This window comes from Macrotis lagotis, chromosome 2 (assembly GCF_037893015.1).
Source record: "Macrotis lagotis isolate mMagLag1 chromosome 2, bilby.v1.9.chrom.fasta, whole genome shotgun sequence".
NCBI classification, from domain to species: domain Eukaryota; kingdom Metazoa; phylum Chordata; class Mammalia; order Peramelemorphia; family Peramelidae; genus Macrotis; species Macrotis lagotis.
This window is the reverse complement of record NC_133659.1, coordinates 239,700,352-239,988,709: the sequence shown is the minus strand read 5'-3', so window position 1 is coordinate 239,988,709 and position 288,358 is coordinate 239,700,352. Positions and strand designations below refer to the sequence as shown.

General features: G+C 38.5%; 8 protein-coding genes, 1 long non-coding RNA gene and 2 pseudogenes across 24 annotated transcripts; 7 read left to right on the top strand and 4 right to left on the bottom strand.

The window, feature by feature from the left end:
• Window positions 1-1,998: 1,998 nt before the first annotated feature.
• Window positions 1,999-28,551, bottom strand: LOC141514468 (uncharacterized). The gene is made up of 3 exons (XR_012476035.1): window positions 28,399-28,551; window positions 8,083-8,166; window positions 1,999-3,289 (listed from the first exon to the last, which is right to left on the bottom strand). It is a non-coding gene; the product is annotated as an uncharacterized LOC141514468 (long non-coding RNA).
• Window positions 28,552-33,776: 5,225 nt separating this feature from the next.
• On the top strand, window positions 33,777-46,843 carry LOC141514467 (alpha-enolase-like; annotated as a pseudogene).
• Window positions 46,844-104,693: 57,850 nt separating this feature from the next.
• On the top strand, window positions 104,694-106,236 carry PPP1R35 (protein phosphatase 1 regulatory subunit 35). The gene is made up of 4 exons (XM_074225315.1): window positions 104,694-105,112; window positions 105,336-105,591; window positions 105,699-105,835; window positions 105,969-106,236. The coding sequence occupies exons 1-4, from the start codon at window positions 104,879-104,881 to the stop codon at window positions 106,137-106,139; spliced, it is 798 nt and encodes a 265-aa protein (XP_074081416.1). The 5' UTR covers window positions 104,694-104,878; the 3' UTR covers window positions 106,140-106,236.
• On the bottom strand, window positions 105,305-112,052 carry MEPCE (methylphosphate capping enzyme). Its single transcript, XM_074225299.1, has 4 exons — window positions 109,329-112,052; window positions 107,565-107,783; window positions 107,237-107,363; window positions 105,305-106,999 (listed from the first exon to the last, which is right to left on the bottom strand). Exons 1-4 carry the CDS (start codon window positions 110,967-110,969, stop codon window positions 106,947-106,949), a joined length of 2,040 nt encoding a protein of 679 aa, XP_074081400.1. The 5' UTR covers window positions 110,970-112,052; the 3' UTR covers window positions 105,305-106,946.
• On the top strand, window positions 112,043-189,071 carry ZCWPW1 (zinc finger CW-type and PWWP domain containing 1). Of its 9 annotated transcripts, none has more exons than XM_074225312.1 (12): window positions 112,043-112,179; window positions 130,676-130,723; window positions 171,602-171,730; window positions 172,801-172,917; window positions 178,256-178,376; window positions 178,982-179,057; window positions 179,558-179,686; window positions 180,417-180,500; window positions 181,064-181,142; window positions 181,529-181,605; window positions 184,706-184,766; window positions 185,505-189,063. In XM_074225312.1, exons 2-12 carry the CDS (start codon window positions 130,699-130,701, stop codon window positions 185,819-185,821), a joined length of 1,215 nt encoding a protein of 404 aa, XP_074081413.1. In that variant the 5' UTR covers window positions 112,043-112,179; window positions 130,676-130,698; the 3' UTR covers window positions 185,822-189,063. The 9 variants fall into 9 exon arrangements, with proteins under 9 accessions (XP_074081413.1, XP_074081410.1, XP_074081409.1 ...); XM_074225309.1 differs by having other exon boundaries at window positions 112,047-112,179; window positions 171,599-171,730; window positions 185,505-189,062; XM_074225308.1 differs by having other exon boundaries at window positions 112,047-112,179; window positions 130,673-130,723; window positions 171,599-171,730; window positions 185,505-189,062.
• A 20,830-nt stretch (window positions 189,072-209,901) lies between these two features.
• On the top strand, window positions 209,902-211,688 carry LOC141511518 (microtubule-associated protein 1 light chain 3 beta pseudogene; annotated as a pseudogene).
• An 875-nt stretch (window positions 211,689-212,563) lies between these two features.
• STAG3 (STAG3 cohesin complex component) lies at window positions 212,564-247,900 on the bottom strand. Of its 5 annotated transcripts, none has more exons than XM_074225297.1 (34): window positions 247,630-247,900; window positions 245,666-245,845; window positions 243,207-243,288; window positions 241,852-241,962; window positions 241,389-241,485; window positions 236,853-236,929; window positions 236,338-236,542; window positions 234,738-234,889; window positions 228,582-228,655; window positions 228,323-228,446; window positions 227,416-227,514; window positions 227,092-227,171; window positions 226,641-226,748; window positions 226,192-226,300; window positions 225,807-225,912; window positions 225,325-225,428; window positions 224,931-225,023; window positions 224,727-224,816; window positions 224,234-224,434; window positions 224,037-224,107; window positions 223,857-223,944; window positions 223,366-223,446; window positions 223,166-223,258; window positions 222,861-223,029; window positions 222,607-222,749; window positions 221,969-222,070; window positions 221,206-221,354; window positions 220,841-220,969; window positions 220,578-220,735; window positions 216,259-216,427; window positions 214,119-214,226; window positions 213,925-214,018; window positions 212,937-213,005; window positions 212,564-212,656 (listed from the first exon to the last, which is right to left on the bottom strand). In XM_074225297.1, exons 2-34 carry the CDS (start codon window positions 245,833-245,835, stop codon window positions 212,648-212,650), a joined length of 3,714 nt encoding a protein of 1,237 aa, XP_074081398.1. In that variant the 5' UTR covers window positions 245,836-245,845; window positions 247,630-247,900; the 3' UTR covers window positions 212,564-212,647. The 5 variants fall into 5 exon arrangements, with proteins under 5 accessions (XP_074081398.1, XP_074081399.1, XP_074081397.1 ...); XM_074225298.1 differs by having other exon boundaries at window positions 247,736-247,820; XM_074225296.1 differs by lacking the exon at window positions 245,666-245,845 and having other exon boundaries at window positions 247,736-247,801.
• On the top strand, window positions 247,508-255,665 carry GPC2 (glypican 2). Its single transcript, XM_074225302.1, has 10 exons — window positions 247,508-248,544; window positions 249,128-249,286; window positions 249,518-249,840; window positions 250,163-250,243; window positions 251,980-252,142; window positions 252,342-252,472; window positions 252,595-252,741; window positions 252,855-252,994; window positions 253,129-253,304; window positions 254,895-255,665. Exons 1-10 carry the CDS (start codon window positions 248,391-248,393, stop codon window positions 255,128-255,130), a joined length of 1,710 nt encoding a protein of 569 aa, XP_074081403.1. The 5' UTR covers window positions 247,508-248,390; the 3' UTR covers window positions 255,131-255,665.
• A 398-nt stretch (window positions 255,666-256,063) lies between these two features.
• On the top strand, window positions 256,064-263,753 carry GAL3ST4 (galactose-3-O-sulfotransferase 4). 2 transcript variants are annotated; one of them, XM_074225303.1, is made up of 5 exons: window positions 256,064-256,209; window positions 257,829-257,877; window positions 258,010-258,117; window positions 258,368-258,683; window positions 262,376-263,753. In XM_074225303.1, exons 3-5 carry the CDS (start codon window positions 258,011-258,013, stop codon window positions 263,447-263,449), a joined length of 1,497 nt encoding a protein of 498 aa, XP_074081404.1. In that variant the 5' UTR covers window positions 256,064-256,209; window positions 257,829-257,877; window position 258,010; the 3' UTR covers window positions 263,450-263,753. The 2 variants fall into 2 exon arrangements, with proteins under 2 accessions (XP_074081404.1, XP_074081405.1); XM_074225304.1 differs by lacking the exon at window positions 257,829-257,877.
• A 466-nt stretch (window positions 263,754-264,219) lies between these two features.
• Window positions 264,220-276,767, top strand: TRAPPC14 (trafficking protein particle complex subunit 14). 2 transcript variants are annotated; one of them, XM_074225301.1, is made up of 11 exons: window positions 264,220-264,775; window positions 264,944-265,039; window positions 265,122-265,251; window positions 265,452-265,538; window positions 265,681-265,801; window positions 265,904-266,051; window positions 266,170-266,252; window positions 266,362-266,525; window positions 266,648-266,802; window positions 267,019-267,212; window positions 267,306-276,767. In XM_074225301.1, the coding sequence occupies exons 1-11, from the start codon at window positions 264,395-264,397 to the stop codon at window positions 267,457-267,459; spliced, it is 1,713 nt and encodes a 570-aa protein (XP_074081402.1). In that variant the 5' UTR covers window positions 264,220-264,394; the 3' UTR covers window positions 267,460-276,767. The 2 variants fall into 2 exon arrangements, with proteins under 2 accessions (XP_074081402.1, XP_074081401.1); XM_074225300.1 differs by having other exon boundaries at window positions 264,220-264,805.
• LAMTOR4 (late endosomal/lysosomal adaptor, MAPK and MTOR activator 4) lies at window positions 268,221-278,677 on the bottom strand. Of its 2 annotated transcripts, XM_074225316.1 has the most exons (5): window positions 278,395-278,559; window positions 277,308-277,422; window positions 276,662-276,742; window positions 268,764-268,881; window positions 268,221-268,543 (listed from the first exon to the last, which is right to left on the bottom strand). In XM_074225316.1, the coding sequence occupies exons 1-5, from the start codon at window positions 278,550-278,552 to the stop codon at window positions 268,446-268,448; spliced, it is 570 nt and encodes a 189-aa protein (XP_074081417.1). In that variant the 5' UTR covers window positions 278,553-278,559; the 3' UTR covers window positions 268,221-268,445. The 2 variants fall into 2 exon arrangements, with proteins under 2 accessions (XP_074081417.1, XP_074081418.1); XM_074225317.1 differs by lacking the exons at window positions 277,308-277,422; window positions 278,395-278,559 and adding an exon at window positions 278,571-278,677.
• Between the last annotated feature and the right edge of the window lie 9,681 nt (window positions 278,678-288,358).

Below are 288,358 nucleotides of genomic sequence, written 5' to 3'. Positions count from 1 at the left end.
GGGTCTGGGCAGAGATAAGTCTAATTAAGCCCACTTCTAATTATAATATTAGTTCTTTCATTATTTGTTACCCAGAGTTTGATTTCCAACCTCAGGAACGCCTACTTCTTCTAGGGCATTCCAACATTGAGTAGGTTCCATGAGGGGTCTATGGCTTAGGAAAGATGATCAATGATCTTTTTATTAATTATCTGGTAGCCATAATTAATAAAATGAGTGTTAATTATAAAGAAATCATATCACAACCTAAAAAGGGTTCTTCTCTTTTAGTAATTTTGTGCCAAAGAAAATCTTGTCTACTAGTTGGGGAAAGGAGAAAAGTCTTAACTTAAACCAAAAATAAATGAAGTAGTCTAGGTTGATATTAAATCCAGTGAAAGAAAACAAATCTTGATAAAATGAATTTTTCCCATTAAATGCTTCATTTTATAAGGAATGTGTTCCAAATGGACAAGAGATATTATCATTGATCTATTAGTAAGAATGGAAAAGGTATTCCAACAAAATAGGAAGTGCCCCATACAATCCTTCCTCCTATTATTATTCTTATTCATGGAGTTGTCATTCTTCATTCCAGTTGAAATGAACTATTGAATTCAATGTCAATTACTTTATTCAGTCTTATTATCTTTTTAAAGAATGTGTTCTTTATTAAAATAGATTTGCTATGGTTCTATTGTGCAAAGACCCTTGAACTACAATGTTAAGATCTCTTTGCTTTCTATGTAATGGTCAAATTCCATGTAACAGAGCTGGATCCCAAGTAATTAGGAACAACTATGATTAAAATAGCAAAGGTTTCTTTTTGAATAACTATTTCAAAGTACTAAAGATATTGATTAACTCCAATTGTTTACATAGGAATGTTCTTGAAAAATTTCCAACATTGTTCTTAAAGGTTGAGTTTTGACATCTAGGATAATACACAAATGCCCCATTGTTGCCTTGGTCTCAATGTAAATGGTTTGGAAGGTTATTATCTTGCATTCCTCTATAACTAGGTCAGAACTTTATAGGGGCCAATGTTTCTTATAAATAGAAACTATCCCACAGAAGGACAATACTCCCAACTGGAGCAGACTAGATCTATTGTAATGTACTGAATCCAAAGAAGGAAAACAAGAATTTTTTTTGATGGGGCAATGGGGTCAAATGACTTGCCCAAGGTCATGCAGCTAGTAAGTATCCAGTGTCTGAGGGTGAATTTGAACCCAGGTCCTCCTGACTCTGGTCTGGTGCGCTATCCACGGTACCAAAATACAATTTTTCTTATTAAATACTTTATATAAGAAATGATTTTCCTTATACCTGTAAGATATATTCATTGATTAATCAGAAGAAACTGAAAAAGTACTACAATAAGATAAGAAGTGTTTCATACCATTCTTTTTTCATACTACCTGTGTTTTTCATGGAGTTTTGATTCCTCATTAAAATTGAATTTAAATACTAAATTCAATGTTAATTATTTTATTCCATCCTGAATATGTTTATGCTTTTAATATTTTGTTCTTCATTAAAACTGATATAGTGAATAACTCAGGTCTAGATAGGAGTGATGAACTACATGCAATGTTTATTGTAGCGGCAGTTGTAAATTCCTAGGGTCAGGGATGGTGTTGGACAAGGTTTACAGGAGCTATCTGCCAGGAGTTGTCCATACTCACAAGGATACAGGTTTCCCTAGGGCAGAACATGGGACTTACCCTCTTGCTATCAAGCCATCCTTAAAGATCAAATGACTGATCTGGCTAAGACTGGCCTAGTGATCAAAACCATCACACAATTTTAGAAGGGTGTAGCTATGTGTTAAAAGGAGGGATTTGAGGTTTATCTGGGATGTACACACAGGGTGAACTCAGACAGTGCCTTGGGGCCATCTAAGCTTATCTCTATGAAACTTTTGCCTAGCATATATAACCACAGAGTGTGACTATGACTATGAAACTTATATGATTCTTTATATTAAGAAAGGAATAATTTTATTAAGGTGTAGAGACACATGTCTTGCAGTTACATTCACACTTAATATAAGGGATTTAGGAATTTAATTAACAACTCTTTTGTGAGAGGGAGTCATAGGGTTCACAATTTTGAACCTTGAGACTATCACAAAAATTTCTTTGTTGAATGAATATTTCAAGACACTGAAAATATTGCATGACTTCAATTTATGACAGAGGGATCTTCTTGAAAGTTTTCCAACACTCTTTTGATAGACAGCTTTTTGACATCCAGTGTAAGACTCATTGGCTTTAATGGAAATGAATGGAAGTTCAGTATTATTTCTTTACAAATGGACCAAATTCTACTGAAGGTTAGAACCATCTTCTGTCATTCAGAGCACCTACTTGACTTCCTCTCTATTTTTTCCCCATTGTTATCAAGTTGATTAAAGTTCCATTAGATTTTGTTTTGTTAGAAAGGGGTTTTCTCTTTCAGTAACTGTTTACCAAAATGAGGGAAAGAGAAAAGTCTTTTTTTTTTTTGCAAGGCAAACTGGGTTAAGTGGCTTGCCCAAGGCCACACAGCTAGGTAATTATTAAGTGTCTGAGACCGGATTTGAACCCAGGAACTCCTGACTCCAGGGCCGGTGCTTTATCCACTCCGCCACCTAGCCACCCCTAAGAGAAAAGTCTTAACAAAACTCAAAGGCTAAAAAAATTCCACAGTCTAGGCTAGTGTAATATATTGGCTCCAATGAAACAAAACTAATCTTGATGAAATAGTCTTTCCTTTTCAATGGGTTTATCTTCAAAGAAATGATATCTTCCTGTAGCAGATATGAGCATTAAATTGGGGGGTTTTAAATTGTTCTTTCTCTAATTTTTTTTGTTTCATGTTTAATTTGCTGATTTCCTCTTTCTCTATTTTATTCATGAAAGCATTTAAAGATATAATGCATCCCCTGACAATGGCCTTGGCCATATCTATAAGTTTCCATCTGTTGTCTCATTATTGTCATCATCTAGAATGAAATCATTAATTTTACCCATAAGTTGTTTTTAATCCATTCATTCCTTAAAATGAGTTTATTACTGAAAATAAAGTCTTTAATTATATTTTCCATGCTATACACTGATCAATATTGAATGTGATCAGAGAAAAATCATATCCTTAAGGAAAAAATAAAATGAGATAGCAAAATTACATAATACACAAGAAAACTTTTTGTAAAAAAAAAAAAATTGAACAAATAGTCTTTGGTCTTTGTTTAAACTCCACGATTCTTTCTTTAGATACAGGTGGTATCCTCCATTGCAGATTCACTTGATTTCCAATTCTTTGCCTAAAACAAACAAAGCTGCTATGAATATTTTTGTACAAGTGATGTTTTTACCTTTTTCCATGATCTCCCCAATTGTGGTATTACTGAATCAAAAGGTATTCACATTTTTATTGCCATTTGGGCAGAATTCCAAATTGCTCTCCAGAAAGGCTGAAACGGTTCACAGCTCCACTAACAATGTATCATTAGTGTCCCAGATTCCCCACATCAAAGGGAGGAGGTGAGAACACCTGAATCTTACTCTCATTAGATTTGACTCAAACACTCAGTTAAGAAATTTATCTTACCTTTCAAGTATTTTTTAAATGTATTTATTTATTTTAGTTATTTTTTTTTTTTTGCAAGGCAAACGGGGTTAAGTGGCTTGCCCAAGGCCATACAACTAGGTAATTATTAAGTGTCTGAGATCAGATTTGAACCCAGGTACTCCTGACTCCAAGGCCGGTGCTTTATCTACTGCGCCACCTAGCTGCCCCTTAGCCGCCCCTTAATTTATTTTTATTAAAGATGTTATTTGAGTTTTACAGTTTTCCCCCCAATCTTACTTCCCTCCCCCCACCCCCACCCCCACAGAAAGCAATCTGTCAGTCTTTACTTTGTTTCCATGTTGTACATTGATCCAGAAGAAATCATAAAAAATGAGAGAAGTCCCACATGTTCCAAAATATTCATAGTAGTTCTTTTTGTAGTGGCAAAAATTAGAAATTGAGGAAATGTCCATCAATTGAGGAATAAACAAGTTATGGTACATGAGTACTATGGAATATTATTGTTCTAAAAGAAACCATAAATGATCAGACTCTAGAGAAGCATGGAATGATTTATAGGATCTGATGCTGAGTGAAGGGAACAGAACCAAGAGAACATTGTACACATTAACAACAACATTGTGAGATGATCAACCTTGATGGAAGCTCCTAGTTCAGAGAGTTAGGCCAACTGTATTAGATCAGTTAAGGACAATGTTATCTGCATCCAGAGGAAGAAAAACAAAACAAAACAAAAAACAATCCTTCAGAATATGATGAACACATTATAAAAATCATCTCTTATGTATTTCTTTCCCTTAATCCTAATTCCTCATACAAAAATGACTAATTTGTAAACATATTTATCAAAAATATGGGTGCTGAGGAAGGTGGGTGGGAAGGGAGGATGGAAGGAAATTTTGTAACTTAAAAATGTACATATGCATCTGAATGAAAAAAATAAATAAATGAATGAATGATGAATGAATAAAAAGCATACTATCTTAGCCACTCCTTGGGGACTGTCCCTTAGGCACATTTATTGTAAAATACTTGGAGCAAAGTGCTAAACCACTCCTCAAGCACCACCTTTGTCCGGTTATTCTCCCTCCTTTCCCTTTGCTTTTCTCCCCTTCTAGATACAAACTCTCTCTCTCTCTCTCTCTCTCTCTCTCTCTCTCTCTCTCTCTCTCTCATATAGTCTTGGCCAAGTGTTTGGACTACTATGACCCCAGCTCCATGTGACTAAATTTATGTTGATCTAAATTTCTCTTTCTCTTCTCTTTGTTCTCTCCTAAACTTTTCTTCTCTTTTTTCTTTTTAACTTGACTATTTCTTACCCAGCTTGTAATACCAGCTCCATGCTGGATCCACATGGGTCTAAATTCAATCATATCATGTGGCTACTTCCTTTCTTTTTCCTTGTTTTCATTAAACAATTGGCTTCAACTCTTGTTATTCAGCCTGTCCCTTAAGTAGTTCGCTATCTTGCTGCCTCTCCAGAGACCTTAATCTGTGAACTATTGGAGGTCATCTTTGAACTTTATATAGCAACTTGTGAACTTTCTGTAATAACACATGAACTTTCCAGTAACCTATGAATTAAACTCTAAACCATCCTTTCTTCTGGGATCAGATGGTCTGTGAGTTTTTGACTTAGAATTAACTCCATCTTTAACCCTCTTTCCCTAAAGGCAACTTTTTTCCTTTACCAAAATGAATGACCATAGTCAAAAAAAGAGAGCTTAATTTTAAGCAATTAGCATTGAATCATATCCCCATTAGAGCAAAAATCTCTTTATTAAAGCATTATTCTAAGGATATGAAGAGTGTTTTATTTCAGTACAATGAAAAGGGTTCTTGAAAGCATGACAATAAGTCTTTTTATGGTATGAGATGTTGGTTCATACCTAGTTTCTGACAAATTGCTTTCTAATTTTCCTAACAACTTCTGCCAAATAGTTATTTCCTATCCAAAATCTTGACTCCTTGGGTTTATCAGACACTAAATTATATAGTCTTTTATTACTTTATAATGCACCCAATGTATGCCATTGATTGAACAGTCTTTCTTAAGCAATACCATATTGTTTCGATGTTTACCACTTTGGATTACTGTTTGAGATCTGATACTGATAAACTACCTACCTTCAAGATAGAGAGGTTATAGGAAGTGAGTAGGTTGAGGAAACTGAGAGATTAGAGTTCTTGAGGGAAGAGTCAATAAGTATGTTGGAGTCTCCAAGAATAAAGGCAGAAGTTGGGGAAGAAACAAAAATTGTAAACCAGCTATCAAATTCATTGAGGAAGAAAGAGGAATGCTTTGGAGATCTGTAGATAAAAGCTACCAAGATTTTGAGAAGGCAGTAGTTATGAATAGCATGAACCTCAAAAGGAGAGAGGTAACTGAAGAAGGACATAGAGAATCTGGAAAAAGCAATTATATCTTTCTAACCTTTATTAGTGACCCAGAGAGAAGGATTGTAGAGATAGTCAATAACAGAAAGGCTGTATCATCAGGGGGGAGTCTGGTTTCAGTGATAGAAGACAGAATGAATGCAAGAATTAAAAATTTAGAATAAATGGAGTTTGTTGCCTATGGAACAGATATTTCAAAGGTCATAGTGGAAAAGGTAGGCTGTATTTGGTTGGAACTTTGGAGTGGGAAGGTTTAGAGGGAAGGAAATAAGGAATTGGTAGGGGAATATGGGGGATGGCGTTTTGATTTCCTTAAGCTAAAAATGAAACGACAAAGTTAGTTTATAAATGAGGTTTAATTGTCTAGGATCTTACCAAAACCCACAGGTGGATGGCATCCAAGCAAAATGCCAACAACCAAACTAACTGAATAAGCAATATTTATAGAATTTTGACAATCATAAAATTTTGGTGGCCAATCAATCAGGTTACACATTTACACATAAAGGTGTCATTGGTTGCTTTCTGATTCTCTAACCCATCCATAATGTCTGTCTCATGTCAGAACTGGTCAAGGATTCAATTAGCCCAGGACTACTGTCTCCTCTTCTGACATGATATTTTTTGTTGTTATTAGATATAATATAGACATATAAAACACAGGAGTTTCTTCCTTTCTAAAATGTCCTAAGTACAAGAATTTATTCAGGTTCTCAGTCAGATAACCAGAGCAGATTCCTGCCTTGTCAGGATGGTCCTTTATTGATTGTTTACACAGCTTTCTGTGATGCAATTAGAGGGGAATTAGGCTGTTTCACACAGAAAGAGCCTCCCTTCAGATTTATCACTAGAGACACAGACCTTGTGGAGGGGCAGAGGTGAACATCCCAAACTTAAAGAATTCAATTAGAGGTTGATGGAACAATTTTTATTCAGAAATATTTAATTCTAAATTAAAGACTATCAGATTAGACAAGGGATTCTAAATTACTGAGGTGTGAAGGATATGACCAAATGTGAGAATGCTTATCATTCCCAAAGTAGACTGAACATCAAGTTAGAAGCAAGTACACTAAGAGATAAAAAGCACATGGTCAGATTTGATGGGATGTATAGTTTTATTACTCCTTTTTCCTCCAAAAATGGAGATTAGGAAGGAAGCAACATAGCAGGAAATGGAAAGTCTGAGGTCAAAGGGAATGTTGCTCCTCTTTGCACTGGAGGTTCTCTACATCTTGTTCAGGAAATTAGGATGGCAAGTTCCTTTGTGCTGGCACAGAAGTAAGTATTTTATTTTTTGAGGTGAGGCAATGCACCCCCCCCCTTTTTAAGCTCTCAATATAATAAGTTCTCTAGTGGTAGTTACATTGATAATAGAAGCATGAACTTGTGGATTAAAGATTACTATATCCATTTAGGTTTTGAACATAGTTCATTATCTGATTTTTATAAAAAAAAGTCGAGAATTTGAAACACAGTACTCAAATATTGATTGCATATACTTTTTGTCGTCAACACACATTTATTAAACATTTACCATGTGCCAAGGCACTATGCTAAATGTTAATTCTATGTCATATAAATAATTCTGGTTTTTCCAAATATATACTTTCTTCCAAAAACAATTAACTTTCCCTTGTAAGAAAGGTTAAAAAAAAAAAAAGAAAAAAGACTTAAAATCAATCAACACATTAAGTGCCACAGACAGTTTTCCAGCAGTCCCTTGTCACCTTTTCTCAAGGGCTACTAGCAGCAGAAAAATGGAAGACACCTGAGCCTGGATATCAGAAGGATTCAACAGGAAGTTATAGATATAGGTATAGATAATTTCAATAAAAATAATTGCAACAATGTGGGCAACTAGATGACACAGTGGATAGAGCACCAGCCCCAGAAGCCAAGAGGACCTGAGTTCAAATTTGACCTCAGACACTAGCTATGTGACCTTTGACAAGTCACTTAATCCCATTGCCTCACATAAATAAATAAATAAATACATGCAACAACGAGATCACTTGGCAAAAATTGTGAGACATAGTCAAAACAGTCCTTTAGGTGGCACAGTGGAAAGAAGGCTGGCCCTGGAGTCAGGAGGATCTGAGCTCAGCCTGAGAACTTGTTACTCACTAGTATGACCTTGGGGAAGTCACGGAAATACAGGGCCATCTCCAGTAGTCTTGCTTCATATCTGGCCACTGGACCCAGATGACTCTGAAGGAGAAAGTGAGGTTAGTGACTTTGCACAGTACCCTCTCACTCAAATCCAATTCACATGCATGTTATGGCATCCACCTTCCTTATGCCATGGTCTTCTTCAAGAATGAAGGACAAACAACATTAACTATAAAATTTTCATGAACAATAAAAAAAAGAATCATGCCCAGTTGGACATGCAACTGAAAAAAAAATTAAAAGTTTAACAAATTAAAAAATTTTAATTAAGCCCCAAAAATAAAACTCTGAAAAATCAGTGAAGAGATAAAATAAAATTAAAAACACAAAAGCCACTGAATTAATAAATTAAACTAGAAATTGTTTTATGGGGGGATAGAATAGAGAAATCATTAGCTAATTTGATTAAAATGAAGAAAGAAGAAAAGCAAATTACCAGCATTAAAATGAAAATGTTGTCACAAAATATAAAGAAGTAACACAGTAGCAGGCCTTAGGACACCAGAAAGACTCATATTCCTGAGTTCAAATCTGGCCTCAGATGCTAACCATATGACCTGAGAAAGTCACTTACCCCTGTTTACCTCAGTTTTCTTCTCTGTAAAAGTATATGGAGAAGGAAATGGCAAACCACTTCAGTATCTTTGCCAAGAAAACCCCAAATGAGGTCATGATGTGTTGGATACCACTAAAAATGACTGAACAGTAAGAAATGATTTTGCCTAACTTTAGGCCAATAAAACAGCAACTTAAATGGAATAATGCACATTTACAAACTATAAAATATCCAAATTAATAACAATAAAAAAGAAATAGGGAATTTAGTCATTCTTAGAGGGAGAAATTAAACAATCCATAGGAACTCCCCAAGGATAAAACTTCAGATATATCCACCAGTGAATTCCATCAAACATCCAAAGAAAAATCAGTTCTAATGTAACAAGCTAGTTTACAAAAAGTAAAAATTCCTTCTAAAACCCATATACAATCTTGTTGCATAAATCAGAGCAAGTTGAAACAAAAAAGGAGAGGCTAGTATTTGCAATGATTATTGATGCAAAAATTTAAAATAAAATCTTAGCAAAGAAGTCAAAACAATATATCAAAGATATTATGCTCTATGGTCAGGAATGTAAGTCTCAGTTTAATATTAAGAAAAGTATAAACATAATTAACAATAACAAAAATAATAAAATCCATGATTATATTAATACATGTAGAAAAAGCTTTTAAGAACTACATTTATTTCTGTAAAAAACACTAGATAACAGAAAAATTAATACTAAAATGATAGTGTTAAAGAAAACTGGTTTATGGGGAAAAATATAATAAAATCAGGAGTGAAATAAAGATTCCATTTTTAACACTTCTATTGGACATGATACTAGAAAAGATGACTCTAACAATAAGAAAAGAAAAAAGAAATTTATGAAATAACTATAGGTACAAGAAACAAAATCACTGGTCATTGAAGATGATATGATTATGTATTTGAACCTTAGAAAGTCACTTGAACCTTATAAAGTCACTTGAAAATGAATTGAAACAATAACAAACCAACTTGCAGGATAAAAAGCAAATCCACACAAATTTATAACATATGTCTAAATAATGCAGTAGAAAAAGACAGAGAGAAATTCGGTTTAAAATAACTATAGAGAACTAAGGACTCTAAATTTTCTAGTGACAGAACCCAGTGAGGCAATTCTCCTACTGAAGGTAACCTGGAAAATAACAGAAAGACTCTGCTCCCTAGGGTTGGAGGGGCGGCCCACCAGAGCCTCCCGGAGGCAGCCCCAGGGTGCTGGAAGCTGCAGCTCCCAGCGGGGGGGGGGGGGGGGGGGGGGGTTCCTGACTTACACCCCAGGGAGCACCCGGCACAAATTGGAGGAACAGCTGAGGGACCTCTGCCAGTGGCCAAGGCAGGAAACAGAAGCAGGCGGAGCCAGTAAGCAGGAGCCCCCAGGGCATGAGCCCATTGAACCCAGGGAAGGGAGTGAAGAGAGACTGCAGAGCTCTGTCCTCTGCCCCTGGAACAGGACTCTGGGGCTCTGACCACATTCAGATCCTGATCGCAGTCTAGGCTCCCCCATAGAACAGTAGGGCCCCCCCCACCTCAGCCCCATGGTAGAGGGGGGCGCATATGGTCATTCACAGACCAGGAGGGAGGACCGAGCCTCACACACTAAGACCCTTGTGGGAATGTCCCAAAAGCTCAGGAAGCACCCCCAAACCAGGCTCAGGCTGGAAAAATGAGCCAGCAGAGAAATAAGAGGAACACCATTGAGAAATATTTTGCATGTGAGCCCAAGAAGGATCAAAACACTCAGTCTGAAAATGAAGAAGCACAAGCTCCTGCATCTAAAGACTCCAAGAAAAACAGAAATTGGGCTCAGGCTAGGACAGAGCTCAAAAAAGACTTTGAAAATCAAATGAGGGAGGTAGAAGAAAAACTGGGAAAAGAAATGAGAGAGATGCAGGAAAAACATGAAAATGAAGTCAGCAGCTTAGTCAAGGAAAAACAAAAAAATGCTGAAGAAAATAGCATGCTAAAAACCAGCTTAGGTCAAATGGATAAAACAGTTCAAAAAGTTACTGAGGAGAAGAATGCTTTAAAAAGAAAAATTGGCCAGATGGAAAGAGATAAGAAAACTCTCTGAGGAGAGCAAATCCTTCAGACAAAGAATAGAATTCAGGGACATTAATGAATTTGCCAGAAATCAGGAATCAATACTTCAAAACCCCCCAAAAAATGAAAAATTAGAAGAAAATGTGAAACATCTTATTGAAAAACAACTGATATGGAAAACAGATTTAGGAAAGATAATTTTAAAATTATTGGAATACCTGAAAGTCATGATCAGGAAAAGAGCTTTGACATCATTTTCAAAGAATTACTACAGGAAAATTGCCCTGATATCTTAGAAACAGAGAGCAAAATAGAAATGGAGAGAATCCACTGATCCCCCCAAGAAAGAGATCCCAAAAAACCAACCCCTAGGAATATTAGAGACAAGTTCCAGAACTCCCAAGTCAAAGAGAAAATATTACAAGCTTCAGTCAGGATCACACAGGACTTAGCAGCAACTACATTAAAATCTTGTAGGGCTTGGAATATAATATTCCAGAAGGCAAAAGAGCTTAGAATGCAACCGAGAATCAACTACCCAGCAAGGCTGAATGTCCTCTTCCAGGGAAAAAGATGGACTTTCAATGAACCAGGGGAATTTCAAATGTTCCTGTTGGAATGGCCAGAGCTGAACAGAAGGTTTGACCTTCAAATACAGACTCAGGTGAAGCATAGAGATTGGAGGAGTAGGGGAAAATATGAGGGACTTAATGATGATGAACTACAAGTACTCCTGTATAGAAAAATGACACTATAATACTCATATGAACAATCTCAGTTAATAGAGCAGGTAGAAGGAGCTTTTATAGTTGAAGCACAGGAGAAAGCTGAATTTGAAGATAAAATATGGTATAAAAATGGAATCAATAGAAAAAAGGGATGTAATAGGAAAAAGAAAAAGGAGAGGGGGAATAAGCCAAGATATTTCATATAATAAGATTTTTCTTTATTACAATGAGCTATTGCAATGATATGGAAGGGGGAAAGGCAAGGGGGAATGAGGGAATCTTCTCTCTCATCAGAGGTGGCTAGAAGAGGAAACAGCATATATACTCAATGGGGTATAGACATCTGGAGTAAGAAGGAGAGGGGTGACTGGGGGAAGGGGGGGATGTGAGTGATGGAGGAGAGGATGGACCATGGGGGGAGAGTGGTCAGATATAACACATTTTCTTTTTTACTTCTTGCAAGGGGCTGGGATTGGAAGGCCTGTCCAGGAACATAGGGCCAGGTGGATGCTGGGCCTAAGGGGTGGTAGGAGGGCTCAAGGCCTCTTGGCCCCAGAGCCAGGAATCTGTCTGCTGCGCCACTCAGCTACCCTACAGCAGAGTCAGAGTGAAAGGAGAGAAAAACGTAGTACATGGTAGTGGAGAAATACGAAAGGAGGGAGTTGCAATCAGCAATGACAATGGTAGAAAAATATGGAAGTAACTTTTATGATGGACTTATAAAGGATGTGATCCACCCACAACAGAGTTGTTGGTGTTGGAACAAAGACTGAAACACATTTTTTATTATTATTTGGGGGGTCGGGGTGCAGGGCAAATGGGGCTGGGTGGCCTGCCTGGGGCCGCATAGCAGAGTGATGGTTGGATGTCTGAGGCCAGATTTGGACCCGGGTGCTCCTGGCTCAAGGGCCAATGCTCTGTCCGTCACCCAGCCACCCCTATTATTATTACTATTTTATTTTGGGTCTTTTTTTTCTTTTTTTTTTTGGTTTTTGCAGGGCAGTGGGGTTTGGGTGGCCTGCATGTCACACGGCTGGGTGATTGTTGGGGCCAGATGTAGGCTCGGGTGCTCCTGGCTCCAGGACTGGTGCTGTGTCCATTGAGCCACCTGGCCATACCTACAATTATTACTATATTTTTTTTATTTTAATTTTTTTCTCTCCCCTTTACTTTATCATTCAAGCAAGTCTATATTTATGGGAGGGAGGGAGCATTTTGTAGTTATTAAAACTACTTTGGAAAACAATTTTGCATTTTTTTCATTGTGTTATTTACTCCCCTTCTATGCAAGGGTCCATTAAGGTCACTCTTCATTGCCTTCCATATCTTATTCTTGCCTTTCTGGACCTCAAAGTCATTCTTCTTCCTGAATTCACTTTCAATTTTCTGAACTTTAAAACTATTACCTGAGCGGCTAGGTGGCACAGTGGATAAAGCACCGGCCCTGGAGTCAAGAGTACCTGGGTTCAAATACGGTCTCAGACACTTAATAATTGCCTAGCTGTGTGGCCTTGGGCAAGCCACCTAACCCCATTTGCCTTGCAAAAAAAAAACCCCAAAACTACTACCTTCATGAACTACTTCTGACTAGTTAGCCTTAAAAACCATGTCTCTATAATCCTCTCTTCCTCAAAATAGGTTCTAAGTGCCTGGGCATTGCTATTATTCTTGTGTCCTCCTCACTCTAGAATTTGCCTCCACCAAGTTCTTCCATTCTTCCATTTCTAAGTTGCTCCTGTGGAGCATCACCCTTCATTCCTCTTCCAGCCCTGCTCCTGACTCTCCAGATTTCAAAACCATATTGGACTTTGGACTTTGAACCTTGGACTTTTCCTCACTGCCTTAGACCTCTATTTGTTCAATACTCTTGTGGTCTTCTCACCCTAGAGTATTATTTCTCTAGCCTCATCTCCAATTGTCAGTATTTCCTGGAGAAGCCCAGGCCTTACTACCCTTCATTACCTTCACAACTTTGCTCTTAACTTTCTGAATTTTTTGCAACTCTGCTTTGCTGCTGTCTCAATTTGGTAATTTCCTTTTTTCTTTTTTTTTAGGTTTTTGCAAGGCAAATGGGGTTAAGTGGCTTGCCCAAGATCACACAGCTAGGCAATTATTAAGTGTCTGAGACTGGATTTGAACCCAGGTACTCCTGACTCCAGGGCCGGTGCTTTATCCACTATGCCACCTAGCCACCCCCGGTAATTTCCTTTCAACTCATTCCTCCATGCCCTGGAAAATCTAGCTCCCTCTGTGGTTTTCTTACCCTGTAATATCTCATCACCAGATGTCCCCCTTCTCCCATTGATGAATGCTTCCTGGGGCCTGCAATTTTGTGGCAGAGCCTATATACCTTGATTTCCTTCCTGGTCCTGATCTTGACTTTCCAAATTCAAAACTATGCCTCTGCAGCTGTTTCATCCCAGAACTTCCTCACTCTTATCTGTCCTACTTTTCTCCATTGTGAGTTGCTACTGTATGTATACAATGTATATAAAATATATATACAAAACAAAGTAGAGTTTATCATTAGAGGGAAGGCATTGGCATTAAGGGGGATTGTGATAGAATTCTTGAAGAAGATAGGAATTAGCTAAGACTCAAAGGAAGACACAGAATCAAAGAGGTAGAGATGAAGAGGGAGGATTTCAGGCATAGGAACAACAAGTGAAAATTCCCAGAACTGGGAGATGTACTGCTTTTTTCCTAGGAAAAGTAAGGAGAAGAATATCACTGTGGGAGATATTATATGTGGGAAAAAAGGGAGAGGGGAGGAATATAAGGTTTAAGAAGGTCTTTGAATGTGAAACAAAGGATTTTACATTCAATCCTAAAGGTGATACAGAACACTGGAATTTATTTATAGGGAATGACATGGTCAAGACTTAAAGAAAATCATTTTGATAGCAAGATGGAAGATGGGTTAGAACAAGGTGATACTTGATGGAAGGAGACCTTTGCAAATAGTCCAGGCATGAGATGATGAAGATCATGTTGATAGCAGTAGAGAAAAAAGGGCAAATGCAAGAAATATTACAAAGGTACAATCAACTAGACTTGGCAACTATTTGAATATGGGGTGGGGCAGGGTAAAAAAGAATGAGTCAAGGATGACATCTAGGCCTAAGTGACAGCAAGGATGGTGATGATCTTGACAGTAATGGAGTATTTTCAAATAGGGGAGATTTTTTTTTTGTAGAAAATATAGTGAATTAGGGGCTCACGAGCAGAGCATTATTTCCCAGTGTTCCCTAGTGTTTTGGGGGCTAGCCTTTGGCCCCCACCATCTTCCCCTGACCCTGCACTCCCTTTGTCCATGTTACCTGAGAACCAGACAGTGAGAGAACACCACCCACCATGATTTAAAAATAATAAACAGACCATGAAACACAAAAAAAATATAGTGAATTAAGTTTTTGATATGTTGAGTTTGGATATACAGTTTGAGTTATACAAGAAGCAGTTAGAGATAGGAGACAGGAGTTCAAGAGAGAGGTTAGGACCAAACAAAAAGATCTAAGAATCATCAAAACAGAAATGATTATTGAATTCATGGGAGCTGATGAGATCAGCAAGTGAAACAGTACTCAATGAGAAGAGGCAGTTCAACTCAACAGTAGGCTACTGCAATAAGTCTTGGAGCTAAACTGTCTTAGTCCTATAGAGTAGGAAAATATTGTTGCCCTCTACTGTGAGGGAAGGTAGGGGGCTGGAAAAGTTTGGGAGAGAAAACATAATGAATTCTGTTCTGGTAAGTTTCAGATATCTACTGAACATCTAATTCCAGATGTCTGAAAAGGCAGTGGAGAGATGAAAGATTGGAGGTTAGCAAAGAAGTTGAAGCTAGATAAGAGTTGAAAATTATCAACACAGAGATGATAATTAAATTCATGGAAACTGATGAGATCACCAAGTGAGATATTATAGAAGGAGAAGAAAAGAGGACTCAGGATGGAACTCTCTGGAATACCTGTGGTTAGAGAACATGATCTGGATAAGGATTTGGCAAAGGAGATTGACAAGAAGCAGAGAGACACATTGAAAGAGAACCAGGAGAGAGTACTGTTCCAAAAACTTTAGAGAGCAGAGAATATCAAGGAGAGGGTAACCTTAAGTTTTGTTGCTGTTTGATGTTAACCAGTGTCACCTGGGCTTCTAATCTGTGAAAATGAACAGAGCAGGCTAGAGACAGGCAAGTCAGGAATCAGACAGAAGTTTAATTTCAAAGTGAGGGAAATGACTTGCAAGTAAGGATATATGTGCTAGAGCCCTGGCCCAAGTGGCAGGATCTGTTTTAATGTGGGTTGCCCCTACATATAGGGGCAGCTAGGATTAAGAGTTCAAATTTGATCTCAGACACCTAGGGCAAGTCACTTAATCCCATTGCCTTGCAAAAAACAAAATAAAAGAAAAATCATGCCTATAGCTATGCAGTAAACTGTAGCACTGACAATGAGGAACAATAGGAACAATTATGAAAAGCTTGATTTATAATATATATATATGCATATATATATACTATCTGTACATTCATTTATTTATTTAGAAATTAATGTGATAAAAATCAATAAAAGTTAAAATGATAATATTATACTTATTGAATGAATAAATGAGGCTATATACAGAATTTAAAGAATAAGAAAAATGGAAACAATGAGATCTTGAAAGTGATGGAAAAGAAAACAGAAATAGAAAGTGGAAACATTGTGTGTATAGGGTGAAAGAATGGGTTAGAGAGAAGAATGAAAGTTGTGCAATCTAGACTATTCATAAACTCTCCAAAAACAATGTAGTTATATCCTGAGAGATACCAAAGTATATAATTTACTTATATGTATTATACCCATAACCTAGCTTCAGATTCATAGCTCTCTTGGTTAGTCTTGGTTATTCTCTTAACTGAATTAAATACTGAAGCTAGGGTAAACAAGTACAATATCCTCAGGCATGCTTTCTCCAGATATTAAATGAAATTCAATTTATCAACAATTTTTAAAAGTATAATTCTAAAATGACAACAATTCTTCCCGCACTATATATTAATTAAATGTTAATTAAAATCTTCACATCTTATATTTCAGAATACTCTAGGAATACCTGAGATTTTCTGAACTTAATGCTGTGTGCAACTAATTTAATTTATTTGATATTCTAAATCTAAAAGATTTTTTTAAGGATATTAATTTATCATGTAAATACTTCCAGGAAAGTAGAGCTTGTTAAAGCGGATGGCTACTCCAATAAGGCATGGGTTTTTTTTTTTGTTTTTTTTTTAGGTTTTTGCAAGGCAAATGGGGTTAAGTGGCTTGCCCAAGGCCACACAGCTAGGTAATTATTAAGTGTCTGAGACAGGATTTGAACCCAGGTACTCCAGGGCTGGTGCTTTATCCACTGCACCACCTAGCTGCCCCCAGTACAATTTCTTTTAACATTGCAAAGTATAACTTCCATTCTTCTTCATGCCCTGAAATAAAGACTTCAAAAGGGCTTCTCCTTCAAATAGTTATGTATTTCTACAATGGACTACCTCATACCACCTCAACATCAGTGAAAATCTAATCTTATAAGTAAGCAACATTGTACAGAGCAAAAAGCACTAGCTCTAATGGGAATATCAGAATTCAAACCTCACCTCTGATATTAGCCTTAGTTATCCTTAAGTCCCTTCTAGCTGAAAATCTATGCTCTTATACAAGTTCAGTTTTTTTAATGAAAAAAGAAATATCAAATGTAAAATGCCAAATAGAACTTATAATAAGAATATATATAATGATAAATATACAAAGACAGTTATGAAACATTCATAGTTTTAAAATTCAGAGGAAAAACTAAATAGTGTTTGGTTTTTTTTGTATAATATATATGTCATATGATTCTCTAAATCTTCATTATATTTAACTAAAAGAAATTCTGGCACTTGTTCAAATTCTAAATCATCATTATTCAACATAATTTATCTAGGTCAAAATTAAATCAGGAACAATATGGCCTATTGGGATAGTAAACCTTGATTGATTTGGATTAAGAGATTTTCCTGTGAAAAGAGAAAATTCTACATTTTTATTAAATTTATTAATCTCACTTTGATCTGCCCACTCTATCATTAAATTTGTCCTGATGTCTGATTTTGTTTAACAGTAACTTCTATTATATTTACGTATCTATTTATAGACAGATATACATGCCTATTTGTATAAATGAATATATAAATGAAGATGAATGTATATAAATTTGTATTTAGTTACTTTGCCATGAAAATGCTTTTTTTCCTTTTTTAACTTCTAATTTTTTCCTTTTTTTCCAACCATGTATTTCTATTTGTCTACTCTTTATTCTCATCATTTCTGCATTCTTTGTATTTAGAAGTTTTGAAAAATTTCACACAAACCATTAATTCCAATTTTAAAAGTTCTCATCCATTATTGGGAATCAGTGACCCTTGAAAATCAGAATCTTATAACCACTGGCATACTTTTAGAGTGAGAGAGTAATCTAAAGAAAACATTCACAGGGGGCAGCTAGGTGGCACAGCAGATAGAGCCCCGGCCCTGGAGTCAGGAGTCCCTGAGTTCAAATCTGGCCTCAGACACTTAATAATTACCTAGCTGTGTGGCCTTGGGCAAGCCACTTAACCCCATTGCCTTGCCAAAAAAAAAAACCCTAAAAAAGAAAGCATTCACAGGCTTGTTCTGTACATGTCCTTTTATCATAATCTATTATTTTAGATGCAGATATGCATCATATGAACAGAAATACATATCCTACCTCAGAGGACACAGATGATGCAACTCTCCTGATGCTATTCTGTATAGGAGGACAATCAGAAAACTATGTATTTCTGAGTTCATATCCAACCTCAGACACTTAGCCACCTAGCTGTGTGGCCTTGAGCAAACCACTTAACCCCATTTGCCTTGCAAAAAAACCTAAAAAAAAAAAGATTGGTTTTGGGGGGTCTAGGTGGTATACTGGATAAAGCACTGGCCTTGGAGTCAGGAGGGTTCAAATCCAGTCTCAGACACTTAATAATTACTTAGCTGTGTGGCCTTGGGCAAGCCACTTAACTCCATTTGCATTGCAAAACCCTAAAAAACAAAACAAAAAAACTATGTACATGAATAGAAAGGCCTGACTGTTGAGTCTAGTCTTTGTTTACAAAAACATATACATATTGATCCTTCAATCCATAGAAAATACATACAAATTGGCTTACAAACACACATACTCATCATCAGGTGTGCTTCAATATCAAAGTACCCTAGTTACAATTGCTTTAGGCAGAATTCTCTAAAATTGGATGTGCCCTTCCAGTCACATAAGGTAAGATAACTAAAATAACTAAGATTAATGAATTAATGTTCTCCACTGTACATTATTTAATTTTTCATCATCAAGTTTTTCATTGTATATTTTTATCCTTTACTTATATTTGTACAGTACTTAGATATTGAAGACAATAAAAATGTCTACTTTTATTTTATCCTGGCTTACTACTACACTATAATAAAATACTTTTCAAAGACTATTTTAATATTCATACACCTGGATTAGAAATAAGAAGTGAACCTGAAATTTCATTGGCAGAGGGAAATGCCAGATGAGGAAATTTCATCTAGCAATTCTCTGTAACTTCAATTCTTAGAGAAAATTGCCCTAAATATTTAAAGGTTGTAATTAACCAAGATCACATAATTAGAAGCTAGAATTGAACCAAGGTTTTCTTGATTCTGATGCCAGCTCTCTATATATCATACACACACACACACCTTTATTTGAAGACTGAATAAAACACTTTTTACTAAAAAAATTAAAAATTTAAATATTTACAATATTTAAATATTTATTGGGTTTTGCAACCAAACTAATCTAGTAAACATTTTTGAATGCCTACCAAAAAGAGTGAATTACAGGCTCATGATAATGAAATTGCCACTTCCAAGAAAACTCCATGCCACCATCATCAAAACCTATGTCCCCACCATGATGAACACTGATGAAGTTAAAGAAAAATTTTATGAAGACCTGGAGTCCCTTATTATCAATGTAACAAAAGAGGACAAGCTTATAATTCTGAGTGACTTTAATGCTAGAGTAGGCTGAGAGTACCAGACATGGCAGGGAGTACTTGGGAGGTATGGAGTTGGAAACAGTAATAGTAATAGTCACCTTCTACTGAAGACTTGTACATCTCATGACTTTCTCATCACAAAACACTGTCTTCCGTTTCCTTAAATGCAATAAAATTTCCTGGATGTACCTTTGTAGCAAACATTGGCATCTGTTAAGACTATGTGATTGTAAGGAAAAGAGACAGACAGGGATGTGAGTGAGAAAGGCAATGTGTGGGGCAGAGTGCAGTACTGATCACAGACTCATCCTAAGTTAAATATTCATCTTCGATCAAAGCAATGGCCCCAAGGCAAATGAATACTAGAAAAATTAATGTCAAGAGATCAGAGTGTTTCTTTGAGCAAGAAAAGCTTGTTGCAGGGGATGGCTAAGTGGTGCAGTAGATAGAGCACTGGCCCTGGAGTCAGGAGTACCTGAGTTCAAATCCAGCCTCAGACACTTAATAATTACATAGCTGTGTGACCTTGGGCAAGCCAGTTAATCCTATTGCCTTGCAAAAAACCTAAAAAAAGAAAAAAAGCTTGTTGCTAACTTAGAGGGAAAACAGAACTGACATACAGTTGACAACAGTGCAGCAGAAAAGAAGACAACATTTGCAAACACCAAGACTGGTTTGATGAAAATGATGGGGAAATATAGAAGCTGCTAAATGAAAAAATGAGAACTCCACAGGGTTTACCAGCAGTATAGTTCATCCATTTCTAAGAAGGCAGCATTTAATTCCATTAAAAGTAAAGTCTAAGTGAAGCTTAGAGAGATACAGGACTCTTGACTTAGTAAGAAGTAAAATTCAATTTTATACAGATAGTAGCAACCCAAAATGCTTTTATGATGCCCTGAAAGCATTTATGGGCCAAAGACATATATAGTGCTGATGAATCACATTGATTAATGATAGGGAATTGATCCTAGAGAGATGGGCTAAACATTTCCATTAGTGCTCTTAAAAGACCTTTGTCAATCAGTCCCTAGTTGAAGTTCCAACTGAATAAGAGGTTTTGAATGCCATTAAGCTCCTTTCAAGTGGCAAAGCACATAGTCCACATAGTTCACATCTACAAAGTGGAGGATAAATTTCTCATCCAAAAACTGACTGAATTTTACAGGCTATATGGCTTGAAGAGATTATCCCCCAAGGAATTCAATGACTGTCTATCTCTATAAAGGTAAAAGGAATAGACTGTCCTGTAACATTCATAGGGATATTTCTCTTAGTCATTGCTGGTAAGATTCTTACCAGAGACCTTCTCAATAGACTAATCCTTCACCTGGAAATTGGTCACCTTCCTGAGAGCCAGTGTGGCTTCAGAAAGGTAGAGAAACAGTTGACATGGTGTTTACTGCCTGACAACTCCAGGAAAAATGCTAAGAGCAGAACAGAGGTCTGTATACAACATTTGTAGAGCTGACCAAGGACTTTAATACCATCATGGTGAGGGTTTATGGAAAATTATGTCAAAATTGGGTTGCCCAGAAGTTTATCAGTATTGTATTGTCAATTTCATGACAGCTTGCATGCCCAGGTTCTGGATAATGGACAATGCTTTTGAGATTTCTCAGTCACCAATGGAGTACACATCAAGCATGTGTCCTTGCTCCCATACTTTTTAGTATATTTTCAATCATGTTATCAAATGTCTTCAATGAGGACAAACATGGCCTCAAGGTCAGCTAACACAGGATGGCAAGTTCTTTAACTTTGAAATGGTTACAAGGCAAGATCAAAGTGGAGAAAGTGTTGGTGCATGATCTTCTGTTGGCAGATGATTGTGCACTCAAATGCAGCCTCTGAAGCTAAGATGCAACAAAATATGGACCTATTCTCTGCTGCTTGTGCTAATTCAACACCAAGAAAACACAGGTGCTCCATCAGCCAGCATTACACCATCCATATGTAGAACCACTGATTACAGCAAATGCAGACACTTTTAGTACTGTGGACAAGTTCACTTACCTTGGCAGTGTGCTTTCCAGAGAGGTACACATTGACAATGAGATTGAAACACATTGCCAGAGCTAGTTCAGCATTTAGGAGGCTCTGAAAAGTATTAGACTGACTACCACCTGAAGGTCTACAGAGCCACTGTGCTGACCTCACTGCTATATGCATATGAAACCTGGACAGACTACCATTGCCATGTCAGGAAATTACTTCCATTTAAATTGTCTTAGGAAGATTCTGAAGATCACGTTACACTGTAATTTTTCTCAGACTTAATGATGTCATTTTGGTCTTCTTCACTAATGAAGGATAAGGATGATCCTTACAACTCAAGAGAATTGTATTTCTATTGAGACAGTTTAAGGGAGTATTCGTAAATAGAGGGTATGGGTATAAATTGACTGATGTGACTATACCTTTAGCTCTTGAGGGTTGTATTTCTACTAGGAGAGTTGGAAAAATTGTACTTGGAAAGAGGAGTTGGGTTTAAATTGCTTATGATGTGATGATATTTATGGTTCCTGAAAATAATATTTCTAATGGGACAGTTGAGGGGAGTGTACTTAGACAGGGTGTGGTTATGAAGTGATAATGTGATAATACTTCTAAGCCTTGAGGATTTGTACTTCTATCAGGACAATATACTTAGAGGGTGTGGGTACAAGTCAAGCATAAAACAAGACATAAAAAAAAGGATAATACTGGGAGAAGGTAGAGGCATTAGAGAATAAATAACGCCACATGAAGAGGCATAAAGGTTCTATTATACTAGAGGGAAAGAAGGGAGGTCATGGACACTGAATAAATCTTACTCTCAATAGAATCAGTTTAGAAATTTATCATACCCTACAGGGAAGTAGGAGGGAAAAGAGAAAATTTGTGAATTTTCCTCCATCTTATTTGTATTCACTATATTCTTTCTAGGCCTTCCTTCTTGTCCTATTCCTATTACCTTATCTTCTCCCCCCACCTTTTCAACCCCCCACTTCATCCATCCCCCTCTCAACTCCCAATTTCAATCTTTAAAACTTTCCAAAAGTCCTCCATCCTCTCCTTACTTCCCAAATCCCAAACTACATACCCCTCTAAAAGTCCCATCATATCCCTTGGTTTTCCTCACCTCTCTACATGTAGAGACTTCCATATGTATATGTTGATGAGTTTAAGGTTACAATATTACCAATGCTCCACTCAAACCTACTTCCTCTGAATTAGCTCTTACTATCATTCCACCACTACCTCTTATCTTTTTCTGCCCAATTTTGTTTTTAGAATCATTCCATCATGTACAACTCAACTCCAACCTTTCAAATTACCTTAGTAATAAAGACAGTTTTAAAAATACTGATAACATTTTAACCTTAATGAATGACTAATAATTTAGTCCCTAATGTTTTCCTTATACTTCCTTATACTTTCCTTATACTTCTTTTGAATCTATTACATAAAAGTTTCCATTGAGTTCTTTTAATACAATATATGAGAGCTTTTCAGTTCATCAGATGTCTCTTTTTTCCATTCAGGATTATACTTCACTTTGTTGAGTAATTTATTTTTGAATGCAACCCTGCTCTTTTGCTCTTCAAAATGTAACATTCTGAGTCCTATAGGCATGGAAGACAGCCAGACACAGAAACTCTAAGAAGGCTAGTTTAGCTAGATTGCAAAGTGTGGGGGATGGGGAAGCAAAGGTGGAAAAAAGTCAATAAATTACTTTTTTAGTGACTCTGAGGCTGTATCTTAGCCAACTTCCCCAAGGTAATGCACTGTATTATTACTCCCAGGTAATTTAATCATTTGAGACCCTGGAGAGAGGCCCAACTCTCAGCAGAGATATGGTTTTAGTTCATCCATCCTTGAGATACCTGTAACTGAGAGTACACTCCTTCTTTCTTAGCTTTTTCAGTCACCAAACTAGTCTTGAAGTCAGAACTTTCTATCACTCTATGCTTTTTTTTTGTTTTTTAAGGGCTTTTGCAAGGCAATGGAGTTAAATGGCTTGCCCAAGGCTACACAATTAGGTAATTATTAAGTGTCTGAGACAGGATTTGAACCCAGGTACTCCTGACTTCAGGGCTGGTGCTTTATCCACTGTGCCACCTAGCTGCCCCTAGTCCTCTAGTTTTTTAGAGTAGACACTCCTAGGTCTAGTGAAATTTTTACTGTAGTTCTGCAGTAATTAAATTGTATTTTTTTTTATTGCTTTAAATATTTTCTCCTAAACTTGGGCTATGACATTCCTGCAGATTTTCCTTCTGGGATTTCTTTCAGATGGTAATGGCAGATTTTAGACTTTGAAAAGAAATTAAGGGAGGAGGAGGAAAAATTGGGAGAAACATGAACAAATGCAGATAAATCATGAAAACCAAATCAACAGCTTGGTGAAAGAAATACAAAAAAATACTGAAGAAAGTAATATGTCAAAAACCCATTTAGACCAAATGGAAAAAGCAACACAAAAGGCAAATATGGGGAATAATGCCCTAAAAAAGCAGAATTGGCCAGCTGGAAAAGGAGATAAAAACAGTCTCTGAAGAAAATAATTCCTTCAAATGCAGAATGGAACTGAAGGTGATGACTTTATGAGGAATCAGGAAGAAATAAAACTATTCCAAAAAAATCCAAAAATTAGAAGAAAATGTGAAATATCTCATGGGAAAAACAACTGACCTCAAAAACAGATTCAAAAAAGATCATTTAAAAATTATTGGGCTACCTGAAAGTCACGACCAGGAAAAGAGCCTAGACTTCATTTTTCTAGAAATAATACAGCAAAATTGTCCTGAGATCCTAGAAGCAAAGGGTAAAATAGAAATTGAGGGAATTCATCAATCACCTGCTGAAGAAGATCCCAAAAGAAAAACAGAAATATTACAGCCAAATTCCAAAACTCCCAAGTCAAAGAGAAAATACTAAAAGCTGCCAGAAGCAATTCAACTACTGTGCCTCTATAGTAAGGATTACACAGGTTCTGGCAGCATCTACATTAAGGGTTCATAGGGCTTAGTATATGATATTCCAGAAGGCAAAAGATCTTGGTTTACAACCAAGAATCAGCTACTCAATAAAACTGAACATCCTCTTCCAGGAGAAAAGATGGACTTTCAATGAAATAGGGAACTTTCAAACTTTCCTATTGAAGCAACCAGAGCTGAACAGAAAGTTTGATCTCCAAGTGCAAGACTCAGGTGAACCATGGAGGGGGTGGACAAAAAGGAAAAATTATGAGGAACTTAATGATGTTGAACTGTTTGTATTCCTGCATGGAGAGAAGATACTGATGACTCATATGAAATTTCTCATTCACAAGAGCAGTTAGGAAGAAAGGGCTAAGATATTTCATATGAGTCAAGAAAAAGCTTTTTCAATGGAGTAGAGTAGGGGAAGGCAAGGGGGAATGAGGGAGCTTTCATTCTCATAAGAAATGGCTCAGATGGGGTGGCTAGATGGTGCAGTGAATAGAGCACGGGCCCTGGAGTCAAGAGTACCTGAGTTCACATCTGGCCTTAGACACTTAATAATTACATAGCTCTGTTGCCTTGGGCAAGCCACTTAACCCCATTGCCTTGCAAAAACTAAAAAAAAAAAGTGACTCAGAGAGGAAATAATATAAACACTTAATAGAGAAGAAAGGGATGGGATGAGGCAGAATGAAGAGAGGGAAGAGGAGAATAGGTGATAGAAGAGAGGGAAGATCATGGGAGAAGGTACTCAGATACAACATACTTTTGAATAAGGACAGGGTTAAAGGAGAGAGAAAATATAATAAATGAGAGTGGGAAGCAATAGAGTAGAGGGAAATACAGCTAATAATAGCAACTATGGGAAAAATATTGAAGCAACTTCTTTGGATAAAGAAGGCAACTCATCCCAGAGACAGAGACATTGGAATCTGAACACAAACTGAAGTACATTTTTTCCTTTCTCACTTTTGTAGAGGTTTCTCACCTTTTTTGGGAGGAGGGTTGTTTATATTTACTCTCACAACAAGACTATTGCAATAATATAAAATAAACCATAAAAAAAAAGAAGGGGAAAAAAGAGTCAGAGTTCCATCTTCATCCATTTTCCCAAAGAATTTATATACAACTGGAACCAATTGTTCCTTAAATATTTGATAAAATTCACTTGTGAATCCATCTGGCCCTGTAGATTTTTTTCTTCAGAAGTTCCAATAATGGTTTGTTGAATTTCTTTTTTCTGAGATAAGGTTATTTAAGTTTTTAATTTCCTGTTCATTTAAACTAGGCAACTTATTTTTTAAAATATTTATCCATTTCACTCAAATTATCAAATTTATTGGTATACAGTTGGGTAAAATAATTCCAAATTATTACTTTAATTTCCTCTTCATTGACAGGGAGTTCACCTTTTTTTCATTTATGGTACTAGCAATTTGGTTTTCTTCTTTCTTTTATTAATCAAATTGACCAAAGATTTATCCATGTTATTGGGTTTTTTTTCATAAAACCAACTCCTAGTTTTATTTATTAGTTCAATAGTTTTCTTGCTTTTGATTTTATTAATTTCTCCTTAATTTTTTAGAATTTCTAATTTGGTATTTAATTGGGGGTTTTTAATTTGTTCTTTTTCTAATTTTTTTTGTGGCATGTTTAGTTCGTTGATTTCCTCTTTCTCTAATTTATTCATGAAAGCATTTAAAGATACATCCTCTTACAATTGTCTTGGCTGTATCCCATAAGTTTTGATCTGTTACCTCATTATTGTCATTATTTAGGATGAAATCATTAATTCTTTCTATAATTTATTGTTTGATCCACTCATTCTTTAAAATGAGGTTATTTAGTTTCCAATTAGTTTTAGGTCTATCTCTCCATGGCCCATTATTGCATGTAATTTTTATTGCATTACAATCTGAGAAAAATCTATTCACTATTTCTGCCTTTCTGCATTTAATTATAAGGTTTTTACACCCTAGTACATGGTCAATTTTTGTGTAAGTACCGTGTATTGCAAGGGGAAAAAAAGTATTCCTTTCTATCCCCATTCAACTTTCTCCAAAGGCCTATCATGTATAAGGTTTCTAACAATCTATTTACCTCCTTGACTTCCTTCTTGTTTATTTTATGGTTAGATTTATCTAAATCTGAATGAGGGAGGTTGAGATCTCCCACCAGTACAGTTTTGCTGTCTATATCTTCCTGTAACTCATTCAACTTCTCCTCCAGGAATTTGGATGCTATACCACTTGGTACATACATATTTAGTATTGAAATTGCTTCATTGTCTATAGTACCATTTAGGAGGATATAATTTCCTTCCTTATCTCTTTTAAGGCTATCTATTTTTGCAGCTGCTTTGTCTGAAATAAGGATTGCTACCCCTGCTTTTTTTCACTTCAGTTGAAGCAAAATATATTTTGCTCCAACCTTTTACCTTTACTCTTTAATGTATCTCTCTGCTTCAAATGAGTTTCTTGTAAGCAGTATATTGGAGGATTCTGGTTTTTAGTCAAGTCTGTTATTCACTTACATTTTATGGAAGAGTTCATTGTGTTCACATTCAAATTACTAGCTTAACTCCATGCTATCTTCCCTCTGTTTTTATTTTTCCCCTTTTTTCACTTTATCCATATCCCCCAGTATTTTGTTTCTGAATACCAACACATTCATTGTGTTTGCCCCCTTGTATCCAACCCCCCCTCTCCTTTATTCCCCCTTTCTCTTTTCCCCTCATTTCCCTTCCTTCTCCTTGTTCCTCTTTTTCCCTCCCCCTTTCCTCTTTCCCTTTTTAATACTTGAAAGATAAGTTTCTTAACTTCATGAGTGTGTGTATTCACTTTAAGCCAAATCTGATGAGAGGTAAGATTCAGGTGATTCTCACCTCCTATCTTCTTCCCCTGTATAGGTCCTTTGTACCTCTTTATGTAATGTGATTTACCCCATTCAGTTTCCTCCATCCTTTTTAAGGAGATGTTTTTTAAATTAGTCTATCAGAGTCACAGATAAATTATGAGTGTCCATTACTTCTAAGTAAATTCTCTCTATTAGAGTTACAATGAATTAATCTCAGACTTTAACAATACAGTATTTAAATAACATTCACAAGAGATAACTAAATATTGCAAATATAATCTCTTGGCAGTTACGAAAGAACTGATAAAAACATCTTATTCATCAATAAGTTACTTTACAATAGGGCCCACAAGTGCAATTTGTTCAGAGCCCCCCAATCAGCTGCCTGCAGCTACCAAGAGAGAAGTCCACATTCTTGCCTTCTTTAAAATTAAACATGCATTGTTAGTATACATTAAGCATTAAGATTCTTATTTAAACATCTCATTTCCCTTAGAACAAAAGAAAATAAATTTCCCATGTTCTTTACACTTTTGTCTCTTTACCCAAATTCTCAGAATCCAGTCTCATACATGATACCTTTAAAACTCCAATGTAATTACAATTAAATTAACTTTCCAACAGTTAAGTTTGATTAAAAACTTTAGAGTACCTTATACAGAGAATCCAGCACTCACATTCCACATGCTCTATCCAAGGCAAACGGGGTTAAGTGGCTTGCCCAAGGCCACACAGCTAGGTAATTATTAAGTGTCTGAGACTGGATTTGAACCCAGGTACTACTGACTCCAGGGGCGGTGCTTTATCCACTGTGCCACCTAGTCGCCCCCCTTTAAGGTGTCATTAAGCTCTGTATTAAACTCTTGTGCTCTCCTGTCTCTCCCCCCCTTCCTCCATGGGTGGGGCACTTAGGTAGACTCAGTCTAGGGTTCAAGTGTTAACAGATGGCAGATGGAATCAAGACCACATGTCCAACCCACCACCCCTTCCCCCAACCCAGGGGGAAAGCACAAGGATAGGAAATCTTACCTCCTCTACCTTCTCACTCTTTCCCTTAAAGGTTCTTTTTCTCTTGAACATCTCCTAAACTCTTTCCCCAAAGCCCAGCTTGCTTTTTTTTCTTTAAGGCTCCCCCTCCCCTTTCTTTTAACTCTGCACACCTAGCACAGTACCACAGTCCTGCCGGGTGAGGGAGGGGCTGATTTCCACGTGGCAGCGGCTGCACAACCACTTCCTTCTCCTCTTAGAATGATTTCTAAGTCACTTTACAAAGTTCTCAAAATCCAGGGAGAAAGCATGGAATCCTTCCCAGATAAAGTCTTTCCTCCTAGAACTTCTCAGTCCTTCCTTTCTCTTAAATTCATTTAAACTCTCCCCAAACCACAGCTTTTTCTCTTTAGGAATCCCCCTCCCTTCCCTTAACTCTATGCACCTTGCACAGCTATCACTGGCTCAGTGAGGGAAGGGACACTGCACACTACTGCCTTCTCCCCCACCTTCTGAAACTCCTGGGCTCAACTCCCAACTATCCCTCTTTTAGAACTTGAGCTGGGTCCTCAGGCCCAGAGATGCCTAAAAGACACATGTACACAAGACAGGACATAACAAATATATACGCTCCCATGGGAACATTCAAACTCATTCACACAGCATTGGGTCCAATCGGCTTCCTTAATTTAGAAAGCATTTCTTTTTCTCCTCTCTCCAGACTTTTCCTTTCCTCTTGGGCCCTGCTGTTAGCCTCCTCTCTAGCAGTAGCCAGAAGATCCCACCTATGCTTTTTTAAACCTTTTTCTAACTTGCTTAGAAATAATTTAGCATTCCCAATTATCCAGCATGCTGCATATTCCACCTCCTCTTAATTTAAAGGTACCTTATGGTTCACTGTTCATCAGATCCAAACCTTGACCACCAGACAGACTTGTCTTTGGATGGAGATTTGTGGCCATTCAGAACAACAGTATCTGATGAACTTACTTTTCTCTTTACCCTGAACAACATCTTTGCTGTCTCAGCTAGCTCATTTCCTACCCAAAGCCCTCTCCTTGGGTATTGGATGGGGGGGGTTGTCTCTTCCTCCCCTCCTCCCTGAGGTGCCTTTTCAACCCCTGGCCCCCCATCTAGGACTTCCTTTCCTGGAATTGTCTAGAATCAGCCTTGAAAGATAAAAACCAAAGTTTCCCCTACCTTTCTGGGTCGTTTCCACAATTTTCCATCACTCTCCCCATCAATGGCAGGGTTTCAGGTCCATTCAGAGATCCACCCAAGGGAACCCCCAGAAAAGAAATGAGGATCTGGCTTGAAATCAAGCTATGAGGCCTCCTTTCCTTGGTCTCTTCTGGGGCTTCCTTGAGGTGTTCTGAAGATCTGGGATGAGCCCCCAAATTGTTATAAATGAATGAAAATAAAAACCTGCTAGAGTGAGAGAAAATTGTGCATTTTATTCACAAACCTTACAAGATAAACCTTACAAGATATGGGTACCTCACTCCTAGGCATGGGCACATCTTAGTCTCAGGAGTCAGGTAATTTATGGTCTTCAGAAACTCTTTCCCCTCCCTCTTGGATGTTCATAGGCTCTCAGAGTTTGAGTTACAATCTAAAAGGTCCACCCATTCCATGATATGCCCCTAATATGATCCCCCCCCACATAATTCAATTCATGATATGCTAAAGAACCCCAATCCTCACAGGGGGTGTGTGGGTTAATATTCAATTACCTAATTGCACAAACTCAGTAGCATTAGGTCAAGATCTCTAGGTCACTCTTGACCTTTGGGGTTTAGTATCCTTGGAATGGGATTAGGAAGACTCTTCCAGTCTTCTGATTGGCTGGGCCATTCCCCCTTTGTAATGGATTCCCTAAGGCTCCCCTCCACACCCTATGAAGAACAACACCCTACATTTCTCACATTAATTAAAACAGAATCTGGATTTCCCAGTTCCGGAAAGAGTCCATAAATTAGCTTTTGGATTTTTAGTACCTGTTTCTTCCCTTTTTAATTTTCTTTTAGCCAATTGACCACAAGGCATTTAATCTGCTTCCCCTCCCTCTCTTATGTGACTGAAATCAGATAAAAGGATGGAAGCTGGGGCTTGGGAATGAAGAGTTAGTACAAATTTTGCATTTAACAATGGAACAATAGGAGTTAATTTACATCCCAGGAGCAGAAAACATTTTACATTTTTACAAAATTTAACAGTATAAAGGATTACAAAATTTGTTTCTAAGTCCAGATTTCCCATATTCATAATTCCTTGCATCAGTACAAGCAAGAAATACTGTTTTAGTGATCATTGACTCAAGACCCATTGATCTCAAGAAACTGGAGCTTCACCAGAATGCACTAACAAGAGTTGTACAACAACTCCATGAAGTAATTTAATCTTTTCAAAAGAAAATGTGTATTTAGTCTATTTTTCCATTGATTTAAGTAATTTTGTGGTTATCTTGAAAAGGAATTTTTAAAAAATACCTCTCAGTCTTCCACTTTGCTCTTTGAACTGTTACTTGCCAGTGTATGAGTTTGTTTAAAAATGTGTGTGATTCATTTTTTTTTAAATCGGGGGGGGGGGCATTCCAGGTATAGAAAACTATGTGAACAAAGATCAGGAGCTGGGGAAAATAGGTAATGAATGGGTCAGATAGCAGTACAATTTAATGGAAGAACTGAATATGTGAGGGGAATAACATGAGATCAAGCTATTGAAATGGAAAGATTGTGTCAAATTGTTAGAAGTTTAGGGAGGGAGGATTTGAATGTCAGACCAAGGAATTTGACTAGCATGATGAGAATTTAACTTAGGAGTCACTGAACATTATTGGAAAGTGTGACATGCAGATTTTTATATGTGAGAGAGAGACAGAAAGACAGAGAGAGATAGAGACAGAAAAAGAGACAGAAAGACAGACAGGGACAAAGAGAGAGACAAACAGAAAGAGGGACAGAGAGAGACAGAAAGAGAGAGAGAAAGAGAATCATTCTGGATTCACCAAAACTTGATATGAGAGGTGACTGAGAGGGAAGAATTAAAGATAACCCCATTTAGTCAATCACTCTATTAGTATTGATTAACATTTACTTCCTGCCAAACTTGGGTACAAGTGTAGGAGTCAGAATCAATTGTGGTGCCAGTGACTGAAAGAGTCAGAAGGGAGAGGTTTAAGAAAAGTCAGGAGCTTGGTTTGGAACATGTTGAATTTGAAGAGTCAGTTGGATATCATGAAACTGGTCTGAAGCTCAGAAGAAAGGTTCTAGGTGATTCTAGAGTTATAACTTTGGAAGTAATTTACATAGAGATGGTAATTAAAGTTTAAAAGGAAATGAGATTGGCAAATGCCAACATATATAGAGAGACAAGTAAAATAATAAGAATAAACTCTTGAGGACAACCCACATTAAGGAATGAGGAAGACTGAAGAGTCAGAGTAAATCTGATTAGAGAGGTGGGAAGGGAATTAGAGAAGTATAATGTTAATGTTTTAAAAACTAAGAAAGTAGAGAATATTTTAATTTGCATTGCATTTATCTTTTCCTTTATAAACTTCTTGAGGGGAAGATCTTTTTATTTCCCCCAGAGTTTATTATAGTATATACACTTAATAGGCATCTTACATGTTTGCTGAGTACTGAATATACTTTGTATTTTATTTTTTCCTATACTTTATTCTAGTTTATTTGAAGTTCTAAACATTGAGTTAGCTTTTCTTGGTCACATATTTTATAACTTTAAAGTATTTTCTTTTTGGACTTTAAAATATTTGACATATTTGGACTTAGTAACAGAATCACACCAATTCCTGTCTATTTGTTGAAAATGAATTGCATTGCAAATCTTGTTATCTCCCATAATGATATTGAACCTTCTATAATTTTTGAATCCAACTATCAGATGTCCAACTTTGAAGCATTTCAATCTCTCATACAATCAACTATCCTTTGTCTATGAATTTCTTGCAGATGTCATAGAAAATCTAGAACAACCTCCTGGAAGAGTAAGAATGATGCAGCTTTTTTAGAGTATAAATTGAGGTGAGATTATCATCAGAGCCAGAAAAGTTTTGGAGGTTATGTAGTACAACCTCAACATTTCATCTTATTGATGAGACAATTGAGACTTAGCTTAAATTACTTACCCAATATCATTATAGCTAGGAACTAACAGAAGCAGAAGGTAAACATGTCTCTGATTTGATAATCCCATATTTCTCTTTGAAATAAATTTGGATTACTATATGAGAACTATATGAGAACATCCAACTATCCTCTCATGAAATTTATTAAGTGAGGTATTTTTATTACTACAGAAAGAATGGCTATATTAGGAAAGTCAGTATTGTATAAGCAAGAAATCTAATATTTTAATTTATTCTACTACTATAGTTCACTGTTGTTAGCATTCCAGTTAATCCCTCACAAAGACAGGAAGTCAAATGATTAGAAATTAGGAAACTTGTCTAGTTATCTCTATAAGAACCATATAGATTCCTGCCATTGTTAAGCATTAAATAAGGAAGGAGATAAGTAGTTTTTTCATTTAAATTCTAATATGAAACAGACTTAATAACTTCATGAGAAAGTATTAGAATACTGATTGACAAAGGCCAGGCAATTTTGTTCTTTATAAAAAGGGTCCACTGAATTCCAGCTTTGATTAGTTAGTATTGAGTATTCATTGAGTAGTCATAAGTATTAGAACCGTAGAGAAATAACAAAAAAAACCACTGTATGTTTAAGCTTTAATATCTGTTTGTCTTAATTAGAGCTAAACTCTGATAACTATTGATAAACTTATGCTAAAGCCCTAATTTCTGTTTGTCTTGTTTAAGGCCAACTTCTGGAAGGCTTAACATATTTATATTTCAAGCCTAAATAATTTTTTTATTTGAACTAAGACCAAAAAAGAGTTCTCACTATATTTTTGCTTACATAGTACCAGTAACTACTAGGGTTCTCCCCTTCCAGATATAGTGATTCATTAAAATAGTTTTCCCTAAAAGATTACAAAGCTGACTGGGACTCAATTTTCCCTTGTATCCCTTAATACAGTACCTTGGTCACCTCAGGGCATAAAAAGTCTTACCAATATGTAGTTCTTATTTCTCTCTGCAATTATGTAAGTACATTAATATTTCATTATTTTTATATACCATAATTTGTTTACTATTCTGAGAGGCAATATAAGGATCCCCAGGGGGTGACTAGGTGGGGCAGTGGATAGAGCACCAGCCCTGGAGTCAGGAGTACCTGAGCCCAAATCCAGACTCAGACACTTAATAATTACCTAGCTGTGTGGCTTTGGACAAGCCACTTAACTCATTTCCTTGCCAAAAAACCCCCCCTAATATATATATATATATATATATATATATATATATATATATATATATATATATATATATGGATCCCCATTAGATTTTTGTATTTTTCCTCTTTCCCCTTTCTAATTTTTACTTTAGGATTAATTTTGCTTCTATTTCTTCCACACAAAAAAACCTTCCCACTTGACCGTATTCTCCTTTTTCTCTACCTCTGCTTGTTTCCCTATTGAGTTTGATATATTTGTACACCAAACTTTGCATGTGAATTTCAAACAACAGTGAGGTTGTGCCCCATCCCTTCCTTTATATTTGTACATTCTTCTTATCAAGTACCTTAATTTTAAGAGGTAGCAAATTCTACTCCTATCTTCACTATAATGTATTCCCTCTTATGCCTTCCCTTGTCTTTCTTATGTTAAAACTCTCAAAATAGAACCAATTCATACCTATGCCCTCTGTTTCCTCTCATTTGATTCCTCTTTCTTATATGTTATTTGATGACTTTTTTTCTTGAAGATTTGGAGTATATTATGCCACTTACTTTAGTTTCTCATTGAATTTCCTGATGGTTATTTGATCTGGTGCAAACTTGTGGCTTTTGCTGGAGTAGGTATTTGGGAGCTGGACAGTTGTGGACAGCTTACTTTTTAATGAACCATAAGTTCCAATGTGAATAGTTAATATATTTTTTTAAACAGGCATCCAATAACTTTTGAATGTTGATACCTTCAGAGCAATCACCTTAGAAACAAAATGTTTTGCATATCACCTTTGTCATTATCTTCAGATCCTGATGCAAGAAGTAATGGGGGAAGGGGCAGCTACGTGGTGTAGTGGAAAAGAGCACAGGCCCTGGAGTCAGGAGTACCTGGGTGCTCTGGACCCAGCTCTGGACCTTGGCCACCTATGGGTTAGGAGACGCCTGGGGGTGTGAACCCGCCCACATGGGTGCTGGGAACGCCCCAGTAACAGGAGTGGCTCCGCCCATGAGGGAGGAACAGGGGAGGAGCTCGGGGGAGGAGCAGAAGACTATATAAGGGATGGGACTGGGGAAGGAGGGAGCCATTTTTCGCTGCTATGTAAGCAATAAAGACCTGCTGTTAGACTGCAACCGGGTGTTCTGTCCAGTTATTGCCCTCCTTCCCCAAAGGAGGGTCCGGCGTCCGAAGACCGACGGGTCCGTGACGACCGAAGACCGGGGAAAGGTATGTATCCAGGCGAAGGCTCGGGGTAGTGTGGCCGAGCAGGAAGGCTCGGGATAGGTCCTCGAGCAGGAAGGCTCGGAATAGGTCCCCGAGCACCTGGGTTTAAATCCAGTCTCAGACACTTAATAATTACCTAGCTGTGTGGCCTTGGGCAAGCCACTTAACCCCATTTGCCTTGCAAAAAAAAAAAAACCTAAAAAAAAAGTAATAAGGAGAAAATGTGAAAAGTTATAGTTGAACTGAATAATATTTTTGTTCACAAAAGTAAAAAATAAACATAGGGGAACTATTGGGTTCTTCTTTTGAGCTCACCCATGAAATAATAGTTATTATATGACCAGTGTCTCAAACTGTATTGCTCTAAGTTTCTAGCAGAACTTCAAGAGTAATATTTCTTGTGTAATATGGATGAACTACTTCTAGGTTCACAAGGTTAGCAATCTGTCAACCCACTAAGGAGCCCCTCTACTTTGTATACAGATATTCTGCTTTGATTAGATTGAATCCTAGGAAATTCTAGCCTCTAATGAAAGCAGTTAGATTCTTTTTTTTTCAAACTTTAGCTTATTACACCCTCAACCTGGCATTATACATTTACTTGAAGGTTATATTATGACTGCAGTCTTCGGAGGGGAAGGGATGGAAAAGGTATTCATTGTTCAATATGAATATGACAGTTATTTATTCCTATAGATATTTATATCCCATAGAAATCCTAAACATAAAGACTCAAAGCAAAAATTAACCAAACAACTAAAACAAGACTGATTAGTATATAATTACTGTTATAATTTCCTGGAGGTTGATACCTAAACCTCATCAGAAAATAAAATGGTTTGAAAGACTACTAATTAACCATTTTATATTTCACTTTTCCTATACTCAGACAACTTTTACTACACTGAGTAATAATAATAATGCTTATCCTTCATTCTCAAAGAAAACCAGGACATCAGGGAGGTGATGCCATAACAAGCACATGAATTGGATCTGAGTGAGGGAGAGCTATGCTAAGTCACCAGCATTACTTTCTCCTCCAGAGCCATCTGGGTCCAGTGGCCAGATATGAATCAGGATAAATAGAAATAGCCCTGGATGTGAGGCAATCAGGGTTAAGTGACTTGTTCAAGGTCACTCAGCAAATAAGTATAAAGTGCCTGAGGTGGGATTTAAACTCCCATTCTCCTGACTCCAAGGCCAATGCTCTATTCACCGTGCTACCTAGCTACACCAAGTAGGGAAGGATCAAGAAATCACTCATGGCTTGCAGCACCTTAATAAAACATCAAATCTTTTTTCAAGGTTGGCTCACCACATGCCTAGAAGTAGTCCCTGAATCCCTTGCATGGGAATAGAAAGAAAGCTTTGAGTATGCTATATGAGATGGACCTTGTTACACCTGCCTTCCTTAAAATTTCAAATCATATTTATAATTTCTATAGGTATTTAAGTACAATTTTGAAGGTGAGTCATTGACAGGTTTTGTTTATAAACTAAATTTAATTACCAGAGAACCAGTAAAGTTTGCCCTCTAGTGGTCTCACTAGACTAAACTAGCTTTAATGAGCTGAATAGTCTAGGAACCAAATAAAAAAAGATATTGAAAGTATTTTACACTTTATATTTTATCCTCTCTGAATCATTCTGGTTCTCTCTCTTTCATTTTATGTGTAACTATGAATTATTATCTTTATTCTAATTGTAATATGTCTATTAGCGTCTCCTGAAGTTAGAAGATTCTCTTTGCCCATTTTAATAAAATTATCATTAGTCTTTAAAAAATATCTCTTTTGCCTGGCATGGCATTGCATTGCAGAGGGAGAGTTAGAGTAGAAAAAATGAAAAGACTAATCATAAATACAACTCATCACTTAAACAAGTAGTTAATGGAACATTAAAAAATATACATAACAGCTACTAGATTGTTTACTGCCAAGGGAAGTAGGGAGGGAAATGAGGGTATTAGAAAAATGTACAACTTATAAATTTGCAAATGATGAGTGTTGAAAAGCTTTTATAACATATAATTGGAAAAGTAAAGTACAATATCAGTGTTAAAATAAAAAATAAAATAAATACATCAATTTAAATAATAATTTAAAAAAAGAAAATATACATAATATGACTGAAAGAAACTTCAGAAGAAGACAGCCAAACAAGGTAGTTTTGTTACTATCATGTTAAATTTTATATATTTTATAGCCTATATAATTTTACATCTTAATATCTATTCTTATCTTTTTATGTAATATTATTTGTTAAATTTATGCTCTGGCAGTAGTAGTCCTGAACAACCAAGGGAACACCAAGCACAACATGGAAGATCAGTGGGGAAACCTCTGCCAGATGGGGAGCCAGCATGGCCCTTAGCACAGCCTTGGCCCTCAGCACAGCACAGATCCCAGTAAACAGAAGCAGGCCCACAGAGCTACCCAGCAGGAAGCTGCCCAGCAGCTGCTCCCAGAGCACTCAGTCCACGGAAGGTGAGAGGATTGGGGGGAAGACTGTCAAAATCTCTCCTCTATTCCTGGGACAGGACCCTGGTCACAGTCTCAGCCCCCTTACAACCATAGCAGAAAAGGGATCCTCCTCACAGCTCCAGGGCAGAGGGGTGTGCTTGTGATCATCCACAGACCAAAGCACAGGCCAGGAGAGTAGTCAGAGCCTCTCATAAGACCCTGAAGGACCAGAGGTCCTTGCAGGGGTGTCCCAATAATATTCAAAAGTCCCAAAGCCAGGGAACAGATTGGAGAAATGAGTAAACAGCAAAAAAGGACCCTGACCATAGACAATTACTTTGGTCCCATGGAGGATCAAAACACACATTCAGAAGACAACAAAGTTCAAGCTTCTCCATCTAAAGCCTCCAAGAAAAATAGGAATTGGGTTCAGGCTATGACAGAGCTCAAAAAAGATTTTGAAAATCAAGTAAGGAAAGTCGAGGAAAAAATGGGAAGAGAAATGAGAGAGATGCAGGAAAAATATGAAAACCAAGTCATCAGCTTAGTCAAGGAGATCCAAAAAAAATGCTGAAGAAAACAACATGTTAAAAACCAATTTAGGTCAAATGGAAAAGGCAGTCCAAACTGTTAATGAGAACTATGCCTTAAAAAGAAGAATTGGCCAGACAGAAAAAGAAATAAGAAGTCTCTTTGAAGAAAACAACTCCTTCAAATGTAGAATAGAGCTAAAGGAAGCAGGTGACTTTGAAAGAAATCAGGAAACAATAAAACAATACTAAAAGAAAGAAAAACTAGAAGAAAATTTGAAATATCTCATTGAAAAAAATAACTGACCTGGAATACAGATCTAGAAGAGACAATTTTTTTTTATTTTTGCAAGGGTTAAGTGATCTGGCAAAGGTCACACAGCTAGATAATTATTAAGTGTTTGAGACCAAATTTGAACTCAGGTCCATCTGACTCCAGGGCCAGTGCTCTATTCACTGCACCACCTTGCTGCCCCCAGGGAGAGACAATTCTAAAATCATTGGGCTACCTGAAAGTTATGATCAGGAAAAGAGCCTTGACTTCATTTTTAAAGGATTTCTATAGGAAAATTGCCTTAATATCCTAGAAGCAGAGGATAAAAATAGAAATTGCGAGAATCCATTGAATCCCTCTTGAAAGAGATTAAAAAAATAACCCCCAGGAATATTATAGCCATATTCCAGAACTCCCAAGTCAAAGAGAAAATATTACAAAGCAGCCAGAATGAAACAATTCAAATATCATGGAGCCACAGTCAGGATAACACAGGACCTAGCAGTATCGACATTAAAAGCTTATAGGGTTTGGAATACAATATTCTGGAAGGCAAAAGACCTTGGAATGCAACTGAGAATCAACTACCCAGCAAAACTGAACATAGTCTTCCAAGGGAAAAGATGGATATTCAATGAAATAGGGGAATTTCAAATGTTCCTGTTGAAACAGCCAGAGCTGAACCTAAAGTTTGATCTTTAAGTACAAGACTCAGGTGAGGCCTAGAGAGGGTGAATGGGGAGGGTAAATTAGGAGGAATTTAATGATGATGAACTGCATATATTCCTGCATGGGAAGATGATACTGATAATACTCATATGAACCTTCTCATTTATTCGAGCAATTAGAAGGAGCATATATAGACAAGGCACAAGAAGGAGCTGAATTTAAAGGTATAATATATTGTTAAAAAGAAGGCAACGGGTGAAAAAGGGAATGTATTGGGAGAATGGGAAAGGAGAGGTAGAATGGGCTAAGATATAGAGTCAAGAAAAAACTTTTGCAATGGAGTGGAAGGGGGGAAGGTGAAGGGGAGTGAGAGAGTCTTCATTCTCATCAGAAATGGCTAGGAGAGGAAACAACATACATACTTAATGGAGTATAGAAATCTAGAGGGGAAAAAGGAAAGGGGATGGGGAGAAAGGGATGTAGGTGATAGAGGAGAGGATAGATCATGGGAGAGGGTAGTCAGATACAATATTTTTTTTTTACTTTATGAAAGGTGGTGGGATTAGGTGGCCTTTCTGGGACCACGGAGCTGGGTGGTGTTGCTGGGTCTCTGAGGTGGGATGTAGACTTGAGGCCCCCTGGCCCCAGGGCCAGTGCTCTGTCCACTTCATCACTTGGCTTTCGCACAGCATACTTTTGAAGAGGGACAGAGGGAAAGGAGAGAGAAAATATAATAAATGGGAGTGGGGAGGAATAAGTGGAGGGAATTACAATAAGCAACAGCAGCTGTGGAAAAATATGATAAAGAATGCAATCCACCCCAGAGACAGAACTGATGTTATCTGAACACAGACTGAAGCACATTTTTATTCTCTTTTTTCACTTTATTTATTTTGAGGTGTTTTATTTTTGTGGGGGAAAGGAAAGATTATGTTTACTCTTACAACAAGACTATTTTAGTAATGTGTAAATTAATAAAATGTAAATTAAAATTTAAAAAGGTGATGAGCTAAAAATAAACAAACTGAAAAAAAAGATTCTTTAACACAAAAAAATTATTAAGGCCTCCAATTTATACAATATGAGAAACAATTATATAGTTGATCCAAACTTGAACTCGCAGTCAGGAAAACTTGGGTTTAAGTGCTCCCAACTAATCTTGGCTTTATGACTATAGATAAGTTACTTAATTCCTTTCAGTAATTTCTTTAAATTGGAGAGAAGGTGTACATCTACATTGATAAAGGGAATTTCCTCACTTAGAATTTACTAATTAAAGGATGTATTATGGATATGTGTGACTAAATTAAAGTAAAAAATTTTTTCAAACTACCAAAAACTAATTTAAAAAATAAAACAGGAAAAATTTGGCAAGTATGCAAGATAAAAACATGACATCTAAAATATATTAAACAGGGGCGGCTAGGTGACGTAGTGGATAAAGCACAGGACCTGGAGTCAGGAGTACCTGGGTTCAAATCCGGTCTCAGACACTTAATAATTACCTAGCTGTGTGGCCTTGAGCAAGCCACTTAACCCCATTTGCCTTGCAAAAACCTAAAAAATAAATAAAATAAAATATATTAAACTGCTCTAAATTAATAAAGGTTGCTCAGTATATATGAGATGAATAGTCTAAGGATATGAAAATATTTTTTTGAAAGTGGAAATAAACTATTACTCACTTGAAAAAAAATATCATCCTTACCCATTAACCAAAAAAATTGCCCATTAGAAAGCAACTCTAAAGAGAATTCTGGAAAGATGATCTAATAGGTCAGAAATTTCTAGGCTCTCCAGATTTTCTCCACAAATAGACAAAAAATCATCATGAAATAAATGTAGAGCAGAAAAAATAAAGAGTAAAACAGTTGTCCTCCTGAGATAGCTTGAGGACCTCAAAAAAGATAGGGCCTAAATTTGTTCTATGATTTTATGTTTTTTTTTTAACCCTGTCATGTTTCTTTTTTGGTTCTCTTTTGTTCTGATTCATCTTTCACAACTTGGCACAGTGGATAGAGTATTGGCCTTAATGTCAGGAGAACTGAGTTGGAATTTGGCCTCAGACAACTGACATTAACTAACTGTGTGACCCTGAGCAAGTCAATTAACTCCAATCCAATGCCATCTTCAGTTGTTCAGATTCCTTTCTGGCCATTGGACCCAGATGACTCTGGAGGAGAAAGTGAGGCTGGTGACTTAGCTCAGCATCTCCACACTCAAAACCAATTCATGTGGTTGTCATGGCATCACCTCTCTGATGTCATGGTCTTCTTTGAGAATGAAGGACAAACATCTCTTTCTTTATATGGAAATATATTTAACATGTATAACAGATAGATTATACATGTATAACCTTTAACAGATTACTCACTACCCCTCCCCCAAAGAGTAATGTCAAATGATCACAAGTCTAAAACAAGTTCTTTGGAAGAACTTACAAAGAAATTTGAAAAGCAAATACAGGCCCTCCCCTCTGCCCTGGAGCTGTGAAGAGATTCCCTGCTCAGCTTTGGTGGTATGGGAGCCTAAACTGCAACCTGGATTTGAGTGGGAGCAAACAGTCCTGCCCCAGGGAGAGTGGAGAGACCTCTACAGTCTCCCCCTACCCCTTTACCATCTGTGGGCTGCGCTCTGGATACCTAACTCTTTCTATGACACCAATATGGTGATGATATCTAAACCAGGAAGAGTCAGAACAGAGAAAGAAAATTATAGACCTATTTACCTAATGAATATAGATGCAAAAATCTTAAATAAAATCTTAGCAAAGCAATTACAGCAAGCTATCACGAGGATAATACAACTATGACTAAGCAGGATTAATCCCAGGAATACAGGGTTGGTTCAATATTAGGAAAACTGTTAGTATAATTAACTACATCAATAATAAACCTATCAGAAATCATATGATTATATCAATAGATGTTGAAAAAGCTTTTGACAAAATATAGCACTCATTCCTACCAAAAACACTAGAGAATGTCAGAATAAATGGATTGTTCCTTAGAATGACTAGCAGTTTCTATCTGAAACCATCAACAAGCATTATATGCAATGGGGATAAGCTAGAGGCATTCCCAATAAGATTGGGGTGAAACAACTACTACTATTCAATATTATGTTAGAAATGTTAGCTTCAACAGTAAGAGAAGAAAAAGAAATTGAAGGAATTAGAATTGGGAAGGAAGAAATAAAACTTTCACTCTTTGCAGATGGCCTGATGGTATAGCTAGAGAATCCTAAAAACTATTTAAAACCTACTAGAAGTAATTAGCAACTTTAGCAAAGTCACAGGATATGAAATAAACTCTCATAAATCCTCAGCATTTCTATATATTACTAGCAAGATACAGAAGCAAGAGCTAGAAAGAGAAATCTCAAAGTAACTTCAGACAATGTAAAATACTTGGTGCCAAGGCAGACTCAGAAACTCTATGAAAACAACTATAAAACACTTCTCACACAAATAAAATCAGATTTAAATAACTGGACAAATATCAACTGCTCTTGGAAAGACTGAGCTAAAATGATAAAAAAAAAAAAAAACCTACTTATTTAGTACCCTACCAATCAAATTCCAAAAAGTTACTTTTAATGAGTTAGAAAAAATTGTAAGTAAATTCATATGGAGAAATAAAAAGTCAAGAATTTCCAGGGATTTAATGAAGAAAAGTGCAAAAGAAGGTGGCTTAGCCCTACCAGATCTAAACTTATATTATACAGCATCAGTCATCAAAACTATCTGGTATTGGCAAAGAAATAGAGTGGTGGATCAGTGGAATAAACTAGGTGCAAAAGAGACAGCAGGAAATGATTATAATAATCTGCTGTTTGATAAACCCAAAGGGTCCAACATCTGGGATAAAATTCTCTCTTCAATTAAAAACTGTTGGGAAAATTGGAAGTTGGTGAGGCAGAAACTTGGATTAGACCAATATCTCACACCCTATACCAAGATAAGATCAAAATGGGTACAGTATTTAGACATAAAAAATATTATAAGCAAACTAGGAGATCAAGGAATAGTTTACCTGTTAGTTCTATGGAAAGGGAAATAGCTTATGACTGAGGAAGAGATAGAGAACATCATTAAAAACAAACTAGATAATTTTGATTAAATTAAATTAAAAAGCTTTTGCACAAACAAAACCACTGAAACCAAGATCAAAAGAAATGTAGTAAATTGGGGGGAAAATTTTATAAGTATTATTGACAAATGACTCATTTTTAAAAATATAAAAAAAAATTTTTTAAATAAAATAGTCAAATTTATAAAATAAAAAAAGCCATTCCCCAATTGACAAATGGTCAAAGGATATGCAGAGAATTTACAGATGAGGAAATCAAATTAATTCATAGTCATATGAAAAATTGTTCTAGGGATGGCTAGATAGCGCAGTGCATAGAACATCAGCCCTGGAGTGAGTACCTGAGTTCAAATCCAGCCTCAGACATTTAATAATTACCTAGCTGTGTGGCCTTGGGTAAGCTACTTAATTCCATTTGCCTTGCAAAAACCTAAAAAAAAAGTTGTTCTAAATTTTTCCTAAATCTCTAAATTTAATTAGAGGAATACAAATGAAATCATCTCTGAGGTACCACCTCACACCTCTCAGACTGGCCAATATAACTGGAAAGAACAAAGGTCAATGTTGGAAGGGATGTGGGAAATTTAGGACACTAATACATTGTTGGTGGAGTTGTGAACTCATCCAACCTTTCTGGAGAGCTATTAGGAATTACACTCAAAGGGCAATAAAAATATGCACACCCTGTGATCCAGCAATACCACTTCTGGGTCTTTACCCTGAAGATATCATGAAAAAGGGTAAAAAAAAACATCACTTATACAAAAATACTCATAGTAGCTCTGTTTGTGGTGGCAAAAAATTGAAAACTGAGTGAATGTCCATCAATTGGGGAATGGTTATGGAACACTATTGTTCTATTAGAAACCAGGAGAGATGTGAATTCAGAGAAGCCTGAAGGGATTTGCATGAACTGATACTGAGTGAGATGAGCAGAACCAGAAGAACATTGTACACCATGACTGCAACATGGGGTTGATGATCAATCTTAATGGACTTGCTCATTTCATCAGTGCAACAGTTGGGAACAATTTTAGGGTATCTGTGATGAAAGATACCATATCTATGATGGATGATACCATCTGTATTCAAAGAAAGAATTGTGGAGTTTAAACAAAGACCAAAGACTGTTACCTTTAATTTAAAGACAAAAAGTTATGTTATTATGTAATTTTGCTATCTCTTTTATTTTTTCCTTAAGGTTATGATTTCTCTTTCAACATACTCAGTTTTGATCAATGTAGAGCATGGAAACAATCTAAAGATTATCAGACTGCCTTCTGTGGAGGTGGGGGGGAGGAAAGTGAAGTTGGGGGGGAAAATTGTAAAATTCAAAAATAAATAAATAAAATTTGAAAAAACAAAAAAAACAAAAAATTCAGCACAATCAACATATGAGTTGTTCCTGGATTTCACTGGCTCTGAAAAAGTTGAGCCCTATCTATGGTTTACATTTAAAGGCATACCTACATGTGTGTGATTTAAAAGCTTTGTGATGAATACCTTTGTGAAATATCCTCACCTGTGAGCTAGGTTTTGTTTTTTTATTTTTTTTGTTAACCTAATATTGATTGCCAACTGTTTTTGACCTATTTTAATTAATGAGACTTTAAATATTCTCTTGGGTTTATAAAAGGAATAAATGTAGTCATTTGTAATTTTTGTTAACTGGACTAGGCGACTTATTGTTTCATTTCTTTGTGATTGTAAATTGCCTGACATATCTAGCTTCAAGACCTGGAAATAAATGTTAATTTCTCTTGGTCTATCTTCCCCCATGTAAAATGTAACTCAGAAAGACAATAGACAGAAAGACTGATCCTGACCTCAAGATGCTTTAAGAGTCCAGAAAGACTCCCCTCGGCCTCTCTCCTCTGAACCCTGCGGAGCCAGCCCTGACCAGAAATTCAGCATGTCGATTTTGAAGATCATTGCAAGAGAGATCTTTGACTCTCGTGGAAACCCCACCGTTGAAGTTGATCTCTATACTTCAAAAGGTCTCTTCAGAGCTGCTGTGCCTGCTTAGTGAGGCTTCTACTGGCATCCATGAAGCCCTGGAGCTCCGAGACAATGATAAGACCCGATATATGGGGAAAGGTGTCTCAAAAGCGGATGAGCACCTCAATAAAACTATTGCCCCACCCTGATTAGCAAGAAACTGAATGTTGTGGAGCAGGAGAAGATTGACAAATTGATGATAGAGATGGATGGTTCTGAGAATAAATCTAAATTTGGAGCAAATGCTATATTGGGAGTGTCTCTGGCTGTTTGTAAGGCTGGGGCTGCTAAGAAAGGTGTCTCCTTGTTCCACCATATTGCTGATCTTGCAGGCAATGAAGAAGTCATCCTGCCAGTTCCAGCCTTCAATGTGATTAATGGTGGCTCCCATGCTGGTAACAAGCTAGCAATGCAAGAGTTCATACTCCTCCCTGTTGGAGCATCAAACTTCACGGAGGCCATGCACAGTGGAGCTGAGGTCTACCACAACCTGAAGAATGTGATTAAGAAGAAATATGGATAGGATGCCACCAATGTAGGAGATGAAGGTGGCTTTGCTCCTAACATCCTGGAGAATAAAGAAGCTCTTGAGCTGCTGAAGGAAGCGATTGGCAAGGCTGAATATACTGACAAGGTTGTAATTGGCATGGATGTTGCTGCCTCTGAATTCTTCCGGTCTGGGAAATATGACTTGGACTTCAAGTCTCCTGATGATCCCAGCAGATTCATCTCACCTGCTGAGCTTGGGGACCTTTACAAGAGCTTCATCTGGGACTATCCAGTGGTGTCTATTGAAGATCCCTTTGACCAGGATGATTGGAAAGCTTGGAAGAATTTTACTGAAACTGCAGGCATCCAGGTTGTAGGGGATGATCTCACAGTGGCCAATCCCAAGCGCATTGAAAAGGCTGTGAATGAGAAAGCTTGCAATTGCCTCCTGCTCAAAGTGAACCAGATTGGCCCCGTGACAGAATCTCTCCAGGCGTGCAAGCTGGCCCAGTCCAATGGGTAGGGAGTAATGGTTTCCCATCGCTCTGGAGAGACTGAAGATACCTTCATTGCAGACCTGATGATGGGTCTCTGCACTGGGCAGATCAAGACTGGGGCCCCCTGCTGATCTGAGCATTTGGCCAAGTATAACCAAATTCTCAGAATTGAGGAAGAACTGGGCAGCAAGGCTAAATTTGCTGGAAGGAACTTCAGAAACCCTCTGGCCAAGTAAGCTCCATGACCATGAAGCCTCAGAGCTAGTAGGACACAGTCACCTCAGTAGAAGTCCTCCAAAGAATGGGCAGCACCAAGTAGTAGACCAGTTTTGTTTTGGGGATGGGGGCTCTGCTCCATAACTCCACCCCGCTCTCTTCCACCTTTCTGTGTTCTCACTGCTTCTTCTGGTACCTGATCATTTGGTCCTTTTTTGGAAGACCTCATCTTGTGACTGGGTAAAATGATCTGTTCTCACCCCCACCCCCAGTGTTGATGTGCAGAGTCATATACTTGTGATGCAGCCCCCCAACAAGCCCATGGGCCAGATCCTTTAGTGGCTTCTATGTGCAGAATAAAAGTATTCAGTAATCCACTGAAAAAAAAAAAGTCCAGGAAGAGATGACAATCAATTAGGGTCTCTGAAATTAACTTGGGCAATCTAATATTATGTAGCCCCAAGTAAGATAACTTGGTGGGTAAAATGCTGAGGAATTTGATCAGTTATGTGATTTTGGGTTATTTGTTGTGAAAAATGCTATTTGAAGTTATTGTCATAGTATTGAAGCCTAGAATTAATAACTGATTATTTTGTAGAGATAAAGAAAGGGAAAATATTAAAGTCAGGATCATCTCTAGGATTCCTGATATTACTAAATAATACATAATATAATAATGGAAATATTGTTTCATAAAATCTGAAAATTCATGTGTTAACTGACTTGATAAACTAGTTGTTCTTATTAATTTTATTACATTGGAATTAATAACGTGTTAGAAATTTAAAGTCATCTAAGATGGTTTTAAAGAATTCAGAAAGCAATAATATGTATCTATTTTATAACATAGTTAATAACTAAATGGGTTCATTGAAAAAAGTTTCTTTTATAAAAAAAATCCAGTTCTAAATGTGAGTTAAGATTATTGTATTTTTACATTCCAAGTTTTGCATATTATATTTCATTAACAGCACTGTCCTTACGTACATGAACATTTATTGATATAATTAATTATAATTTTTTTCTGGATCTCTTTGCTGAAATCCAAGCCTAATCACATCCTGGCATACTCTGATTTCTTTAGTGCTCAAGCCACTTGAAGCTTTGGTTATAGATAATTGCTGAATTACAATATATTCATAATTGACCTGTCTGACATCAGGTATATTAAAATAGAAAGACAATAATATGTCAATGAAGCCATTAGCCCTATGAAGTCTGACAATACTGCAGATAGAGTGAATGGCCCTTTAGGGAATGGCCTATTAACCTCAGCTGAGGTAGGATTCCCTTAAAGGAAACCCTCATCTGGCAGACCTGGAACCTGGCTCATTGAAAAGGATAGTCTGTATGACCTCTGCCAGCTAATTCATAAAAGGGAACATGTCCTCGTGTCTGTCTCTATAGTAAATTACTGTAATTATGCCAGGGACACAATAAAGTATAAGAGTCAGTCATTGGAATTCTCTCTTCTAAAAAATTCTTAATAATTGGCAAATATTTAGTCTCCTATTGGTCTATTTTTTTTAACTGCTTTAAAGGAGAGACCCATTCTTCAGCTAGAATTTTTGTTCATTCTAAACATGGCTAAAGTTAAAATAAAAAATTTTATTGTAAACTACTTACTGGATATGTGCAGTTCTAAAATGATTATCGAGTGCATTGGTTAACACTATTCGTGAACTTTTGATTACAATTCAATGTGGCAACAATTAATAAATTTGTATTATATTGGAACCCATATTCTTATGAGAAGTATTCTGATATTGACTTAGGACCATAAAGTATAATTCTTGTTCTATATAGACCTTCTAGGTTTTTTTTCCTACTTACTGGACCTCTATTAAATAGCCTTCTCTGGTTTTGTCTGCTCAATTTTTTTCTGAGGCTCATTTCTCTAGGTTACCAACTATACATCTCCAGTAGTGGCCTCTACAAAATAACAACCAACTAGCTGAACAGGTCCCGTGCATTCAGCACCAGTTGCATTCCCACTACAATGTATTTACCTCCAAATGGACCCTGAAAGGTCCAGATTCATCTGGGCCTCAATAATTTGTGGGGGGAAATGACTCAGGAATTATGTTGTGATTAGAAACAAATTTTGTGGAAGGAAAAATATTGTCTGTACCTATCTGGGGAACTCTGTAGTTCAAACTGTTAAAATGTGAAATGCATTCAAATAGGAGTGGCCTTAGATTGTCCACTGTCCTCCAACATCTAGTTTCCAGCTACCTGATCTTGGTCACTGATGGGTCAAACTTATGCTGATGGTAGTGACATGTTGCATTTAGAAATCATGCACTATGGAACAGAAAGGACCAGTACAAAGTTTGTTCATTAGAGAATACCTAGATGCAGGTGCTACACCACTCCTCACCACACTTGTCCAACCCACTACAGAAGTGCATTTAAGTTGTTTGAAAGAGAAACACTGGTCCCCTTTTCACTCTTCTTGCTCTACCTTTGCCTTACAAGGATGTCTATCTTGCTGACTTTCTTAGGTCACATACTCCCAGTCTCTCCTCCAGGAAGAGAAAGGTTTTTAATTTTACCCTTTGTAGGCTTCTATAATAAATCCTGAGCAGTTTAAAATCCCAGGACTGTATGTGAATTCATTCTCTTTTACCAACTCTTTATCTTAAATCTGGCAACACCAATCTCTCCAACAACAAATCTATGGGAATGGAATGGGAAATAGAGAAGGGAGGAAAACTGGCATAAATGATGAGATCCAGAAGAGTTCTAGTAGAATAGAACCCAGGGCATCCCAGCAAGAGTCTTGGAGAATCTACCCTCTGATTACATCCAGGCACAAGGTTGGAAAAAAGCTAATCACTCTTATAATAGGAGGGATTCCAGAGGAGGATGACTAGCTCTGCTCAATTTTCTTAAAGAGTTTGGGGATTGGGGCTGCTAGGTGGCGTAGTGGATAAAGCACTGGCCCTGGAGTCAGGAGTACCTGGGTTCAAATCCGGTCTCAGACACTTAATAATTACCTAGCTGTGTGGCCTTGGGCAAGCCACTTAACCCCATTTGCCTTGCAAAAACCTAAAAAAAAAAGAGTTGGGGGAATGACTGTAGTGAGAAGATATATCTGGGGAATGGGGAGCATACTTCTTGATATTGAATGTAAATAACTAAAGCAAGATGGATAAGACACTTTTCCTTTTGTTATCTTGCTTCTCCACTCTGCTACTCTGCTTCTTGTCTTCAAGCCTATCTGGAGATTGGATAGGTCTATTTAAGGTTAAGAGGCTTCCAGGAAAGATACACAACTAACCTCCTTTGGTTCTCTGAGGGAGAACCCCTATATCATTATGCAATATTCTCTGCTCCTCCTCCACTTGAAAAATGGAAAATGGAAAGGTAGTTGGATAGGCTTTCCTTCTTGGTCACTGATGGGTTAAACTTACACTGATGTGACAGGTAGTGACATATTGTACTTAGAAATCATGCACCTTGGAACAAGAAGGACCAGTACAAAGTTTGTTTATTGGAAAATACCTGGATGCAGGTGCTACACCACTCCTCACCTGTCTAACCCACTACAGAAGTGGGTTCTCATTGTGATTATATGACCTTCCATTTTCCCCCAGTTCCAATTTTTTCTATCTCCTAAGTTCTCCATGCCAATGGACAAATGATCTCTTCCATACACTATCTGGGCCTGCCAGACTATGGAAAGAATTGCTATCATCAGGAATACTTTCCCCATTTTTGCTTTACCCCTTTCCCTGCCCAGAGCCACCCAGACCTCAAAAGGATTGCTTGACTACCCCCACTACTTTGAAGAGATGGAAGAAACTAACTTTCTTTCAATGAGATGGAGAACCACCAGAGTTTTGGTTGGGGTTTTTTTTTTTTTGCCTTTTTAAATAAGGCTATGAGGTTAGGTGACTTGCCCAAGGTCACACAGCTTCTTGACTCCAGGACTGGTGCTCTATCCACTGCACCACCTAGCTGCCCTGAGAACCACCAGTTTTTAATATTAATCTTGCTTCTACAAGCCAAGTCATCTATTCAGCCTCCATGCCCTCCAGACCCTCATATGCCTAGGGTTTAGAAGGCAAGGAAGTTCATATGATAAAGTGTTGCAACCTAAGGATCCCTGGGTCCCATTTCTAAGAATACAAACTTTTGTTCAAACTTTAGAAATTCTGGATCTTTGTGTCCACCCTTGAACCTTTCTTTTATATGTTCTCTTCTTCAATACGAGTATGAGCTCCTTGAGAGCAGGAACTGCTTCAAATTTTGTACTTTTTTCCCCAGGGTTTAGCACAGTGCCTATATCTAGTAAGTACTTAATAAGTGTCTTTTCATTCATTTTCATTCATTCTGAGGTGCAGCCAAAATGGTAATGTGAAGGCAGGATTTCACCTGAAACTCCTTCTCCCCAAAATTTCAAAAGCCATAAAATTATGACTCTAGCCAAAATTTAGAGGGGCAGAACCACAGAAAGACTGAGTGATACAATTCCCAGTCCAAGACAACTTAGGAGTTCTGCAGGAAAGGTATGGTTCACTGGGACCAGGGATGGAAAAAAGCCGTGGTAACAGTGCAGTCCAGGTATCACCAGGAGCAGCTTGAAGGGGCAGTGAAAGAATTCTATTACACCAGAGTGTAGGAGCACTGACCTCAGAGCAGTCCTGCGGTGAGAACCTGCAGCAGGAAAAGGAGAAGCCAGACTATACCTCCAGAGCACAGCCCACAGACTGTAAGGGGGGGGGGGGGATTGCAGATATCGATCTGCTCTCCCTGGGGCAGGACTCTGCTGTTTGCCCATACTCAGATCTAGGTTGTAGTTTGGGCTTCCATACTAAGATATCCTCCTCACAGTTCCAGGGCAGAGGGGAAAGCCTGTGGTCAAAGCAAAGGCAAGACAGCATAAGACCTTGGAGGAATAAAGATACCAGTGGGGTGTCCCTCCCCCCAAAAAAACCAAAGCCCTGGAAGTGAGTAAATTAGTCTTAGGCTGAGGAAATGAGCAAATGAAAGAAAAAGAAGAAAATTACTTTGGTCCCATGGAAGATTAAGAAGATGATAAACTCAAAGCCTCTGTATACAAAACCTCTAAGAGAAATAGAAAGTGGGCTCAGGTTATGGATGAGAGGGCAGCTAGGTGGCACAGTGAATAAAGCACCAGCCTTGGAGTCAGGAGTACCTGGGTTCAAATCCAACCTCAGACACTCAATAATTACCTAGCCATATGGCCTTGGGCAAGCCACTTAACCCCATTGACTTGAAAAATCTAAAAAAAAAAGCAATTAAAGGAGGTGGAGGAAAAATTGGGAAGAGAAATGAGAGCAATGCAGATAAATCATGAAAACCAAATCAACAGCTTGGTGAAAGATATACAAAAAAATACTGAAGAAAGTAATATGTTAAAAACCAGTTTAGACCAAATGGAAAAAAGCAACACAAAAGCAAATGAGAAGAATAATGCCTTAAAAAGCAGAATTGGTCAGCTGCAAAAGGAGATAAAAAAATCTCTGAAGAAAATAATTCCTTCTAATGCAGAATGGAACTAAAGGAAGCTGATGACTGTGAGAAATCAGGAAGAAATAAAACTATTCCAAAAAAGCCCAAAATTAGAAGAAAATGTGAAATATGTCATTGGACAGATCCAAAAGAGATCATTTAAAAATTATTGGGCTACCTGAAAGTCACAACCAGGAAAAGACTTCATTTTCAAGAAATTATATAGCAAAAAAAAAAGAAAGAAAGAAAAAGGAAAACAAAAAGAAATAATACAATAAAATTGTCCTGAGATCCTAGAAGCAAAGGGTAAAATAGAAATCAAGGGAATTCACTGATCACCTCCTGAAAAAGATCCCAAAAGAAAAACTTCCAGGAGTATTATAGCCAAATCCCAAAACTCCTAAGTCAAAGAGAAAATACTAAAAGCTGCCAGAAACAAACAATTCAACTACTGTGCCTCTATAGTCAGGATTACACAGGATCTGACAGCATCTACATTAAGGACTCATAGGACTTGGGATATGATATTCTAGAAGGCAAAAGATCTTGGTTTACAACTGAGAATCAGCTACCCAGCAAAACTGAGCATCCTCTTTCAGAGGAAAAGATGGATGTTCAATGAAACAGGGGACTTCCAAACTTTCCTATTGAAACAATCAGAGATGAACAGAAAGTTTGATCTTCAAGTATAGGACTCTGGTTATCCATAGAGGGTATGGACAAGAAGGACTAACTATGATGTTGAACTGTTTGTATTCCTTCATGGAGAGAAGATACTGATAACTCATATGAACTTTCTCATTTATAAGAGCTCTTAGAAGGAGCATATATATAGACAGGGCACAGGAAGGACCTGAATATAATGGTATAATATAGTAAAAAGATGGTGTCAATGGATGATAAAGTACTGGGAGGAAGAGAAAGAAGAGGAAGAAGGGGCTAAGATATTTCACATAAGAGTCAAGAAAAAGCTTTTTTCAATGGAGAGGAATGAGGGAAGAAGAAGGGGAATGAGGGAGCCTTCATTCTCTACAGAAGTGACTCAGAGAGGAAATAACATACACACTTGTTTTTTGTTGTTGTTGTTGTTGTTTTTTAAGGCTTTTTTTGCAAGGCAAACGGGGTTCAGTGGCTTGCCCAAGGCCACACAGCTAGGTAATTATTAAGTGTCTGAGACCAGATTTGAACTCAGGTACTCCTGACTCCAGGGCCGGTGCTTTATGCACTACACCACCTAGCTGCCCCTAACACACTTAATAGGGTATAGAAATCTATCTTATCCTAGAGAAAAAGGAGAAGAATGGGATGGGATAAGGGGGAATGGGGAGAGGGGAGAGGGGAGTGGGGAATAAGTGATAGAAGAGAGGGAGGATTGTGGGAGAAGGTACTCAGATACAACACACTTTTGGACAGAGACAAGATGAAAGGAGAGAGAGAGAATAGAATAAATGAGAGTGGTGAGGAATAGAGTAGAGGGAAATACAACTTATAAAAGCAACTGAGGGAGAAATACTGAAGAAATACTCTCTGGTGGTATGATAAAGAAGGAAACTCATCCCGGAAACAGAGATATTGAACAAAAACTAAAGTACATCTTTTTTCTCTCTCTCTCACTTTTCTTGAGGTTTCTCATTTTCGTGTGTGTGTGTGGGGGGGTTATGTTTACTCTCATAACAAGATTATTGCAATAATATAAAATTTTAAATTTTAAAAAAAGTTTTCATCCATTCTTCCAGTCTGTATGCTAAACCCCATTGACCTGTCAAGATTTTTGCCACTTGTTCCTCTATATGATTTGGGTGACTTATGATGAAATGTTCTATTCCATCGTTATTCAGGGAGACTTGTTCTTCCTTCCCTGTTGAGGTTTAATAAGTATTTCAAATCCATAATCCTGGTAGAAAGTCTGATTGCTTTCTGTTATAAGAAATGGAATGTTATCTCCCCATAAGTTAATTATAAACTCAGGAACCCAAAGGATTAGAAAGCTGAAAACTTGTCCTGTCCTTGCTATACTTTAATCTAGGAAAGAAGATAACTATATGGTCTCCTTTAGACAAGATAGGATGACTTCCTTTGATAAATTATTGTGCAGCCTAATAGACTGATCTTCGAGGAGTCTTAATGTTTTCCTTATCCTCATTTATGCATAAATCTCCCTGGTCTTCCCTAGCTTGGGTTGATCATCTTGGATAGCTGGCCTCCACCTATAGTAAATTGTTGCCTAAAGAAAATCATAGCCTTGGAAGGAAAGAGGTCTGTAACTTTTCAACTCCCTGATCTGTTTCAAACTTGTGTTCTAGGTTGACAAGTATCAAATTAAACAAATGACTTGAAAAGAGATAGATTCCTCCCCTCATAACACCACTACTGAAAGGAATCCCTAGAAGTTGGGACATGTTTTGAGCTAGCAAAAGTATTGCAACCTTGGAATGAGTCTACCATTTATCAACTTTATTGCTCTATTTTCAAACTCCTATTTTGATTTAGATTAAAATATTTTCTAGAATTTACCATTGGTTTGAGTCCTTGGTACTCCTCTTGGTTTCTGGTCCCAATAAACTGTGTTTGGGTATCCCCCGCCTTGTTTTGTGGGTTTCTTGTTTTGGAGGGGTCTGCCTCTGGCACCTGATGGGGTAAGACTTTGTTTGGGTGTTCCCCCCCCATTTATGTATGTTGGTTGTTTTGTGAATCTGCCTCTGGCACCTAATGATATGAGACTTTGTTCAGGTGCTCCCTTGTTATGTATGCTTGTTGTTTTGGGGGTTCTGACTCTGGTATCCAATAATACGAGACTTTGATCATGTGCCCCCCTTGTTTGTAGCATGTTTGCTATTTTGGGGGTTCTGCTTCTAGCACCCAATAATAAGAGTCTATGCTTGGATGTCCCCCACAATTTGTTTTGCAACTGATACTCTCTAAAGGGAGAATTTGACTTGTGCCCTCAGGTATTTGTGTTTATTTGTTACTTTTCTTAATATTGATATTTTTGGTGTTAACTGGTAATGGATCAGTAGTTTTTTATGGATCATCTTAGCAATAGTAGTGTATCTTTTGTTTAAGAAAATGAGAGCATAGGTATAAAATTTCTTTTTTGCAAGGCAATGGAGTTAAATGACTTGCCCAGGGTCACGTGTCTGAGGTCAAATTTGAACTCAGGTCCTCTTGACACCATGGCAAGTGCTCTATCCACTGAACTATCTGTCCCAAGATAGAATTTCTTTACATGAAATTTTTGAAGCTGCTCCAGTCACTAGTGTGTGAGATAACAACATTCACAAGAATCAAAGAGTCTGGAGTCTGAATCAGGGAGCAGGAAAGGTCTTTATTTCCTCAAGAAGAAAGGTCACATCCCATTGCAAAATAGCATCAGCCAAGGAGTGTCAAAAATACAAACTTACAGGTCATTTTTATAGTAATAATAATCCTACCTCTAAATTCCATTTTATCCCATCACTGTCTGATAAGACAAACTCACATTCTCTTCACTAATATTATCCAACCAGAGCAGAGCAAATTCAATTCTCATTATCCTAATTATTCACAACTAATCTCTATCTTTTAGGAAAGTTACAGTTTTCAATCCCTTATTACCATGATTATTCATAGCTTAATCTATGCCCTAGTAAAAGTGATGTTCTATAAAACTTCATTATGCATTTCCTCTGGCCAAATTTGGAGAAAAAGAGCCAATTTAATTCTTCTTAAAATTTCTTCATTTTCCAAGCAGCACAAATATTTTTCTTTGTTCTTTCTCAATGACCCACAGTGATAAGAGAAAGCTTCACTTGAAGGTCATTCTCACCAACTCTGCATAAGAATTTTTTCTTTTTATATATAAATAACAAAGCTCAAGGGCAAGAGATAGAAAGAGAAATTCCATTTAAGGTAACTAGACAGCATTAAGTACTTGGGAATCTGCCTCCTAAGGTAAATCCCAGAAGAAGGTTTCCATAAGGAAACTTCACAGGAGACCATCTCTCACAATTAGCCTTCCCCCCTCCTTTGCAAATAATGACTTTAACTCACAACTAAGGGAAAGGTTGGCAGGATTTCTTATCCTTTCTCCCTAGGATAAATGGTGGCTGGTGATGGATGAGATTTTTCAATTTTCTTTGCTCCCTTATATATCTGTCTCTACCTGAGTTATTTTGTTTATTCTGTGCCATGATTACATCAGTTGTTATATTTTCTCTATCCTGAATGGCCAAAATTTGGGTCTGCTTTTATTTTCTCTCCCCTGCCAAGGAAATTGTCTTCTAGTCACTTTTCATTTCTCTATTTGTTTTTGTTCCAGTTAGAAAATGGGTGAAAATTGGGATTTTTCCTCAAAATATGCAATTCAGGCCTGCCCTGGAATATATACAGAAGACTGCAGTTTTGAAGGAGGGAAATCTGTTTTCCTATTCCTAGCTCTAATTTGAGCATTGTTTCCTGGTCCATTTGTTTCTTAAATTTTGCACTGGTAGTCCTGCTGTACAATCTGTCCTTATCTAATTTCCATTATGGAACTTGTCCTCTCTATTCTCTCTGTGTCTAAAAAAAAAAAAAAAGTTAAATTTCAAAACTGCTAATTATTCCTTTTATTTGTTTGGCTTTTGGATTGAATTATTCAAAAAATTAATTTAAAATTAATAAGCAGAAGCAGCTTATTTTCTAATTTAGAACAGTCATCATTTTTAAGGTTTCAGGGCCTAATTCTATGTTAGAGCATTTTAAGGAAAAGTATAGTGATGTGATCACTATGATAAACTGCAAAAGATAAGTTTTCCTTTAGAAATAAGTTAGTAATCACATTAAACTAGGAGAAGGGATTTGAGATAAAAATCTGTAGGAAGCTTTTTGGAGTTAGTCACACTTTGTTAGCAGGAAAACAATTTCCAAAGGTCAAAAAGTCATTTTTGATTTGTATTTCACCATGTGCTAGAAGTCCAAAGTTGTTTGGATTTAGGCCAAATTTTAGTACTGAAGGAAAAAAGAGCAGGACTATCTAATTTAAGAGATTTGTTAGGGGTGGCTAGATGGTACAGTGGATAGAGCACTGGCCTTGGAGTCAGGAGTACCTGAGTTCAAATCCGGCCTCAGACACTTAATAATTACCTAGCTGTGTGGCCCTGGGCAAGCCACTTAACCCCATTGACTTGCAAAAAAAAAAACTAAAAAAAAAGAAATTTATTAAGTTATACAATCTCTTTTAGTTAGATAATTTTATATATTATGCTGTTTCTGAAATGTTCTAATATTAAGAAATATTGGTAAATAATTGTAACACCTAGGATTATTAGTAAGGACAGATTTTCTCATAAACTAAATATTGGGAGATTAAAATTGTACTGTTGACAACAAACAGAATAAATATATTAAAAAATGAATGTGAAATAAATCTCTTCTGTATTATTATTATTGCTTATTATAACTAAAACTATTGGCTATGACCCTAGAATTTCATAAAAATATTAAATGAAGTACAAAGTACAAAAAAAAAGGAATTTTTAGAAACATCTAGTCATAAATCCTATTCACAAATTGAATCTGCACAAAAGTGAGGTGTACTTCATAAGTTGTTATTACCAAATATATATCTGTTTATACAAGCCTGCAATCATCTAAGGACACATGAGTAAATTTGGAGGCTTATTGTGAGACTGTTTCTCAAAAGTAGTTGAAGTATGTATTGAGTTTTGTGATAAGAGAAATTTCATTGGATATGTTTTTCCTGACTTAAACAAACTCTAATCCTTTTGTAAACACCTTTTTTTTTTTTTTTTTTAGGTTTTTTGCAAGGCAATTGGGGTTAAGTGGCTTGCCCAGGGCCACACAGCTAGGTAATTATTAAGTGTCTGAGTCCGGATTTGAACTCAGGTGCTCCTGACTCCAGGGCCGGTGCTCTATCTACCTCACCACTTAGCCACCCCCTAAAATTATTTTTGAAATCACCTAAGATGTTTTCATTTTTTAAAATTATTCTAGGGGTGGCTAGGTGGCATAGTGGATAAAGCACCAGCCCTGGAGTCAGGAGTACCTGGGTTCAAATCCAGTCTCAGACACTTAATAATTACCTAGCTGTGTGGCCTTGGGCAAGCCACTTAACCCCATTGCCTTGCAAAAACCTAAAAAAAATTATTCTAAAAGCAATAATATATATATATATATATATATATATATATATATATATATATGTCTATTTTAAACCATAGTTAATAGCTGAACATATTTACTAAAAAGTTTTGTTTTTTATAAAGTCTGGTTCTAGATGCAGTTTGGGATTATTGTATCAAAGTAAGTCCAAATCTATTTTTTATTAAGAAACAAAATGTGAGTCATAGATAAAATAAGTGGTGATTTTTCTGTGACTATTGCCACTGGAAGATTATAGTCACTATATGACATATATTTTGATCCTTTAGAGTTGAATTCATTCTGATTCTAGCTAATTTCTATTGAAGGGTATGATCAAGGAAATTTATATTGGATCAAAGACCATTTGGGCTTGGATGTGGATACTGTGGATGACAGCCTCACTGGGAAAGTTGGGGAAATGGTTCTTTAATAATTTCTGAGGTTGTTTTCTCCTAACTCATTTTTTTCCAAAACATGACATTTGAAATGTCTCACCTGGCAGATTTAAAGTTTCATTCAAGGCAGTTGGTCATCTCCATAATCTCCTTGGAAAGTGACATCTATTTTTTTTTTTTTGCAAGGCAAATGGGGTTAAGTGGCTTGCCCAAGGCCACACAGCTAGGTAATTATTAAGTGTCTGAGACCGGATTTGAACCCAGGTACTCCTGACTCCAGGGCTGATGCTTTATCCACTGTGCCACCTAGCTGCTCCAGAAAGGAAGCACTTGAGCTGATTTTTTTTTTTTTGCAAGGCAGTGGGGTTAAGTAGCTTGCCCAAGGCCACACAACTAAGTAATTATTCAGTGTCTGAGAGCGAGGGCACATTTGAACTCAAGTCCTCCTGACTCCAGGGCCAATGCTCTATCCACTGCACTACCTAGCGCCCGACATCTATTTTTAAAAGTCTTACGTTTTATGTCTTTATGGTAAATTTCTATAATCATGTAAGGTGATTAATACAAAAAAATAACAAAAATTTAAACCAATTTTGTTTACAACTAGCTAAATTCTAATAGCAGAGAGGCTAGTGTGACATCTGTTATCAGCTATATGGTCTTGTAGGAATTAAGATCCTTTAGCTTCTCAAAACGCTAAGGGGATATTTAAGCAAATATGAAAAGATTTTGTGACCTCATATTTTCTTTGAGACATCATATTCCCTATTATAACTATCTCAAGTTCTGTTTTAAGGAAAGGAATATTAGTCAACTAGGTATATCAGAAGAAAAATGACCTATGATCTATTTTTTTATTGTTTTCTGAATTTTACAATTTTTCTCCCAATCTCAATTCCTTCCCCCCCATCTGCCACAGAATGCAGTCTCATAGTTTTTATATTGTTTCCATGCTATACATTTGATCAAAATTGAATATGTTGAGAGAGAAATCATATCCTTAAGGAAAAAATAAACTATAAGACATAGCAAAATTACATAATAAGATACTTTTTAAAAAAAAATTAAAGTAATAGTCTTTGGTCTTTGTTTAAACTATACAATTCTTTCTTTGGATACAGATAGTATTCTCCATCGCAGATACTCTAAAATTGTCCCTGACTGTTGCACTTATGAAATGAGCAAGTCGATTAAGATTGAGCATCATTCCCGTGTTGCTGTTAGGTATACAATGTTTTTCTGGTTCTGCTCATCTCCCCTATTATCTATTTTTAAAATAAAACTAAGAGTTTTTATTCTTTTTAAATGTTGGGAAAAGGTTAAAATTTTTATTTGTAAAGTACTTACTGGATATACACGGTTCTAAAATGATTATCAAACAGAACAAGTTAGTGACAAATGTATCAAATGATTATCAAATGTATCAAATTAACAAGCTCAAGGTAATTTGGTAAGTTTTAAACTCTTGTAGTAGAATCCTTATTCTTATTAAAGTTATTTTGTTAGTGGAACATCCTCAAATAGGGGAACAAATGAATAATACCAAGAATAAATGTTTTTTTTAAATTGGTTTGTATTGAATTGGTCTGGTTCTCAAATTTTCAATTCATAACTAATTTCCCCATGTGCTAATTGGCAAATCAAATTGTAATTACTGTGGTCTAAGAAGCTACAAATTTCATTTTTTTAATAATGGAAACATAAGTGTTGATAAAACTTGTTGTTGAGATATTTCTTTTACCATAAAGGAAGATTTCTACAAATAACTTCAATGTACTTTTAAGAAACTGGTCCATGATCATACCTGGAGCTACAGAATTATCTCAGGTATCTCCAAAAGAAAAGAATGTCCCTGAATTTTGCTATTGTTTACCTTCTCTCTCTTGCATTTCTTATTTGTATAGATTATTTAATCAAAGGAGACTGCCCTCTTTGATCTCCATCCTTATCCTCTCTCATAGACTCTCATAGAATTTATGTTGCCTGTCCATCTCCAAGCAATGCTAGGTCTCCAAGAGATGCTCCAAATGCCCCTCATCTTTTGTTCACTTTTCTTTAGTTGATCTACAGTTGATAGAGTAACATCATATTTGATTAAAATGGGGGAATTGTCAAAGTTTAAGTATTTCAAATCTTAAGTATTTCAAACCTATATTCCTGGTTAAAAAAAAAATCTGATTTCTTTCTATTGTAAGAAATGGAATCTTATCTCCCCATATGTTACTTACAAACTCAGGAAGACAAATTATTAGAAAGTCAGAAAAATGTCAAGTCATTGTTATATTTTAATCTAGGAAAGAAGATAATTATGTAGCCTACTTTTAGTATTTAGACAAGATAGGGTGATAATTTTTGACAAGATATTGTACCCCGAGGCAGCTAGGTGGCACAGTGGATAGAGCACTGGCCCTGGATTCAGGAGTACCTGAGTTCAAATTTGACCTCAGACAATAATTACCTAGCCCTGTGGCCTTGGGCAAGCCACTTAACCCCATTTGCCTTGCAAAAAAAACCTAAAGAAAAAAAACAGCAAAAAGATATTGTACTGCCTAATTAGACTGACCTCCAAGAAGGTTTAATGCTTTCCTTATCCTTGTTTATATATAAATATCTTGCCCTCCCTCTTCTCTGGGCAGTCATCTTGGATAGGTGGCTTCCACCTATGGGTTTTGTGGTAAATCTTAGAGAATAAACTTCATGTCTAACATATTTTCTGTCATTTTATTTTAACACTAAATTATTGTTTAACATGGAGTGTAGAAGACAGTGTAGAAGCTGACCTGTTTCCTTCCACTCCAGCTAGCCAGCCAGGGGAGATGTAGTCAAACAGCTTAGTCAAGCCTCAAAGAAATATAGAATTTTTAAATGCAAAGAAACTGGGAAGTCCTTTGGGAAGAACCTAGGAGGCTCCAAGTTCTTGGTCCTGACTTATTTCAGTTTACATAGCTAATTAGTGAAAAAGTTCCCCTATTGGAAGTTGTTTCCCCCCCATTTACAAAATGAAGGGGTTGAACCTCTAAGGTTTCTTCTCCAGCTTCTTAAATTCTATATGCTATAAAAAAGCATGGAGAATTAAGGGTAAAAGAACTAAAGGGAGGGTCCTAGGCTGAAGTATGGAACTAAAGAGAATATAGGGAGGAAAAAAGGATTAAAATTCCAGGGTAAGGAGGTTACCTTAAAACTATGAGAAGGTTTGGAAGGGAGAGTCTGGTGGAATGATGTTAATTTCTCCCTGCCCTGCTCTTCCCAAAGGAAGAGGCTTAGTTCATTTTGTAGGAGGCCTAAAACTTTTTTTCTTTTTTCTTTGAAACTGGGTTTCCTAGGGGGCAGCTAGGTGACACAGTGGATAAAGCACTGGCCCTGGAGTCAGGAGTACCTGAGTTCAAATCCAACCTCAGACACTTAATAATTACCTAGCTGTGTGGCCTTGGGCAAGTCACTTAGCCCCATTTGCCCTGCAAAAAAAAAACTTAAAAAAAAAAAGAAACTGGGTTTCCTTATCTTAGCTAGGCTGGAAGTACAGTGACCATTAGCATAAGAGCCCTGACTCTACATTTCTGATCTAGACCAGTTTCTCATTCCTTAGGCATCCTGGTAGGGGTTGGGGATGAGGGTGGGGGATGGGTTTGCTCACCTGATTAATATGAATATCTGATCATATGAATATGAATACCTGTAACTGTACTCTGGAGTTCAGTCCTTCCTAGTAGCAGACATTACAGGATGTAGTCTGTTTTCAACCCTGATTTTGGAAGCAAGGTATCTTTTTTCTGGGCCTCCCAGACATTAGTTTCTGTGCTTAAATCGTCCTTAATTGCTTTGACATGATCAGTGTTCCCAATTTCTCTATCCTTTCCACTCTCTTACCAACCTCCTTGTGATTCCCCCCTCTCAATTCAATACAATAAACATTTTATTTTATTTTATTTTATTTAGGTTTTTGCAAGGCAGTGGGATTAAGTGGCTTGCCCAAGGCCACACAGCTAGGTAATTATTAAGTGTCTGAGGCTGCATTTGAATTCAGGTACTCCTGACTCCAGGGCCAAGTGCTCTATCCACTGACCCACCTAGCCACCCCACAATAAACATTGTAAATAGATTCTCCCTAGCACCCACCCTCACTAATCTTAACCTCTCCCCAACCCCTCTGCCCACTTATATAGCTAGAGACAAAACATGACACCCCTAACACATATCCACAGACCCTCTCCCTCTCCATTCTATTTCTCCACTCCAGGGGAATTCCAATTTCACCTAAAATTATGCTTTCTCCAAACTAACTACAATTCACCAGTGGAATAGACTAGGTACAATAACAGGAAATGATTATAGTAATCTGCTGTTTGATAAACCCAAAGAATCCAGCTATTGGGATAAAATCTTTCTCTTCAATAAAAACTGCTGGGAAAATTGGAAGTTAGTATGGAAGAAACTTAGATTAGACCAACACCTCACACCCTATACCAAGATAAGATCAAAATGATACAGAATTTAGACATAAAAAACAATATAAGCAAACTAGAAGATTAAGGAGTAGTTTACTTGTCAGATCTATAGAAAGGGAAGCAGTTTATGACCAAGGAAGAGATGGAGAATATTATTAAAAACAAACTAGATGATTTTGATTACATTAAATTATAAAGCTTTTGCACAGACAAAACCACTGTAACCAAGATCAAAAGAAATGCAGTAAATTGGGAAACAATCTTTACAACTAATGTTTCTGACAGAGGATTCGTTTCTAAAATATACAGAGAACTGAGTAATTTAAAAAAAAAGCCATTCCCCAATTGACAAATGGTCAAAGAATATGGAAGGGCAATTTACAGATGAGGAGATTAAAGCAATCCACAGTCATATGAAAAATTGCTCTAAATCATTACCTATTAGAGAAATGCAAATTAAAGTTCCTCTGAGATACCACCTCACACCTCTCAGACTGGCTAATATGACCAGAAAGGATAATGATCATTGTTGGAAGGGTTGTGGGAAATCTGAGACAATAATACATTATTGGTAGAGCTGTGAACTCATCCAACCTTTCTGAGCTATGCCCAAAAGGCAACAAAAATGTGCATACCCTTTTATCCAGCAATACCACTACAGGTCTACACCCTGAAGAGATGATGAAAAAGGGTGAAAACATCACTTGTACAAAATATTCATAGCAGCCCTGTTTGTGGTGGCAAATAATTGGAAATCAAGTAAGTGTCCTTCAATTGGGGAACGGCTTAGCAAACTGTGGTATATGTGTGTCATGGAACACTATTGTTCTATTAGAAAGCAGGAGGGACAGGAATTCAGGGAAGCCTGGAGGGATTTGCATGAACTGAGTTTAGTGAGATCAACCTGGATGGACTCACTCATTCCATCAGTGCAACAATCAGGGACAATTTGGGGCTGTCTGCGCTGGAGAATGCCATCTGTATCCAGAGAAAGAATTGTGGAGTTTGAAGAACGACCAAGGACTATTACCTTTAATTTTAGGGGAAAAAAAACTGATACCTTATTGTCTGATCTTGCTATCTCTTATTCTTTATGTTTCTTCCTTAAGGATATGATTTCTCTGTCCTCACATTCAATTTGGATCAATGTATACCATGGAAACAATGTAAAGACTGGCAAATTGACTTCTGTGGAGGGTGTGGGGAGAGAAGTAAGATTAGGGGGAAAATTGTAAAACTCAAAATAAATAAAATCTTAAAAAAAACTCAACTCAAATCTCTTAGGAATGGTAATACTGATATGGTGAACAAAATAGAAAAGAGCAAAGAGGGCTAGATTGCTTATGTATGAGGAGTTTTGGTAACACAGCCTTTCCCCTTCTCTCCTTAGCCCATCATCTTCTTATGTCAGGAAGTGGCAAACAAAGCAAATGGGGGAGCTGAAAAGTTAAAAGGAAGAGAGGGTTTCAATCCATTGAGACTTTTTTTATGTGGCAGTACAATGGATAGGGTACTAGACCTGGAGTCAAAAAGATCTGAATTCAAACCTGATCTTACTATCTGTGTAACTCTGACAAGTCATTTAATTTCTCTTCGCTTCAATTTCCTACACAATAAAATGAAGATAATAACACCTACTTTGCAGTATTGTTATGAGGTTTAAATGAAATTACATTTGTATAAAGTGCTTAACACAGTCCCTGGCACATAGTAGGCACTATATAATTATTACTTATTTCCCCTACTGAGGAATCAAGAGTTTAGTGATAGATGGGCATAGAAACCAAATCTAGATTTTAATTTCTAAGCTAGATAAGGTTGGAGGAGGAACTAGTTTATTTATTATTCTTAGGTAGTCAATAATAAAGTATACATCTTCCTCTTCACTCAGTTATTGTTTACTGAGCTCTGTATGCCTATAAGACCCTATGGAAAGATACAGAAAAGTATCTTTCTTTGTCATGAGCAGAATTTAATAAAGGGTAAACTGAGGTAACTCTCCAAATAAGGTATCATTTATTAGTAGGAACATGCAGCCTAGTTATAAAGAGATCTTATGTTCTCTCTCCATTTGTACCAAAAGACTCAGAGTGAGAGGACTTTTTAAACCTAGATGTGTCTTCCTTCTGATTGGTGTGACAGTACAACATCTGTGCCTCCCCTGGCAAATGTAAGTCAACCTGTTGCATAGGTGGGTTGGCCTTCATATGGGCTTCATTATGCCCTATCTTTGACACTTAAGAAATACTAGCAACTTTGAGGCTTATGAGAAGAACATAAACCATCTCAATCAGGTTCTCTCTGCTTTTGGCTTCCCGGTAGACCAGGTCACAGCAAACTTTGATTAGGTAAAGGAAGGATACAAGAGTTATCCCCTGAAGAAGGCTTAGCTTGAACTGACTTTTGTTGATATGGTAAATAAAAGCAAGGGGAGGTGGGGTCAGCCCAAGGCTGATTAATGAGCAGATGCCTTGGGAACTAGGAGTAATCACCTTACTCAATCAAGGCTCTAAATGAATTATGGAACAACAGAACCCACAAACACACACCCCCACCCCCACCCCCGCACAATTTTTCTAGTCTAAGATAACTTAAAAGGACTGCAGGAAAGGTCTGTCTCACTTAGGTAAAAGGGGAATACAGTGCAGTGCAGGTTATATCTGAGCAATCCAGCAGGAGGCTGTTTGCCAAAACACAGATCAGTAACCAAGAACCTATAATCCTGGCTGAGTAGGCCAGTTATGAGGTCTACAGCCCCGGTGTAGCTGAAATACAATAGACATGACTAGATCAGGCCACTCTGACACATTAGGCAAGCCACTACCTACAGAAGCCCTGACCCAGAAAGTCAGTGACCAGGTCCCTTGTCCTCAGCACAAGAAATTTGGGACAAAACCCCCTATAAAACAAAAGCAGAGCTCAACTTTAAAAGTCATAAAATGGGCTGGGAAATGAACAAAAACTAAAAGCAAACAAACAAAAACCCTGACCATAGAAAGCTACTATGGTGACAGGGAAGACCAAAACACAAACTCTTCGAAGAGGACATCATTGCCTACATGAAAAGCCTCAAAGAAGAATATAAATGACCCTCAAACTTCAAAAGTTCTCTTGGAAGAATTCAAAAATCGGGCAGCTAGGTTGCACAGTGCATAGAGCACCACCAGCCCTGGAGTCAGGAGTACCTGAGTTCAAATAAGGCCTCAGACACTTAATAATTACCTAGCTGTGTAGCCTTGGGCAAGCCACTTAACCCCATTTCCCTTGCAAAAACCTAAAAAAAAAAAAAAAAAAAAATCAAAATCTCTTATTAGAGAGGGAGAAGAAAAATTGGAGAAAGAAATGAGAGCAATACAAAAAAATAATGAAAAAGGAAGAAACGGCTTGGCAAAAATTGGAAAAGAAAAAATGAAAAAAATTAGGGAAAGTCGTACAAAAATTTACTAAAGAAAACAACTTTTTAAAAAGTAGGATTGACCAAATAGAAAAGGAAGAACAAAAACTCAATGAAGAAAATAACCCCTTAAAAATTAGAACTGGGCAAGTGAAAGTTGAGATAACAAGAATCAATCAAAATTTTTAAAGGGGGAAAAATAGGAGACAATGTGAAATAGCTCATTGGGGAAAAAAAAAACAATATCTGGGGCAGAGCCAAGTTGGTAATATGAAGCTAGACTGCTCATGGAGTTTTTCCCTACACAATGTTAAATGAAACCCCTACAAAGACATTAAAGCTATATATCCCACCAAAAAAAAAAAAGATCAAAACCAATTTTCAATTGTAGACATCACAGACAATCTTCAGTTAAGGCCTGTCTCTTCAGAAGGAAAATGAGGAAGTAAAACCCAGCTAAGCAAGAGAAAGCCACCAAGAAGCTTTTAGTCACAGTGCAATCCAGGTCCCTAGCAGCTAGATAGCAGCACTGGTCCTGGAAGCTAGATAGAAAGCCAGCAGGGAGGGTCCCAGGAGGGTCCCAACGCCAGACAAAGTCTGAACCCTGGAAACACTGGGGCAAAAGACAGGACTGGCTTGGAACAAACCTCTGCATAGACAATGCCTGGGGTGCCTAGGCAACATCTTGGTCAGCCAGAAATCAGACCCAGCCACTGCATAAAAAGCTCAGGATGATACTCCCAGGAGCAGAGCTCAATGATCAAAATGAGCAAAAAAACTAAAAGAGAGCTAACCATAGAAAGCTACTATGCAGATAGAGATGATAAAAATACCATCTTAGAAGAAGAAAGCAGTGAGAAATTACCTACTCCTCAAAGGAGTCTATGAATTGAACTAAAATCCAAAACTTCATGGAAGAATTTAATAAAGAATTGAAAAACCAAAGAAGAAAGAGGGAAGAAAAATGGAAAAAAGAAATGAGAGCCATGCAAGAAAATCATGAAAAATTAAGCAAAGAAATCAATTCCTGTAAAAGAAAAAATAACCAACTGAAAAATGAATGCAACTCTTCAAAAAATAAAATCAACCATGATGGAAAAGAAATGCAACTCATTTACAACTCAAATTGACCAACTAGAAAGGGAATGCAACTCAGCAAAAAGTAAAATTAACCAAATGGAAAAGGAAACACAAAAGCTAACCAAAGAAAATAAAACCCTAAAACTTAGAACTGAATAAATAGAAACTAATGAATCTATGAGATACTAAAATTTCATTGAACAAAATCAAAAGTTTGAAAAAAATTGGAGAAAACATAAAGTACCTTTCATGGGGGAAACCAGCCCAGAAAATAGATTGGAGAGATAATTTACAAATTATTAGTCTACTAGAAATCCTAGGTTAAAAAAAAAGACCCTGGAAAATATCTTTCCGGAAATTATCAGGGAAAATTGTCCCAATATACTAGATTAGGAAGACAAAATAATCCTTGAAAGAACACACAGAAAACCTCCAGAAAGAGATCCCCCAGGATTAAAAACTCCATAGTCAAATTCCAGAATTCTCATATAAAGGAGAAAGTACTCCAAGTAACCAAAAAAGAAACAATTTAAATATAAAGGAAGAATAGTCAAAATTACCAAGGACTTATCAGCTTCAACATTAAAGAATCAGAGGGCCTGGCATATATTTTAGAGGGCAAAGAACCTTGAATTCCAACTAAAAATTTACTACCCTGCAAAATTCATCATATTCTGTCAGGGGAGAAGATAGATGTTCAATGAAATAGAGGACTTCCAAAATTTCCTGATAAAAAGATCAGAACTGAACAGAGAATTCCATCTTCAAATAGAAGACTCAAGAGATACATAAAAGGATAAATGGAAAGGGGGGGGAGAACAAATGCTAGTCAAAAACATTAAATTGTATACAACCCTGTAAGAAGGAAGGAAGATAACACTTGTAACTCTTGAGAATTGTATTTCTCTTAGGATAGTTAAAGGGTTGAATATTGTTGAAGAAACAGTACTTAGAGGATATATGTATAGTTGGTCTATTATCAAAGAAGACCAAAATGGCATCACTATGTTTGAAACAAATTACAGTGAGTCCAACTTCAGCTGATCAGATTACTGAGAGATCTTCAGGGTGTCCCAGTATTTAGAGTACTTAGCAGTTCTTTAGATAACTAAATCAGAAGTGACTTGACTTTCCTAGATAGCTATAGGTTTGTAGTACAGTGGAGCAGAGCATGGGAATGTACTTAGATGGCTTGGACAGAAAGAGGTTAGGAAGCGAATCTTGTCTTAATCCATACTTTTGTACCATTATTCAGGTGCTAAAGGGACAGTGGGCTAGAGTGTTCCTGATTTTTTGGTGGCAGAGGGCTGTAGGGCAATGGTTGGAATTATAAAGACGGGGGAAAGAGTATACTTAGAGGGACTGGACATGAAAACATCATGAAGAGATTTTGTTGTCCTTGACGCTTACAGGGAGTATGCTTGGGGGAGGGGAGGGGGCTGTAAATGATTCATGAAATGAATTGAATTTGCTTGATGCTTTGACCCCTGAGCATTGTGTGTCCATGGAGGGGGTAAGGTATGAAGTGATTATAACTTGTTGTGATTCATGACTCTTGAGAAGTGTATTTCTAATGAGACAGAAGAGGGAAGGTACTTAGTGACTATGAGGCAACAGTGCTTATCAATCAATCTAGTGATTGTCAGTCAATTTTTGAGAATAGTACTTCTATCAGATCAGATTAAAGGAATATATTTTGACAAAGGAGATATAAGTACAAGACAGAGTTAAAACAACAAAAACATAAAAATAAGGATTATACTAGGAGAAAGCTAGGCATTATAGGATAAATAATACTATGTGAAGAGGCACAAAGACCTATTATTATAGTAGATGAAAAGAAGGGAAGTTGTGAACACTGAGTAAATCTTACTCAATAGATTTGGCTCAGAGAGGGAATAACATACATTCCCAATTGGGTTTAAAAAAATATCCCACCCTATAGGTAAGTATGGGGGAATGGGAAAGAAAAGGGAAGAAGAAACTGATAAAAGAAAGGTAAAGGAAAAAGGGAACATAAACAAAGTTAAATTTTTTTTTTATATTTTTGCAAGGCAAATAGGGTTAAGTGGCTTGTCCAAGGCCACACAGCTAGGTAATTATTAAGCATCTGAGACCGGATTTGAACCTAGGTACTCCTGACTCCAGGGCCGGTGCTTTATCCACTGTGCCACCTAGCCACCCCCAAAGTTAAAATTTAATAGAAAAGTTAAAGAGGAAAAGGAGGAAAACATTGGTGAGAAGGAATAAGAGGAAAAGAAAGATAAAAGCACAAATGAGGAAAGATAGCATGGAGGGAAATTCAGAAATTAGTAATCTTAACTTACTAATTTCTGAATTTCCCTCCAACTGTAAATATGAATGGGATGGACTCTCCCATAAAACAGAAGTGGCTTGCAGAATGGATTAAAAACAAGACTCCTACATTATGTTTTTTACAAGGAACACTTTGAAAGCAGAGAGATACATACAGGGTAAAGGTAAAAGGCTGGAGCAAAATATATTGTGCTTCAAAAGAAGTAAAAAAAATCAGGGGTAACTATCCTTATCTCAGTTAAAGCAAAAGCAAAAATAGATTTCATTAAAAGGGATAAGGAAGAACACTATATCTTTTTTTTTAAGATTTTATTTATTTTGAGGTTTACAATTTTCCCTCTAATCTTACTTCTCTCCCCCACCCCCCACAGAAGGCAATTTGTCAGTCTATACATTGTTTCCATGGTATACATTGATCCAAATTGAATGTGATGACAGAGAAATCATATCCTTAAGGAAGAAACATAAAGTATAAGAGATAGCAAGATCCGACAATAAGATATCAGGTTTTTTCCCCCCCTAAATTAAAGGTAATAGTCCTTGGTCTTTGTTCAAACTCCACAGTTCTTTCTCTGGATACAGCTGGTAGTCTCCATTGCAGACAGCTCCAAATTGTCCCTGATTGTTGCATTGATAGAATGAGCGAATCCATCAAGGTTGAACATCTCCCCCATGTTGCTGTTAGGGTGTACAGTGTTTTTCTGGTTCTGTTCATCTCACTCAGCATCAGTTCATGCAAATCCCTCCAGGCTTTCCTGAATTCCCATCCCTCCTGGTTTCTAATAGAACAAGTGTTCCATAACACACATATACCACAGTTTGCTAGAAAACTACATCATTTTTAAAGGCACCATAGGCAATGAAGTTATATCATTATTAAACATATATGTAGCTAATGGCATAGCATAAAATTCTTAGAGACAAAGCTGAATGAATTACAAGGAGACAGAGACAGCAAAACTATAATAATAGGGGACCTCAACTTCCCTCAGAACTAGATAAATCTAACCACTGAATAAACAAGAAGGAAGTTCAGAAATTGAATAAAATCTTAGAAAACTTAAATATGATAGACCTCTGGAGAAAAATGAATGGGGATAGAAAAGAATATACCTTTTTCTCTGCAGTACATGGTATCTATACCAAAACTGACCATGTACTAGGACACAAAAACCTTACAATCAAATGCAGAAAGGCAAAAATAATAAATGCATACTTTTCAGATCATGATGCAATAAAAATTACATGTAATAATGGAAAGATAAAAAATTAATTGAAAACTAAAAAACTTAATTTTAAAGAATGAGATCAAACAATAAATCATAGAAATAATCAGTCATTTCATCCAAGAAAATGATAACGTTAAGACAATGTACTAAAATTTATGGGATGTAGCCAAAGCAATTTTAAGGGAAATTTTATATTTCTAAATTCTTATATGAATATATGAATAAAATAGAGAAAGACAAGATCAATGAATTGAATATGCAACTAAAAAAGCTAGAAAAAGAATTAATTAAAGATCCCCAATTAAATACCAAATTAGAAATTCTGAAAATTAAAGGAGAAATTAGTAAAACTGAAAGCAAGAAAACCATTGATCTGATAGATAAAACTAAGAATTGGTTTTATGAAAAAATCAATAAAATAAATAAACCTTTGGTTAATCTGATTTTTAAAAAAGAAAGAATATCAAATTGCAATATCAAAAATGAAAAGAGTGAACTCAGCTCCAATGAGGAGGAAATTAAAGAGATAATTTGAACTATTTGGCTCAATTGTATGCCAAAAAATTTGATAGCCTGAGTGAAACAGATGAATATTTACAAAAATACAAACCACCCAGATTAAAAGTAAATTTATTTCAGAAAAAGAAACTGAAGAGGGGTATCTAGGTGGCTCAGTGAAGAACACTGGCCCTAGAGACAGGAGATATTAAGTTCAAATCCAGGCTCAGAGACTTACTAATTAACTAGCTGTATTACCTTGGGCAAGAAAAAAACTAAAAAAAAAAAAAAAGGAACCTGAAGAAACCATCAATAAACTCCCTAAGAAAAAGTTTCCAAGTCCAGAGGAATTTACAAATGAATTCTATCAAATATTTAAGGATCAATTAATTACAATTCTACATAAACTATTTCAAAAATTAGGAGAATTCCTTTTATGATATCAGTATGATGCTGATACCTAAACCAGGAAGAGTGAAAATAATGAAAATTACAAATCAATCTCCCTAATAAACATTGATGTAAAAATCTTAAATAAAATTTTAGCAAAGAGATTGCAGCAAGTTATTACTAGAATAATATACCATGATCAGGTAAGGATTTATATGAGGTAGGCAAGTATGGTTCTATATTAGGAAAACACTCAACATAATTGAACATATCAATAACAAAACCAATAGAAATCATGATTATCTCAATTTATGCTGCAAAAGACTTTGATAAAATACAACATCCATGCCTATTAAAAACACTAGAGAGTATAGGAATAAATGGAGTTTTCCCTAAAATAAAAAGCAGGATTATGTAAATTATCAAGAAATATCATATGTAATGGGGATAAACTAGAAGCATTTCCAATTAAGATCAGGGGTGAAAAAAAGGATGCCTATTATCACCATTACTATCCAATATAGTATTAGAAATATTAACTTCAGCAGGTAAGAGAAGGAAAAAGAAATTAAAGGAATTAGAATTGGCCATAACAAAGCAAAACTTTCATACTTTGCTGACGATAGGATGGTATACTTAGAAAACCCTAGAAAATCATCTAAAAAACTACTTGAAACAGTTAACAAATTCAGTAAAGTATCATAAAATAAAATTACCCCATATAAATCATCAATATTTGTATCTATGAATAATAAAGCCCGAGGACAAGAGATCAAAAGAGAAATTCCATTTAAAGTAACTACAGAAAACATAAAATACAATACACTTTTCACACAAATAAAGTCAGATCTAAACAATTGGGAAAATGTCAATTGCTAATGGTTAGATTGAACTAATGTAATAAAAATGACAATTCTACCTAAATTAAATTACTTATTTAATTCCATAACAAGCAAACTACCCAATAACTATTTTACCAAACTAGAAAAAATATTAACACCATTCTTCTGGAACAACAAAAGAACAAGAATATCAAGGGAACTGATGAAAAAATGTAAAAGAAGGTAGTCTAGCTCTGCCAGATTTAAAACTATACTATAAAGCAGCAATCATTAAAACTGCCTGGTATTAGTTAAGAAATAGACTATTCAACCACTGGATTAGGTTAGGTATGAAGGAAACAGTAGTAAATGACTATAATAATCTATTATTTGATAGATTACATTAGCTTCTAGATTAAAAAATCATTATTCAACAAAAATTGTTGGAAAAACTGGACTATAGTATAGCAAAAACTGGCATAGACACACATATCACACCCTATATCAAAATAAGGTCAAAATGGGTATAGGATTTAGACATAAAGGGCAATATCATAGACCAATTAACAGAAAATTACAAAATGGATGATTTTGACTATATTAAAATCTAAAAGTTTTTGTACTAATAAAACCATTGCTGTTAAGATTAAAAAGAACATAGAAAGGTAGGAAACAATTTTCACACCTGAGGTTTCTGATAAAAGTCTTGTTTCTAAAATATATAGAGAATTGAATCAAATTTTTAAAGTTAGAAGTCATTCCCCAATTGTTAAAGAACATGAACAGGCAGTTTTCAAATGAAGGAATTAAAGTTATATATATATAAAATCATATGAAAAAATGCTCCAAATCACTACTGATTAGAGAAATACAAATTAAAACAACTATGAGGTATCAGCTTCACACCTATCAAATTGACTAAGATGAGAAAAAAGGGAAAATGATCAATGTTAGAAGGGTTGTGGGAGGATTGGGACATTAACGCATTGTTGGTGGAGTTGTGAACTTAATCCAACCATTCTGAAGAGCAATATGGAACTATGCCCAAAGAGCAATAAAAATTGATCATTCCCTTTGACCCAGCAATACCAATACTAAGTTTATATCTAGAAGAAATAATAAAAATGGGAAAAGTCCCACATGCGCCAAAATATTCATAGCAATTCTATTTTTGTAGTGGCAAAGAATTGAAAATTGAAGGTATGATCATCAATTGGAGAACAAGTTATGGTTTATGAATGTTTTGGAATGCTATTGTTTTATAGGAAACCATAAATGGTTAGACTCTAGAGAAGCATGGAAAGAATTACAGGAACTGATACTAAATGAAGAAAGCAGAACCAAGAGAACATTGTGTGTGTGTGTGTGTGTGTGTGTGTGTGTGTGTGTGTATCCTTAGGTTTTTGCATGCAAGGCAAATGGGGTTAAGTGGCTTGACCAAGGCCACACAGCTAGGTAATTATTAAGTGTCTGAGACCGGATTTGAACCCAGGTACTCCTGGCTCCAAGGCCGGTGCTTTATCCACTATGCCACCTAGCCACCCCAGAACATTATATATATTAACAACATTGTGAGTTTATCAACTTTGATGGATGCATCTCCTCACAGTAGTTCAGAGAGCTAGGACAACCCTGAGAGGCCTGTTATGGACAATGCCATCCACATCCAGATGAAGAAACAAAACAAAACAAAACAAAACAAAAACAAAAACAAACTACAGAATCTGAATGTACACTTTTTTTTAAAAAATCTTTTATATTTTTACTTTCTATCTCACGGTTTTCTGTCTTTTCCTTTAGTCCTAATTCCTCCTACAGAAAATGACTAACATGTCAATATGTTAAACACACTACATGAAAAATGTTTACTAGACTGTTCAGCTGAGGGGAGGGGAGTGTGGAATAAAATTTTGTAACTTATAAATGTATATGGATGAATATTGAAAAACTTTCATAACATGTAAATAGAAAAATAAAATAACAATAAAAAACAAAACAAAAAAAGATTCAGAAGAGATGAATTATTTTACTAACTAAAAGCCATGATAAAAAAAAAAGAGCCTAGACATCATCTTTCAAGAAATTATTGGAAATCCTTCCTGATATTTTAGAACCAGAAGGTAAAATAGTTATTGAAAGAATGTATTCCCTGAAAGTCATCTCAAAATGAAAACTCCCAGAGATCTAGCCAAATTTCAGAGTTCCCAGGTCAGGGAGAAAATATTGCAAATAGCCAGAAATAAACTATTCAAATATCAAGAAGTATTCAGGATTACACAAGGTTTGTCAATTTCTATATTAAAGGAATATGGGAGGGGGAAGTGAGATGGCACAATCAGTAGAACCCGAGTTCATCTCTGACCTCAGACACTTACTAATTAATGAGCTGTGTGACCTTGGGCAAGTCACTTAACCCCATTTCCTTGCAAAAAATTTTTAAAAAGGAATATAGATGGTTTATAACATGATATTCCAGAAGGCATAGGAATTTGGATTACAACCAAAAAACAACTACTCAGCAAAACTGAGCAAAACCTTTTAGGGGAAAAAAATTCAGTGAAATAGGGGATTTTCAAACTTTTCTATAATGAAAAGGTCAAAGCTGAACAGAAAATTAGATCTTCAAGTGCAAGACTCAAGAGCAGCATGAAAAGGAAAATGGGAAAGAAAAAATATTATTCAGAAAGGTAAAACTCTTAACATTCATATATGGGAAGATGATATCTGTAACTCTAAAAAACTCTATTGGGGAATTTAGAAGGAGTATACATGCATGTAATATAAGTTGACTTTGATATGATGATGTAAAAAATTAAGGGGTAAAAAAGGATTATTCTGAGAGAAAAGGGAAGGGGGGCAGAATTGGGTAAATTATATCACATGAAGAGTGAGAAAGACCTATTATAATAGAGGGAAAGGGGGGGGGGATAGTGAATATTATTAGAATCTTTCTGTCTTGACTCAAAGAAGGAATAACATACACACACAGTTGGGTGTAGAAATTCATCTTACCCTATAAAGAAATAAGAGAGGAAGTAGAAAAGAAGAAGGGAGGACAGATTGAGGAAGGAAGTGGTCAAAAGCAAAACACTGGTGAGGAGGGAAAGGGTGAAAGGGGAATGAGAAGTATAAACAGGAAGAAAAAGAGGATGGAGGGAAATTCATGGCTAGTAGTCATAACTGTGAATGTAAATGAGATGAACTTTACCATAAAACAAAAGCAGATACCAGAATAGATTAAAAATCAAAATTCTGCAAGATGTTGTTTACAAGAAACACATTTAAAGTAAAGACATGCTCACTGTAAAGGTAAAAGACTGGAGAAGAATATATTATACTTGAGTTGAATGTTAAAAAAAATCAAAGCTGAGGTAGCAATCATGATCTCAGACAATGATAGAACAAAAATAGATGTAATTAAAAGAGACTAGGAAAAAACTACATCTTATTAAAAAGTACCATAGACAATGAAGTAATAGCAATACTAACCATTGGACAGAGGTCTCTTTACTATCAATGTGGCAGGACTCTGTCGCTTTGCCTATACTCGGTTCTGGGTCACAGTCCCAGAGAAAAGAGAAACCAATAGAACAACAGAGATTACTGCAGCAAGGGAGCAGGGACTCTACTCACAGTTTCAGGGCAGAAAGGAATGTTTGTGGTAATTCAAACACCAAAGCACAGATCAGGCAGAAATTAAACATACTTCTCTTTAGATCATACCACCTTAGGGCAGCTAGATGGTACCTTAGAGTACAGAGAAAAGGAGTCTGAATCTGGCTTTAGACACTTGAAGTTTACTAGCTCTGTGACCTTAGGCAAGTCACTTAAGCATGATTGCCTCCCATCCAGGGCCATCTCCAGTCGTCCTGATTCATATTTAGCTACTGGATCCAGATGGCTCTGGAGGAGAAAGTGAGATTGGTGACTCAGCACAGCATCCCATCACTCAAATTCCATTCATGTGCTTGTCATGGCATCACCTCTCTGATGTCATGGTTTTCTTCAAAGATGAAGGACAAACATCACCACCTTGGAAGAACCAATCATTCTAGAAGCTTGGGACAGTACTCCCTCCAACTTGGAATCAGAACCCTACTTTAACAAAGAGTTAAAATCAAGTCAAAGTTTAGGAAAATGAACAATAGAAAAAAATCTGACCATAGAAAGTTACTATGGTATCAAACTCAGAAGATCTTCATATGAGACTCAAGTGAAATATAAAAGGAAAAATCTTAAATAAAATCTTAGCAAAATGATTACAACAAGTTATCACTGGGATAATACATTATGATCAAATAGGATTTATCCCAGGAATTCAGGGTTGGTTCAATATTAGGAAAACTGTTAGTATACTCAATTATTTCAACAACAAACCTATCAGAAATTATTTGATCATATCGATAAATGCTGAAAAAGCTTTTGACAAAATACAGCACCCATTCCTATTAAAAGTACTAGAGAGTATAGGAATAAATGGACTGTTCCTTAGAATAATTAGCAGTATCTATCTGAAACCATCAACAAGGATTATATTCAATGGGGAGAGGCTAGAGGCATTCCCAATAAGATCAGGGGTGGAAACAAGGGTGCCCATTATCACCACTACTATTCAATATCATATTAGAAATGTTAGCTTCAACAATTAGAGAAGAAAAAGAAAATTGAAGGAATTAGAATTGGGAAGGAAGAGACAAAACTCTCACTCTTTGCAGATGATATGATGGTCTACCTAGAGAATCGCAAGAAATCATCCAAAAAGCTACTGGAAACAATTAGCAATTTTAGCAAAGTTTCAGGATATAAAATAAACCCTCATAAATCCTCAATTTTTCTGTATATGTCTAGCAAGGTACAGCAGGAAGAGCTAGAAAGAAAAATCCCATTCAAAGTAATCATAAACAATATAAAATACTTGGGAGTCTATTTGTGAAGGCAGACTCAGAAACTTTTTGAAAACAATTATAAAACACTTCTCACACAAACTAAATCAGATTTAAATAACTGGGCAAATATCAACTGCTCATGGATAGGTAGAGCTAATATAAGAAAAATGACAATTCTACCAAAACTAGACTACCTGTTTAGTGTCCTACCAATCAAAATTCCAAAGAATTACTTTAATGAGTTAGAAAAAATTGTAAGTAAATTCATATGGAGAAATAAAAAGTCAAGAATTTCCAGGAATTTAATGGAAAAAAAGTGCAAAAGAAGGGGGCTTAGCCCTACCTGAACTAAAATTATATTATAAAGCATCAGTCATCAAAACTGTTTGGTATTGGCTAAGAAATAGAGTGGTGGATTAGTGGAATAGACTAGGTGCAATAGCAGAAGATGATTATAGTATTCTGCTATTTGATAAACCTAAAGAGTCCAGCTATTGGGATAAAAACTCTCTCTCTCTCTCTTTGATAAAAACTGCTGGGAAAATTGGAAGTTAGTATAGAAGAAACTTAGATTAGACCAATACCTCACACCTTTTACCAAGATAAGATCCAAATGGATACAGGATTTAGACATAAAAAACAATACTATAAGCAAATTAAAAGATCAATGGAATTTATGGAATCAGATCTATGGAAAGGGGAGCAATTTATGACTAAGGAAAAGAACATCACTAAAAACAAACTAAATTACATTAAATTAAAATGTTTTTGCACAGATAAAATCACTATAACCAAGATCAAAAGAAATGTACTAAACTGGGAAACATTCTTTGTAACTAATGATTCTGACAAAGGACTCATTTCTAAAATATACAGAGAACTGAGTCATATTTTTAAAAAAAAGCCATTCCCCAATTGACAAATGGTCAAAGGATATGCAAAGGCAATTTACAAATGAGGAGATCAAAGCAATCCATAGCTATATGAAAAATTGCTCTAAATCATTAATTATTAGAGAAATGCAAATTAAAGCTTCTCTGAGGTACCACTTCACACCTCCCAGACTTGCCAATATGACCAGAAAGGATAATGATCATTGTTGGAAGAGTTGTGGGAAATCTGGGACACTATTATACTATTGGTGGAGCTGTGAACTCACCCAACCTTTCTGGAGAGAAATTTGGAACTACACCCAAAGGGCAACAAAAATGAACATACTCTTTGCTCCAGCAATATCACTACTGGGTCTATACCCTAAAGAGATGATGCAAAAGGGTAAAAACATCACTTGTACAAAAATATTCATAGCAGCCCTGTTTGTGGTGGCAAAGAATTGGAAATCAAGTACATGTCCTTCAATTGGGAAATGGCTTAGCAAACTGGTATATGTATGTCATGGAACACTATTGTTCTATTAGAAACCAGGAGGGATGGGAATTCAGGGAAGTCTGGAGGGATTTGCATGAACTGATGCTGAGTGAGATGAGCAGAACCAGAAAAACACTGTACACCCTAACAGCAACATGGGGGTGATGAACAACCTTGATGGACTTGCTCATTCCATCAGTGCAACAATCAAGGACAATTTTGGGCTGTCTGCAATGGAGAATACCATCTGTATCCAGAGAAAGACCCATGGAGTTTGAATAAAATTCAAGGACTATTCCCTTTAATTAATTAATTAATTTATTGATTTTAGGTTTTTGGCAAGGTGAATGGGGTTAAGTGGCTTGCCCAAGGCCACACAGCTAGGTAATGATTAAGTGTCTGAGACCGGATTTGAACCCAGGTACTCCTGACTCCAAGGTCGGTGCTTCATCCACTATACCACCTAGCCGCCCCTATTCCCTTTAATTTAGAAAAAAACCAGATATCTTATTATCTGATCTTGTTATCTCCTATACTTTTTGTTTCTTCCTTAAGGATATGATTTCTCTCTCATTACACTCAATTTGGATCAATGTACAACATGGAAACAGATTGCTTTCCATAGGCAGGGTGGGGGTAGGGAAGTAAGATTGGGGAAAAAATTGTAAAATTCTAATAATAAAATCTTTAATAAAAGAAAAAAACAGAATCCTACAATATGTTGTTTACATGAAAGACATTTAAAGCAGAGAGATACATAGGGTAAAGGTAAAAAAGTGGAGCAAAATACATTATGGCTTCGTGGAAGTAAAAAAATTTCATTAGCAATCCTAATCTCAGACAAATTAAAAGCAAAAATCAATCTCATTAAAAGGGATAAGGAAAGAAACCATATTTTCTTAAAAGGCACTATTGGTAATGAAGCTATATCATTAATAAACATGTATGCACCTAGTAGTATAGCATCCAAATTCCTAGAAGAAAAGCTGAGTGAATTACAAGAAGACAGACAGCAAAACTTTAATAATTGGAGACCTCAATCTCCCTCTCTCAGAACTAGATAAAATCTAACAACAAAATAAACATGAAGGAAGATAATCAAGTGAATGAAATCTTAGAAAACTCAGATATGATAGACCTCTGGAGAAAACAATAAGGATAGAAAAGAATCTACCTTTTTCTCAGCAGTGCATGGCACCTTCACTAAAATTGGCCATGTACTAGGGCACCAAAACCTTATAATCAAATGTAGAAAGGCAGAAATAATAAATACACATTTCTCGGACCACTATCCAATAAAAAGTACATGTAATAAGAGAAACAGAAACAAAAGGAAACATAAACCAAGAACTAGTTGGAAATTAAATAACTTTATCTTAAATAATGGGTGGATCAAACAGCAAATAATAGAAATAATAATTATATCCAAGAAAATGATGATGAGACATCATACCAAAATTTATGGGATGCAGCCAAGGCAGCTTTGCGGGGAAACTTTATATCTCTAAATGCCTGTATGAATAAAATAGAGAAAGAAGAGATCAATGAATTGGGTATGCAACTTAAAAAGCTAGAAAAAGAACAAATTAAACATCCTCAATTAAATACCAATTTAAAAATTCTGAAAATTAAGGGAGAGATTAATAAAATGGAAAGCAAGAAAACCATTGATTTCATAAATAAAACTAAGAATTGGTTTCATGAAAAAGTGAATAAAATACATGAACCTTTGGTTAATCTGATTTAAAAAAAGAAAGACGATAACCAAATTACCAGTATCAAAAATAGAAAGGGTGAGCTAACTACCAATAAGGAGGAAATTAAAGAGATAATTTAGAGCTATTTTGCCAAACTGTATGCCAATAAATTGGATAACTTGAGTGAAATGGATGAATAATTACAAAAATACAAACTGCCCAGATTAAAAGAAGAGGAAATAAATTACTTAAATAACCCCATTTCAAAAAAAGAAATTGAAGAAATCATCAATAAACTCCCTAAGAAAAAGTCTCCAGGTCCAGGTGAATTTACAAGTGAATTTAAGGAACCATTAATTCTTATTCTACATAAACTATTAAAAAAAAAATAGTACAGGAAGGAGTTCTGTCAGACTACTTTTATGATACCAACATGACGCTGATACCTAAACCAGGAGGAACCAAAATAGACAAAGAAAATTATAGACCAATTTCCCTAATGAATATTGATTCAAAAATCTTAAATAACATTTTAGCAATGAGACTACAGAAAGTTATTACCAGGATCAGGTTGGATTTATTACCAGGTAGGTAGGGATGGTTCAACATTAGGAAAACACTCAATATAATTAAGCATATCAATAGCAAAACCAACAGAAATCATATGATCTCAATAGATGCTAAAAAAAAGCCTCTGATAAAATACAATATTCATTCCTATTAAAAACCCTAGAAAGTTTAGAAATAAATAGAGTTTTCCTTAGAGTAATAAATAGTATCTATCTAAAACTATCAACAGATATATGTAATGGGAATAAACTCGGAACATTTCCAATAAAATCAGGGGTGAAAAAGGATGCCCATTATCATCATTACTGTTCAATATAGTATTAGAAATGCTAGCAGTAGCAATGAGAAGAAAAAGAAATTGAAGGAATCAGAATTGGGAATGAGGAAGCAAAACTCTCACTCTTTGCAGATGATATGATGGTATACCTAGAGAACCTGAGAAAATCATCTTAAAAACTCCTTGAAATAATTTATAAATTCAGCAAAGTAGCAGGATATAAAATAAACCCACATAAATTATTAGCATTTCTATATATGAACAACAAAGCCCAAGAGCAAGAGATAGAAAGGGAAATTCCATTTAAAATAACTACATCTATATTTGGGAATCTTCCTCCAAAGACAAACTAGAAACTGTATGAAGACAATTATAAAGCTCTCCTCACCCAAATAAAATCAGATCTAAATAACTGGAAAAATGTCAAATACGCATGGTTAAGTCAAGCTAATGTAATCAAAATGACAATTCTATCCAAATTAAATTATTTATTCAGTGCCATATTCAGTTCATTACCAAATAACTACTTTACCAAGCCAGAAAAAATAGTAACAAAGTTCATCTGGAGCAATAAAAGGGCAAAAATAGCAAGGGAACTGATAAAAAAAAATGTAAAGGAAGGTGGCCCAGCTCTACCAGATCTCAAACTATACTATAAAGCAGCTGTCATCAAAACTGCCTGGTTTAAGAAATAGAGTAATGGATAAGTAGATTAGGATAGATTCAAAAGAAACTACAGTAAATGACTACAGCAATCTACTATTTGACAGACTCAAAGACATCAGTCTTTTGGATAAGAACTCACAAAAATTGTTGGGAAAACTGGAAAATAGTAGGGCAAAAACTAGGCATAGATCCTCATCTCATACCCTATACCAAAATAAGGTCAAAATGGGTACAGGATTTAGCCATAAAGAGCAATACCATGGATAAATTCATACACCAAAAAATACTCTTATCTGATCTATGGAAAAGGGATACATTTATGACCAAACAAGAATTGGAGCACACTATAAACTGCAAAATGAATGATTCTGACTATATTAAATTAAAAATGTTTTGCACTAATAAAATCAGTGTTACTAAAATTAGAAGAAAAGCAGAAAGCTGGGAAACAATCTTCACAACAAGGAGTTCTGATAAAGGTCTCATTTCTAAAATATATAGAAAACTGCACCAAATTTATAAGGTCACAAGTCACTCCCCAATTGATAAATGGTCAAAGGATATGAACAGACAGTTTTCAAATGAAGAAATGAAAGCTATATATAATCATATGAAAAAATTCTCCAAATCACTATTGATTAGAGAAATGCAAATTAAAACAACAATGAGGTATCATCTCACACCTATCAGATTGGCCAAGATGAGAAAAAGGAAAAATTATCAAAGTTGGAGAGGTGGTGGGAGGATTGGGACATTGATGCATTGCTGGTGGAGTTGTGAATGGATTCATTCTTTCTGGAGAGTGATATGGAACTATGACAAAAAAGCAATAAAACTATTCATACCCTTTGACCCAGAAAAATTCCAATTCTAGGTCTACATCCAGAAGAAATTATAAAAAATGTGAAAAGTCTTACATATTTCAAAATGTTCATAGCAGCTCTTTTTGCAGTGGCAAAAAACTGGAAATTGAGAGGGTGCCCATCAATTGGGGAATGGCTAAACAAGTTATGGTTCATGAATACTATGGAATATTATTGTTCTATAAGAAACCATGAATGGTTGGACTCTAGAGAAGCATGGAATGACTTACGGGATCTGATGCTGAGCAAAGGGAGTAGAGTCAAGAGAACAATGTACACATCAACAACATTATGAGACAAACAACCTTGATGAAAGCAATCCCTCTTGGCAGTCCAGAGAACTTGGACAACTGTATTAGACTGGTTATAGATTATATTATTCCCAATTAGAGGAAGAAAAAGCAAAACAAAACAAAACACACATGTGAGGAATGTAGGGCGTCTTTGATCTTCACAGGGTGGAGAGGGGTCCCTTTGAAATTCATTATAAAGGGGGAATGGCCCCAGCCAATCACAAACCTAGGAAAGTTCTCCTAACCCCATTCCAAAAATGACAAACTCAAGATTAAAAGAAACTAGTCCTTAGCCAATCAAGAGTGACTTAGAAATTTTGATCTAATGCAACCGAGTTTGCGCAATTAGGTAATTGAATGTTATCCCACACACCCCCATGACGATTGGAGTTCATCAACATAACATGCTTTGGGGAATCATATTAGGGACATGTCATGGGATGGGCGAACCTCTTAGACTCTAACTCAAATTCTGAGAGCCTGTGAAAATCCAGATGGGAGGGGAAACAGTTTCTAAAGACTATATAATACCTGCCATAATTACCCCATCTTGTGTCTCACACCAGGTGAGGCACCCATATCCTGAATAAAGTGTTCAATTTTCTCTCACTCCAGCAGATTTCTTTTATTTATAGATAACAGGAATAAAAATACCCCTACCAAATCTGATGAACACTTTATGAAAAGTATCTCTTACATATCTCTTTCCCTTAATCCTAATTTCTCATGCCCAAAATTACTAATTTGTAAATATGTTTAAGAAAATATGTATGTGAAATGCTAACCTGATTGTTCCCTACTGAAGGAAGGGGGATGGGAAGGAAGGGTGGAGGGAAATTTTGTAAACATGCATGTACAAATGAATGAAAATTTTTTTAAATACCCTAAAAAAAAGAACAGGTGTGAGCATTCATCACAAGGATCAGATAAACTGTCCAGTCTGCCATTTTGTCATTCACAATGTTGCTACTTGCTTGAGTTTGATTATTGCCTGTGACAAATCACAATTCAGACTGGGGATGCAGGTGTAATAGAAAATAGAAATTTATTAAAGAAGTTACAACACAAAAGAAAGTGATATGGAAGGTAAGAAGAATTTAAGGAAAAGCCTGGTGGGATTGCTAATTAATCTTGGCAGGTCAGCTGCCAGGTTCAGCTGAAGTTTGGAAAGGAAAAGAGAGATAGAGCGAGAGAAAGAAAGAGAAAAGGGCAGGCAGCCATGAGGCTTTGGTTAACCAGGCCACATGGTGAAGCCTATGGAGTTCTATGTGGTTTAAGGAAGAGCCAGAGGAAGGTCCATCCTTCTGGATGGGAGCCCAGAAGAAGCAAGAAAGTAGAAGGGGCCATGCTTCCTGTTAAATACTACTCTATTGTAGCTGGACAGAGGGTGGTGCTTGGGGTGTGGTCTTTCACCTTGCAATCAGGTAACCTCTAATGGCATTCTATGTGCTGGTCCTTCCTGTCTCAAGGTCCCTGATGTCCAATTTTAACACATTATTTCCTGCTCACCAGTGTCCAGGACAAGGTTACGTGGGTTAAGTGAAGAAGGAAATGGAGGATAAGGTACAACCAATAGGGTCAAGGGGAGTTAGGGTACACTCAACAGTGCCCAAGAGAGGCAGAATCTAAGAGTGGGAACCTCCACACATTTGACATATTTTGCTTCTGCTACATTAACAATTCTCTACATTAACAAGACCTCTTTTTCTTTGATATCCTTTATTTCTTACATGTTTATAATATGGTGCAACTCTACTTAAATCTAAAATAAAATGGAAATTCTTGGAGAGCTGAGATACAGGAGTTTAATAGCCTACAGACTGACTTTGGAGGCTTGAGTTCATTATCCTCAGTATGCCAGGCATGTACCAATGATTCCCAATTTCTACAAATCCCTCCCACAGATAAGATTAGTTATATGCCTTTTGTCAAAACTTTATCCAAGTCATTGGCCTTCCCTGAGGATCTTTGCCCAAGACTTTCCCTAGAAAATCTGAAGCACACTCCCTGTATTCTTCCTTTGGAGTTAAAAAAAATTTTCCTCTTAATAAGGCCACAGACTGACTCAGTATTTGGACAATGTCTGACCTAGAAAAATGTACCTTTGATATTTTAAAATAATTTTTATTGATGTATTTTTTTATAGTTTCCTCCAGTATTCCTCCTCCTTTCTTTTATATAGAACTACATTTTTTAGGTTTTTTTAAAAGTATAAATGAACATTATACTTCACAAAAGGTCTTTTCTGCATCTACAAGAATAATTATACAGTTTTGAATGTTTTTGCTTTTAATATGATTGATTATGCTGATTTTTTCTAATGTTGAATCATTGTATATCTAATTGATTCCAACTTTGTCATAATAAATACCTTTTTGAGGAAAATTTGGATTTTCTTGGTTTATTTATTTTATATTATTACAATAATCTTGTTGTGAGACTAAACATTAAACCCCCTTCCCTCCAAAAAAGATGAGAAATCTCAATAATAGTGAGAGAGAGAAAAAAAATGTACTTCATTTTTAGTTTAAATTCCAATGGTTCTCTCTCTGGGATGAGTTGCCTTCTTTATCATAAGTCCACCAAAGAAGTTGCCTCAATATGTTTCCCACAATTGATATTACTAGTTGTATTTTCCTCCATTCTATTCCTTCTCACTCTCATTTATTCTATTCTCTCTCATTTCACCCTGTTCCTGTTCAAAAGTGTATTGTATCTGAGCACCCTCTCCCATGATCTCTCTTCTTCTCTCAAATTTCTCTCTTCTATTATCTATCCCCCCCTTCCCTCACCCCATTCCCCCTTATCCCATCCCTTTCTTCTCATTTTTCTCTAGGGTGAGATAGATTTCTCTACCCTATTAAGTGTGTATGTTATTTCCTCTCTGAGCCATTTCTGATGAGAATGAAGGCTCACTCATACCCCCTCACCTTCCCCGTTCCCCTTATGAGTTTCAGATTTTTTAGATCTGACATTATTGTGTAAAAGTGGAAACAGGAGTGTGAGAAAAGTCAGCATCTGACCTCAGGTCTTTATTGATAAGGACTCCCTTCATATTGGACTATTTAAGTCAGGAGTCAAGATAGCAGAGTTAACAGGAAATTGTCTGAACTCTCCTATATTTACCTCCAAATAACAACAGAAGAGTGCATCAAAATGCAGAACCAACAAAAAGATAGATGAAACAATTTTCTAGCCCAAGACAACTTGGAAATTCAGCAGGAGTGGACTGTCTCACTTAGGGAAAAGGGGACCACAGTCCAGGGCAGATAGTGTTCCAACAAGTCAGCAACAGGACTTGCTTCAGCATAACAAAATTTATGGAATGCAGTCAAAGTACACTTAGGGGAAAATGTATTTCTCTAAATACTTACAATAAAAATATAGAAAAGTGGATTAACAAACTGGGCATACAACTAAAAGAACTAGAAAAAGAATTTTTAAAAAGATTTCCGGGGCAGCTAGGTGGTGCAGGGGGTGGCTAGGTGGTATAGTGGATAAAGCACTGGCCCTCGAGTCAGGAGTACCTGGGTTCAAATCTGGTCTCAGAACCACTTAACCCCATTTGCCTTGCAACCCCCCCCAAAAAATTCCCAATTAAAGGCCAAATTGAAAATTCTGAGAACCAAAAGATGTGATTAATAAAATTAAAAGTAAAAAAAACTATTGAGATAATAAATAAAATTAAGAGTTGGTTTTATGAAGAAACCAATAAGATAGACAAACTATCGGTTAATTGGATTTTTTTTTAGGTTTTTGCAAGGCAAATGGGGTTAAGTGGCTTGCCCAAGGCCACACAACTAGGTAATTATTAGGTGTCGAGACTGGATTTGAACCCATGTACTCCTGACTCCAAGGCCGGTGCTTTATCCACTACACCACCTAACCACCCCTGGTTAATTTGATTTTTTAAAAAAAGAAAACCAAATTTCCAATATCAAAAATGAAAAGGGTAAATTCAACACCAATGAAAATGAAATTAAAACAATCAATAGGAAATATTTTGCTCAATTACATGTCAATATCTGCTGACCTAAGTGAAATGGATGAATATTTACAAAGAATATAAATTGCCCAAATTAGCAGAAATCCTCTTCTTTTAGGATACGTAAATAATTCTATCATAGAAACAGAAATTAAACAAGCCATCCATGAATTCCCCAAGAAAAAAAATCCCCAGGACAAGATGAGTTCACAAGTGAATCTACCAAACTTTTTTTTCCACCTTATTTTTTAAATTTTTTCTATTAATTTTTTTGTTTTTGTACAAGTGATGGTTTTTTATACATTACTAAAATATTTGAGAAATTTGAGAAATGTTTGAGAAAACATAATACCCCCTCCCCCCAAAAAATATAGACCCTCATGAGAAATAAAGTAAAAGAAAGAGGGAAAAAATGTGTTTCAGTTTGTGTTCTGATACCAACAGCTCTGTCTTAGGTGGATCATATTCCTTAAGTCCATCACAAAAGTTACTTCCATATTTTTCCACTGTTGCTGTTGCTGATTGTAATTCCCTCCATCCATTCCTCCCCACTGCCATATATTATATTTTTTTCTCTCCTTTCACTCTGTTCCTCTTCTAAAATGAGCTGTAAGGTAGCTGAGTGGCATAGCAAACTAATCACCGGCCCTGGGGCCAAGAGGCCCGGAGCCCACATACCACCCCAAGACCCAGCAACCACCTGGCCGAGTGGTCCCAGACAGGTCACCCAATCCCAGCCCCTTGCAAGAAGTAAAAAAGAAAATGTGTTATATGTGACTATTGTCGCCTATGATCTACCTTCTCCTTTATCACCCACATCCCCTCCCTTCCCTGTCCCCCTTTGCTCCTTTTTACTCTAGATGTCTATACCCTATTGAGCGTATATGCTGTTTCCTCTCTGAGCCATTTCTGATGAAAGTAAAGGTTCCCTCATTCCCCCTCACCTTCCCCCTTCCATATCATTGCAATAACTCATTGCAAAAAAAAAAAATCTTAGTCTATTCCACCTCTCCTTTCTCTTACTCCCAGTACATTTCCCTTTTAGTCATTGATTCCATTTTTACAATATATTATATCTTCTAATTCAGTTCTCTTCTGTGCTTCATCTATAAAAGTTCCTTCTACCTACTCTATTAAATGAGAAGTTTCACATGAGTATTATCAGTATCATTTTTCTATGCAGGAATACATGCAGTTCATCATCAAGTCCCTCATATTTTACCTTTCTCCTCCGCTCTCTATGCTTCACCTGAATCCTGTATTTGAAGTTCAAACTTTCTATTCAGCTCTGGTCATTTCAACAGGAACATTTGAAATTCCCCTGGTTCACTGAAAGTCCATCTTTTCCCCTGGAAGAGGATGTTGCATTTTGCTGGGTAGTTGATTCTTGGTTACATTCCAAGCTCTTTTGCCTTCTGGAATATTATATTCCAAGCCCTACGAACCCTTAATGTAATTGCTGCTAAGTCCTGTGTGATCCTGACTGCAGCTCCATGATATTTGAATTGTGTCCTTCTGGCTGCTTGTAATATTTGACTTGGGAGTTCTGGAACTTGGCTATAATATTCCTGGGGGTTGGTTGGTTTTTTTTTTATCTCTTTCTGGGGAAGATCGGTGGATTCTCTCAATTTCTATTTTGCCCTCTGCTTCTAGGATATCAGGGCAATTTTCCCTGTAGTAATTCTTTTAAAATGATGTCAAGGCTCTTTTCCTGAACATGACTTTCAGATATTCCAATAATTTTTAAATTATCTTTCCTGAATCTGTTTTCCAGATCAGTTTTTTTTAAAGGTTTTTTGCAAAGCAAATGGGGTTAAGTGGCTTGCCCAAGGCCACACAGCTAAGGTAATTATTCAGTGTCTGAGACCAGATTTGAACTCAGGTACTCCTGACTCCAGGGCCAGTGCTCTATCCACTGCACTACCTAGCAGCCCCCAGTTGTTTTTTCAATGAGATGTTTCACATTTTCTTCTAGTTTTTCATTCTGTTGGTGTTGAAATATTGTGTCTTGACTTCTTGTAAAGTCATCAGTTTCCTTTAGCTCCATTCTACATCTGAGGGATTTGTTTTCCTCAGAGAGCTTTCTTATCTCCTTTTCCATCTGGCCAATGGCTTCTTAAAGCATTCTTCTCCTCAATTGAGCTGTTTTATCCATTTGACCTACGCTGGGTTTTAACATGTTATTTTCTTCAGCATTTTTTTGGATCTCCTTGACTAAGCTGCTGACTTCTTTTTCATGTTTTTCCTGCATCTCTCTCATTTCTTTTTCCAATTTTTCTTCTATCTCCCTTACTTGATTTTCAAAATTTTTTTGAGCTGTCATATCCTGAGCCCAATTTCTGTTTTTCTTGGAGTCTTCAGATGTAGGAGCTTGTACTTCCTCATCTTCAGGTTGAGAATTTTGATCCTTCTTGGGATCGTAAACAATGTATTTCTCAATTGTGGTCCTCTTTTTTCTCTATTTACTCATTTCTCCAGCCTGTGCCTGGGTTTGGGATGCTTCCTTAGCTTTTGAGTATTATTGGGACATACTCCCACAAGGATCTGTGTGTGTGTGACACTCTGGCTTCCCTCCTGGTCTGTGACTGGGGCTGATGGGGGTGGGGCCCTGTTCTATGGGGGACCTAGACTGTGATCAGTATCTGAATGTGGTCAGAGCCTCAGAATCCTGTTCCAGGTACAGGGGACAGACCTTGGAAGTCTCTCCCCCCCTACCTTCGGTGGTCTGAGCACTCAGGGCTCAGTTGCCTGGAGGCTCCTTCTTGCTGTCTCCATGCCTGCTTTGGTTTCCTGGATCTGGGCTGCCATGGCCCCTGCAACTGCACAGAGTGCCCTGAGAGCCTGGGCTTCACACTTGCTTTGGCATGGGTGGTCCCCCACCCCCTGCTGATCCTCCAAGTTGTGCCCAGTGCTCCCCAGGGTGCAGGTCAGGAAACTGCTTCTGCTGCAGGAGCCATGACCCCAGGCGCCCTGGGGCTCTTTCCAGGAGGCTGAAGTTTCTTCACTCTGGCAGGGGCCACCACTTTAACCCCATGGAGTGGAGTTTTTCCACTATTTTCCAGGTTACCTTGGTCTGGAGAATTGCCTCACTGAATTTTTCTGTCAGTTCTCTCTTGAAAATTTATTTAAGAGTCATAATTTTAAGATTATTGAAATATTATGATGAGAACACCCAGAAGAGGCTCTAGTCCTGTAGCCATCTTGGCTCCAACCCCCTCTACCAAACATTTAAAGAAAAATTAATTTTAATAATATATAAACAATTTGAAAAAATAGAGGAGTCCTACCAAATTCCTTTTATGACACAAATATATTGTTGATATCTAAATCAGAAAGACTAAAGCAGAGAAATAAAACAATAGACCAATTTTCTTAAAACATATTGATGCAAAAATTTTAAATAAAACATTAGCAAAACAATTATAGCAATATATCACAAGGATATATGACCATGTGGCATTTAGACCAGGTATGCAGGCTTTGTCCCATATTAGGAAAACTATCAGCATAATTGACCATGTCAGTGACAAAACAACATAAATCATATGATTATCTCAATAAATGATGAAAAGCACTTGTAAAAAAACACTGCACCCATTTTTATTAAAAATCACAAAAGCAGGGCAGCTAGGTGGTATAATGGATAGAGCACCAGCCTTGGAGTCAGGAGGACCTGAGTTCAAATCGGACCTCAGACACTTAATAATTGCTTAGCTGTGTGACCTTGGGCAAGTCACTTAACCCCATTGTCTTGCCAAAAAACCAACCAAACAAAAAACCACAAGAGCATAGGAATAAATGAAGCTTTCTTTAAAATAAATAATATCTATTTAAATCCAACAGCAAGCATTATATGTAATGGGGATAAGCTAGAAGCCTTCCCAATAAGATCAGAAGAGAAGTAAGGGTGTCCATTACAGCCACCATAATTTAATAATGTATTAGAAATGTTCCCTATAGGATTAAAAAGAAAAAATTAATTGAAGGAATTAGAGTAGGCAATGAGGAAACAAAATTATCACTCTTTGCAGATGATATAATGGTATACATAGAGAATCCTAGATAATCAACAATTTAAAATAACTGAAAACTTTGCAACATTGAAGGATAAAAATAAATGCACATAAAGCATTAGCATTTCTACATATTACCCACAAAGTTCAACAGCAAGAGATAGAGATAAACTGTATTGAAAATAACTGTATGGGGTGGCTAGGTGGTGCAGTAGATAAAGCACCAGCTTTGGAGTCAGGAGTACCTGGGTTCAAATCTGGTCTCAGATACTTAATAATTACTTAGCTGTGTGGCCTTGGGCAAGCCACTTACCCCCATTTGCCTTGAAAAAACTTTAAAAAAAAATAACTGTACATAATATTAACTACTTGGGAGTCTACCCTCCAAAACAAACCTAAGAACAATACAAAACACTTTTACACAATAATGTCAGATCTAAAAAATTTGAAAAATATCAATTATTCATAGGTAGGCTAAACCAAGATAATAAAAATAACAATTCTGTCTAAATTTATTTATTTATTTAGTGCTATGCCAGTCAAACTACCAAAAAGTATTTATAGAGCTAGGAAAAAATAATAACAAAATTGATCTGGAAGAACAAGAAGGCCAAGAATATCAAGGATGAAGTCTAAATGTAGAACAAAGCATACTATATTCCCTTTTTAAATTTTCTCTTTTGCTTCTTTTTTCTTTCTCATGGTTTTTTCCTCTTAATTCTAATTCTTTTTTTCACAATATGGTTCACATGGAAATATGTAAAACATGATTGTACATGTGCAACTTTTACCAGATTGTTCCCCTCCATGGGGAATGGTTAGGGAAGGAAAAAATTGTGTAACTCATAAACTTGCCAATGGATGAATGCTGTAAATTACCTTTGCATGTAATTGGAAACATTAAATTAATTTTTTGAAAAAAGGACATCAGGAAAAATTGTAAAATTCAAAATAAAAAAAATCTTAAAAAAAAAAAAGACACCAGACTGCAGGGGCAGCTAGGTGGCACAGTGGATAGAGCACTGGCCCTGGAGTCAAGAATACCTAAGTTCAAATCCGACCTCAGACACTTAATAATTACCTAGCTGTGTGGCCTTGGGCAAGTCACTTAACCCTATTGCCTTCAAAAGCTAAAAAAAAAAATTCTGATGCATATTTGGATAGATTCTTTTTTTGGGGGGAGGGTGTGCAGCAATGAGATTGACTTGCCCAAGGTCACACAGCTAAATAAGTATTAAGTGCCTGAGGTTGGATTTGAACTCAGATAATCCTAACTCCTGGGCCAGTGCTCTATTCACTTTGCCACTTTGGATAAATTCTTTTTAAAAATCGTGAAAATTAAGCTCTTTGAAAAAGTGTATTTTAAGAAATAAAACTTCATTCTGTACTTTGCTGAATGACAGTGTTTCTCATGAGTGTATAAAGATTTTCTAAAGTGACATTTGAAACTTTTTGTAGAGCTCAAATGAGAAAATAAAATTCATATTATCTGTTTTCTGAAGTGGATTGAGAATGTTAACTGTAATTTTGTTAGCCATCAATTTTTCCTTTGGAAATCTGTCTCTGAAATCATAATATATATATCAATGGGAAATTTTTTAAAAATCAAGGGCTTTACTGGTTTTCTTATGTTGGTCAAAGGTGAACTCAGTATTGTTTACATTATTGTCTTACTTGCCAACAATTCCCATTCCCACTGACTGTGTGCATTATGTGATTTCTCTTCTCCCAAATACCTATAACCAAAAAAGAAAGGCTTTAATTCTTTCATTTCAAATCACTTTTAGGGCGGCTAGGTGGCGTAGTGGATAAAGCATCGGCCTTGGAGTCAGGAGTACCTGGGTTCAAATCCAGTCTCAGACACTTAATAATTACCTAGCTGTGTGGCCTTGGGCAAGCCACTTAACCCCATTGCCTTGCAAAAACCTAAAAAAACAAAACATTTCAAATCACTTTTAGGGCAGCTAGGTGGCACAGTGGATAGAGCACCAGTCCTGGAGTCAGGAGTACTTGAGTTTATATCTGATCTCAGACATTTAATAATTACCTATCTGTGTGGCCTTGGGCAAGTCACTTAACCCCATTGCCTTGCAAAAACCTAAAAAAAAAAAACCACTTTTCAATATGTATAAATATTGTAGTATGTTTAATAGTCATTTGTATGTCCATATTATTTTTTTCTAATACACAAAACATACTGACATAAAAAAAAAATCAAGGGATTTAGTGAGGAAAATTGCAAAAGCAATTCTGTTCCTAGTAGGAACCAAGGTAGTGGAGAAAAGCTAGAAGTTCTCTAAGCTGTTCCAGTTTCCCTCTGAAACAACTTTAAATGACACCTCTAAACAGATTATAAAATGACAGAACCCACAAAAAGACAGACTAAAACAACTATTTAGTTAAAGAATACGTGTTGGGGCGGCTAGGTGGCGTAGTGGATAAAGCACTGGCCTTGGAGTCAGGAGTACCTGGGTTCAAATCAGGTCTCAGACACTTAATAATTACCTAGCTGTGTGGCCTTGGGCAAGTCACTTAACTCCATTTGCTTTACAAAAACCTAAATAAAAATAAATTTAAAAAAAGAATACGTGTAGAAACTTCAGGAAAGGTGTGCCTCACCTGAGTAAAAAGGGAGCACAGTCTAGTATACAGTAAAATCAGCAGGAGGATCATAGCCACAGTGCAGATCCCAGTTCAGTGGGCTGATGGCAGAGCAGGCCATCAGTGAGAGCTCCAAGCCCAGCAAAGAAGGTATACTGCCAGCCCTGGAATGCTGGAGCAATAGGCAGGACTGAGAACATAAGAAAAATGAAAAAACGTAAAAGAAATTTTAAAAAGTAAATATAAGGGGCAGCTAGGTGGCATAGTGGATAGAGCACCGGCCATGGAGTCAGGGGTACCTGAGTTCAAATCCGACCTCAGACACTTAATAATTACCTAGCTGTGTGGCCCTGGGCAAGCCACTTAACCCCATTGCCTTGTAAAAACTAAAGAACTAAAAAAGTAAATATAGTGTGCTTAGCTCTAACATTAAAAAAGGATTATACTGAGAAAGGAAGGATATACAGAAGAAGATAAATCATATCATATTCTTCACAAAAGACTTTTTATAATAGAGGGAAAGAAGGGAGGGTATAAGTATTGATTGAATCTTACTCTCAACAGATTGGGTTCAAAGAGGGGATAAGGTATACTCCAAATTAGGTTTAGAAATTTACATAACCCTCCAGGGATTACAGGAGGGAAAGGGGGGGGAAAAAAGGAGAGAGACTGATAGAAAGGAGGGCAGATTGAGAGAGGAGGTGGTCAAAAATTAAATACTAGTGAGAAGGGGTAGAGTCAAAGGAGAGAAAAATGTATAAAAGGAGAAAAATAGGATAGAGGGAAATATAGAATTAGTAATCATAATGGTGAATGTGAATGGGATGAATTCTCCCCGAAACAGGAGATGGTTGAGTAGATTAAAAAATGGAATCCTAGAATATTTTGTTTACAAGAAACACATTAGAAGCAGGGATATATAGCAGTGGCTAGGTGGCACAGTGGATAAAGCACTGGCCCTGGAGTTAGGAGTACCTGGGTTCAAATCCAATCTCAGACACTTAATAATTACCTAGCTGTGTGGCCTTGGGCAAGCCACTTAACCCCATTTGCCTTGCAAAAATATATAAAAAAAAAAGAAGAAACAGGGATATATATATCCAGAGTAAAGATAAAAGGCTGGAGCAGAAGATATTACGCTTCAACAGAAGTTTAAAAAAACCAGGGGTGACAATCTTGATCTCATACAAAGCAAAAGTAAAAATAGATCTAATTAAAAGAGATAAGGAAGGAAACTATATCTTGCTAAAAGGGACCATAGAAAGTAATGAATGAAGTAATATCAATACTGACTATATATGTACCAAGTGTTATAATATCATAATTCTTAGAGGAGAAGTTAAGTGAATTTCAGGAACACATATAAAATAAAATTATACTAGAAGGAAAGTGTAACCTCCCTCTCTCAGAATTAGATCATGTATCATAAAACCCTTACAATCAAATGCAGAAAGACAGAAATATTAAAATCATCTTTCTCAGATCATGATACAACAAAAATTACATGTAACAAAGGTACATAGATAGACTGAAAATTAATTGGAAACTAAAGAGCCTAATCCTAAAGAATGAGTGGGTCAAATCAAAGAATCAATAATTTCGGGGGCAGCTAGGTGGCACAGTGGATAGAGCACTGGCCTTGGAATCAGGAGAACCTGAGTTCAAATTTGACTTCAGACACTTAAAAATTGCCTCACTGTGTGACCTTGGGCAAGTCACTTAACCCCATTGCCTTAAATAAATAAGAATTTAAAAAAAAATAATCAATAATTTCATCCAAGAGAATGACAATAATAAGACAACCTATCAAAGCAGCCAAGGTATACTCTTAGGGGATTATACAATTAAAAAAGCTAGGAAAAAGAACAAATTAAAAATCCCTAATTAAATAACAAATTAGAAATCTTGAAAAATCAAAAAGGATATTAATAAAATTGAAAATAAGAAAATTGTTGAACTAGTAAATAAAATTAAAATTGATTTTATGAAAAAAATAGCTAAAACTTTGGTGAATTTTATTAAAAAAGAAGAAAACTAAATTTTCAGTTTCAAAAATGAAAAAGTAAATTCACCACAAATGAAGAGCAATCATTCATAATAATTTTGACCAACTATATGCCAACAAATCTGACAATATAAGTGAAATGAATGTTTATAAAAATACAAATTTTCCAGATTAGCAGAAGAGGAAATAAAATACTTAAGTAATCCCATTTCAGAAGAAGAAATTGAATGAGTCACTAATGAATTTCCCAAGAAAAAACCCAGGGTCAGATTGATTCACAAATGAATTCTATCAAACATTTAAAGAACATTTAATTCTAATACTATATAAACTATTTGGAAAAATAAATGAAGAAGTCCTACTAACTTTTTTTATAGCACAAATATGGTGCTGATACCTAAACCAGGAAGTGTCAAAACCAAGAAAGAAAATTATAGATCAATTTCTCTCATGAATATTGGTGTAAAAATTTTAAATAAAATGTTAGCAAAGTGATTATAGCAATTTATAACATAATTATATAAAAAAGTAACAAAATTTATCTGGAAAAGCAAAAGATCAAGAATATCAAGGGAATTGATAAAAAAAAATGTAAAGGAAGATGGTCTAACTGTACCAGATCTAAAATTATATTATAAAGCAGTAATTATCAAAACTATTTGATATTGGCTAAGAAAATGAGTAGTGGATCAGTGAAATAGATTAGGTTCACAAGTCACAGTAATAAATAACTATACTAATCTAATATTTGATAAACCCAAATATTCCTGCTAACTGGAATAAAAACTCACTATTTGACAAAAAACTACTTCGAACTGTTAAATAGTATGGCAGAAACTAGCCCTAGACCAACAGTTAACATCACATACAAAGATAACATTAAAATGGATACATGATTTAGACATAAGCATTGGGAAGAGCAAGGAATTGTTTAACTTTCAGATTTTTGGAAAGAAGGAGAATTTATAAACAAAGAAGAGATAGAAAATATTATGAAATACAAAATGTATAAATTTGATTACATTAAATTGAAAAGTTTTTGCACAAACAAAACCAATACAATCAAGATTAGAAGGAAAGCAGAAAACTGGGAAATAATTTTTACCTCTAGTGTTTCAGATAAAAGCTTCATTTCTAAAATATATAGAGAACCAAGTCAAATTTATAAGAATATAAGTCATTCACCAATCAAAATATGGTTAGTGGATTTAAACAGTTTTCAGAAGAAATTAAAACTATAGTCTTATGAAAAATACTTTTAGTCACTATTGAACAGAGAAATGAAAATTAAAACAACTCTAAGTTCCCACCTCCCACCTGTCAGATTGAATAATATGACAGAAATGGAAAACAAAAAATGTTGGGAAAACTAGGACACCAATCTATTGTTGGAAGAGCTGTGAATGATCCAACCATTCTAAAGAGCAATTTGAAACTATGCCTAAAAAGCAATAAAACTATACATAACCTCTGATCTAGTAATACCAATAACTGAAAAATAACTAAAAGAGATCACTTAAAAGGGGACAAAGACCAATATGTACAAGAATATATAACAGCTCATTTTGTGGTGGCAAAGTATTAAAAATTAAGGGAATGCCCATTAACTAGGGAATGACTGAATAAGTTGTGGCCTAGGGAATATTATGGAATATTATTGCTCTATAAGAAGCAAAGAGCAGGCAGATTTCAAAAAACCCTGGAAAGATTTATATGAACTAATGTTGAGTGAAATGAGCAGAACCAGAACATTGTACACCTTAACAGCAACATTGTATGATGATTAATTATGATATCAATTATGATAAACTAGTAGATCAATCTGATATAAATCAAAGCATACGCTTTACCTTTTTAAATTTTGTTTTTTTGCTTTTCCTTCTCATGGTTTTTTCTCCTTTTGTTCTGATTCTTCTTTCACAGCAAGAGCAATTGGAAATATGTGTACCATGATTGTACCTATATCAGATTACTTGCTCTCCTAGGTAGGGGAAGTGGAAGGGAGAAAACTTTTACAAAAATGAATGCTGAAAACTATCTCTTTAAATAATTGGAAAAATAAAATTAAAATAAACAAATAAACAAACAAATAAATAAATGCAAAAGAAGATGGCCTAATTGTATCAGATCTCAAACCATATCATAAAGCAGTAACCATCAAAGAAATGTGGTATAGACTAAAAATACAGTAGTAGATCAGTAGAATAGATAAGGTACACCAAACATAGCAAATGACTACCTTTTGATAAATTCAAAGACCAGTTTATGGGATAAGAACTATTTGACAAAAATTGCCAGGAAAATTGGAAAATCGTATAGCCCGAAACTAGATATTGAACATATCTCACAGCCTATACCAAAATAAAGTCAAACTGGATACACATAAAGGGTGATAGAATAAGCAAATTAGAAAAGCAAAGAATAGGGGCGGCTAGGTGGCACAGTGGATAAAGCACTGGTCCTGGAGTCAGGAGTACCTGGGTTCAAATCCAGTCTCAGACACTTAATAATCACCTGTGTAGCCTGGAGCTGTGTGGCCTGGGGCAAGTCACTTAACCCCATTTGCCTTGCAAAAACCTAAAAAAAAAAGGGCAAAAATAGTTTACCTGTCAGAAGGGAATATATATGGCTAAAAAAAGAGACAAAATATATGAAATACAAAATGGATAATTTTTATTGTTAAATTAAAAATGGGTTGCATAAAAAAGACTACAACCAAGATTAAGTTATAAAATAATTTTTGTAGCTAGTGTCTCTGATAAAGGCTTCATTCCTCAAATATATAAAGAACAGAGTTAAATTTATAAGAATATAAGTCATTCCCCGTCTGATAAATGGTCAGAGGTAGTTTTCAGATGAAATTATAACTATCTATAGTCATATGAAAAAATGCTCTAAATCACTATTGATAAGAGAAATGCAAAATTAAACCACATCACACCTATCAGTGTGTCATCTTAGCCAATCAGCTAATATGACAGAAAAGGAAATAATTTGAAAATATAAATTGAAATAAAATAAAATAAATGCAAAGGAAGGTGGCCTAGTTATACCAGATCTCAAACCCAATTATAAACCATCAAATTAAATAAATATTTAAATATTGATAAATATTGGAGGAGACTTTATTGCATTGGTGGTGAACTGATCCAACCATTCTGGAGGGCAATTTGGAACTATACCCAATGGGCAATCAAATTATACATACCTTTTGATCCAGCAATACCACTACTAGGTCTGTATCTCAAAGTTCATAAAAAAGAGAAAATGACACAGGTATAAAATTATTTATAACTGGAAAGATTTACATGAACTAAAGTTGAGTGAAGTGAGTAGAAACTAGAACAATATACACAGTAACAGTAATACTGTGTGAGGACCAACTATGATTGACTTAACTCTTCTCAGAAATACAGTGATATAAGAAGACTTCCAAAAGACTTATATTGAAAAATGCTGTCTGCATCCAGAGAAGGAACATTTTCTTGGGTTTTTTTTCATGTTTTTTTCTTTTGTTCTATTTCTTAACAACATGACTAATGTTGAATGTTTGTGTGTGTGTGTGTGTGTGTGTGTGTGTGTGTGTGTATATATATATATATATATATATATATACATATATATATATATATACTCTATATCAGATTACTTGCCATCTTGGGAAGGGGGAAGGACAGGAGGAAAGGAGAAAAATTTGGAACTCAAAAATCTTATTAAAAATGAATGTTCAAAGGGGAGGCTAGGTGGCGCAATGAATAGAGCACCGGCCTTGCAGTCAGGAGTACCTGGGTTCAACTCCGACCTCAGACACTTAATAAATACCTAGCCATGTGGTCTTGGGCAAGCCACTCAACCCCATTGCGTTGAAAAAAAAATCTAAAAAAAAATGAATGTTCAAAATTGTTTCTATATGAATTGGAAAAAATAAAATACAAAAGTTTGCTTCAATCTGTACTCAGAGTTCATCATAATCATATACAATAACCTATTTAGCTAATATCCAATTGATCAACAGCCCCTTAGTTTACAATTCTTTGTTACCACAAAAAAAAAGAGTTGCTGTTAGAAATATTTTTATTCAAATAGTTCCTTTTTGTTTAATCTTTTTGGAATGAAGACCTAGCAGTGGATTGCTGGGTCAAAGGATATGCAATTTTATCACCCTTTGGGCATTGTTCCAAATTATTTTCCAGAATAGTGAACTAGTTCACAGCTCTGCCAACAATGCATACTCTGGCATGTCATTTTCCTTTTCTGTCATGATAGCCAATCTGATAAGTGTAATACCTTAGAGTTTTATTTTCTTTGACCATTTGTCATATAAGAATAGTGCTTACAAATTTGGCTCAGTTCTCTATATTTGAGAAATGAGAAATAAGAAACTTGCTCTAATTTTTTTCCCATTTCCTGTTTTCCTCCTAATTTTGACTATATCAGTTTTTAATTTCTGATAGTCAAAGTAAACCATTCTACTTCCTGTGATCCTCTTTCCCAGAGATCTGACAGGTTGTTTTCATGCTCTCCTAATTTCTTTTTTTTCTAAATCATACACCAATTTTGACATCATCTTGGCACACAATTCAAAATACTCTTCTATATCTGGTTTCTAACAAACTGATTTCCAATTTTTCCAACAATTTTTGGAAAAATATTGAGTTCCTGCCCTCAAAGCTTGAATCTTTGGTTTTATCAACACTAAATTACTGTGGTCATTTATGTACTATGTCATAATATGTACCTAATCAATTTCACTGATCCACCTAGCCAGTGTCAGATTGTTTTGATGAGTACAGTTTTATAATATAGTTTGAAATCTAATATTGCCAGGCTACCTTCCATCACATTTTTTTCATTGATTCCCTTGATATTATTGATCTTTTGTTTCTCTAGATGGATTTTGTTATTTTTCTAGCTCTATAAAATAATTCTTTGGAACTTAGAAAGATATGGCATGAAGCAAATTAATTAAGGTACAATTGTCATTTTTATTTATTGGCTTGGCCTACCCATAGTCTTCTTTAATTGTTTAGATCTGTATTTGTGTGAAGTGTTTTGTAATTGTGTTCACAAAGTTTCTGATTTTGTCTTTCCACTCACAAGTATTTTGTACTATCTGCAGTTATTTTAAATGGAATTACTCTTTTTATCTCCTGCTGGGTTTTGTGAATAATATAAAGAAATACTGATAATTTAGGAGATCCCTAAAGATTTTCCAAAATGGTCATTGCATAACATCCAAAGACTTTCACTTCACTCTTATTTTGAGAAATCTTTGCCTCTCCCATCTTCTTTTTCATGTGAAACCTGATTTTTCTTGCATCTTTCCAATGACTATCTATACTTTTGTCCTTGAAATGTATTTGCTATATAAATATAAACTTCCTTTTAAAAAATATAATGCCACAGAACTGTTGCTGGGCCCAGAAATACTGGGACATCAAGCCCACTTGGGTTCAGCATTGGGAACTATTCCTTTGAAGAAAGAAGTCAGGCTTGTTTTCCTCTAATGCTTTTACAGGATCCTGGGTAGAATCACTTAAACCTTAGATTTAGTTCCTATCTAGAATCTCTCAATAACGGAAAGTAGAAAGGTTATTAAATATGCACTATAAATCAAGAATAGGGAAGTCACTTATTTCCTCCCCATGAAAGAAATGCTGAAAACACAAAAGAGGAGGGTTGACAAAGATTTACACATAAAATAGTTACTTATAATTCCTTTTATACTTTCCCAGAAAACTGACACTTAAATATTCAAACAAAAAATACTGATTGGGAAAACAAAACACTGATTGGAATGGTCAGATAGGCATTTTGTCTTCATTTCAGATAGGTATTGCCCAAAAAACTTTTTCTGGTTTCATGTCTTCTGTAACATCACACTTTGTGCTCAGGCTCTCTTAGAAAGAATAATGTTGTGAAAGATTACTCTGCTGTGTCTTACAGTTCCTAGTTGTTTGAATGCCAAATATATGTTTGTCTAAAAGACTACATTACACACAAGACAAGAACTAACATGGAAATCAGAAAAAGCAATATGAGGATACTCTCAAGTTCTCTTTGAAGAACTTTGGATCCAGTTGTGAGACATAGGAATCACTGGCACAGTTTTCTATGAGCATAGAAGAATTGCAGTAGATAAAAAGAAATATATAAATTTAGAGTCATAGCTAGAGATAAATTTTAGGGACATGTTCATGTGGACTATTTGTGTCCAGCTTATGGTAGAGCCTTCTAAGTTTGTATTGGTTGTACACATGCACCTTGACCTAAACACCTAATTTCTCTCAAACTTTGTTCCTCCATCCACTAAATCCTAATTTGCTTACTCAATAGAGTACTCACTTCCAACATATCTCCCTAGTTTTTCTTTTCCTCTCTTCAGTTGTTCCTCTGTGGTACTATGTTTATGAGCACAGTATAATTGTAGAACAGAAGATAAAGTTGGAAGAGATTTTGTAGAAAGTGAAGTTAATAAGGAATTTCTCTATATTTTGGAAGAGAAAGTAGGAAGAAGTCAGTAGGCACTCTCTCAGTTCTATCTCCATCACTGACAAAAGTAGCATATTGTACATATAGTGAATACTCTGATTTCACTCTTCCAGATTGAGGCCTGCTGCATCTATCCTTTAGGGTTCTAGAGGTCACCCTGAGAGGTTTGGGGTTGCTCTAAGTTCCTAATTGTATTCCCTTCACTGTTAAGCCATCAGTGACTGACTAATGCCACAGTTCTACTTAACTAGTTAACATTAATTTGTTATTAAGTCTAACTCTATGACTCTGTGGTTTTCTTGGCAAAGATCCTGGAATGGTTTGCTTCTCCACAAGGCACACATAGCTTAAATGCTTTGCCTAGAGCCATATAGTTGGATTTGAACTCAGAACTTCCAGATCCCAGTGCTGGAACTCTCTCTACTGAGCTACTTAGCTGCCTCTTAACCTTGATTAGTTTTTACAAAAGGATTTCAAAGATTTAATAAGAACAAAGAACAACATCTCAGGACCACTCTCCCCTATGCTCCCTCAGTCTCTGAAGAAAGTGGCTTCAACCCTAGCACAATTTCTACATAATAACATTGGTTCTCACTTAAATTCATGTGCAAATATGAGTGCCAGGCTGAGTCCTTGTCTCAACTGGGTCTTTGTAGTCATTCCTGAGGATCACTTCTTGCTCCCTGATGCAAAACTCAGCATGGGCAGACTATCAGAGGCTCTGTCTCTTGACCTTTTAGAGCTTCATTACCTAAAGTAGAAAAAAACCCAACAAAACAAAAAAAAATAAATAACAAAGTAAAGTCTGTTTTCATGGGGTTGCACATTGTTTCTTACAAGGCAGGGTTAGCAAAGGAATCAAACCAAGAATTAACTGTGGGAGAAAATGGTTGTCCCTGGTTTTAAGCTTCAGTCAACTAATCTACTAAAGAGTTTTCTCCTAACAATATGATCAGTAGATTGGAACCAGTTATAGAATGCTTGTAAGCGTTCTCAAGTCTCTCCAAGGTACTTGACACTCCCAGAAGCAGACTTTGCCTCTTTATGGCAAGTAGCATCAGAGGAACTGTGTGTGTCTTTCCAAAGAACCATTTTATATATAGCTTGGTAGGGGAGGTGAAATAAAATAGGTGAGTGATCAGGAATTCTCTTTATGTGACCTGTGACATTCTAGGCAACTTTGATTTCTGCCTAGAAAGGAAGTTAGAAGGTTGAAGGCTACTGAGTCTCTGGTTTGGGATGAATGGAGAGAATAGTAGTGTTTCTCTCTTTTCTGTTACTTCATGGGAGTAGACTGTAAAGTGGAGTGTGTTTGTGTTTGTGTGTGTGTATGTATGTGTGTGTGTGTGCTTGCACATGTGCCTTCATGCCTGTTTGTCTCTGAATGTATATCTACCTGGATGTGCTACACAGATATTTATATTTGCATGTACATATATTTGCACATTTATGGTGTGTTTGTTCATGTTTCTTTCCTGAAGCGTTCCTGTTCTTTTATGTCTAGGCACTTTGTCACGAAGAGTCATCCATGATTGGAAAATGACTGAACGACAACAAAATGTATATTTACCTTCTTAGGGAGGATTAAATTATTGATAGCACTATGAGCCTTGGAGAAGACAGGTTCTTTGTAGGAAATGGAATTCTATGCACTGTCAGGATAGAAAATTCAAGTTCTCTTCTAGATCTGATGAACTTTTTGACAGCCTTATATATCTCTGGAGCTTTTCATGGGCTCCTTTAAATCCTTTGCATCTTGAACATTTTCTGGTGGGTGACATAAAGGCTTGCTCTGCATTCACTATGAATGTAGTATCTTTAGCACTTTTATGTGGCTAGAGAGTCCATTTACTCAATTGGAGAAACCTGGATATGAGCTATATACTCTGAATATATCAAGATATATTCCTGGAGTAACTCTATTATGGAAAAAACTGAAACTTGGGCAAAAGATTCAGTAAAATACAAGAGGATCCAGTATCTACAAGTCATGCTCCATAGGAAGAGGCAGTGGTGAAAGTGGTGAAATGAAATGTCGAAACTGGAAATGAGGTGAAAGCTGGCTGTGAAGGTCTCCTCTGAAACTAACTAGCTGTGTGAATTGGCTCTACTTACACCGAACCTCTTTTTCTCATCCTTAAAATGACTAATTATGATTTCTACCTTACAGGATCATTGTGAAAATTAAATGAGATAAAAGACCGAAGTGTTTTACACGTCAGAGATCACTGTAATGATTCCAAGTGCCTGTATGTAATGAATGTATTGGGATGGGGCGATTCTAAAATGCGGTCGTGTGGAACGATAAGGCAAACGGACTTTGGTTCCTAGAAAAGAGATCCAACAGATTTAAGGGTCGAGGAGGGTGCCACTTGTCTATGCGGACTAGCTGGTCACTCGAGGTTCAGAAGCTCTGGCAGGCCTGGAGCCCGTGAGGGCCAGAGGCTTTTCCACCTCTCTCCCTTGCACGAGTGGGAGAGCAGAGACGAAGAGCCGGGTTAGCGAGCACCGCTAGCCGCGAGGTTCCAGTGGCACAAAGGTGCTCGGGGCGCGCCTCGCCCCCGGGCACGCCGAGCGTTGGCGTGACGTCACTGAGACGGGCGCCGCGGGAAGCCAATCGGCCGCTGCGCCCCGCCTCCTCGCCCCCTCGGGCTTTGCGTGGAGCCCGGGACGAGTCCGGATTGGCCGCGAAGCGCTGCGGGCCCGCCCCAGGGAGGGTCCGAGTCGCTCCCGGGAGGGAACCTGGTGGCTAAAGCCCAAGCTCAAGGGACGCGCCGGGGCGCTAACGGATTCGGGGGCTCCGCCGCGGCCCCGCGGGCCCGGGCGCTGCCATCGCCCCGTCTGCTCCGGCTCTTCTCCGTTGCCAGTTACGGGATGATGCCGAGTCGGGGCAAGAAGAGGTTCGGGGGGCCCTCGAGGGAGGGTTGGACCGTGGAGGCTCCAGGAGTAGAACCCGAGCGTTTTGCCTCCAAACCTGGGCCCGAACCCAGCCTGGACCTGAGTCTGAGCCCGAGCCCTGGCCCGAGCCGCTCCGAGCCGCCCAGCTCCATCCTCCTGGTGGGGGGAGCCAGGGCCAGGGGGCTGAGAGGACGGCAAAGAGAGCGCCAGGTGAGGAGGCTTTGCCTCTGGTTCTCTTATTCCTGCCTCACCTGGGTCCCCCCCTTCTGTCCCGGGCAGCCCCTCATCCTTTGCCTCTTACGTCCTGCTTTTCCTTGGTCTCCATAGCTTGGGCGTACACTTACCTGTTCAGCAGAAATGTTCATGTCCCTCCCGTCCTCATCTTCACTTAGGCCACTGGCTCATGCCACATCACCAGTCCGTCTCTCTCCAGGTTCGCTTCCACCTAGCGTCCCCTTGTCAGTCCCCACCATGGGAGAAGCAACCCCGAGATGAGCAGTTGGAGAAGTGTGAAAGCTTACCACAGCTCGCAGCCCCGGGGCTTCAAAGCACCCTCGCCATAGGGCAGCAGCTAGAGTCTCTAAGGGAGCTCAGTGTCCTGGGGCAATTTGATGCCCTGAAGGCCGCAGAGGAGCAGTTGAAAAGTTCCTTCCAAAGTCGCTGTGAGATGGAGGAAAACATATCCGAGGGTAATTAAGTGGGACTGGTGGTGACCCCCCACCCAGGGATAGGCTTTGTTGGGCCCAGGGCGGTTCTGACTCCTACCCCCAGCAGGCGCACCACCTTTTCCCAACAGGGTTAAACATGCCTAGATCCCAACGGCTATTTCGAGACCTGGTGAGCCTGCAGGTTCCAAATGAGCAAGTGTTGAATGCTGCGTTGATGGAAAGACTGGCCTTGCTTCCACCACAGCCTCAGGTTCCCATCCACAAGGTTTGTTTGGGGTGGAGTGGAGCAGGGAAAGAGGACACACTTATTTTGGTGGTTCTGACCAATTCTGGCTTGCTTTTGACTGCTGTAAAACTTAATCTGCTGTTGTGCCTGTTTGTACTCCAACCCCAAACAGATTCCTGCTGCAGGTCCAGAACTAAGCATCTTATGTGATCGCCAATCACTGGCCTATGAGTCTCCACACTTAATACTTGAAGGGTTTCCTCTCTTGAAGCTAAGACCAACAACCTGTCCTGCAGAGGATACCTTCCTCATGCATCAAACTCTTAGACGGTGGGATACATAATTGAATGTCTTCACTTATTTTTCTTCTGGGAGGGAGGATGTCCATGTTGGAATTACCCGTCGAATTTTATAGAAATAAAAGTTTTTTGATAAGTGAACTCTTTTTTTTCCCCTGAGGATTTGAGAAAGGTTGGGAATTTTAGCAAGACCTCATAAACACCTAAGAACAGCTCTTGGAGTTTCTCTTAGTACTATTCCCATATAGAGTATGGGTTTGAACTTTCCAGGGAAAAGGTAAAGAACTGAAAGTAGTGTAGAGCTTACCCTGACTTAAAACAAAATCCATCATCACATCTCTAACATATCATATGCAAAGGGGATATAGTAGTTACTGACTTTTCAGCTCAAATATAAACAAAAAATTTAAGTTAGGAGTCACTGTTCAATATCAGGTTTTATTGTGCTGCTTTCACGCCAAACCCTCTCCCCCCCCATCACACAAGGACCATCTAGAGAGGACTTCTGCAGCATCTGGTGATACCCATCCTAAATTGGTCCACTGAAACGTGGCCAGGGTGCCCACCAGGGGCTGAATCCAAGGGGTGGGTAGGGAAGAGACAGAAAGGGAAGGCTCAGAGCAAATGAAATTTGGATACCCAGCTCCCTTACTAAAAGCAAGGGTTTATGATCCAATTGTGCCCAATGCTTAAGTGCTGGAGGTTGGCAGGCTCCTTCTCAAAGATACTGGCAGGAAAACAAATTAGGTATTGGGAAGAGGAGCAAGCCGTGGGTAGAACTTCTTTCCACCACCCCGCACAGGTCCTTGGTAACACAGAACAGCCTCTTATCATTGTCCTGGAAGGGATCCTCAGTGGCTAGGGGAATTAGCCTTGTGGAACAGATACACAGGACGCTGAAAGCCTGTAGGGAAGAAATAAAGAATAGAGAAAATATGGGAACTGAGGTACAAAATTGGTCAATTGATCAATCGCCTATAACCCACAAGTAGGAAAGGCAAATAGTGCCAAGTGAATGCTACAAAGCCCTCCCCTTAATTTCTACTCTTCCTTAGCCAATCTGGGAAGATGCTTTCTACCACCCTTCACCCCTCCACCCCCACCCCCCAAAACAAACTAAAATGGCTAGCCTGGGTCTCACCTTTGGAAGAGTTGTGGGGTGTGGCCACAAGCTCATAGCTGGAGAAGCCAACCTCAGGAGATGTCAGATATGAACTGAACTGCTCAGGTTTCAGCTGAATTCGATAATAATTCTTGTAGATAGTTTCCTAGGAATAATTACAAGTTTATTACAAGATTATTATCTGTATATTCCCAAGCATTTAGTGCTTTTTAACTTATTTAGTCCAATTCTTCCCTCCCACTACACTAATTTTAACCAGAGCCCCATTTAACCAATTATCTCCCCTTCCACCCCCCCCCACTTGATAAGAATGATCCCTTTCACCTTCCCCTAGGGCCCAACTTACTGTAAGTGTCTTCCTCTTGCCATAGGATGACCAAGGCTGGGGTTCTAAAACCAGAATGCCTCCAGGTCGTAGGTGTCGGTAGATTCTCCGAAACATTCTCTTCAATCCCTCATCACCCCAATTCAGATGTACCCATTTAGTGAGGCTGAGACAGAGCACCACATCATACTCAGGAGCTTGGGCCTCTACCAGTTCATCTCGATCTAACACATAATTACCCTGAGAAGGCAAGTGGGTTTTTTTTTAGATAAAGGTTAGCAAAGGGAAATGAGTATTCCCCATTATCTTATACCACTATGTAGATCCAAATGATCAAAAGCAGGTTTTAACCTATAGTTCTTCCTTTCAAACACTTCCCAAACAAGCTTACTGAGTTTGCCTAGTTGCTAGAGCAACTCTGGCTCATTCTGTTTGAAGAGAAAGCACAAGAGCCTAGACAGTAGGGAGAAGGCTGAATCATGGACAAATTGATTAGTTAACTGAGAGATGGTCAAGGTCATTGCTGAGCAAAAGCCCTAGTATTCAGTCATGATCTGGTTGCTGTACTTCTCTCCCACACCAATTTCCCTGGAGCAAAATAGCATTACCTCACTGAGGTCTTTGGGCAGTCCCTCCACACCCTCTCTGCTCCCAGCCCCAAGTCTTGTTCTGAGTTTTCTTCTGTGTTAAATTTTAACACAACTCAGGGGAATATAAACTTTGTGAGTGCAAGGACTGTTCAATACATCTTTACATCACTGGTGCCTGGCAGACACTATGCACTTAAATGTCCAGATCAAATGAATATTAAAAAAAAAATGCTGCCCCCAAGGCCTAACCCTGTCCTTAGCTCTGATTCCCCACCAAACTCATCACCCTATTACATAAAAGATATTGAACTGGAAGATCCAGGTCCTATACTTAAATTACCTATGTGACCATGTGCAAGGCTCTTTACTTTAATTTCATCTGTAAAACTAAGGGGTTGGACCTTTGGATCTCAAAGGTTCTTTCTAGGGCTAAATCCATAAGACCCTAAAAATCTTTCCCTATAACTTTTTTGTTTTTTTGGTTCTAGTCTTGGGTAATCCACATGTTTTCTGACTAATAACAGTCAAAGTAACACACTAAAAGAGAAAAGTTGACTTCAGGTTTCTAGTTTTCTAGAAGGGCTGTAGAGACAGAAGTCTACAGCAGAAGAGGGCCATGGTCCATCTAACCTGAAAAACATTAGATGGCTGTCATCTGAGTATGTTCCTGGGGTTAACTCTGCAGTTAAGATTGTCAGTCTAAAGAACTCAATGGAATAATTCTCTTCTGCTGAGCAGACAACTCAAGGGTGTAACAGGGAAAAGGATTATAGCCCTGTAAGCAAGCACTTTAAATTCATGGAAAAGGTGGCATATAGTAAGAAGTCAAGGCCCTAGTCCACTTTCAAAGTGAATTCCTGAGGGGCAGCTAGGTGGCGCAGTGGATAGAGCACTGGCTCTTGGGAGTTAGGAGTGCCTGAGTTCAAATTTGACCTCAGACAATAATTACCTAGCTGTGTGGCCTTGGGCAAGCCACTTAACCCCATTGCCTAGGAAAAAAAAAAACCTAAAAAAAATTAAAAAAAAAATAAAATCAATAAAATCAAAGTGAGTTCCTAAGTTGCAGTTCTGGATAATAGAGAATAAGCAGAGTTCTGTCCTAGCCATAATTGCCTCTCCTCCCTCCCTCCTCCTGACACAGTAAACAAATCTTCAAAAATATCCCTGACTCCCAACAGCTAGTAGATCTCCTTACCGTGATGAAGACAACATTGTTAGGAAATATGGAGGCATCAGCCCCATCCAGAGGCACTTGGGGTGCAGCAATGGGGCCCCGACTGGCAGTCAACGAGGCTGGGAAGCAGCTCTTCTTTCGGGTGGTGGTAGTTCCCTTATCACCATCTGGTCCTTGGGCTCCTTCAGGTGGCTGGGGTGCGAGACGAAGTTCCTCAGATAGATAATGTCGGATGTTCTGTCGAGCAGAGTGTATGAGGCGAGCATCGATGTCTACCCCCACTACTCGAGCAGGGCCCCACTTGCAAGCAATACTTAAGGTCAGGTGGCCTACGTTGCAGCCTAAGTCCAGTACATCACGTCCCTGAAACCATTCGGGCCTCATCACCCGAAGCCTCCCATCCTCACAATTTGGGTTTCGATAACCATAGTACTTGCAGTAGTTCCCATACTGGAACTTACTCTGTTGCTTCTTGAAACCAGCTGCAGGCAGAGGGTGGTCATAATGGCGGCCTCCCCCTCTCGCCCGAACTTTCTCCTTAGGGCCCTGGCCACCAGCTCTGGCACCCGATTCAGACTTGCTGGAAGTCCTCCGACGTTTCCGGTGGCGGGAGTTAGACAAGGGAGCAGGTGTAGTTGAGGCAACTGAAGAAGCCGAATGAGTGCCTGGGGGGTCCTGTGGGGCAGGCAGAAGGGGGGACACTACTTCATCCCTGCAGTTGATGGCAGTGTTCAGTTCATAAGGCTGGGGGCCATCTCGGCCTTGGGACCTTTGTCGCTGTTGCAGCTGCTGAGGGGTTGCTTCTCCATGCAGGGAGGGGGTGATGGAAGTTGGGGGAAGTGCAGAGGAGGTGGGATCATTCCCCCCAGGCCCGCCAGCATGTTGCTGGTGGTGCTGTCCACGGTGTCGGTGTCGCTTTCTGCCAGTCTTGAGTGGCGAGGCTCGAACTACTTGGGCCTCATCAGTGCACACGTTGAGGCTGAGTGGGTCAGTGATGTCCTTAGGAATGAGGATTTCCACTGGGTCCCTCCCCTTAGCAGGCAGCGGGGAAGACTTGGGAGTCTCTGCATTGAGTGCTCGACTTACCTCCTCGTCCAGGAGGCTATTCAGATTCAAAGGATCGAAGATATTTCCCCCCAAGAGAAAATTGGAGGGCAAGACTGGGTCGCAGTCCGAGTTAATTCGCCTACGCCTCTTGAAAGCTGGATGCTTGAAGCCACCCACATTACAGCTATTCCTCCTCTTGCTCCCGCCCCCCCCAGGAGGCCTATGGGGCTGGAAGCCATTGCGCTGCCTTGGGGGTGCGGGGGGCCCCAGCTCGGCCCCGCCCCACCCCTTTCGCTCCTCCTCCACGTTAGGGGGAGGGGCCTCTCCCGGAGCTTCGGACTGGTGGGCCTCCTCCCCCCGTGCCACCGGGTCGCCACTTCGCTGCGCCTTCTGGCCGGCCCAAGAAGGGGCCGGGGCCGCGAAGTCGTCCCTGCCTGGCACTGTGGGCATTCGTGGGTTTGGTCCCTGAGCTGTCCCGCCACCAAGCTCCCCGGAGGAGGCCTCCCGGTGGGGCTGCACCAGCGTGCCACCCCCCCCACTGGCATCAGCCTTGAGGGGGGGCGGCGGCGGGGCCGGCACGAGGAACGGCTCCTTCTCAGCTGCCATCTCGATCATCTCTTCCCCCCTCCCCCGATTAGGCTAACTAGGGAGATCAGGGGGGCCTCCACTCCTCCCTCTCCCCTGCTTTCTCCCCGCCCCTTCTCCCAGTGCGCGCGTAACCCCACTCCTCTGTTCTCTCGCGTCTCCACTAACCCGCGCGAGACCAAAACAAGCCGCCCGCGCGCCCGGCCGCAAGCCAGCAACAGCGCCTGCGCCCTGTGCTCCACCCCGCCCAACGCGCGCGGCCGACACACTGCGCGTGCGCACTCGGCTCCACGCCCCCCCCCCGTGGTGCCTCCACCGGGGACGGAACCAACTTAACGGCTACAGGCTTTTAAAAAAGGGCACCACCGCTTCCAAGTGGCACCCCGTTTCCTTCGCAACGATCTCCCCCCCACCCGAATCCTTCGCGCACGCCCACCAACCGCCGGCGTAGAGCCGAAGGGAAGAGCTTCTTTACCCCCCGTCCCGGCTCCGGGGCCTGAACGTCTGCGGCCTCCGCCTGGCTTCTAGCCCTGAGGCCTCTCTACCCCGCCTCTTTCCTCTTCGTAGTCACGCCTGCGCGATCGACCTATCAGTCTCGCGCTTCTTAGCGCTACACGTGCTGGGAGCTACCACTCACCCGCGGCTCGGGACTGCAAAACCAGTTTCTTAGCTTATTATGTATTCTTCCCACAAAGAGAGGCACGTAGCTGCTTCCCAGAAGGGGTGGGCGCCTCCCTAAATGACCAAATCATGAATTATCAACCGTTTTACATACACACATCGAGCCCTTCGACTAGGGGGGGCGGGAGAAGACTGGGAAGCGGAAATAAGAGGAGTGAATGGCCCACGTCCCCTACGAAAGGCCTGTTACTAGAATAAGATGGGTGCTAAGGTGTCACAGACTCTCTTAGCAGAGAAGTGCAGCTGAGGGAAAAAAAAACCTGCTGAAATGGCCAAAAGATTGCCTTCGGCTTTCCCTAAAATGGGACGATTGGGCTTCATCACTCTTATCCCGTTTCCCCGGCGCCCTAGCCAAATTAAGAGTCCGGAAGGGGTGGAAGGTATCACGTCATTCCTTAGTCCTTCTCGCCCACCGTAGCCTCGCGGGTCGCACCTGCGCACAGTCTTCCTTCTTTCGTCCCAATTTGCCCCGATCCAATCGAAAGTAACCATCACCACTTGGCAGATTCTTTCCAATGAAGGAACGTGGCCTCAGTGCCTCCTCCCATTGGAAGATAAGGTATTTGAACCGCCCTCGATCGAGGCAACCTCCATCCAATGGCCAATACGAATTCGGAGGGGGCGGGCTTAGGACAGGGTCCTTCGGCTGCTAAAGAGTGGAACCCTAGCAATCAGTGATTCGTTTAAAAATAAAAATGAAATTAGTAGAATTAGCATCAGGATTTGGGAAAGAAACAGGACAATATTATCTATCCCTGGGCAGAGAGAGAAGCCATAAAGTCAAAAGAACTATCCCAATTATAATCAGGCGCGCTCATAAATACTAAAAGCTATGACTACGGCATGACGGGGTACGCTGGGATTTGTAGTTTTTGTTAGTTGCCGGGGGGGCGGGGTGAAAGACTTGACATGCGCATATCGGAAGCTCTTCCACCTCTCCACCTTAAAAATCTTAGCTTGCGGCATCCACTCTCCCCGCTTGTTCGGTGAGAGTCAAGCTGGAACGTCCTGGAGCCGCCTGAGTTCCGTGGTGGGAAAGCCAGACGGAGGTGGGAGACTGCGAAATCGCCGGCTGTTGCCACCTGTTGTCTTTCCTTCCCTCGCAGGTTCCCTCATCCCACCCGTAGCCCCCCCCCATTCCCCACCTGTGGCCAGCCCCGACCTGCCTCCGGCGTCCGCAGGTGAAGCCTCTGCTCTGGGGGAGGTCTTAGAGCGCCTCGGGGATCCCCCTGAGCACTTGGAGTTGGGCCGAAGGCACTGGAGGAATTTTAGGGTTCAGTCCCTCCTCTGTACCCCCAAACCAAGCAGTTTCCTGAAAAGAATAAGTGATCCTAAGAAAGTCGTGCCTGGATCCCAGGTGGGAAGGAGTCTAGTCAAAGAAGGAGGGGAGTAGAGTTCTCGTACAATATGAGATCGGGGAAATGGTATTTTTTATTAGATTATTCAACCCCCTGGGAAAGCCTAGATGGGGGGGGGCGATGCAGAGTGCGAGGAAACGGGAAATGAATTTGGGATCTTCAAAGGAAATAAGCATCATAATAGCTTAGCCTGATATTTACGGATTGCAAAACATTTTACATATGCTTCTCTCACCACCAATCTGTGAGGTAGATGCTTTTGTTATCCCAGTAAGAAGTGACTTTAAAGTCATACAAGTTTGTGAGTGTTTGAGGCTGGATTTAAACTAAATTCTTTCTGTCTCTGAGTCAAATACCCAAATACCTAGTACTAGCATAATGACAGTGGCGTATTTATAAAGCACTTTATAAATATTATCTAATCTTACAACAATCCTGGGAAGTAGGTGAGATATATATATATATATATATATGATATTATTACCTATATTTGTATGCACAAGTCTTTAAAGTTTAAAAAAGTAGAAGTGTAATTTTTGGGATTATATGTATTTATGACATATATATATATATAAACATTTATATGTATGTACATAGATACTTGCAAATACATATGTTGAGGTGACAGAAATATTCACTGATTTGCAAGTGACACTAAGGGGAGTGTCAGTAGGCTCACAGGAATAATTGGGGGAGGCAGTATAAAATTAAATTAGTGTTCTATGGCCATTTGAAGAGATGTCTTTGGACTTCAAGGCAGAGATAAGTAAAATTGAGGAAAGGCCTTGTTAGCACTTAGCATGACAGTCAAGTGGCAATAAGCATTTTGCTTACTATATACCACACTCTCAGGATACAGGAAATAAAAAAAAAAAGGCAGAAACAGCCCTTGACCTCAAGGAGCTCACATTTTCATGGGGAAGTCAGCATGCAAATGTACAGTATAAATGAGCAGAGTTAGACATTTCAGATACTGTTAACATAGAAATTTGTTGTATATGTTATTTTTTCTTTTGCCAAAAACAAGAGTTGTCTTTGAAGCAGAAAAGAATAGAAGGAAATTGAGAAGGAAACACTGACAAGTAGAACAGTTTTGAAGATTACATATTGAATTTATTATGCATTTTAAAGTACAACATGTATGTAATATAGTTTACAATCTTTCCTGTTCTATATATGGGTCAAAGGATCATAAAATTTAGATCTGGAAGTCACTGAGTATAAGTTCCTAATTTGATAGTTCAGAAATCTGAAACTCAAAAAAATTAAGTTCCTTGCCCAGGTCACAGCTAGTGTCTGAGGGAGGATTCCAAATAAAATAGGGTTTTCCATCAGTAAACTGGAAATGTTCATTTTATTTGGTGTTAAGTTTAGTATTTAAAAAATTACATTAAAAAGATGTTATCAGTTGAAGAGTGGTCATATTTGGGATTTACTTGGGCAGTCTGGGCCAACATGTTTTAATCTATTCCCAGCAGAACCATTTTCTAGTCTATTATCAGTTTTCTGTCCTAATAACCCTTATTTCCTTACTGTCTTGAATCTGTTGCCTCTCCAGATTTTAATTGAGTAGGCCGTAGTTCCTTTGAAAGCCTAGGTAGCTATTTATGAAATGTGTCCAAAGGGAAATGGAAAGGAAGGGGAGAGAAAAAGTGAAAACTGAAATTCTGTTTTTGTTATAGAATATCTTTTACCTCAGAATTCTAGAATTCCACCACACTTAACTTGTACAACAAACCCTGAAGGAACCACATCTCAAAATTTTTCCTACCTGATAAAATATGCCTAAACTTATACTCTGCAGACACAATATTCATCAGCTCCAGGCAACTCCATATTTTGATTAAGGCATCAGAATGGAACTACCACGTCATCCTGTCCAGTTTTCTCTAAATTTTGTTTCTCTTCACAGTACTCTGATCTTGACTTCTTATAGAAAGTAGAAAAATGTCAATGATCATATACATATTCAAGGCTCAGCTTGTTCCCAGTTCTGTCTTTACTAAATGTTTAGGAAGTCATGGAATCTGGTAACTTTATTATTGGATTTTTTTTATAACATCTGTTAATTAACAAGCATTCATTTAAGTATCCACTGTATGCCAGGCATTTTGCAAATTTGGGGGAAACAAAGAAAGGCAAAAAAACATTCTTACTTTCAGTCTAATGGGGGGAACAACATGCAAACAACTATGAATAAAGAACTATAAATATGTACAGAATAAATTGGAAATAATCAACTAAGGGAAAGCACTAAGATTAAAGACGACTGGGAAAGTCTTGTAGGAGGATGAGACTTGAGGAAAAACCAAAAGAAACTAAGAGGCAGAGTTAAGGTGGGAAAGTGTCCCAGGAATGGGAGTAAACAAGTGAAACTATATGCCTTGGGAGTAGATTCTATGTGAATGCCAATCTCTTGCCTGAAGAAAAGTGCAGTCTGGTGTCACTAAATCATAGGTTTATGTGGAGGTGAGTAAAGTATGAAAAGACTAGGAAGGTGAGGCAGGGGCAGGTTATGAAGGACTTTGAAAAGCTAAACAGAATTTTGTATTTGATCTTGTAGGTATTAGGAAATTTATTGAGTAGAAGAATAAAATGGTCAGATCTACACTTTAGGAATATTAGATTGCCAATTGAGTTGAGAATTAACTAGAGTAGGGAGAGAGACTCTAATCAGTCGTTAACCAAAAGGCAGTTGAAATAGCTGTACTATGAGGTATATATCAGGGTAGTGACAGTATCAGAGGAGAGAAGGGACACATGAGATATGTTTGAAGACAGAATCAGCAGAATTTGGTGGTGAGAGAGTAAAGATTTGAGGATGATGCCTAGTTTTGAGCCTGGGTGAGTGATTGAAAGAATGATTGGAATAAGAGAGGGAAAGGAGGAGAGTTTGAGAAGAAAGATAATGAGCTAAGTTATAGATAATGTATTGAGTTTAAGTTACCTGTGGGATATTCATTTTGGATAATTGGAGATTCAAGTCTGGAGTTCAGTAATGAGATTAGGGCTAGAAAGGTAAATTTGAGACTCTCAGTATAGAAATGATCATTGAATTTATGGGAGCTAATGAGATCAGGCAAAATGAAATAGAGGGGAAAAAAAGAAGTGGGCCTTGGTAGATATCCACTATTAATTGGCAAGAGTGGGCAGCTAGGTGACGCAGTGGCTAGAGCACCAGCCCTGGAGTCAGGAGGTCCTGAGTTCAAATGCAGCCTCAGACACTTAATAATTGCCTAGCTGTGTGACCTTGGGCAAGTCACTTAACCCCATTGCCTTAAATTTAAAAAAAAAACTAAAAAAAATGACTGAGAAGAATTGGTCCAAATAAGTAGGCAGTGGTATCACAAAAACCTAGAGAGAAGAGCATATCAAGAAGAGGGTGATTGATAGTGTTAGCAGCTGCAGAGAGGTCAAGAAGGAGAAGATGCCATTTGATTTGGTCATTAAGAGATCATTGGTGACTGGAGCCAGGTGAGTACATAAAGTAAGTGCAGGCCCTCATCACCTCCCTTCTGATTATTGCAATAGCATCCTGATTGGGTGCCCTGCTTTACTTTTTTTTCCCCCATTCCAATTCCTCTTGTCTGACAAACCTGACAAACTGATTTTTCTAAAACTGAAGGTCTAACTACATTACCCTCTTTTAGTAAATTATCTTTAAGAGAAAATATAAAATCATCTCTTTGATTTTCAAAGTCAAACCAGGTGCTTCTTACTTTTCTAGTTATTTTACTCCCCTCTACTTTGTGATTCATTGACACTAGCCTGTTTTTCTTCACATTCCAGTGTTTTCACTGGTTGTGCCCCTTGGCATACTCTCCCACCTCATCAGTGCCTCTAGTTTCCCTCCTTTCTTTCAAGTCTCAGCTAAATTTTTACTTTTCACAAGAAGCCTTTTCTGGTTTCCCCTTAATCTAAATGCCTTCCCTTTGAGATTATCTCCAATTTAACCCGTATCCCTCTTGCTTGTGCATAGTTGTTTGCATCTGTAACATTAGCGATTAGCATTTTATGTGGGTTCCTAGTAGGAGCATAATAAATTTTAGTTTTCTGAGTTTTCTACTGATTGACACCTTTAAGTTTATCCAATATGATACATCATTTTAATGATTACTAAATTGTAGTACAGTTTGAAATCTGATGATAGGTTCCTTCCCATTTTTTATTATTGCCTTTCAAATTCTATCGAATTTTGCTATTTTTTTCCTAGCTCTAGAAAATATTCCTTTTGTAAGTTGGTATAGCCTTGAAAAAGTAAACTAATTTAGGCATTAATATTTTTTATATTGACATGACTTACCCATGAGCAATTAACATTTTTCCAATTATTTAAGTCTATATTTCTACAAAGAAGTTTTATAGTTTTAGTGTATAATCTTTGAATGATTCTTAGAGGATTATCCCTCCCTAAATCTATATATGTATAGATATAGATATTTTCTATAGCTTTTGTAGTTATTTGGAATAGAATTTTTAGCTTTTGTTCCTGGATTTTGTTGGTAATATATAGGAATACTGAAGACATCTTTGGGTTTGTCTTATTTCCTATAACCTTGTTGAAGTTATTCAGTATTTCAGTTACTTTTTGAGTTATCTCTCTACAGTTCTCTTAAGTATAGTGTTATATCATCCACAAAAAAGATAATTTCTTTTGCCTATGTTTATTTTTTCATTTCTTTTTTTTTCCCTATTGCTATATGGCTCACTTCTAGGACTATACTAACTTGTTTTCGTCATAATAGGCATCCTTAGTTTCAGTTTGGTCTTATTGAAAAGGGGCTGTAAGACATATGTCTGCTTTCGGTTTTGTTGTGTTTGTTCAGTCATGTCCCACTCTTGGTGATCCTGTGGACCATCCCTCTCCAACACAGTCTGTAGTGTTTTCTTGGCAAAGATTTTGGAGATTGCCATTTCTTTCTCCAATGAATGAAGGCAAACAGAGGCTAAGTGACTTTGCCCAGGGTCATACAGCTAATATTTGAGGTCACATTTGAACTCAGGTCACCTATCTCTTTTCAATATCAAAGAAAAGGACTTTTTTTAAGCTACAAAAATATAATGAATTTCATATTTTTAAAAGGTCAAGAATTTCAAGAGTAATAATGAAAAAAAATGGAAAAGGAGACTACCAGTTGCATTACATCTGTTTTATCTAAGTTAAGTTTTGTTAGCATATAATTAAACATAATTTCTGATAATTTCTTTTATTTCCTCTTCAGCCAATATAAATTCTCCTTTTTCGTTTTTGACAAGAACAAGTTGGTTTTTCTGTCTTTAAAAAAAATAGGTTAGTTATTTATTACTTTTTATTCATTCTTTTCTTTATTAATTCAATGGTCTTTTTGCTTTCACTTTTTAAAAAATCTTTAATTTTTATAATTTTTACTTTGTTATTTGGTTGGGGTTCTTTAATTTCTTATTGTTCAAAATTTTTAAAATTCAATGCCTAATCTTTTTATGAAAATGTTTATAGAGATATAAATTTCACCTGAGAACTGCTTTGGCTATATCCTATAAATTTTGGTTTATTGTCTCATTGTTTTCATCTTCTTCAATAAAATTTTTGGTTTTCTGATTTGTTGTTCTAGTCACTTTTTTTAGAATTACTCTAATCTCCAATTACTTTTAAATTCTTTCTTGAAGTTTCTCTTATTAAATGTAATTTTGTTGCATTTTAATTAATAAATGGTGTATTTTAGTTTTTCTGTTTCTCTACATTTTTAGTGAGATCTTTAATCCCCAAAAACACATCTAAGAAATATAAGATTATTTCCTATTTCTCTTAATAACCATCTGAGATCTTTCATCTCTAGTTTTCTTAAGGTTCTATAAAGTTGAACTTCTTTCTTTTTGATTAGATTTGTATAGGTCTGAAAGGATATCGTAAGCCCCCCCCCCCCCCCCGACTATTGTAGCTTTTGAGGATATTAGTTCCTAGTTTATTTTTAAAATTTTTTTCTTTATTTGAAATCATGATTGCCACCCTGCTTTTTTTTTGGTTAGGTTTTTGTAAGGCAATGGGGTTAAGTGACTTGCCCAAGGTCACACAGCTAGGTAATTAATTATTAAGTGTCTGAAGTTGTATTTTAACTTAGGTCTTCCTGACTCCAGGGCAGTGCTCTATCCACTGCACCACCTAGTTGCCCTGCCACCCTGCTTTTTTTAAGTTCATTTGAAGCATAATAGATTTTTTCCAGTCCCTTATTTTAAATCTACATTGGATCTGTTTTAAACATTGTTCTTATAAACAACATATTTTCAGATTCGTCTTTCCAATCTATTTTTTTTAGGTTTTTTTTCTTTTTTTTCCAAGGCAAATGGGGTTAAATGGCTTACCCAAGGCCACACGGCTAGGTAATTATTAAGTGTCTGAGAGACCAGATTTGAACCCAGGTACTCCTGACTCCAGGGCCCATGCTTTATCCACTTCACCACCTAGCCGCCCCTCCAATCTATTTTCTTTCATGATTGAATTCATTCTATTCACATGGACAATTGTGACTTTTGATTAAGAATTTCCCTCAGTTCCTTGTACTTTTTCATCTCTTTGTTCCTTCTTTACAAATTAGGAGGTAGAAAAGAGGTTAATTTGCTTGGAATTTAGGATTTTATAAGTGAATCAGTTTCTTTCTTCTCTTTTATCTCTTCCTTTCCCCAACCTCACCCATGGACATAGATTTTTACTCTTCATGATTACCCTGAAACATTTGAGTTTGCACTGCCCATATGACTAGTCCCTTACCAAACCTGTCTTAGACCACTACCTTGTTCTTGCTTTTTATTTCCATTTGTAGTTTAATGTTTTCTTATGCCAAGGTCTGTATGTATATGTGTGTGTGTGTGTGTTAGCATTTACAATTGTGTTCATTTTTCCTTTATCTGATTTAGATGAAAGTGAAGTTCATGAGATACCTATCCCCCTACCCCAAGACACACCTTTTCCTCTTCATCTTATGTGCTTCTATGATGCTTAATTCCTTTCACCGTATTTCTCCTTTCCTTACAGTCTTCCCCCCACCCCCTGTTTTTGTTTTCTAAAATCATTAAAACAGAACAGAACCATCCACAGAACTGCTTTTTTAACTTTTCTCTATGACTAAGATTTTAGGGTTCTGAGAGAACATTTATTTTTTAATTTCCCATTAACATGTAAAAAATTCATCCTGACATATTCCCTTTCAATTAGACAAACCTGTCTATCTTTTTTTCTTTTGTCACTGTTTTTCTGTTCTTAAATGTCTGTTTATTTCCCCCTTATTTGTGCTTCCTGGAAGCTCTGGATTTTGGCTATGATGTGCTTGAGAGCTTTCATTTTGAAGATTTCATTCTGGAAGTAAGTAGTAAATTGCTTCCATTGTGGTCCTAATAGTTCAGGCAATCTTCAGTTATAATCAGACTTGTTTTTTCCTGATAATTTTTGATTTTCTGATAGGTAGTTCAGTAATTCTTAATTATTTCTCCTCTTTTCTAAGTCAGTTGTTTTTGATACTATTTCTCCTTTTCTCTTTTCAGGCTTTTAGTTTTGTTTCTTGTTTTCTTGAGTCATTGTCTGACCAATTCTAATTTTCAGGGCATTCAGTTCTTTTTTTTTTTTCTTTTTTTTCTTTAATATTTATTCTCATTTTGTACAAATAATTTTTTTACATAATAAAATATTCTTGTTTAAGAGTAAACAAAATACCCCTCCCCCCATAAATATAGACTTGCTTGAGCATAAAGGGGAGAGAAAAAAATTAAAATTAAAAAAAATAATAATTGTAGGTATGGCCAGGTGGTTCATGGACAGAACACCAGCCTTGGAGCCAGGAGCACCCGAGCCTACATCCGGCTCCATACACCCAACAATCACCCAGCTGTGTGACATGCAAGCCACCTGAACCCCACTGCCCTGCAAAAAAACCAAAAAAAAAAAAGAAAAAAAAGACCCAAAATAAAATAAAATAGTAATAATAGTAGGGGTGGCTGGGTGGCAGACAGAGCATTGGCCCTTGAGCCAGGAGCACCCGGGTCCAAATCCGGCCCCAGACACCCAATGATCACCCTGCTATGCAGCCCTAGGCAGGCCACCCAGCCCCATTTGCCCTGCACCCCACCAAAATAATAATAATAAAAAATGTGCTTGAGTCTTTGTTCCAACACCAACAACTCTGTCATGGGTGGATTACATTCTTTATGATAAGTCCATCACAAAAGTTACTTCCATATTTTTCCACCATTGCCATTGCTGATCGCAACTCCCTCCTTTCTTATTTCTCCACTACCATGTACTACATTTTCTCTCTTCCTTTCACTCTGACTCTGCTGTAGGGTAGCTGAGTGGCGCAGCAGACAGATCCCTAGTCCTGGGGCCAAGAAGCCCTGAGCCCCCATAGCACCCCTTAGGCCCAGCATCCACCTGGCCCTATGGTCCCGGACAAGCCTTCCAATCCCAGCCCCTTGCAAGAAGTAAAAAAGAAAATGTTATATCTGACCACTCTCCCCCCATGGTCCATCCTCTCCTCCATCACTCACATCCCCCCCTTCCCCCTGTCCCCTGCCCTCCTTACTCCAGATACCTATACCCCATTGAGTATATATGCTGTTTCCTCTCCTAGCCACCTCTGATGAGAGTGAAGATTCCCTCATTCCCCCTCGCCTTCCCCCATTCCATATCATTGCAATAGCTCATTGTAATAAAAAAAAATCTTATTATATGAAATATCTTGGCCTATTCCCCTCTCCTTTTTCTTTCTCCCATTACATTTCCCTTTTTTCTATTGATTCCATTTTTACACCATATTTTATCTTTAAATTCAGCTTTCTCCTGTGCTTCAACTATAAAAGCTCCCTCTACCTGCTCTATTAACTGAGAAAGTTCATATGAGTATTATCAGTGTCATTTTTCTGTGCAGGAATACATGCAGTTCATCCTCATTAAGTCCCTCATATTTTCCCCCCTCTTCTCCAATATCTATGCTTCACTTGAGTCCTGTATCTGAAGATCAAACCTCCTGTTCAGCTCTGGCCATTCCAACAGGAACATTTGAAATTCCCCTGGTTCATTGAAAGTCCATCTTTTTCCCCTGGAAGAGGACATTCAGCCTTGCTGGGTGGTTGATTCTTGGTTGCATTCCAAGCTCTTTTGCCTTCTGGTATATTATATTCCAAGCCCTACAAGCTTCCAGTATAGTTGCTGCTAAGTCCTGTGAGATCCTGACTGCAGCTCCATGGTATTTGAACTGTGTCCTTCTGGCTGTTTGTAATATTTTCTCTTTGACTTGGGAGTTCTGGAACTTGGCTATAATATTCCTAGGGGTTGCTTTTTTGGGATCTCTTTCTTGGGGGGGGGGTCGGTGGATTCTCTCCATTTCTATTTTGCTCTCTGCTTCTAGGATATCAGGGCAATTTTCCTGTAATAATTCTTTGAAAATGATGTCATGGTTCTTTTCCTGATCATGACTTTCAGGTATTCCAATAATTTTTAAATTATCTTTCCTAAGTCTGTTTTCCATATCAGTTGTTTTTTCAATGAGATATTTCACATTTTCTTCTAATTTTTCATTTTTTTTTTTTGGTTTTGAAGTATTGATTCCTGATTTCTGGTAAATTCATCAATCTCCCTGAGTTCTATTCTTTGTCTGAAGGATTTGTTCTCCTCAGAGAGTTTTCTTATCTCTTTTTCCATCTGGCCAATTTTTCTTTTTAAAGCATTCTTCTCCTCAATAACTTTTTGAACTGTTTTATCCATTTGTCCTAAGCTGGTTTTTAGCATGCTATTTTCTTCAGCATTTTTTTGGATTTCCTTGACTAGGCTGCTGACTTCATTTTCATGTTTTTCCTGCATCTCTCTCCTTTCTTTTCCCAGTTTTTCTTCCAACTCCCTCATTTGATTTTCAAAGTCTTTTTTGAGCTCTGTCATAGCCTGAGCCCAATTTCTGTTTTTCTTGGAGTCTTTAGATGCAGGAGCTTGTGCTTCCTCATCTTCAGACTGAGTATTTTGATCCTTCTTGGGCTCATATGCAAAATATTTCTCAATGGTCTTCCTCTTGTTTCTTTGCTTGCTCATTTTCCCAGCCTGGGCTTGGTTTTGGGGTGCTTCCTGAGCTTTTGGGACACTCCCACAAGGGTCTCAGTGTGTGAGGCTCTGTCCTCCCTCCTGGTCTGCAAATGACCATATGCGCCCCCCTCTGCCACGGGGCTGAGGTAGGGGGGCCCTGCTGTTCTATGGGTGGGGCCTAGACTGCAATCAGGATCTGAATGTGGTCAGAGCCCCAGAGTCCTGTTCCAGGGGCAGAGCTCTGCAGTCTGTCTTCACTCCCCTCCCTCAGCTCAATGGGCTCATTCCCTGGGGGCTCCATTTTACTGCCTCCACCTGCTTCTGTTTCTGGATCTGGGCTTCTGTGGCCACTGGCCACAATACTTGCTGTGTGCCCTGAGGCCTCACTCTGGCAGAGGTCCCTGGCTGTTCCCCCAATTTGTGCCTGCTGCTCCCCTGAGCGTAGCCCGCTGCTGTGCACTGGGGCTCCCAGCGCCCTGGGGCTGCCTCCAGGAGGCTGAAGTTCTTTCGCTCTGGCCAGGCTGCCCCTCCAACCCCGGGGAGCAGAGCCTTTCTGCTCTTTCCCAGGTTACCTTGAGTAGGAGGACTGCCTCATTGGGTCCCTCTGTGGGTTCTGTCTCTCGAAAATTTAGTTAGTCCTTAGCTTATGAGTTTTATGAGAGAGTGCTTAAGAAACGATCCTTTCTTGTCACCATCTTGGCTCTGGCCCTCCCATTCAGTTCTTAAGTGACCATTTTCTACAGGTTTTCTAAAGTGTCAATTTTCTTCCCTACTGTTTCCTTTCTAACTTCTCTATTCTGTATCTTGCATTCCATGTGTCCAGGACATTTTTGATCTGAGATTTTATTTGGTATAAGGTTGATATCCACTTTGATAACAATCCCCAAAGTATCATTCAAATCAAAGCATTTCCTTGTGGTGGTTGGATTTTTCTTTGCATTTCTCCTGGGACACCTGATCACTGATCTCTGTGCTTTATTCTGGACCTCTACTTTTGAGGCAGCCATTGGCATAATGGAAAAGACAAGTTCGGATACATCTCAGATACTGTGTGACCCTGAGCAAGTTCTTTAACCTCTATTTGCCTCAGTTTCCTCAATTATAAAATGGGCATAATAATATCACCCTCAATGTTATGAGGATCAAATGAGATTTTATATACACACACACACACACACACACACATACACTATGTGTATATATATATATATATATATATATATATATATAATATATGCATGCCTAATACAGTCCCTAGGTAGAAGAATCCAGAGGTAATTCTATCTGGATTGTGCACCACACCACTATACCTCAAAGGGATTCACTTCTCACATTCTCCCTCCACCCCCCCACATTTTCAGTTACAACATTTTATGGTGCTTTTTCAAGGCATGCAGATGTGGAATACCACTGCTAACTTATCAATCAAATTGCAGGTTCTATTGAGTATTTTAATATTATTGGTTAAATCAGCTATGAAAACAATATTTTTTCAAATTATGTTAATCTTACACATTGAAAGGAAATCTGACAACATATTTAAGGAACCTGTCAGAGAGCTTCTTAGTGTTTTTTTTTGGGGGGGGGATACTTCTGATATTTTTGGTGTTCTCTCAGTCTAGGGACTTTACCACCAAGTGAAGAAACTGTCTATAAAGAATAAGGGGGAAAGATGTGTCAGGGAGACACAATGCATATCCTAAACAGGATTTAGTTGGTAAAAGAATTGATTCATTCAGATTTTTTGTTAGTCTGAGTTATGGAATTTGGTGACATATTTCTCAGAAAAAAATCTAACTCCTTGCCTAAAACAAGGCTTTGATAATTTTTTTGTATCTTTGACCCTCTAATCTAGTGTAGGCTAAGTACTCATACTCATAAGATACATAGGATTACAAAGAAAACCACCATCAAAATATTAAACAAATTTAGATACTCAGGTTAAGAGAGTTCTTAGTTTTTGGAGCACTTCTCACCTTCCCCTCTTTTTTCCCCTTTTCCCTCTCCCCCTCTTTCCTCTCCCTCATACTCTCCTCACATTTAATAGACTGGGTAATAAAGGATAGATATATCCTACACTTTTTATATTACTACCCCAAACCATAACATTTCAAATTCTTCATTTTCAGTTAAGTCACAAACTAAAACAGCAAAATTTCAAGCATCACATTAGAGTTTATGTCGAAATTGGAGTAGTTAGCTGACTAGAAAACCATGTTTAGGTCTGGAGAAGTGAAATGTTTGTGATATTTAATTTATTTTCCTCTATTCTCTACCTTTTTGAATCAACTAAAATAAAGGATTTGAGCAATCAATAACTCATGTTTTCTTTTGTTTATTTTTTTTTACTTTATATTATTACAATAATATCCCCTCCCCAAAAAAGATGAGAAACCTCAGGAATAGTGAGAGACCAAAAAAAGTGTACTTGAGTCTGTGTTCAGATTCCAATGACTCTGTGGGATGAGTTGCTTTCCTCATCATAGACACCAGAGAAGTTGCTTCAATATTTTCCCCACAGTTGCTATCACTAGCTGTATTTCCCTCCACTCTATTTCTCCCCACTCTCATCTATTCTATTCTCTCTCTCTCTCTCTCTCCTTTCACCCTGTCCCTGCTCAGAAGTATGTTGTATCTGAATACCCTCTCCCATGATCTTCCCTCTCTTCCATCACCTCCCCCCTCCCTCCTCCCATTCCCCCTTATCCCATCCTTTTCCTCTCATTTTTCTCTAGAGTAAGATAGATTTCTATACCCTATTAAATGTGTATGTTATTTCCTCTCTGAGCCATTTCTGATTAGAATGAAGGCTCACTTCTTCCCCCTCGCCTTCCCTCATTCCACTCCATTGTAAAAGTTTTTTCTTGACTCACATGGGAAATATCTTAGCCCCTTTTTCCTCTCCTTTCTCTTCCTCCTAGTACTTTTCTTTCTCACCTGTTGATTCCATCTTTTTACTGTATTATACCATTATATTCAGCTCCTTCCTGTGCCTTGTCTACACATGCTCCTTCTAACTGCTCTTAGAAGTGAGAAAGTTCATATGAGTTATCAGTATCTTCTTCCCATGCAGGAATACAAACAGTTCAACATCATTAAGTTCCTCATAGTTAGTCCTTCTTGTCCACTGCCTCTATGGTTCCCCCGAGTCCTGTAGGGGGACAAACTTTAGAGATCAAACTTTCTGTTCAGCTCTGGTTGTTTCAATAGGAAAGTTTGAAAGTCCCCTGTTCCATCGAAAGTCCATCTTTTCCCCTGAAAGAGGATGTTCAGTTTTGCTGGGTAGTTGATTCTTAGTTGTAAACCAAGATCTTTTACCTTCCAGAATATCATATTCCACGCCCTATGAGTTCTTAATGTAGATGCTGCCAGACCCTTACTATAGAGGCACAGTAGTTCAATTGTTTTTTTCTGAAAGCTTTTAGTATTTTCTCTTTGACTTGGGAGTTTTGGAGTTTGGCTATAATATTCCTTGAAGTTTTTCTTTTGGGATCTCTTTTTAAGAGATGATCAGTGAATTCCCTCGATTTGTATTTTATCCTCTGCTTCTAGGATCTCAGGACAATTTTGTTTATTATTTTTTGAAAAATGAATTCTAGGCTCTTTTCCTGGTCATGACTTTCAGGTAGCCCAACAATTTTTAAATTATCTCGTCTGGATCTTTTTTCAAGGTCAGTTGTTTTTCCAATAAGATATTTCACATTTTCTTCTAATTTTTGGTTTTTTGGATATAGTTTTATTTCTTCCGAGTTCTCGCAAAGTCATCAGCTTCCTTAAGTTCTGCACTTCATTTGAAGGAGTTATTTTCTTTAGAGGGCTTTTTTATCTCCTTTTCCAGCTGGCCAAGTCTGCTTTTTAAGGTCCTTATTTGCCTTTTTAAATGGTGTTTTGATAAAAATTATACTTCTCACAACCACAACTTCAAATTAAGTTGTACAAAAGCATTTGTACATAGATTTATATTATCATAACATGATCTAGGTTTCCACAAATTAATACTCTTTTGTTATTTCAGAAAGACAATTAGTGCTCCTCTATATATCCAAATAATTGAGCACCAAGAAAATATTTTGCATATGGTTCAAAGATAAATGAAGATTTGATCTGTGTTCTTTGAAAACATGCATGTGTTCATTCAGAATGAAACCATAGTAGGGGAGGCTAGGTGGCGTAGTGGATAAAGCACTGGCCTTGGAGTCAGGAGGACCTGGGTTCAAATCTGGTCTCAGACACTTACCTAGCTGTGTAGCCTTGGGCAAGCCACTTAACCCCATTTGCCTTGCAAAAAAAAAAACACCCTAAAAAAAAAAAGAATGAAACCATAGCTTTCCTTTGATTCCCTGATTTATGTCCATATTCTGATTTTAGTGCTAAATTGGTAGGGGGAAGACTTTTCCATTTATGCTCAAGTCAGTCCTGCAGCCTAATTTTATTTAGCCTCTTTGTTCTGTAGAATTGATAGCTTAAGGCAATTCTTTGAGGTAAATTACATGTCATCCTTGTTTTACTGATGAAGAAACTAAGATATTGTGAGGTAAATGACTTGCTCAGCCACACAGAGCCAGAATCCAAGTTCAAATTTAACTCATTTCTTCTTGACTGCAGCTCTCTCCCCTGTGCCACCTAGCTGCTTCAGTCAAGATTAGACTGTTACCCTTGTGGGTTGGAATGGTAGACCTTTTTTAGGGGTTACCTGGATTTCTCTGCTGATTTCTTCCTTTCAGAGAGTGTATGTGAATGAATACTGGTAGGGAGGTGTCCCTAGGGATCTTTGACATTCAGGGTGTTAATAGTTTGCCAGTGCTGACATTTGTTCTTCTGGCAAGGTCACTTTCCTGGCTCCCCTTGGGCTTCTGGATGACTATGCAGTTCTGTGGAGGATGAAGTTATTGTGGGGTCTCAATATTGTTTGGTCATTATTTGGTTTGGTCCTATTTTTAGATTTTTGTTGGAGTAGATGTTGGGAATTGAGAGTGCCTGCTTTCCTTTTAAGCTTTTAAGCTTCCTTGGCCAGAAGCTCTAAAAGCTTCTCAAAGAGCAGCTTATATTTTGGGGTAGTTCCATGTTAACTTGGGGGGGGGTAACATCTGCCCAGCTTGCTCAACTAGTGTAACCTCACCACTAGAAGGGTGCTGTCTCTGAGAATATAACTTCTCCCCAGGAGAATACTGATATTTAAGGACACTGCCTTGGAGAGCATGTAGACATTCTGTAACTGGTTCTGGTTGGCTAACCACATTATGCAGGAGAAACTCTCTGATTGGCTTCAGAGCTTTAAAAAACTCCTGTTTAAAAAACTCCTACATCCTCTTCGCCACTCTTCATTCCATTTGATGATACTTCTTCTCACAGCTTCTGGTGAGTGATCTTGTGGTAAGAGGGAGGGCCTTAAATCCATCTTTCCCTTATAAATTGGTCTCTTATCCTTGACCTTTCTGTTAGTTCTTTTCCCATTCTATGTGAAGGAAGCAGAGTCTCTGACCTTTAGAGTTTCAGAGGGTGGGAAAGTAAGTCACAGGAACCTGGGAGCCAAAGTCCAGACCAGGTTTTGTAGCCAGAGCAGTAGTGATACCCTAAGGAAAAGGAGAAATTTTGGGGATCTTAGTGGAAGAACTCAGTAGGCAATGAGGCTGCCTTTAGATAGATGTGGGACCAATGCTATATGGGAATAGAATTAAGTTTTGAGCCTATTCCCCCAGGGATGCAGGTTGTCTATGGGAGAGAATGTTCCAGACAAATCAGGGGAAATGCTTATATATTTGTTCTTGCTATAGCTTTCAAGTTAATATCCTTATGTTAAACCTAATTTACGGTTAAAATGAAACTGGGGCCCTAGTAATAGACGCTTAACAAATGCAGAAAACAGGGACAGTGGGGCGCTGGAGCTGATGGCATAGAGAAAAGATAACCCAACCTCCCAGAGCCTTGAAGGCAGTTGAAGCAGCCTGGCTCTGAGAGCAAAAAACAAACCACATTTAGGCCTAGGAGCCATCTCTATTAAGTATTTATTAAAGCCTTCTTTAGGGATACCTATTAGATTTACTTTAGAAGAACTAGAAGTTAATTATATAAGGGCTTTTATAATCATAAAATCTATATGTCTAAGGTCAGGAGTCCATTGATTATCCCATTCCATTTAAAAATAATTGCACTTGTTAGTGTACAAATATAAACCAGTTAAAACTGACTGGAAAACATTTCCTTGAAATAGTCAAACCCATTTAGTGAAAGACTTGTTTATAGCACTGAAAAGGAAGAGCTATCTCAGAACTAGTCATCCAGATAGTCTAAAATTGGAGATGAATGAATGAGGTCTTATAAAATTGAGCCAGAAGAATTGATAGCTCAGAGGCAACAGAAAAATGAGAAAAAGAGAGGCCTCAGTAGCAACAGAGAAGGGAGATGTGGAGGAAGTCCACTGGCCCTACAGGCAGAAGACTTAGGCTAAAGCCATCAGTGCAGCCACCTGCTCAAGAACTTAGGGAAGACCTGAAAAAAAAGTCTGCTTTTTCTCCAGTTTCTCCTTCTATTGTCTCTATATCCATAGGCACTACATACAGCTTCTGTTTAAAAAAAAATGCTACATATTTAACATTGTAAGATGGAATTATATAAACACTGCCCTGTTTGTCTCTGTCCCCTTCTGAACTTATTTAGGCTTTCAGCTCTTTATTTTTAAATGGTTTGTTGGCACTTTACTTCCTTCTTTTTGATATCACTAATCTTCCTACTACTTCTTGAACACTCTTTTCTAATCCCACCCATGTAGTCTCTACATTATAATAAATAAGTATACTCATATAAAACAAATCTACATGTTTGAAATGTACATGTTTGAAAATGTAAATCTCATTCTCTATCTTTATTCTGTTAGTCTCTGCCAAGAAGTGGAGAGCATAATTCAGCAACAGTCTAGTCATTCTGTTCGTCAGAGTTCTTTAAATCTTTCACAATTATTTTCCTTTACAATATTGGTATAAATTTGTATTTTTTTTAATGAATGTGTTCAGCTGGTTCAGCTCTCTTTATTCCACAACAGTTTATACAATTCCAGATTCTCTGAATCCTTTTCTTTTGTCATATCTCCTTCCATTTTTGTCATATGGTATTCCCTTATATTCTTAAATAATTTTGTTACAACAAAAAGTGCTATCTATCTATATTTTGTACATAAAAGTTTTCATTAGTTTAGTTTTAGTTGGGGCAGAGTTCCAAATTACTCTCCAGAATGACCAATCCATTTAATAGCTCTACTAATAGTGTAATAGGGTACCTCCCATCCCACAATCCCTCCCACCCCCACCCTTAGGCTCTCAGAAATTGATGAAGTCATTGTCCTAATGATAGGACTTTCTCATTGCAAAGGAATGGGGGAAATAGTAGGGGGAAATGACACCCTGCAATGTCTCAAGACATATCCTTCTCTTTCTATTCTGTGGGAATAGTCAAGAAGAAAGTTGGGATGCCTTAGAACAATATATAGACATGAACAGGATGGGACTCATTGAAGTCTACAAGTGTGGAATTCTAGAAATAACCTCAGTTCCTCTTTCTTTAAGAAATTTCTCCCTGATAATAATTTGAAGGGAAAGTAAAGTTAATATCTATTTTTGAGTAATTAACATTTAATTTCTTTTTCATTTTTTTTTTTTCAGCAGAAAGGGAAGGTAGTCTAAGCTAAATGATGCCAACCTTAAAGAATAAAGGTAGGTCAAAATTGGTAGATACCTCTTTTCTTTTTTCCTTTTCCTTTTTTTCCCCCCTTTTTCAGTCTTTAAGGACAACTCTTTCAGCAACTGAAAAAAAAATGTCATTTGAGTGACTCAGAATCAGGAAAACAACCAGAGTTGGAATGCTACTTCAGAAACTTTCTAGCTGTGTGAGCATGGACAAGTCACATAACTTTTCCTTACCTGTAAAAATGAAAGGAATTAGAGCCAGTGGCTTTTAAAGTCTACTTTAACTCTTAAATATCTGCTCCTGTGATCCAGTTTTGCTATACATATAAATGTGTGTGTGTGTGTGTGTGTGTGTGTGTGTGTGTACAGAGAGAAAGAGAGAGAGAGAAATTTATCAATGACTGAATTCTCATCATATCCCAGATTCTATTCTGAGTATGGGAAAGACCACAATTTTGACTTTTAAGACACAACTACTTGAAGATGAAGAGAAGAGAGGAAGGTCAAAGGACTCAGGGTAGGACAGTTGGACTTGGGCAAATATCCAAAGATACAATATCACATAATAACTTCTTTAGAAAATTATGAAACTGGGGACAGCTAGGTGGTATAATGGATAGAGCACCGGCCCTAGTGTCAGGAGGACCTGAGTTCAAATCTCACCTCAGATACTTAATAATTACCTAGCTGTGTGATCTTGGGCCAATCACCTAACCCCATTGCCTTGCAAAAACTAAAAAACAAAAAAGAAAAGAAAATTTTGAAACCAGTGCTATGTGAGGTCTGAGAAGAAAGGAAATCTTATTTGATGGATATGGTACTGGGCCTGAAATCAGGACATTTTGGGTTCAAGCACAGGGCATGCTGGTCATTCACTTTGCTTAGCTTCAATTTCTGTATGGATAATCATATTTGTTGTGCTTTATAGGATCAAGGCTCTGATGAGGTAATGTATGAACAGAATTTTGCAAACTTTAAAATACTATATATAAATGTCAACTATTATTGTTTGGGAGGGTAAGACTCATGGGAGAATTAGGGAAGGTTTCATGGAGGAGGTGGTATTTGGGTTGGACTTTATTTTAATGTTTTTAAAATTTTAAACAAATACAAAATGAGGAAAGAAAAACATCATTGCCATGGACATAGGAGAGGATTCAATATAAAACAATAAATTTCCATTTCAAGAAAACCTATAATAAATACTAGATATTATTTTCAAAGCTGCCCAGCTTTTTCTTTGTTTCCTTGTTCCTCTCCTCTCTGCCCTGGAATTGAAACCAGGCACTCTGCTTTTCTGGAAGTGTCCACAGCCAATAGGGTCCCAGCACCTTGCTACTACACTCACCAAGTATATGCTAGCTTGTTCTCCCTGCAGGACACAGCTGTGCAAAATGAAAGTTTTTGAAACTGAGATTGCCTCTTAACCCAGCTGCCCCAGGGTTTATATTTTGTTTTGAAGGGTTAAAATGTGGACCTCTACCCAAAGCAAGATGTAAGTCATTAAAGATTTTTCAAAGACCCAGTAAAGCTTTCAGACACCCAGGTAAAATACCCAATTAAAAAAAAGGGGGGCGGCTAGGTGGCCAGTGAATAGAGCCCCCGCCCTGGAGTCAGGAGTACCTGAGTTCAAATCCGGCCTCAGACACTTACCTAGCTGTGTGGCCTTGGGCAAGCCACTTAACCCCATTTGCCTTGCAAAAACCTAAAAAAAAAAAAAAAGATTGACTATTGGGACAAAAAATGGAGAGTAAAGTTTAAGTTTTTTATTTTAATGAAATATACTTTGACTTTTCTTCTGGAATATATTCAGAATTCAAGATCTAATTTCCTTCTATCCATCTTGAAAATTAAAAATAAATGTGATATGTGGTTTTGTTTTATTTTAAAGAGAAATCCAGGAGTAAGAGTCAAGAATAAGATAATAACATCATTGGTTCAGAGCTGGAAGGACCTATTAGACAGCTAGGTAGCACAGAGAATAGAGCACTGGCCTTGTAGTCAGGAAGACAGGGATTTGATTGTGACCTCAGACACTGGACACTTACTAGTTATGTGGCCTTGGGCAAATTACTTAACCTTGATTGCCTCGCATCCAAGGCCATCTCCAGTCCTCCTTATTCATATCTGGCCACTAGATCCAGATGGCTCTGGAGGAGAAAGTGAAGTTGGTCACTTAGCATAGTACCCCCTCTCTCAAATCCAATTCATGTGTTTGTTATGGTATCACCTCCCCTGATGAGATATAGTTCTTCTAGAATGAAGGATAACAGCCATCATCATCCTGGGGTGTTTGCACTTCATTAAACCTCCACCCCTGGAAACTGGGTCTTTCCTGAGTGTTAGACACACACTTGACACCATTAAGTACCAGCAGTTTATTGTAGCAAGAACTTAAAGAAATCCTACGATTCTGACCAGAAGCAGGCTCTACTCTTCAAAAGGGGAGAGAGCACTGAAGTGAGAAGCAAGGCAGCTTGGTGGCACAATGGATAGAGCCCAGGAGTCAGGGGGACTTGAGTTCAAATTCAACCTCAGATACTTAATTACCTAGCTGTGTGACCTTGGGCAAGTCACAAAAAAAACCCCCAAACATTCAAGTGATAAGGCTTTTGTGGGTTTAGAATGATACAATTTCTTCAGTCTTTCCCTTCCAAGAGTTAGCTTGAGTTACCTCTTCCAGGTAACAATCTTACTAATATGCTTTCCTTAATATATTCCTTTCTCCTCTTCAGACATCCCATATTATGTAAATGAAGCTTAATTTTATGAGGGGCATGCAAAGGAATATATATATATTCTAATAATAAATAATAAGATATATATATATATATCTTATTATGTAGGAGCATTTCTTTCTAGGTCATTGCTATGCTAGGACCAGCTACCCCTTTATTACCCACCTTTTTTGCTGGCTTTGTTCATTCTGTTCTAATTGCAAACTTAACTTCTTTATTTGACCTTGCCTGGTCCTGATTAAATGTTCTCCAAGTAGTTATGAAAAATTAACTCTTACATCACCCTGACCTTGTCTGGCTCATGAATAGAAGATTCTCACCAAATAGTTGTGGGAATTCAACCTATTCATTGCTTACACCATCCTTACCTTGTCTGGCTCATGATTAGATGCACAGGTGTGGCAACTTAACTTTTTATTACTTACAATTTCACTAGTTCTCTTTTTTTTAAAGAAAAATTTAGTTTCCACACTTTATTAGTGATTTCTTCCTTATATCACAGTCCTCATCACTTCCTAACAAAATCTTCATCTCTTGGTTGGTGATGATCTTTAATCACTGCCTGTATTCTTATGAGTCTGTTGGGAGTAGAAATAGAGTCCTCTCCTGTTCAGGTGACTTCTTGAGATCTTCTCTTCTGGTAAAAAACTTCTTAATACAACATCTTATCGAACCAAGACTCATATTTTTATCACTGGACAATAAAATTCTAGAATTATTACAATTTACATTTTGACTGTCATGTTGATAATACTGTACTCTAACAAAATAAACTTCCATAATTAACACAACAAAAATAAATTCACTGAAAATTGTCAGATTAATTTGAGTTTGAAACATATACACAGATGATCATCTTAGTACAAAGAGTATACTTACAGTACCTTTTTCTTCTATTAAAATAATAACTCAAGTATCCTTAACTACAATGAATCTATCTAGCTAGCTAGCTAGCTAGCTAACAGCAGACTAGCCAACTAACACAGACTAACACACACTAGCCAATTCCAATTGACCTAAAATTTCTTTATCAGATTTGCTTATAGCAGTTTACTCTAAAGGTTCAGAACATTGAAGGAAAATTACTTTCTGTAAGAAACAGGCACCTTACCAAGAACTCAGTACTATCATAAGTGGATCAAAGTGGATCCTTTTATTAAAACATCCTTAAGGATGGGTGTCCATAATAGAAATGGGCACATGTGTCACATGAAATCAGGGCCTTTTATCTCCTGTCTAGAAATACAAGTTTCTCCCTTGTCCCCAATTGGCTGGGTATTGCCAAGGTCAGAGGCCTATCTGAAGTACCCAATTCTCTCCCCACATGGATTCAGATTCCTTTTGAAACCTCCCCTTCCCCACAATCTGGTAGTCAGACTTTAAAAGGGATAATTACCAATGTGTGAACCTGACTACTGGCGCCACTTCCTTCACTAATTCAACTAATTGACTAATTCTGTGGTCCCTTGTCTTTCTTGGCCAGTCTATCCCCTTCTTCTCTATATATAGAGAGAATCCCCTAGCTCCCAATAAAATGTAAATTAACTTGATTTATACCTCTAAACCAATCACTATAACTTCTTTCCTCAGTTTTCCAAAACTAATGTAGAAATGAAACCTAATCACTTATCATAATCCCTCCTCATTTTTTCATGGAAAAATATATTTCTATACCTTTCTTCAATTTCTCAAATTTATTTAACAATTTTTCACTTTCTCATACATGTCTAATTCCTTCTGCTATATTTCATCAAGTAAGCAAAATTTTCTGCTCATATTGTTCTGGTAATGGGTAAGCCACAAAAATGAAGTCTATCTTCAGGGAGGAGGCATAAGGATGAGTGACACACTTACAGAATCAAGGGGAAGGTAACATAAAAAACATTAAAAAGGGGTAATCCCCAGTGATAACCTGTACAATTAAATGCCGGATATAAAATATAGCATCAAATTCTGGTCCAATTTTCTTTCTTCTGGAGTTTTGAATCTTCTGAGTCTGTACCAAAAAATCCTCTCCAGCTCAGGTGATTTGTTGAGACCTTCTTTTCTGATAAAAGAACTTCTTAACATTTTAATCAAATTACCATTCATCTTTTCATCACTAAACATTAAAATTTTAGAACTTTTAGATCATGACAATTTACATTTTTATTTGCCCACTGTCATGTTGACATGCACAAAAAATTTAGTAACAGCTAGGAATTAACCTAGCTTTGCTTTATCCTATTTCTTTTCATCATCCATTTGGAGAATGCTACTACACTCTGACATAATAAACTTCCATAATTAACTTTAGTTTGTAACATATACATTTGACAATCATCTTAGCACAAAGAGTATCCAGCAAGTGACAAATAAAAACAATCTTAACCATTTGCTCTTATTACAATAATAACTCAAACAGCCTTAACCAAAATGAATTTTTCTCCCCAAAATATTTCTTTTATATATCATAGATTATTGTTCCCCTAATATACTCAGTTTACTCACATCCCTTTCCTCAAACTAGAACTTGAAACTTTAATTATTCTAAAAGTTTTCCAATCTTCTCCTTACCTAAATATCCCCTCCATCATAAAAATTAAGGGATCTTAATCCTTATATAAACATATAGCTGACAGCAGATGCCAGAATCATACATTTAACCTATTTGACTATTAAGTCCAATTGACCTAAAACTTCTTAATCTGGTTTGCTTATATCAGTTTACTACATAGATCCAGAGCCTCAAAGGAAAATTCCTTTATAGATATGATTTTTGAATGTCAGTGTCTAGGCAGAGGTCATATGGGTAGTCAGATGTCTTAGGCCAGATTTATTCTATCAGGTGACATCATACAAATGCCACATTTGGGCAAGTCTAAAGGGTCCAACCTCAGACCACACTGAAAAGCCATCCTATCACTCATCCCTGTCATCTGAAGTTTCCAAGCCCCCATTGGGCTTTTGTCTCCGGGAAAACTATTTACCCACCAGCACTTCTTGCAGACTTTCCGGTTTCAGACATAAAGCAAAAGGTCAATTTTAAAAGCCCATAGGATCTAGAATAATAAATCTACTTAATTAGAACTTTAAATCTGTCCAGTTTACCAGGACTAAATATCAGTTATAAGCGTGACATGGTTCTAATTAATGAGCCCCCTACCCAATATTCAGATTTGCTCTAAGTGTCCCTCCTGGGTCCTTGCTAAAACCAGAAATTCTAACTCTGATTTGTTCTACATTCCCTGTCTCTTACCTCTGGCTCAAGGTCTCTGATCTCTTGTTTCCTTTTTATCAGACCTTATGCAAAGATCAAGAAAGTGCTTCCAACATCCAGAACATTAGAAATATTCCCCTTTAATGGGCATATGCCAGAACCCAGCCAAAAGATCTGTCCTTCTAGTAGCCCTGACTTCTGATCTCCAGAACCACATCCATTTGTCTGAAATCATATCTGCTCTGTACCTTCTTCCTCTTTTCCTATACAAAGATGGTATATGAGAGGCTTCTTGGCTAAAGACTTGCTGTATTATACAATTACTGAACACCTCATTTGACTAGAAGATTGCCCATCATCTCCAGACTTCTCACGTAACAATTGACTACAGATTGCCACAGAGAAATCTCAAATTATTACTATTATTTTATCTTTCTCATATTACATAAGGTGCTTTTACTTCAAAGCAATCAACCATAGTTTTGGGATATATACATATATATATATATATATATATATATATATATATATACACACACACACACACACACACACACATACATATATATATATATAAAATCCTAGTTTACATATGTAGCTAGAAAAACTTATATAAAGACAACTTCATATTAAACCTATTTAACTTACCAGCCATACTCAAAATGCAAATTATTACTTTCAGAATTCTTTCAAGCCATTAGAATATTTTATATGAATTTAAATCTTTAACATGTGTTATTAATTCCAGTAACAAGACAGCAATGAGAATACCATATTAATTACTACATTTTACAAAACAATCTTTCCATTCTTACATTATACATAAACCCACAGAACTATAACAAGTTCTAACATAATTTTAACACATTGTTCACAAATTTCAGATATCCCAGAGGAGGTCATAATTTTTGATATTCCTCTATTGCTTTTCAAAGCATTTAATTATCAATTCCTGGCTTTGACATATTATACTAATTGTAAGTACAATATCCCTGCTACAAAAGTATATTTCATAAAGATTACTCTACATTTTACTTAAAGGGGCTATATAATTTTTAATTGCCCAGTCATACTTTAGAGCGCGCGCGCACACACACACACACACACCAGTGGAAAGGAAAGCTCCTGTTCCCTAACCCTCTCTGCCTGCAATTACCATGAGGGAAGAAATGTACAATTTTGACTTCTTTAAAATTAAATATATAATTGCTAATTTACATTAAACATATAATTCTTTTGCTAACATCTCATTTCTTTAGAACAAAAGCAAAATGAATATTCCAATATCTTTTACATCTTTTTATGTTTCAAGCTTTTTTACCCAGATCCTCCAAGAATCCAATCTCATACATATGATACATTTAAAACCACAATGCAATTCTTACTTATGCTATAAATGCTAAACAATGTTACATTTACATCAGACAAAATTTCAATTGATACATTTTTCTTATTTTCAAAAAACAGATGTTAAGTAGATTTTACTTTCAGTCATATATATATATATATACATACACATCTATACATATATATTCCCTTCCATAAATATGTGATAAGACAAAATTATTACAAACTTTTTTCACCAACAAAAGACCTTATGAAGTTGAGGACAATGTATTATCGAGATTAGTTTAACATTAAAACAAATCAGTTCACAGAATTTAATAAGCCCACTACATAAATGACTTTTACATAACTCCTGACATTGTTTCTCTTTCCCAAAAGAAATTAGCAAATATTCCCAATAGCATAATTACTATTATTCAGTATCATAGATATAGATTCCCAAGTTTCCTAACATCCAGTAAATCTCCATTTCCACAAAAAGTAGAAATACTTAGTTTCACTTCCCTTGAACTCAAGGTGGGTCTCTAGGGAAACCTGTCAGTCTCAGGTTTTTTTCATACTAAAATACATTCCAATTTAGCACTTTTCGTTTTAAGCACCTTTCCTGGGGACCTTTCCTTTCAAAAGGTGTCCCAGTCCCCTATTTCCACAAAGGGGCTACTACTAAGATGAGCATAATTGAGTTTTGGGCCAAATTGAGAAATTAGATGTTTTTAATTTCAGTCAATTTAGACTGATCTGTGAAGTCTCAATAAGAATTATCTTTTAGGGTCATATTCAGCCTTTTTGTGACCCACACCATAATTTAAATCCCCAAGGATTTTGTTTATTTGAGAATCTACTCTTTATTACTAATTCTAGCTGTTACATTTATCAATATCTCTTAATATTATATCATAGTCAAAATTATGCATTTTATGAACTTGAAATCTTCTCAAGTTAACATATTTCAAATTACACAGGGGATCAGGTTCATATAGAGCCATCCAATCTGGGAGGTAACGAAAAGTTCAGTTGCTTTCACACAAACATCTCATAGTCATATGACTCCAAAATGTACTAATTTGCTTCCTCCTTACAGAATAATAAACTGATAGATTTTGTGTAGTTCATGAATTTCTCTAATCCCAAATCTCAAATATTAGGTATCCCTGATAGGGTAAACTATAATATCATTTGTCTCTGCATAATTGAAAATGCCTTCCCTTATCAAAGTTCCCACCCCATCCCTCTCCCCCAGACTAAGCCCCTAGAAATTGCTTTCTTTCCAAGAGAGACTTTTCAGCTGAATCTTGGCTGTTTTACTTTACTCTTGATGAAATACTTTCCTTAATTCCACTTAAATCTATTCTTCCCTTCTTCGCAAGAGCAGTTTAAAAATCCATTCTCGTTACCAAACTTTTTGCCCACCTTCATTAGTATAATTCTTAATTGATTATAGACTGAACAAAACCAACTGTTTTTCCCCAGAGTATCCTGTATTTCTGGTGTTTATTGTTTCCCAGACAATTTATCACAATTTATTACTTTTATTTTAATTCAGTTCAAGTTTGGATTGCATAATTCCAGAAAGATTATATAGTCTAACTTTTTCTTGTATAATTTTTCAGACTTACTCATATCCTCCTGATATACCCAAGATTATCCTTCTTTCTTCCAAATACGCCTTTCTTAGGCTTCAGAGAAAACCCCACTTTCACACTTTCCATTCCCTTTTCTTCCTAAGTTCCTTAAAATCCATTTGTATTATTATTATTATTATTATTATTATTTATACTATACTGCTTAACCATATTTTAAAGGTTACCTTTAGTACATATTGTTCTCTGGCCAGATCCAGTAAACTTATTAAACCCATACTTTCACAACTATATTACCTCATCTTTCTTAGTTTGTTACAATTAAAATAATACCCTTAAAAATATCAACATACACCAATAAATATTTTCTTTTCCACCCTTTAGACCAACACCACAGCAGCCAAAACTTTTCAAAGTACTCTATCAAATTTTATAGCAAGAATTTCACTCTTCACTGCCCATTTTCCCTCTACAAAAAGCATTCTAACTTTGAGAAGCTGTTGCTCCCAAGCCCCCAGCTACAGCACATCCAAACAGGGAGCTGTCCAAGCCAAAATGCAGCATCCTGCCCCAGGGTGGGAGAAACCAAGCTGAGCTCTGGCAGACCAGCCCCAGATCAGAGGTGGGAGGGAGACAGGAGTGTGGAAGGGAATAGGCTTTCCACACCCACCCACCCCCATACAGCTCAGAGCTACAGATCTGAAAGAAAAAAATATCTGATAAAGACTTCTCAACATCTTACTCATCAATAAGTTACCTAACTTGGGGCTAGATAATTTTTAATTTCCCAACCATTCTTCAGAGCCCCTCTATTGGTAGGGTATCTTGCAGTCAAGATACTCTTTCTAATTTCCTATCCACTTTCCTGACATGAAGGAAACAATTCACAATCTTGACTTCTGTAAAATTGAACATTAAATTATTAACCTATATGAAACAAAGTTTCCATGCTAACATCTTATTCTCTTAAAACAAAACAAAACAATAAAAAGTTCTCTAAATTAAAGTTAACCTTATAATTTAATATCTTTTATGTTTTTGTTTTATAAGCTTATTTATCTCTTCTCCTAAATATACTTCTATTTTCAAAAGATTATCCAAGAATTTAATCTTATACATATGATAATTTCAAAACCCTAATGTAAACTCTTAACCTATGCTAGTTAATATTACTTAGATAGAACAAGATCTCAAAGAGATACATTTTCTTATTTTTAAATGGCAAATGTTAAGTAAATTACTTTAATCAGATATTTATATATTCCCTTCCATAAACACAAGGTGGAAAATAAAGTTTTTCACAAACTTTCTTGGCCAAAGACCTTGAAGAGAGAAACCATTTACATTTGTGATAGTAAAGAACTAGAACATTAGATGAAACCTCAATTCATTCACTCTGTTTGCTATCACAATTTTAAATTCTCAAAAAGTTTAGTTGAAGCTGTTCAACAAGTTTACCACTTATACACAATACATTTCAATTTCACATATTGTTCCTATACTCCCTAGAACTTTTGCAACATAGAAAATTCTCATGACCAGAAGTTTCTAAAAATCTTTTTGTGACTGAGATTTTCTTTATACTTCAATTAACAATCTTATGAATTCCAAAAGTCATATCCAGAATAACCCTATTTTCCTTTCAAAACCTAAATTTATACTAGTTCTTCCTATCTTCATCAATGCAATTCTAACTTCTAGTGCTTTAGCTTGTAAGAGCTTTTATCCTCACAGGCCAATATTCTTAATATTAGAACATTTAGGAACATCAAAACATCATAATCAAAATTGTGCATTTTTAAAAACCTTTTAATTCAGTTATATATATTTTCAGATTATCTTATACAGAAGATCAGCCCATATAGAGTTATATCATTGAAGAAATAAAGAATTAATAAATAAAATAAAGAAATAATAAAGAATTAGCATTTACATAACAGTTGCTTTCATGTGAAAGATTTTATATTATCATGTTTATCACTTTCCAGTCAAGTCACAGCCAGATATTGCAAAAGTGGTAGACCCTCCCTGTCCGAGCCTATCATCAGCCTCAGACAATTTCCTTAGACTCTTGGACTTAGGGTCACCAATTTCACCCGGATCCCAGACCAACAAAGGTTTCTTTCTTACCTTTGCCCAATACCATGACTACCTTAGTCTGCCAGCTTCTCCTGATTCCTCTAAAATTATTTTACCCAAGTTTCATGCCACAATCCCAGGAAGGAAAAGAGCTCACTCTACAGGGAGCACTAAATCACAATGGGAGCACTTTCCCCACAGTCTCTTGCTCAATTCTCTCCAAGTCTTTATGGCAGGCCCCCATGTTGGGTATCAAGAATTGTTAGAAATACACTTGACAAAATTAAGTATCTGCAGTTTATTGTAGCAAGAACTTAGATAGGATACTAGCCAGATGCGGGCTCTAGTCCTCAAAGGTAGTGTGAGCAATGGGTACAGAAGTGCAAAAGGCTTTTGTAGGATTAATATGATACAATTTTTTCAGTCCCTCCCTTCCAAGAGTTAGATTGGTCTAACTCTCTTCTGGGTAACAATCTTCTTGATAATGCCTTCCCTTAATATATCCCTTTGTGCTTTAAAAATACACACACACACAATATGAAAAGATCCCAGTATAAGTAATAAAAAGTGTGTGTGTGTATGTATCCCTTCATGCATCCCATATTAAGTAAATGAAGCTTAATTTGATAGGGGTGTGCAAGTAATATGTATAAACCTTGTTAAGTAGGTGCAGTTCTTTCTTAGGTCATTGCTAAGTTAGGACCAACTCCCCCTTTGTTCTCCCCCCCCCCCTTTTTTGCTGTCTTTCTAACTACAATCTATTTGACCTTGTCTGGTCTTGATTAAATGTTCTCCAATTAGTTAACTCTTACATCACACTGACCTTGTCTGGCTCATGAATAGATGATTCACGAAACAGTTGTCAGAACTTAACCTGTTCATTGCTTACACCATCCTGACCTTGTCTGACTCATGATTAGATGTACAGATGTGGAAAATTTAACTTTTTATTACTTACACTAGGATCTTCTCATATTGTCTTAGGAGGATGTCTGCTTTACCCTTGTTTATTTCAACTGCTCTCTGAGACAACATTTTGTCTGTGTTGTGTGTGTGTGTGTGTGTGTATGGAGAACATTTGGAGAGTTGAAAGTATTCCGACCTACTCTGTCTTCTTCCTAGAATCCTTCTCCATTTGGGATGTAGATAGGGGCTGAACTTGTCATTTCATTAGCATAGGAAATTTCCAGAAGAAATTCTCTCCAGTTATGCAAGTCAGCATCTTCTCTCCAAGTTTTAATCCTAGATAGTTGTCTGAAACCCTAAGTGGTTAAACACATTGGCTGGGGGTCACACACACAGTGATTAGGTCTCTAACCACTGTGGTGTGCTATCTCTTTGGAACATTAAAGAGTAGGTAAGGGGTGGCTAGGTGGTGCAGTGGATACAGCACCAGCCCTGGAGTCAGGAGTACCTGAGTTCAAATCCAGCCTCAGACACTTAATAATTATCTAGCTGTGTGGCCTTGGGCAAGCCACTTAACCCCATTTGCCTTGCAAAAACCTTTAAAAAAAAAAGAGTAGGTAAGAATTCAGCACTTAAAATGGAAATATGTTAAACAAGATTATACATATATATACCTTATATCAAATTACTCCCTATCAGGGCAGCTAGGTGGTGCAGGGCAGCTAGGTGATGCAGTAAATAAGAGTGCCAGCCCTGAAGTCAGGAGGACCAGAGCTCAAGTTTGACCTCAGACACTTAATAATTGCCTAGCTGTATGACCTTGGGCAAGTCACTCAATTCCATTGCCTTGCAAAAAAAACCTTAAAAAAAATACTCCCTGTCATGGGGAGGAGGAAGGGAGGGGAAGGGAATCAGAAAAATGTGAAATTCAGAATCTTACAAAAAATCAGTGTGGGGGAGGCTAGGTGGCACAGTGGATAGAGCACTGGCCCTGGAGTCGGGAGGACCCTTCAAGTTCGGCCTCAGACACTTAGTAATGACCTAGCCGTGTGGCCTTGGGCAAGACACTTCACCCCATTGCCTTGCAAAAAACTAAAAAAAAAATCAGTGTGGAAAACTATCTTTACATATAACTGAAAAAAATTAAACTAAATTTTTAGGGTGTTTTTTTTTTTTGCAAGGCAAATGGAGTTAAGTGGCTTGCCCAAGGCCACACAGCTAGTTAATTATTAAGTGTCTGAGGCCAGTCAGGTGCTCCTGACTCCAGGGCCAGTGCTCTATCCCACTGTGCCACCTAGCCGCCCCCCCCAACTAAATTTTTAAAAAAGAACTTAGCAATTAAGGAAAAAAGAAGAAAGACACTTTAGGCATAATGAACAATATAAGATAAAGTCTTGGAGTCATGAGAACACAGGCATATGTTCAACAGCAGAGATGGGGCTCATTTTTATTAGAACATAGAAGCTGGAAACTTAGATGGCATTTTTCTGCTTTCACATAGTTTGAGGTTGAGGGCATCATATATATATATATATATATATATATATATATATATATATATATTACCTATAATGCAAGATAGAGTATAATATGTCTCATTCAGAGAGATGCAAACAAATTGCTCTAGAAGTTCATTAGAGATTTCTATTTAGAGGACCATTTAATTTGCAGGAAGGAAATGACATTTTGCCTGAGCACTAGTAAGTTTTCAGTTGGCAGAGAAAAGGAAGTTGTAAACTGTTATGTAAGGTCCATGGAAAAAAGAAATATGGCCATATTAGGCCCCTTGGAACCAGAATATCATACATCTAAGATGTTTAGACTTTATAATTTAAGAGCATACTGAAGATGACCTTTGAAGAAAAAGTTTAACTTAATCTTGGGTAGGAAAGACATCACCAACAACCTAATTACATAAAAAAAAACACCTATAGATTTTCCCTCTAGTAATAACATAAAAGAACCAAATAAAATGCCACCCAAAGTTAAAAATCAGTAATCTTTTGAAAAACATTATTTCCTCTCACTTTTGTATAAATTAGCTAACTGAATGCCTAGGTTTTTGACTATTACTTAAGTTCTTGGAATACAAGTTAAATATTATCAAATGTCCAAATTTCAGTTTCAGAAGATGACAAGTGGCCAAAGAAGACCTTTGTTCCACCTGGGGAAAAAACCTGCACCATAATCCCTTGTTCTCCAGATATTCCCAGTAATGAAGATGTCCTGATCAGACAAAGTAACAGGTGTCTGACAAGAGTAGGTTTAACAGCTCCCTCATTATCCTACCCTGGGTAGGTACAAAATAGAGAATTTCTAGAAGGGAATTTGAGAGATTATCTTATAACCAAATTATCCTAGATAGAGTCCATTTTTTAAAGCCTTTTTCATGAGATTGGACAGGTTGATCATCTAAACTAAATTATTTACCCATGGTTTAACTCTTTTTTCTTGTGTTTAAAGTTCTTATAAGGAGATGGATGATGCCTTAGATATATTAAGTTGAACATTAGGATTCTCAATTTTCCTAGTGACTTAGTTTTCTCTTTCCCATGCTGCCTTGGTATATCCGTACTGACTTGATTCTATAGGATGGAGTAGAAACTAAAAAAAAAAAACAAAACCCAGTAACTCCACCACCTTTTTGGTCTAGTCCATGATATTTTTTTCTTTTTTTAGTTTTTTCAAGGCAGTGGGGTTAAGTGGCTTGCTCAAGGCCACACAGCTAGTTAATTCTTAAGTGTCTGAGGCTGGATTTGAACTTAGGTCCTCCTGACTCCAGGGCTGGTGCTCTATCCACTGCACCACCTAGCCACCCCTCAATATCCTCTTATAGAAGGGGCTTGATGGACAAGGGACTAGAATAGACTAAAGGACTAAAGTAGAGGACTAAATAGAAGGACTAAAATAGAATTTCAGTGACTACTACTATACCAGTATATTGAAGTAAAGTACCACTCTGGGATGTGGAAACCTATGCTTTCAAATCTGTCTGAAAAACTTCCTGGAACAAGTTGGTTTGAATGTTTTTGAAAACTAAAGGGACATGATTTTGTTTGAGAATTAGCAAAAGCTTATACACATACATGTAATTACATTCATGTACGAATATTTTGTGCAGACATGTGTACTTAAGAAGTCTGCAGGAGTACCTGGATGTGACCTGTGATAAGAGAGATTAGAAGTGAGGAAGACAAAGTGACAAGTGTCTGGCAAGAGAAGGTTTAATAGCTCCCCCGTTACCCTACCCTGGTAGGGATTTCATTAAGAGTAGGAAATTCCTGGTTTGGAACCCGTACACTACTGCAGATTAGCAGCCCTTCATAATTTATAGTGTTAGTTGCCAAGGGTATTGCCTTTGGTCATACAGTTTGTATATTGGCAGAGGTAGGACTTGAACTCAGTCTTTCTGACTTCCAGACTTGACCTCCATGTACTGTATCTCTTCTTTCCAGATAATTAGGGTATGCAAAATAGAGTGGAGTTAATGAATTTCCTATCACTAAAGGATTCTTGGTTGGGTACATATTGAAATAGATGAATTTGAAGATCCTTTCTGATTCTAAAATTTGATAATATTTACAAGACAGTTTTATCCAAAGTATATGTATATATAGAGAGAGAGAGTCAGGGAAACATTATTTACAGTGTTATGGTGATAAATTTGGGGCCTTGGTTCAGAGACTTCCTGTGCTCAATACATTGAATGTGCCCCAGGGTCAAAGGAGACAAGTATTATTACTGCTGCTACTGATGTGGATATCCTAGTGAGATAGAGTATATCCCAAGAGTGGGCTTACCTATAATGAGTAGGACAGGCCTTCCCCAACTTTGCTTAGTTCATAAAATATCTTTATTTGTCTGACTCGCAGAAGAAGACAATTAGCACAGAATCAGATGAAATTATCTTTGAAGTCTTAGAGAGTTTAGATTTCTTTAATTTTTTTTAACTTCTACACCTCTAAACTCTTTGAAGGTGAGGACACTACAGATTACTGTTTTCTATCATTTTTCTAAAAGATATTTATTTCCAGTAAACTGCTGGGGGATACCTCATGCCCCCAGAATCTCTGTCACTAAAGAGGATAGGATTATTCCTGGGTCCCAATCACCCAAATCAGAACTTTTACCCTCAGAGAAGAAACAGAACAGGCTGTCTTTAAGCAAGAAAAGAAAAGAAGCAAGTAAGTATATGAACAGGCAACCCCCTTAAAATTAACTTGGGAACAATTTCTAACATGTTAGGGAGTATGGAGAAACAACAAATAAGTGACATATAATTTTTAGACAGGAAACAATTAGATTTGTTATGACCTCTCCTTTTACCTGCTTTATTTTTTAAAAAATAAATTTTTAATTAATATCTTTTTTGTTTTTGTGTCATCTATGCTGTGGTACTTTCCCTAACAATAGTACATCTGCTGGGCAGATCCTTCAGCTGAGTCTGATTTTTTCCTATAGCTCAAGTCCCAATGATAGACCTGGTGCTCTTCTTAATTCAAAGAGAACACAATCAGATCTTGACAGCTAAGTGAATAGAGTATCAGTAGATAGAGTTTTTTAATTTGTAGTCAATGCATATAAAGTTCTGGTTCTGCTGGATTTACTTTGTTTCATTTAGTCTTACCTTAAGGTACTTAACCTCTTAGTTTTGTAGACAATTCTCCAAGAATTACGTTGTAGAGAAGGGGAGAGTTTATGGTATATAACATTCTATTATATTAATATACACAGTTTATTCAAACATTCTCTTTTTTGTTTAAAGATATAGATTTTTTCCAATATATTGTTATTACAAGTAGAACATATATATTTTTTATTTGTTTTTTAGATTTTTCAATGCAATGAGGTTAAGTGGCTTGCCCAAAGCCACATGGCTAGGTAATTATTAAGTGTCTGAGGCCAGATTTGAACTCAGGTACTCCTGACTCCAAAACCAGTGCTCTATCCACTGCACCACCTAACTGCCCCCTAGAAACATATCTTTTTGCACAGATTGGTTTTGCTTTTTATGATACTTTTGAATGTATGTCTTTAAAGAATTGATTAATTTTTGTGACTTTTGTTACAAATTCCTATACTGTTCTCCAAAATAGACTGTTTTTCTATATTATATTATTATAGTGTATATTATCACTTAAGTGATCTTTTTCACTTGTTCATATACCAGCATTGAATTTGCCATCTTTGCCAACCTGATAAGTGGAACCTCAAATTTGCTTTACTTTGTATTTCTCTATTAGCAATTCTAGAACAGGTTGTCATGTTACTATTGATATGTTTCAATTCTTCTTTTGAAAAATATCTCTTATTTCCTTTGACCATTTATTTTTGGGGAAATGGTTCTTAATTTTATAATTTGAATCAGTTCTTTATATATCTTGGAATGAGACTTCTTGGTACAGTTTTATTTCTTCCTGGCTTCTCGCAAAGTCATCCACTTCCTTTAGTTCCATTCTGCATTTGTTCTTCAGAGAGCTTTTGTATCTCGATTTCCAGCTGGCCATTTCTGCTTTTTAAGGCATTATTCTCCTGATTTGCCTTTTGTGTTACTTTTTCCATTTGGCCTAAACTGGTTTTTGACATATTATTTTCTTCAGTATTTTTTTGTATTTCTTTCAATAAGTTGCTGACTTGGTTTTCATGATTTATCTGCATCAGTTTTTCCCAATTTTCCCAATTTTTCCACTACCTCCCTTAATTACTTTTCAAAGTCTATTTTGAGCTCATCCATAGCCTGAGCCCATTTTCTATTTCTCTTGGAGGTTGTAGATACAAAAGTTTCAATGTTGTCATCATCTCAGTGTGTATTTTGATCCTCCATGGTAATTTTCTGTGGTCTAATTCTTCATTTTCTGTTGTTTGCTCATTTCCTCAGCCTATGACTGATTTACTACACTTCCAAGACTTTGGGGGATTTGGGGGACAACCCACAGGGACCTTAATTCCTCCAAGGTCTTATGAGAGGCTCCTGGGATATGGATGACCACAGGCCCTCCCCTCTACCCTGGAGCTGTGAGGCAGCTCCCTGCTCAGCTACAGTGGTGTTGTGGGGGCCCAGACTGTGACCTGGATCTTAGTGTGGGAAAACAGCTGAGTCCTGCCCCAGAGAGACTTCTCTCGTCAACCCTAACCCCCTTACCGTCTGTAGGCTGAGAGCTCTTGAAGCGCTGGTTGGCTCTGCCTACTCCTGCTGCAGGTTCTCACCATAGGGCTGCCTCTGAGACCAGAGCTCTGCTCTGCATTCACTCTGGTGCGGCAGAGTTCTCTCACCACCCCTTCTGGCTATCCCTGATGATCCCTGGGCCAAGAGGTCTGGAAACTACCTCCTCTGCCACAGACCCAGGCTCCTGGCCCAGCTGTTGAATCTGGCAGTCTGACCAATGGCTGGTCAGCCCAAACTTGTGAATTGTATGCTTTAAATAGGACACTGGAAAGCATTAGAAGGTAAAGAGGGAACCATTTATACGAACTCCAAATATGGAGTTATGGGTAGTATATTCATTTGGGAAAAATTGAGAGGAAAGAGGACTCATGGAAAGGGAAGTGACCTGACATTCCCCACAGAAATATCAGTGGTACATGTGAAGAGCACCAGAGAGGAAATACTTTAAAGGCTAGAGGAAATAGGTTAACAGATGAAGGGGTTAAGAGGGCTAGAATAGGAGGAGTAGAATTCTGATTCCCTGAGTGGAAATACCAAATGTAGTTCCTAAGTTTATGCTGCAGCTATTCCTCCAAACTTAACTCACTCCTTTCTCTTACAAAATCCCCTGTTTTTCTTTTAATAAGAATTTTGGTTCTGCACTTTTGACTCTTGTACCTTTCCCAGAGACATGAGCAGACCCTAATTTTCTTAAGAATCTCAGACAATTCAGGTGATTAACTGTATCATGAAGGGAAGGCAGACTGGCAGGATAATGACTTAGGATAAATCATAGAATTGGTTTCCATCAGGATCCCCCAAACCATTCCACCAGAGGTTCCAAAGGCTGAGCTTCAAATTTGTACCAGAACATGGGCAAGTTTTCTAATTCCCCTGGTACATCCTTATTTTCCACATATTCTACCTTCCTCTACTGACAGATAATCAAGAACCACCCTATATTGTAAAATTCCAGTTCCCATCTTGGTAACCTGGTCAGCTAACAAATCTAGTACCTTTGCAGTTTGATTAGTAATGATTTCTACCCCAGCCTATGGCCTAATGAGTCGATTTAACAGGTATATGGGGGTTCTATATCCCCAACTCCCATCTTGGGCCCAAGTGGCTGGTCCAAAGGTCTGGATAATTCTTTCTGGGGGCTGGGTGTCTCCCCACCTATTACTATCTCTTGTAGAGGCTACACCTGTATCTATTGATCTCTCTTTCCTATTCAAGTCATCATACAATTGTATTCCCAATTTCCTACCTCCTTACTTAAGAAAAAGAATTTAGATCTGACTAACCCAATATAGCAGATCCCCATCCAGTTAATTAGCTGGAAGGTGTATATGCAGTTGTGTCATAAATCCAATAATGTCCCTTCAGGTCTAGATGATCTCCCTGTTCAAATAACCTTAGTCTATAAATAACAGTAGAGTAATAGTATTGATCCTCTGATCCCAGGAACCCTCCTATCATGAAGGTGGAATTACATCTCCAGAGTTGTTTCTGTTTCCAAGTACAATTATATTGGGACCCAGTTTGATTGGTCTTACTCATGAATAAGGTCCAAGTATTATTATTCTTCACCTCCATATGGGGACTGTAAGATTCGCTAAAGTAGTCTTATTAGAACTTTGACAGTAGAGACGTCTGGTTACATTACAGTCATCCTTCTGTCTAACTACCAATGCAACTTTCAGCTGCAAATGTCTCACTATTAAATTTTTCGGGATTACATGTTTTCCATTCCACATTTATACACTGGATAGCTGTCTGGTTCCATTTATCGTTAAAATTTGTACAATTTGCTTCATGTGGGAGACTAACCCAAGTTTCTCCATAATCTTCCCCTCTAGTGTAAGTCCATTCACATTTGCTTTCTCCTGTGTTCTTCACCTCTCCCGTTTGGTTCAAGCAATATCTCCCTATTACTGACTTTGTAAAATACCATTTAAGTTCCTCTTGTTTGAACCAGAATCTTGTACTGTTGTGTACCTCTGATCATTACTGAGAATCCAGACCAAGCTTGGGATTCCTGGCACCCCTGGCCAGTCTTCCAAATGTTGTGTCCCCCACAGATAAAACAGTTGGTTAAATTGAAAATGTTGGCAATAACTTCCATTAGTTGGGTGTATTTATTCCCTTCCTCTCAGGAAATGGATATGGGAGTTTCCTTTATGCAGAAGAGGAGGAATAGGAGTAATAAAGTAGAATGCGTGGTCTTAATTTTTAGTATGGAATGTTTCTGCTATGGTCTAAGTATATGAAGATTGTGATCATTAATATTCCTGTAACAAAGACAATTATTTCTTCTGGCATCATTATCCACCCCAACCCTTACTCTTCAATCACAAAGGTTCTTTGCTTCAGAGTGGTTTTTAATCCCACAGGATCAGTCTCTTTCACATCCATTCCTCAGGTTCTTCCACCAGCCCTTTATCTTCATGTAATGAGTCCAACAGTTCTTACTTTAGTTTCAGTAATCAATAAAACTTGAAATGAGCCAGTTCAACTGGGTTGTAATTTCTTTCCTTTCCATACCTTTTCCAGTACTCAGTCCTCTGGCTTAACATGATGCACAACAAACTCAAGAGGGGTAATTTGCACCAATAGTCCTTCATGCCAGTATATAGTCCTTTAAGAATTTGTCCTTAGTTTGGAATGAGGAAAGATCCACTCCCTTCCCCAGAAAAGGCAAACCATACAGTAATTCAAAGGGTAAGGCTCCTATGTCCTTCTGAAGGGTAATTTTTTTTTCATCCATATGCACATGCATATTTCCAAGTTACAAAATTTCCCTTCCACCCTCCCTTCCTATCCCCCTTCCCCTTCAGCAGGAACAGTCAGTTTAGCATTTTACATACATGTTTTGATAAACATGTTTACAAATTAGTAATCTTTGGCATGAGGAATTAGGATTAAGGGATAGATATCCATAAGAGATAATTTTTATAAAGTTCATCAGATTCGGAAGGGTTGTTTTTTGTGTATGTTTCCTTTTGTTTTGTTTTTCTTCCTCTGGATGGGGATAACAGAGTCCCTAGCCAGTCTAATACAGTTGTACTAGTTCTCTGGGCTGCTAAGAGGCCGAGGTGCAGCTCTAATTCTCGCAGTTGGTAAACCTTTTGTCCAGGGTAGCCTAGTTTCAATCCCAATGTTAGTAATTTGTTGTTTTATTGTTTGGTTCATCCTTTCTACTTTCCCCAACATGGGTAGGGTAGGTGCCAAGGTGTGTGAAATTCCCGTTATCTCCAAATAGCACATAATTTCCTTTAAAATCTTACTAGTAAAATGTGTACCATTATCAGAATCTATCCTTTCCACTAATCCAAACCTAGGGATGGTTTGTTTTAAGAGTACTTTAGTCACTTTGGCTGTGGTGGCAGAGGGAAGGGGTAGGTCTCAAGGCATCCAGTTTAGTGATCCATAATCACTAACAGGTACTTAAGCTTGCCTATTGGGGTCATCTCTGTAAAATCTACTTGTATACTTTGGAAGGGTTGCAAAGCCATCTTTCTTCCTCCTGACACTTGCCTCCTTAACACTTGATGATTCACTTTCTGGCAGATTATGCATCTTTCAGTTATTTGCTTGGCCACAGTTTATATTCACATGCACCCAAACTGCTTTAACACACAGTATCACACAGAGCTTGGACCCCCCCCCCCCCCACCATATAGCTCCTTTTATGTAATAGTCCCATAGTTATCCTAGCTAGTGGTTTATTCAGTACTTTTTTCCCATCTGGGAGGATCTGCCATCCTTCATTCCTCACTGCTTCCATCTGCTTTCATTTTATGTTATTCCTTTTTGCTAAACATGGGAACTACATTCAATATTTCCACCCAGGGAATCAGAAGTCTACTCACTTCTCCTATTTCAGCCTTCTTAACCGTTGAGGAGTCGTCTATGAATAGTCTCTCCAGTTTCAAAGAGGAGTTCCTTAAGGTCTAGTTGGAGTTTAGTTTAATATTCTGTTATGTCTAAATAATCATGCTCAAGATCACACTTGCTCCCCCTTCCCTTTTTTGTAAGGAAGTCAGATGAATTTATACAACATTCCATGCTTAGGACCAGGTCTTCCTTAGCTAGTAATATAGTTTCATATTTTAATATTCTGGAGTCAATAAACCAGTACCCCTGCTTTTTTGATTCAAAATAGTTCACACCTGATGGGGAGTTTACACTAATGTTTCTCCAAAGGTAAGTTTCCTACTTTCTTCTATGAGGAATGCTGTGACCAGCACTGCTGGAATACATTTAGGCCATCCCTTTGATACTGGCCTAATAATTTGAACCGGAAAGTCATTGGCTGGTGTTGCCCTGCCCATTTTTGTGTCACAACTCCCAAAGCTACTCCCTTTTCTACTGAAACAAAAAAATAAAAAGGTTGCTTCAAGGAAGGCAAAGTTAACACCAGAGCAGTTATTAATGCTTTCTTTACTTGCTCCAGCATGTCCAATTCTTCCTTAGCATACTTATGCCTGTCCAATTCTTCTTTTAATAGCTTTTTATATAGATCTTTAGTTAGCTGAGCATAATAATTTGTCCACAATGGACATTACCCTACCAGACCTAAAAACTTCCTCAATTCTCTTTTTGTTCTTTTTTTTTAGGTTTTTTTGCAAGGCAAATGGGGTTAAATGACTTGCCCAAGGCCACACAGCTAGTATTATTAAGTGTCTGAGGCCAGATTTGAACCCAGGTACTCCTGACTCCAGGGCTGGTGCTCTATCCATTGCACCACTTAGCTGCCCCTCTCTTTTCTTGGGAGAGAGAGAGAGAGAGAGAGATCGATCTATTATTCCTGTTATCCCTTCTGGATTAATTTTCCTTGACCCTTTACTTATCAGATATCCTAGATATTTCACTTCCTTTTTTTTCCAAGGCAACGGGGTTAAGTGACTTGCCCAAGGTCACACAACTAGGTAATTATTAAGTGTCTGAGGCCAGATTTGAACTCCTGACTCTAGGGCCAGCGCTCTATCCACTGTGCCACCTAGCTGCCCCTATTTCACTTCCTTTTCCACAAATTATAACTTCTTTTATGACATTCTCAAATTGTGATGCCTTAGGGAATTCATAAGACCTATAGAAGCCTGCATGACTTTAGACTCCTTTGTCCCTGTTATTAAAAGATCATCTACATATTATAGCAAGTTGTTTTTCCCAGGTAAATTAAAGTTTATATATTCTCCCAAGTAAAGGCAAATATACCCTTACTTTCTGAGTTCAGAGGACAGGCCCAAAATGCATCTTTTAAATGTATAACAAAGTAATATGGGTTAGGAACTACAGGGTGGCAGATTTGTACTATCTGATTCATGTATCTGAGGTCTTGCCAGTACTAATCCATAGGTCCTGTCTGGAAAACTGATGGGAAGGACAGGGGTAATGAACGATGACCTGCAAGGCTCAATGAGTCCTCTCAATAATTGCTCTATTAACAGGTTACATGCAGCCCTTTTCTTCCTTCAATAAGAATAGGGTACTGTTTTATACACGTCATGGATTGGAGGTCCTTCAGCTTGAATTTTTTAGTTCAATTTGCAATTCTTCCTTCCTTCATCCAAACTTGTAGTCAACATATTCATTTTTATAGTAATCTTATTTTCCTTCACTCCCAGTTCTAATTGTAATTTAATGATTAGGTCTTTCCCTAAGAGATTGACCTCTGCCTCAGATGTGAACAAAAATTTGGCTTATACACTTCTAATTCCTGTTTTTCATCTTCTCATATAGACTTTCTGGACTTCCCTCAGTAATTTATCTAGGGGTCTTATATTCCAATGTCTATTTTCTGGAGTTTCTTATTAATATCTGGCCAAGAATTAGTGACAAAATCCAGGCCAGAAAACTTTCTGAAACTTTCCCTCATTCTTTCTAGAAATTTGGAAATGAGATATAAAAGGTCAGATTGTTTTCATAGTTCTACTGGATCTTCAGCCAGTGATTTTATTTCCTTTTAAATCCCTAACCTCAGTGGTACTGGGGGGAGTATTTTTGAAGTCAATTTTACCCCCTGGTCCACCCATCAGAACTTCCCTAAGGGGAAACATGGATACAGTAGTGCGCTAGGCCCATTTTCCTCCAAAGTATTATCTGAATCCCTTTTATGTTGAAAGGACAGGTTCCTAGTATCTTTCTGCCACCTTGAATATGACCTCTCTTTTGCCTCTCTACCATAAGGTAGGGTGGGAGATGTAGGTTATGGAGAATGGTGGCGGATGCATTTGGTAGGGGCAGATTTTAAGGAAGGAGGTAGGGAAACAGGAGAGTAATGGGTCCCAGGGAGTGGGAGGAGGTTTCTAAGTTTCCTCCCTTTCTGAATTTGCTCAGAAACATATTAGTTATCTCTCCTGCCAGACCCCAGCAAGCAGCATAATTTTTCTCCTCTTCTGAAATATTTTTTCTTATTAATAAAAGTTCTTAGAATTTGACACACCCAATCTTCATCTGATCCAAATGTAGACCAGGATACAATTGGATTTAAAAAGCTTCCATTCTTCCATTCTTTTTTTTAATTTTTTTATTTTTTAATTCTCATTTTGTGCAAATGTTTTTTTTACATTAATAAAATATTCTTGTTTAAGAGTAAACAAAATACCCCTCCCCCCATGAATATAGACTTGCTTGGGCGATAAAGTAAAGGGGAAAGAAAAAAAATTAAAATAAAGAAAAATAATAGTAATAATTGTAGGTATGGCCAGGTGGCACAATGGACGAAGCACCAGCCCTGGAGCCATGAGCACCTGAGCCCACATCCAGCCCCATAGACCCATCAATCACCCAGCCGTGTGACATGCAAGCCACCCGATCCACACTGCCCTGCAAAAACCAAAAAGAAGGGAAAAAAAAGACCCAAAATAAAATGAAATAGTAATCATAGTAGGGGTGGCTGGGTGGCAGACAGAGCATTGGCCCTTGAGCCAGGAGCACCCGGGTCCAAATCCGGCCTCAGACACCCAAAGATCACTCTGCTATGTGGCCCCAGGCGGGTCCCCCAGCCCCATTTGCCCTGCACCCTCCCCCAAATAATAATAATAAAAAATGTGCTTTAGTCTTTGTTTCAACACCAACAACTCTGTCATGGGTGGATCACATTCTTTATGGTAAGTCCATCGCAAAAGTTACTTCCATATTTTTCCAACCTTGCCATTGCTGATCACATCTCCCTCCTTTCTTATTTCTCCACTACCATGTACTATATTTTCTCTCTCCTTTCACTCTGACTCTGCTGTAGGGTCGCTGAGTGGCGCAACAGACAAATCCCTGGTCCTGGGGCCAAGAGGCCCTGAGCCCCCATGCCACCCCTTAGGCCCAGCATCCACCTGGCCCTATGGTCCTGGGCAGGCCATCCGATCCCAGCCCTTTGCAAGAAGTAAAAAAGAAAATGTGTTATATCTGACCACTCTCCCCCCATGGTCCATCCTCTCCTCTTTATTCACATCCCCACCCCTTCCCCCTGCTCCCCCCTCCTTCTTACTCCAGATGTCTATACCCCATTGAGCATATATGCTGTTTCCTCTCCTAGCCACCTCTGATGAGAGCAAAGGTTCCCTCATTCCCCCTTGCCTCCCCCCCTTCCATATCATTGCAATAGCTCATTGTAATAAAAAAAATCTTATTATATGAAATATCTTGGCCTATTCCCCCTCTCCTTTTTTCTTTCTCCCATTACATTTCCCTTTTTTTCTATTGACTCCATTTTTACACCATATTTTATCTTCGAATTCAGCTTTGTCCTGTGCTTCAACTAAAAAAGCGCTCTCTACCTGCTCTATTAACTGAGAAAGTTCATATGAGTATTATCAGTGTCATTTTTCTATACAGGAATAATGCAGTTCATCCTCATTAAGTCCCTCTTATTTTCCCCCCTCTTCTCCAATATCTATGCTTCACTTGAGTCCTGTATCTGAAGATCAAACCTCCTGTTCAGCTCTGGCCATTCCAAAAGGAACATTTGAAATTCCCCTGGTTCATTGAAGGTCCATCTTTTTCCCTGGAAGAGGACATTCAGCCTTGCTGGGTAGTTCATTCTTGGCTGCATTCTAAGCTCTTTTGCCTTCTGGTATATTATATTCCAAGTCCTACGAGCTTCCAATGTAGTTGCTGCTAAGTCCTGTGTGATCCTGACTGCAGCTCCACAATATTTGAACTGTGTCCTCCTGGCTGCTTATAATATTTTCTCTTTGACTTGGGAGTTCTGGAACTTGGCTATAATATTCCTAGGGGTTGCTTTTTTGGGATCTTTTTCTCGGGGGCATCGGTGGATTCTCTCCATTTCTATTTTGCCCTCTGCTTCTAGAATATCAGGGCAATTTTCCTGTAGTAATTCTTTGAAAATGATGTCAAGGCTCCTTTCCTGATCATGACTTTCAGGTATTCCAATAATTTTTAAATTATCTTTCCTAAGTCTGTTTTCCATATCAGTTGTTTTTTCAATGAGATATTTCACATTTTCTTCTAATTTTACATTTTTTGGGTTTTGAAGTATTGATTCCTGATTTCTGGTAAATTCATCAATCTCCCTGAATTCTATTCTTTGTCTGAAGGATTTGTTCTCCTCAGAGAGTTTTCTTATCTCTTTTTCCTTCTGGCCAATTTTGCTTTTTTAAGACATTCTTCTCCTCAATAACTTTTTGAACTGTTTTATCCATTTGTCCTAAGCTGGGTTTTAGCGTGCTATTTTCTTCAGCATTTTTTTTGGATTTCCTTGACTAAGCTGCTGACTTCATTTTCATGTTTTTCCTGCATCTCTCTCCTTTCTTTTCCCAGTTTTTCTTCCAACTCCCTCATTTGATTTTCAAAGTCTTTTTTGAGCTCTGTCATAGCCTGAGCCCAATTTCTGTTTTTCTTGGAGTCTTTAGATGCAGGAGCTTGTGCTTCCTCATCTTCAGACTGAGTATTTTGATCCTTCTTGGGCTCATATGCAAAATATTTCTCAATGGTCTTCCTCTTGTTTCTTTGCTTGCTCATTTTCCCAGCCTGGGCTTGGTTTTGGGGTGCTTCCTGAGCTTTTGGGACACTCCCACAAGGATCTCAGTGTGTGAGGCTCTGTCCTCCCTCCTGGTCTGTGAATGACCATATGCGCCCCCCTCTGCCATGGGGCTGAGGTGTGGGGGGCCAAGCTGTTCTATGGGGGGGGCCTAGACTGCGATCAGGATCTGAATGTGGTCAGAACCCCAGAGTCCTGTTCCAGGGGCAGAGGACAGAGCTCTCTCTTCCATTCTTAATAACAGTTATTTGATCATTTTCTTTTTGTTTTTCCATCTTGTCCCAGGAGCTTCTCCTAATTTTCCAACATCCTCTCTTTGGGATTAACTGGAATGTCTTCCTAGGGATACTTCCCCTTCTTTGATACCTAAGATCCCGACCCTACAATGTCCAACTACCATGGTGACTCAATTAGATTTTTGTCACTTAGATTCCCATCCCTAGGGTCACAGACCAGCAAAGGTGATTCTCTTACGTGTGTTCAGAATTTTTGCTTACATGATCTACTCCCTAATTCTTCTAAGATTTGCTGCCTGTGGTTTTTTGGGATTTTTTTTTTTTTTATGGCTTCAGGAGGGGAAAGAACTTACCCTACAGGGGTAAGGGACCATTGAAATGCAACAGGAGTGCTCTTCCCGTAGTCTTTTGCTAGATCCCTCCGAATTCCGTAGATAGCCCCACATTGGGCACAAAGAATTGTTAGATATAAGCTGCTTGACACTAATATCAGTATCAGTTCTTTATTAGCAAAACCCTTAGAAGAATCTTTACATTTCTGTACAGAATCGGACCGCAGTCTCTTCAGGAGGAGTAAGTATTGAGTGCAGAAGTGAGAAGACTTTCATGCAGTTAGTTCAGGAGTGCTCCTTCCCTTCCAGTTTCAGATTGGTCCGAATCCTTCCTGGTAACATTCCTTCTTATACTCCCACTTTATATTGCTTTTTTTTTAAGTTATTGCAAGGCAGTGGGGTTAAGTGGCTTGCCCAAGGCCACACAAGTAGGTAATTATTAAGTGTCTGAAGTCGTATTTGAACTCAGATTCTCCTTATTCCAGAGCCGGTACTGTATTCACTGTGCCACCTAGCACCTCTATATTACATTTTTTTTTTTAGGTTTTTGCAAGGCAAATGAGGTTAAGGGGCTTGCCTAAGGCCACACAGCTAGGTAATTATTAAGTGTCTGAGGTCGCATTTGAACTCAGGTACTCCTCACTCCAAGGCCAGTGCTCTATCCGCTGCGCCACCTAGCTGCCTGTATATTACTTTTTTTTTAAAAAAATTTTTTATTTTTAAAATTTATTTTTATTCTCATTTTGTACAAATGTTTTTCTTTACATTAATAAAATATACTTGTTTACAAGTAAACAAAATACCCTTCCCCTCATGAATATAGATAGACTTGCTTGGGCAAAAAAAGTAAAGGGGGGAGAAAAAAATTAAAATTAAAAAAAATAGTAATAATTGTAGGTATGGCCAGGTGGTGCAATGGACGAAGCACCAGCCCTGGAGCCATGAGCACCCAAGTCCATATTCAGCCTTGTAATCTCAATAATCACCCAGCCATGTGATGTATATTACTCTTAAATATGTACCTGTCCTTTTTTTCCCCCTGCCTTTGTTGTCTATTTTTAACTTCTTTTAATCACTGGTTTGTCTTATTTTTCCTGTTTTTGCACAAGGTAAAGGAGGTTTATGTTGCAGCTTCTTAATTGCTTTTTTGTTTGCTGCAGCTGTGGAAACTTAACTTCCTCCTTTCTTTTACAATTTTAACTAGTGAATATATCTGCAATTATTTAGGTCTGTCTATTTCTGCAAGAGAGTTTTTGGTAGTCTTGAGTTATATCAATTTCTCTTTCAAGTTCTTTACCGTGTTTTGTTGCTTATAAATAGAGATGCTTATGGTTTATATGGATTTATCTTATACCCTGTAGTTTTCTGAAGTTATTCTTTCAATTAATTTTTAGATTCTCTATAGGGTACTCTTTTTGGGGGGGGGGTTTGCAAGGCAAATGGGGTTAAGTGGCTTGCCCAAGGCCACACAGCTAGGTAATTATTAAGTGTCTGAGACCAGATTTGAACCCAGGTACTCCTGACTCCAGGGCCAGTGCTTTATCCACTACGCCACCTAGCCACCCCCATAGGGTACTCTTAAGTATACTATAATATCATTTGTAAAAAGAGATGATTTTGTTTTCCCTTTATCTATGTTTTTTCCTTCTCAAATTTCCTTTTCTTATTGCTATAACTAGTTTTCTTTTTTTTTGGTTTTGCAAGGCAATGGGGTTAAGTGACTTGCCCAGGGTCACTTAGCTAAGCAAGCACTAAGTATCTGAAACTGAATTTGGATTTAGGACCTCCTAACTCCAGGGCTGATGTTCATCCACTGCACCACCTAGCTGCCCCTATAACTAGCTTTCTAAAATGAAGTTAAGTACAATTAGTGGTAATGGGCATTTTTGCTTGACCTTTGGTTTTATCGGAAAGATCTTTAACTTTTTTCTTTTTTATATAATATTCATAGATATGGATAAATACTATTCACTATATTAAGGAAAGTTTTTGTAATTTATTTTTATTTAAGGCAATGGGATTAAGTGATTGCCCAAGGTCATACAGCTACACAATTATTAAATGTCTGAGGTCTATAAATCCTCAACTTATTTATATATGACTAGCAAGATACAGCAGGAAGAGCTAGAAAGAAAAATCCCATTCAAAGTAACCTCAGACAATATAAAATACCTGGGAGTCTGTTTGCCAAGGCAGACTCAGAAACTTTTTGAAAAAATTATAAAACACTTCTCACACAAATTAAATCAGATTTAAGTAACTGGGCAAATATCAACTGCTCATGGATAGGTAGAGCTAATATAATAAAAATGACAATTCTACCAAAACTAAACTACCTGTTTAGTTCCCTACCAATCAGAATTCCAAAAAATTACTTTAATGAGTTAGAAGAAGTTGTAAGTAAATTCATATGGAGAAATAAAAAGCCAAAAATTTCTAGGGAATTAATGAAAAAAGTGCAAGAGAAGGGGGCTTAGCTCTACCTGATCTAAAATTGCATTATAAAGCATCAGTCATCAAAACTGGTATTGGCTAAGAAATAGAGTGGTGGACCAGTGGAATAGACTAAGTGCAATAGCAGGAAACGATTATAGTAAAGTGCTGTTTGATAAACCCAAAGAATCCAGCTATTGGGATAAAAACTCTCTCTTTGATAAAAAAACTTCTGGGAAAATTGGAAGTTAGTATGGAAGAAATTTAGATTAAACCAACACCTCACACCCTTTACCAAGATAAGATCCAAATGGATACAGGATTTAGACATAAAAAAACAATACTATAGGCAAATTAGAAAATCAAGGATCTAGTTTACCTGTCAGATCTATGGAAAGGGGAGTAGTTTATGACTAAGGAAGAGATGGAGAACATCACCAAAAACAAACTAGATGATTTCAATTACATTAAATTAAAAAGCTTTTGTACAGATAAAACCACTGTAACCAAGATCAAAAGAAATATAGTAAACTGAGAAACAGTCTTTACACCTAATGTTACTGACAAAGGACTCATTTCTAAAATATACAGAGAATTGAGTCACATTTTAAAAAAAAATGCCATTCCCCAGTTGACATATGGTCAAAGAATATGCAAAGGCAATTTACAGATGAGACCAAAGCAATCCATAGTCATATGAAAAATTGTTCTAAATCATTACTTACTAGAGAAATGCAAATTAAAACACCTCTCAGACTAGTCAATATGACCAGAAAGGACAATGATCAATGTTAGAGGAGATGTGGGAAATCTGGGACATTATTGCATTGTTGATGGAACTTTGAACTCATCCAACCTTTCTGGAGAGCAGTTTAGAACTGCACCCAAAGGGCAACGAAAATGTGCATCCCCTTTGATCCAGCAATACCACTACTGGGTCTATACCCTGAAGAGATGATAAAAAAGGGTAAAAATATCACTTGTACAAAATATTCATAGCAGCCCTGTTTGTGGTGGCAAAGAATTGGAAATCAAGTAAATGTCCTTCAGTTGGGGAATGGTTTAGCAAACTGTGGTATATGTATGTCATGGAACACTATTGTTGTATTAGAAAACAGGAGGGACAGGAATTCAGGGAAGCCTGGAGGGATTTGCATGAACTGATGCTGAGTGAGATGAGCAGAACCAGAAAAAACAGTGTACACCCTAACAGCAACATGGGGGTGATGATCAACCTTGATGGACTTGCTCATTCCATCAGTGCAACAGTCAGGGACAATTTGAAGATGTCTGTAATGGAGAATACCATCTGTATCCAGATAAAGAACTGTGGAGTTTGAACAAGGTTCAAGGACTATTCCCTATAATTTAGGAAAAAAAACCATATCTTATATTGTCTGATCTTGTTATCTCTTATACTTTTTGTTTCTTCCTTAAGGATATTTCTCTCATCACACTCAGTTTGGATCAATGTACAACATGGAAACAATGTAAAGACTGACAAATTGCTTTCTGTGGGGGTGGGGGGGGAGGGAAGTAAGATTGGGGTGAAAATTGTAAAACTTAAATAAAATCTTTAAATAAGAAAAAAAAAGTCTGAGGTCAAATTTGAACTCAGGTCTTCCTGATTCCAGGGCTGGTGTTCTATCCACTGTACCACCTAGCTGACCATCCCTTTAAGGAAAGTTTTGATTTTTTAATGATTTCTAGAATTTTAATATAAATCAGAACTAAATCTTATCAAAAAGCCTTTTCTCCATCTATTGATATAATATATGTACTTTATTATATATGTTGTTAACATGTTTTATATATATATATATATCTATAATCTTTCATATATTGAACAAATTTTATTCCTGGCCATAGTGAAAGAAATATTTCTAATGTGTTGTTTTAGGCCACTTGTTAATCCTGTATTTTAATTTTTGCTTCTGTACAAGATGGTGACAAGAGAGGATCATCTCTTAGGCACTCTCTCATAAAACTTACAAACTAAGGACTCTAACTAAATTTTCAAAAAACAGAACCCACAGAGGGACCCAGTGAGGCAATTCTCCTACTCAAGGTAACCTGAAAAAGAGCAGGGTTGTAGGGACGGCCTGCCAGAGGGGTGGCCCGCCAGAGCCAAAGAACTTCAGCCTCCCAGAGGCAGCCCCATGTCTTGGAACTGTGGCTCACAGCAGCAGGGAAGTTTCCTGACTTATGCCCCAGAGAGCACCGGGTACAATTTGGGGGAACAGTGGGGGGACTTCTGCCAGAGGGAGCACATGAAGCCCAACCCTCAGGGCACACAGTGAGCAGTGTGGCCAAGGCAGCCCAGATCCAGGAACAGAAGCAGCCAGAGCCAGTAAGCAGTAGCCCCCAGGGCATGAGCCCATTGAACCCAGGGAGGGGAGTGGAGAGAGAGAGACTGCAGAGCTCTGTCCTCTGTTCCTGGAACAGGACTCTGGGGCTCTGACCACATTCAGATCCTGATCGCAGTCTAGGCCCCTCCCACCTCAGCCCCATGGCAGAGACAGAGCTCTTATGGTCATTCACCGACCAGGAGTGAGGACAGAGCCTCACACACTGAGATACTTGTGGGAGTGTCACAAAAGCTCAGGAAGCACCCCAAAACCAGGCTCAGGCTGGGAAAATGAGCAAGCAGAGAAACAAGAGAAACACCATTGAGAAATATTTTGCCTGTGAGCCCAAGAAGGATCAAAACACTCAGTCTGAAGATGAGGAAGTACAAGCTCCTGCATCTAAAGACTCCAAGAAAAGCAGAAATTGGGCTCAGGCTAGGACAGAGCTCAAAAAAATACTTTGAAAATAAAATGAGGGAGTTAGAAGAAAAACTGGGAAAAGAAATGAAAGAGATGCAGGAAAAACATGAAAATGAAGTCAGCAGCTTAGTCAAGGAAATCCAAAAAAATGCTGAAGAAAATAGCATGCTAAAAACCAGCTTAGGTCAAATGGATAAAACAGTTCAAAAAGTTATTGATGAGAAGAATGATTTAAAAAGCAGAATTGGCCAGATGGAAAAATTGATAAGAGAGCTCTCTGAGGAGAACAAATCCTTCAGACAAATAATAGAACTTGGGGAGATTGCTGAATTTACGAGAAGTCAGGATTCAATACTCCAAAACCAAAAGAATGAAAAATTAGAAGAAAATGTGAAACATCTCAATGAAAAAACAACTGATACGGAAAACAAATTTAGGAAAGATAATTTAAAAATTATTGGAATACCTGAAAGTCATGATCAGGAAAAGAACCATGACATCATTTTCAAAGAATTACTACAGGAAAACTGCCCTGATATCCTAGAAGCAGAGGGCAAAATAGAAATGGAGAGAATCCACCGATTCCTCCCCCCCCCCCAGAAAGAGATCCCAAAAAACCAATCCCCAGGAATATTATAGCCAAGTTCCAGAACTCCCAAGTCAAAGAGAAAATATTACAAGCAGCCAGAAGGACACAGTTCAAATAGCTTGGAGCTTCAATTAGCATCTCACGGGACTTAGCAGCAACTACATTGGAAGCTTGTAGGGCTTGGAATATAATATACCAGAAGGCAAAAGAGCTTGGAATGCAACCGAGAATCAACTACCCAGCATGGATGAATGTCCTCTTCTAGGCAAAAAGATGGACTTTCAATGAACCAGGGGAATTTCAAATGTTCCTGTTGGAGTGGCCAGAGCTGAACAGAAGGTTTGATCTTCAGATACAGGACTCAGGTGAAGCATAGAGATTGGAGGAGAAGGGGAAAATATGAGGGACTTAATGATGATGAACTACATGTATTCCTGTACAGAAAAATGACACTGATGATACTCATATGAACCTTCTCAATTAACAGAGCAGGTAGAAGGAGCTTTTATAGTTGAAGCACAAGAGAAAGCTGAATTAGAAGATAAAATATGGTGTAAAAATGGAGTCAATAGAAAAAAGGGAAATGTAATGGGAGAAAGAAAAAGGAGGGGGGGGGAATAGGCCAAGATATTTCATAAAATAAGATTTTTCTTTATTACAATGAGCTATTGTGCAATGATATGGAAGGGGGGAAGGCAAGGGGGAATGAGGGAATCTTCGCTCTCATCAGAGGTAGCTAGGAGAGGAAACAGTATATATACTCAATGGGGTATAGGCATCTGGAGTAAGAAGGAGAGGAGGGGGGACAGGGGGAAGGGGAGAATGCGAGTGATGGAGGAGAGGTTAGACCATGGTGGGAGAGTGGTCAGATATAACACATTTTCTTTTTTACTTCTTGCAAGGGGCTGGGAATGGAAGGCCTGTCCAGGACCATAGTGCCAGGTGGATCTTGGGCCTAAGGAGTGGTATAGGCGCTCAGGGCCTTTTGGCCTCAGGGCCAGGAATCTGTTTGCTGCACCACTCAGCAACCCTACAGCAGAGTCAGAGTGAAAGGAGAGAGAAAATGTAGTACATGGCAGTGGAGAAATACGAAAGGAGGGAGTTGTGATCAGCAATGGCAATGGTGGAAAAATATGGAAGTAACTTTTGTGATGGACTTATCATAAAGAATGTGATCCACCCACAACAGAGTTGGTGGTGTTGGAACACAGACTGAAGCACACTTTGTTGTTATTATTATTATTATTATTATTATTATTATTATTATTATCATCATTGGGGGTTCAGGGCAAATGGGGCTGGGTGGCCTGCCTGGGGCCACATAGCAGGGTGATCGTTGGGTGCCTGAGGCCAGATTTGGACCTGAGTGCTCCTGGCTCAAGGACCAGTGCTCTGTCTGTCACCCAGCTGCCCTTACTATTATTATTATTTTATTTCATTTTGAGTCTTTTTTTTTTTTTTTTTTTTAGTTTTTGCAGGGCAGTGGGGTTGGGGTGGCTTGCATGTCACACAGCCGGGTGATTGTTGGGTGTACGGGGCTGGATATGGGCTTGGGTACTCCTGGCTCCAGGGCTGGTGCTCTGTCCACTGTGCCACCTGGCCATACCTACAATTATTATTATTTTTTATTATAATTTTAATTTTTTCTCTCCCCTTTTACCTCCAGCTAGTCTATATTTTTTGGGGGAAGGGGTATTTTGTTTACTTTTTTTCTTTTATTAGGTTTTTGCAAGGCAATGGGGTTAAGTGGCTTGCCCAAGGCCACACAGCTAAGTAATTATTAAGTGTCTGAGACCAGATTTGAACTCAGGTACTCCTGACTCCAGGGCTGGTGCTTTATCCACTGTGCCACCTAGCCGCCCCAACTCTTAAGAATATTTTATTAATGTATAAAAACATTATTTGTACAAAATGAGAATAAATAAACATTGAATTTAAGATAAAAAAGCAAATTGGGGGATCATTGTATCAAATTTCTCTGATAAAGTTTGGTTTAAAAGGTAACATATATATATATGTATATATGTATATATACATATATATGTATATAAAATCAAAAATCATTTCCCAATAGATAAGTGGTCAAAGAGTATAAACAGTTCTTCCTTTACTTTTAATATACTCCTTATTTAATATACTTCTTTTTATTTAATTTAATATACTTTATATTCCTCCCTCCAATATTTAATATTCTTTTGCTTGTGATTATTCTCTTACCTTTTGTCCTCTTCTTAGGACCCTTCTTTATCTCTTCTTTGTCCATTTTTCCTCCTGTTTCCTTTTTGTGTTTCTATTTATGTGTGTATGACCAATTGTATTCAAGCTTCCTTCTTGAGTTTAATGTCCTTCTCTGTGTGTGTGTGTGTGTGTGTGTGTATGACCAATTGTATTCAAGTTTCTTTTTTCTGATTCAGATGAAAGTGAGGTTCATAGGAGGCTTATTTTCCCCCTCCCTTTCTTCCATGGCTATTACTTTTCAATGTTTGCAAAACAGGATGCGATAGTGATTTTTCTCCCTCTTCTTTCTTCCCTTCCCTGTAGAGTCCCTTTTCTCTTTTTTCCTTTCCCATTTTTGTCTTCTCCTAAGACCATTAAAACAAAGTAAAGTCACACACTCTTTTACTTTAGTCTTCCTCTATGACCCTTAAGGACAGCTAAGTGGTGCAAATAAATAGAGCACTTGACCTAGAGACAGGTATCTGACCCCAGACAATTATTACCCTTGTGGCCCTGGGCAAGTCACCTTAAACCCTATTTGCCTCAGTTTCTCACATATAAAATGATGACACACTGGAGAAGAAAATGACAAACCACTCCAGCATCTTTGCCAAGAATACCCCATAGACAAGTCCAGGGGACACTAAGATATTGTTTCTTATCCCCCTATTAATATGTAAATAATTCATCCTCATATATTCCCTCTCTAAACAAATGTTAGCCTTTCTTTGTTTCTCCTGGTGCTTGCACTTGTGTTTCCAAATATCTGTGTATTCAGTTCTGGCCGTTTCATCAGGATAGGTTCTTTAATCCATTAAATGACCATTTCTCTTTAATGTAGGAGAACACTTAGAACATGTATGTTATTCTTGGTTGTAAATCATTGTCTCTTTCCTTTTGGAATACCATATTTTAAGCTTTTAGTGTGGTAACTAAGTTCTCATTCTTGTGAGAGTATCCTAATTGTGGCTCTTTAATATTCAAATTACTTTTGGTTATTTGCAATATTTTTCTTTCTTTTTTTTTGAAAGCTTTAGATTTTGTCATTGACTTACCTAGAAGTTTTCATTTGGGACTTTCTTTATGAAGGTGACTCATAGATTCTATCTTTTCATTTTGTCCTCTGGTTATGAGTTTCTAAGCACTTTTCTTTTATTATTTCCTGAAATATTGTTTCTATACCTTTTCTGAACATAATTTTAAGATGGTCCAGTAGTTCTTAGATTGTCACCCCTTGACCTGTTTCTGATAATAATGATTCTTAAATTTTTATTCTTCATGTATATATACACTTTTTAAAATAATTTTTTTATTTTGCTATTTCTTGTCTTATGATTGACCCACTCTGATTTTCAGAACATTCAGTTTTGAAGTGAGACTTTCTGTCATGTGGTTCAAGATACCCCTTTTTTTGGCAAATGTTTTCTTCTTCCTTGTGCCCAAATTTTTTTTTAATTTCTTTTCCTTCTGAGGCTGTACCTGGACTTGTAGTATTGCTATTATCTTCCCCTCGTGCATCTTCTTATGGTAGTTGGAAAGTTTTTCTTGGTTTGCTAGTTGAGTATTGTGTTAGATCATAATGAATAACCCTAAAATTGATCTCTTTAAGCCAAGTGTAGGCTTGGACTAAACTCAACCTGATGAGTCTAAATTCTCTGGATTTAGGACAGGAAGTGCTCAGAGTGAAGGCTCTAGGATTTTCTGCTTGAGCTCTGCCCTCCAGTCCTTGCTCTGAATCTGCCTTGATGGCTTTTCTGTGCTAGAATTTCCTAATAATTTGGAGATACCACTATAGATTCCTGGTTGTGTAGGGAATCTAGAAATGATTCTTTCAATGAACTAGTCATGTTAAATCTCTCAGCTCTACTGGAATATTTTTAAGAGCTCTAATTAGGGGTGGCTCGGTGGTGTAGTGGATAGAGTACTGGCCTTGGAGTCAGGAGTATCTGGCTTCAAATCTGGTCTCAGACACTTAATAATTACCTAGCTGTGTGGCCTTGGGCAAGCCACTTAACCCCGTTTGCCTTACAAAAAAACCTAAAAAAAAGAGCTCTAATTTTAGCACTCCGGTATCTTCCTTAAATATTTTTTCCTAATCAGATATTTTAATTTTTACCTTGATGTTTGATGTTTTTATTTTAAACAATTTTTATTTAATCATTTTTGCAAATAGAAACTTAAAAAAATTTTAGGTCATTAAATATATCTACTCTTTTCAAATAGTTTTTTTATAATTGAAAATTTATCATCTCTCTATAAATGAGGAAAATATATTATTTTTTTTTCATCTAGGGAATTGTGTAAAGAAAAGTGTACTGGCCTTAGAGTTTGACCTGAGTTGGAATCTAGGCTTTGCCACTCTCTAACAATTCAGTGTGTCTCTGGATAAGTCACTTAGCCTATCTGAGTATCAGTTATTTCATCTTCAAACTGGGGATAATATGAGCACAAAAATTCTTTTAGGGTAATGAACATAAGACTGCCTTGGAGTCAGGAAGACCTGGATTTAAGTCCTATAGCTGTGTAATTATGAAAAAGTCAGTTAAGTTCTTAGTATCCCCAATTAATTCTGTTAGACTATAAGCAATTAAGGAACTGCTGTTCTTTTATTAGAGAAGAGAATTACAGTCTATGAGTTCCTCACACTGATGAAATCACAGATTTAGAAAACATATTACCTATATCATGCTGTCTACTTCATATCTAGAGAAATGCTACCCTTTTTTTGAACTTATAGTCTATTTTTATCCTTAATTATGTTTTTCTGGTAGTTTTGTGGTATATAGTATTGTCCTCCAATTTTCCAAATAATTTTAAAAATAAGTATTCTTCCAATTTTTATGTGCACTGATTTGCTGCACACTAATCTTTTATATGCATGTGATTCTGTTTCTGGGATTTGCATTATGTTAAAATTGTAATTTTACCCACTTGCCTTTTATTTTATTTTATTTTTCAAATTAATTTTTATTAAAGATATTATTTGAGTTTTACAATTACCCCCCAATCTTGCTTCCCTCCCCCCACCCCCCCACAGAAAGCAATCTGTCAGTCCTTACTTTGCTTCCTTGTTGTACCTTGATCCAAATTGGGTGTGATGAAAGAGAAATCATATCATTAAAGAAGAGAAGTCTAAGAGGTAACAAGATCAGACAATAAACTATCTTTTTTTTTTTTTAATAAATTAAAGGGAATAGTCCTTGAACTTTGTTCAAACTCCACAGCTCCTTATCTGGATACAGATGGTACTCTTCTTTGCAGACAGCCCAAAATTGTTCCTGATTGTTGCACTGATGGGATGAGGGAGTCCTTCAAGGTTGAACATCATTCCCATGTTGCTGTTAGGGTGTACAGTGTTTTTCTGGTTCTGCTCATCTCACTCAGCATCAGTTCATGCAAATCCCTCCAGGCTTCCCTGAAATTCTGTCCCTCCTGGTTTCTAATAGAACAATGACATGACATACATATACCACAGTTCGCTAAGCCATTCCCCAGTTGAAGGACATTTACTTGATTTCCAATTCTTTGCCACCACAGACAGGGCTGCTATAAATATTTTTGTACAAGTAATGTTTTTACCCTTTTTCCTCATCTCTTCAGGGTATAGACCCAGTAGTGGTATTGCTGGGTCAAAGGGTATGCACATTTTTGTTGCCCTTTGGGCATAGTTCCAAGTAGCTCTCCAGAAGGGTTGGATGAGTTCACAGCTCCACCAACAGTGAAATAGTGTCCCAGATTTCCCACAACCCTTCTAACAATTATCATTATCCTTCCTAGTCATATTGTCCAATCTGAACGGTGTGAGGTGGTACCTCAGAGAAGCTTTAATTTGCATTTCTCTAATAATTAATGATTTAGAGCATTTTTTCATATTTGCCTTTTATTTTTTAGAAAGATTTTATTTATTTTGAGTTTTACAATTTTTCCCCTAATCTCTCTTCCCTCCCCCCCCACAGAAGGCAGTCTCTTAGTCTTTACATTATTTCCATGGTATACATTGATCTAAGTTGGGTGTGATAAAAGGAAACTCATATCCTTAAGTAAGAAAAATAAAGTATAAGAGATAGCAAAATTACTTAATAAGATAATGGGTTTTTTTCCAAAATTAAACGTGATAGTCTTTGGTCTTTGTTCAAACTCCACCGTTCTTTCTCTGGATACAGATTGTATTCTCCATCACAGATAGCTGAAAATTGTCCCTGATTGTTGCACTGATGGAATGAGCAGGTCCATCAAGGTTGATCATCACCACCATATTGCTGTTAGGGTGCAAAATGTTTTTCTCGTTCTGCTCATTTCACTCAGCATCACTTCATCCAAATCCTTCCAGGCTTCCCTGAATTCCCATCCCTCCTAGTTTCTAATAGAACAATAGTGTTCTATGACATACATATACCACAGTTTGCTAAGCCATTCCGCATCTGAAGGATATTCACTTAATTTCCAATTCTTTGCCACCACAAATAGGGCTGCTATGAATATTTTTGTACAAAGTTATGTATTTACGCTTTTTCATCATCTCTTCAGGGTATATAGACCCAGTAGTGGCATTACTGGATCAAAGGGTATGCACATTTTTGTTGCCATTTGGGCGCAATTCCAAACTGCTGTCCAGAAAGGTTGGATGAGTTCAAAGCTCCATCAACAATGCATTAGCGTCCCAGATTTCCCACATCTCCTCTAACATTGATCATTGTCCTTTCTGGTCACATTGGCCAGTCTGAGAGGTGTTTTAATTTGCATTTCTCTAATAAGTAATGATTTAGAGCAATTTTTCATATGACTGTGGATCACTTTGATTTCCTCATCTGTAAATTGCCTTTGTATATCCTTTGACCATTTGTCAAGTGGGTAATGACTTGGTTTTTTTTGAAAATTTGACTCAGTTCTCTGTATATTTTAGAAATGAGTCCTTTGTCAGAATTACTAGTTGTAAAAATTGTTTCCCAATTTACTACATTTCTTTTGATCTTGGTTATAGTGGTTTTTGTCTGTGCAAAAGCTTTTTAATTTAATGTAATCAAAATTATCTAGTTTGTTTTTAATGATGTTTTCCATCTCTTCCTTTGTCATAAACTGCTTCCCTTTCCATATATCTGACAGGTAAACTACTCCTTGGTCTTCTGGTTTGTTTATAATATTGTCTTTTATGTCTGAATCCTGTATCCATTTGGATCTTATCTTGGTATAGGGTGTGAGGTGTTGGTCTAATCTAAGTGTCTTCCATACTAACTTCCAATTTTTCCAGTAGCTGGACTCTGGGTTTCCCACTTGCCTTTTTAAAAGAAATTTCCAACTTTACCTTCTGTGATTTATTTTATTATTTTCCTAGAAGATGAGAAAACTGAGCTAACCAAAAGGAGTTGCTATCACAGACGGAAGGGCCAACCAAGGAAAATAGTGCAAGGCTACACCCAGATCAGTGATCAAGAAGAAGCTGGGGAAGAATGGACAAGCAATTTCAGTGAGTTTGGAAACAGAAAATTTAAGTTAATTGAGCATGAAAGGAAAGAGACAAGAAGATGGAAGAGGTAGAATCGATGGAAGACCCAATGATGATTGAATTGCATAGTTCCTCCTTCTGTCCACCCTAGTTTCTTTTCAGTTCAGCTAAACAAGGGAAAGAGAAAGGATGGCTTCAGTGAGCTGCAGCCTGGTGGAGATAAAAGTCAAACTTAGAAAGAATTTACCAAGACTAAGATGTCAGTCAAGACCAAAACTCTGGGGAGGGGACTAAAGAATCTTCTTTTGGGGGGCTAGGTGGCATAGTGGATAAAGCACTGGCCTTGGAGTCAGGAGTACCTGGGTTCAAATCTGGGCTCAGACACTTAATAATTACCTAGCCCTGTGGCCTTGGGCAAGCCACTTAACCCCATTTGCCCTGCAAAAAACTAAAAAAAAAAAAAAAAAAAAAGAATCTTCTTCTTTAGGGACCTCTTAACATAGGGGAGATCTATTTTTATTTTTGACATAGGGGAGCCCAGAAGGGTACTACAAAAATAAATATTGAATGTTATTTTATAACAGAATATATGGACTATTTGATTTCTGTCTTTTTAGGGATGGGGGAGGAGGTATTGGTTTTTGTAGGGCAATTGGGGTTAAGTGACTTGCCCAAGGTCACAAAGTATTGTCTGAGACTGGATTTGAACTCAGGTCCTCCTGACTCCAGGGCCAGAGCTCTATCCATTGTACCACCTAAATGGCCCCAGTTTCTGTCTTTATGTTACTAGCGTCTAACTTTGTATCTACCACATAGTAAATATTTGATGATTGATTAATGTTGATACCATAGAAACTGATTTTGTCTGAGAATCAAGAAATCTGTGTTCTTGTCCCATCTTTGCTACTAACTAACTTTGTGAACTTGGAAATTCAATAGGCTTCATTTTCTTATGTGAAAAATGAAGATACTGAACTAGCTGATTAACAAGGTTTCTAGGTCTGCCCATGGGATGATTCTATGACTTCAGAGAAACCAGCTAGAAAAGGTAATATTTACAAGAGTCTCATTTTACTTATGTCTGGTTTTAGGTCAGAATATAGCCTGGGTGCAATGCTCCTTCCCCAACTGTAAAAAATGGAGACAACTACGTGGAAACATTGACCCCTCAGCCCTGCCAGATGACTGGTCATGTAGTCAAAATACAGGTAAAACAAAAACAAAGATATGTTTTATTCCTTACATTTAACCCCATTGATGGTTTGATTGATCAGGTAGAATAAATGTAACCTTAAAAGCTGTTTTTCAACACAGCATTTCCCATTCATGTTTTAAAGATTTCATAAGATTTATTTTGGCATAGTGGATAGAGCACCAGCCCTGGAGTCAGGAGGACCTGAGTTCAAATGTGACGTCAGACACTTAATAATTACCAAGCTGTGCAGCCTTGGGCAAGTCATTTAACCCCATTGCCTTGCTAAAACCAAAAAAACCCCCAAAAACCCAAGATTTATTTATTGATGATTCATAGAGATAATTTTATTCTATCTGAATGTTAATATCAAACTCTAAAACAAAGGAATTTTCCATTGTCATCTCCATTTAGTGCTTAGCATATTCAAGGCAGCATGGTAGGTGTTGGAACAAGAATGAAATGATTCCAGCCCTCAAAGATTTTTATATTCTACATATATACAAATAAGATTGGAAGGAAAGAGACAGAGACAGAGGGACAGAGAGATACGATTTTCCCTTAGGAGAATGAGGTTAAGTTAAATGTATCCCTTTAAGAAGATAAAAAGGACAACTGCCACTAACAAATTGGCCACACCTTTAGTGGCCCTTAAAATTGTGCCTAGATAGCTTTACAATCATTCCAGACAAAAACCAGAAGCCAAGAAAGAGTTTGGTTCCTTAAAGGGAATTACTCTTTTTTTAAAAAAAAAAATTTGATTACATTAACTTTATTTTTTTCAAGTTAGATCAATTTTGTATTTATTTGTTTGTTTGTTTGTTTGTTTATTTTATTTTGTTTTCCAATTATATACACTAGTGGTTTCTACCCATCATTTTCTGTAAGGTTTTGAATTTTACAATCTTTCCTCCATCCTCCCCTCCCCAATCCCCACACAGAAGGTAGTCTGGTAATCTTTACATTGTTTCTATGCTATACATTGATCGAAATTGAATGTGTTGGCATATCCTTAAGGATAAAATAAAATATTAGAGATAGCAAAATTATGTAGTATGTAAGACACTTTCTTAATAAAAAAAATCGAAGGTAATAGACTTTGATCTTTGTTTAAACTCCACAGTTCTTTCTCTGGGTACAGATGGTATTCTCCATCACAGGTGCTCCAAAATTGTCCCTGATTATTGCATTGATGGAATGAGCAAGTCCAATAAGATTGATCATCATCCCCATGTTGCTGTTATGGTGTACAGTGTTCTTCTGGTTCTGCTCATCTCGCTAATCATCAGTTTATGCAAGTCTTCCCAGGCTTCTCTAATTTTAATTCTTCTCTAATTCTCTTGTATAATGGAACAATAGCGTTCCATAATATACATATACCACAATTTGTTCAGCCATTCCCCAATTGATGGACATTCACTTAATTTCCAATTCTTTGCTACCACAAACAGGGCTGCTATGAATATGTTGTACAAGTGGTATTTTTACCCTTTTGCATGAAGGGAATTCCTCTTTACCTGGTGGGGGTAGAATAGAGATTTTTCTTCCTTTCATCCTTCCCACCCCCACCCCCATTGGCCATGGTACCATTTAAGGTAGCTACTGCCTCCAGAGAAGACACTGCTTCCAAAAAAGAAACAGAGAGAGATTTTCTCTGGAAGCATAAGAGCTGAGCAGCCAAAGAAAGGAGCAGAGTAATGACATCACTAGAAGTCAAGGATTTTGTGGCCCTTTTGAATCCTAAGCACATGTGACCTTGGTGGCCTGGGAAAATATGCCCTGCATTTTTGGAGGGAACATATACTCTTCTTACTATATCATCTTAGCAAATATTTCTGCACTGAAATAATAATGTCATATTACTAAAGGTAAGGCTACACAGGTAGCAGCTCAAATGACAGATCCATATATATCCCATAAACTTCATCTTGGAAAGGATCCAAGGGGTACTATATAAGTCAATATAATTTACAAATGAAATTTCTAACAAAAGGAGGAGAGGGAATTAAGAAATGTTCTATTAGAATAATAGGATCATAGATCCAGAACTGGAAGAGACTTTGAGGACCATTTAGTCCAACCCCTTCATAAACTCAGGCTCAGTGAAGGGAAAGGGTCTGCCCAAGATTACACAGGTAATAAGCATCAGAGGCAGAATTTAAATCCAAGACTTCAGGGAACTGATCCTTAAAGAAAGATTAAATATGAGAAGTTGAGACCCAATCCTTTTTAGGATATAGGAGACATCCTAAGTGAATACAGAGGCATAAAATGGAATGTCTATTTGAGGAACACCCAACAGGTCTTTTTGCCCAGAATATAGAGTATGTGTGTAGTGTACACTAAGTCTTGGAATCATATTGTAAGGACTTTAAATGTAAGGCTGAGGTGTTCTGATATTATACTAGAGGCAATCAACGGATTTTGAGTAATTATTGATTTTGAATTAATTATTTAGTAACATTGGGGAAAATATTTTGGCAACTGTGTAGATGAATTGGAAGGGGAAGAAATGGAAACAGGGAGATCATTTAGGAGGTTATTAAAATAATCAAAATAAAAGCTGTTAAGGATCTGAATTGTGGTGATAGTTGAGTGTAGAAAAGAAAACAGGATGCAAGAGATATTTTGGAAGTAGAACCAAGTTGGCCATTGGAAGAATTTAGTTAGAAGTTGGGGAGAGGAAAGACTTCATGATGTTCCAAGGTTAGAAATCTGAGCATCTTGGAAGATGAGGATGCCCGCAACATAAAAGGGGAATTTTAGAGCAGGGACATATTTATAAGGGAAATGTTTTGAACATGATGAATTTAAAATATTGATGAATGGAGATATCATACATGCAGTTAATCCTGTGGGACTACTGCTTAAGAGGGAAATTGGGAAGATAGAAAGGAAGAAAGAAGAAAGAAAATAAAAGAAGGAAGGATGGAGAAAGGAAGGGAGAAGGAAAGGAAGAGAAAAAGAAAGGAAGGAAAAAGCAAGAAAGAAAATTTTTAATCTAGAGCAGGGGTGTCCAACCTCACTTTTAAAAGTTTTTATTGAAACAATAGACAATATATTTTGATTTGACATTTTAGTAAAAAAGTGATAACTCGCCTTCATTTACTAAAGCCTTTAGTAAACCCACAGAGCAGCAATTCTCAAAGAAGCCAATAGGTGGCACAGTAGATAAATTGCCAGGCCTTCAAATCCAGTCTCGGACACCTAGCTTTGTGACTCTGGACATGTCACTTAATCCTGTTTGCTTTGGTTTCCTCATTTCTAAAATGAACTAGAGAAGGAAAAACATTTCAGTTTCTTTGCCAAGAAAATTCCAAATGGGTTAACAAAGAGTCAGACATGACTGAAAAATAACTAAACAACAATTCTCAAACTTTTGGGTTCCAGAATTCCTTTACATTTAAAAATGATTGAGGCTTCCCCTCCTCCAAGACCTTTTGTGAGTTGTATTGATATTTAGTATATTAGAAATTAAAATGTCATAGAGTGGAATTATTTGATCTAATGACCCCTGGATGTTTCCAGACATACTTTAATTACTGGCATAAAAATAAGTAAACCCATAACAGCAGATGAGATCACCAAGGGACTACTGTAAAGAAAAAAATGAAGAAGAAGACACCAGGACTACCTTGATGGAAAAAGGATCTAGTAAAAAAAGATTGAAAAGTTTTCATTAGACAAGTCAGAGAAGAATTGAAACTGGCCAGCTACCCATAACACTGCCCAGTGCATTGGGAAGAGAGAGTATTCAGGAGAAGGTAGCCAACCATATCAGAGGCTATCTGTGTTAGCAATTAAGGAATCTTGGTAACTTAAGAAAAAGCAGTTTCAGAAAAGTGTTAAATGCCAGATTGCGAGATACTCTTAACCTCTAACTCCAGGCATTTTCACTGGCTGCTCTCATGCCTAGAATGTTCTCCTTTCTCATCTCTTCCTCCTAGTTTCCTCCAAGTTCCAAGCTAAAATCTATCCTCATTTGCAAGAACCCTTTGCTTATCCCTTTTAATTCTAAGACCTACCCTCCACTGAATAGCTACAGCTTTTCTTGTGATGCAACTTGTTTTGTGCATAGCTATTTGCATGTTGTCTCTCCTATTAAATCATGAGCTCCTCAAAGGTAAAAACTGTTCTTTATATCCCTAGCACTTGGCCCTTAGGAGGTGCTTAATAAATGGTTATTGACTCGACTGACTAGATGAGTATGTCTAGAGGTTGGAAGTAAAAGAGAAAAGCTGGAGATGGCACAGCTGTGTGAGAGCTTTTTAAAAATGGGGACGTGGGGGCAGCTAGGTGGCACAGTGGATAGAGCACTGGCCCTGGCGTCAGGAGTACCTGAGTTCAAATCTGACCTCAGACACTTAATAATTAACTAGCATGTGGCCTTGGGCAAGCCACTTAACCCCATTTGCCTTGTAAAAACCTAAAGAAATAAAAATAAATAAAGCTGGGGGAAGCCTGGACATATTTGTAGACTTTAAGAAAAGAACCAGTGACTGGAAAATTTAAGTTGAGAAAAAGAAAGGGCCTATCAGGGCTAAAGAAAGGAGACATACACAATACAGACAGAGGCAAATAGAGGCTGTAATATAATTACAACTAATTGAATCAGTGAATTCAGGGGATGTAGGGACAGATAGTAGCCCCTTCTCCACCCTTTCCCAGAAATCACACCTTATGACCTGGAGGGCTGCATCTAACTGGAAACCACCTCTTTTTCTGCCAAGTGTGACACCTTAAATCTTCAACTTTTCTGTCTCAGCAATTAGGTGACTCTGAATGAATCATATATGACTGGAAGCTAGTCCTACACTAAAGCAAGCAAAAATATTTGTACATGCTTGAGAAATAACTTAACTCATCTGAAATTAGTTCAATTGACTTATCTAGGTACAATGTAAAGGCTGGAATGTTGTTCAGGAATTTCTTCCCAAGGAATAGGATATATCAATGTTTGTAGCATTTCTTTAAATTGTATGGAGAGAGGGGTGGCTAGGTGGCATAGTGGATAAAGCACCTGCCCTGGAGTCAGGAGTACCTGGGTTCAAATCTGGTCTCAGACACTTAATGATTACCTAGCTGTGTGGCCTTGGGCAAGGCACTTAACTCCATTTGCCTTGCAAAAAACCTTAAATAAAAATAAAAATAAATTATATGGAGAGGAGTATTCTCTGGCTGGTATTCTTTCTCTATGCCCTTATCCCAGATGCCTTCTTTGTCCCACTTCTTAATATGAGGATACTGCCCCTTCTTTCCTTTGACACAATTTAGATGTAAACCTTCTAGGCTCTTTTTTTTACCTTATCTCCTTGTTTCTGCCTTGTTTCTACCTACCTTGTTTCTCTTCACAGATTTGCAGTATAATCATTGTGACATTTCTGAGGAAACCTGGTCAGGGTGTGAGAGTGATGTGGTTTATGCTTCCTACATCCCGGGATCCATCATCTGGGCCAAGCAGTATGGTTACCCCTGGTAGGAAATAGTGGGGATATCATGGGCTTGTAGGAGTAGGAAAAGGAAGGTTAAAGCTGGGCAAGGAAAAGTAAATGAAGGTTCTTCACAGTGGAAATAGAACATGTGAAAGGAGGCTGTAATGGAATTTTAAAGCAATAAAAAAGATGGAGGCTGAGATTGGAGATTGTTTCTGTATTACCTACCTTCCTGGCAGGGAGAAACAGAAAAGACCTTGAAAAGGAAAGTGGAGGGTGGTCCTCAAGACATAATTTCTGATTTTGAAGTATAGGAGACCTGCAAACTGAAAATAAGAACCAAAAGTGTTTCCTTCTCTGGAAATGTGCTTACTGGAGTAGGACCTATTAGGTTGCTTGGGAAGGGCAAAAGATAACATTGAAAGGAATCTGAAATTTTTCATACATTGTTCCCATCTCCTACAGGCCATTCCCAATCATTGACTGTGCTTTAGAAGGGAGCTAAAATTGATGAAAAGGATATCACAATGGCTTCTTGTTGGGGAAAAAAAAGGCTTCTTGTTTTAGGAATATGTTGTAATGAGTGGGTTTAGGCCCAGTTCATGAAACACCCTAATTCTCTTCCCCCTACCAATCTCTGCTATGCAGGTGGCCTGGAATGATAGAATCAGATCCTGATCTTGGAGAGTATTTCCTCTTTGCTTCTCAACAAGATGTCCTGCCTGTAAGTTTGATCTTGCTTGATAATTTCTTTTCTTTTCTGGATTGTGAAGATTGGATCCCTATAGAACATTTGTCCAGAAAAGAAGTTGTTTTCCTTAGGACTTAAAACCCTCCTGCTAAGAGAAGTGTGTATTAATAGACATAAGCAGAAGTACATAAGAGTTGTCTCCTGATAGAGAAACCCAGAGGATTGTAGAGAAATAGATACAATGTCCTTTTTATTAGGTTATGATTTTAATATTCATGTAGAAATACATGCAGAATAGAAATTGTTGGGAGCAGAATGAGAAAAAAGTATAATAAGAAACTAAAAAGAAGAGGCATTAGACTTCGGAGAATTTCCTTAAAATATAGGGTAGGACTCAGGTAGCATATGAAACCAGGTGCTTACTTCCCAGTGGCTTCCGAAACATTCTTCCTTGTCCCATTCCTTGTAGACTAGGAGAACAGAAATAGGGGAAGGGAAATAGGGCTTTATCAAAAGGATTTCTTTGATTCCAGTCCAAATACCATGTGACATTTTTTGGGGATACTGCTTCTCGAGCTTGGATTCCTTCCAACATGTTGAAGAACTTCCAGGAGCTGTCCCTGGAACAGGTTGCACCAGTAAGGAGCTCTCAGGAATCAAAGGTAGAGGGAACCTCTTATCCCACCATATCCCTGTCAATATCCTTGGGCTTCGATGTTTGAGATGCCTGGGAAAATGACTGCTCTCAGATGTAAGCCTACAACAGGCCAGTGAGTCTTTAAGCCTTTAATCCCTTTAAGGTCCCTGATTATAGCCAGTTGTCCACAATACATGTGATTGTTGATTTAAAGCTGGAAAGGAACTTAGAAGTCATACAGAAGGATTGAATAACCTGCTTTATATGACACAGGTAGGAAATAACAAAGCTGGGAATTTCCTTCTGACTTAAAATCCAGATCTCTTAATACAGTTGAAATAACTTAGGCAGGAATGTGGGCGAAGGTCAGTACTGCCCAGTGCCAGCTGGGATTACACCAGTTCTGAGGGTAGGTTTAGACTCTGGAAATCAGATATCAGTGCTTAAAGGAAACCAGAATATAGACATAAAATTTTGGAATGAGCTCAGCTTTACCCAACACATTAGTCTAGATCAGATTTTCCTCATATCTATCTTAGAATGTCTAAGTAAAACTCCCCATTTGTTGGCTAAAGTTATTGCTGAGTGTTAGGGACTCCAGCCTTGAAAAATGGGAAGCAGGAATAGCTTAGCATAACTAGGTGACATTTGTAGATTTTAGAGGTTTGGCATATTGAAAATATCCTAGAGTTTATTCCTCTTCTCCTCACCATTAAATGCATCCAGTTCTTAATATTTATCTTTTTGCATTCCAGAAAAGGATCAGGAACAAAGACTATAGCCAGAAGCTGATGGCAGCCCTAGTGATGGCCCGAGAGGCCCAGCAGATCAGTATTCAGGTGGAAGAATATTGAGACCCCTCTGATCACTCTTCATCTACCCCTGTCCCTGGAGAAGATAAGGCTTTCCTCTCCCACAGCACTGTTATGATCTGAAGTCTTGTTACCCACTTCCTCATTGATATTTCTATTCTATTTAATCTGATTCTTTCCCTTGCTTCTGGGAAAAGTACTCTCTCAATCCTTCCTGTGCTAGAAAACGCCCAGCTCCATTCCAGCCTCTAGTTTTACTTTCTCTTGTTGTAATTTCAGCTGTCTCCCTTAGATTACTCTACCATTAGGAAATATTGAGCCACAGTGATTTCATCTCCCTCAGAAGTCACAGATAAAATAAAGTATTGAAGTGAATCTATAATTAAAGCAAATTCATAACAAATTGAACAAAAACAGATAAAAATCTAAGCAAAATCTTCAAAATCCAAATCCGGAGGATCAAAGTTTCAGAAGAACCCTACGGACTGATTGCAGAGGAGAGAAAATCTACATTTCCGAGGGAACTTAAGTACTTGTTTTTCCTATCCCTGCTCCCATTTCTTCTCCCTTCCTTCCCATTTCTTTTCTAGGATCGAGTTAGCTTGTTTGGTTTCCATACCCGTTATAAGGAGAATGCAGTAGGGTCTGACAGCAGTGAAGAGGGAGAAGGTAGGGACAGCTACCTTCCCTGGCAGGGAAGGGAAGAAGACCAGGGAGGGAATAAGGAGAGAAGGCTGGGAGGATAGGATGGAATATGGGATAAAAGGATTGAAGCTATCTTGTGCTTTTCTGTCCCCCTTCAGCTGCTTAGTTCAGGGTTCTTTATATAGAGCAAAACCAGCTTAATGAATGAGACTCATAGGAAGGAACAGAGAATAGAGAAAAGAATTGGAGGAAATAGTGATTAGATCTGTGAAGAGGGAAGAGCATAAGTCTAGAATCTTGCATATTTCAGAGAATATATCAGATTTGTAAAGGGAGGAGGAAGTTATACACACTGGACTGAGCTTTTAAAAAAATAATTATTTGAAGTGTCCTCTTCTTATCTATTCTAGACTTATTTTTCCAAGAGACTAGAAAACTTCGAAGAGCTGGAAGCTCAAATTCTTGTATTTCAAAGGAAGAAAACAAGGTAAGACCTGCCTTACAAATTGGTCTAACTATAGCTCTCAGGATTTCCTCTCAGTATACTCTCAGGGGTAACTTTATTCAGAAAATTATAGTGCCATCTGGTTGGTGTGGGCAATTTGTTCATCTTGTTCTTGCCACAGAGAATTCCAAATAGGTCTCTTTTCTAACATTAAAGACTTCTGGATAAGAAATGCCTAGTTTTTCACTTATTTAGCTATTCATTTTTAGCTTAGAGCCTAAGAAGGGTGACTATTTCCAGATTCCAGATACTTTATAGTTCTAAATTCCTAAAATTGAACCCTATTATTTATCTTTAATAACTAGTTGATATTCTTGGCTAAAAGGAAAGTATTTACTAAGACGATATAGTAGGAACACCAGTATTAGAACATTTCCTCCATAGACCAGGGTTAGACTACCCCACAAATATTTACAGTATCATTGGGATAATTGAGTATCCACAAAGAGTAGAAATACATATATGTAAGGAATCCATGTGACCTAAGCAGTTCTAGATTGTGATTTTAAATCTTTCCTTTTCTGTTATTGTTGTCCTCCTGCTTTTCCACCTGGCAGTAGTGTCTTTTCTGAATAGGTCACTCATTTGAATTGCCTTTCTGTAGCTTAATGCCTAGTGGCAACCCCAGATCTTCTGCTTAGACCATACTCCTTGTTGGGTTTGGCATCTCTTATGGACAAGTAGCTTCACTCAAGATGCCATGACTTGTGGGAGTCTAATCTCTCTACCAAAAGCAAGGAAACTTGCCTGTACAGGACTAGCTTCCTCATCTGTAGCTCACTGGCTCTTTACTGGGCTCTCAGTTTCCATTGAGTTGTTTCCTGTATCAGGAAAAGAAGCTACCTTTTTTTGGTGGGGGGAGGAAGATGGTACCTCTTTAATGAAAATTAGTATTTTCCTTATCAGAGGCTGTGTATTTATGAGAATGAACTTGCTTTCTCTTTTGGAACTGGACCTTTTTTCTGAGAAAGCAAAAGTTTTCCTCAGAAGGCAAGAGGGAACCAGGGTCATTTTCCTGCAGAATGGACATATCTGAATAGTGACTGGAACACTGGTACAGTTCCAAGTTCCAGATGTGTTGATGGTCCTTTGTGGCAATCAGGATGTTGAACCTGACATATTGGGGGGCCCTCAGTGCTGGCCAGAAGATTCTTTCTTGTGAAGGGTTAGTAGTGCTTCTTGAATTCCATGTTTTCTTGTCTTTCTGTATTTCTTGTTTGTGGAGCCTTTAGCTGAAGGGCAGGATCAGCTTTGATTGGTGTCACTCCAGCCCAAGGGAAAGCGTGAGATGAGTTCTGCCTATTAAGTGTTTTCTGGAGGCTGAGCCAGTGAAGGAAGTGTTTTATCTTTTCCCTAAAGCTGTTTTCTGTCAGCTAACTTCTTACAGTGTATATGATTGTATGTGTCTTTTATGTATGTCTTTGCATATGTCTGTGTGAGTGTTGTTTGTATCTTGCTTTTTAAAGGGCCACTGGAATAGTAGCCCATCCTTCAGTCAGCCATTGGCTAGCTGCTCTAAAATTTCATCAAGCATAACTGAAGAATCATATACCTCATAAAAGGGTAACAAAGTATAGACCCTTTTGTATTTTAAGATCTTAACAGTTCTTTTCTGTTACTACCCTGTATCTTTTGTAAATTCATTAACTGGACTTAGAAGAAAATCAATTGCTTGGGTATTCCTTGAACAATTTCCCTTGCTTTGGCTTATTTTTCTTTTCCAGGCTAAGTAATTCAACAAAATTCAATTCAATTCAACAAACATTTAATACCAAAAAAGCCCTAATCTTAATGATATTAAATTTTAATAATAGGGAAAGGCATGTACACAAATAATTTGTTGTAAGGAGAATAAGATGAAGGTAAAGGAAAGATGCAATGCCCTCTGAGTAATATGAAGGTTTTTTTTTTTTTTTGCAAGGCAAATGGGGTTAAGTGGCTTGCCCAAGGCCACACAGCTAGGCAATTATTAAGTGTCTGAGACTGGATTTGAACACAGGTACTCCTGACTCCAAGGCTGGTGCTTTATCTACTACGCTACCTAGCCGCCCCTGTATGAGGTTTTCTATTTAGGGTGCCAAGTTTATTTTATAGTTGAAGAAACTAAGACCCAAAGTAATTAAATGATGGATAGAGGAGAAGACTACAAAAAGAACATAATTAGAAAGGATATAGATTAGGATTAATGACTTTAATCGAGATTAAAAAGTTGAAAATTAAACCTGCAACTTTAGAATCAGTCCCTTTCAGTACCAAAAACCTGCATTTGCTGTCTCTGCTCTCTCATCATGTTCTCATTCCTTTAAATCCTTGTAATCCCTTGTAATCTTGTTTCTATTCTCATCTCAGTTTAGTAGAACTGTTCTATGGTCACTAACAGCCTTCTTATCAGAATCCTCCTATCAATAAATTCAACTCTCTTTTTTCCCCTCCTTAATTATATTTTTTGAATTCCTGAAGTACCTGCCATTATAGAACATCCTTTCCTTGACAGTCCTGCTCCCATAGTCCCTGATGCTGTTTTTATAGTTCTCTTCTTATTTGTTTTTATGGTTCATCTTCATCACAATCTTTATTCATAGATGCTTCCAAAGTTATCCTTAGTCATTTTGCTTTTTCTCTTTGTACTTTCCCCACTGGTGATCTCTTCCGTTCCCAAAACTTCAATCACATCTAAACAGATAATTCTGAAATCTAGATCTCCACTCCTCATTTTTCCACTAGAATTTTCAAATGACTGCTAATCAGAGATATGTTGGTAAACGTTTAACAACTGATTCTTCTAAAAAAAAGTATACATGACACACTTTTAAGTTTAATCAGCACTATTAACATTTTCTCCATAAAAAACCATAAATCAAAAGCTGTTTTGTATCATTTGCTGATTTCAGAAATGGAAATTCTCATAGTAAAGTAAAAACTGAATAATTTTTTCTTGGTTCCAGCACACTCCTGTTGCTAGTTATGTCCACATGGATGCCAGTGCCTCTAAGTCAATATGTCCACTCCGGAGTATCTCATTTCATTAAAAACATAATGTTAAGGCTTAGTTTTTTCCTCACCTTTTATCTCCCTCTGCTAGGAACCCCGTTCAACTAATTGCAAACCTGCATACACATCCAGGGAGAAACTCAAACTAAAAGGTGAGAGACCAGCTGGAAATAAGACATGCCTTTGGATCAGCAAGGGAGCCCCCAACAGGATGGAGGCAGAAACAATAAAATGATAGTTGGAAGGAGCCCCTCATCAGGCTGTGACTCTTTTCTATTCTGGTTTTCTGCATTCCAATCCTGATCACTGCCTCAGCTCCAGAAACTAGAATTGAAATAGACAGCAGAGTTGGAAGGCAAAGAGCTAGAAAACCTTAGAGGGAAGGAACCTTTCTTAGCTTTGTATCCTATTTCATAAATTTAGACTGTAAGATCTTTTGTGTTAGTTGAGTAAGACTTCTTAGAAGGGAAGGCTTTAAGGAAACAGTATGTAGAGAAATGAAGAGAGTGCAGGTGGGAAAAGACACGAGTGGCTTGGGGTGAGAGTAGAGTGTTTGGATCAAAAGAAGGGACAGCAGAAATAGATTCTCTAACCAACCTACCTCAGGACTCATTCATTTTACTTTTAATTCCTTTAAAGATTTGGAAATGCTCCAAAGGGAGGTACTAAAATTTTAATAAAGGAGGAGACATCTCTTAAATGAAAGTCCCTAGTGTATATCCTTACATATGAATAAATTTTTGACTGATCAAGGAACTAAAGAATGAGGGAAACTAGGTGATCTTCCTAGGAAATTAGTGTGATAGGAACCCAGTATATAATGAATTTGATTCAGAAAAAAGTAATTATAGACACAATATTCTCTCACCCTTACTTCCTTTTCTGTTTAGGCCTTAAGAAAAAATTTACAACTCCCCAAAGAAAGGCCACTGTGACCAGACTGCCTGGGAGTACAGAAGATAGAGCTCCCCAAAATCAGTCTGCATCAACCCAAAGTACAGCCTGGACCCTGTTGGAGGCAGGAAAAAAGAGTGATTCCCAGTGGTCACTGATGTCCAGGAACCCTTCCCCTGAGAATAAGGCCTCTAGTGACCTGAACCTAGAACAACTTATGGAAGAAGTTAGAGAAGGGATTAACCAAAAGGGTGAGCAACAAGCTCCTATAGACAAGGAGGATGAGATCTCTTTGATTTTATCTGAGGAATAATTGTGTTTAACTTCATCTCTCATTCTTCACTCCCTCTTCAGGCAACTCCCTAATTCTTTTTTTTTTAACTTTTATTTAATGCAATGGGGTTAAGTGACTTGTCCAAGGTCACACAGCTAGGCAATTATTAAGTGTCTGAACTCATTTGAACTCAGGTCCTCCTGACTCCAGGGCTCTATCCACTGCGCCACCTAGCTGCCCCCTCCCTAATTCTTTTTTTCAGTGGGTTTGAGATGAAGGGAAATCCCTCTAGCACATGGTATTGAAAAGTTTATATTTGTTAATGTTCTTTGAACTGAAATTTGAGCAATAATAAAGCAAGTTATTGATTTAACTGGTCTGATATGTAGCAATATGCTTCTCATTTCCTTTCATTTATCTCATCCCTATTCTGATTTTTGATGAAAAACCTACAAAAGCATTATTGGTGGTAAGACATTTGAAACTTGTGAAAAATAGTTAGAATGGTCTTTATTAGGTCAGGCTCCCTGGGATGTGAACCTGGTCTGTGTGAGTGGGACCACCTGGTCTTCCTTAGTGAGAAAGATTGGTTCCCATCTAGCCTGTGGATCATACCTTTAATTTACCTTTTTCCTGCTGCAGTCACCATAACTGGGTACTTGAATTTATCATCAATTCCATCTTCCGTTTCTCCCCTCTGTTGCTACACACTCCATAGGCTATAATAATGTGCAATAATATGTCACCGCAAATTATTAAAAGCTACCTAGTACCAGATTAGAAGGATCTGTGTAAGCCCTCCAAGTTCCCATCCCCTAGCCTTAATTTAACCCAAGGATAGAGATCCCTTGCCAATTTTCTGCTACTTTTAACTTCTGAAAAGAGTGGGATCTTTGGAATTATTATTCAGATATATCTGACTCTTCATGCACATAGGGTTTTCTTGGCAAGAGAGACTAGAGTAGAGAGGAGGAGGAGGAGCAGAGCCAAGATGGCAACAAGAGAGGATCTTCTCTTAGGTGCTCTCGCTCAAAACTTATAAGCTAAGGACTCTAACTAAATTTTCGAGAGACAGAATCCACAGAGGGATCCAGTGAGGTAGTTTTGCAACCCAAGGTAACCTGGAAAAGAGTGGAAAGCTTCTGCTTCCCGGGGTTGGAGGGGTAGCCCACCAGAGCAAAGGAACTTCAGCCTCCCGGGGGGACCCCCAGGGCAGGAGTCATGGCTCACAGCAGCGAGGGCAGTTTCCTGACATACACCCGGGGGAGCACCAGGCACAACTTGGGGGATCAGCGGGGGACCTCTGCCAGAGTGAGCACGTGAAGCCCAGCCCTCAGGGCACACAGCAAGCAATATGGCCACAGCAGCCCAGATCTAGGAATGGGAAGCAGAAGCCTGTAAGCAGGAGCCCCTAGAGCATGAGTGCTGAGCCTAGGGAGGGGAGTGGAGAGAGACTCCCAAGCTCTATCCCTGGAACAGGACTCTGGGGTTCTGAACACATTCAGACGCTGATCGCAGTCTAGGGCCCCCTATAGAACAGCAGCCCCCCCCCACCTCAGCCCCATGGCAGAGGGGTGTGCTTGTGGTCATTCGCAGACCAGGAGGGAGGACAGAGCCTCACACACAGAGATCCTTGTGGGGGTGTCCCACTAATACTCAAAAGCTCAGGAATCACCCCAAAACAAGGCACAGGCTGGAGAAATGAGTAAGCAGAGAAAAAAGAGGAACACCATTGAGAAATACTTTGCCTGTGACCCCAAGAAGGATCAAAACACTCAATCTGAAGTTGAGGAAGCACAAGCTCCTGCATCTAAAGACTCCAAGGAAAACAAAAATTGGGCTCAGGCTATGACAGAGCTCAAAAGACTTTGAAAATCAAGTGAGGGAGATAGAAGAAAAATTGGGGAAAGCAATGTGAAAAAATGCAGGAAAAACATGAAAAAGAAGTCAGCAGTTTAGTCAAGAAGATCCAAAAAAATGCTGAAGAAAATAACATGTTAAAAACTAGCATAGGTCAAATGGATAAAACAGTTCAAAAAGTTACTGAGAAGAATGCTTTCAAAAAGCAGAATTGGCCAGATGGAAAAGACATAAGAAAGTTCTCTGAGGAAAACAAATCCTTCAGACAAAGAATGGAACTAAGGAACATTGCCGATTTTACAAGAAATCAGGACATATTACTTCAAAACCAAAAGAATGAAAAATTAGAAGAAAATGTGAAACATCTCATTGAAAAAAACAACTGATATGGAAAACAGATTTAGGAAAGAAAATCTAAAAATTATTGGAATACCTGAAAGTCATGAACAGGAAAAGAGCCTTGACATCATTTTCAAAGAATTACTACAGGAAAATTGCCCTGATATCCTAGAAGCAGAAGGCAAAATGGAAATTGAGAGAATCCACCAATCTCCCCGAGAAAGAGATCCAACCAAAAAAAAAAACAAGCCCCAGGAATTGCCCCAACCCGCGGGACAGAAAAGTGGGGTGTCGAGGAGGACCCAGCCTGAAATGGAATGGGTGAGAATAAGGAGAGTGAGACCCAAGGATGGTGGATAAGGTCTGAGTTTATTTGAAAAAGGTACATGCTTATATTTTGTAGAGAAGGAACAAGGGGATTAGCTTAGGGGGTGGAGTTGGTATGCCTTGGCCTGAGAGAAGGGATAGTCTGTGGTCTGTTTGTTCTTGATAATGGAGGGTGAGGCCTCTTTCCTTTATCTTGGCCCTTGGTATGCCTGGAATTTTGTTTGCTCCTTTTATCTTATCTGACAGGGGGCTTCTTGGCTCCTGGTATGTCTGGAATTTATTTGCTCTTTTTATGGGGGCTTCTTGGCCCCTGGCAAGGAATATTATAGCCAAGTTCCAGAACTCCCAAGTCAAAGAGAAAATATTACAAGCAGCCAGAAGGACACAATTCAAATATTGTGGAGCTGCAGTCAGGATCACACAGGACTTAGCAGCAACTACATTAAAAGCTCAAAGGGCTTGGAATATAATATTCCGGAAGGCAAAAGGGCTTAGAATGCAACTGAGAATCAACTACCCAGCAAAACTGAATGTCTTCTTCCAGGGGGGAAAAGATGGACTTTCAATGAACCAGGGAAATTTCAAATGATCCTGTTGTTATGGCCAAAGCTGAACAGAAGGTTTGATCTTCAAATACAGGACTCAGGTGAAGCATAGAGTGGAGGAGAAGGGGAAAATATGAGGGACTTAATGAGGATGAACTACATGTATTCCTGTATAGAAAAATGATACTGATAATACTCATATGAACCTTCTCATTTAATAGAGCAGGTAGAAGGAGCTTTTATAGATGAAGCACAGGAGAAAGCTGAATTTGAAGATATATTGTAAAAATGGAGTCAATGGTTAAAAGGGAAATGTAATGGGAGTAAGAGAAAGGGGAGGTGGAATAGGCTAAGATATTTCATATAATAAGATTTTTCTTTATTATAATAAGCTATTGCAATGATATGGAAGGGGGGAAGGCAAGGGGGAATGAGGGAATCTTCACTCTCATCAGAGGTGTCTAGGAGAGGAAACAGCATATATGCTCAATGGGGTATAGACATCTGGAGTAAGAAGGAGAGAAGGGGTACAGGGGGAAGGGGTGGGGATGTGAATGAAGAAGGAGAGGATGGACCATGGGGGGGAGAGTGGTCAGATATAACACATTTTCTTTTTTACTTCTTGCAAGGGGCTGGGATTGGATGGCCTGTCTGGGACCATAGGGCCAGGTGGATTTTGGGCCTAAGGGGTGGTATGGGGGCTCAGGGCTTCTTGGCCCCAGGACCAGGGATCTGCTGCGCCACTCAGCTACCCTACAGCAGAGTCATAGTGAAAGGAGAGAGAAAATATAGTACATGGTAGTGGAGAAATACGAATGGAGGGAGTTGTGATCAGCAATGGCAATGGTGGGAGAATATGGAAGTAACTTTTGTGATGGACTTATAATAAAGAATGTGATCCACCTGTGACAGAGCTGGTGGTGTTGGAGCACAGACTGAAGCACAATTTTATTACTATTTTGGGGGGGGGGGTTGCAGGGCAAATGAGGCTGGGTGATTTTTGGGTGTCTGAGGCTGGATTTAGACCCGGGTGCTCCTGGCTCAAGAGCCAGTGCTCTGGCCACCACCTGGCCGCCCCTACTATTATTATTGCTATTTTATTTTATTTTGGGTCTTTTTTGTTTTTGTTTTTTTGTAGGGCAATGGGGTTGGGGTGGCTTGCATGGGGTCACATAGCTGGGTGATTGTTGGGTGTGTGGGGCCGGATTTGGGCTCGGGTGCTCCTGGCTCCAGGGCTGGTGCTCCGTCCACTGCGCCACCTGGCCATACCTACAATTATTATGATTATTATTTTTTAATTTTAATTTTTTTCTCTTAAGCAAGAATATTTTAGTAATTTATAAAAACATTTGTATAAAATAAGAATAAACAAACAAATTTTTAAAAAAGAGACTAGAGTGGTTTACCATTTCCTTCTCCACTGTGTAATCATTTTACAGAGAGGTATTGAGGCAATTAGGGTTTAAGTGATTTGCCCAGGGTCATACAGGTAGTAAGTGCCTGGGGATTGATTTGAACTCATATCTTCCCAACTCTCAGCCAATGCTCTGTCCTCTTCAAAACCCAAGTCCCTTCTTTCTCAGAGTGGTCAGAAGTTTTTGATCTTGTACCCTATAAATACCCTTACATATTGGATACAGGTGCTATTAAAATAATGATTATGTAACATTGGAGGGTAATATTACAGATGTTACTCAATCCTTTTTGCTCTTTCCTCCCTTCTTGGAAGGAGGTGGAGCTTAATCTCTCAAGTCTCAATTATTTTCTCTTCTTTTTTTTCTTTTCTTTTTTTTTTTAAAGGTTTTTGCAAAGCAAGTGAGGTTAAGTGGCTTGCCCAAGGCCACACAGTTAGGTAATTATTAAGTGTCTGAGACCAGATTTGAACCCAGGTACTACTGACTCCAAGGCCGGTGCTTTATCCAGTTTGCCACCTAGCTGCCCTCTTTTCTCTTCTTGCAGGTTGTAGGTTTAATTAACCATATCTGTTAACAACACTTTTAACTTATGTGCAATATAATGACCCTCAAGTCCATTTGATTTTCATTTTTTGTGATATTTTATGGAATTTATATCAGATGAAAAATTATTAATAGAATGTTGTATGAGTTGTCATTTATTCCCCCAGAGTGAGGCACAATCCTCTAGAATATGATGAATATGAGTGCATGTGATAATTTGGCAGATTACATTTATACATTTCCCCAAAACTACCAGAGCTAAAGAACAGGAACAAAAGGAAGGATTTTTTTTATTGATCAGCTTGGTCAGAGCAGGTTGATCTCTAGACAGGTGAATATACTTCTTAAAACAAAAGAAGATGCTTATTGCTTGTTAAAAGGAAAAATGTGTCCTTGTTAGCATAGTTATTTATATTCTCAGCCCAAAGAAAACAATACTTTAATTTTTTAAATTTATTTTTATTAAAGATGTTATTTGAGTTTTACAATTTTCCCCCCAATCTTACTTCTCCCCCCCCCCACGGAAAGCAATCTATCAGTCTTTACTTTGTTTCCATGTTGTACCTTGATCCAAATTGAGTGTGATGAGAGAGAAATCATATCCTTAAAGAAGAGACAAGAAGTCTAAGAGGTAACAAGATCAGACAATAAGATATCTGTTTTATTCTAAATTAAAGGGAATAGTCCTTGAACTTTGTTCAAACTCCACAACTCCTTATCTGGATACAGATGGTACTCTCCTTTGCAGACAGCTCACAATTGTTCCCGATTGTTGCACTGATGGAATGAGTAAGTTCTTCAAGGTTGAACATCACTCCCATGTTGCTGTTAGGGTGTACAGTGTTTTTCCGGTTCTGCTCATCTCATTCAGCATCAGTTCATGCAAATCCCTCCAGGCTTCCCTGAAATCTCATCCCTCCTGGTTTCTAATAGAACAATGGTGTTCCATGACATACATATACCACAGTTTGCTAAGCCATTCCCCAATTGAAGGACATTTACTTGATTTCCAATTCTTTGCCACCACAAACAGGGCTGCTATAAATATTTTTGTACAAGTGATGTTTTTACCCTTTTTTCATCATCTCTTCAGGATATAGACCCAGTAGTGGTATTGCTGGGTCAAAGGGTATGCACATTTTTGTTGCCCTTTGGGTGTAGTTCCAAATAGCTCTCCAGAAAGGTTGGATGAGTTCACAGCTCCACCAACAGTGTAATAGTGTCCCAGATTTCCCACAACCCTTCCAACAATGACCATTATCCTTTCTGGTCATATTGTCCAATCTGAGAGGTGTGAGGTAGTACCTCAGAGAAGCTTTAATTTACATTTCTCTAATAATAATTAGAGAAATTTTTCATATGGCTATGGATTGCTTTGATCTCATCTGTAAATTGCCTTTGCATATTCTTTAACCATTTGTCAATTAGGGAATGGCTTTTTGTTTTAAAAATATAACTCGGTTCTCTGTATATTTTAGAAATGAGTCCTTTGTCAGAATCGTTAGTTGTAAAAATTGTTTCCCAATTTACTACATTTCTTTTAATCTTGGTTACAGTGGTTTTTATATGTGCAAAAGCTTTTTAATTTAATGTAATCGAAACCATCTAATTGTTTTTTGGTGATGCTCTCCAACTCTTCCTTAGTCATAAACTGCTCCCCTTTCCATAGATCTGACAGGTAAATAGTCCTTGATCTTCCAATTTGCTTATAGTATTGTTTTTTATGTCTAAGTCCTGTAACCATTTGGATCTTATCCTGGTAAAGGGTGTGAGGTGTTGGTCTAATCTAAGTTTCTTCCATACTAACTTCCAATTATCCCAGCAGTTTTTATCAAAGAGGGAGTTTTTATCCCAATAGCTGGACTCTTTGGGTTTTTCAAACAGCAGCTTACTATAATCATCTCCTGCTTTTACACCTAGTGTATTCCACTGGTCCACCACTCTGTTTCTTAGCCAATACTAAACAGTTTTGATGACTGATGCCTTATAATATAATTTTAGATCAGGTAGGGCTAAGCCACCTTCTTTTGCACTTTTTTTCATTAAGCTCCTGGAAATTCTTGACTTTTTATTTCTCCATATGAATTTACTTATAATTTTTTCTAACTCATTAAAGTAATTTTTTGGAATTTTGATTGGTAGGGCACTAAACAGATAGTTTAATTTTGGTAGAATTGTCATTTTTATTGTATTAGTTCTACCTATCCATGAGCAGTTGATATTTGCCCAGTTATTTAAATCTGATTTAATTTGTGTGAGAAGTGTTTTATAATTGTTTTCAAAAAGATTCTGAGTCTGTCTTGGCAAATAGACTCCCAAGTATTTTATATTGTCTGAGGTTACCTTGAATGGGATTTCTCTTTCTAGCTCTTCCTGCTGTATCTTGCTAGACATATATAGAAAAGTTGCTAAAATTGCTAATTGTTTCCAGTAGTTTTTTGGATGATTTCTTGGGATTCTCTGCAAAGAGTGAGAGTTTGAAAACAATACCTTCTTAATCAGTCAACCAATAAGCATTTGTTAAGCCCTACAAAGTATTTTTGCTGTTGTTCAGTCCAGGTTTTGACCTCATTTGGGGTTTTCTTGGTAAAGATACTGGAGTACTTTACCATTTCCTTCTCCAGTTCATTTTACAGATAAGAAACTGAGGCAAATGGAGTAAAGTGACTTGTCCAGGGTCCCACAGCTATTAAGTGTCCAAGGCCAGATTTGAACAAATCTTCTTAACTCCAGGCCCAGTAATCTATCCACTGTGCCACTTTCTACTTTATCAGATAATATAAAGCAGAAAGTGATTCCTTAAACTTCCTTAAATTATCAAAGCCCTCTTTTGTAGACATAAAGACATTGAGGGAGATTTTGAAGGAGACAATTTGCTTTAAAGTCATTATGTAGTGACATCAAGGTGGCACAGTGGATGGAGCACTCAGCTTAAAAACAAGAAGTTGAGTTCAAATCCAGTCTCAAATATGTATTAGCTTGGTATCCCTGGGTAACTCATTTAACCCTGTTTGCCTCAGTTCTTCATCTGTAAAATGAACTGGAGAAACCACTCCAGTTATCTTTGCCAAGAAAACCCTAGAAAAGGGCCCTGAATAGTCAGATATAACTGAAACAACTCAATAACAATAATATGTAGAAGAAATGACACAAACAGTACAAAATGGATTTGGTTATGTTCTTCCTAAATTCACTTTCAATAATCACCCTAGCTCAGAAGTTAAGAAAATTTGACTCTACCACTGGTTAAAATTTTGTGTATTTCCACTTCTGGCTTCTTTATATTAGAGGGAAAAAAATCAGAATACAAAGCAATGCTTCGATAAAAGAATCAAGCAGAGTATATCTTGGTTGTGGTTACTGAACAGGCATGGGAGAGGGAATTCAGGGAAAGAAAACATAAACCATTTGGAACTTTCTTCATCCTTGAAAAAATGTGATTACAACTAGCAGTTTCAATCTGAATCTGTTCCTGCTAGAGGCCAGATGGGCCACCTTTACTTCTCCATTCTCAACTGCAATTCAGTTCTTCCTTCTGTTTTTTCCAGCTTGGCTCATTAAGTTGAGAAAGTTGATTTAGTGAGTGAGGACTCTTATTCAAATTCTAATCAGTATCAATATCAATTTGATAGGATTCTAAGCTCTGAGCTGTGAAATGCAGATGGTAAGTTCACTTGCACAGTCATAAGAAGCTAGCTAGAGGCCCTTTACCCTTGTTTTCCTTGTCTTGGTGACAAAGTCCAGTGTAGTAGAGGTGATTCAGCTGCATGATAAGTCCTCCATTCTGTCTTATCCAACATAAGCAAGTGACCATCTTATGACTACCTAGTGAGTATGTATAGCCTGTGCCATCTCCTGCCTAACCTAAGAAGTCAATCCATTTTGAGATCACCTAGACATGGAAGATATTTTTGCCTTGCCCAATTTGGGACCCTCGTGCCTTATTATTTTACCTATTTCAGTCTATGCATCATATGCCAACCAATGAAATTATTCTGTATTTGAGATACAAACCTCTATAAAAGTAGGACCCTAGAAGGAAAGGTCATCTCAGATCTTGAGGAAAATCTGGGGTCCCCTTCATTAAAGGGGACCATGTACCCTTTAATAAAGCGTCATTGGACAGTAACCCAAGACAACTCTGAAGGACTTATGGTGAAGAATGCTAAGCATCCCCAAAGAAAGAACTGATGATTAAAGCATAATTTTTTTCCTTTACTTTTCTTGAAGTTTCGGGGGGTGGGGTGGGGGGAGGGGCATCTGTGTGTTCTTATACAACTATTATGAAAATGTTTTGCATGACTACACATTTAACCTATTCTAAGTTGTTTGCTTTCTCATGGGGGAGAGGAAGTAGGAGGAAAGGAGAGAATCTGGAACTCAAAATTTTAAAAATGAATGTTAAAATATGTCTAATATAGTTATCCATGTATATAACCTGTATCAGATTACTTGTTGTCAGGGAGAGAAGGGGAGGAAGAAAGAAAATTATAGAACTCAAAGCTTACCAAAAAATTAATGTTGAAAACTATCTTTGCATGTAGTTGGAAAAATAAAAATTTTATTAATTAAAAAAAGAATGTTAAAAATGTTTTTACATGTAACTGGAGGAAAATAAAATGCTAAATTAAAAGAAAAATTAAGGAGCATTGGCTCAGAGTCCTGCTTCAGGATATTTTATTTACCAAAAAGTCTTGGTCAGCCTGGGGATTCAGTCTCCCTCATTGCTTCTGCTGCTCTATTCATTGGACCCTCTCCTCTGATTACTAATTCACAGACTCCATGTGTCTATTTTAAAACTCCCTGGGAAAAGTGATGGAACATATTACATTTCTTCTGACAGTGAGGTGAACAATGAGACATGTTTTTGTACAAAGCCAGTGTGGGGCTTGATTAGGTTTATATGATCAAGGATTCTATTTATTTTCAGCATGCCTTTTTTGGGGGTGGGGGTAAGGGGAAGTGAGTGTTGGGAGAACAAGGGAGGAGGATGGGAAGTAAAGGAGCACCTAGTATTGCCAAAATAGGGGGAAAGGAGAAATGTTAGAAAAGAAGGTCATTGAAGCATTTAGATATGCAGAAGAGAAAAAAAAGGAAAGCCAAGTTTTAAAAAGAACGTAGTGAATCAGTAACGTACTTGGAGGGATATTCAAATACTATTGGTGCAAATTTGTGAGTATGTATGCAATTTTAGTACTCTTCTGCTTTGTATATGAAAAATGCTTGTCTTACTTGGTGTTTCTTAAGTTTAAAAATAAAGGAAATTTTGGGGCAGAGCCAAGATGATGGCAGTAGTACAGTCTGTCTTAGGTGCTCTCTCTGAAATATTTCAAAAACCTTAAAATTATGACTCTTAACTAAATCATCAAGAGACAGAACCCACAGAAAGATACAGTAAGGCAATTCTCCAGCCCAAGGTAACCTGGAAAATAGTGGGAAGACTGTTCCACAGGGCTGGAGGGGCAACACGGTGCCTGAGCAAAGGAACTTCAGCCTCCTCCCGGGAACAACCCCAGGTGTTGGGGAATGATGGTTCCTAGCATCAAAAGCAGTTTCCTGACCTGCCACCCCAGGGAGCACCAAGCACAACTTGGAAGATCAGCAGGGAGACCTCTGCCAGAGTGAGCATGAAGCCCAGGTCCTCAATGAGGGCACAGTCCTCAATGAAGCCTAGATCCCAGGAAACAGAAGCAGGCCTGTGGAGCCACCCAGCAGGAGCCTCCAGACAGCTGCGCCCTGAGTGTTCAGCCCATGGAAGGTAAGGAAGTGGAGGGAGACTGTCAAGGTCTGTCCTCTGTCCCTGGAACAGGACTCTGGGGCTTTGACCCCATTCAGACCTTGGTGGCAGTCTAGGCCCCCCCCCCCCATAGAGCAGGGAACACCCCCCCCCCATAGCCCCGGGGCAGAGGGGTGTGCTTGTGGTCATTCAGTCAGAGCCTCACACACTGAGGTCTTTGAGGTGGGGGGACAATAATACTCAGCTCAGGAAGCACCCCAAAACAAGGTACAGGCTGGGGAAATGAGTAAACAGGGAAAAAAAGGAACCTGACCATGGACAATTACTTTGGTCATATGAAAGACCAAACCACACAATCAGAAAATGAGAAAGTCCAAGCTTTTGCATCTGAAGTCTCCAAGAAATATAGAAGATGGGCTCAAGCTATGACAGAACTCAAAAAAGATTTTGAAAACCAAGTAAGGGAGATAGAAGAAAAACTGGGAAAAGAAATGAGAGAGATGCAGGAAAAACATGAAAACAAAGTCAGCAACTTAGTCAAGGAGATCCAAAAAAATGCTGAAGTAAATAACAAGTTAAAAACCAGCTTAGGTCAAATGGATAAACAGTTCAAAAAGTTATTGAGGAGAAGAATGCTTTAAAAAGCAGAATTGGCCAGATGGCAAGGAGATAAGAAAGCTCTCTGAGGAAAACAGATCCTTCAGATATAAAATGGAGCTAAAGAAAACTGATAACTTTGCAAGAAATCAAGATACAATAATTCAACACCGAAAGAATGAAAAATTAGAAGAAAATGTGGAATATCTTATTGAAAAAAAAAACTGATCTGGAAAACAGATTCAGGAAAGATAATTTAAAAATTATTGGGCTACTGGAAAGTCATGATTAGGAAAAGAGCCTTGACTTCATTTTTAAAGTATTTCTACAGAAAAAAATGCCCTGATATCCTAGAAGCAGAGGGAAAGATAGAAATTGAGAGAATCCACCGATCTCCCTCGGAAAGAGTTCCAAAAAAAAAAAACCCCCAGGAATATTATAGCCAAGCTTCAGAACTCCCAAGTCAAAGAGAAAATATTCAAGCAACCAGAAGGACACAATTCAAATATCATGGAGCTACAGTCAGGATTACCCAGGACTTAGCAGTAACTTTATTAAGGCCCCCTAGGGCTTGGAATATAATATTCTGGAAGGCAAAAGAGCTTGGAATGCAACCAAGAATCAACTATCCATCAAAATTGAACATCCTCTTCCAGCAGAAAGGATGAACTTTCAATGAAATGGGAATTTCAAATGTTCCTGTTGAAATGACTAGAGCTGAACAAAAAAGTTTGATCTTCAAGTACGGGACTCAGGTGAAGCATAGAGAGGGTAGACAAGAAGGGTAAATTATGAGGGACTTGATGATGATGAACTACATGTATTCCTACATGGAAAGATGATACTGATAATACTCATATGAACCTTCTAATTTAATAAAACAGGTAGAAGGAGCTTGTATAGATGAAGCACAGGAAAGAGCTGAATTTGAAGATATATTGTAAAATGGAGTCAATGGGTGAAAGAGAAATGTACTGGGAGAAAGAAAAAGGAGAGGTAGAATAGGTTAAGATATTTCATATAAAAGATATTTCATGTAGCTTTTGCAATGGTATGAAGGGGGAATGCACAGGGAATTAGGGAGCCTTCATTCTCATTAGAAATGGCTCAGAAAGGAAACAGTATGCATACTTAATAGGGTATAGACATCTAGAAGAAAAAGGAAAGAAGGGGGATGGGGAGGGGAGAGGGAGATATGGGTGATAGAGGAGAGGATAGATCATAGGAGAGCATAGTCAGATATAATGCATTTTCTTTTTTACTTTCTGCAAGTTGCTGGAATTGGGTGGTCTGTCCATGTCCATGGGGTCTCTGCGATGGGTGTGGGCTTAGGGCCTCTTGGCCCCAGGGCCAGGGCTCTGTCTGCTGTGCCACTTGGCTGTTCCACAGCACACTTTTGAAGAGGGACAGAGTGACCTATTGTCTTTACCAAAAATATTCTGTTGGAGAGGTCTGATGCCAGGACCCTCTTAGTTAACATTCAAAAGGTGATAGCTTTGTCATGTTTCAAGAAAAATTAGACCAATGTGTATAAGGGAAGTGGTTAGGATACTGTTTCCCACTATAGTAAGATAGGACACCAGTGAACTTAATGGGGAAAAAAGCAAGAAACCTGAAGGTCCATAGATGTCTGCAACAAGGATCTAGACAGAATGGAACAAATTTTAAAGGAGAATTGGTTTCTGAGAGATGGCAGCAAAGAGAAGACATGAGAGTAGTAGTGAGGAGCAAGGAATCTATAAACTCTGCCTAAGCCTATGTATCAAGGTAATAAGAATGGGTCTAACACAGGTACTCTGATACTGGAATGAAATGAAATACTCATCAGTCTCAGTTAACAAAAGGAGGGTTTATCTTGCCCTAACTTAACAAAATAAAGTTCACTTATCACTTGGTTCCACTGGGGCTTGCACCCAGGACCTTCTGCATGTAAAGCATCCATTACTCTAAGGGCAGCTAGGTGGCACAGAGGATAGAGCACTTGCCTTGGATTCAGGAGGATGGGAGTTCAAATCCAACCACAGACATATGACTCTTACTAGTTGTGTGACTTTGGGCAAGTCATTTAACCCTGTTTGCCTCACATTCAGTCATCCTGATTCCTATCTGATCACTGGACCCAGATGACTCTTGAGGAGAAAAGTGAGGCTGGTGACTTACATAGCAAACCCTCACTCAAATCCAATTCATGTACTTGTCAATGAAATACAAACATTAACATAGCAAAGATATGCAAGAAGATTGTAGTGACATTTAACTACTATAGAGGCAGCCCTCATCCTCTTCATATAGAAAAGCATATGGTCAGCAATGCAAGTAACTGGTGTAGTGTTCAGACATTTACCAAGTTGGAGAATGCCTAACTACACATAAGTGGGACTTTTTATACCCTTTTTGTTCAGTTTCAGTTGGTTCTGACACTTCATGAGCCCCATTGAATTTCTAGGTAGGGTTACTGGAATGGTTTGTCATTTCCTTCTCCATCTTACTTTACAGATGAGGAAACTGATAAAACAGGGTTAAGTGACTTGCCCAGAGTGATACAACTAATTAGTGTATGAGGTCACATTTGAACCCAGGTCCTCCTCACTCCAGGACTGGAGTTCTATCCACTGCACCACCTAGTTGCCTCTTTAAATCAATAGAAAATTGTGTCAAGGAAAGCAGAGGTCAACCAAGTCTCAGACACAGCTTTGTCATCATTTAGGCAAAACTAAAATTCCTGGTACATCTGTATTGTGGGAGGAAGGGAGAATTTTATTTCTTGTAATGATGGACTTTTGCCATGAAGCTTCTCCCATTATATCTAGGCAATTAGGGGACAAACTAATTTACTAATTTGCTAAGAGCTGGCCTCCTGTTAGTTTGGTTTCAATTTTGGAATAAAATGATGCATTCTTAGGTTATTCAACACTTAACAAAAGGTTTACTCAGCCAATGGAAAAATTGTTCAATATAAAGCTGGGGTAGATATAGCCTCCCTCAACTCCACATAGAATCTGGTTAGTAAGATAGGGTGTGGGCACTTGAAATATCATAGCACAGTTGGCAAGTGTGAAGGGGCCTTTTTATGCTTTTAAGTGACAGAAAGCATCAATATATTGAGAAGGTGCCAGGAAATCCTAGCCCAGGTCTTTCAAGTCTTGCAAGGCCTGCCCTAGACCAATCAAGCTCCAGGAACATGTTTCAGGGAAAAACTAGACTAGTTTGTGTGGCAAAAGGCATTTGAATAGTGTCCCCAAAACACTTCTCCCCTTGGTGGATAAAATCCTTAAAAGTCTTCTAGAGGATTTTGAATGATTTTTTTAAAGAATCTGGGGGGCAGCTATGTGGCACAGTGGATGGAGAAGTGGCCCTGGAGTCAGGAGTACCCGAGTTCAAATCTGGCCTCAGACACTTAATAATTACCTAACTGTGTGGCCTTAGGCAAGCCACTTAACCCCATTGCCTTGCAAAAAAACCTAAAAAAAAAAAATCTGGACCTGGAATAAGGAACATGAGTTCAAATTCAGTGTCAGGTTTTACCAGCTGTGTGAACCTGGGAAAATCATTTAACATTTTCTTCAATTTCCTCAACTAAAAAATGAAAATCAAAATAGCATTTGCCTCCCAGGGTTGCTATGAGAATCAAATGAGATATCTGTAAAAGCACTAAGCACAGTGCCCGGCTTATAGTGAATGCTTAATTAATGCTTATTCCCTTCCCCCTTTTGGTTGTGAATAACCATTTCTTTTTTCTTTCTTTCTTTTCTTAATTAGCCAGGTAAAGTGATCTGTCCAAGGTCACACAGCTAGCAAGTGTCAAGAACTCAGGTCCTCTTGACCCCAGGGCCAGTTCTATCATCACCCAGCTGCAACTAACCATTTCTTTTTTTAATAATGCCATAATTTTCCCAGTCTCTCTCCTCTTCACTTCTCCCCCTTCCTCCCCTTTCCCCAGCCAGAAAGTTATCCCTGATAGTATTTTTAATTTTTATACCTCAATTTACTGTTATTTCTCATAGAACATGATGAGCATAAGAGGGAGTTCTGAGTTTTCTCAAACAAGATTATCTTTTACAAATTAAACTGAAATGTTATCAATGTTTTGTATTTAGTTGAAGTAATGAGAATGTTCTGAGAATGTCCCCCCATCTGAATGTTCTGAGACGAGATACATTTCCACAGAGAAAGCCTATAGTAATCAAAATGTTCTCAGAGCATATCTCCAATTAAGACAACTTCTGCTCTGAGTGTTATATAGTTGTATTGACCTATTTTTTTTTCTCCTCTTTCTGGAGGTGAGAGACCTGCAGATGTTACACATTGCTCACAATTTCTAAACACATCAATCAGTTGGGCTGACTTTTTTTACCCATCACACACCTCCAAGTAGGCAGGATCCTCATCATTTAAACAAGGGCAAGAGGAGGTTAAGAAAGGGAAGGATAGGGGAAGGGAGTGTGGTCCCATAAAAAGAAAAGGTAGAATGGGAGAGGAGAAGGGAGAGGAAGGATGGGAGGGGCAGGTGAGACCCCAGGTGGCCCATATGGGAAACACCCCTTCCCCTCTGCTTTCTTCATAGGCAGAGAGGACTGACTACAACAAATAATTTTTTTAAGACAAAAAAAAAAGAACATAGCTGATTAATACATTGAAAAAGTCTGGAAATATGGGAAATTTGTGTGAGGGTATTTTCTTATATCTCTTCTTTTAATCTGTGCTTATTCTTTATAATTTTACAAAATTTACTTGTTTATATATATTTATACTATTAGAGTCATGCGTATTTTTTTGATTCTATTTACTTCACTCTGCAATGGTTTGTGTAGATCTCTCCATGCTTCTATATTCTCATCACATACATCATTATTTATAATACAGTAAGGATCCATTACAATCATATCCCACAATTTGTTTAGACATTCTCCAACTGATGAGCATCGATTCAGTTTCCAATTCTAAACTATCACCAAAAATGTTGCTATAAATATTTTAGGAGGATTTTTTCTTATTGATGACTTCCTTGGGATAGAAGTCCAATAATGGAGGCTCTAGCACAAAGAATTTGAACATTTTAGTTATTTTATTTGTAGAATTCCAAATTGCTTTCCAAAATGGTCCTATTATTTCAGAGCTCTGGTCAAGATGGTGGAGAGAAGACAGGCACTGTGCTAAAGTCTCCTGATCTTCCCTCATATATAATATGAAACAAACCTCTTAACAGAAATCTGATCGACAATAACCAGAAAGAGAAGCTAGGAGACATTAAGAGGTACAAAGGACCTATTGCAATTAGAGGGGAAGAAGGGAGGAGGTTCTCATCACTTGAATCTTACTTTCATCAGATTTGGTTTAAAGTTAACATACATACACTCAGTTAAGATAAGAAACTTATCTTACTTTCCAAGTATTGAATGAGGGGAGGAAAAGGGGAACCAACAGAAGGAAGGGAAAGATTGAAGGGCAAAGGGAAAGGGGAAAAAAAGGGGAGGGGGGTTGGATATAGAAGGGCAAACATACTGTAAGGCAGTGGTAGTCAGAAACAAAATACTGGGGAATGTGGATAAAAGGAAAAAAGGGGAAAATATGAACAGAGGGAAGATAACATGAAGGGCAATAAAGAGTAATTATAACATTGAATGTGAATGGGATGAACTATCCCTTAAAATGTAAGCAAATAAAAGAGTTGATTAAAAACCAGAATCCTACAATATGCTACTCATTTGAAGAAACTCATTTGAAGCAGAGAGATACATATAGAGTAAAGGTAAAAGGTTGGAGCAAAATATATTTTGCTTTAGCTGAAGTGAAAAAAAGCAAGGGAAGCAATCCTTATCTCAAACAAAGCAGCTGCAAAAATAGATAGTGTTAAAAGAGAAAAGGAAGGAAACTATATACTCCTAAAAGGTACCATAGACAATAAAGTGATTTCAATATTAAATATGTATGCACCTGATGGTATAGCATCCAAATTCTTAGAGGAGATGTTGAAGGAGTTACAGGAAGACATAGACAGCAAAACTCTACTGGTGGGAGACCTCAACCTCCCACTCTCAGATTTAGATAAATCTAACCATAAAATAAACAAGAAGGAAGTCAAGGAGGTAAATAGATTGTTAGAAAACCTATGAATGATAGACCTATGGAGGAAATTGAATGGGAACAGAAAGGAATATACTTTCTTTTCTGCAGTACATGGCACTTACACAAAAACTGACCATGTGCTAGGGCATAAAAACCTAAAAATCAATTGTAGAAAGGCAGAAATCTTTCTCAGATCATAACGCAATAAAAATCACATGTAATATTGGGCCAGGGAGATACAGACCTAAAACTAATTGGAAACTAAATAAATTCATTTTAAAGAATGAGTGGATTAAACAACAAATTATAGAAAGAATTAATTATTTCATCCTAGATAATGACAATAATGGAACAACATACCAAAACCTATGGGATACACTCAAGGTGGCTGTCAGGGGTTATATTAGAATAAATTAGAGAAAGAGGAAATCAATGAACTAAAATGAACTAAATGAACAAATGAACTAAAAAAATTAGAGAAAGAATAAATTAAAAACCCCCTATCAAATACCAAATTAGAAATCATAAAAATTAAAGGAGAAATTAATAAAATTGAAAGCAAGAAAACTATTGAACTAATAAACAAAACCAAGAGTTGGTTTTATGAAAAAAACCAATAAAATTGACAAACCTCTGGTCAATCTGATTAAAAGGAAAGAAAGAAGGGGTGACTAGGTGGTGCAGGGGATAAAGCACTAGCCCTGGAGTCAGGAGTACCTGAGTTCAAACCTGGCCTCAGACACTTAATAATTACCTAGATGTGTGACCTTGGGCAATCCATTTAACCCCATTTGCCTTGCAAAAACCTAAAAAAAAATCCATTCCTGCTAATTTCACTTTTAGGAGAAGAAGATACTTTTGGAATCTGTTTCCCTTTTATGAACTCATAGCTAACAGTACTCATAGTGGTAAATAGATGCCTTTTCCTCCCTAGACTCAACATTACACAAATCAATTTGCTTTAACATGCATGATGATAACAACAAAAGACTTGAGATGAGTAAATAATCCCAAATTATACAGAGAATAGTTTGTATGAAATGAATGAGTTAATAAAACCTATTCATTTATTAACCATGTTCAAATGTACATAAACACAGATTATTCTTAGAAGTCTGTTAAACAAGGGGAACTTTAAGCTAACTTGAATGGTTTGTGTGCATTTCAGAACCTATTTTATACACAAATTCTAATCCCAGGTTAAACAACAAAACTAAGCAAAATCAGATTTTTTGTTAAGGTAACACAAAATAGCTTTCAAGTTTCTCTCCACTAAGATAACTGATTGAACTGAAATCCTATTACTTAAAACACAAACAAGAGATTTCTGATTTTAACCTCACAAATTAATGGATTTCTATCTTTGTTTCACAAGCTTTGCCTTCAGCTAATTATTACCATATCATTCAGAAAGAACAAGATACTTCAGGAACTTAATTTTATATATATGACAAGTTCAAGCACTAATTTAACTCTTGCTTAGGCCATGGAATCACTAATTCAGATCCAAGCAGCAAAATCTTCCCCACTTCTGATAATTGCAGATCTTTCTATTTCAGTAATTCAAATGCTTTATTAATCTGATAACTAATAGATTTGGTATTATGATAACAAACTTACACCATTTGCTTGCCCTGATTATAGAAATTTTCTATGAAAGGAAAAAGTCGGGACATGGTCATAAAGCATCAAAACAGGTCCTCTGAACCCAAGCCTAAAGGCATAGAATGACTGAACCTAAAAGGATAGAGCACCCTTAGTTCTATTTGAGTTCAGGTAGGAGTCATATTTGAGTTCCTAAAATAGCTAATCATACAAAGTTCCAATTTCATTTACAGGGTGCCAAAGGAAGACTTAGGATTTAAGCAAGTGGGAAATATTCCTGTTCAAAAGTATCATAAAGGGGAAACCAAATTGAAATAATCTAACTTTGATCATGCCAACATCATCTTCTTAGCCTTTCCCAGATGTAGTTTATCCCATCTGTTATAGTTCTCAGACTTCACTGCCTCTGGGAAGCTTATGGCATTCTCTTTGAATGGTGGACTACTGGCCATATGACAATGCAAACAATCCTACAGATATGTTAGGTTACAGGTAGATAATGTGGAGACTGAGGGGTGGCAGTTAGTCCTGATTGGCTAACACCTACAGCTTTGGGCTATCTATTCAAGGAATGTATTCTCTTCACAAGCCTGAAGTAGAACACATTAGCTTCCACTAGGGTAAGATCTTAGACAAGAATATTGGTCCAATCTCAATATCAGGCTATGTCCTTCAAAAGACAAAGCTTTTGGGGCAGTGCATAGAGCACCTGCCCTGGAGTCAAGAGAACCTGGGTTCAAATCCAGCCTCAGACACGTAACAATTACCTAGTGACAAGTCACTTAACCCCATTGCCTTGCAAAAACTAAAAAAAAAAAAAAAAAAAAAGACAAAGCTTTTTTAAAATCAGAACTTCCAGAAGAAGGGGACAGCTCTGAATCTCCCCAAATTACTTGTTGTTAATAATTATTTCTCTCACTCCCTGTTCAGAACAAGTAGACTTTACAAGGTCCAAATCTCCCAGGCCTCATGGTGTTAAGATCTTCATTATCTCTTTGATGCAAGGAGTTATGGACATAGGAAATGTTGTGAATACAAACAAATTTTGTGGAAGGAAAAACTATTGTCCGTGCCTATCTGAGGAACTCTGTTGCTCAAAGTGACTCCACTGTTAAATGTGAATTCATCAAGATGAGAGAGGCTTTAGCTCATTCCCTTTCTTCCAGCTTCCAGTTTCCAGTCCATCTAACTTTGGCCATTGATGAGTCAAACTTACATAATGGACTTACAGGTCTCACACCTTAGGACAGGAAAGACCAGCACATAGTTTGTCTATTGGAGAATTCCTGGAGCCAGGTGCTAGACCACTCCCCAAGTATCACCCTTGTCCAACCCACTAAAGTGCATTCATGTCTGGAAGAGAAACGTCCCTTCTTTTTCTCTCTTCTTCACCCTACCTTCACCTTGTAAGGATGACTATCTCTCTCTAAATTAGGCTATGTGCTCCCAGTCTAGGCTCGCTGGAGAACCATGGGCCTCTATGCCTTGTGCATGGATTAAGCCAACCCTTATGGTTGTCTATTCTTTCCCCTTTAGTCAGGTCTCCTGGTTATTTTCCTTTTTACTTTCTTCTCTCACTCAAACCACAAGAGGCTTCTCAGCCCAGGCAGCTCCCCTGGCTTTCCCAAACAAACCTAACCTAGACTTTTATTATTCTCCTTGCAAACTGCTTGCTGCTACTCGAGGAGAAAAGACTTTAATCTGTATACTTGCAGGTTTGTATAATAAATCATGAGTGGTTTTTTTTTGTTTGTTTTGTATTTTTTAGGTTTTTGCAAGGCAAGTGGGGTTAAGTGGCTTGCCCAAGGCCACACAGCTAGGTAATTATTAAGTGTCTGAGACCAGATTTGAACCCAGGTATTCCTGACTCCAGAGCCGGTGCTTTATCCACTGAGCCACCTAGCCGCCCTGTGAGTGATTTTAAAATCCCAGGGCTGTGTGTGAATTCTTTCACTATTCAAGGCTCTCAAACTTCAATTGGGGACACCAATCCCTGGCCATACCTTCACCATCTGTCTTTCTACTCATAGGAGTATTCTTCAGTGGGAACCCCTTCTCCCTTCCAAAGTAAGGTCTCAATCAAAAGATTTTTCAATCTTTCCACCTTCTTCCTCATCTACTCCTATGTTGGCCCTTTTCTGTGATCACAGAAGTCACTTTCCCTTTCTGGCTAGCCCTTGATTTGACTCTGGATATCAATCTATTGCTTCTATTCCTCTATCCGTTCCCACTTTATGCATCTTCCTGTGCTGTAAAATAGCACAGATTCACATCTAGGTAGGATGTTGGCAGGTTCTGTTCATAATATTCAGTTTGCTTCTTTATCATTTTCTCTCTTTCTGCCTTCACCTGATTCCTTGTCTACCTTTAGAAAGAAGTCTCTTATTGGTCTTTTTGTTACTATGCTGTGGCTTTTGCTGTCTGCATTTATTAACTCCTGAAATTCTGTTAAGGTATTTACGAATCAAATAATCTCTTTAGCTCTGGTTTTTGTTTTAAAAATGTTTCAAGGGTGGCTAGGTGGTGCAGTGGAGTCAGAAGTACCTGAGTTCAAATCCAACCTCAGACACTTGATAATTACCTAGCTGTGTGGCCTTGGGCAAGCCACTTGCATTGCCTTGCAAAAAAAAAACAACTAAAAATAAAAGTTTCAAACTCTATTACTGAAGACCATCTTTTATCTTGTATGGTTATGTTCAGATTTGGAGGGCATCATTCCTGACCTTCAATGCTCTTAAGAACAGATTTATACATTCCCCCCCCCTTTTCTAGATGTGGATTATTGCATTATTCAAATGTCTTTTCCTTTATGTTTGAAAGTCTTTCTCTTGATAAGGCAGGTAGAATTTGTTTCTGAATTGTTAAATTTAATAAATATGTCTTGGAGTTTAAAACCTTGAATTTTTCTGGAGATCATGATCTCTGAATTCTTTCCATTGGAATTTTATTTTCTTTGTTCAAATATATAAATCAAGGTTCAGTAACACTAAAGCTACCTTTCCCACTAGAGGTGGGGTCTGGAAAATGTGTCCTTGCTTGAAAGCCATTTCCCTCATTTTGAAGTTAAATATGTTTGAGTTCTGCCTCTCCTATCACTAACTTGCTTTGTTTGGCTGTGGTCATCCATGAGCTGATTCTATCCAGTTGACAATTTCAACTGATGTTGATAGGGAGATCAGCACAGCTGAAGGGCATATCAGGGAATATCACAAAGATCTGGGGGGGGATAAATGGGGTAGGAAGTATCAGAAGGAAGAACCTAGATAGGTCTAAGGCCTACCCCATGTTGTGGGTGGGGAAAGAATTTGTGGCAGAAAACCAGGAGCCAATCTGGTCCTGGGACTACTTTATACAGGAGAGAAGGAGGGATGGAATTTAACCCATGCTGTGAAGAAATACTGTTACATATTAGCCCTATCATAGCCCTTCATTGACTCCTGAACAGTAAAAAGAGGCATTAAAATATTCCTGTGAAAAATACATTGGGTTAACTAGTTAGCCAGTCCACTTTCCCTTCTCTACATCTTTGTTGCTCCAACTGTAAAATGGAGTAAGTAAGGGGTGGAGACAGTGGGAAGGGAGGTGAACTAGATGATTTCAGAGATTCCTGCCAGATCTGACATTTAATGAATCTGTGAATCTAGAGTCTCTAGTCAAAAATCATTGGCTCTGTCTTTTTCAATATTATTCAATATTTATGATATATCCTAAATGAAAACATAAAATTGCTCATCAAAAATGTAGAGAGCAAAACATTTGAAAACAACTGTTATTAACTTTCAATTCTTATTGTTGTCTGTTTCAACAGGCTAAGATGCTTAGAAGTACAAGACAGGGGGCAGCTAGGTGGCACAGTGGATAGAGCATGGACCCTAGAGTCAGGAGGACCTGAGTTCAAAGCCAGCCTCAGACACTTAATAATCGCCTAGCTGTGTGACCTTGGTCAAGTCACTTCACCCCGTTGCCTTAAATATTTTTTTTTAAAGTACAGGATAAAGGAGATTTTTTTTTTGGTAACCAGTGGTTTTAGCTGAACTTAATGTGAATCAGCATGTTTTGTGATATAGCTACCAAAACAGTGATTATGTCATTATGCTGCATCAACGGAGATATCTAGATAAACAATATCCAAATCAGAGACAATATAGTACTATATTATACCTGAGTACCACTTTTGATTTGGGAAGCCATATTTTTTTAAACAATATTTTTTCTAGGGTAAAAATCCCACACGTACCAAAATATTCATTGCAGTTCTTTTTGTAATGGCAAAGAATTGGAAATTGAGGGGATGCCCATTAATGGGGAAATGGCTAAACAAACTGTGATGAAACACTATTATTCTGTAAGAAATCATGAAGGATAGGATTTCAAAAAAGCCTGGAAAGATTTGAATTGTTGAGTGAAATGAAGAGAACCAGAAAAACATTATACACATTATTTTTTTTAGTTTTTTTGCAAGGCAAATGGGGTGAAGTGGCTTGCCCAAGGTCACACAGCTAGGTAATTATTAAGTATCTGAGACCAGATTTGAACCCAAGTACTTCTGACTCCAAGGCTGGTACTTTATCCACTGAGCTACCTAGCTGTCCCTAACATCATACACATTAATGACAACATGGGGTGATGATCAACTATGATGGACTTGTTCGTTTTAGTAGTACAATCATTAAAGGCAATTTTAAAAGACTCCATATCCAGAGAAGGAATTGTGGAGTTTAAATGAAGATCAAAGTTCATTGTCTTCAAATTTTTAAAGTTGTCTTATGTTATTATGTCTTTTTCTCTCTAATGTTTTCTTTCTTCTGTTTGGATCTGATTCTTCTCTCACAACATGATCAATATTGATTTATGTTTAACATGGTTATAAATATAGAGGCAATATCAGATTGCTTTCTCTTGAGGGAGAAGGGAGAAAAATTGTAAAACTCAAAACTTTATAAAAAAATGATTGATTAAAAACTACATGTACGGGACGCCCCTGCCTGCGCTGCCTCGGGCCTCGCTGCTGCAGCTCCCGCCGCCCCAGGGCCCTCAGACCCGCCGAAGCCCTCTCCCCCTCCCCGGCCCTCCCCACCCCGCACAATGCCTTTGGAGAAGACCTTCAAGCAGCGCCGGGCCTTCGAACAAAGAGTAGAAGATGTGAGACTTATTCGAGAGCAACATCCTACCAAGATACCAGTGATAACAGAAAGATACAAGGGTGAGAAACAACTTCCTGTACTGGATAAAACCAAATTCCTTGTACCAGATCATGTCAACATGAGTGAACTAATCAAAATAATTAGAAGACGCCTACAGCTGAATGCTAATCAAGCTTTTTTCCTATTGGTGAATGGACACAGCATGGTGAGCATTTCAACACCTATTTCTGAAGTCTATGAAAGTGAGAAGGATGAAGATGGGTTCTTGTATATGGTATATGCCTCACAGGAGACATTTGGAAAGAAATCTTCAGAGTAAGACCTAGTACCTAGTACAAAGCTTCTATACTAGAATTTTTTAAGCCCTTACCCAGGAAAAAAGGGATGTTACCAACTGAGATTGATCAGTTCATCTAATCACAGTTCACCAAAATAGAAGTATTATCTACTACCTTAGGGTTTTTTTAGTAAAGTTGTCTCCTGTATTATATGCATATGTAATATATAATACTTGTTCAATTCCAAAAGCATATACAATATTACAGCTTTGGAAAACTCCTATTTCACCTAGGTTATCTTGTTTTTTAAGTTTTAGGTTTAGAAACATACCTTGCATTCTAAGTTGCCAATAATGGACATTTGAATTGCTGTAGTGACTTTTTTTTAAAATAGAAATTTCAATTCCATTGTAACCTTTAAGCATTTAGTGAAACAACAGTCTTTGTCCATGGAAATTGCCAATTTTTATAGGAAGGTTTCTCTTTAACTATGTATCTTTAAGTAGGCTTGTCAAATGCCATATCTATTTTTTTAAAGTCCATTTACCATCACTGGTTGCAGCAAAAACAGGGTAAATGGGGGGCAAAAAAGCCTAGCTTATTCTGGAATCAATGCATCGATGCCAGCTTAGTATAAACTACTACAACTTTCTTGCTGTCATCTGTTTGTTTTCTATATAGTCATCCAGAAAAACACCACGGATTCTATGGGCAAATTGATTATCTTTCTAATGCTCGGCTTCCAAAACAGGGAAGGTTTCTTATATTATAGATTTGTTCTATTTAGAGACTTTCCAACCAGTGACTAGTTCATTAAACCACTGCACCAGAAAAAGTCTTTTCTGATGCAGTTACAAACTGCATCATCCAAGATCTTTGGAGCATTTAAATTCATTTTACATTCCCTTGGCACCTTTTGGGGTTAAGTCTATAGTGTGATTTATGTTTCAAGTGGAAAAGTAACTGCTTCACTAAAATATTAAAATTTTATCTGTAAGCATACATAGCTTCAGCTATCACTGTTAATCATAACTCCCCCAACCAGTTTATGTGCATGTCATTTTGTAAAGGAGAAAGTAGCAAAGGGCTGCTTTTAACAATGTCAATTTGATATCTTGAACAAAGTGCTTCCTGCTACTTGCATGGGGGTTGACAATTTATTTTCATGGAGTGTCACAGAAAGTTCATTTGTTAAACCACTTCTGAACTGAAGTATGTATGTAGCAGATCAGCTAAAATTATCCTTGTATATTTAGATGTGTGTGAAATATATCTACAACTGTTAGTGAAAGTTATTTACTATAATGGAGAAAAGCATTATTACTGCATCTTGGCACTATAGTTAATAAATGTATACAACTTGTTTGCCTATGTAAAAAAAACTACACGTACTTCAAAAAACAAAATATTTTTCAAAAAAAAAAAAAGAAAAAAGAGGCGGCTAGGTGGTGCAGTGGATAGAGCACCATCCCTGGAGTCAGGAGTACCTGAGTTCAAATCCAGCCTCAGACAATAATTACCTAGCTGTGTGGCCTTGGGCAAGCCACTTAGCCCCATTTGCCTTGCAAAAACCTAAAAAAAAAAAAAAAAGTAATGATAAAAAATATTTTCCATAATTACATGTTGAAACAATTTTCTATAATGTTTTGAAGTTTTACATTCCAAATATTATCTCTTCCCACTCCCCCTTCCCTGAGATGGAAACAAATAGGCTACACATGTGTATTTATGTAAAACATTTCCATATTAGTCATTTTGTACAAGACAACAAGAGAGAAGGAAGAAATTTCTTTCTATCCCTTGCTGCTGGGCTTTGTTGGTATTATGGAGAAATAATGAATTTCTAAACATAAGAGCTCTTCAACCTCATTTAGTCAACAGATATTAATCAAAAACACGTACAAGACATTGATCTAGAATTCGCTACAGAATCCCAGGGTAAAGGTTCCCTCTACACAGCCACATAAACCTTATAAATCATACTCCCAGGGACCAATTCTGATTTCCAACATCTTTATTAAGATAAGCATCAAAAGATACACAAAAAAAGGTTGGGAGATAAGATGTCTCCACAAATGTGGGGAAACAAAGGTTCTTTTCCAATAGCAACACAGTATACCTCTTCAAAAATAGGAAGATGGGCTCTCTTCTCCCAAATTATGATGTAAGGGAACTTAAATTACAATTACTAGATGAAATAAAGCCCTAAACATGCATCAGGAACAGTAGGAAAGTCATTGTTTCTCCAACCCAAAAGAAATAGAAAAGATTAAAATTGGGAGAGGAAGAAGACATGTGAAAGATCCTCCCTTTATTTTTCCTCAGTGACTGGAATGGCTTTGGACCCTGTTATTCCAAGTGCCCACACTGATGATTGGGCAATCAGCTTGAAGAAGGCACAGTATGGTCTCACAAATCCTGGGAAGACAAGGAGGAAAGAAACCCATAGAAGAAAAAAGAAAAAGACAATCAGATAACTCCATATTCTTCTATATCACAGTTCTATGGCAAACTCTACTCATGATCCTGATATAAAGATACAAAGATAACGTGAAAGTAAAGTTTTTGATTGCTACCTTACTGCCTCTAAAATACATTCTGTGACCCGAAGACCTCCCATCTGCATCACCCCAAAAAAGCAATCCCACATAACCCGTTTCCCTTTCTCTCATAGCTAGCTACTCCTAAGTATACTCACATTACTGTCTACCTCTGCAGAGTCAAAGAGGTCTCGTTGGTGTTTGAAGGAAGAATGGGAGCTTGGATGCTGGAAAAAGTAGAGTTAGAAGTTTGAAGAGCATCCTTCCCACTCCTATAACTTCCCTTTATGTAAACAACTTATTTTTTGCCAGTTATCCTAACTACAAAGGGAGCCAATGGCTCCTTCCAGTTCAATTATAGTTAAGGAAAAGGGGGAAGCCTTTGTTTTCTTTGAGTAAAGTTTATCCTGAGCCAGAGAGATACTCCCTTAGCTCAGATGGTTTCTCACAAAACATTTTTCAGAGAAGGCAGCATTTTCAGACTTGCTTAATTTTTATTTTTATATTTTCAAACTTGCAAAACTTTTCCTTCTCCCCTATCAGTTCTCTTTAGTAAAAAAGGCCTCTGATTGGTCAAAGGATATGGGTGCAAAACCTACCTCTGGTACTTAGTACCTATGTGAAATGAAACAAGCTACCTAACCATTCTGGTCTTCAATTTTCTCATCTATAAAAATTATGGGTTGGATTAGTGCTTCTGAGGGTACTTCAAATTATAAATCTGTTCCTATAAATTATTCCTCCTGTGATCTGGCTCACTCCTTTTCCAGTCTTAAAGCAATTGGGGAAGGAAAAAGGAATGGAGGAAGTGAGAAGCCTAGTGTATGAATCAGCTGAGTAATCTGGGATTGGGAGAGCTCTCTAAAGGAGAGATGAAGAGGGGAAGAAGAATCTTGTGATGTGGTAGGCAAAGAGATTACTGCCAGAGGCTGAGAGGGATGACTGTTTCAATTCCCTTCACCCTTATTAAGGAGGTGAAACTCCTCCAGAACATCTAATTGGACCCCTCATTTTCTTCCCATAGTCCTCTTGACTTTTTCAAAATACCAAAACAGCCAGTTAGAGGATGGAGTGGGGCAGGATTTGTTTATACACAGAAAGGAAGAACTAGAATAAATTTGTTTTTTTCCTCCCCCCCCCACTTACTTTATCTGTGTCTTCCCATTCCCCTACTTCCTCTTCACTTGACTCTTCTATTACTATCTCATCATCATCATCATTCTCCTCCATAAGGCTGAGTCTGATGAAAGTTGCATAGAAAGGTAGGATAAGAAGAAAGTTCTTTCACAATGGAAAGAGAAAAGGTTTGAAGACAGTAGAGAAGAAAAGGAGATACTAACCGGGTTAGTTGACTGCCCACACCAGGTCCATAGTGGCTATTTATGGTGTGGTAGGAACCATCTGGGTACAAATGTTTGTGCTTCTGGGAGCCCAAGAAGGGTGACTGGCTATATGGAGAGATATGGAAGGAATTAATTAAAAAACAAAACATTGAGGGTAGCACAGGCCCTGGAGGCAGGAGTATCTGAGTTCAAATCCCAATTGCCTTAAATAATTAAAATGTGATGTGTAAAAGATGTTACACAATAGGGGAGGAGTGAAGGAAGACAGAATCACTTTTAGCATGTCTTGGAAGCTTCATGAAGACAAGGAGACTTATGTTGTGTCTCAAAGAAAAAAAATTCCAAAATTTTGATTTGGTAAAAAAGTCAGTCGACAAGTATTTGGTGGCTTGATTTGTGCCAACATATAAATAACTATGTACATACAAGACAGGATAAATTGAAGATAATCAACAAAGGAGAAGTACTAGTTTTCTTGATCTCTCTCTTAATGGGGAATTAATTGGGAAATGCTTCTTGACGAAAGGTAAGAATTGAAGAAAACCAGGGAACTGTGGAGGGAAAGAGTTCCAGGTATAGGAGATGGGGGGGAGAAATGCATGGAAGCAGAAGATAGGAGTGTCTAAATCAAGGAATAGCAAGAAGACCACTGCCACAGAATCACAGAGTATATGGAGATATAAGACTGGAAAGGTATGAAAGGGTCAGGTTATAGAAGGTTTTAAAAAATAAATTTAGAATTTTATATCTGACATTGAAGGAATTAGAGCACTTGTGAAGTTAAACAAATAGGGGTCATGGTCAAACCTGGATTTTAGAAAGATCACTTTGACAAAGGAGTGGAGGATAACCTTTAGTGGAAAGAAATATGAGGATGTCCAACCATCAGACTACTATAATAATCAGAGTGTGAGATAAAGGCATGCAACAGAGTAGCAACTGACCAGAAAGAAAGGGACATATAGGAGAAATGTTGTGAAGAAAGAACAAGACTTGACAATAGATTAAATATGGGGATTAGTATGAGTTGAGGATAACACAAGTTATAAGCCTGGATAACTGGCAGAATGGTAGAGACCTTGACAGAAAGGTAAGAAGACAAGAGTATAGGGGGCTGCCGGGGGGATGGGGGGGTGGGGGGGTGTGAAGATAATGAGTTCTGTTTTGGAAATACTAAGTTTAACAAATCTATAGGACATCCAGTTTGAGTTGAAAGATTGATGATAAGGAAAGAGGCTAGGGCTGGAAAAATATATCTGAGAATTATCTGCATAGTGAAATAGAATAGAATAGAAAGAGATTGGCAATGGGATTAGAGCTGTGGAGGAATCCCTAAAGTTAAAGAACATAACCTGGTTAAAGAGCCCACAGAAAGACTAAGGGACCCATATTGTACAAAAATATTTGTCACAATTCATTTTATAGTGACAAAGAACTGGAAGTTGAGGGGTTTCCTATAATGCAAGATATGGTTTCAGAAAGACCTGGGAACACTTATATGAACTGATGAAAAGTAAAGTCAGAACAATGTAGATAAAATAACTGTGAAAGACTTAGCAATGCAATGGTCTGATGTACAGAAAATGATTAGTACAACGATACATGAAAATTCCAAAGGACATGTGATAAAAAAAAATACTATCCACCTCCACGAAGAGAACTAATGGACTCAAAGTGCAGATTAAAGCATAGTTTTGCTTATTTTTCTTACTTTTTGTTTTCACAAACCAAACCAGATGTAAGGATACAGGAAAAGGCAAGAGACTTAAGAGTAGTGTAGTTTGTCTAAAATAAAAAGCACATTAAAAAACCACATAATATCGAAATAAAATTGGAAAAGTAGACAGAAATTAAACTTTGAATGGCCTTGAATATTAGGCAAAAGAAATTGCATTCTGTAGATCCAATAAATAGAGTTACTGAAAGCCATTGAAAGGATCAGTGTAAATCTCAGGAGAAATTAAGTGGATTTGTGAAATAGAAAAGGTCTGAAAAACAAATATCGAACAGGCAAAATAAATAGAGAATTAAAATGAGAACTACAGTACAGGATAATTGTAGGCCCATGAAAAAGGTTAGAAAAATGCCAAGATATAGAAACTAAGACCAAAAGTTAGACTGTCTCCCTAATCCTTACCTTTGAGTAAACTCTGATGCAGAGTCCTCCTCTTCCTCCTTTTGTCTCCAAAGAGAATACCTCCCTTTCACAGTTGTAGAGGTGAATGTAGGACTCTGTGGGACACTGCTTAGAAGTAGGCTCTGTTCCTGAGGTGGGCAGAAATGCTCTTGAATCTGTTTGGAGGTGGCTGTGGAGACAGACAAATGCACTAACTTCTAGCCCAGAGGACTTGTATTTCTGTATTTCTGTATCTCTGTATCTCTCTCTCTCTCTCTCTCTCTTAATTTAGAAAAGTTTTATTTATTTTAAGTTTTACAATTTTTACCCCCAATCTTGCTTCACTCTCCCCACCCCCCCACAGAAGGCAGTTAGTCTTTACATCATTCCCATAGTATGCATTGATCTAAGTTGAATGTGATGAGTTAGTCTTTACATCATTCCCATAGTATGCATGGATCTAAGTTGAATGTGATGAGAGAGAAATCATATCCTAAGGAAGAAATATATAGTATGAAATATGGCAGAATTACATAATAAGACAACATTTTTTAAAAATTAATGATAATAGTCTTTGGTCTTTGTTCAAACTCCACAATTCTTTCTCAAGATACAGATGGCATTCTCCATCGCAGATATCCCAAAATTGTGCCTGACTGTTGCCCTGTTGGTATAAGCAAGTCCATTAAGGTTGATCATCACTCCCATGTTGCTGTTAGGGTATACAATGTTCTTCTGATTCTGCTCACCTCGCTCAGGGACTTGTATCTCTTAAACTTTCTCTAAGACTTGCCCAAGTTTATTTTTGCCCAGGACAAGGTTTGACACAGGGGCTTAAGGGAAAAACAAATGTGCATACCCTTTGAGATCCAGCAATACCGCTATTGAGTCTATACCCTGAAGATATCACAAAAAGGGGTAAAAACAACACTTGTACAAAAATATTCATAGCAGCCCTGTTTGTGGTGGCAAAGAATTGAAAATCAAGTAAATGTCCCTCAATTGGGGAATGGTTTAGCAAGCTGTGGTATATGTATGTCATGGAACACTATTGTTCTATTAGAAAGCAGGAGGAATGGGACTTCAGGGAAGCCTGGAGGGATTTGCATGAACTGATGCCGAGTGAGATGAGCAGAACCAGAAAAACACTGTACATCCAGCAACATGGGGGCAACGATCAACCTTGCTGGACTCAACTCATTCCATCAGTGCAACAATCAGGGACAATTTGGGGCTGTCTTCAATGGAAAACACCATCTGTATCCAGAGAAAGAACTGAGGAGTTTGAACAAAGACCAAGGACTATTACCTTTAATTTAGAAAAAAAAAATAATAATTGCCTAGCTGTGTGACCTTGGGCAAGTCAGTTAATCCCATTGCCTTAAATAAAAATTTTAAAAAACAATTAAAAAAAATGATCCAGTTAGGGGCAGTTAGATGGTGCAGTGAATAGAGCACCTGCCCTAGAGTCAAGAGAATCTGAGTTTAAATGCAGCCTCAGACACTTAATAATTGCCTAGCTGTGTGACCTTGGGCAAGTCATTTTAGCCCCACTGCCTTAAATAAAATTTTTTTAAAAAATGATAGAATTCGCAAAAGTGAATGGAAATATTGCAGCTGAATGTAAGTTTGGTCCTCCTCCAAATGAAAAACAATTCGAGACTGGCTACAAGAAGAAGAAACCCTATGGAAAATGCCATGGCAGGAGGTCATGGGAGGCAAGTTAGCAAAAATGGCCAAAATTTAGAGAGGTAATTGAAGATAAAGATTCAAGGGTAAAGGGCAATTGGAGTTCCTGTGTCCACAAAGATGGTTTAGCATGAGGTAAGAAGAATTGCTGATGAAAAAGAAGTTACTGATTTCAAGAGAGGACACAATTGGTGCTTCAGATTCATGAAACAGAATTGACTAAGTATACATATACGCACCAGACTTGCCCAAAAGATGAGCAGACGGTCCTTGAATTTCATGATGAATAAAACTTGAGTTCAATAACTTTAATACATTTTTTTTTCAAATTTTGGACCCCAAAATGAAGGTGCATCTTATACATGGGGAAATATGGTACTTTTTTATATCTCTCAGTGGTTTTACACACAGCCTCACAGAATTTTCAGCTGGACCTTAAAGACTCAATCACACCTTTTTATTTTATAAAGAAATTAAGGCCTAGAGAGGAGAAATATTTAATGGTTAAAAGGCAAATTGAACATAGATTTCCTGGATCCCAGGCTATTTCTTTCTCCACTGAAATATACCACCTTCATTTCTGACTAAAAGGTGACAGGGAATAATTCTTCAGTTAAGATCTGGAACATCATTACCACCATCAATCTTCAGCATTAATGTATTTAACTTCCACCATTAGAAGCATGTGTTTGATTTTATTAGTAATCTCATTTTCACTTTCACATTGGCAACTATGCACATGTGAGGCTATGTGCACTAGGAAAAAAAAATGAGAAGAATAAAGCACACAAGATTGTGGAGCAACTGGTATCCTATGCGGTGCTTCACTGGTCTTGCTTACATCTGTTGTAAAGAGTACCATGCATTTGCTTTATATTTTCTCTGTTTGCCTTTAAAACGCAAATTTTATGTTGCAATTGTGCCCCCAAAGAATGGCATAAGATCCTTTGGGCTCTAAGGTAATTTTGAGACAATCTCAGTATCTTCCAACAATAGTGACTAAGGTCCCAACAATATCTCCCTTGGTTTATCAAAGCAACCAAGGTAGAGAGGTTAACAGGTATAATACAAAGAACAAGGCCCTCACAATTCTATCTGACAGAGAGGAAGGTAGACTAAAATTTTTAAATGTTTTAATAGGTTTTTTTTTTATTTTTAGATTTTTGCAAGGCACTGGGGGTTAAGTGGCTTGCCCAAGGCCCACACAGCTAGGTGTCCGAGGCCGGATTTGAACTCAGGTACTTCTGACTCCAGGGCTGGTGGTTTATCCACTGAGCCACCTAGCCACCCCAAAATGTTTTAGTTTTAAGAATTTTATTTGCACTACAGTATTTACATAACTGTAGATTTCATGTGTATATATTTTCTGAAGTCTTTTTTTAATTGAGATGTTAGTACAAAAGGTCACAGAATTATAGAGAATTACTAGCAAGAAAATATTTTGCATGTTATTTATTTTGTGTACTGCATTTTATGGGTTAGTTCATGGTTATTGTGTAAGGAAAAGTTCATATTATCACAATAGTTTTGTTAAGAAGAACTGTATCCAGAAATGTGTATTTTCAGCAATCTCCAGCAATAGAGTATTGTTTGGGGTGTTTATGGGAATCTAAGCCCCCCCATTTTCTATAGTTTGTCTCTCAATTCCAACTGCCTATTAGACATTAGACATCTAAGCTCAACAAAGTCCAAAACTAAACCCATTATTTTCTCTTCCAAATTTCCCTATTACTATTCAGGTTACTTTTGAAATCAACCTTCCAGTCCCCTAATTTGGCAGCCTCAACTCCTCATTGTCTCTCATCCTTTATATGCAATGTTACCAAGGTCTGTTGATTTTACCTTTCTGACATCTCTTTCATATACTGTTACTACCCTGCTGCAGGTCCTCAATACGTCATTCACTAGTCTCTCCCCATTTCCAGTCCACCTTCCATTCAAATGTCAAAGTGATTTTCTTAAATCAAAGCAATCATATAATGCGCCCCCCAAAATAAATTTCAGTGGCTTCCTATAGGAGACTTTTCCTATAGGATCTTCTGACGTTCAAAGCCCTTCATAACCTACCACACACGCGCACGCGCACACACACACATTCTATTTCACTATTCTTAATCTGCCTCTTTTAGTTCCATGACAATCCTTTTTGTTCCTTAAACAAGTCTCCAAATTTTAGGCATTTTCATTGTCATTATGCCAGGAATGCTTCTTCCTCTTCATCTCTAGGTTTCCCTACCTTCCTTCAAGTTCCAGCTTCTACAAGATGCTTTTCCTAATTTCTCTTAATTTTAGTGTCTTTCTTCTGTTGATTATTTCAAATTTATACTGAAATAGCTTGTTTGTACATAGATATTTGCATGTTGTTTCCCCATTGTTAAGACTGTAAGGTCTATTTAGTTTTCTGTGTATCTCCAGTGTTTGGTCATAATGCTTGACAATAATATACATGTATTGACTGAGTTTGGTTTGGTTTTATAATCATCTAGGTTTTTTGGTTCCTCTCAGTTTATAATTCCTTTAAATAGTTTAATGAACCAAAAGCACACCATGATGAAGAGAGCAACTGCTGAGAGTTAAAAGTAGAGTAATATTTGTTGGTCGTTTACCCCCCCCCCCCAAAGGCATTTTTGTGGTATGCAGAAGGTCCTTACCTTCTACACGTCTCCTCTTGGCCTGGGGGTGTCCCTGAGGGCTAGTTTCAGCACTGTTTTCTTGTGAACTGAGGGAACGGCAGTAGGATATGACTGGGCTCCAAGAATGGTCAGATGATTGTGGGACCTGATGCAGGCATTTCTGCAAATAGGACAGCCTGAAGAGACGAGAGAAAGGGAAAGAGGGTTTGAATAACCAATGTCATTTCCCTACTCCATTCTCCTATAACCAATCCCACTTCATATTCCTGGCAGTAACTTACAGGAGTTGCTTATCCTGACGGAAAAGGCGAGGTGAAAATTCTTCAAGCAGCTCCAAAAATGCCAAATTGGGAGGCTGACTTGAGGAACTAGTTGAAGGCAACTCTGCCAGGGAAAACTTGATGCCTTCTCTTGATAGGGAGAAAATCATCTTAGGAAGGTAGTTAGTTCTCACATCCCTCCAAGGACCAATGTTATCTTGTACCTAAAACCCAGCTTGTTCCCCAAAGTTCAACAATCCCTACAACTTGTTTTCAGGATTATTCTTATTTCCTGACTTCTCCTAGCCTTCCACAATCTCTGTTCAAGTTTTAGGCACCCAAATTCCACCTCCCCCCACCCAGCCAGTATATGAAGGTATCCTCACTTGTGCAACATGACGATAAGGTCACGGTTCTGTAGCTGCTGAGGTCCAAAGCTCAAGGCAAACCTCCGGGCCAAATCCCTCATCTCCATGAAGGCTGGGAGACTATCCAGGCCCTTTGGCCCATGCTCCTGTAACAGCTCCGTGTACAACTGTTTCCCAGGAGTGGCAGTTTATTTGGAAAGGGTAAGACAGTATAAAGCAGAAAAGAATAAAAAATTCACATTATGTACAAAGTTCTTTCTTAGACATTTCACTTAACCCTTTACCATTTGCAAAGCAGTTAAATGATTTCCTAAAAAGACATAATAAAACAATTGGAACTAGCTCTTCTGAATTCAAATCTAGGACTCTTTTCATGATACCACAGTAGTTTTCTCTTGTACCTTTGTTCAGTCTCTCATAGGAAGGCAGATTCCTTATCCTAACCCAATAGCAACAAGTAAGTTGAGAAGCACTGCCCACTGGAATAGAGGTTGGGGAAATGAAAACAGAAAAAAATGGAAATCACCCTACCATATCTCTAGAACTCCCAAATTCTAAGAAATGGAAAGTTATGTGGGGAAGGGTTGGCATCTCCTTAGTAGTCTACTTGCATTTACTGAGAATCTACATATTAATTGATACAGAGAATTCAAAAGAAATGAGGCAAAATTCCTGTCCTTGAATATTTAATATATAATTGTTAAAGGTGGGGCCAGAAATTTGTATTAGTTCAAAGGAAAGGATGTGATTAGATTGGGAGCTCTGAGAAGGAACTGGATACCTGTTTAAGGCTAAGCAACAGAGTTTGAGAACACTGTTTTCGGTTGATCTGTCTTGACCGTGTTAGAATTTCCTTGATGATGTCACCATAGTCATTGTAGAACTAAGGAGAGAAACAGAGACAGTTTTCCTTTTTATACTGATAAATTTCTTTTTTCCAAAGCATTCTCTTTAAATCAGGGCAAAAAAAAAACCCAAATATAAATAAAAGATTCCAACTAATGTTTCGAAAGAAATTATGCTTAAGGAAAATATAATAAGAATGGAAACTCTCTCTAGAATTCCATGTTTCCCAGGCTGAATCAGAGGTCTCACAATGAGTAGCCTCATATAATGGAGACAGATTTGGGGAGGCACATGGAGCTAAATTCTATAACACATCAAATCCTCTTTCCTCTTAAAATTCACTCGTCCACTTTCCTTCCATTTTTAGGGCAGGTAGGAAAAGTTCGAGATAGAAAGAACAGACTCTTCGCTGGGCCACTACACATCTCTCTCTTCTAAGCATCTCAATCTGTCCTCCTTGTTTTTTCTACTCTTGTTCTCTTAGCTTTTACTCCAATTTGTTATATTCCCTTCTTCTCAGTACCTTGCAGTATTTGAAGACTTGAAATTCTATGCCTCTCCACCATTACATACCTTGCTGTAGTGTTTGAAGATATCTGAGGCTGCCTCCATCTCCAGAACCCCATAGAGCAATAGCTTGCAGAATCCAGCCAAGAGACGACGACGTTGGTGCAGCTGTTCAATTTGTGCCTGTTCTTCCTCTGCATCTTTGGAATCTAAGCACCAAGAGGAAATAAGTAAAATAAAGGTCAGATTCCTCTAGCTTTGTGATCTAATCCCAGACTTTATAGTTCTCCCCACCCACAGCCCCAACTTCACTCTGGTACCACTGCCTGGCTCTCCTGGCTGGATGAAGACATGGTCCATAAGAAAGCTAGCTAATTCAGATTGCAGGGTAGCTTCAGGAAGGAAGATGAGAGGCTTCAGATGATCCTGCCCCCCCAAAATCATCTGAGGGCTGAAGATAAGGAGCAGGTCACTTAATAAGACAAAAGCCTGATAGAGAGATGAAGCCAAAGATAAAGAACAAAGGGTCAGTCTATATTGCAAAGGATTATTTATATTTGGTACGTTATTTCTTCTTACCCTAAGGGAAATGTCCTGCCCCTAAGCTTTAATAAAAAGGTCTCACTTGTTCTTGAATCTCTGAATCCACATCTGAGAGACAATTTTGGCAGAGATCACAGAAGGTCAACAGTTTGCCCCTCAAGACCAGTACTTGTTCCTGTGGAAGTGAATTAGGGAAGGGAATGATTACAAGAAAGACAAAGATAGGCTTTCTTGACTATCTTTCCCCTATATCCAATTTCCTCACATTAGATTCATAGTCACCTGTGAAGAATTTGATCCAGAGACATGAGCCAATGTCCACAGGATAGAGAAATAGATGAGAGTCAGTGCTGGGAGGATTATCTGCATGATTCAATGAAGGGAAATAAAGGTTGGAAAAAAACAGAAGATTGCAGGAAGAGGAAAAAGCTGAAAGAAGAAGGGGGAAAGTCAACTAGGGTGGGATTTTCTCCTATATACAATCTCTCTCTTCTCTTTAAAGGGAATATGTGCTGATCTAAGCCTTTGGGCACTGGAAAAACTTGTCAATGCTTTCAGATTTGTAAAAATCTCCTAGAATACATTGAGGTGACACCAGTAGTTTTCTTCCAGGCAAAGAGAACAGATACCATTGGGTAGAAGAAGTAGAGCACTTCTCAATTCCTCAAAGTCCCTGGAAATATTCCTGGAATTGAAAAAGGCTGTAATATTTGGCAAGCCTAGAGATCCTTTGTAAAATCCTGCCCTATATCCTCTTTTTCCCTCTGGCTCACTTGTCGGGGAACATCTCCAGTATCCACAGCTTTTTGTAGGAGTCGGCAACATGGCTCATACAGCTCCCAACGTGTTAGATCATGAGCACTGGAAATGTAGAGGAAGGAGAAGAAAGGTTAAAATGGACTGTGCCATAAAAGAAGTTAGAGAAAGGGAGAAGAAGAATAGTAAGTGCTCACTTGTGGAAGGCAGAAAGACGTTTTAGAGTAGCTGCCATATTATATACCTCGTCCTCATCCAAGAAGGAGCCCTAAGAACAAAATGTTCCCTACATTAGAATTTTTCCCAAAGAATTCACTTAAGAATCTTAGTTCTCATTCCCCTCCCCTTCAAGAATGAAGAGCCCTGACACTTGGACCCTGGATCCATTCCTGACCTGTAGTAGCTCTTCTAGCTCCTGTTGGAATCGGTCAGTTAGCAGGTCTATTAGCTGGCTTCGAGCAAAGTCTACCCGGCTGAAGAATGTGAATTCTGGGTCACAGAGCAAGTAGAGGGCACGGGCCCCAGCCTCTAACACTACAGGTTCTGTATGCTTCACCACAACTTCCTGAAGTTGCTGAAGGAGCAATTCTAAATGCTAGAGAGAATACAGGGTTAGTAAGGAGTAATGTTTAGGGAGCAGAGGCTAGAAGGGATAAGAGAAGATACCACATGAGAGTCTAGGGCTTGGAATGGGGAGAGGGAAGGTTCAGTGACAGAATGCCAGGTAAGGAAATTTTGGTGTTAAACAGTAAAATACCTGAATTCTTAAAAGAGAAAACCAAGGGGTGAAAATATGGCATTTCAGGATGGGATCAAAGGTTATTAGACAGAATATATGGGAGAAGGGAAGTAATAAATGAGAAACATTCTTCCCACTCTCCATTTACTTTTTGTAGACGTCCAGTGCAGTAGATGTTGAGGTCAAAGAAGTTGAGAAGCTGAAGCAGGGGGGAGACCTTTTCTGCATCAGCTGAGAACTATGTAAGTTAGAGATCGAAACAAATATTAAGTTACTTCATTTCTTGCTCCTGCCCCCATGAGGGAAATATCCTCATTTTTTTCTTATTCTCTGATACTGAAGGATGCTATACCTTGGTTAGAAGCTGAGGCAGAAGAGGAATGAGATGCTCTGTCAGTTTTACCTTGTCATCTATCTGGATCTTACGCTCTCTGGCTGTGAAACCCTAGGAATCAAGGAGGTACAAAAGGAACCAAAGGAAACTTGAGTGAATTCCAGTTAGATAATAACCAAAGACTATCCCTCCTGAAATATTAAAAATTTCATTTGTTTTCAAACATCTCCAAATCACTTGCCAGAAATAAAGAAACAACCTAATTCTATGAAACTGTATAATCCTAGAAGTGTATTTTTACATGATTTTGGTGTGAGGTAGGGAATAACCTAGCCTGAGATCCAGACAGAATCACTTGTCTTGATTCAAAATAGTCACCCTTCCACCCTTAATACTACTCCAAAGTTCATACCTTTCTTCCAGTGACTCTTCCCACAGGAGGATAACCCTCTGTAGCTTGCCGGGCACTAGACACAAGGATCTCTATCAGAGTGTTTTCCTGCACATCTCCCAGGCCTGGATGAGCAAGATGATAAAAATGTCACAAACTAACCTATAATCAATTATTGCCACTTTTAGCTTTCTCCCTACCTAGGCTCTCTCAGACCAAACAGAAGCATAGCTTCCCATGTTCTGAAACATGTTCTCACAACAAGTAGTTGGGACCTTTCATATATATTTGTTAGTCTGTCATATATTGTAGATTTTTGTGTCCATATCAAGAAACCGTCCACCCAATGCGATTACACAGAGCCTGGTGTTATACTCATTTTTCTATCTCCAGTATCTATCAGGCACAATGCCTTACACATAGAAGGTACTTAATATACCTTGCTGAATTGACTCTCTCAGAAAACACAGTGCAACTTCCCCAGCCCACCATATAGCTCTTACTTTGATCCTTCTCCAGCAGCAGCCCTGTCAAACTCTCCCAGTCCTTCAGCTGAGGCCCTGCACAATCCCACAGGCTATCCACCAGATAAGCTGCATGGTCATGGAGCTATGAAAGAGGTAGAATCATAGACCACAGATTTTTCTGGAGAATGTATTGTACATTGTCTCTGCCCTTCCATAAACCAGTTATCCCTACCCTTTTCCTAAGCAACCTCAACTGTTATTTAGTCATCAACTACCTTGCTCTCAGAATACTCTAAGACCCACAAAATCCAGACAGACAACCCAATCCTGACAGTATTTCTTTCCTTCCTGTGGCCCACTCCTTACCACCACCCAACCAAACATACATAATCAATATCCCCTCTATTCTCTATGCAGTCACCTCACTCTCCATGGAGAAAGCTAGCAGGAGATAGAAGAAATTCCTTCGAGGACTGCAATGCTGCTCTCTTCCACTTGCCACTCCTACCTCACACTCAGGGAAGAAAAGTCTAGGGGAAATGGTGAGCAAAATAAATGCTGGGAGAGAAGAGAGTGAGGGGGAAAGGAAAGGGAAAAGGGAGACCTACAGGACAGGGAGTATTGGGAGATAAATAGCAGTAGTTGGGGAAAAAATGTTAGTTGATGGGGGCAGCTAGGTGATGCAATGTATAGAGCACTGGTCCTGGAGTCAGGAGTACCTGAGTTCAAATTCAGCCTCAGATACTTAATAATTACCTAGCTATGTGACCTTAGATAGGTCACTTAACCCCATTGCCTTGCAAAAAACAAACAAAAAAAAAGATAGATGAAACAAGAGGTAAACAGGGTGAGAATGAATCAGTAACTCACTTCCAGTACAGAAATTCCCCTGCAGCAGAGGCCAAAGCTCGGTTGGAGGCATACACCACAGGGTAGATGCTCTCACAGTCTGTGTCTGTCAGTACTCCCTCCATGTTCCTGCCAAGAGAGAGGGGTGGAAAGAGTGTCAAAGAATCTCAAAATCTTATAGAAACAGAATGACTATCATCTAGAAGAAGACCACCTAAAACTGACCAAAAGGAATGAAAGAAAAACTCACAAGAAATTTCAAAATGAAGAATATGCAGGAAGAATGAGAAGAAGAGAAGAAGATGAATATAGGTGATCTCCTTCTGTGAAGATCTATCAGCACATAAGGAGGGCCCAGCCTACCTAGAGGTAGGGGAAGAGGTATGAAGACTTTGGAAAGGCAGCCAGTACCAGAAAGGTGAAAGGTGATCATGACTGTCACATGCTCCCCCACCCAAATTTCAGAACTCACTTCAGGATTAAGGTCAGTAATTTGATGGATTCCACAGCTACATCATACTCTCGGTCCATCACCATGGAAACCATTCGATCCTATCAGAGGGAGAAAAAACCCCCACAAACTCTTCATTCTCTTCATCTCGGGGTACCAAATACCCCCATAATCCTTTCCACACTTTCCAACATATCCCCTTATAAACTTAAAAGAACCTAAAAGGAGGGAATGGAAAATTATGCTGAGAGGGTTGAGAAGGCATAGGAGCAATGGGTTTGAAATAGGATGAGAAACAAGGGGAAGAGAAGAAAGAAATGTGCCACTACCATCCCCCACTCTAACCTTAAAGCGACTAGTAAAAAGCTCCAGACAGGAAACGAACTCTTGGTTTTTATACAAGCCTTGAAGAGCCTTCAGACACTTTAGACGAACTTCCCGTTGCTGTGAGTCCAAAGGAAGAAAAACATGGCTGAACTTTTCCTCACTGATCTCTTAAGAGAGATCTTTTATTTCCCCTTCTAGAGAAAATTAATCATTTTGACATTCTCTTAAAGAAGACTTGAGAGAATCCATTAAAGATTGTTACAACTATCCATGCTATCATCCTAGAAAGGAAATGTGGCATTTACCTAGTGGGACTCATCCTGGAAGGAATTCCTAGTTTCTCAGCCCAATTCCTTACTCCTGAGGTATTTACTAGTATACCTTAGTATATATAGATATATACCACACACAAAACTCATGAAGATATATATATATATGTATATATATACATATATACACACATATATATATTATACTAGCAAATCTATATAACCATGTAAGAAATAAACATACATACGTGCATACATATCATTTTTATAAAGTTATATGGCTACCCACAACCTCTTTTACATTCCTGCTCAGATGGAGGTTCAATTTCTTTTTCCCAGTTCCCTTTCCCTTTCTGTTGAGTATTGGGCACAAAGTTTTAGTAGCTTGATAGAGAAAACACCATAAAGGACAGCTGTTATCTTAGAATAACGTAAAGAGCTTAAAGAATTGGGAGGCTTGGGGCAGCTATGTGGTACAGTGAATAGGGCATGGCCCTGGAATCAGGAGGACCTGAGTTGAAATCTGACCTCAGACACTTAATAATTACCTAGCTGAGTAACCTTGGGCAAGTCACTTAAAAACAAAAGATTTTGGAGGTCTCCAGGCTAAACTGGGGCTAGAAGAAAAGAGAAGAAAGAAGAGACTTTGAATCAACCTTATCATGCAAGGTCCAGCCAATGTACTTGAGGTAGCTGTCAGTGAGGAAGGATGTGCTGTAACTTTGCATCCATGTCCCAATCTCTTCCATGCAGATGGCTCGTATCTCAGGAAGGACATCCCTGGAGCCAAAAGAAATAAAAGGGCATAGTCACCTTCACTCTAACCTGCAAGCTACATCCATCCTACAAAAAACAACTATCATCTAATTTTCCTACTGAATAGATACATCATAGGAAGGGAGTCCCTTGCCTCACCTGTATCGGTGTACAAAAACACCCCTGAAGATGGCATTCATCATTCCTTCAATCTCCTCTTGGTGTTCCTGGAGCTGAGATATGACACATGGAGAGAGAGAGAGAACTTGTGAGGGAAGCAAGGAGTTGCAGTTGAAGACACAGGCCACTTAATTAGGTGGCAAAAAAAGTCACAGAGGTCCAAAGGAGCCCAATTCCTTCAACTACACACTCCCCTTATCCCACCTCAGCATCATTATTTCATGTTAAAATATAGCATGAAATCTGACTGGGCAAAGGAGTCCTATGCTCCCCTTCTATAATTCTTATTATCAAATGTGCAATGATACCCCATAGGACTTAGGAACCATACAATCCCACACAGTGACCAGGATATTAAGTCTTTGATCCACATTTCAATCCTTCTCTGTGGACTATTATAATAAATACTATCACAATTTTTAATTAATTTTTGGACTAATGGTCTAGTTGAAGATACTGAATATGTATATGCATATATAAAATAAACATGATATAAGGTAGCAAATATCACAGACCAAAGAAATGATATAAACACTAAGTGCTATGGGAATATAAAGGAAGTCACTATGAAATAAAACAGGAAAGTTTTACAGAAGAATGATTTGAGTTAGATTTTAAAAGGACTTTAGATGACTAGAGGGGGAAAGAGAGGGCAATCCCCACTAGCAGCATAGAGTGAGAAAGATATCAAGACATAATTGCACAAGGCATACTAGAAAGTGCTAAGAGGGATTTTTTTTATGAAGTAAAAGATACATAGAGGGCATTCATGTTAGAAGGAGACAGGAGGACTCTGAATGTCAGGTTAATGATATTGCACTCTTATTCTGTGGATAAATGGGGTGGTACTGAAGGATTCTAGATGGAAGTATAACAAAAAGAGCAGTATTTTATGAAAATCAATCTATCAGGTACATGTTTACACTTTAGAAAGTGAAGGAGAGAGGTCAATTAGTATTCTTATAATAGTCCAGGTATAACACGATGAAGCCCTGGATTGAGGTGATATTTTTGTTATTCAGTTGCTTCAGTCATGACTCATTCCATTTGAGGTTTGCTAGGCAAAGATACTTAGAGTGGTTTGCATTTCCTTCTTCAGTGGATCCAGTGGATCCATTTTGCCAGGCAATCAGAGGTTAAGTGACTTGCCCAAGATTACCCAGCTAGGAAGTGTCTGACACTAAATTTGAACTCAGGTCTCCCTGACTCCAAGTTCAGTGCTTTATTCACTGAATGACTGGCTGCCTCTAAGGTGATTTAAGTAGGAATAAAAAGGAAGGAACAAAGGAGAAAGCTATGATAAATCAATAGGATTTTAGGTCTTAATAGAAGCAAAAAGTAGTTCATAAAATACTAGATGTGGAGTCAGAAAGACCTGTGTTCAAAATCCGGCCTCAGACATTTATTAGTTGTATGATCCTGGGAAAGATGCTTCTCTTCTTTGTTCCTCAGTTTCTTCATCTATAAAATGATCTTAAAATGTCTTTTTAGCACTAAATCTTTGATAATATATTCCTCTAGGTCAGAACAGTCCAACCTTGCTTTTAAAAGTTTTTACTGAAATAATAAACAATATATTTTGATTTGCCATTTTAGTGAGAATTCTGCAGTAGCTCAGTTTCGTTTACAAAAGCATTTAGTAAATCCACAGGTGGGCCGCATTTTTGGACAGCCTTGCTCTAGGTATAATCCAAAGGTTTCAATTATAAATGATTTGGAGAATCAAATCTCCTCACAATAATCTTGGGAAGGAGGTAATACAAGTCTCTACTGATGAGCAGACTGAGGGTCAATGAGGCTAAAATTTGTCCATGGTCACACAGCACTAAGAATGAACAATGTTTTAGGATTTGGTTTAATGAGGAAAGAATTAAAATTCAATTATAGATCACTGGAATGTAATAAAAAGAATTCAGAAGTTGGACCAAGTAATATCAATTAGTGGTTGATAAACTCAAAATCACAATGTCAAGTGAAATAATTTTTTTTAAAAACAGGACAGCAATGATATGTATACCTGTTGTGTCATACATATACTATAATATATCTTGATTATATTAATGACCTAATTTTTAAACTAAAAATAGTAAAAAATAAATGTTATTTACTGAGTTTTGGAGAAGATAAAAAACTATCTTTAATATGATTTCTCTCTCATTACATTCAACTTAGATCAATGCATACCATGGAAACAATGTAAAGACCCACAGACTGCCTTCTGTGGGGGTGGAGGTGGGGGGAAGGAAGCAAGATTGGGGGAAAAGTGTAAAATTCAAAATAAATAAAATCTTTAAAAAGAACTATCTTTAGAAAAATGCAAGAAACTATTAAAGACAAAACAAATGGATTTCATTATAAAGGCAATTATGCACAGGATTCTGTCAGCTTAAGGAATTTACAGTATGGGAAATCCTGCTACCTACACTGATTACAAACTTTTTATGATCTAGGAGACAAAAATTTTTCCCAAGGTCATACAAGTAGTATCGGAGACAGGATTTTGAACCAAGGTATTCCTAGTATCAAACTTATCACTCTTCCCACTGTGCTACAAGGCCCCTGGATTTTATTATGGAAGATGAAAATATTTTCCAAAAGAGAAATATATATTCAAAATCAAGAGAAACAGATTAAGAAAACAATTCTTACAGTTACTCTATATAGAAGAAAAAAATCTAACTTACAGGATCTATCTAGAAGAGCTTGTCAAAGGACAAAATAATCACTAGAGAAATCATTTAAACTCTCTAACATTCAGAGAAATACAAATCAAAGCAACTTAGTTGCCACCACATGTATCAAATTCATAAAAATAGTTTTAAAACGATAAAAATCAACACAGATGAGACCAAAGGAAAATAGACACTCTATGAACATTTTTGGTACTTAAATACATCAATGATTTTTAGTGATTTGGGTGTTTGTCCTATTGGTGCAGCCTATAACCCATTCATAGATTTTCATCTTATTGATACCTAGTGAAATTCTCATCCATGGACTTCTATTAAATCTAAAATAAAGGGGGCAGCTAGATGGTGCAGTGGATAGAGCACTGGCCCTGGAGTCAGGAGTCCCTGAGTTCAAATCAGGCCTCAGACACTTAATAATTACCTAGCTGTGTGACCTTGGGCAAGTCACTTAACTCCATTTGTCCTGCAAAAACTAAAAAAAAAAAAGAATAGGCTGTGTTCTATGATCTCTAAGAGCCCTTCAATCTGTGAAATTTGTGATCCTGTTGACTTGAAGAGACTAGTTTCATTAGAGCCATAGGAACAGAAAGAGATTTCAAAGATTTTAAAAATTGTGAGGAAACAGAAGCAATTACAGTCTACTCTTAAGAAAGCTGGCAGTGGATCCAGCAATACCACTACTGGGTCTATACCCTGAAGAGATGATGAAAAACAGTAAAAGCATCACTTGTACAAAAATATTGATAGCAGCCCTGTTTGTGGTGGCAAATAATTGGAAATGAAGTAAATGTCCTTCAATTGGGGAATGGCTTAGCAAACTGTGGTATATGTATATCATGGAACACTATTGTTTTATTACAGATATTCTGACAATTTGGAGAGGGTCAGAAAAAATAGAATAGGTAAGAAGGTTTCTTCTCTGGAAATCTCATGGAAGAGATCCTACCAGACAAATTCTGTTTTGACAGGTATAAAGTCCTGTCAATCACAAAATGTGAAAACTAGATTCTGAAATAAAGGGAGAATGTAATGTCTCAAAGGGAAAACTCTAAGTGTGATCTATAGTATCTACATAGTGCCTACACTTTCAGACATCAGGAAGTTTACAGTCAGTCTTCATTGGAAGACTGGTATTTCTTGTCTTTTTGTTAATTCTCAACTTTACATTCTTTCAGTGATTTGGTTCCTAACCTACTTAGTGTGAGGGTAAGGGGGTAAGCCTTAGAGATCCTCCTGTTGTGTTTGTTCAGTTGTTTCAATCATGTCCAACTCTTTCCCTTGGAAAGATATTCAATTGGTTTTCCATTTCCTTCTCCAACTCATTTTACAGATGAGGAAAGTGACGCAAACAGATTAAATGATTTGCCCAGGGTCATACTGCTACTAAGTGAGACCAGATTCAAAGATAAGTCTTTCAAGTCAAGTATTATATCCACTATATCACCTAGATCCTTCTACTAAGCCAAACAAACATCAAGCTTTAGACACTTTGCCCATGATCATATACTTTTGGTGATACACATGAAAATATTTTGACTTCTCCAAGGTCTAAGTCTATTTAATTATTCTACAACAATTAGTAACAGATCTATAGAGGGACCTGATACCATTGTGGAGTGGAAAAGTGAGATCAAATCCAGTAATTTGCCATAGAAATATTTGGGAGACACTTAAACCTAGCCACCTGAGCAAGTATGTCCTCTTTTTCTGAGCCTCCATTTCCTTCTCTGTAAAATGAGAACAATATTTTTAAGGAAAATATTTATCTTAAAGCACTATAGAAGGGGGTGGAGCCAAGATGGCGACAAGAAAGGATCGTGTCTTAGGTGCTCTCTCATAAAACTCATAAGCTAAGGACTCTAACTAGGTTTTCAAGAGACAGAACCCACAGAGGGACCCAGTGAGGCAGTTCTCCTACTCAAGGTAACCTGGAAAAGAGCAGAAAGGCTCTGCTCCCGGGGTTGGAGGGGCGGCCTGCCAGAGGGGCAGCTGCCAGAGCAAAAGAACTTCAGCCTCCCAGAGGCAGCCCCAGGGTGCTGGGAGCCGTGGCTCACAGCAGCCAGGGAGTCTCCTGACTTACACCCCGGGAAGCACTGGGCACAAAGTGGGGAAAACAGTGGGGGGGACCTCTGCCAGAGCGAGCACATGCAGCCCAGCACACAGCAAGCAGCATGGTCACAGAAGCCCAGATCTAGGAATGGGAAGCAGAAGCCCATTAAGCTGGAGCCACTAGAGCATGAGTGCTGAGCCTAGGGAGGGGAGTGGAGAGAGACTGCCAAGCTTTGTCCTCTGCCCCTGGGGGGAAGGCAAGGGGAAATGAGAGGAAACAGCATATATACTCAATGAGGTATAAACATCTGGAGTAAGAAGCGGGGGGGGGGGGACAGGACAGGGGGGAAGGGGGTGATGTGAATAAAGGAGGAGAGGATGGACCATGGGGGGAGAGTGGTCAGATATAACATATTTTCTTTACTTCTTGCAAGGGGCTGGGATTGGAAGGCTTGTCCAGGACCATAGGGCCAGGTGGATGCTGGGCCTAGCTCAGGGCCTCTTGGCCCCACAGCCAGGGATCTTTCTGCTGCGTCACTCAGCTACCCTACAGCAGAGTCAGAGTGAAAGGAGAGAGAAAATGTAGTGCATGGTAGTGGAGAAATATGAAAGGAGGGAGTTGCAATCAGCAATGGCAATGGTGGAAAAATATGGAAGTAACTTTTGCCATGGACTTATCATAAAGAATGTGATCCACCCACGACAGAGTTGCTGGTGTTGGAACAAAGACTCAAACACATTTTTTTACTATTATTATTATTTTGGGGGGGGGGGTGCAGGGCAAATGGGGCTGGGTGGCCTGCCTGGGGCCACATAGCAGGGTGATCGTTGGGTGTCTGAGGCCAGATTTGGACCCAGGTGCTCCTGGCTCAAGGGCTGGCTCAAGGGCCAATGCTCTGTCTGCTACCTAGACAACCCTACTGTTATTATTATTACTATTTTATTTTATTGTGGGTCTTTTTTTCCCTTTTTTTTTTGGTTTTTGCAGGGCAGTGGGGTTCGGGTGGCTTGCATGTTACATGGCTGGGTGATTGTTGGGTATACGGGGCCAGATGTGGGCTCAGGTGCTCGTGGCTCCAGGACTGGTGCTCTGTCCATTGAGCCACCTGGCCATACCTACAATTATTACTATTATTTTTTTAATTTTAATTTTTTTCTCTCCCCTTTACTTTATCGCTCAAGCAAGTCTATATTTATGGGGGGAGGGGGTATTTCATTTACTCTTAAACAAGAATATTTTTATTAATGTAAAAAAAATTATTTGTACAAAATAAGAATAAATATTAAATTAAAAAAATTAAAGAAAGAAGTGAAAAAAAGCACTATAGAAATTAAAAAAAGAAATACTTAGGAGAAAGGAGTTGGGAGAAGTAAAGGATGAACACAAAGTCCTTACCTCCCTTCGCTTCTCCAACAGGCTCTCTAGACGTTCAGGGGACCTGTGGCCCAGTCCCTTACTGCGCTCTGCCTCATACTGTCGTTGATTGTTGTCCTTTTGGAGACTCAGGTGAAGGGCAACTCTTACTAAGCCAGTCATTAACTTCATGGCTACAAAGAAGGTGGCAAGAGGATGGCAATAAGAACAGAACAGAAAGGATCAACAAAAATGTTTGTATAGAAGGAGAATGGATGTCATAAAAGAGGAAGAAATAGAGGAGAGGGTTAAAGAAGGGGAAAAACCCAGAAACAAAACTGGAAGAGGAAAGAGGAACATTTATAGTTCAACCTTAGACCTAGACCTATTGAAGTTCTATTTCTAACATGGACCTATATACAAGGGTTGCTGTTATGACAGTCCCTCTTTTTGTACTACTGCTATTAACTAATCTTAACCCAACTAGAAAATCTGTCAGTTCTCCTGGCCTAGGCACTGTTTCCTTAATGTAACCAAGAAAAAAATGAAGTTTATCAAAAAGAATCTGACAAGTAACTAAAGAGAAAAGGTAAAATAAAACAATATATGAAGCACAGAGCTAATGAATTAAAAAGATTGGAAATCCTAACATAGGCTATCCCTAATCAAGTTAAAGATCTGGCTCTAGTTCTGGTCTGACAGGTAAGAAACAACAGTTTACACTCATATTTTCTGAACATACACCCAGTTTTCTTTCTACTATATTAAAGAATTACTTTGCTTATCTGTAACTTGAAGATGAATTAACCATCCCTAGGTCAGGAGATGTGGGAACACAGGCTATTCTAATGGACCGCCACCTGGACAGTCTCAGGAGCTGGCAAACCGCCCTGAGAGATAAGGTGTGCCGGAGTCCTTGGGAGCTGGAGATTCCACCCCACAGCCCAAGGGCACAAGACACAGCTGTGTTTTACCACCTCCCCCCCCAACGTACCCCCTTATCCTGTAACGCAAGATGCTACACATGCACCCCACTTGTTCACCCCCCCCCAAATACCTCATTTTCTTTGTTCTACCCCGGAAGACCTTATAGTATATATGTAAAAGCTAAGCAGTAATAAAATTGAGCTAGAGGCATAAGGCAGTGGTGGCTTGACTCCTTATTCTCAGCTCCTCTCCGGGAGGGAGGTCATCACTGTGGGCCCCAAGGTGAAGCAAGCCACAACAAGGAGGTTTTGACCATATTCCATATGCTACTCCCCACTCCTTGCCAATACTTCTGGGGAGGCATAAAAGGAGGATGTATAGCCAGGAATTATCACTATAACATACATCAAACCATATATCACCATAACAAACATGGGAAACCCACATCTTCATACTTACCCTCTGAGTGAAGAGTGCCTACCACTAAATCAATTAATTGTGGACCATTTATTTCATGTTAAGTACCTCAATGCTGATACCAAAGAAGAAAAACTTTGTCCTAAAGAACTAGGATTTCAACAGGAAGATCCAGTCTAGAAAGCAGATTGCCTAGATATTGAACAAGGAATTTTTTTCTTCACTTCCAAACCCTTGTGTAATGCTAGCAAAACCTAAACCCAGTGCCCTTAATCCACCTCACTAAATGTATACATACCAGCTAGTGTGCTAGTGTGACGAAAAGCACGGATCTGAGAATCAGATAGACCAGTGAGTAGGGAGATGAGCGTATCCATGAGGAAGTCATCGTAGAGGAAGCTGTATTGACACTGACATACCAGTGCAGACACAAACTCACAGAAACTGCTTCGGAATTTTCTCCAGGCTGTACCTGGTGCTGCCAGTGGATATTTTACAGAATCCTAAAGGAAGAAATAACATTTCAGTGGGGATATTAATGAAGTGGAAGAGACTCCCTCTGGCTAAAGCCCAATTCTGGAAATGCCTCTTTGTTATTTAAGAAGACTACTCTTTCCATTTTCCCTCTTCCCTCCCTTCTCCCTCTACCTGCCCAACTTTAGCCCCCCCCCCCCAAAAAAAAAAGCTGAAATTGCATTTCGGCACTCTCGGGTCTGGAACATTTCCATATTAGAAGAGAATAATGGTATTTCAATACAACAAAAATAAGGTTACAAGGAATTTCTGCTATCTTTGTCCCCATGTTATTCCAACCTCATCAAACTTCTCTGTCAGATGCTGAATGATTTCTGAATTTTGCAGAGTCTTGAACATCTCATGGGTTACTACACCTGAAGGAAAGAGAATTTAGGTTTTAATGGATAGAAGGAGATAGAGTAACTTAGCTATTGCAGAAACATCAAGGAGTGAGGTAACAAAAACTTAACATTTATATAATATTCTGAGATCAACAAACATTTTACACATATTTTGTTGTTTAAAATTCACAACAATTCTGTGATGGCAGGAGCTCAATTCATCCTCATTTCACAGATGAGGAATCAGAGACTCAGAAAAGTTCAGAGACTTGCCCAAGGTCTCATAGTTTGTTAGTGATAATATGACAATAGGGTACCACTATGCCGTGCCCAAAAGATATCAGAATATGTTTATGCAGTAATATGTAAATAATAGTACTGTGGCTATGGTGGTTTTAAGTAAACTGAAATGTTGTCTAGTTTAACTCCTTTACTTGGAAAGCTTTAGAAACTTAGGAGGGGAGGGAAGAAGAGCTAGCATATAGAATCCAGGTCTCCTTTTTTCTTTCACCTACAGCACATTGTCACTGGCTTTTTCTTCCTTGGTACTGACTGCACTTACTTTTTGAAAGAAAAAAAGACTTTTGTTGATACTTATAAAAAAATCTAGTGTCATAGCATTCTCCTCCCTCTTTTGTAATAATAAAATAGTTAAGCAGAACAAACTAAAACATTGATCACTAATGATGAACTGCCTCATTCTGTACTATCTATCCTCATCTCTCAGTGAAGAAGAGGGAAGAGGCTTTACTGAGGCTTCCTCTGAGGTCAGGATTGGTGATAATACTGATTGGGGTTGTTATTTTTCTTTATATTCTTGTGATTATTATATAAATTGTTTTCTGGGTTCTGTTTATTTAACCCTGAATCAGCTTATAAGAAATCTTAACAAATTATCTTGGAATTTTTCATAAACATATATAGTTTCTTACAATGCAAAAAAAAAGTGATTATCTTTGACAATTTTTTCAGTCTTTTCCCAAAAATTCATTGTTTACAGTTATTTGCTACCTAAAAGGCAGTTCTAGGGCAGCTAGGTGGCACAGTGGATAGAGCACTGGCCCTGGAGTCAGGAAGACCTGAGTTCAAATCCAGCTTCAGACACTTAATAATTACTAGATATATGACCTTGGGCAAGTCACTTAACCCCAATGCCTTGAGAAAAAAAACGAAAGTAGTTCTAGGTTGTAAAGTGGACAAAGCATTGGACTTGGAGAGAGAAAGATCTTGAGTTCAAATGCTGCCCTAGATACTTATCGTGTGAGGCTAATCAAATGATTTAACCTCTTGGTTTTAGTTTACTCGGTTGAAATAGCAACATCTGCCTCACATGGTTGAGATCAAAAAAGATGGCATAGATTAAAGTACTCAGCAAACATTAAAGTACTATCTAAATATTAGCTGTTCCAGGTGACATTTCCCTCTGTCTCCCCTGCTGAGAGTAAATATCTGTTAATATATTTTTATGTTGTTTTCTAAAACACACCAATTCACAGGATATTAGAAGCCAGACTCTTCCCAACATTCACCATTTTCATCTTTACTGTTGTCTTCTCTGAGGAAGAGAGGGCAATGTCTATTAGAGACAGGTTAGTTCTTTGTCTAGTACCCTTTCTATATCTGAGAACTGGGCCAATACATAGCTTCTCAACCATTTACTATTTACATCCTTACCACTGTCTCCTCTGTGGAAAAGAAGGCAGTGTCTACTAGAGAGAGGCTAGTTCTTTGTCTAGGACCCTATCCATGTCTGAGAACTGGGCCACTGCATAGTTCTCATGTGAAAGCCAACCAGATTCTACTGCCCTTGATTAAAAGGCCAAGGGGGGGGCGGCTAGGTGGCACAGTAGATAAGAGCACCAGCCCTGGAGTCAGGAGTACCTGAGTTCAAATCCAACCTCAAACACTTAATAATTACCTAGCTGTGTGGGCAAGCCACATAACCCCATTTGCCTTTCAAAAACCTTAAAAAAAAAAAAAGCCAAGGGGACAGCATGCTAAGGCTGTTCCCTTTTCACCTCTTCTCCTCCCTTTGTGAGCAATAACAAAGTTCTGAGGATTGCCACTGTAGTTCTGCTGCTCATCATCTGAATTCTACCACAATATTTAAAATAATGTTTATTCAGCTATATAACCATCAAAAACACAGAGCAGGGGGTGGCTAGGTAGTGCAGTGGATAGAGCACTAACCCTGGAGTCAGGAGACCCCGAGTTCAAATCCAGCCTCAGACACTTAATAATTATCTGTGCGGCCTTGGGCAAGCCACTTAACCCCATTTGCCTTGAAAAAAAAACCCACACAGAGCAGGACGGTGTACTGGCTAGAGGGCTGGCCTCAAAGCCAGCAAAAACTGGATTCAAATTCCAATGTGTTATGTGTCTTTGGGTACATCATTTAATCTCTAGATGTTAAGATGCCTGGAGATTATTCTATAAGACTATAAATTATAGAGAAGGTGCTGACATGCATTGAAGATACAGTGGATAGAGAGCATTGGACTGGAGTCAGAAAGATTTTGGAGTTCAAATCTGACCTCAGATATTTTCTAGCTGTGTGTCCCTGGACAAATTACTTAACTTCTGATTGCCTGAGTTTTCTCAATTATAAAAGGGAGACATTAATAGCATCTACCTTCCAGTTTGTTGATAACAAAAAGATAATATTCATAAAGCACTTAGCATAGTGTGCCAGGGTACACAATAAATAGGTGTTTTATATATATACATAAATGTTATTAGCTAACTAGTAGTAGTAGAATAGTGGTGGTAGTAGTAGTTGTTGCTGATATTCCTCAGTGGGAGCTTCCTATACCAATGAACTCATAGTCAGGAACTGAGACAGTATGAAATTTGAATGAAAAATAGATGCCACAAACTAAAGAAAGGTGTCTCAATTTTCAAAAGAGAAAAGGAGCCAGTATACAAACTAGGTTAGTGAACTTTAATTCTTAGGAAAATTTGAGAACAGATCATTAAAGATATAGTTGATGAAAATCTAGAAAAGAAGTAGTAAGTTATTAAGAATAACTTTTTATCAATAATTTAGATCAAGATCAAGAATTTCTTTCAAAAATGTGGATAAGGCATAAATAGCATCTTTAATAAATTTGCAAAATTAAAGCTGGGAGAGAGAGCTAATGATAACAGAATCCAGATCCAAAAGGACTTTGATAAACTAGGGCACTGGGTTGAATCTAACAAGATTAAATTCAATATGGATAAATATAAATTCTCATCCTAGGGTAAAAAATCAATTTCACAAATAAAAGATGGGGTAAACAGAATTTAGACAACAGTCTTAAAAGTTATCTGGAAAGTTGTGGTATATTATTGTGCTATAAAAAATGATGAGCAGGTTGATGATCAGCTATGAATGACTTAGATATTCTCAGCAATTTAATCATCCAAGATAATGCCAAAAGACTCAGGATGTAAAAAGCTTTCCACCTCTAGAGAAAGAAGTGATGGAATCTGAATGCAGAATGAATTATACTATTTTTCACTTTACTTTTTTGTTTTTGTTTTTGCAAGGCAATGAGGTTAAGTGATTTGCCCAAGGTCACATAGCTAGGTGATTATTAAGTGTCTGAGGCCAAATTTGAACTCAGGTCATCCTGACTCCAGGGCGGGTGCTCTATCCACTGTACCACCTAGCTAATCCCCACTTTATTTTTTTCATGGTTTTTTTGGTTTGTGTGTTTTGTGATTTCTTTCACAACATCATTAATCTGGATAATTCCCATCCCAGGGAGAGGGAACACAAGGGAAGGAGAATGAGAATTTGGAACTTAAAATGCTAAAAAATTGTTTGCTCATGCAATTGGGAAAAATATTATTCAAAAAATTAGCTAGGGATTTCAGTATGATGTGGCAACTAAAAATAAAAATTTACTTTCAAATTTTGGCTACATTAAGAGAATCCAAGCCTCCAGAAATAGAGAGGGGATAGTTCCTTTGTATTCTGCCTCCATCTCCATTCCATTATCTGGAATACTTGTTTAACTCTGGGTAGCCTCATTTAATAATAATTTAATAATTTACAAATGGAGAATGTTCAGGAGGCTATCAAGGAGGGTGAAGAGCCTTGAATCCATGTCACAGAAAGATGGGTTGAAGGAAATAGAACTGCCTAATCTAGAGAAGAGATTAGAGGGACATGACAGCTGTCTTCAAGGTACTAAACATTTTCTATTTGGCCTCAGAGGGAGAAACAAAAGTGAAATGGGTTGCTTTAAGAGGTGGTAGATTCTTCTTCCTTGAAGGTTTTTAAGTAGAGGGTGAGTAACTAGTTATGTCATAGTGAAGATTCCTTTCATGTATAGATTGAACTACTTGGTCCCTGAAGACCCTTCTCACTCAATTTTGAAACTTTAGAAAGGAAAGAGCACTAAAGAAAGTAGGGTAGGAAACTTATTTTGAGAGAGTAACAATCTGGGAATCCAGAAGAACTGGAGAATAGGCCAAAGAATCAAGGAGAGGGGAGTCTTCTTACCTTTGCACCCACAAGCTCCAATGAAAAAGTTAATGAGCTCTAGGAATCCTGCATCTTGATCCTGTTTGTAGCTCTCCAGCCAGTCATCCACCACAATCTAGAGTAGGAATGTCAAGAAGGAAAAAATGGAACTGAGAGATGGCAAGGATAAAATCCAGACACATACCTCACATCCAATTTCTTTCCCCTGACTTATACTATATTCCCTTCCTTAGTCCAAAATCACAAGAGCTTCTCCTATCCTGAAAAGTCTCAGGAAAGGAGATACTCCTATACTTACTTCACAAGTCTCCATATCCCTGTTTGAGATTTTTTCCCTGAGATCCAATACCTATCTTTCCTATTTCAACTTAGGTTCGTTAAGATATATGTACCAATCCAATGATGCTTGCCAAATATTATTTCCTATCATGCAGAAAGTAAGCCAATAACAAATGAAAATGAACATGAACTGTGCCTTTACCTGCATGGCACTCTTGGCAGTCTTCACAGCCTCTAAAAGATCACTGGCATGGGATTTCAGATTCCGATGGCCATCATAATTCTTGAATCCTTTCCTTGGATGCTTGGCCACCTGGGGAAGTATAGAGAAATGGTATGATAATAAAAGATTATGATCCCTATGTACAAAAAAATTACAAATAATATTACTATGAACAACAAAGGGTAACAGTTACACCTGTCCAATGACTGAGAAATGGCTAAACAAACCAAATGTAGTGGAATGTTATTCTGCTATCAAGAATAATAAATACAAGAAATTCAGAAAATCACAGGAACATTTGGATGAAGTGATAGAGTGAACACAGAGAAAACAATAACAATGATTTTAAAAATAAAAACAACACTAATTAGGGTCAAATGGACAATGCTTTGCCAAATCATTCAAGCCTCCTTTCTGTTAGCAAGAGTGAAATGTACTATAAGTTCAAATCACTCTATTAGAAAATTTTGATTAAAAGTTTACAAAGTTATACTTCATAGGAGTTTGTTGAGAGGTGTCTTTGGTATCAAAACATTTTATCAATGAGGAAAAAACAGGGTTATGAGTTAGAAAGAAAAAAGAATGAAATTTTAACTCCAACCTTCATTCTTCATTTCCACCCTATCTACCAGCAATACAATATGAAATTATAAACCAAAGGGAAAGCATTTCAACTGTTAGCTTAAAATTTTTCATTTTAAATTGATTTCATAAAATTTTAACATGAGAGGTCATTTAGAGCTAATCTAGATCAAACTTCTCATTTTATAGATGAGAGATAAGGTCTGAAGAAGAGGACAAATGTCTAAGGTCCCAAAAGCTAGTAGCAGCAGAATTTATCTCCTGATTGCCTGTTACTGTTCCCTTATCTTGCTGATTTAATAGCGAAATGAAATTGGATCATAAACAATCATTGTTGCTTTTTATCCAGTATCCCAAAATCTTATTCCGATCCCTCCATATCCTTTCCACCCTATCCCTTATTCTATTTCTTTAGTTTTATTTTTCTTCCCCACTATCCCCAACCTTTGTTTTTTCTCATTCAATATCTTTTCAGGTACCTTTTCTTTTTTTGGGGGGGGGTGTCATCTTTTGTGGGACAATGGAGTTGTGACTTGTCCAAGGTCACACAGCTAGTAAATATCAAGTGTATGAGGCCAGATTTGAACTCAGGTCCTCCTGACTCTAGGGCTGGTGTGCTAGCTGAGAGGGTAACTGGGTATCACTCTAGTTAGCCTCTCAGGTATCCTCTTTCCATCAACCCAACCCAAATGTCTGTCAGTTCATTCACCCACCCCCATTTTCCAAATCAGAGCATAAAGATTAGGACTCACTGGGATGGTCTTGGGTTGTTTTCTGGCCACCCTCTTCTTCATCTGCTGCTTCCAGACATCCTCAAAGTCACTGTCACTATCCCTATGGGAGAGCATGATTCCCCTTAGCTATGTCTCATCACCACTCTATCATATAGAAGAAAACAAGCTGGATTATTTTTCTCTCTTTATCCTACCCTCTCCCTCCCCAATGAAAAAACATCTGCCCTCCCAGGCTCTCCTTCATTCTTTTCTAAGAAAAGGAGAGATATATTTACTGTAGTAAGAGATATATAAATTAGAGCTCTCCTTTGACTGACAACATGAGACAGCAAGAATGAGAAAGTAAAAAAAAAGTTGCTGATAAAATTCTCTCCTGGAGATCCCTTGGAATACATGCACCTGTCCAAGCTGGCATAGGAATTATTTTGCCTACTGAAATAGCTGACCTCAGGAACATGAGAATGGTGCCAGGGAGTCAAAGATGACTATTTTGCTCATATAAGTCAAACATTTAGTATTCTGTAAATTGAACTATTTCCCTTAAATATAGTGACTCACAGTGAAGACCTAATTGAACATGGTTAATTTAAAGCATTACTACTAGTTATATTCTCCAAAAGCAAGATTAAGTAATCTGGTAGAAATGATTCAGAGGAGGATAATTAAAATAATCAAGTTAATGAAATAAATTCCATGAGGATCTGAGGGGACCTTTAATTTCTTCATTGTGGAACTGAAGTAAAAACTTTCAATATGGAAACTCCTAGCATCAGTGCAAATCAGCAAAACATCTGTAACATAATCTTAGAACAGGGATTCACAGATTTATGGTTTATGAACTTTTTTTTAAACAAGTTTTGACAATTCTATTTAAAAAAGGTTTTCTTTATAATCCTATGAATTTGATTTTATGTTTTTAAAAACATTATTCTGAGAATAGTACCATAGATTTCATCAGGTTTCCAAAGTTATTGGGATAAAATAAGGATATTATTCTTTTTTGAAAGCTGGATTATGTTTGTGTGTGTTTCAAAAGTTAAAGGTTCAGAGAAAAGGCCTAGATGAATTCTGTGGATAAGACAAATGTATAGGTTCTTGTTCCAAACCTAACATTAAAACAGGAGGCTTTTAAAGAATTTTAGTAGATTCAAGAATGCTTTCAATAAATTCATTGGTAACAAATTTGTAACAGGCAATTTAAACCAAGTATCTCCCCAAAACTTATGTCATCCTCAAAGTCACTGTCACTATCCCTATGGGAGAGCATGATTCCCCTTAGCTAAAATGTATCATCCCTATACTAACAATCTCATATTTGAACCCTTGGCTGGAATTTACCGATTTCCACCTGTAAAAAAATTCTATCCATCCTTCCTGGTAATATCTCCTGCTCCTTGTCAACCCTATATGCTGAACATTGCTAGGCACTAAGGTAGACACAAAGATGAATATAACAGTATCTGTACTCAGAGATTACAGTATAGCTAGGGAAATAGGGCAATACCCTAGCTCTTTCCTACCTTTTCAAGCTTTACTACCACTTTACTCATACCTTCTAGTATTCTACAGTTCAGTGATAATGGCCTCTTTACTCTCCCTCATACAAGATACTATATTTATCAACTGCATTTTCACTGGCTATCCCCTAGTGAAAGAATGTTCTCCTTCATTTCTGGCTCCCTTCAAGTCTCATCTAAAATTCCCCCTTCTGAAATTGCTCTTAAGCCTAGTGCCTTTCCTTTGAAATTATCTCCAATTTATCTTGTATCAAATTTGTATGTACATAGGTATTTGAATATTGCCTACCCCATTTGAACATGAGATCTTTCCCCATAACCTAGCACAATGTTTGATACCCAGGAAGTTTTTAATGACTGTATGGTGACTGATGATATACAAAAATATGCAGGACTTCATAAGAATTAATTATGCAATAAAATAATGCAGAAAAGACAAAACATCTCTTAGAAACAAAAAAAGTCATCACACTCTGCCTTGTCTTGTAATTATTTGTGTATATCTCATCTTATGCTGGTAGACTGTGAACTCTTTAGACAATCATCTTGAAATCTACTTTGCGCAGTATTATTTTCTATAAGTAGCAGGTACTCAATACCTCAATTCTGTCAGTGAATAATGGAAGACCAAATATTTGCTATGCTGGCAAGCATTTTCTCTATTGACAACAGTCTAAATTCTGGGCTAGATGTTGTTCTGAACCTGGACAGGTTCTATTTCACTTCTTATTCTAGGATATGATTGTATTATTAATGCAATAAGAGTGATTAATTTCAGAAAACTGAAGATTCATTTAATTAATAATAACTTATCAAGCCACTGCAACGTGCAAAACACTTTGCTAAGTACTGGGGGAGATACAAAGATAAATTAAGATTTGGTCTTCTACCCCTCATGAAAATCAGACAATGGCAGAATACAGGCACAGGGCTATAAAATTACTCTTCAGCCCTACTCACCCAGCATTTGAAACCAAAACTGAAATTCTCTCTTCAACCCAGGGAACACTGGCAGAAGAAGCAGATGAAGCAGATGAAAACCTCTGACTAGCTGGTCTCCCATTCTGCCCTGGAGATGATCCAGAACTGGAAGAGAGGCCATGGCACAGAGAGGAGTGCATCACAGGCATAGTGATGAGTCTGAAGAAGGCAAAGGGGACACCATTTTAAAGTTCAAGTTCTTGCCAGTCAAAAAGCATTTATTAAGTGCTTATTTTAAGCCAGGAACTGTGCTAAGCACTGAAGGTACAAAGTAAGACAAAAACAATTCCTGCTCTCAAGGAGCTCAAATTCTAAATAAGAAGCATCTGGGGGATCTAGAAAAGGCCTCCTGAAGAAGGCATAATATAACTTGAATTTTCTTGAAAGAAGTCAAGGAAACTAAGAAGCTGAGTTGAGAAAGAAGTATTTTCGAATACTGAGGTGGGTGGGACAAATGATGCAAAGACAAATATGGAAGATGGAGTGTTCTGTAACAAGGAAAGCAATCAGATCAATCAAAATGGATCATAGAAGGGAATAAAGCTTGACAAGACTGGGAAGGGGCCAGGTTGTGAAGACCCTTAAATGCCAGGTCTTTATATGTAATTCTGGAGATTGATAAAAATTCACTGAAAGTAATTAACTAGGAAATGTGATATGGGCAGATCAACACTATACAAAAGTCTTTTAGGCAGCTGAGGAAAGGATTGATTGTCTAGGGAGAAACTTAAGGCAGGAAGACCAAAGGGAAGGTGATCACAATAGTTCGGATTAGATCCTTTTTCACTTCCAACAACAACAAAAAAAATTAAGCAGAGCAAGAGAAAAGGGAAAAGGGAGTACTCCTTCTCCCTGTCTGAGATCTGGTACAAACATCAATGGTAGATATGCTAATTGTGAAAAATATTCTATCTCAGAGGCAGATAAGGGACCAAGTGCTTCTGGTGTTGGGGGTCTTCTCCAAAAAGGCCAAAGGGGAAGGGAATGGGAAGAAGAGGGATCACCAGAGTAGCCTTTTTCAGAAAGAAAAAGCAGCAGGTAAGTATTTTATACAGTAAGTAGTACCTTGCCTAAAGCTTTTGCCAACATTATTTCCCACCCTACCATACACTGGCCCCGTCAGGAGGAAGCACCTGAGGCTGAGATGAAGTGATACAATTCTTCAACAGTTTTGGTGGAATGTGAACCCCAAAGTTTTCCCTCACTCTTGGGTGAGTGGATGGGAAAGATCTTGCCCCCAGGCTCTCACCCTCACCAACTCCTCACCGGCAGCCCCTGGGGCCCTGGGACGCCCTGGAGGCCTGACCCGAGGCCCCCCCCCCGCCCCAGTCTGGCTCTCCTCCTCGTCCTCCTCAACGCCACCGCGCCGCCGCCGCCGCCCCCCTCCTCCCCTCCCCCTCTCCCCCTCATCTTCGTCCTCCGCCGCCGCCGCCGCCGGGCTTTCACCTTCCTCCTCCTCCGCCGCCGCTGCTGCTTCCGCCGCTGCCTCGGCCGCCGCCCTCCCCTCCCGTCCTCCTCGGCCGCCGTCCTCCCCTCTCCCTCCTCCTCGGCCGCCGTCCTCCCCTCTCCCTCCTCCTCGGCCGCCGTCCTCCCCTCCGCCGCCCCCCGCCGCCCGGCCCTCGCCTTCCCCCTCCCCCTCCGCCGCCTCAGCCGCCGTCCTCCCCTCCCCCTCCGCCGCGCCGCCGCCGTCCTCCCCTCCCCTCCTCCTCGGCCGCCGTCCTCCCCTCCCCCTCCTCCGCCTCCGCCGCCCGGCCCTCGCCTTCCCCCTCCGCCGCCGCCGCGCCGCCGCCGTCCTCGCCGCCCTCCCCCTCCCCTCTCTCCCAGGCCGGGCCCGGGTGGCCGCTTCTCCCCTCTCCGGCCGTACCCACTTTCACCCCACGGAATCCGCTTCCCCGCGCTTGTTTGCAAGGCAGTGGGCATAGGCGCCTTCAGAAACCACCTACTCGAGGAAGGGCAGCCCGTCCCGGGAAGGGGCGCACCCCCATTCCTCGGAGCTGAGGGCGGGGTGAGTCCAGGCCCAGGAGGGCGGCTCGACCCTCCCGCCAGTACCTGCAGCCTCCACTCCTCGGAAATGCGCACAGTCCTCGAGGAGAGCGCGGCCAGGAGCCTGGGGTTGGCCCAGGACGCGTGCCCGCCACGCTCTAACCGCCGGCCTGTCTCGGCCCACGTGCCGGCTTGCCCTCGAGACGCCGTCACGTGGGCCGCCTCGCCTCCTCCCTCTCCCCTTCTGCTCCGCCTCCCCCCGCCCCCCATTATTTAGCTTAATGAGCCCGAAGGCACCGCCTTCCGCCCCAACTTGAGTTCCCATTGGAGCCGGAGCTCCGGCCCGCCGCGCACTTAGCGCCTTCGAACCTGGTTGTCCTTCTTCATTGGCCGAGTCGCGCCGTGGCAACGCCCCCTCGGCTGAATCCCGCCCCGCGAGGAGTCTCCCCGCCTCGCATTGGCCGAGCCCCGCCCCGGACTCCAGCCTCATACTCCAATTGGGCGGCTGTGTCTCTCGCCCTGCCTCCTGGCCGGCTCCCGGCTCCCATTGTCTCCACCGCGGCCGCCGGGTCCCGCAGCAGGAGCGGGCGATTGTGTTGTCTAGGCTCGCTCTTTCTTGGGACAGTGAAGTGGTCCCACCGCCCGACCCGGCTGTGCATGCTCAAGTGCTTCTTCCCTCATCCTTCGGACCTGCCCCTCGTTCCCCGACGCAATCGCAGTCATGTCCTCTGTGTGGCCCCTTCTATTCCTGCTGCTGCCCCTGTGCCTCGGGCCGGGGGGTGAGGCCAAGGCCACTCGGAGCTGCGCTGAAACCCGGCAGGTGCTGGGGGCCCGGGGTCACAGCCTGAGCTTACTGCCTCCCACAATGATCTCTGGTAAGGGGAGAACAAAAAGGCTGGGGAACAGACTCCTCTGTCCCCTGGCAGCCCATCCTTAATAAAGTCCATTTCCCATCCCATAATGATCCCCTCTTTAGTTACTACATAGAAACCCGACTTCCCTGAAGACCCCCTTGGGCTCATACCCAGAACTGAACCCCACCCCTCCAAAAGCCCTTTCCCCCTATTTCTCCAACACCATAATAGAACCCTCCCCTCCTCCACACCCTTTCCTTCTCAATCACATAATAGATTTCTTACTTCTCCCCTAGAAACTTCTTCCATCTTCCATAGAAACTTCTCCCATCGATGCCTGTGATATCGACTCATAATAGTATCCTTCTCTTTCCACATAATCTTATCCCTTTGGGAGACCTTTGGGGTTCTCAGAAAGGGTTAAATTAATGATTGGGGGCTGACCAAATGGCCAGTGAATTAAGGTATGCTGGGGACTACTGAGAAAGGAGAATAGAGTCAAGGGGGAACAATGGCAGACGGTCTAGCTGGGGAAGGAAGAAGAGAAATAAAAGAGGTAAGAAATTTTCTTAATAACATTCCCTGACATATCACTTCTCCCCAGGTGAGCATCTCCGGGTCTGTCCCCAGGAATACACCTGCTGCTCCAGTGAAACAGAGCTGAAGCTGATTCGGGAGACAGAAGATGCCTTTCTAGGTCTGGTGGAGGAGAGTGGATTCTCCCTTGTACATACTTTAGCTGTTCAGCATCGGAAATTCAATGGTGAGAAGGCTAATATCCCTTCTGTGCTCGGTACCCAAGAATCTTTTCCCAACACCTACTCCCCTTCTCAAGATCACCTATTCTTCCCCTAGCCTTGACACTGGAAGTTCAAATTAATTTGTCTTTTTCCCTTCACTATGTCTCTTCCTCTTTGCTCTCCTGTCCTCTTCTCCACTTGTCTTGTCGTTTGGTCATACTCTGTTCCCATCCCCATCCTTATGTATGTTGCAGAGTTTTTCCAGGAGTTACTATCTGCATCCGAAGGCTCCCTCTCCCAGTTGTTATCTCAATCCTATGGTCGCCTATTTATCCAACATGCACCAGTGTTCAGTGAGCTCTTCTCGCAGTTACGTGGTCACTACAGGGGGACCAGCTCAGGATTAGATGATGCCTTGTCTGAATTCTGGACTCAGTTATTGGAAAGGGCATTTCCTCTGCTGCATCCACAATATAGTTTTCCTCCTGACTACCTGCTTTGCCTGGCACGCCTATCTATATTCCCCAATGGCCAGCTACAGCCATTTGGAGACTCACCTCGACGCCTTCGTCTTCAGGTAAGGGGGTAGTCGCATCCTAATCCTATAATCTTCACACCATTGTATTTCTACAGTCCCCTGACTTTCCTTCTATGTGAAACTTAGTTTTCTCTAACTTCCCTGACTGATCCCTTCATGCTAATTGGATAATAATTCCCTAGAAGTTTCCTGATTTTTCTCTATAGCCAGCTGCTGAATAATACCTTACCAGCCTTGGCTCTCCATATAACCCATAGTAACCCAGCTTTAAGATCCCTTTTCCTAAATTCCTCCCTATTTCCAGAAACTGACATCAACTTCTCTATTGTTTCTACTTTCCCCATATCCCTTTCTTGACTAGATAACTCGAGCTCTTGTGGCTGCTCGTGCCTTCATACAGGGATTGGCAACTGGAAGAGACGTGGTCAGCTCAGCACTTAAGGTTGGTAAGGATATTAGGGGAGTAGGAAGTTCCAGGGAAAGAGGTAGGGGCCAGAGTGAGATCTTAAGAAAGAAATATGAATTTAAGGAGGCCTGTGTTACTTACTGTGTTAGTACCTGGTAAAAAGGGACTAGGTCCCTTCTCTATCCTAGGTTAAATTCCCACCCTAATGAGGAAGAGAGGAAGAAGACAAATTCTAATTACCACAGTCTCTGACCAAGCCATAACTATGATCTCATTTGCCTCTTAGCTCTTCTTCTGAATTACAGGTGTCTGGAAATTATTTAGGCATTGACTCTAATCATATAGCCTTTGACTAACAGCATATCACAGCAATATCAGTAATGTTATACTAATATAACAGATTCCCCTTATGGAGTGGTGAAACACACTGTGATATACATTAGCTTTTTGTCCATTTATACGTATATATGGAAATTTCTGCTGTTCAGTATTGTTTCATCTAATATGGCATTTTTTTGTAGAAATCATTAATAAAAATCATTCAGACAATGTTTATTTTGGTGTTTAGGGAGACTGATTCCTGTGACTTCTAACCTTAGGTATGCTATTAAATGTTTAACAACTGGCTCTCTGCTTTAAAAAAAAAGTGTTCCGGGGTAGCTGGGTGGCGAAGTGGATAGAGCACCAGCCCTGGAGTCAGGAGGACCTGAGTTCAAATCCAGCCTCAGACATTTAATAATTACCTAGCTGTGTGGCCTTGGGCAAGCCACTTAACCCCATTGCCTTGCAAAAACTTAAAAAAAAATTATTCTTAAAAGTGTTCCCATATATTTTTAAGCTTAATATGCATTCTTAGACTTTTTTCCATAACTTTCTTAAGTCTAGATAATCAACAAAACAAGTCAAGTCCTGATTTATAGTTATTTGCCAATTATCATAATGTAAGTGTTCTTACTGAAACCTTAATACTCACCTTTTGGAAGTCCATTAGAGCTGGCTCCAATATACCCCTCCCTCTAAACCTTGTTACTTGTTCTCAGGCTTCATACAAGATAATTTTCTATAGTCTGGCATTTAAGCCTGAGATTTCAACTGTATCTCATACTTTATTGAATCCTTTCCTCCAGCTAGACCTCCATGAAATCTTCTCTAACTTAGCCCTCAGTGATGTCTCATTCTTCAAGAATTCTTACTTCAGGGCAGCTAGGTGGCACAGTGGATAAAGCACCAGCCTTGGAGTCAGGAGTACCTGGGTTCAAATCTGGTCTCAGACACTTAATAATTACCTAGTTGTGTGGCCTTGGGCAAGCTACTTAACCCCATTTGCCTTACAAAAACCTAAAAAAAAAAATTCCTACTTCTCCCATTGATACTCACTGTACATTAGGATGTACATCATGAAGGCAGCATGACATAATGGAAAGCATGCAAGGCTTAGAATAAGGAAGACCTCCATTAGAATCTTCCCTTTGATACTAATTGTGATTTTTAGGGAAGGTGTATCTTAACAATGTTCTAAAATAATCTACTAACCATAAATTGTAATCCTAAGAATTTTCCAAGTTGACAAAAAAATCAGCCTTCAAGTATCATCTTTTAACATGTCTTGAACTAAATTGTTGTCTTTGAGATAATGAAGGATATTTTATCCTTTGATTATTTCATTGAGTGCCTAACCCAATGTCCTTCAAATTTTAATTATTTAATAAGTATTTGTTGCTGTGGATGATGATGATGATGATGATGATCGTGGTGGTGTTCTTTGTCCCCAGGTGTCAATGTCTGAGGGCTGTGTCCAGGCTGTAATGCGTCTGACTGGCTGTCCCCTATGCCAAGGGGTTCCTTCTCTGCGGCCTTGTCGGGGTTTCTGCCTCAATGTGGCTCGAGGCTGCCTCATTGGAGGAGGGCTGGAGCCGGATTGGGGGAGCTACTTGGGTGAGAGGGGTCAAGGGAGAACTGGGAAGTGAGATTGCCTGGGTAAAAGGGACATAGGTGAAGAGTGAGATACTGAGAAAAGCTAATTAGGAAGTCTAAAAGACAAATATCTTCAATTAAGGTCTGGAAGAGAGCCTCTGTGGGTAGAATCTTGGATGAAGGGATGTCATACCATTCTGTCTCCTCTTCTCCCTACCAGACACACTCTTGCTCCTGGCGGAGAGGCTCCAAGGCCCCTTTTCCTTTGAGTTAGCATCTGAGTCCATTGGAGTGAAGATCTCAGAGGGTTTGATGTTTCTACAGGAAAATAGCATGGGAATTTCAGCCCAGGTATCAAAGGATGGTGTCTTGGACTCTACCAAGGGAAAGTGGGAGTATTGCCAGTTTACTGGAAAGGTGAAAAGGGGCAAGAACCAATTATCTTCTGAACTCTTCTTTACTGTATCACTCAGGTCTTTCAGGGATGTGGGGGTCCTCATCCAGCCCCTGTCCGTTCTCGGAGAGCTCCTTTATCCCAAGATGAGGTCAAACAACTGTGGACATTTCCTCCTGAGGAGGAGTGGCCTACCACAGCTGCAGGAACCAACTTGCCCCGACTGGTGAGTGAATCTCTAACAGAATATAGGTGGATGAAGATGACATGAACAATTGTATAAGTAGAGATTTATCTGACCTGCAATTCCGCATAACTCCATCTCTCCCTATCCTTAAGGTATGGGAGCTCCGGGAGCAGCTGCACCGATTCCGGGGTTTCTGGACAGAGCTTCCCCTGACACTGTGTGGAGATCCACGAATGTCAATGGATGTTACAGAGGAGACAATGCCCTGCTGGACAGGAGCAGGATGGGGACGGTAAGACCCTCTCACATATGGGAAGTAATGCATAGGCAAAGAACCAGAAAGATTCAAGTGATGGTAAGGATTTAGTAAGTGATAGAGATAAAGCAGAGAAAGAAAACCATGCTTTCTGATGGTTCATGGTCCAGGTACCTACCAACTGTAATAGGAAGCTCCTTGGCTGAGCAGATAAAAAATCCTGAGTTGGAAGTGGACATCTCAGGACCCAGTCTCTCTACAAGGCGGCAGAGGTTACTGCTTCGGGCAGCTACAGCTCGAATGAGGGCAGCAGCTCTTGGGCATGACCTGGATCTTCAAGATACAGGTGAGGATCATTCCCCCCCTATCTGACCTTGACTTTTGACCCCTGATCCCAAACTTTCAGAGACTTTGGCTTCTCCCTTTATTCCTGACCACTATAAGGCCCATAGTTCCCACTATTGGTATTTTCTTTTTTTCCCTTTTTTTTCTTCTTGGCAATTGGGGTTAAGTGGGATTAAGCACAGAATCATACAGCTAATAAGTGTCAAGTGTCTGAGGCTGGATTTGATATCAAGTTCTCCTGTCTCCAGGCTCGGTACTCTGTTTACTGCATGGCCTAGCTTAATTATTGATCTTTTTTTTTTTTTTAAGTTTTTGCAAGGCAGATGGCGTTAAGTGGCTTGCCCAAGGCCACACAGCTAGGTAATTATTAAGTATCTGAGGCCGGATTTGAACTCAGGTACTTCCTGACTCCAGGGCTGGTGCTCTATCCACTTTTGCCACCTAGCTGCCCCATTAATTATTGATCTTAACCAAAGCTTCCAACCTTTAATTTTTACCTGACTCATCTTCCTGATGGCCAAAGTGAACTAATTTCCCAAAGATCCATAACTACTTTCTATTCTTTTCCTTATCACTTCCTTCCCCTAGCATCTTCCTATTTTTCTGTGTATTCCTTTGACATTTCCCTGTCTCCATTTCTGTGTTCCTCTTCCTATTTTCCCCACTTATATGAAGGACATTGTAGTCATGATGATGATAATCATGATGTTTGTTCATTCTGGAAGAAAACTATATCAGGGAGGTGATACCATGACAAGCATGTGAATTGGATGTGAGTGAAGGGGTACTGTGCCAAGTCACCAACCTCAATTTCTTCTCCAGAGCCATCTGGGTCCAATGGTCAGATATGAATCAGGATGACTGGAGATGGCCCTGAATTCAGACAGTCAGGGTTAAGTAACTTGCCCAAGGTCACACAGCCTAGTAAGTGTTGTGTCTGAGGTAGGATTCAAACTCCCATCCTGACTCCATGGCCAGTGCTCTATCCTCTGTGCCACCTAGCTGGAGGCAAACAAGAGTCCTGATTTATAACTTCTGCGACATTGGGCAAAATTCACTTTCTTTCTTTGAGTTTCCTCTAGAAAATGAGGGGGGATTGAGTCCTTTTACAGTTTGGGGTACTACAAATACTAATTTCAATAAATACTTATGAAGAGTTTACTATATGCAGGGCATTTTGCTAGGCACCGGAGACACAAAGATAAAAATGAAGTAATCTCTACCCTCAAGGAACTTTCAGTCAGTCAATCAGAGGATACAAAACGTATATAGATAAATAACTACAAGGCAGGGAGAGGTGGCTGGGATAAGATGGTAAAAGAGAGCTCATAAACTGCTCTAGAAAAACGTTAGTAGATAATAAAAACTAGGAAGATCAAGGAAGGCTTTGTGAGGGACACCTGAACCCAATCTTGCAGATAGATGAGGATTTTAAAGGTGTGAGGAAAGGAAATCTATTCCAAGTATGGAGGCTCACTTATGTGAATGCACAAGGACTAAAGATGGCATGTTGGATTTGGGGGGATGGATTATAGTTCAGTTTGATCTACAAAGTCTTTTCCATCTTTGACATTCTGATTCTTTCCCTTAGATGAGGATGCTAGTGGTTCTGGGGAAGGGCAGCACTATTCAGATGACTGGACAGCAAGAGCAGCAGCTGTGGCTCCACCAGCCCGGCCCCCAAGAAGGGATATCCCTGTGGGTAAAGGAGGTGGTAGCAGTAGTCGCTACAATCACAGTGGTGCCAGGAGCAAGGTGGCCTCCAGGAATCTTCCAATCCACCCCCTTCTCTTACCCCTAGTCCTGATCCTGCTTGGGCCTCGGTAAGAAGGGCAGAAAGAAAAGATATATGTCAGCAATAACCCTTCTCTCCTCTCCTCCCCAAAAGCCCTGGGGAAGAGCTAAAGGGAACAACTAAGTGTGAGCAGAGTGGGGACAACTAAGAGAGCTTGGGGTGAGTGACTGGAGTCCCAAATTCAATTGGACAAGAGGGTGGGAGTTAAACAATATTTATTTTTCCATTTGATAGGGGATGGGGGTGGGTATTTATTTGGGAGGGACATTCCCTAGGACCTCTCAGTCTTGGGCTGAGAGGGTTAATTCTTTGGGTGGATAGGATTGTCAAGGTATACCCAAGAAACTAGGAAGAAGGGAGGGAAAGGGATAAAAACGGGAGTATAAGGACACCTTGATTGCAAGAAAGTTAGAGGGCAAAAAGTCTAAGTTTCCTGGTTTTATATGTCTCAGTTTCTTATTAAAGAATAACACAAATTGAAAAAAAAATTATCACTGTAATTATCCCCTTCCTCTTATCCACGTCCCCATCTCCTCCAATGTTTTAAATTTTTTTTAATTCTGCAAATAAATGGTTAATTTATTGGATATTGTGTGTGTATCACTTGATTGCTCTGTGTATTTAGTTCCCAAAGTCATCCCCATCCTGCCTCCATTGCTCACAGCAGGGACTTCAGAGCCCAAGGACCGGGTTCTCTGCCTACTTGCTTTCCAATGTCTCTCAACATGTTTGTGAATGTTTAACTGGATCTACTCTCTGATCTCTGTTTCTGCTGCTCTCTACTATTAAGTTTTATTTGTGTTGGGATCTGTTTTGTTTTTTTTCTTTTTACGTTTCTAAAACTAAGAGGGAGGGGCAAAAGCAAAGACTTGGAGGAGGAGGAGGGAAAAAAAAGATGCAAAGAGGAGGCCAATGACTGTGAGATGTAGAAAGAGGAAGACACAGACGCAGCTGCTGAGATGGAGTCTGGACAAAGGAAGAGGGAGGGGGCAAAGAGAATCTGGGGCGGAGCTGAAAAGGGAGAAAGTTCTGAAGAAAAAATTAGTTCCATGGACGAAAGCTGTGGCTGGGGTGAGAAGTAAAGACCATTCCACTCCCCTATAACAATTTTGTAAGTGAATTTGATAAGCCAGAGGCAAGAGGAAAAGTGATAGGGGTTGGGGGTGGGATACAGCGGGTGATGGGGGGAGGTTTCAAGGAGGGGGGAGCTGGTGTAGCAACACTACACTAATGGGTGTATGTGAGGATCAGCTGGGAGTTACTTGGACAGACAGCTATGGATGAGATGACTGGAAAACAGGATGGGGAATAGGAGTAGAAAAAGTGAAATCTGGGAAGACAGGAACTTGTGGGTCAGATAATAGGATGAGTCCTACAAAGTAGAAATGGAGAGAAAAAGACAGGTGTGTTATGTCACAGTGGAAATGGCATCTTTCCCAAAGAAGATGATATAGGCAAAAGGCTGTCAGAGCACATCAGCATGTTGGAAGATGTGATTATAATATGTACATGTGAGAACCTGAGGCTGAGCCTCCCTGAACCCTTAAGATGATGTGGTAGTTTGGAGATAATGAGAACATTTGTTCTCCCCCCCCCAATCTCCTTCCTCTTCGGTCTCTATTTCTGTCTTTCTCAAAGGCTCTATATCAATGCTGCCCCATAACTCAGTGACAGACCCCTAGTGAATTCCACCCTTTCCATTTCTTTATTCCACAAGAGAGACTGTGGTCAGGGATTTGGAATCGCAAGCAACAGCATTCTCTCCTCAAGTCTTTCACTCCCAATGGTGAAATGCTGCAGCAGTAAGGATTATAAAGAACTGGAATAGCTAACTGTTCTCTGGTGAGTGAGTGTAGGGAGAGATACCTGAATTCACTCCCCTTTCAGGAAGTCCCTTTCCTACATTCTTACCAACCAGTCCCTCTCTTCCATTCCACTCTATCAGAGCCCACTAACCAGAGACTTTCTTCTCTACCAAGTACTCCATTTCTCTTTAAAGAAGCCAAGCAAATTCAGCTAGCTTGCTTTTCAGGATTTGGAATAGAGTCAGGGTAAGAGATTCAACTTGTTCTTAAAGAGCCAATAATAAGAGACCTTGGCTTACCATAAAGAATTTACTAAATACTTTAAAGCTATTGAAAAATAGAGTGGTTTGCCTTATAAGGTAGTGGAATTGCCTATCACTGCATGTCTTCAAGTTCAGATTGCAGGAATTCTTGTCTAGGATATTGCAGAAGTATTTCTGCTTCAAGTAGGAATTGGGCTGGATGACATCAGAAGCCCCTTACAACTCTAAAATTCTGTGGTTCTATGACTTAGCTCTGTCTCACTGTCCCATCAGTTTTCATCTGTCATCCTCTCCTTACCCTTCTCTAAAATCCCTCTAGGCATTGTTATGAAAGGATAATCAGGAAGTAGGAAGACAAGTAGGAAGATTTAGGGATGAAGGCAGAGACAGAGAGACAGATAAGGCTGGGAGGCAATCAACTTCTCATTTGAGGATGCTGGGTGGTGGAGCTGATGAGGGGCCCTATGCTTTCATTCTCACCCTCTGAAGGGCATCAGTAACTTTAGAAAGGGGGTGCAGGGAGGGGAGTGAAAGCTGAATAAAGAATCTGAGGACAAAGGAGCCATAAGGCAATGGAGATCAAAGGATAAAGACTGAAGTTACTTAGGTTTTGGCTAAAGTCTTAGCCCCTTCTCCCAACCCCCACCCCCAATCCCTTCCAGACGCTGAGGGTGTAAAAAACCTGCCAACTCAGGAAACATCCAGTCAGAGGTAAGAAGGAATGGGGAGGGGGGGAATGATTACTCATCTGGAAACAGCTCAGATTCCATGTGTCTTTTTCTAAATCTACCAATTTCTCTGCCTGTGTTCTTCTATCTTACTTGACTCCTGTCATCCCGTCAGGATGATGCGTCTCTGGTTCTGGGGGTCTAGGAGCCTCTGGGTTGCTTTGATAGTCTTCATGACCATTGGATTAATACTCCAGATTTGGCAATGGCCCTTCCAAAGGAGGTGAGCTCTCCCTACTCCCAAGTCCCAATACCCCTTTATTACTGGCTCCAGACCCCATTATTACCCTTTCAGTTTGAGCCCTCTGGATGCAAGGAAAAGGCTTTAGTATAACAGGGATTACCATTATACTAAACAGGGAAAAATCTCATGCTCTCCCTGACCCTTCTCTAAATAAAATAAAATCAATAAATATTGTGTATGTATCAAATATGTTCAAGGTATCCTCTCTCTTTTTTTCCCCTTTCTCTAGGCCTCCTGGGCTATATTTTTCCCAACTGTGGGTCTCTACCTCTGGCTCCCCTGGCTCTTCTTTGGCCCCCTCCTGTCATCCTCAGCAGCAGCTTGTATTTCTAAAGACACATAAATCTGGGAGCAGTTCTATACTAAGCCTTCTCCATCAGTATGGGGACCGGCACAGCTTGCGTTTTGCTCTCCCTATTCAATACCAGTTTGGGTACCCGAAGTCCTTCCAGGCTACTTCAGTCAAAGGTTTCCACCCCCATGGTGGGGGACCCCAGCCTGCTTTCCACATCCTTTGTCACCACATGAGATTCAACTTACCAGAGGTAAGACTGGTTATCCTAATTGGAGGGAGTGGGAATGGAAGCAAAAGGATTGTCTCTTTACCCATTGCTTCTTTCCTTCCTTATATTAGTTGCTTCAAGTCAAGTTCTGACACTCCACCTTCACCTGGTTCTCCCTTTAGAAATTTCATGGGGGTGGCTAGGTGGCGCAGTGGATAAAGCACAGGCCCTGGAGTCAGGAGTACCTGGGTTCAAATTAGGTCTCAGTCACTTAATAATTACCTAGCTGTGTGGCCTTGGGCAAGCCACTTAACCCCATTTGCCTTAAAAAACCTTTAAAAAAAAAAGAAAAGAAATTTCATGTGTGCTTTTACCTTAAGATCTCCTCATTCCTTGTCTCCTCTCTCCAGATCCTCTAAGATCTCTTTTCCTTCCCCATATTCCAACTGGTTACCTCATACCTCTCTTTATATTATATCCCTTTTCTCCCTTTCCCTCTGGCTTAGACCTTCAAATCATTCATTGCCTCCTGATGTGTTTTTTTCTCAACTATTTCTGCCATGTCCTCGGTGATTCCTTGTGTCCTAAATCCATTTTAGGAGAGTGGGTAGAAGGTAAGGAAGCAGTCCTCACATGACACACAGGAAAAGGGCTTAGGATAAAGAATGACAGTAAAAAGAGGAAGTAGATGTTAAGAGAATGCAGGCAAAGGAGAAAAATTTTTCTGAAGGAGAAGAGCTTTACAAGATGTTCTAGAGACAAACTGATGGCAAAGAAGAAGATAGGCATTAGAACCGGAGAACAGAAAAAATTTGTTTAAGGTCATAAGAGCTAGAAATAAATAGCATCTGGCTTAAAGTTCAACTCTTCTGTCTTTCCAACACCAGTGAAGGAGGTGACATATGCAAAATCAGAGTTTTTGGGAAAGAATATACATGGCAGTATTGCTATTTCCAAGGTTCTTGGGTTTATCAGAATTTGAAGGGAAATCAAAGATCAAGGGGGGTAGTAGTGGTGATGATCTGAGTTGCCCGATTCATTCTGCCTCCTCTCTGTCTCTCTCTGAGTGCCAGAATCCCTGTCCTGAAGTTGGTGCAGTTTAGCAGTTGATTCAAGTGGTTCCCTATCTCTACAAAGAGTTGCTTCCCTGGATGATGACTGAGAGAGCTAAGCTAAAAGTGGGACTTTCCTTTTGGGAGGTGCTGTCATTACCTGGGCTCCTAGGCCAGTTGGACTGTTGGTGGCAGTTGGACAGCACTGTCACTAGAGATTATCATAATTGGGTCTTGGGTCCCCTTCTCCACCATGACTTCTCCCTTCAGGGATGACTATGGACAATGAGCTTGAAGCAGATCTGGTGTTTTGTAGAGTATTCTGCTATTCCAAAGTCTCTTGGACACAGGGTCTTGAGCTGTCTTCATCAGGATCTGAGGAAGAAAGTAGTCAAGGTGGTTATAGTTTGACGTGCCTCATACATGCTGCTTCCATAGCATATTGATGATGACTGGGTCTCCTTCTCCATAGGGGCTGTTTCTCCAAACTAGAAAATAAGAAAGATTTGAAGGAGCTTAGGAATTCCTGTCAATTTTGAGAGAAATAAAAAGAGGAAGAACAAATAGACAATTATAGTTTGAGGAAAATTCTGGACATAAAGTTAAAAGTGATGGTGAGGTTAGAGATATGACCACCCTGGTGGATGGCTGAAATATATTCTGATAGCCTACTATTTACAAAGAGCAGTATGGGGTGTTCTTGGGTTACCTTCAGGAATTTAACATTCATTTCTTCACTCACTCAATTAATCTTTATTAGGGCCTTTGACAGGATGTGATATACTGTGCTAATGTACTATACTATAACTTTTACCATTCAATAGGTAAGATGTGGTCCCTTACCTTCAAGGAATCAATGAGGTTATATATAATGAGAGGGACAAGTACATATTAAAATATTTGTGGCATAAACATAAAATTAATAAACTGGCAGTATAAACTAACCTGGAGTCAGAAACACTCTGGTTCAAATCTGGCCTCAGACACTTATTATCTATTTGACCCTGGGCATCACCTAACCTCTGTTTTGTCTGTTTCCTCACATCTGTATAAAGGGGAAAATAATTGTATTTATCTCAGAATTGTTGTGAGGGTCAAATGATATATTTAAAATGATATGAATAAAGCATTTAGCACAATGCCTAACACATAGTAATAATAGAAATGTTAGATTCACACTTATTTTTTCCAGTCATGTTGTTTCCTTGGCAAAGGAGTTCATTTTACAGCTGAGAAAACTGAAGCAAGTTGGGTTATATGGCTTGCCCAGGATCACATAGCTAAATGTCTGAAGTCAAATCCAAACTTTGAAAGATGCTCGGCATTCTATCCACTGTACCACTTAGCTACCCAAATGTCAGATATTATCATAATTATACACAAAATAAATATGAGGTAGTTGGGGGGGGGGCGAGGGAGAGAGCAATAGCAAGATGGATGGTCAGGAAAGGTTTCCTGTAGAAAATGACTGCATCTTAAAGGAAGAAAGGGATAAAATGAAGCAATAAAAAATAAGAAAGGAGGAAGTGGCATGGAAGACAGCCTGACACAGAAATACTCTAAGAAGGCCAGTTTAGCTAGATTGCAAAGTGTGGGGGATGGGGAAGCAGAGGTGGAAAAAGGTCAATAAATTACTTTTTTAGTGTCTCTGAGGTTGTATCTTAGCCAACTTCTCCAAGGTAATGCACTGTATTATTACTCCCAGGTAATTTAACCATTTTGAGACCCTGGAGAGAGGCCCAACTCTCAGCAGATATGGTTTTGGCTCATCCATCCTTGAGATACCTGTAACTGAGAGTACACTCCTTCTTTCTTAGCTTTTTCAGTCACCAAACTAGTCTTGAAGTCAGAACTTTCTATCACGCTATACATTTTTTTTAAGGATTTTGCAAGGCAATGGAGTTAAATGGCTTGCCCAAGGCTACACAACTAGGTAATTATTAGGTGTCTAAGACCGAATTTGAACCCAGGTACTCCTGACTCCAGGGCTGGTGCTTTATCCACTGCGCCACCTAGCGGTCCCCACTCTATACTTTTTTTAAACTAGTTTTCTCCCCAGAGGCCTTGTTAATTGAGATGTCTGCAAAAAATAGTATGTTATGCATTTCTTACAAAGTGATATTGTCAAAGGAAGGAATTATTTTTGACTTGAGGTGTTCACTACCTGTGCTTTGAATGATAAATTAGGATTATAATAGGTAAAGCCTTGAGGGAGAATACTGTAGGTAAAGGGAATGAATGGCAGAAACAAAGACACTGGGGGGGGGGGTGAAGAGATGGGAGGAGTGAAGCAAATTCAGGATATAACTCACAATCTAATTTCTAATTTGTAGTTTAAGATATATGTAGTAGAACATAGGGATGAACAAACAGGTAGTGGTCAAATGGTAGAGTCTTTGATACCATGCTGTGGTGTTAGATTTTTTTATTAGGTCATTGAGAAGTCAATGACAGTTTTTGAACAGAAAAATATTTCAAAGTGGTGATATAAGGAAGATTAATCTGGCTGTGCTATGTAAGATGGTGTGAGAGATCAGGGTAAAAAGACCTGTTAGGGGGCTCTTGTATTACTACAATTGCTGAGCAAGGAAACAATGGTGACACTGAGGTGCTAGAATTATATCCTATTTCTTTCCTGACCTCCCATTTTTTTTCTCCCCACATTTCTTTTATGTCCCATAGGTACTCCGGGTCATGCCCCCTGACAGTTTCTTCTTCTCCATCGTCCGAGATCCTGCAGCACTGGCAATTTCTGCTTTCTCCTACTACAAATCTGTATCATCTGCTTTCCGTGCAGCACCATCTCTGGCTGCTTTCCTGACTTCACCACGAGCCTTCTATAGGCCAGGAGGCCGTGGGGACCACTATGCCAGAAACTTGCTCTGGTTTGATTTTGGGCTCCCTCTTCCCCGAGAAATGAGGGCAATGAAGAAGCATCCCAAACCCCTCAAAAGAACCCAGTCTTCAGATATATATATTTGGCCATCTCGCTCTGTATTCCAGCCCTCAAAATTTGATCCCAACTCCCTCATTAAGCCTCCTTTCCATCCTACATTCCATGTCCAATCAGCTGGCCACTCCAAGTCCATCATCAGTCCTGCTTCTATAACAGATTCAGTGTCTTCATCCTTCATACAATGGGCTCTAGCCTGGCTAGACTCAACTTTTGACCTAGTCTTAGTGGCAGAATACTTTGATGAGTCACTAGTGCTTCTGGCAGATGCCCTGTGTTGGGGCCTGGATGATGTGGTAGGCTTTGTACACAATGCCCAGGCTACTGGTATGAAGAGTGTCGAAGGTCACAAAGTAGTCAAAGATAATGGTGGAATCAAGGATAAGCAATTGGCCGCTAGGGCTAGAGCCTGGAACAACCTAGATTGGGCTCTCTATGTTCACTTCAATCACAGCCTATGGGACCGAGCAGACCGTTATGGGAGGGTGAGACTTGCTTCAGCAGTAGCCAAACTTCGAGCCCGTAGGTCAGCATTGGCATCCCACTGCCTTTTGGGGGGAGGAGCTGTGAACCCTAGCCAAATAGCTAACCTCCAGCTTCGTCCTTTCCAGTTTGGGGCCCGGGGTATTCTGGGCTATGTGCTGAAGAAGGGGCTGAGCCCCCAAGACCATAAAGAGTGTGAGCGTCTTGCTACCCCAGAATTGCAGTATAAAGACAAGCTGGATGCCAAACAGTTCCCCAAAGCCGCTGAGGCACCTTCCCACCCTCTTAATACCACAAACTCAGACCCCAAGGGCAGTTGAAACTGGAAGGGGGATCTATAGAAACTAACCATAAAAGATCTGGCAAGGAACAAAGCAATCTACTGCTGCAGATCCTGCAGCTTCTTGGGAGCAGGTGCCAAACAAGGCCACACTGCCTCCAAGGCCCCAACTCTTCTCCATTCCCCGGTGGGTCCCGGAAATCTGTCCCTTATCACCTCCTACCTAACCTGCTTCCTTTTCAAGCTCCATGGCAGGCTCCATGTAGAAACTTTCAACTCCCCGGAGGGGTCAAAAGGTTAAAAGTGGTGGACTCCCATAAAATAAACTCAGAAATTTACTTTCAGGCTGAAGTGATAATTTATGCATAAACTTGGGGGGGTAGAATGCCCCGAAATAAGGAGAGCTGATAACACATTTAACGTGTCATTTGTTTCACAACCTCATTAGGGTCTTGCGTTTTTCCCCCGTTGAATATATGAAGTGAGAGGGAGCCCAGCACAGAACAGTTCTGCTAGAGTCTAGCCGTGAGACCCTGGACAAGTCACTAAGCCCCGCAGGGCACTGCCGTGACGTGTACAATGGCGAGCTGCACAGCCCGAGGGAGTTCCGCAAACTGGGGAAAGGTGACCATCGGGTCCAGGGCCACCCCCGCCCCACCAGTGTAGGCGCCGCCCGTGGGTCGGACGGGCTCTACGAGCCCCCGGGGCTTTCCTCCGGGTCTTCCCCAACAGAGTCGGGGTCACCCCAAGCCCCGCCCCCCGGGTCACTTCCGGCCTCTTCCGCTCCTCCCGCCCCTGCCGGGTTCCGGCCCCGCCTCGCCGGGGTTCCAGGTTCAGTCCCGGGCGGGCCTCCCTCGCCCAGGGCCGGCTCCCGGGGCCGCCGCCCTCTCGGCCCCCGCTCCGGCCCGCCTCCCGGGCCCCAGCCCTCTCCCCGCAGGGGCGCGGTCTTGGGCCTCGGGCCCCGGGGCGCCCCCACGCCCGGCCCATGGAGTCCCAGTGCGACTACTCCATGTACTTCCCCGCGGTGCCGCTGCCCCCCCGGGCGGAGCTGGCCGGAGACCCCGGCCGCTACCGGGCGCTGCCGCGGAGGAACCATCTTTACCTGGGGGAGACGGTGCGCTTCCTGCTGGTGCTGCGCTGCCGGGCGGGCGCCGAAGCGGGCGCCGGGGGCGGGCCGGTGCCCGGGGGCGCCTGGGCCGAGCTGGCCGCGGCCCTGGTGGCCCTGGCCTCGGTCAGCGCCGGAAGTGGAGGCCCGGGGCCCGGAGAGCCGAGCGGCCAGGCCCCCGGGGACGCGGGGCTGTTCTCGGACTGCAGCCCCCTCCTCACCCATGGCCCGGGCCCTGCCACCGGCCGGGGAACCACCATGGTGAGGAGCGGGGGGACGGGTGCCCACGAGGTAAACGCTCGGGTTTGCGGGAAGGCAGGAGCTGCGGGAGAGGCCCGGCGCGGGCGCCGCGCATCGGGGAGGGGGGCACCAGACTGCCCAGGGGAGGCCTCCCGCCGCCTCGCTCACCTCTCTGACTCGCCCCCTCAGTTGCCCATGGAAGAACCAATTGTGTCCACAGATGAAGTCATCTTTCCGCTCACCATTTCACTGGACAAACTACCCCCAGGCACACTTAAAGCCAAGGTGAGATGGGAAGGGTGCTGTGGCCCACCCAACAAACTCTGCCCTCCCCAGGAGTCTATCTGTCTGTCTCTCCCTCAAACAGATTGTAGTGACTGTGTGGAAAAGGGAGGTTGAGACCGCGGAGGTCAGAGATCACGGCTACCTGAGATTGCTGCAGACCCGGGCTCCTGGGGAGACATTTCGAGGGGAGCAAAATGCATTCAAAGCCCAAGGTGTGGAGTTCAGAGCCATGCTGGGGGAAGGGGGCACACGGATTTCAGTAGTTTGCCAGGGAGTTTGGGATGGATGGGATATGACTTAAATTACCTGGCTGGGGAAAATGACCTAACTTGGGATGGGACTTTATGCTGAGGAGGAGGTGAAGCCACAAGGATTAACAACAAGGAATCCACTCTTCCTTCCACTCTTACAGTGAGCACACTGTTGACCCTACTGCCCCCTCCTGTTCTGAAATGTCGGCAGATGACTGTGGCTGGAAAACACCTGACAGTGCTCAAGGGTGAGCAGACTGGCTGCCTGTGTTCCATAGGGAGGCATGCTTTAGGGGGCCTGAATGATTAAGGGGATTCGAGTGGAGTTCTTGGGGTATAAGATTGGGATCCAGGTGTCCTGAACCTCAACCATCCAGTTAACTCTTACAGTGCTGAATAGTTCCTCACAAGAGGAAATTTCTATCTGGGACATCCGCATCCTCCCAAACTTCAATGCCAGTTATCTGCCCGTCATGCCCGATGGTTCTGTGCTGTTGGTGGACAACGTCTGGTGAGACTGAGAGGAAGGAAACAAGTGGGAGGGACAGGGTAGGGATTTGGAAGGGTCTCCTATAGGGAGTTCATACCCTATTCCTTTTTCTTCCTGAATTAGTCACCAGTCTGGGGAGGTCTCCATGGGTTCCTTTTGTCGTCTCCCTGGTTCCTCTGGCTGCTTCCCATGCCCCCTTAGTGCTTTGGAAGAACATAACTTCCTATTCCAACTGAGGACAGGTGAACAACCCCCTTCAAAGGGCCAGGAGGTAAGCATGGAAGATAGTGTGTAAAAGATTGGGATGTGAAAGATGATTGTTTAGAAAAAATAATGAAGAGAAGGTTCTCTAAAAAAAAAAAATGCCTGTTCTACTTTCCCATTCATAGGGCCTTGAGGTATCTCTGGTTGCTATAGTTCAGTGGTCCACACCTAAATTACCATTCACCCAGAGCATCTACACTCACTATCGGTAAGTGTGCTCCACTTCTCAAATTCTCCATGTGTAGTAGGTTCAACCTTATGTATCTGTAGACCTCACTTTATCTCACTATATGCTCTTTCTGATTTCTTTACCTCAGACTACCTAGCATCCGCTTAGACCGTCCATGTTTTGTAATGACTGCCTCATGTAAATCCCCTGTGCGAGTACATGAGCCTTTTACTGTTACCTATACACTGCTCAACAATTTACAGGACTTCCTTGCTGTTAGGCTTGTCTGGACCCCAGAGAATGCACAAACTGGTAGGTATTCATGACTTACCTATTTAGGAGAGGTAGACAACTTAGGTCCTGAGGGCCATAAACCCAAAGATAAAAATGAAAGGTCTTTGAAGTTCTACAATTCCACCCCCCTCCCCAACCAGGAAAGCAACTATGTGAAGAAGAGCGCAGGGCTATGCAGGCTGCCTTGGATTCTATCGTTTGTCACACACCTCTCAACAATCTTGGGTTCTCCAGAAAGGGTACTGCGCTCACTTTCAGTGTGGCCTTCCAAGCCCTAAGGGCTGGACTCTTTGAGGTAAGTAGGGGTAATGGAGGTAGGGGGGAGAAATAGGATATCTCCAATGATGGGTGTAGAGGGGCTTTGAGTAGATGAAAAGATGAGAGCTGCAGTGTTGAAGAGGTAGAAATCAGAACTTAAGAAAAGACTTCCACTAGAAGGAAGATCAAGGTTTCTTCAGCGCTAATAAGAGCCTGGAGTATAGAGGCTAACTCTCTAGTCTCCTTATTGTAGTTGAGTCAGCACATGAAGTTGAAGTTGCAGTTTACAGCCAGTGTATCCCACCCTCCACCTGAGGCCCGGCCTTTGTCACGCAAGAGCAGTCCTAGCAGTCCTGCTGTTCGAGACTTCATGGAGAGACATCAAGGTAGTTTGGGTCGGTCCCAGTCCTTCTCCCACCAGCAGCCTTCTAGAAGCCACCTCATGAGGTATGAAGCCAGGAAAAGTAATTCTTAGTGGTGCTAGGAAAGTTCCAGAACCATAGCCATGTTCATCCACTAATCACTTGCTGTATACCCTAGGTCAGGCAGTGTGATGGAACGCCGTGCCATAACACCTCCTGTGGCCTCCCCCGTAGGCCGTCCCCTCTACCTGCCTCCAGATAAGGCCATGCTTTCTCTGGACAAGATTGCCAAGCGTGAGTGCAAGGTCCTGGTGGTTGAACCTGTCAAGTAGGGGAAATTGGATTCCTATTTCCTATTCGAACACTCCTAGAAATTGGAAACCCCCTGGAAGGGGTCCTCATCTTGTAGCTGCTGTCTCTCCTGGGATGCTATGGAATGTGGGGAAGACAGTATAGCTTTCTGTGTCTGCTGTTTAATGGAAAGAGTTGAAGTTGAATTGGGAATAAGGGCTGGGGGGAAAAGCCAACAGTATTTCCTTGTTCCTCTGGGAGGGCTGGTCCCATCCCCAGTTCTGTTCTCCAATTTCTCTCACCTCCCTTCTGACTCTTAAGTTTACAAAATATTTTTCTTATGCTTATGACATTCCCCTCTCCCAATCAGCCTGGGCTGAATTTGTAAGGTAGATTCAGTGGATCTCATTGGTTGCCCCCCCAGACTCAGGTGGGGAGGGGAGACAATGTTGTGTCTCTCTTCCCATCTCTTCCCAATTCATGTTTATATCCTCAAGCACTTTAATTTAAAGTTTTTCTCTGTTTAAGTAATTTTTTCATGTCTCCTGCTTCCAACTAATTTGAGACCATTAAATGTCTGCCCAGGAGGAAGGAGAAAGTAATTGCTGTCTGTCTATTAAAGGAGTGGGCAGAAGTGGGCTGGGGTGATCAAGAGCCAGTCTCTGCACTTCCTGGACTTGTTTCTTCAACTGTAAGGGTTCTGACTAAATGGTGTCTCTCTAAGAGCCCTTCCAACTGTATATCTAAGATAATACCTATTAAGAAAGGGAAAAAAGAAATAGGACACAACCCTCCAAGGGCATTAGTGTCAGACACCATGTTTATTGGAAAGGAGATTGTCCCTGCCCTGATCCCCTTTAACACTGAGAAAGAAACAACCCTCTGCTTCACTGAACAGGGATGGGGGAGCAGAGATGAAGGAAGAATGCCTAGATTCTTTTAGGGGAAGTGGTTAAAATCAGGTATGTGGAAAAACAGTAAGCTTACAGAAATATTCTCAACCTTTCCCCTCCAATCTCCTGTAGTCTCAGACATTGATGGGTTCACGGCTGTGATTCTGTCTTTTCACCACAAACACCTTCTGTCCAGACACAGTCACCAACAACATGTGTTCCCCGAAGACCACTAGGAACAAAAGTCCCCCCCAGACAAAAAGTTGGCTAGAATCAAAGCTAGAGAAGCCCACCTCAAGGGTCAGGGATTTGAGGGTAAAGGGTTCTAATTAGGTTTAAAAAAAAAAAAGATAAAAATGGCCAGAAACTGGATAAAGAGGCAATGAAGGGACTTATATTTTCTTAAGAAAAAGAGATTTGTTCCTTTCATATTCCAGGGGTCAGGGGCTTACCAGACAGACGCTTGAAGGGCATGTCAAGGCCACGGTACAACCGGAAGCCACAAGCTGTGCTCACTAGCTCAGAGATTGCACCAGCTGCTCGTTCATCATTTTCCAAGTCACCAGATGACTAAATGATAAAAAGTTGAGACCAAAAATTAAGGATCATATCAACAAAACAGTATTTTTAGTTCCTTCCCTGCAAAAACAAAACTGGTTCTTTTTGGTCAGCTTACAGGAAGGGGGGGGCACCAAAAAAAAAAGTCTTTGCTTGAGCCTGCTACCTGTTCTGGTGATCCAACCACATCATAACTTTTTTTCTTTGACATTTTTCTGATGGATCAGTGGTTTATTGCTGCCCTCTCTCATTCTCTTTTCCTCATTTTTGTGGTCTCCCCGACTAGAAGCTAAGGGACTGTTTAATTTTTGGTTTTGCATTCCTAACTCACTGACTGACTATAACATCCAACACCTGAGCACCTTGTTCTTTCCAGAACACTATCAATTTTGGTGATAATACACAGACCCTACTTTACTTAGCTCACTCTTTTTTTGTATCCTTCATTTCTTCTCTAAATTCCCTAAAGCATAACTCAAAGAATCTGCAAAACAAATTCATCAAATCCAATAACTTATGCCAGGTTTTACATCTCTTCATTAGGGCCAAATTTAACCATTTCACTTACAGAACATTTATATTTATTTTTTTTAACACTTGAATTTACATTTCAGTAGTCATGGATGTTATTTTCCTGGTTTTCCCTACCTGGATCAGTTTATATCTTCCCAACTTGGATCAGTTTGTCTTCCCTTGCTTCCTTTCATATTCCTTTGTTTCTTATCTAACTTAAAGGTTCTTAAATTCATCATCTCCAGTATTGCTTAATCTACCAAATTCTAGACTCATTTTCCATTGCTTATGGACATTTTTATGTCACTTCCAATTTCAAACCTAAAATAATACCTTATATTTACACATTAAATTTCAGTTTAAGAATATAGTTCAATAACTTACAGTGTAAACCTAAAGAATTTTAAAAAGAATGGAGAGAGAAAACCGTCCAAATATATCCAAAATCTATGGCCTAAAACATCCATCATACAAATGCCCAAGATTTAGGTAAGAAGCAAGAGGAACACAAGGAAGAAAATGTTCATTCTTTTCACTCCTGTCTGGTTCTTCTTAGTGACCACATTTGGGGTATTCTTGGTAATGACATTAAAGTGGTTTGCTTTGCCATTTCCTTGCCCACATTTTACAGATGAGGAACCCAAGCAAGGTTAAATGACTTGCCTAATAGTCAAACAGCTAGTGTCCAAAGATGGATTTGAACTCAGAAGGTCTAGTACTATTATGAGAAAATATGCTTAAGAATTTTCTGTTACTCTAGGCAGTCTTCAGTCCAAATTCTGATTTTGAATAGATCCTCATTTAAGGATGTATGGTATTCCTAATCTTCTCCAAAGATTTTTAACATCACCTTTCTTTGATCCAGGACTGTAAATTCCATGGAGACAGGAACCATATTTAATCTTTGTTTTTCTTAAGTAAACAAACATTTTGAACAAGATAACTTACAAATGTGTATTGGGTTGGGGTTTTCTTAAGTACCAAGAAAATCTTAAGAACATAAAATAAGAGTATTCTATTAAGATGTAATTCTCAAAAGTGATTGTCAAGGAGGAGGCATTTGGGTAATGTCCAAAAGAGGAAGAAACCAATGATTTTGTCATCAAGTTCCTCTAGAGAACTACAGAAAGAGACAAGCGGATGAGTTAGGAAACAAATTATAGGCCTGGCATAAATGCTGCATACCTGCAGGATATCTCTTGCCAAAAATACTTAGTAACCTTGATTTGCTATAATTTCATACTTCAAAAGGTTAAAAAAAAAACCCCAACAAATTCTATAAGGCATCTGATTCTCAATGAAGAATTGGTAATGGGGGAGTGGAAATGACGCATTGCAAGAGGGAGGCACTTCCTTTTAGAGTTGTGATAAAAAAAAAAAAGAAACTGGCTATGACCCTGTCAGTTACAAATCTTGTGGAGTTAAATTCCATCTCTCAGATCCTTTTCTTTCCACTTAGTTACCACTTTAATTCAAGCCCTCATCATTATACTACTGCAGTAGCCTAATTGGTCTCACTGCCTCAAGTCTTTTCCCACTGCAAAAGATCCTCCACACATCTACCCAAGTGAGATTTAAAGATCAGATTAGTGCCTCACAAACTCCTTAGTCTTTTTAAAGCTCTGAATAATTTAGCCTATTCTATATTTACAATCTTCTATATTACTCCCATCCTTGTAGTTGGTTGGGCTACTTGCTGTTCCTTACATGTACCACATCCAGTGCCATAGTTTTAAATTGGCGCTCATGCTTGGAATGCTCTCCCCCTTTTCACCTCCATATCTCTAGAATCCCTGGATTCCCTGACATTCAGCTTGAACATCATTTTCAGCAGGATACTTTTGAGTACATATGGCTAGTGCCCTTAACAAATATCTACCTATTTATGTATATGTGTCCCATAGATTGATAGCAGGAAGGAAAGTTTTTGCCTTTTTTTTGCCCCCAGCACCTTACGTGTCTGACATGTAATTAGGGACTTAATAGATTAGATAATGACTAAACACTGTGGTATATGAAGTAATGGAATAAAATGATGAATATAAAGAATTTTAGGACACATTGGAAAACAATATGAACAGATACAAAATGAATTATGCAGAACCAGGAAAATAAATTTATGTGATGACAACTCCATGAATGAAATAAAATTCAATGACCAAACTTGGTCTTCAAGAAGAAAATTCACCTCTTTGCAGAAATAGGGGGGGATGTGGAGTCATATGTACACTCAAACTCAGTTAATATTGTTTGGTTTTGCTGAGCTTTCTCCCCCTCCCCCCCAAAATCTATAACAAGAGTCTTGCTGACTGAGGATAATGGAGGCATGTTCAATAATTTAATATAAAAACAAGATATCAAATTTTTTAATAAGAAAAAGAAAAAAGACATTACTTCCAGACAATAATCCTTCTGTACTTTACCCTAGTTCATATATGGAGTACTCATTTTGGTTCTAGATGCCAAGCAAAGACATTGGCAACCAGGAAAATGTCCAGAAGAGGACTAATAGGATGATAAAGGGTCTTAAATATGTTAAACGAGGATTGGCTGAAGGCGTATTTAGCCTGAAGAGTGTGTGTGTGTGTGTGTGGGGGGGCGAGACATAATACCTGTCTTTAAATATTTTAAGCGGTTTTACTTTTGATCCTGGAGGGCAGAACTAGGAACAATGGGTCAAAGCTGCAAAGAAGCAAATGAGGTTAGGGAAAAAATAATCAGTACTGGGGCAGCTAGGTGGCTCAGTGGATAGAGCTCTGGCCTTGTCAGGAATACCTGAGTTCAAATCCAGCCTCAGACAATGATTACCTAGCTGTGTGGCCTTGGGCAAGCCACTTAACCCCACTGCCTTGCAAAAACTAAAAAATAATAATAATAATCAGTACTGTCCAAAAAGAGAAATTTGGTTGCGCCCTGAGAGTTGTTGAGTTTCTCTATTTCTATATTTCTATAGTCTTATAATAGAAGCAGAATGACCACTTGCCAGTTATGTTCTAAATAGATACCTTGGCTATAGGTTAAACTAGATGGTGGCTGAGTTTCCTTCCAGCTCTTCATTCTTGCTGGTTCATTTTATAAGGTTTTAAAGCACCATGTAAGTAGAAGATTTACAAAAAAAGCTTTCTTCTCAACCTCATGAAGTAGGGAGGGCAAATTTTAAATTGATCATTTTACAGGTAACAGTTTCAGAAAAGTGAGATCTAGTTTCACAAAACTACTAAATCTCATACTCAGGATTCAAACTGTGTTCTCTGCCTGCTCTTGTACACTTGACTCTTCCCCAATAAGGATGTGATTGTTAAGGTTAAAAATTGATGGGAATCTGAAATTATTATCTTAAAATTTATGATACAGAAGATCTGAGTACATACTGACATTCCCCCTTTAATTTAAGAAGAGGGAAATGAATCAATTCCAAAAAGAACTTCCAGACTAAATTCTACAAGGAAAGTGAATCCTAGGAAAATAGGAAACTGAAGAATGAAATTCTGAAGATCTAATGAGAAGAAAAAGTGGGAGTTGTCTAAACAGACTAATGTATATACACTGGGAAGTTAGGTTTTTCAAATAAATTAATAGAACAGGATGAATATAAGAACATGGTATGGTCCTTTAAAAAAAGGGTGCTGAAACTGGTGAAAGAACCAAAAAATTGCTTTTGGTTTTTAAGTTGGTGAAGAAACGATAAAAATAGTTGGTACTTTATGAAGTACTCTTTTGCAAAGCACTTTTAAATATATTCTCATTTGATCTTTACATTAACTCTAAAACTGTTAATCAAAGCATTATTATTTCCATTTTATACATGAGGAAACAGATTCAACAAATCTGTGCCTAGCTCTCTTGATCACAGTTTCTAAGTATCCAGGGCAAGAGAGAGCCTATCCAGCATTCTTTCTACTAAACATCTTCTCAGAATATAAGAGACAATAGATGGCAGAGATGGTTATCTCTACTTTTTTAGAATGTAAACTCTTAAATAGGGGCTACTTCATTCACTCTATTTGTATCCTTAGCTTGACAAATTCATGGGCTCAATAAATATTGTTTCTGTTTTCTCTAATAAGGGGAGTAATCTTAGGATTAGAAAGGAAATAATGATGGCTACTAGAGAGGAAATACAAGGTGAAACCCTTAATGAGTCCAGGTTATCCTGGATAACATCTCTAGAGTACTGAAAGAACTGGCAGGCATGACTGATGAGCTATTCTCGGTGATCACTAAACAACTGTGGAAAATAGGAAAGGTACCATAGCATTGGAAGACAATTCTGATTTTCAAAAGAGAAAATTGAGCCTGAAAACTAATGAGTCTGATATTCACTCCTGTCAAAATTCTCAAAGTTCTCAATAATGTTGTTGATAAATACCTAGGGGAAAAAAACTGTTATAACTATAATTCCTGTTACTAGAAGGCAGAAGATCTATTGAGTTTTGAGTAGTAATAGGGTTAAAGCTAGTTGAGTTCCTGCTCTAAGTCTGGCAAGTAGTTGAGTTCCTAGGACAAGTTAGTGCCACTAGGCTAAGGAGCGAGCAAACTGGCCCAGTGTGAAAAATGTAAAAGGTCAAAGTTTGTAAGTCAGTCAGCAGAGGAGTTGTGCTCATTAGCTCATTCTACCTTGGGCAATTTGGGAAGATGAAATTTTATAAAGAAAAAACAACATGACTTGAACAGATCAATCATTTTCTTTTTCTGGACAGGATTACTAAGTTGTTACTGATCTAATGATCAAAGAAATATTGCAGAGGCAACTGTGGCACAGTGGATAGAGCACTGACCCTGGACTCAGGAGGACCTGAGTTCAAATTCTGCCTCAGACACTTAATTATCTAGTTGTATGACCTTGAGTGAGTCACTTAACCCCACTGCCTTGCAACCTCCCGCCAAAAAGAGGAAATATTGGAGATAAATATTACCTTTGCTCTTCATACAAAGGCAGTTTTTATTAAACGTGGCCAAATAATCCACAAATGAAAATTTTAACATTTCCATTTTATAGGACATTTAATTAAAGGCAAGGCTTCCCAAAGACAGATAACAATCGATATGACTGGTAGAAAGAAAAAGGAAGTAGGAGCCTGATTCTTTTTAACAAAAAGGACATTTTTTTCCAGGTGTTACTGAGAAGAAGCTTCTACATGGAATCCAAAGTGCCTACCTACTTGCTGCCCCACAAAATTCATAAAAGGAATGATAAGTTAATGATCAGTCATTTCCTTTCCACTCTCACTGCCTTACCTGTCATTCCCAGCCACAATTATTCTCTTTCTATTCCTCTCCAACCTCCTCAAGCCTCTGGGTTTCAGTCAAGGTACCTGGCTAATAAGAGATGCCTGGATTGCTTTCCCAGTCCCATTCCAGCAAAGTACATGCACAGGAAAATGTATAAGAAAACTATGGATTTGGAATCTGTTCTCAAGGTTCTCTGCATTGATTTCAGTGATCAGGAAAACTTAGTATTTGAATAACTCCTTTCAGGCCCTAAAAGACCTGGTCCTAGATGTAATTAGAAATTGCTACTCATCCTTACCTCAAAGAAGCAGAAGAGGTTATGAGTGCCTAAACTAGGATGTTGACCACTTGAGTGGAGAGAAGGGAATGGATATAAGATGTTGCTTAGCTAGAATTGATAGGGCTTGGGAAATGATAAGAATTGTAGATTTGAGGAGGGAGGGAATAAAAGTCAAAAATTTGAATTTAGGTGACTGGAAGAATAATAGCTTATTAAACAGAGGGGAAGAAGTTTTAGGCAGAAGGACAGGTGAAGAAAATGAGTTTTAATTTAAAAGTACAATTTGAGGTACCTATGAGTCATTCAGGTAGCTGAATCTTAATACCCAACTGGTAATTTAGAACAAAAGTTTGAGGAATATGGAACATGTATAAATATATACACACATAATATAGATATATATATACACATATATGTGTGTTTGTGTGTATATTGAGAGTTATTGGTATTTGGAAACAGAATGCAGAAACAGGTAAGTAGAAAAAGAGAATAGCCTAGCACAGACCCTTGGGGAAACACCCAGAATTTAGGAGCAAGACATGGATATAATTCAACAAAGGTTTCTGAGGAGCCAAACATCTAGGAGAACCAGATGAACTACTATACAATTATGAGAGCTAGAATTAACCTATCAATGAGCATTTATTAAGAACCTGCTATGTGCAGGCACTGGGCTGGGGATACGAAAACAAAATTGAAACATCCCTCCTATTCTACTAGAAGATTATATATTTAGAGATACATTCAAGAAAGAGCCAAAATGAATTCAAAGTGATGAGGGAGGGGCACTAAAAGTATGGAAATCAGAAAAGGCTTCTTGAAGAAAGTAATACTTGAGCTGAGCATTAAACAGTTTCCAAAGAATGAAAGCATTCTAGGGATACAGAACAAGCCGTGCAAAGAAAAGGAGGCAGGAAATTGATTTTGTGTATTGGGAACACTAAGACTACTTTGGCTAGAATGTGGTATGAGGGAGAATGACTTAGATTGAAGTCAAAGCTTTAAATATAAAAAAGTCAAAAATACTGAAGCTTCTTGAGCTTATCTGAGAAATAACAATTTGGTAGCTCTGTAAAGGATAGCCAGGAGAAGGGAGAGACTTGATTCAGGGGTACCCATTAGAAGGCTATTTATTCCAAGAGCTGAGGAGAAGAGTCACGTGAGCTGAACTGTAATGGTTGTGGGGTGAGTGAGACATGATAAGTCTTGGCAACTGATTGGACATGGTGGGTAAAAGTGAGTAAAGATTCAAGAATGGGCATGGCTAGGTGGCAGTGGATAGAGCACTGGCCCTACAGTACCTGAGTTCAAATATGGCCTCAGACACTTAATAATTACCTAGCTGTGTGGCCCTAGGCAAGCCACTTAACTCCATTTGCCTTGCAAAAACCTAAAAAAAAAAAAAAAAAATCCAAGGATGTCCCTGGGGTATTGAACCTGGGTTAAATGAAATAATAATAATGCCTTTGGCAGTTAACAGGGAAGTTAGGAAGAAGAGGTATGGGTTTTAGGGGGAAAGACTTGTTTTGGACTTGCTGAGTTTGAGAGCTCTATGGAATATGCAGGTAGGGAGATCTAGCAGGAAATTAGTATGATAGAAGACTGGAATACAAAACAAGAGATGCATTATATTTGAGAGTAATCTACAAAGAGTATTATAATAGTTAAATCCAGGAGAACTTAAGAATGAGGATTCTGCACGCTTTATGGATCAAACCACGGCACATATTTCAAATTAGGAGAAGCTGTAAGAAGGAAGAGACTTACCGCCAGCACGGCTCCTTCACTTAGAACTAAGTAGCCTAGCTGGTCAGGGATGCGCTCCAGCCCCTGGGTCAATGCAGATGTCTAGAAGAAGCACAGTAAATGATGAGAAGGGGGGGGGGGGGAATCAAAGGAAAAAGAGAGGAAAGAACTATCCTGAGATCTTTCCTACTCATCTCATTTGTAAACTACTATTCCTCCAGTTGCTGATGCTACCATCTCCCATTCTCCTATTTTTCTTAATCTTCCCACCTAGCCAAGACTTTAAGACAATAAGTGCTGGTACTTATATAGGGTTTTGCAAGCACCTTCGATCCTCACAGCAACCCTGAAGTAATTACTACAAGTTAATTACTATATTCATTTTACACATAAGAAACTGGGATCCAGAGAAGCTAAGGGAACAGCTCATAGTCAGTGTCATAGCTGGAATTAGAAGCCTCTCCTGATTTTCAGTTCAGTTCTCTTTACACTATGCTCAGTGCCCAAGTACCTTGCCTTATTTCCCTCCTTCATGCTCTAAAAATTCAGATTCCTGGTCTTTCCCTCCAACATACAACTCCAAATCTTCCCTTCTCCTGGATAAGTTAATTCAATCACAACAAAAATTTATTATTCACTTATGTGAGTTGTTTTCTAATCTCCTTGCCTCTGGCTCTCCTCTCCAATGTGTCTTCCATAAAGTTGCCATATTGATGGTCCTTTGGTACAGGTCTGACCTTATCCCTTTTCTGCTCAGAAGCTCCAACAACTTCCCCATGCCTCTAAAATAAAATGTAAGCTCCTTAGTTCTTTAAAGCTCTACAATCTGGCTCCAGCTTACTTTTCTAAGATTACTGAACATTATTCTTCTTTTCAATTAACCTGGCCTTCTTGTTCTTCCTCATAAATTACAATCTGGAGAGTCTGAGGACTTATGCACTTGAATAGGTCCCCATGCTTAGAATGCATTCATGGGATCATGGGGTCATCTATTTAAAGGTGGAAACTTTAGAGGTTACCTAGTTCAATCCTTTTATTTTACAAGTTAAGCCAAAATTACAAAGTAGTGTCTGTGGTGGGAAATGAACTGTGGTCTTGACTCCCAAGTCCAGCATTTATTACACAGTACTACAGTGGCTCCCGTGACCACTCTTTTTTCCCTAATAAAACACCAGCTTTCTTCAAAGCTGGATTCAAGTGCCACCTCCTACAGGAAACCTATCCTGTTTTGGCCCAATTGCTAAGGCCTTGCCTTTTGGAAATTATATCTTTTTTCTATCCCTAGCAATTGGAGAAGAGCAGGCCCTTAATTGTTTCAAGCTTTTCGATAAACTAATTGCTCCAGACACATTAGTATCTCGTTGAGGGTGTCCACCAGCCGGCAGGAGAGGGTAAGAGAGAGGGATGAGGAACTATCCATAAAAAAAAAAACAAAGGGATTTCTTTCTGCCCCCACTCCACCCTCCAAATGCAACAAGCATTTATTTATCAGGCGGTAATTATCGACCAGGCACTGAGAACAAAAACACGTCCTCGCCCCTGTCCTCAAAGAGCTTCTCTTCCAAGGGGGGACACCGTTCGGCCTGCCATCCCTACGGGGCCTTTCCCACCTCGGTCTCTAAAATCATCGCCCACTTCCCAAAGCTCAGAGACAAAACGCCAGCTCCTCAGCGCCGCCCCTCCTCCCCCAACTCGACCCTCCTTCGGCCCCGTTCTTCCCTCCGGGGCTCCGTCGGACCCGACACCCCACACACACGCTCCACTCGCAGGCCCTTCCATCTCCTACTGCCTCCAGTCCACCCTGGCCCCACACCAGGGGCCTCCTCTTGGAAGGGCGTTGGGGGGGAGGGGGCATGGGGCGCTGCACCCGGGGTAGAGGGGGAAGGGGAGAAGGAGAAAAGAAAGAGCGCATGCGCCATTGCATTCTTACCATTTCAAGCCGTAGGTGCGGAGAAAGCTGGAAAAAAAGTGGCGTCGCTTCCGGGTTGTCACCTATATCACGTGCCGAGATACGGCCTCCCTACTCCATTCCTTTCCGTAGGGGATGGGGCACCATGCTCTCGCCACTTGTTGATTGGGCAATTGAGACGCCACTCAAACTTCAGCCTATCCGTTACTTCCAGCCCCTCCCCAGGCCGGATGTTGGTCACGTGCTCTCTTTTCTCCCTCTTCTGGCTCCCCTTTCCCCCTCCTCTTTCTGTCTTCTCCTTTGCCCCGCCCTTCCCCCCCTCCGACCACTTCAGTACTTGATTCGGGGCGGGGGATTAGGCTGGTAATAGGGGGCTGTTATTAGAGCCGGACCGCCGGACGGGTTCCTACTTTGGGATTTTTCGTGCTTGCTGTTTACTGTAGAGAGGCTAGGCCCCTTAGAGGAACGGATTAAGATTTGCAGAGAGCTTTTATTGATTAAGCTAATTTACCCGTAGAAGTAGATGGTTTGTCCCCATTTTACAAAGGAGAAAAGGCTTACAGAGGTTAAATGACTTCCAGTTTGAATAAATTTCTTAAGACGCGGTCCACAGCCTCTAGTTAATGAATGCACGTGTTGTTTGGGACTGAAAGTATTAAACAGATGGGTTAAATGCCGCTGGCTACTTGAGTTCTCTCTGCCTATGAGGAATCATTATCGCAAACCAGGAAAAGCGAGGGTGGAAATAAAACAAAGTTTATTAAAGTAAGTTACGACACAGAAAATGATAGGTAAAGTTAAGAAAGAGAGAGCGCAGCCATGAGACTTGGGTTAACCGGGTCACACGGTGAAGCCCATGGAGCTCCACGCGGCTTGATGAGGAGCCAGGGGAAAGCCCATCCTTGTGGATGGGAGCTGGCAGAAGCCAGCTCAAAGGGGCGACTTGTCCTGTTAAATACCCCCCCGCCGCAGGCTGCACGGAGGTGGCGCTTGAGGTGTGGTCTTTCACCTCAGAGTCAGGTAACTTCCTGACTTCCAATGGCAATCTATATGCTGCTCCTTCCTATCTCAATTTTAACCATCATTTCCTGCCTGCCGGTGTCCGGGCCAAAGTTGTTAAGGTGGAAATGGAGGATAAGATACAACAGGGTCAAGGGGAAGCGGGATACAATCGATGGTGTCCAAGAGAGGCAGAATCTCAAGAGTAGGGACCTGCACACATTTGATTTTGTTTCTGCTAATTCACAATTCTCTACATCATTTCCCTGCATCATTAAGTGTGGCCTTTGGTTTGGTTCTTGGGTTTGGTTCTGCCTTGCAATGAATCCCAACTCAGATTCAGGAATGCAGGTTTTGGAAAGAAGATAGAGATTTATTAAAAGAAGTTAAAACACATAAGAAAGGTGATAGAGGGGCGGCTAGGTGGCTAGTGGATAAAGCACCCAACTTGGAGTCAGGAATACCTGGGTTCAAATCCGGTCTCACACACTTAATAATTACCTAGCTGTGTGGCCTCGGCAAACCACTTAACCCAGTTTGCCTTACAAAAAAAAAAAAGAAAGGTGATAGAAAAGTTAAGAAGACTTTAAAGAGAAGAACGGTGGATTGCTGCTTGAACCCATCAGGCCAGTTGACCTGGGTTTCAACAAGGAGGCTAGAAGGTCGAAAAGAGTTGGAGCCCCTTCCTCAATCTTAAATTCTCCCTCAGAGTCCATGGGAGGGGTAATGACCTGGGAATGACCCAAGTCCCATGTTGGAGATTGTGCCTTTTGGAGAGAGGTCTCTTTTGGGTGGTCTTGGGTGTTTCCACTGCCTGTGCTCCCTGGCCTTCCTACCAGAAGACAAAGTAATCCAAATCAGGTTGAAGGTCAGGCCCTCAGGTGCGACCTAAATTATATGATGAAGAAGGAAGATTCCCTTAACAACACAAGCAAAAGTTTTACAAAGTTTGTCTCTAACTGATCTCATAGCCCCCCCTATCTATGCCCATGTTTCTCCGCATCATAAGGACAATGTAACCATGGTTAGGTTAGATTTGGCCTTGGAATAGGGGACTTGACACTTTGCCACTTCCTCTCTGAGCTTCAATTTGCTCATTTGAAAAATAGGACATCAACCAAGGGAACAAAACCAAAAGAACACTGTATACATTAATAACAACACCCAGAGTTGATCAACCTTGATGGATGCAGCTCCTCTCAGCAGTACACAGAGTTAGGACAACCCTGGGAGACCTACTATGGATAATGCTATCCCTATCCAGAGGAAGAAAAATAAAACCAAAAAACCCCCCCACAGAATCTGAATGAATTCCCTTTTTTAAAAAAAAATATAAATTCATTGAAATATTATTGATGAAGACTCTCCCTAACTTTTTTTTTTTGCTGGAACTTCCCAGATTTTTTTTTTTTGCAAGGCAATGGGGTAAAGTGGCTTACCGAAGGCCACATAGCTAGGTAATTTTTAAGTGTCTGAGATCAGATTTGAACTCAGGTACTCCTGACTCCAGGGCTGGTGCTCTATCCACTGCACACCTAACTGCCTCTAAATTCCTTTTTTTTTTAGAAAGATTTTATTCATTTTGAGTTTTACAATTTTTCTCCCATTCTTGCTTCCCTCCCCCCACCCCCCTAAAGAAGGCATTCTGTTAGTCTTTACGTTGTTTCCATGATATACATTGATTTCATTTGAATGTGATGAAAAGTATAAGAGATAGCAAAATTACATAATAAAATAATGTGGTTTTTTTCCCCCTCTAAATAAAAGGTAATAGTCTTTGGTCTTTGTTCAAACTCCACAATTCTTTCTCTGCATACAGATGGTATTCTCCATTGCAGACAACCCCAAATTGTCCCTGATGGTTGCACTGATGGAATGAGAAAGTCCATCAAGGTTGATCATCACCCCCATGTTGCTGTTAGGGTGTACAGTGTTTTTCTTTCTGGTTCTGTTCATCTCACTCAGCATTAGTTCATACAAATCCAAACAGGGCTGCTATGAATATTTTTGTACAAGTGATGTTTTTACCCTTTTTTCATAATCTCTTCAGGGTATAGACCAAGGAGTGGTATTACTGGATCAAAGGGTATGCACGTTTTTGTTGTCCTTTGGGCATAATTCCAAATTACTCTCCAGAAAGGCTGAATGAGATGAATTCCTTTTTAAAAATTACTCTTGGGGTGGCTAGGTGGCGCAGTGGATAGACCACCGGCCCTGGAGTCAAGAGTACCTGAATTCAAATCCAGCCTCAGATACTTAATAATTACCTAGCTGTGTGGCCTTGGGCAAGCCACTTAACCCCATTTGCCTTGCAAAAACCTAAAAAAAAAATTAATTAAAAAATTACTCTGAAGTATTTCCTATTGATGCAGGGAAAAGATGAAGAGAATTGTGAATTATAACAGAAAGAATTTGTGTGGTGGAGATGTAAATTGACTTGAAGTAGAGAACCCCCATTCTTGATCTCTGTCTCTGTCTCTGTCTCTCTCTCTCTCTCTCACCCTTCCTATGTCTTGTAACCTTTTTAATAAATTCTGTTTTATTTCCACCCATGCTTTCCTGAGTCTGCATAATGATTCATCATAGGCAGAACCGAACCCAAGGAGCTACACTATCTGGTGTTTTTCTTTCTTTTCCCTTAATCCTAATTCCTCATACCAAAAATGACTAATCTGTAAACATGTTAAACACAAATCTATATATACGGTATTCACCTGACTTTGGCTAAGGGTAGGAGAGTAGGAAATTATGCAATTTAAAAATATGCATATGCATGTAGATGAATGTTGAAAAACTTTAATAACATGTAATTGGAAAAATAAAATATCAATTAAAAAAAAGAAAAATAAGGTCTCAGAATGTTGAGAAGAAAGCATTTGGTAAACCTTTTGGTAAAGGATAGGGATTAGACCTCTAATTTTTTTAGTTTAGGGAACCCCTAGGATAGGAGAAAAAACCCACAATCTCCCTTAATCTGCTACTTTGCCAGGGGGAAAACACAAGAGACAGTTTGGGGCACCCAGTTACAGTCCTCATGCCTGGGAAAGGGTAGGTTTTTATATTCTACATTCTTTAAGTCAAAGACTCAGGATCTAAGTGCTACTGCTGAAATCAATAGTCACAATTTTGTATGATGGTTAGGGAGAGACAGGTAGACTGTCTCCATACAAAATTTAGCACAAGAATGGGGGGGGGGGTGAAGGGAAGAGCAAGGAATCTTAATCAAGGAGAAATACCAAAGGAAGGAGAAATCAGAGAAGATGAACTGGGGGCAGGCCCCTGAGTCCTAGAGACAGTTAAATGGCTAATACATAATTGGCTAATACATACCATACAAATGGCTAATAAATAATTGATTCTTTTGATTCTTTTAAGAACCATGTCTTTAAATGCAGAAAATTAAATATTTAGGATTGAAATTAGAAAGAAAAGATAGGCAGTTATAGGATGATGGTCTGGCAAAGAAGTAGAGATTCAAGGGATTGGAAGTAATGATGAAAATGGAGAACAAAGGGAAAGGTGGAATGGCAACATGTGATCAAATACAGGAATTGTATGGTTAATGAATACAGCTGTGGAACACTTGTAGGTGATGAGGATCAAGGATATGACTATCTCTTAGTATAGCTCTATTAAAAAAAACAAATAGGTCATGAGAAATGAGTAAAAATTAAGGACTTGGGAGGCAAAGGGAATATATATATATATACATATATATATATATATGTATACACACACTCACACAGAATTCTTCTATTATGAAGGTGGATGTTTAGGAGAAGAGTAAGAATGGCTCTTTGAAGAAGAGGATAGAAAACACATTGAAAGAAGAAGATAGAAAACCTCTACAAAAATTGTTATTGATACTTAGATATGACTCTCAAAGGAAAACTTACAGAGTTAATAAAGGCAGTTGTAGTGAAGAAAGTATGAAATATGTTATTGCTCAGGTGGCATCAGCCTGACTCATCTGCTTGCTGTCGCTGGATCTTTAGCAGTCAGAACAATGCCTAGAAAATCTTAATATATTCTTGTGGACTGAATGACTGACTACTCATCTCCTTTCCACTGCCCTGGTTCTTGTCAAGAATGTCTCATTTGGCTCCTTGGCCTTTCAGAACTGGCTTCATTCTCTATAATGTCTTTGTGGTCCACCTGTTACTAATAGCCTTCCCTAAAGGTTAATTTGGGCTGTTCTGGAAAATACTCCTGTATGAATTTATAGGCCTGTCGCCTGTCATTTCCTTTGCTAGAACATCAGGGTGGTCAGGCAGGGACAGCTTTTACCTCCCCCTGTATCTGCAGCTCTTAGGACAGAGCATGCCACATAGGACTGAATCAGTATTCATTGACTGACCAAAAATAAGGAACTTGTGCCCTCAATGTTGCCAAAGAAGTCTTTTTAAAAATGTCATAACAAATTCTCTTCCTCTTCAGCTTTAGAAACTAACTGAAAATTATAAAGAATTTACCCACAGGAAAAGCAGATTTTTTTTTTCTTTTTATAAAAGCAGTACTCCAATTAAAATATATGTCAGAAGCTTGGGATCCAATAGTTCCCATACTATGATGATCAGCTATGGTACTGCTAGTACTAAATAAGCTACATAAACTCTCTAATATTGATTCTATTGGGAAAGCATGCATCTAGATGCAATAGAAATACAAAGGACAACATATCTTCCCTAACCAAAGAAAAAATTAAAAAAAAAAATCAGACCAGGATGAAGTCTAACTAAAAGCAACCCAATATTGCACTCATGACTTTATTCCATGTCCCATGACATGTGACAAGTGGTTGCAACCATTTATCAAACATGAGCTGGGTTTCAGTTCCTGGACTCTCCTTTGCTCCTCAAGAACAGAACAGTGCAATTAAATATAAAGCAGAGAGAGAATAATCAATCACCTAACATTTATTAAATGCCTGCTAGTCACTGTACTAAGCTCATTAATATTCAAAAGTAAATGAATAAACAGAAAAACAAATCAGTCCTTGCCCTCAAGGAGCTCCCAAATGGGAGAGATAACATGCACCAATTGTGTACAATTAAAAAATAAAAACAGAATAGCAGAAAGAAGGGAGTCTATTTGAGAAAAGTATATAAATTGAAAGAAAAGAGTTGAAAACCTGAGGGAGATTGGATTAGAGGGAGGGAAAGGGATGAAAGAAAAAGTGAGGTATAAGACTAAGTGACTGTGAGATTGGAGTATCTTCAACACTAATGGGGAAGAAATAGTGAAGCAAGAGAATACTTCGAATCTTAGCTCTAAAATTTCCTAGATTTGTGATCATTGGCAAATTGACACCTCTCTTTCCTCAATATAAAATGAAGGTAAAAATACTGGCAATATCCATCTCACAGAGTTGATGTAAAGAAAGTATTTTTGTAAATGAAGAACTAAAGAAATATAGCATGTTATAGTATCATCAAATACTAAATTTTGACTATGTATATATCACTAAAGAAGTATGTATATTAAAAACCATGACCATTGTTTTTTTGGTTTTTGCAAGCCAGTGATGTTAAGTGACTTGTCTAAGGTCACACAGCTAGGTGATTATTAAGTATCTGAGGGCATATTTGAACTCCTGATTCCAGGGCTGGTGCTCTAGCCACTGTGCTACCTGGCTACCTCTATACCACCATTCAGTATTAAAATGAAAATAAACCTTAACAAACATCTTTGATGATGTCAAATAGGAACAGGCATGGAGGCAAGAAACTTGCAGTTTGTAGAATACTCACATTGCTGGGGAAGGGAGGAGGAATGCCTAGGGAATAGGTATCTAGTTGACATTCACACAAGTAACAAAAGGGAGATTCAGTCCTGGTGGCAGATCTTGTAACTCAGGTTTTTGAGTGTACCAGATGTAAAATTATATTACAAAGCAACACTCATCAAAATTGTTTAGTACTAGCTAAGAATCAGATTGGTGGATCTGTGGAATAAATTAAGTACAAAAGAAATAGTAGTAAATGACTATAATAATCTGTTTGATAAACCCTCTGGGTTTTATCAATTATCAAAGGCTATTATCAAATGCTCTAGCTTTTAGGACAAAATTTCATTATTTGACAAAAAATGCTGGGAAAACTGGAAAATATGTCAAAAACTAGACAGAGATCAACATTTCACACTCCATGTCAAGATAAATTTGAAATGTGTACAGGATTTAGACATCAAAAGTAATCATAAGTCAGTAAGAAGAAACAGGAATAGTTTATCTGTCAGATCTTTGGAAAGGAGAGGAATTTTTGAATAAACAAAAGATACAGAATATTATAAAATGTAAAATGAATAATTTTGCCTACATTAAATTAAAAAGGTTTTGCCCAAATAAAACCAATGCAACAAAGATGAAAAGAAATACAATAATTTGGGAAGCAATTTTTGCTAGTGTTTCTGATACATTATTAAAATTTATAGAGAACTGAGTCAAATTTGTAAGAATACAAGTCCTTCTCCAATTGATAAATGGTCAAAGGATATGGACAGTTTTCAGATGAAGAAATTAAAGCTATTTATAATCATATGAAAAATGATCTCAATTATTATTGATTAGAGAAATGCAAATTAAAACAACTCTGAGGTACTACCTCACACTTATCAGATTGGCCAATATGACAAAAAAGGAAAATATTGGAGGGGATGTGGAAAAACTGGGACACTAATGCATTATTGGTAGAGTTGTGAACTGATCCAACCTTTCCAGAGAAAAATTTGGAAGTACACCCAAAGGGCAATAAAACTGCACATACCCTTTAATCCAGTAATAGGTCTATATTCCAAAGGGATCATAAGAAAGTGTAAAAAGTATTTATAGTAGCTCTTTTTTTCATGGCAAAGAATTAGAAATTGAGAGGAGGCCCATCAACTGAGGGATGACTGAATAAATTGTGGTATAAGAATAAGATGCAGTACTATTGTTCTGGAATAATTATAGAACCTCAGAAAAGCCTAGAAAGACTTGCATGAACTGATTCTGAAGTGAGCAGAATCAGCAGAACATTGTACATATCAACAACAACATTGTGTGAAGATCAACTATGATGGACTGTTCATCTTAGAAGTACAATAATCAAAGATGTATAATAGAAAATGCCTTCCACATCTAGAGAGAAAACTATGGCGTTTGAATGCAGAACAAAGCTTACTATTTTCAATTTTTTCAATTTGTTTTGATTTATGGGTTTCCCCCCCCTCTCATGACTATTTTTCTTTTTTATTCAGATTCTTCTTTCACAATATGATTAATTTGGAAATATTTGACATAGATATACATGTATAACCTATTATACTGCTCTCTATTGGAGGAAGAGGGAGGGAAGGGAGGGGGGAGGAAGGAAGAAAAAAATTTAAAATTAAAAACCTTACAAAAAATGATTGTTGAAAACTATTTTTGGATATCGTTGGTGTTAACCATAATTTCTCCAGGGCAGCTAGGTGTCATAGTGGATAAAGCACCGGCCTTGGGGTCAGGAGTACCTGGGTTCAAATCCGGTCTCAGACACTAAATAATTACCTAGCCGTGTGGCCTTGGGCAAGCCACTTAACTCCATTTGCCTTGCAAAAAAACCCTAAACAAACCATAATTTTTCTTTGACTAAAACAAAACAACAAAGTTGGTTTTATAAATGAAGTTTAATTCTCTAGGATCTTATCAAAACCCATGGGTGAATGACATTCTTTCAAAAGTCAACCCTGACCCAACATTTTGGGGAATTTTTAAGCATCATAAACCTTTTGATGCCTAACCAATCAGAGGTCTGTTAATCTGCCAGAACAATAAGATCTGATTTCCTTTCAGGACTGCTGTCTTTTTTTTTTTTAAGGTGTTTTTTTTTTTTTGCAAGGCAAATGGGGTTAAGTGGCTTGCCCAAGGCCACACGGCTAGGTAATTATTAAGTGTCTGAGATAGGATTTGAACCCAGGTACTCCTGACTCCAGGGCCGGTGCGCCACCTAGCCACCCCCGCTGCTGTCTTTCCTTACAGAGATGTTAAAAGTAAAAAAAAAAATATCTCTGGTCTAGGTTACCAGAGCAGTCTCTCCTGCTTTTCCAGGATGATTCTCTATCTAATACACTCTTTGAGATGTATGAATTTCAAAAGACCTACACAGACATCTTTCCCTTTGATCTGTGGAAAAGGTCAAATCCTATAGAAAGGTGCAGATAAACATTCTGAATTTACAGTCCTTAATTAAAGCTAACAGGAGCATGATTTTTCTTTTTAATCAGAACTATAGAGATGAAGAAATATTTAATAAACTATTAAAGGATATGAGAATAGATACTGGCAAAAGAAAGAAATGAATATTTATAATTAAAAAAAGAAATCTAGCCCAGTTGCAGCAATCTTATAACTGTCCTTAATTGCTCTCTTTATGCTGTTTATCCGGTTAGCTGCTACTGAGCAGCCGAGCTGCAACACTCTTACTACTGTTCTTAATTTATTTGCTTTACTAAATTCCCTGTTGCTTATCCCCTCAACCCAGATGCAATAACCTTGCAACTGCTTTTACTTTATCTATCTCTCCAGGTCGCTCTTAACTTTTGCTAAGATTCCCCTAAGAAACTTAGTCCATATTACTACAGAATTTCTTTACTTGTTTTACCACAGTAATATGTGAATAAACCTTTATTTGTCCCTAAATACTTCTGGATCAAGTCAGTCTTTCCATGAATTCATTCATATTTTTTGAACCTATAGTGGGTTAAGCTGAGGATTCACAAGAAACAGCTGACTGAATATATAAACAGCACTGTTTATAGAAGTCAGAAAACAGAGCCTAAGCTCAACTAAC

Coding starts and splice junctions, on each gene's coding strand:
- PPP1R35 (XM_074225315.1), top strand. CDS start 104,879: ATGATGCCGAGTCGGGGCAAGAAGAGGTTCGGGGGGCCCTCGAGGGAG. Junction 105,592..105,698: donor GGAGGAAAACATATCCGAGG/GTAATTAAGTGG, acceptor TTTTCCCAACAG/GGTTAAACATGCCTAGATCC. Junction 105,836..105,968: donor CTCAGGTTCCCATCCACAAG/GTTTGTTTGGGG, acceptor AACCCCAAACAG/ATTCCTGCTGCAGGTCCAGA.
- MEPCE (XM_074225299.1), bottom strand. CDS start 110,969: ATGATCGAGATGGCAGCTGAGAAGGAGCCGTTCCTCGTGCCGGCCCCG. Junction 107,364..107,564: donor GCAAGAGGAAGACACTTACA/GTAAGTTGGGCC, acceptor AATTATTCCTAG/GAAACTATCTACAAGAATTA. Junction 107,000..107,236: donor ACCCCACAACTCTTCCAAAG/GTGAGACCCAGG, acceptor TCTTCCCTACAG/GCTTTCAGCGTCCTGTGTAT.
- ZCWPW1 (XM_074225309.1), top strand. CDS start 130,699: ATGATGCCAACCTTAAAGAATAAAG. Junction 171,731..172,800: donor AGAATGGACAAGCAATTTCA/GTGAGTTTGGAA, acceptor GTCTGGTTTTAG/GTCAGAATATAGCCTGGGTG. Junction 172,918..178,255: donor GTCATGTAGTCAAAATACAG/GTAAAACAAAAA, acceptor TTCTCTTCACAG/ATTTGCAGTATAATCATTGT.
- STAG3 (XM_074225297.1), bottom strand. CDS start 245,835: ATGCCTGTGATGCACTCCTCTCTGTGCCATGGCCTCTCTTCCAGTTCT. Junction 224,108..224,233: donor AGCTAGAAGAGCTACTACAG/GTCAGGAATGGA, acceptor TTTTGTTCTTAG/GGCTCCTTCTTGGATGAGGA. Junction 216,428..220,577: donor CAAGAGGAGACGTGTAGAAG/GTAAGGACCTTC, acceptor CTGTCTCCACAG/CCACCTCCAAACAGATTCAA.
- GPC2 (XM_074225302.1), top strand. CDS start 248,391: ATGTCCTCTGTGTGGCCCCTTCTATTCCTGCTGCTGCCCCTGTGCCTC. Junction 252,742..252,854: donor GAACCAACTTGCCCCGACTG/GTGAGTGAATCT, acceptor CCTATCCTTAAG/GTATGGGAGCTCCGGGAGCA. Junction 252,995..253,128: donor ACAGGAGCAGGATGGGGACG/GTAAGACCCTCT, acceptor TTCATGGTCCAG/GTACCTACCAACTGTAATAG.
- GAL3ST4 (XM_074225304.1), top strand. CDS start 258,011: ATGATGCGTCTCTGGTTCTGGGGGTCTAGGAGCCTCTGGGTTGCTTTG. Junction 258,118..258,367: donor CAATGGCCCTTCCAAAGGAG/GTGAGCTCTCCC, acceptor CCCTTTCTCTAG/GCCTCCTGGGCTATATTTTT. Junction 258,684..262,375: donor TGAGATTCAACTTACCAGAG/GTAAGACTGGTT, acceptor TATGTCCCATAG/GTACTCCGGGTCATGCCCCC.
- TRAPPC14 (XM_074225300.1), top strand. CDS start 264,395: ATGGAGTCCCAGTGCGACTACTCCATGTACTTCCCCGCGGTGCCGCTG. Junction 266,052..266,169: donor CCCCTTCAAAGGGCCAGGAG/GTAAGCATGGAA, acceptor TCCCATTCATAG/GGCCTTGAGGTATCTCTGGT. Junction 266,526..266,647: donor CCCAGAGAATGCACAAACTG/GTAGGTATTCAT, acceptor CTCCCCAACCAG/GAAAGCAACTATGTGAAGAA.
- LAMTOR4 (XM_074225316.1), bottom strand. CDS start 278,552: ATGCGCTCTTTCTTTTCTCCTTCTCCCCTTCCCCCTCTACCCCGGGTG. Junction 276,743..277,307: donor ATTGGAGAGGAGAGCCAGAG/GCAAGGAGATTA, acceptor TGCTTCTTCTAG/ACATCTGCATTGACCCAGGG. Junction 268,544..268,763: donor GCCCTTCAAGCGTCTGTCTG/GTAAGCCCCTGA, acceptor TTTTGTTCCTAG/TGGTCTTCGGGGAACACATG.